Here is a 243,793-nt window from a genome sequence, read left to right on the forward strand (position 1 = left end):
ATTTACCAAGGGTCATGGTGAATTCTCCATCACTGATAATTTTTAAATCAAGGTTGGATGTTTTTCTAAAAGATCTGCTCTAGGAATTATTTTGGGGAAGTTCTAAGGCCTGTTTTATACTGGAGATGTGACTAGATGATCACAATGATCCCTTCTGGCCTTGGAATCTATGAATTTTGCAATACCTGTGGAAGGGACCTTCTCCTTAGCCTTGTTGATGCCAGGAAAATGAACTTGGCTTTTAGTAACAAAGCCATCTAAACTGGCACTGTAAATAGCAGGACAAGTCCACACTAGAACTGAAACCATTTTTATGACCAGTGCATTGTTGCTTTTTCCAGCTGCTCCATCCAATTTATGCGGCAATTTTAGAACCTCTCAAGGCACTCTGGCAAAGTCCCTCCTCATTCCTTCGCACATTTAAATGAGCAAAGCATAGACATTATGTACCCTCCCAGGTACCCTCCTTGAGCATTTTATGCCTACTCTCCATTGGGATCACTTGTCATCTTGGCTCCTAAAACAAGGAATGCTAAAAAGTTAGATTTGTTCTGTAGAAAAATGTATTCCGTGGCAGGGTTACAGCTTAGAATCACCAACCACCAGGTGGCATGGTTTTAATATCTGGGATGGTATTCTAAAATTTAACAACAACTGCCTGAGGATGCTAAGTAGGAGTTCCTTTTGCTGGTAAATGAAGAAAAATTGGTGATGAGAATTTCACTTAAGGCTGGTTTGGACATGACTAACTCAGCTGCTAGGATTATGGCCTCTGTGCAGGTGCTTGTGGCAACAGTCTTTGGGATTGCCCCAAAAGATTCAGCAGACTGTGCAGAACCTGACATTTGAAGAGTTATCTATCTTTTCATCTCATATGGATGATAAACTTCACAGTTTGAAGGACTCCAAGGCAACTCTGAGGTCACTGGGCATATGTCCATGAAGCACTTTTGTCCTCAGCTGTCCCACAGGTACTCCACTTTTGTACTTCACCAAGACCTATCGAGGAAAAAGAGTAGGAGTTATAGATGCAGATGGACTCTTGCTTCTTCTTCAGCACCTCCTGCTCCATCAAAGTACCCTGGGGTTACTAAGCAACCATTTTGATGGTTCAGCCAAGGATGCCAGACTAGTCTCCATGATTCCAATTGCTCCTTCCCTTTTTTCACAAACCATCTACTCCATTTCTTTAGTGCTTTGTCCAAAATTAATTTGGACTGATGGGTCTTATGCACTGTGGAAGTGGGATACACCCTTCAGTTTGTTTCTTCCTTTCCTTCCTACCCTCCCTCCCTGTCCCTCTTCAGGGTCCACTTTCACAAGGAACTCCTCCTCCAGGAAGTTTGATCTCTCATCTAGGTGGGAGCCATAGCAGAGGTTCCTCAATGTCAAAGAGCAAATGGCGTTTTATTCCCATTTTTTTCTAATTCTGAAAGCAAATGGAGGTTACAGACTGGTTTTAGACCTATGTCAATTCAACAGATATCTATAAAGGATATAGTTTCATATAGTCATGCTGGCTTCTATTATTCCCTCCCTGGATCCTGGAGACTGGTATACCACCCTGGATTTAAAGGATGCCTATTTCCATGTGGCAATTTATCAAGGCCACAGGAAAGTATCTTAGATTATCAGTCTCATTACTAGTTCACTATGCTGCCTTTCAACCTCTCAGCAGCTCTCCCGGATTTTACAAAATGTATGGCAGCGTTAGCTGCCTTCCTAAGAAAGTTAGGAGTACAAGTCTATTCCTACCTAGATGACTAGTTTATGAGTGGCTGTTTCAGGATTCAGGTACTGTTCAGTGTAACTCTTATCCAGTCAACTTTCAAGGTATGGGGACTGTTGATGAACTCAGAAAAATCTATTCTCTCATCAGTTCAGATAATACAATTTATAAGAGCAGTACTGGACTCTAGCCAAGATAGAAATTTCCTTCAAGAGTCAAGATTTCAGACATTTTGATCCATTGTTTTAGATCTCAAGATTTCCCCAATCACAACTGCACAGAATTGTTTGAGGCTTCTGGGACATACAGCTTCATACACATATGTAGTCTGGTATGCCAGATTGCATCTCAGGACTCTACAAGTTTGACTGGCCTCAATATTTTTAACTAAGTTATCACCAACTGAACACTGTGCTCAGAGTGCCCCTTCACATTTTAGACTCTCTAGGCTGGAGGACAAACCTGCCAAAGTTTGTGGATGAGTTCAATTTGTCTCTCAGCCACTGCTAATGTTAATAATGATGAATCTTCCCTGGGTAGAGGGAAGCTCATCTATCCCTGGTTTCCCTTCAGTTGCAGGGGTTATGGTCTGCAAAGGCCCTTAGGTGGCGTGCCAGGTTTTCTATTCCCTTTTCAAGGGAAAATGCCTGTTCAGTTTCACAGACAACACAGTGGCAATGTTCTATCTCAACAGATAAGGAGGGGGCCGCTCACCCTGCTCTCACCGGAAGCAATTTGTCTATGGGATTTTAGCATTGCCAACTTGATCAATCTCATAACATAAGAATGACCATACTGGGTTAGATCAATAGTCCATCTAGTCGCTGCCAGATATTTCAGAAGGAATTAACAGAACAGGCCAATTATTGAGTGATCCATCCTGTCCCAGCTTCTGATAGTCAGAGTCTTCAGGACAGTCAGAGCATGCGGTTGTGTCCCTGACCATCTTGGCAAATAGCCATTGATGGACATATCATTGATGAACTTATCTAATTCTTTAAATTTGGTTATAGTTTTGGCCTTCATAACATCCACTGGCAATGAGTTCCACAGGTTGACTGGGCATAGTGGTGCTGCTCTTTTGGCATCAAAGTCCAGTTAGCAGATATCTTGTTCTTCTGCTCTCAGATGGATAACCATTCTGTCTTTTCTAATAGAATGTCAATAAGATTTTTGAAAGGCCTGGAAAGATTGTATCAAGATCATGTTCCCCCATGGGACTTAAACTTGGTATTGCCAAAGCTTATGAATCCTCCTTTTGAGCCTGTAGCTACTTGTTCTTTATTGCATCTTTCAATTAAGGTAGCATTTTTGGTGGCCATCACTTCTGTTAGGTGGGCAGGTGATCTGTGAGCCCTGATATCTGGCCCTCCTTATACTCTTTTTTTCTTTAAAGACAAAGTTTACCTGTGTCCTCATACAAAGTTTGTCTCAAAAGTGGCATCTAACTTTTGCATCAACCAAGTGATTTACCTACCTTCGTTCTTTCTCGAATAAAGAAAAAGAAAGGCTACACGCTCTGGATGTCAGAAGAGTCTTGGCATCCTACCTAGGCAGGAGCAAGCAGTCCCATCTGTCTTTCCAGCTCTTTGAAGCAATTGCAGACAAGATGAAGGGTCTCCCAGTTTCTTAGAGAATATCATCTTGGATAGCTTTGTGTATTCACTTGTGTTACAATTTGGCTAATGTCATCCCACCAAGCAGAGTGACAGCACATTTGATAAGATCACAAGCTGCTTCTGCAGCCTTCTAAACTGAAGTTCCACCCTAAACGTTTGTAAGGTGGCAATTTGGTCTTCAGTGCATACATTTGCTTCCCATTATGCCATCATTCAGAGATTTGGGTGAGTTGTCCATCAGTTCCTTTTCAGATAGCTACCAGAAAACTACCTGTTTTCATGGCTTGTGAGTCACTAAGAGTGGAATGCACATGTGTAATCACTTGATGAAGAAAAAGCAGTTGCTAACCTATTCTGAAATGTTGTACTTCAGGAGGAGTTGCACATGTCCATCCTATGACCTGACCTCCTACTCTTGTGCATTGGCGTTTTTCTGGCAAGAAGGAACTAAGGAGGGCCAGTAGAGTAACTGGCAGTTGTGCACATTCCATCACTGATTAACCACAGGTTATTTCCTGTCTTCAGTTTCATTTTCTTTTGCTTAAACTTTGGGAAGCAATTAGAGCAGTCACACTGAGATAGACTATGGACTCCACTTACAATGGGTACCAGCATTCCAGGCAACCTAAATAAATAGCTGATTTCCCAAACCAAATCCAGGCTGTAATTGAATATACCTTCCAGGCAATATTTCATTGTTTCAAAATGTTTTCTTGGTGTCCGCTTTCACTCCATCCCTGCCTCTCAAACTCTCTAGTCCTTCCTTCCTTCCTTTGTTTATCTCTTCAGTTCCTAGTTTCTCTTCACTTTCACTTGCTCCTCCTTCCTACTCTTTCTCCAGTGGATTGGTTAAAATGGACAAATTAGGATTTCCCCAGTTATTGCATTCTAAGTAGCTTGCACTGTGCTCACTTTAGTTTTCCTCAAGTCATCTTCATGTCATAAAAAGCAAGGGTAACAAGCCCCTCCATTTCCCTCAAGGATCCTGTCCTTGTCATCCTGCTGCACATGTATGATGTAACTTAAATAAAAAATATTGAAAGGTAGCAAAAAATATACACTGAGACTTCATTAATACACCCCTGAGGACTGAGTCCAGCTTCATGCTGAGTACCTTAATCTCCCATTGAATTAAATGATAGTTCAAGGCACTCAGCATCATGCAAGATTTGGCCTCAAGTCATGGAGAGTTTAGGCAACAATTTCCCCGTGCTTAAATTTTAAAAGTGGTTGTCATAGCAACTGCCAGACATCGCATATGGTATGTCTGCTACCTCTGAGATAACAGCAACTTCTAACAAATTTACTTCACAATATGTTGTGAACCTATGCACATTTTACAATTTTCTAGAGTGCCATGCAAGGTAATGTTGTTCCCTGACATTAATCCTCAAGTGAATGCTCATTTTATTACTTTCCTTTTCATAATAGGCAAATATTTTTACTATCCTCTTTGTCTTTTTATTTCCCCTTTTAAAACCCCTTACTAATAGCTGCACGGTGTGAAAGATTACACCAGAGAAAGAGAAAGCTCTGCAATTTGAAAGGAAAGATGTACATGTATGTAATAGGGTGACACTGACCTTTTAAGAAGGAAGAGGCCAGTGTACTTTTGACTCATCCACTGTCTCCTAATTGGGTTTAAGCAAAGGCTTATCATTGGGCCATAATCAACAATGAGACAGGAAAAGGTCCAGGTGAGAGTTGCCTGGATCAGTCTGGAAAAGGCAGGTGAGAGATGTCTGGAAGTAAGAGAAAGGCAGGTGAGAACTTCCACAGACCAGGAACTGATAGGAGATCCTTGATGGAAGCTGTAGGCGGTTCCTAGAGGAAGCAGGAGAGCAACAAGAGTGGTTTACCAGGTGACCTCCCCAAGCCAGAGAGACAGGGCTGAAGAGTTTGAGATAATGATGCAGGCAAGATAGCAACAGAGGGAGTTACCTCCTGACTTCTAAGCCAGAGAGCTGAAGCCAAGATCCAGAGAGGGCTGAAGGGAGGAGAACAGCTTACCTATTGATATATTCATGCTGGAGAGCTAGAGCTAGCAGTATAGTGAGAGGGCAAGAGACAGCGATGGATCCTGTCCTGGTGAGGATGATCTGCAGAGAGACTGTGGGAATTTCTGCTGGGAAGAGCAGAGTTGCTCTGGAAGAGCTGGGGTGGATGTCCTGGCAAAAGGACAGGAGAGGACCGAAGAAGAGCTTGGCTGTGATGGAAGATGCCAGAGCATGGTATGCATTATGTTGATGGACCAGCAGTTGTGATATTTTAAGAACTATATGTAAGCAGAGTCTGAATGAGCTCTCCCCTGACATCTAGCAGTGAGCTGTGGAAAAGGACTTCAGAGGCTGATCTGATTTGCATGGGCACACCCACCATGCTTAGGTGCTCAGCATGATGGGACTGCATGCCCAAATGATCACTTGTGGTTGATATTGGATTCCCAGTCTCCTTGTTGTTGGGGCAGGCGTAATGAAAGGTTGTTATCCTTGTGTGACTCGAGAGCAGCAGAACTGTACCTGGCATACCCTGATGTGGTGACTTCCCCCTCAACATAATGGCACTCGCTAGGCAGAGTTCCAAAGCCCAATGAGTTGTGAGAGGGTGGAGCTTGGTATTTGTATTTGGTGGTAACTTAAACAGGTGGGACCTGTTTAAGGGTCCTAGACACCATTTACCTTTTCTCTCTCCATGGTATAATAAAAGAGCTAATTTAGACTCAACTGAGAGTCTTATTACATGCTACAGAGCTGAAATCACTGATACCTAGGTCTAAGTATTACAAGAGACTGCCTAGGGTGCACCAGCAGCGAGGCTCCCCCACTAATAGCTGAAATCACTGAGATCTGTGTTAAGTAGTGGGCCCTGAAGACTTCTTGGTGAGTGGCCAGCAGGGCAGCTGGTGGAGAGGTATGGCTGACAGAGAGGGCCAGAGCAAAGCCTCGCAGACAAGCCTAGTAATCGGCTGGCGGGGCGGCGAGAGAGTGCCCGAGCAGCGGAGCATGTAAAGTGCCTCCTTACCCCCCCTTCCACCCAGGGTGGGAGATGAATTCTGCAGATAAACCTCTGAACTCTGGGGCTGCACTGGCCAAGGACAGCAACTGTGAGTGGGGTGCAGAGAAGGGATGAGCACATTAAAGGGACTTTTGTATGGCTGGACTTAAGAACCTGAGAGGAAAAGGACACTGCTCAACTTGCTTGGGGGTGATTCTTTTGCTCCTGGATTATGTTTATGAAACCTAGTTGCAGAGTTTTCTCAAATTAATGCTGAGGTACTTCCCTCCTTTTATTAACAGTGTTCCAGACTCTGTGCTTGCAACAGGGGTATTGCCTCTTAGAGGTGCCCAGGGGGTGGTGTGTAATTGTCCCAGTACACGGGGTGGGGGCTTGAGCCAGTTTTGTGTTTTATTGGTGAAAAGTAACCCCTAGATACTGAACCCAGCCCTTGTACTGCTGGCTCCACCTGGCAGAAGGGTTACAATATTAACTGGTTCTTAGAAATGGACTATGTTTGGGACTCTTGTTATGAATTATTTGAACTATGTTTTAGTAATAAACAGGCCCCCAGGAGGGAATTAGTGAGTCAAGAAAGCTTCCATGGAGTTACTGGGGACTCTGAAAGAGGAGAAGGTGAGACAAGTGTGCCTATTCTGTGGAGCCCTGCCCCTTGAGGGAGCTCTAGGTGGGCTGTCCTATGACAATGTGTTTCTCTAAGCTTTCTTTCTGGTTTTGAGGAAATGTTACCTTTTTTCATAGTCACATTCCAAAAGGAACAGGCGCATGACTGAAAAAAGGAAGGAAGCTCCCACTCTAACCTTCTTTATAAACTAGTGCTGAACATTCAGGTATTAGAGTTATGTCTCATTGCATTATCTGCATTCTTTAATGATTTTACTCTCATAATTGATCAAACTCCCTGAAACCTCCAACATAAGGAAAAAATGCATTGCTTGCTTAGGGCTAGATCATGTCTGCAGAATCTGTTGTTCATAAGGAACAATGTGAAGTCCTCAAAGAAACAATTCTTTCTCCACTTACCCCTTGCTCCAGGACCATAATATTTGGCTACTGGCCTTTACCAGCTGTAGGTTACTACACTCCTCTATGCCAGTTCATCTGTGCTGGCTGGAAAACTGGAGTGGCAACACCAAGGTTCTGCCCAGTTCCCACCTGTTTGTGGGGCAATAGTGGGCATACGCCATCTGCCTATTCCTATGCATCTGCAGCCAAGAACTGGGGATGTCACACATGTCACACATGGCTTTATGCAACAGGGAGGAGGGAGCCCTTTTGCCCCTTTACAGTTGTATAGGCTGAGATATTATTAGGCCCATAGAAAATTACTAGAATTTCAAATGCTGCTGTAGTAATCATTCCTATGCTCTGTAATTCTCTGTCTTGAGTCTATCACTCTGTCAACCTTCTGTATTGCAATGCAGATGTCTTCTGAATAAATTTAAAAAAAAATAAGCACAAAACTAAAAACCCACCACAACACTCTATTATTTCTATCCCTGGGGCAAGGATGAGAAAGATATCAATAATGCATGACAAACATTAATCACACTGTTTAATGCTCTACTGGAAGGTGCTCATATACTATAGTGAAGAGGGCAGTATAAGAACCAGAAATGAATATATTTGAAAAGGAACCTTGCATGGATTTCCTTCCCTCAGAGTTCTCCACTGTGGCTATTTCTGCGGGAGGGAGTGCTCCTTCTATAACTGGGATTAGATGTGGGTGTGGGCAGTGGGGGGACCTTTGCAGAGACCATCCAATGATATTTTGGAAAAAAAAAAAGTTAAAAAGAGGTTGCATGGTTTAATAGAGTAATGTCCAGTGTAGAGACATTTTTAGAATTGCTTACTGATGGTTAGAGCTTGGAGTTGGGAGATGAAAGCCAAAGATGGTAGCAAAGAGTAGACCTGACCAAAACTTGGGGGTTTTCATTTGGGAGAAGTTCCAGTATTTCAGATTTTGCTTTTGTTCTCAATTGGAACATGAGAAAAATTGCTGACATTTCTCAGCAAACCAGACATCCTCCAGTTGGGACTTTGGCGATGGAGGAGATGTGGCTTTCTGCTGCAGAGCTGTCCATCATGGAATGCTGGTAGGTTTCCAATAGAAACATGCCTGTGATTCAGCAAAAGTTTCCTTGAATCTGCACTCGACTTGATGGACCATTTTGCTCCAGCAAACCAGCGTTTCCAACGAGTTCTACTGCAGAGCACTATATCAGTGTGGGTGCAGCTCTCAGTAGAAGCTAAGTGGTCATGCCGAGAAAGATTTTTGCTAATATCAGAGATTGGAGGCAAAGATTTTTGCTAATAACAAACACTGTTGTTGGCAGAACATTGATGGTGATGTCCCAGGTGCTAGCTGCTAAATTACCAAGATGGTGAGTTTTGGAGGGAGGAGGGGTCACATATAGGTCTCAAATCCCTGAAGATGCAGAGTGGGCCACACAGAGAGCTCATTTTGGTTTAAATGACTGTTTATTAGAATAGAAAGTTTGGGGTGTTTATATAGAGTCTTATATTTAATTAATAGTTTTCTGACCTGAAAGATAGTAGGAAAAAGGTTGAGGATGAGACAGGAGCATGAAAGTAAAAGCAAGTACAGGCCAGAAGGAAGATTTTCCATTGTGAGATTTGATTATTACTTATATGGAACCCAAGAGGATGCTGGGTGCTTTAGGTGTGTACACATATATGTTCCTGTGTCATGAAGGTTACAATATAATTGTGCAATTTACAGGCAAAAAGGGGTGGAGGATGGGATGCTGTATATGGATTGAGGGTGCGAGAAGGTTAATGTTTATTTGACCACATACCTAACAACCACTTTTTATTAGTTCACGTTCTTAATCTTTTCTTCCTCACTCTTTGTTTAGTTCTTTAATGCGTGTAAGCCATGAACAAGTTAGGATTTGCTATTTTTTGCTAATACCAGTGATCCAGATCATCCCATGGAGATCTATCCATACAGCCTCCCTTGCCAAGTGCTGAAGTGAGTGAGGGCCAGCCACACCTGCAGCATCATTCCCTTTCCCCCATCTTCCTTTCTGGAAACCTACAAAGGTTGTTTAGGATCCACTCAAGGAAAATGAGAATGGGGAACCCAGGTACAGGATTAGATGGGCAGGTCAGGTGCAGGATTGAACAGACAGATGGATTGTCACATTATTCCTGTTCTCCATCCCTATCCTATGGGAATGGTTGGGGTTCCTCATGAAATTTTGCTTCTCCTACAGAAGGGTAGGATCCAGGGCAGAGATTAGTCTGGGCAACTAATAAAGGCAGCTGATATTGAAATAGTCCAAGTAAGCTGTTAAGTTTAATATCACTCCGATGTAAATATTATGGTGGGGGAAGAATATATTTTACACCTTACAGGAATCATGAGAGATGTGGAGCATGGAGTATCCCATCCATAATTTTACATTTATAACTTTAATCCTGGGCTCATGATATGCAACAACAAATGCCTCTTACTGCTACATATGTTAGCTTTGTGCAAGGCCAACCAGTCCTGAAGATGGCTTTGCCTGGAGCAGAATTGGGAATCCACTTTAATTTTAATGGGACAAATCCTGAAGTTCTTACTCAGGTAACACTCTAACTGAAGCCCATGGGAGGTCGTTGCCAGAGTATAGACATCACCATTTGACCATTCTCACAGATGAACATGAGTGTAAAAGATCAGGATACCATGACCAGAGAAATACAGACAGCTGTCCATCCTGAGTATAGTTACTTATGGCTAAGGTGTTTTGCCATTGTTAATCTAGTTCTGAGTTGTATTCACTTCACAAATAAAATTTGCCTTTTATGAGTCATTTAGGAGACTGAGTGATTTGGAGGGGCTGAAAGGGAAACATTATTATGATGTCCTTTGCTGTTTCACAGGATGCTTCCTCAGTAGAGGCCAAAACAAATTTAAGCCTCTAATTGTCTTTTTTTCAGGACTGGCCAGCAGGCTGCAGAAACCTGTTTAGGATCCTCCCTTCGTCTTATACCACATGTAATGGGTGCAGGATCAGTAAAACGGGGATAATAGTATTTCCCTACCTCACAGAGGTATTTATAGAAATGTAGGGCTGGCAGGGATCTCGAGAGGTCATCAAGTTCAGCTGCCTGAGCTGAGGCAGAGCCAAGTAAACCTAGAGCATTCCTAACAGGTGTTTGTCTACCCTGTTCTTAAAAACCTCCAATGATGGGAGTCAAAAACCTCCCTGGGAAGCTTATTCCAGAACTTAACTACCATTATAGTTAGAAAGATTTTCCTAATATCTAACATAAATCTCTCTTGCTGCAGATTAAGCCCATTACTTCTTGTCCTACCTTCAACAGACATGGAGAACAATTTATCACCATCCTCTTTATAACAGCCCTTAACATATTTGAAGCCAGTTATCAGGTTCCCCCTCAGTCTTCCTTTCTCAAGACTTAAACATGTCCATCTTTTTTTACCTTTCATCACAAGACAGGTTTTCTAAACCTTTTATCATTTTTGTTGCTCTCCAGCCTCCAGTTTGTCCACATCTCTCCAGAATGTAAATTCAACTCAGAATCACCACTTTGCTTAATACCATAGCACTTCCGTAAAAGAATAAATGGACACAAATCAGACATCAGGAATGGTAACATACAAAAGCCAGTAGGAGAACACTTCAATCTTCCTTGACATTCTCTAACCAATTTGAAAGTAGCCATACATCAACAAAAAACCTTCAAAAACAAACTTCAAAGAGAAACTGCAGAGCTACAATTCATTTGCAAATTTAACACCATTAATTTGGGCTTCAATAGGGACTGGGAGTGGCTCACTCACTACAAAAGCAATTTTCCTTGTGTTGGTATTGACACTTCCTCATCAATTATTGGGAGTGGACCATATCCAACCAGATTGAATTGGCCCTGACAACAATGGTTCTCCATTTATAGGGTAACTCCCTTCTCTTCATTTGTCAGTATATTTATGCCTGCATCTGTAATTTTCACGCCATGCATCTGAAGAAGTGGATTTTTTACCCACGGAAGTTTATGCCCAAATAAATCTGTTAGTCTTTAAGGTGCCACCGGACTCCTAGTTGTTTATATAAAAACCTAAAGTCTTATACAAATAGTTCTGTTTTTCCTGAATTCTTCTGAGCTACTATGCACATCAGTTGGACAACACTAAAACTAGGCATAATGTGTCACAATTAACACAAATACAGCTACATTTACTGTACATAATGTAAAGGCTGTGACAAACTAAAAATGCAGTAAAATCAAAAGTTATGGCTGGTATACTCCATCCTCCACTTCATTTGTTTGATTAGCTTTTTGCACTTCTCCACTGGTAGGTGACTGGGTGATTTCTTCATATATTGGATGCTTGGTTAGTTCCTCTAGCATCTGTGGATTGACAATAGAAGGATGTTTGAGTAGCTCAGTAAAGTGCTGCTTCCATCTTTCAGAGATGCCTCACTTGTCCTTGATTAAAGTAGTGTCACCTAACTCTTTAATGGAGCTGGTCCTGATTTTGATGGGTCATAAATGGCCTTTATGGAATCATACAATATATTTGTGTTTAATATCAGCATAACGCTCTATTTCTTCTGCTTTTTTCCCCCACCAATTAGCCTGAAGGACACAGAACCATCTTTGAGCCTTGGCTTGCAGGTGCTTGAATTTACCTTTCTTTTATATTGATTGTGTCATTTTGCCTTGGATTAAGAAATATCAAAAAGAATACAGAAGCCATGCCAGGCCTTTGGACAGCTTTGCCATAGGATATTCAACCAGCATTCCATAAAGCAATCAACAAACTGATGATGATATATAATGCAGCAGTGATAGCACCCGTTGTGGTTGACACAAAGTATGGTCCGTTTACCTGCCAAGTTGCACATTAAGCAACTTGAAAAATTTCACATGCACTGTCTCCACTGTATTTTGAAGGTCTACTGACGAGACGAAGTCTCAAGTATTAACTTCCTTGAAAGCGCAAAAACATTAAGCGTCAAGGCAATGATCATCAAAGCTCAGCTTAAATGGACAGGTCAGTTGTCAGAATGGGTGATGACAGACTCCCCGAAAAATGTTTAATATGGTGATCTGAAACTTGTAAAGTGCAGGAGGGGTAGTAAATGAAAACACTTCAAAGACATCCTTAAGCAGAATCTCACCTTGTGAAGCATAAATATAGATAACTTTGATTGCCATGGACAGATCTGAATGGAGAGCAATTATCAATAAAGGTTGTAAATACTTTGAGGAGGATGTGAAAAAACTATTTAAAAAAGGGGCCAAACATCATGACAAGTCTTCAGTGAGAGTCTGCACATTCCTGTGTAATATCTGTGAAGAACAAGATCATGAACAGATTGGACTATACAGCTATGTGAAATCATGTGATGACATGACACCATCACTGGATACAATGGAGAGCCATACATATCATCATTCACCATGAACTGAGATCTCTTCAATATTTTGGTATGGTTGAACTAATTTAAAAAATACAGGATTAGCCTTAACTTGGAATTTCATTGCTTTTGTTGGCTTCACTCTAATATTGACATAGTGTAAAGGTGATGATTATCTTTTCATTAAAACAATAGCTTCTAGCCAGCCTATAGTTCTGAAAAGGTTTGTAAAATCTGCAAGTCATAGATACACGTTTGAGTGTATGGGCCTCAAGCAATATTTCAAAATATTTCCTAACACATTTTGTGCATTAATGTACTGTGATACTTTGGAGCACTTTTGCCATGTATTTTTAGTATGTATTTGTGCTCATCAGACCCATTTTATAGAGGATAGATTAAGATTATCCCCTTTTTACATGGGGTTCAAATTGAATTGTCCTATTATGATGATCCACAGACCTATTATAAGTCAATTTTTAAGAATCTGTTTCCCAACTGCATATGATATGGCGTCATTGAAATTTTTGTCTCAACACATCTTCAAATTTTGTTGGTGCTCTAAAGACTTATTTAATAGCTTTACAATATTAGGAGCCAGATGAAGAATCTTGGCCATTTAAGTTAGCATAGACCAAGCTTCATATTTTCAAGAACAACTTTTAAACTTTTGGGTTATAGAAATAATGCAACATTTAAATTGCACGCATTTATCAGTCTGATCATCAAATGTGTTAAACTCCTGTTGAATCTGAATTATGTCTTTATAAAATTACAGCTCGGAACAGTACTTATGTATAAATGTGATTGTTAACCACTTATGTTGGATTAATAAAACTCTCCCTGCTTAAACTATAGGGTAGACTGTGGAATCCAGGCAGGAATATATAGCTGTATTTTAACTGCCTGAGTCCATATTTTCAAGCTATTTAGGTCATGAGATTCTGAATATTTCCTTGGGAAGATGAAGTGAGCACTCTCTGATGAATTAGTTTATGTCATTCTCGTTCTGAAAACTCCATTCTGTTTTGTGAATGCTGCTTACGGTGTGAACTGGACTGTGGCTTTCATGTTTGTGCTGTAGCTTCCATCTTGAGCTGAAAAAGCAAGGAGCTTTCAAGAGAATTTCTTACACCTGGGAGAGGGGCTAACAATGAAAAAGCCACCAACAGTCATCAACCTTGACAGTGCTCCATTCAAATGGGTCCATCCTAGGATGTGCTAGTTGTACACATAGGGTACCAGTTTTCCCAGCTGAGACAATGGAGCGGACTGGAGTTAAGCAACTGATCACTTAATGGGAGAGTTGAAGCTCCTCAGGGGAGGTCATCTGACAGAGGAAACCAGAACTTTAGTTAAGAACTGTATCTTCTCAAGCAAGGGGTCTCTTACTGGCCATTCATTGACTGACAGCAGGAAAACTGAGCAGGAGATGTGGGGTGCAAGAGGGTCCTGAAATCCTTAAAGGACACTAACCAAAACCCAAACAGTTCAGAGAGGTGACAATACTAAAGAGAGGGGTTTTGTGTGTAGGTGTCAGTTATTTTTCCATACATCTGTATATCTCTTGTGCTTTGGCTATGAGTAAAGTGTGTTTGCATTAGAAATTCCTTTGCAGAGTCTGTGTGTTATTTGCTTTAACTGTCACAAAGTCTCGAAAGTGTTAAACTATAAACTGGAGTACCCACAACAGTGGTCCTCAGGAGAGGGTGTGCTTAAGCTAATGGGGAGAATGTGGGGGAGGGAGGGGTCAGCACTGGTCTACATTACGCAGACCGCAGGAACCCACTTTCCAAAAAAGAACACCAGCATTGGAGTCTGCATGCTAGGAGTGTGCTTGAAAGACCAAACTGTGAGACAATGTCTGGACATTGGTAAAACCCAGTAGGAATAAAAACAGAGCTGGGTGACCTTTTTCAGTCAAAACTTTTTTTGAGAAAAAGGCAGATTCAGGTCAACCGAAACTTTTTACGAATTCATGTCAAATTCACCAAATTATTTTTATTTGAGGGGAAAAAATGAAAAAGATCAAACCCCCCCCCCAAAAAAAGAATTAAAATGTTTAATTTCAACCTTTTTGAAATGAAACATTGAGGTTTTTAATCTGAAATGACTTTCTTTTTGAAATTTATTTCAATTTTGTTTTTTAAAATGAAAAGTAAGGTTTTAAAAGGCTCAAATTAAACATTTCATTTTGGGTCAAATAAAACATTTTGTTCAATCCCAAATGATTTTTTTTAACTTTTCAGGTCAACCTCAGGACATTTTGGGGGGCCGTTTGTTTTGTTGTTTTATGACCAGCAAACCAAAAAAAATCAGTTTTAATCACACAGCTTTACTTAAAAGCATATGAGATCCACGGTTGTGGTCTAATACAACAGCCTGTTGATTATCCACAAGGGATAACTCTGTCAGGGCTGTAACACACTGTGATGGAAACCTTGGATAAGCATTAGCAGGTTGTGTTTCCACTGAAGATATTACTTTAAAAAAGAAGCTGACAGAATAACTCCTCCTTTTAACTGAAGGGCACATCATTTATCCAGAAAATACCTGGGGTACATTTCTTGGGATTGGCATTTCTGTCTCTTGCATCATTCTTTTTCCCCCACACTCGTTTTAAATCTGTTTAATTTGGGAGTTATTCTAACTATGCTGTTTCATGAAACATAAATACCAATAACATTTTTTAAACCCCACTATAGTTAGCTATTTTAAATGATGCATGTTACTACAGAGTATTAATGACTATGTAAACGTTTTTCCTTCCGAATGGATATAAACAGATATGGAATAACCTCATTTTAGCTTTTTTCACATTATAAATTCATTTTTCTCTCTGCAAAATGTCACTCCCTCTCCAGCAGCTTAATCCCAGGAGGTCTGGTAACTGCAATTACTGCATTTAAATATTCCACATATCTGTCAAGACTCAAAAGAGTTCTGTGGTGTCAGTTTAAATATAAATATATATATAATTCTAGTTAATAATCATCACTTCAAGTCAGTTTTGAAAACTGTATTACTCACTCAATATCTATGTTGTGTTGTGTATGTTTGAAGCTTATGTTGCAATTTTATCTATTGATTTATTGGCTAAAAAACTAGCCATACTGATTCTGCCAAACCTAAGTGTCCCTGTACAGAGTTTCTCACAGAGGTAAACTTGTCAATATCATTTTTCTCTAATCAGTCAAGAAAAAAGTGCCAGAAACTGCTTAACTTTCTATACAGAACTCTAACTAATGTTGGAATTTTTATATAAATACTCTATTTCAAGCATTTTCTAACAAAACACATTACAAGTTTTTCATTTTTATTTTCTGTCCTTCTAAAGAGACCTTTTAAATTTAACAGTGTCTATACAGAATATCGATACCTTTTTGTTCTTCTTATGCCTTTTGATGCAAGTGCTACTTCTGTACATTTTGTAATGACACCTTGTAAACTGCCTGAATGACTGCAAAGAAGAACAAGGATTTTAATGGTCCAGCAACTACAACCACAATTTTGATCCAAGATGGGTCATCAGGTTACTGTATTCACATTTAAGTTAGATGTGTCTATGTACCTATATTTATTTATCCTAATAAATAGCCCTTGCAGTGAAGATAAAAGTGTAATTATTTTTACAACAATGGAAGATTCAAGATGCTAGAACTAATATCCTTGTGCCCAGCAACCATAACTAGCACCAATGAATAGCACTTCAAGGCTTTTAATCTCCATGACAACCTTCCTCGCATTCTTCCATAAAATACCACTTTGCATGCACACAAACATACTCAGTTATGCACACCTACTATGTGTTCATAAATATCACCTGCACTGCACACCAAAAAACCTGCTATTTAATATCACTGACTTCTTTCTCTTGCAACATTAATCAATCAATCAATCAATCAGGAACCCAGCTCAAAAGGAATTTCATCTGTATCCTTATGCCTATGGCTCACTGTAGAATAAATAAATGAAAGATGAGCAGATACTGAAATTGAAAATTACTTCAACTTTAAATATGGAGAAGGCCACTTCAATGGGTTTTGCTGTGTTACATAAACTGAAGAATGTCTACCCCCTTCACAGCCCAGTCCCAAGGGGACAAATGTTTTAGAAAACCTGCCTATCCTATCAGAGTTGGCACAAACATAGTGACCTAAAGTTATGTTGATTTGTGCCTGAATTCTGTCTAGGATCAGGTGAATTAACTGGCAGAAACCCACTTAAATTTTGTCACCTAGGATCTAATTACATATTGATGTGAATAAGGACAACACCTAGTATTGGAAAAGTCATGTCACAAGCTGCTTAAGAATTATTCTAAAATAAAGGTTCACTTAAAGCTAAGTCTAGAATGTCTAGGAAATGGGGCTTCACAGGATCTGCCTATGCAGAACTCGTTGCACCATAAGGGCCTTAACAGACAGTAATCACCATTTGGCCAGCTGGTGCCCGGTAATGCTACAGTCATGCAATTTCTAATTTATGTTGGTAAGAACCAGTTGGCCAGTACCAGAACCCATGTACCATAAGGTTCATCAGCCATGAAATGCTTTGCACGAAAATTTTATTCTAGAAACTAAGTTTTTAAAAAAAAATGTCCAGCTCTTCTGGTTGTGCAGAAAACTTTCCAAGCTTGAACTGAAAGCAACCAATGTAGTTTTGTCTGCCTAACTCTGCAGACAGCCTTAAACAGTTGCTCTGAGATATATTAATTTCCCCCATTCATCTAATATGGGATGTTAACTCTGACCTCGTAAAGTGGCAATATTAATGTCAATATTAACTTTCACTGATGATCATATTAGCATAAGTGTCCAGGCAATGAACTTTCCTGTAATGCAAAACAATCTCTCTCATTTTCCCAGGCATCAAAAGCCCCACCTGTCCCTAAAACCTCCAACCTTACTCCCCACCCTCCACCCCACTTGCAACATCTACAGTACAGTGATGTGTTTTAAATACAAAATTCTGCAGCACGTAAAATAAGCTGAATTTGCTTAATTACATTGTAAAAAGGAATGTTGTATTCATTCTGTTGTTCATTTTCAGACTTCATTCAATGAAAGCCCAGATTTCACTGCATTGTTGCTAAGATTTCCTCCCTTAGCCTCACAGCCTATTTCTCATGTTATTATTTCCCCTCGTGGAGTGACTCCATTATAATTGGACCAGAAACTCTTATGTATTTAAATAAGATGTTTATGCCTTGCCCATATCTCCAAACCTGGCAAACTCCATATCACTTTCCATTCCAAGGGGGTGATTCCAGTCTTGGATGCATCTGATGAAGTGGGTTCTAGCCCACAAAAGCTTATGCCCAAATAAATTTGTTAGTCTCTAAGGTGCCACAAGGACTCTTCATTGTTTTTGCTGATACAGACTAACATGGCTACCACTCTGAAAGCTATTCTTTGTTATTTTACTAGTTTTTCTTTATTAATTTCTTTATTAATTAAGAAGATGGTGAGTTTGGATTTCATCTGTGCAATGGGGTATCCACCCCCAAAAGGCCTGAAGATGTTAAATGGCTAAGTGGGCCAGTTAACCACCTAGGCTGCACCTGAAGGAGAAGCCAGAGGGAAAGGGCTAATTAGAGATGAGGCTCAGCTGTACACAAACAGGAGGGGCCTTTATAAAGCCCAGAAGCTGAGTGTAGAAGAGAGCTTCAGAGAGGGAAACTGTAATCACTCTTGGGGATGAGAGAAGGTAAGGTAGGGGGTAGCCCAGGGATCCAGCAGTAAAATTCTGGACTGTTCAGACCTTAATTGCTTGTTGTAGGGTTCCTGGGCTAGAACCCAGTGTAGAGGGTGGGTCTGAGTTCTTCTCCCAGCCACTGAGCAGTGGTGTCATTATGGGGTAGTGGGTCCTGAGAGATTTTGATGCCCCAGAAGGGGAGGATTATAGTGAGTAGAGCCCTTGTGACAACCTGGTGTATGGATCCGTTTGTACAGAAGGTTGATAAAAAAGTGCCTGTTTGCATGTGGCTGTTTTTGCAATAAGGTATTTATCCACCTTTTTGATAAAAGCTCATTTCACATAGGCTTTTTCACATAGGCATAGGCTCATATCACAGCCAGCAGATGGTAACACTTTTTTTCACAGCTGGTGCTGGGAAGTGATATAATAATAGGCTTTATGTGGCATTACCAGATCCCTTGATTTGTCAAGAACTGTAAAAGTGTCATTTTTGGATGCAATCCAGACCAGTGAAAGGTTGTGTCACTGCCTGCCCTGTACTCCTGGGTGCCTTAAATGCTCCCCTGCTGTGGCTCACAGCAGCCCAGACATCAACAGCTAGCAGACAAGCATCCAGTTCCCTGAGTGTCTGTGTTCTGTGCACCCCTAGTTCAGCACTCTGACCCCAGCAACCTGCCTGCCACACGACATCCCACCCTAGTCTCCAGTAGTCTTGGTTAGTACTTGCAGGGTAACTCCAGCATACCCCTGACCTAAATTTCCCCAGAACCATCTGTCATGAAATCTCCAACCCACTCCTGGAACTCTCAGAGAATTAATAAGGTTTGCTGTTCCTTTAAAGAGGCCAAAGCACAACTTACTACTTTAACTGGAAGTAACAATCACTTCAATTCAAACACAGCACTGGGTTAGTTTAGATTAAAAGTAAAACAAGCTTATTAACAAAAGAGCATGGATTAAGTCATACTAAACAGAAGGAATTTAAAGTAAAATGGGTTACAAACAAATTAAAGTAAAAATATGCTTTCTAGTGGCTAAGACCCAATTTAACATGCTACAGCCTTGGTTCAAGGGAGATTTCTTATGAATCTTTTTTTCTTTCTAGCTATGGGGGATCTTTTTCTCAGTCAGGGCCTTCCAGGGAAGTACAAGGTGAGGGTTTCCTTTTTCTTCCTAGGTGAAAGATCTTTGCCTAAGAAGCTTTCTCACATCTACTCAGTTCCCAGACACTTCAACCTCCTTGGTTGAAGGGCCCAACTTCCTCTGCTTGCAAAAGCTCTGGCCTCTGGTATCTGTGTAGTTATAGATGTGAAATGGCTTATTCTTCTTCCTTATGTCTTCTAAAACCTACTGTTTTGTTCCCAGATGCAGGGTGGCCTCATGCTGTTCTTCCCTTCCTGTGGATTTCCCATCTCCCTGCTGGTTAATGTTTTTAGTCACAACTTACTTAATTTTGCTGGAGAAAAGTAAATAGCTTCCCACCTATTTATCAACTCCCCTTAACCTTTAGGCACATACTTTAAAGCAAATATAAGTGAGTAGTCATAATTTCTCATATAATGTTAATGCACATATTACTTGATACACTTTTATAATACAGTAATATTGTATACAATCAGTTGCTTATCGTTCTTTCTCCTGCTGGGTTGTAGATGCCATGCCATCTTCTTCCCTGCTTGCTAGCTTTGTTTATCTTGTATGCAAATAGCCCTTCATTGTCTGACCAGGCAGAGACAGACAAGCAAATACACATTCCTTTGTCTAGGGCAGACAATGCTTATGTGTTGCTTGCTAAAGGCGTTCTAAGAACATAACTCTTGCACATATATTTCTTTATACACATCCCATACATACATCAAGCAAGAATATTAATGATTGATAATTTATTAGTCTTCCAGTGGTATCTTACATGACACCTTTCAGTTACAAATTATTACAACAGTGTGTTAGAAATAGTAAGTATGTCAGGCCTGACAATAGCCGCTGACCTGGAGTAGGGGACTACCAATGGACCTGTGTCACAACAAGGAATTATTTCAAAGATCTGATTATTATGCTGTCTTACAGTTTATCCATAAGAATAAGTATCTTTAAGTATACCAGTGCTTCATTTTAAGAATCTTTATATGGCTACCTTACTGATGTTTGTTTAAATTGTGCAACTAGTCCTCAATCAGAGATTAATTGATGGTACTGTAAGTTCCAGCAGGGATTCTATAAAAAACAAAGAATTTGCTACTGCTTTTTATTGCATTATTCATTTCTTATTTATTCATAGAATTTCAGGGTTGGAAGGGACCTTAAGAGGTCATCTAGTCCAACCCCCTGCTCAAAGCAGGACCAATCCCCAATTTTTTTGCCCTGGATCCCTAAATGGCACCCTCAAGGATTGAACTCACAACCCTGTGTTTAGCAGGCCAATGCTCAAGCCACTGAGCTATTATATTCCTGTAAAAAAAAAAAAAAAAAAAAAAAAAAAAAAAAATTACATACTGTGCCTCATCAGATATGCATGCTTTCTTTTTTCAGAGTATTGCCTCTGGAGAACAAAAAGTTTTAGGTAAAGATAAAGCTTGAAGCTATAGTTTTTAAACTATCTATAATTACTTTCAATGTAAAAAAAAATCATAATGAGAATAGCTTTATTGTCATATTTGTACCTGGTGGGTGTGAGGAGTGATTTAACTTACAGGTACTGATTATGTAATTGTATTGATACAGGGCACACAGCCTACACTGCCTTCTGAACCATCTAGACTGACAAGAGGAGGTGTGAAAACTCTGCCTGCTTCTATTCTGCCACATACTCCTGGCTTTACAAAGGAGAGATCTTTTTTCACAGGTGGGGATTAGTGAGCCATTAAAGCTCTTGATCACAGCTATGAATGAATAAAGAGGACATGTCAATTCCATGTGGTATAACTTAGAAATTAATTGGGTGGTGAAACCAAGCAGCCGATATGATATACAATATAGCTGACTATCGGAGCCTACCTGTGGTTTAAAAATAAAGTTGTAAACATTACAAAATTGCACTGACATACAAGTTACTGATTCTGAAATGTTCCACTTTGTTTGTTCATGTTTTACCTCTTTAGGATAGAATTGTTGCATAAACCCATCTATTTATTTGTGACGAGACACCACAAACTATTATGGTCTTAGTTACATCAATGTGTATTAAAGTGGATTTTTAAACCTAAAGCCCTGCAGCAATAGTTATTTAAAAGAACATGAATTTAGAGTCTGCAGAATAATTGTGCCTAAGACAATACTTGACCAAACATAATTAGCTGAATTTAGATAAATTATCAACATGGCTTTCAGCAACCTGAATAGAAAAATCATACACTTCACTGGGTATAAATAGGTTTGAAATGAACATTTGGAATGTATGAGACTATTCTGTAAGAATAATATACCCAGGATTTTAGACTATGTAATAAAGTGTAGGCTCTTTGACTGACTCAAGAAAAATCTGTTTTTCTATTCTGCTTTTATTTGCTGATTTTTTTGGTTAAATTTCTTTTTGCAGATATAAAAGATGAAGAAAAGCAAAAAGAATGAGATTTAAATAAAAAAAGTTATATTCAGTTTTTTACTAGGGATAATTAAAGATAAATGTTATGGTATTGTATTTGTTCAATAGCACTACAAAAACACATTTCTGTCATGTTCACTAATAAACTTTCAAGCTGTATTTTCCTCAACTTTATCTTATTTTCCTGATATTATTTAAGCTATTAATTGCTCCAAAGAGTGTTGTGTTGTTTTTTTAAATGTTAAATAAGACAAATCCCAAAATTACATTTTATTTAATTTACAGTAAGAGTAATTAAAATAAATGGTCAAAACTGCAGTCTAAAATTACTACTTTTAGAACTTAACAGTTGGCCTAGAAACAGCAACATTAAGAATGACTGGATTTTATTATTAATTATTCTTAGAGAAGATGAAACAATAGCATGATGAAGAGCTAATTAAGAAAAATTCAGTGTTGTCAATAGATTTGTCCACTAGTGGTGACATTTGCAACATGTTGAAAAGGGAACTCTTTCACCTGGTACAGTTTCACTCATTTTGCCAGAACTGAAGTGGTTTTCTCCTGCAAACTCTAAGCCAAACTAAGTCTGAGCTAATGGGGGAGTGGGTAAAGGGAGCTCCTTCCTTTCCTCTATCGCTCATGCACAAAAGGAAACCATAATGTATCTGCAGCATACTGAGTCTGACTCCAACCACCATGACAAGTGTTCAGCGGCTGCATCCCAGATACATGCTGCTGAGCTGGGTCTGGTAGTAGAGGGCCAGAGAACACTGCCCATGAAGAGGACATAGGTCAGGATACAATCACATTGGATGATGGTTTTTGACAGCAATAAGCTTTTTATTTAATACCTATTATTACTTCAGACAATGCCCTAGGAGAACAAGCTGGCTTTTCTTCTGGTTAGTGCATCAACAAAACTAAGTTTCCAGCGCAATATCTTCTATTAAGCATGATGCACTAGCTGAAAATGATGCAGCCTGACTTTAAGATCTCAGATGAAGTTTCTAGGGCTTGACGGCATCTTTTTACTTCTACACTGACCACATTCTATCTCAATGTTATTGGCAATCATTGAGCACCATAATTACAAGTTGCTTTCAGACCAGTGTATAACACCACTTTAAAGTGTATGATTGTGACTGTATTTTTATTTTCATGTTTCACATTGTAATCCCCTCATGGAAAAATCCTTTAGAATTTAATAAGGATGAAAGCAAGAGGATTCTATTAAAACTACTCTTCTAAAAATGACAACTTCCTATTTTTAAAAATAGGGAATTTAGATATAATTGTCTATTCACTATAGAAGTGAATGGAGGATTATATCCCAGATATAGAATTTAATAGGTGTGTTTACAAATTCTGTAGAAATGATGGACTTCCTCTGCCCTGTGCTGATTGGGTGTCTGCTCTAACACTCCACCTACCCATCCCTCACAGTTTCTCTATCTCATCTTCAATCCACACCTGCCCTGCCCCTCTTACCTAAATCTGCCCTGCCCTGTCCTCCTCACCTTCCTGTCCTTCAATGTCCTTTCTCCCTTCAATTTTCTTTCCATTTAGCTTATCCCTTCTAACTACCCGCCTCCCTTCCCCCTCCCCACCATGGAAATAATATGCCCTTCGGTTCCACCATATTGTTCACTCTGTGTAATATATTCCTTCCCCCGCTCTGGGATTTGTCTTGTAAATTTAGGCTATAAGCTCTTTGGGGCAGAGATTGTCAGCTACTCTGTGTTTTGTACAGTGACTAGCACAATGGGGCCCCACTCTTGATTGGTTCTTAGGCATTATTGTAATATTTTTAACAGTTTCTATTAAATTGTATAATTTTCATGAGGGAAAAAGTTTAATAAAATTGTAAAAAAAAAAAAAACCTAAAGAATACATGATGTGATCATACAAGAGACAGGTGATTTGTTTAAATTATCACATTCCACTTAACAACGGCAACAGTCATCATAATCATTTTGCAATTCTATATAATGTATATATCTAGAATAATTTAGAAAATCATTAGCTCCATCTAGTGGTAACTATGTATAATTTTCACTTACTTCATAAGCTACATTCCAGGCTTTGGTTCTAATTTGTTACATTTGAGGAAACAATAATGGATAACAGCAATTAACTGGAGTGATATATGAACACCTGTTTTATACCTTTTGATAGCATGAAAAAATGGTCAATTTTAACAGTTAAATTTGAATTTGCTATAGACCACATCTCAGAAATAACTGAATTGATCAGGGAGCTGGTACTAAGGAGACGGAGGCTTTCTCCTCAGGCCGGGGTCATCAGTTCAAATCCGTACTAATATGATACAACTGAAACTTCTTAACATAGTGTGTGAAATGAAATGGTGGCTCTAGTTCATCACAAAAACCACCCTCACATCTGTCACAAATACCTACAATAGTTGACCGTCTTAAAAGATAACACAAACACCAAGTGGACTAGGTAACTTGAATGACCTATCCCCTCACTTCTAGGATAGGATTGAGTCAAAATAGCAGAGCAATAGAGAGAAACTTGCACTCCTACTGCCCAGGCCCCATCTATCCTGTAGAAAAGAGAGGATTTGTAGCCCTGGGAACTCAAGTCTGTCACCTTTTTCAAGCATTAAATCCACATAGAACTATTTTGAGCTATATCCAGATTTATGCAGATGTGATCACTCGAGGATGTCTCCTGTTCATGAAGTATTATACTGACATGGAATTGTCTCAGTCAATTGTCTGTGCAGGGGTGCTGTAAAGGCACTGAAGGGTGAATAGGCAGGTTTTCCCAAGGAAGGAAGAAAATAAGGGAGAGAAACCAAGATGAAAGGAATGAGGCAAGGTAAAGACCAAAAGTGTTTTTAATAGTGTGGAGTTTGGTGGTTTTTTTAACAATGTTTTTAATCACTTTCAGTAGTCTGATAGCTCATTTTTGTTAGTGAACAGGAAAGGTGAGAAGATGGAGAAGGGAGTAACTTGGGGATGACACACACGTACCCAGCAATGTTCCCTCTAATTTTTGACAGGCCCTGTGCGCAAAAAATGTCTCCTGTGCAAATTTTTGTATGCGGGGTGTTTTGCCGTGTGCGCAGGGTTTAGGATCTGTGTGTGCGCACACATCTGTACAGCTTAGAGGGAACAGTGATACCCAGTACTCTCCTCCTCTGAGAGGAAGGAGCAAACTCTCTGAAGCACTAGTGGATACACCTCTGCAAGACCCTAGAGTCATGTCAATAATATCCTGTGATCAGCAGTATGAAAAGCTGCTCTTAGTCATAATAGAGTTGGCATGAACAGCTTACCTTGGTTCAGAGCTAGAAGGAGATGACTTATCAATATCACTAGCTGAAATCAGGCTGATAGGGGTCAAAACATCTGTGGAAACCAAGTCCAGCTCGATTTGACTCAACACCACTTTATTATTTATTGTATTGCATTAGCACTGAAAAGTCCCAGCTCCATTGTGCTAGATGCTGAACAAAAAGTCTCTGCCTCAAAGAACTCACAATCTTCTGTTACCTAACCTAAAAACTGGAGGTTTGAGACAGGCTGGTAATTGGACAGATTGTTACTGTCCAGAGATGTGTTTTGAGCAAGGACCAACCTACTGCCTGTTTGTGTGGCTTGAAGCTTTCCAACCTGAAGGAAGATATTGACAGTCCATATCGGTGAGGAGCTCATTTTCTCTCTCCTGGTTTTAATCAGCTGTGAAGGCCAGAGGACTATCTCATAAACTTTGCAGATCTAATAGCCATCTAGACACCCAAAACTGTCCTTGCTTTTACCAAGGTAAGGCATGTATAAAGTTCACTAGTACAAAATTACTGGACTAGAAGAAAGTCTTCTGCCACTAGCATTCTGTCTTCCTCCCATACCACTTTATTTGTTGAGGTCATCTCTTCCATGGTGGCCTGTGAGCACAATGTGAGGGAGGAGGCATCTAAGTGCCACTATTATCAATGGCTGTGGATGGATACCAGTTTGTTCAATGTTCCACTAGAACACCGAGAGAGTAAATTAATAGCTGAGTAGGAAATGCCCTCAAAGTATTCTGGAATTCCACAGAATCCCTCTGTCTCTGAGGGAGGACCACTAAAACACTAATCCTCTAGTCTAAAAGAGGATTCATTATTGCAGATATATAAAATTATATATCCAGTCTAGAAACCCAGTTGTATTGTAATCTACATATTCTGCATTTTGAGAGGAGAAATTACTTCAGCTATATATCTTCTTTGACCAGTGTCATCACTAATATGTAGATCAGCTTACCATTTACTTTTAATGTGCATTACTATAAACCTATGAAATTCAGAACCTAAGACAGGAGAGATTGTTTCATTGCAACAAGTGATGCAGATAATGTTGTAAGAAACAATATTTTAATTAGCACACTAAAAAGGTCAGCATTACAGATTGAAGTTTTTCTGTTTGTTTTCAAGCCACAACCGAAAGCAAGCCCTGAGGCATGTATTCCTGATCCTATAATCTCGCGATAACATATCCCCCTCCGGAAATATGATCCTCATTCTCCATTTCCACTCATATCACAGAAATCATAGAATGAAAAACTTTGGGAAAAATGCCTAAACTATTTAAGAGCAATTTTGATTTGTAGCATTTTTGAGGCTTGTTATAAGTCTATAAAATTTATCTACACTAGCACTTTTGTCTGTATAATTTATGTTGCTCAGGGGTATGAAAACACCCCTCTGAGCAACATAAGTTACACTGACAGCAAAACTGCTGTGGACAGTTACATAGCTCATTGGAGGTAGTTTAATTATGTCGAAAGGAGAGCACTCTCCAGTTGGCATAGACTAGCTACAGGGGAGATTTTACAGTGGTGCAGCTGCATTGGTACAGCTATGCCGCTGTAAGGTCTCTAGTGTAGACATGGCCTATAGCTTAAAATACAAAGCGATTTATTGGTAAGCATTTGAATGTTTGACAAAGATGAATGCAGTATTCCCTCATCTGTGATCCAAAAGAACGTACTTGAGAACCAAAATAAAAATCTCCTGCTACTTTTAACCCTTGTCTATCAAATTTTTGTTGGTTAGGTAATTTGTAATGTGTAGATATGAGGGACTATGAATTGGATTTGTGAACTTCTGATCTAAATCTTTGCAATTATATCATTTGTCTCCAACATTTAATGATATTACATCTCAGCCATCCTATTTACTCATGTCTATTTCATGCCCCCATTATAATAAAAGAAGAAATGGAAAATTAGACAGTGAAATACTTGTTTTAATGTTTATGTAACCACACCTCCTGGATGTGGTGTTCTATCCCATCTAGTGGCACCAAGACCACTTAGAGAGAGAGTAATGAGTCTGTTCTACAGTCTTACCTAAGGTTTCAGAGTAGCAGCCGTGTTAGTCTGTATTCGCAAAAAGAAAAGGAGTACTTGTGGCACCTTAGAGACTAACAAATTTATTAGAGCATAAGCTTTCGTGAGCTACAGCTCACTTCATCGGATGCAATCCGATGAAGTGAGCTGTAGCTCACGAAAGCTTATGCTCTAATAAATTTGTTAGTCTTACCTAAGAGGCAATAGGCTTTTAGCTCATGCGGTAGAGGCTCATGCATTTAGATTCAGAGGTTCCCAGGTTTGATCCTGCCCACCTATGACTGGGGCCTGTCGGCCTTACATTAACAACTAAGCTTATGGTTACAATATAATATAGTCATTAATACATTTAAGATTTAAGGGCAGTTTAGGCATTTGATAGATAGAAATTTAACCCCACCTTCCTGCTTAAGCAGCAACAAGTATTTTATATTACGATATGGCTCTTTACGTTTCCAACAAAATATTATAGCAAAGTAAGACCAAAATTTCTTTCTCTGTAGTTACAAACGGGATCATCAGTAGCATATAAAGAAAATTTAGAATCATACTCATTTATTTTTGAAATTCTTTTAAGTCATGTAAAAAAAGAGATTGCCAGTGAAGGAGACCGGGGAAGACATTAACCAATCTATTATTTTCTACACAAGGCTTATTACTAACAGGAATAATCAGGATTTAGTAACCTTAATTTTATAACTGGAGAAGACAGAGAATTTGATGATTGCTTTTGAGAGAGAGAGTTCTGCTGCATCTGAAACATTGAGAAGACCATTAATAATACATTAATAGATTTTATGTACTTCTTGCCGAACCATAATCCTACTAAATTCTTCAATGTTCTATGTTTAGTTTCAAGCATGTGATGGAATACACCCTTGCATTCACTCCCTATGCACTATTGTAATCATCTTTGGACAAGTTATGTCTTGTAAGGTAGCCTTTGAAAACTCATATTTTGTTGGTCAGTATTGTCCTGAAAATACAAAGTTGTGTGGCAACTTTGTATGAGAAATTATAAGAGTCCTCTGTATGATGTTATTAACGCATGTTCCAAACCCCACACCTCTGCCCAAGCAGACGTCAGAAAATAGGTCTGTCCAAAACAAAGAAATGTGTGTTTGCCTTAATTTGCATTTAAGTAGTCAGTCATCAAGCCTGAAGGGAAAACAAAGGAAGTTCAAACAGGTGACAAAAACCAGCAGGGAATATCCTTCCACATAGAAACTGTCTCCTGGTTCTCAGCTGGAAATGTTTTTCAAGAGGGGGACTGAGCTATAAAAAAGAGGGACAAACATCATAAAGGACCCCCTCTCTCTCCCTGCCTACCTCATTCTCCACACCTGAGAAGACAACAGGAAACAGCCATAAGTCTCTGGGGGAGGAGTCCTGACCTGAAAATTTGGTCAGTAACCTTGCTGGAAGCAGGTGGTAAAGAATTTTGTTTGAATCTAATATAATTTGTTAAGTTAGTCACTAGTAATTGTTTTATCTTTATTTTTCTTGTAACCATTTCTAACTTTTATGCCTCATTACTTATACTCACTTAAAATTTCTCTCTTTGTAGTTAATCAACTGGTTTCATTCTTTTATCTAATCCAAGTTGAAGTGTCTCAGTAAATCTATTTAAGATAATAAGATGATATATTATTTCCTTAAAGGAATAACAGACTTAAAATATTTGTTCTACACAGGAGAGGGCTGGGTAGTACAGGATGTACATTTCTGGGAAAAATCTGGGAGTGGGAGTGTGTTGGGGTGACCCTGCAGTATAAGCAAGGCTGGAGAGAGACACAGTATAAATGTGGCAAGTTACAGAAACACTCAGGGTGTAGCTTGCTGTTTGTGAATGGTGCAGGTGGGATCTACTTCAGTAAGGCACCCCAGGTTGTGTAGCCAGGATGACACAGCCCCCCACTGCTCTGAACTGTACCCTGGCATGTCACAAAGAAGTTATAAGAACATATACATTCCACTGCAGATGTGTATACTCCCACTGCACTCAAGTCAGAGTTTTGCAAGCAATACCACTAGGTCCCTATCATCCTTGTGTGTGGAGCCGAGGGAATAAAAGAGGCTTGACTGCCGCCTCTCACTGTTCCTTCTTGCCATCCATGGCGAGAGTTGGAGCTACCCAATGCTCTTCAGCTTCAGTTATATATATTAGAAGCAGATTTTCTCCTTTATACATAGTTATTGTTCACTTTCATATAATTAGTTAATAGCTGGGGGCGGGGGGGTGGAATGGGAGGAGGTTGCCATGCAGCAATCCCATGGATTTAAACAATGTGCCACATGCAGGGCTGTTATCCCTATAACTGATAGCCACAAAAGTTGCCTAATTTTCTTAGGAATGGGACATCCCTATCCTATCTGTATCTTGTTCCCCATCAGGATGAAGAACCAGAGGGATTTCCACCTTGAAGTTCATCTGCTCAAAAACACGTCTACTTCTCCAGAGCCTGACCCTGACCATGAGAGAGTGGAATGTTCCTCCACAGGGAGTACCCCTCCGTGGCATGGATGTTAAGCTGGTTTTGAGTGAGAAACATAGATCTTCTTCCTCTCCTGCTGCCTCCGTAAGGTGTCCATGCACTCCTCATCCCACAAAAAGGCATTAAAAAAGTTCTAAGACCAGTCAAGGTCCAGTTGTCAGTTTCTTAAAAGAAGCTATCCAAGAGTTACTCAACTGAAATGGCAACGTTTCTTATAAACCCACCAACTCATTTTAAGAAACAGTCTTAACACAGACAAATTAATATTAAGAATCTTAAATTGAAATTAAATCCCATATTTCTCTCTGTTGGCCATGATTAATTTATGCTTTGTCTCCAGGAGTAGAGAATTTAAATAAGCTGGTGTTTAACAGAAGAAGCTGTTAATACTTTAAATTATAGTAGCATTTCCATATCCCATTAAAATTATTGCAAAAATAATTTTAATGTAATCCCTTGGCAGTACTTTTACAAACATCATCTCACAAAATATGTTGTAAATCTTGTGATATCATCATGTTGCAGAATTATGTCTGGATTGGAAAGTTGCTTCTTCTTGATGAAGCATTGTGGCTTCTTTGTTGTCTTCTTTGCTTGCTTGGTTGAGCTGAGTTATGAGAGTAGCTATCTCATTTCAGAGATATTTATACTCTTCTCTTTCCATAGACTTACTGAAAGTGGAAGACACACCTCTTTCACGAGCATGGCTGGATCCAAATATCAGACAATGTCATCTTTTCTTTGGCTGAACACCTTTATCTGATGGTCTTGGTAGAATCTTCAGCTCATGAACATGCAATCTGCTAATGCACAGCAGGGTTCTAAATCTTCAATGTTAAGGTTATTTGCTCTTTGTCTGGGTAGGAGGAACATTTTTAGAGTTTTAATTCTTTTATTCAGTTCATTTTCTGAGATATTCCTTTAATTCTAAGGTTTAATTGAAGTTGAAATTCTCTTTTCTTCCTAACAACCTTTGGAGAGGTGGTTCTTGTTTTTCTGAGTTTGGTAAGGGAGTTGCTTAAGCATTGCCAGATAACTAAATATTTCCCAAATTAATATAAATATTTTATACTCCAATGGCTTCTTATATTATCAACCAGTTATCCAAGGTAATTTTATTCTATATTGCTTGATAAAACATCTTCTCACATAATAATGGTATCACAAAATTATTATGGCACCTTAGAGACTAACAAATTTAAAGGAGTAAAACCTTTCATGGTGACAAGCAAGGTAGGCTAATTCCAGCAATGCCCCTCTATCATGTACATTGGCCAAACTGGACAGTCTCTACGTAAAAGAAGCTGGAATTAGCCTACCTTGCTTGTCACCATGAAAGGTTTTCCTCCTTTCCCCCCCCCTGCTGCTGGTGATGGCTTATCTTAAGTGATCACTCTCCTTACAGTGTGTATGATAAACCCATTGTTTCATGTTCTCTGTGTGTGTATATAAATCTCTCCTCTGTTTTTTCCACGAAATGCATCCGATGAAGTGAGCTGTAGCTCACGAAAGCTTATGCTCTAATAAATTGGTTAGTCTCTAAGGTGCCACAAGTACTCCTTTTCTTTTTGCGAATACAGACTAACACGGCTGCTACTCTGAAACAAAATTATTATATTAGATGTTTGCATGTAGATACAAAACATTTACAAATGAACATCACAAAAGAACCATGTTAAGGGTTTAAGGAAGAAACAAAGGTTTTCACCTTTAAGGGGAAAGATGGGGCCACAACTAGCCAAAACTATTCCCCATTATACATGTTTTCCTTAAAGTTAAATGAATGAAGACATTAGAGTGCTTATGAAAGAAATCATTTTAATAAGAAAACTTTCAGAATTCTTTATGTAGATTTAAAACTAAGATTTACTCTTTTACGGAAAAAGCGGGAGAAGGAGTGGTGAGAGGCTCTTGGCTTAGCTTTTGTGAAATTGATAACCCAGGTACTACACATCAATTCTCTTTGAGATCACAGAAGAAGAATATCTTCACGTTCCTTAACCAACAGTTCACAATATTTCAACCGACAGTAGCTTCACCTACAGTTTGCACTTAGACTCCTACCAAACACTACATGCAAAGTAAAAACTAACATTTAGATATATCTTCCCAAGGTATCACAAAATAAATTCTAGAGACTATTAAAACAAAATAGAAATTGTACAGGGGCATTCCAGAGTCTGCACAATCAGACTTGGAAGTGATAAGCACAGATTTATAACTTAGTTTTTCTCTTGAAGCTTTCCATGGCCTGTCATTTAATGGAAGAAAGCAGAGATTTCCTAGGAATATCTTTAATTAGAATTAATATTTTATTAAATAAAATAAGCAACAAGAAACATAAATGTGAGCAAGTATTTTCTGTGTGTCATCTGTATGAAAGTAACTGTAGATATCTCCTAAAATTTAGTAAAGGCAAAAGGAATTATGATAACCTGAAATTATAAAAATGATATTTTATCGCTAACCACTTTTGCATCAATATTGTGATTTATTTCCCACAGCTCCAAAAGCATATAAATATCTACTGGAACCAACTGGCTTGCATTTAATGGAGCTACTGATCAATCTGAAAATTCATGAAGTTCAAATGTACCAGTGAAGAAGCACCATTAAAATCTAGGAACAAAGGAGGAAGAAACGAAAAGCAATTTAGCCTGTGCCCTGTTTGAAAGACCTAGATATGTGGCAGAGTGGTGTTGCATTCATATAAACACATTATACTTGTGACCCACATGAGAACCTAGTAATGCAAACGTTCAGGCAACATCTGAGCTCTCCTTGGTGAAACCACACGGTCACACAGTAGGAGAAATATCATTCCCAAACACTGCTGCTCACGTATCTACTTATTATCTGAACAACCTGTAACAAGAGACCTGAAATTGCTATTTTGTGAGGAAATTCACACTGCCAAGAAGGTGGTGTGTTTGAATTTAGAGGTCGCCCAGCACAGTCAGGAGAAATTTTAGATAAAAAAAACTCAAACAAAGATGTAAGAGATAACGGAAGAGAATTAGAAAAAGTTATGTATTGTGATAAACAGCAAGCAGATACTTTTCAAAGGGTTGTGTAGAAAGTTAGCAACTGTGAAAGTTAATGGTAAACAGGATGAAAGGGTGAGTTGACCTAACTTTCTACCTTTCCTCTTAAAGGTTAAATCAAGATTATAGGCCTGATTCACTGTTGCCCTGCCTTGTAGTCATTTACACCAGTGCAGAGTGGATGTAATACACTACTATTATGATGAGTCCAGAAAAACCTAGTTTGAGCCAATGTAAAGCAGTATGGTATACAGTTTGGAGGTTTTTGCAGCAAGATGTGCATAGGGTCTATAGAGGAGATTAGTATTTATTAGTCGTAATTTTTAATATAAATATAATCAAGGATGAAATTGTCCGTCAAAATTTCTCTCACAAAACTACCAAGGCTCTGCTTTAAATAAGTGGAAAACACTGTCTCATTTTCCTGGGTAGTAGATTGTTTATATAGAGGATAAGATCCTATTAATGCTACCAGCTAAGAGAGTCAGGGTAAAATTCTCTGCTACTGTAAACTGGTGTAGTTCCACAGACTTCAGTTTACAGAAGCAAAGAATTTGACCCCTTTTCTTTTAGTTCAAGTAGTAGACATCTGTGCTTTTGGTGCTGAAAGTTCTAATTTCAGCCTCTGCTGACAACTCTTTACGAGGCCATTGCAATGTCTATTAAGCCTTAGGTTGGGATCCTAACCTGTCTTGTTGGGGCTTTTATTTCCCTCTGGGTCCTACTTAGTAGCACCCAAAGGTAGCAGGACCACCTTCTTCCTCTGAGTGAACTGTGACCATTGTAGCTGCACAGGTTTGACATTTTGTAATAGAAATGGGCTACCTCAATAGAATTTTGATATTGCAAATGCTGCTACAATCCCCTAGCACATCTATAAACACACATACAGCCTCTGCCAATGGTATATAGGCCTTCACACCACTTCACACCACTTGCTCTGAAAAAGCCTAACTAGTCATTCTCCATTGTGTCGACCTGCATTGTAGTAGTGCCACTGTACACAGCCAGCACTAGTACAGCAGAGGCAACGGAACAATTACTCCTTACGCTGCAATCCCATGATACTCTTGCCCTTTCAATGGCAGTTTTGACCGCTCAGTGAACTAATTATGTCACCTGTCAAGCTGTTTGGATACAGGTCTGAGAGATGCTAAGGTGGCACTTGATTAGTCACTGCTCTGCTCAGCCCCTAAGCCTCACTCTATTCGGGACAGGCCCAAGAACAGCCAAAGTATACTCAACTAGTCTTCACAGTCCCCTCTACAGGGTTAATTTCAAATCCCCAGAGCAGCAAAGGAGGACACAGAAACAGATTTTTTTAAACATTCAAATTTTACAAACAAAAAAAAAAACTACAGTTGTCTCCTATAGGGTTTCACCTGCTTTACAGAAAAGCCCAAACCCACAAAGGACAAAAAGTAAGGCTGGCTAAACACATATATGGGCACACACATAAGCACCTCACATAATGCATGTATTTTATTGGGAGTTTCTACAGCAGTTTATGCACTACCTCAGTAATCATGAACGTCTGATACGAGAGTCAATCCGTACAGAATTGAATAATGGTAACATAATGAATGCCATTCAATGTCGTTGTATGGAGAACTGGTCTTGTCAAACAAACTTGCTATCATTTTTTGATGAGGTTACAATTTGGGTTGATAAAGATAACTGTGTTGATATAATGCACATGGATTTCTGAATGGCATTTGACTTACTATTGCATGACATTCTAATTAAAAAAATTAGCACTTTACAAAATCAGTGTGGCACGTTAAATAAAATAATAATAATAATTTGTATTATTGTAGCACCTAGAAGCCCCAGGACCACACTGTGCTAACTGCTAGACAAACACAGAACAAAAAGACAGTCCCTGCCCCAAAGATCTTACAATCTAAGTATAAGACAAGAGACAACAGATGAATACAGAGAAACCAATGGGTGAGCACAAGGAAGCAATGAGACAATATTGGTCAGCATGCTAGGCAGTGGTCTCAGAACATCATCAGCCTAACCATTGTCAAGTTTTTTGTAGCCATCATGGTAAAGAAGCATTTTGAAGGAGGATAATGCATTAGTTTTGCAGCTTTTTATAGGGAGCTCCTCACAGTATGAGGGACAGTATGGGAGAAAGTATGAAACTGCTCCTTTAAAAAATTAACAAGGGGGTGATGGAGGCTGGCATCATGGGCCAATCAGAGGTGTGAATTGATCTTTTGATACTGACTGAGAGATGATAGGTATGGAGGGGATAGGTGGTGAAGGGCCTTGAAAGTGAAGACAAGTAAGCTTATGTTTGATGTGATAGAGAAATGGGATGCAAAGAGAGATGACATGGTTCAAGCAAGGGACTAGGAAAATGATCTTTGCATCAGCCATCTGAACCAGGTACCAGTGGGGCGAGATCGCATTTGTTGAGGTCACAGACACTGACATTACAATAATTGAGACATGAGATGATAAGAGTCTGGATGATAGTTTTAGCTATGCAGATGGAAAGGAAAGGCTGTATGTGGTGGGGTATACAAACCCCATATTCGCAAAAAGAAAAGGAGTACTTGAGTTTCTACAGCAGTTTATGCACTGCCTCAGTAATCATGAACGTCTGATACGAGAGTCAATCCGTACAAAATTGAATAATGGTAACATAATGAATGCCATTCAATGTCGTTGTATGGAGAACTGGTCTTGTCAAACAAACATCCATGAAGTGAGCTGTAGCTCACGAAAGCTTATGCTCTAATAAATTTGTTAGTCTCTAAGGTGCCACAAGTACTCCTTTTCTTTTTGCGAATACAGACTAACACGGCTGCTACTCTGAAACCCCATATTGAGCCCGAAGAGGTTAAAAGACAATACTGGGCCCAGATAACCCCCCCCCCCAGAGCTGCCGAGAATACTCCAACTGCAGAAGCGGGTTAGAAAGAGCTCAGAAGCCTGGGCAAAGAGGGTTGGACAGGCTACAGGAGAGAGGAATCTTTCTCCAGGAAGTCAGATGAAGAGCTGAGCTTGAGTGGGGACCACAGAGTGGATAAGGCTCTCAGACAGTGCCTTCTGGCACCAACCTTCCCTTTGAGAACCAGCAGGTCTTTCAGGGCTCTTCACTATAGGACTCTTTGTATTAAATGAGTGACTCTTTGAACTATAGGGGCCATGCCCCAAATTGAAGGGACAGATAGGCAGGAAGTAGCCCAGGGCAATGGACTTAGACTTGCTGCAGGCAGGATCCTGCTGGTGTTGCTTCCCACAGGGCCCTGGTCTGGATGCAGTGGAGAGGGTGGGCCCGAGTCCCTCTACCCACCCCTTTATAGGCTGAGGCCCAGATGTAAGTGGAAAGCAGAAGATCCTCAGCTAAGGATCAGTAATAGGCACCTCTACCACCCTGACAGAGAGACAAAAGGATGAAAGTTGTGTGCGCTAACCACTACGCTGCTCAGCCCTCTGAGCACCCTATCACACCGTATCTTAGATATATTATGCAGAAAGAGTTTGCAAGATTTAGACATAGCCTGGATGTGAGTACCTAGAGAGAGGTCAGAGTCAAAGTTAATGCCCAGGTAACAGACCTGAGTGACTGTTAGGGTGGTGGTGGTATCCACAGTGATAAAGAAAGGAGGTAGCACGGACAGAAGGTGGGGTAGGGAGCAGAGACCTAATGAGAGCTAGGTCCCTAAATGCCTTCAAAAATCTGGCCATAAGAGGTTTGTTTTAGCCTTAAATGGATTTTAAACAGGTTAACTGATAGATCTCAAAATGTAATTATTAATGAAGAATCCCCCTCAAATGTGGTTCTTTCTAATAGAGTCCCACAAGGAATTCATTCTTGGGCCAATGCTAATCAATATCCTTGCTAATGAGTCTGAAGAAAATATAAAATAATTGCTAGTAAGGTTTGAATATGACACAAAGGTTGGTGGAGTACTAAATAATAATAATGACAGGTCAGTTTTACAGAGTAATCTGGATCACTTGGTAAACTGATTGCAGTCAAACAACATGCATTTTAACACAGCCAAATGAAAGTCATACGTCTGGGAACAAAGAATGTATATTTACAGGGTGGAGTATCCTGCAAAACAGTGTCTCTTGACACGAATTTAGGATTCACAGTGGGTAACCAAATCAGCTCCAAGCGTGATGCTGTGGTTAAGAAAAATTAATATGACCCATATAGACAGATAAAAAAAGGGAATAGCAAGGAGGAAGAAAGTGGTATTACCAGGGGCAGCTCATCAGCCCAGGCAAGTGAGGCACAGCCTTACCAAGAATTCCCAAAGGTTATAAAATATAAAGGTTGCATATTCTTTTTTATTTGATAAATATATAGATTTTCAGCTACAAAACAAAACTCGACAGAAAATTAAACAAAACTGAAATGTAAAAATATTTAATAAATTAATGGAAGCAACAGACTCAATCTCCTTTACTCCTCAGGCTCATGCTAAAGTGCTTGGCACAATAGCATCTCCAAGCCTCGTATAGCTGGTAGCAACTCAGGATGAGACTGATGGTTCTCCACCTGCTTGACAGTTTCAGAGTAGCAGCCGTGTTAGTCTGTATCCGCAAAAAGAAAAGGAGGACTTGTGGCACCTTAGAGACTAACAAATTTATTAGAGCATAAGCTTTCGTGAGCTACAGCTCACTTCATCGGATGTCAGAGTATGTAACAAGGCACATCCCTTGCCCAACACATACAGATCCTTGAGCAGGGCAAAACCACTCATTGAAACAAAACAAGAATGCAAACAGATACCTCATCTATAGAGAGATATTACCTCTTGCTAATATCCTGGGACTGATACAGCTAAACTGCATACAACCCATAGATATGTGCATCACGTAAGATGGACATTCTGCACAGTCCAAAGCACTGTGCTACTGGTATACCAGTGTGCGGATCCTGAGTTGACCACAGCAACTGCTGTGCAGGGGCACAAGCATGATGGAGACCTACATGACTTGAGCCCCCAGCACCCTGTAGGGTCCCCCTGTCGCCGCTGGCGACTGAGAACTGTGGGGCCAAGCTCCCAGCCGCAGAAGGCAGCAGGGGTGAGAACCCGAGTTCCTGGCCACTGTGGACAGCAGGGAGACCCCGAGCTCCCGGCCCCCGTGGGTGGCAGGGCCCCTGTGAGCTCCTGGCCACCGTGGGCGGCGGGAGTGCTCCGCAGCTCCGGCTGCCGTGGGAGCCCCGGAGCATGGAGCTGCGGTGGGCAGCTGGGGTGCCCTGGAGCTCCGAGCCACTGCGGAGGGTGGGGGAACCCTGCAGCTCTGAGCCAGGCTCCGGTGGGGTGGGGAGCCTGCAGCTCCATGTTTTGTCGCGCGTATTTTTAGTAAAAGTCCCAGATACGCCACGGGCTTCCGTGAATTTGTCTTTATTGCCCGTGACCTGTCCGGGACTTTTACTAAAAATATGTAGGACAAAATCTCAGCCTTAGTGATGACTACTGTGAGCCCTGCAGTTTGCACAAGGGCAGCCCCAGCAGTACCGGTTGCGGCTGTGCACTTATCCAAGGAGGATGTCGGTGTCCAACATCAGGGAGCGAGCGTGGGGAACTCGCAGCCCCAGGCCAGTCCCATGCCTGGGCCAGGGGAGCTGTGGTACAGGGCGCTCCGCAGCTCACTTCACCTTGCCTCTGCTGGGGTTCCGTAGGCCGCGGCTCGCCCCTCACCCACCCAGCGCAGGCTCTGCCCCCAGGGACGCAGCACGACTCGCCCCCGCGCCAGGCCCCTCGGAATCTGCCTCGGAGGAGCGCGCGTCACAGTGCTCAGCTGCGAGGCAGCAGCAGCCGAGCGCCGATCACGTCGATCACCAGCCCAGGGCAAATAGCCGACGGCCGAGACAGCCCGCCAGGTTTGGGGCGGGCTTTGGCGCCTCGCTTCCGGGATGCCAGCGGATGTTGGGGTTTGAATCGGGTGTCGGTTATGACGCTGCTGAGCCTTCGCCGTGAGGCTCGGAGCTGGCGATGCTGCTTGCGGAGCTGCCGTGTGAGTAACGGCCCCCTTCCCCTGCGCTGCGTGTCCCGGGGTTCCGCTGGGCCTGCCCCGACCCCCCGCTTCACGCCGGGACCCCCCCCCCTCCGACTGCATCCCCGCGGCGCGCTCCCTCCGGCCCCTTCTCCTCTGACCCTCTCCCCGGGGTGCGGGGGCAGCTCTCCTTCCGGGCCCCCCCTTCCTCCGATTTTATCGCGGGGGCGGCCTTGCCTCCGACACCTCCCCCCTTTTCCGACCCTATTTCGGGAGGGTTGCCCCATCGACCTCGTGTTCTCCGACCCATGGCACTGCCACCCCTACGCTGAAACGGATCAAGATCTTCCTCATCTCCTGGACTGGGAAGGGGGTTTAACGTGCGGAATAGGACCCCAGCCCCCTCTCCTGTCTCAACAGGGAGGGAATAGGGAACACGGGGCAGAAGTGACAACCAAATCCCCATCCCCAGAAGGGAGAAGTCCAACATTCTCCTCCCCAGAGGCAGAGCAGAGCCCCTCAGAGAGAGAGATTGTAAACGCATAATCACAGGTTTCAGAGTAGCAGCCGTGTTAGTCTGTATTCGCAAAAAGAAAAGGAGTACTTGTGGCACCTTAGAGACAACAAATTTATTAGAGCATAAGCTTTCGTGAGCTACAGCTCACTTCATCGGATGCATTTGGTGGAAAAAACAGAGGAGAGATTTATATACACACACACAGAGAACATGAAACAATGGGTTTATCATACACACTGTAAGGAGAGTGATCACTTAAGATAAGCCATCACCAGCAGCAGGGGGGGGAAGGAGGAAAACCTTCCATGGTGACAAGCAGGTAGGCTAATTCCAGCAGTTAACAAGAATATCAGAGGAACAGTGGGGGGTGGGGTGGGAGGGAGAAATACCATGGGGAAATAGTTTTACTTTGTGTAATGACTCATCCATTCCCAGTCTCTATTCAAGCCTAAGTTAATTGTATCCAGTTTGCAAATTAATTCCAATTCAGCAGTCTCTCGTTGGAGTCTGTTTTTGAAGCTTTTTTGTTGAAGTATAGCCACTCTTAGGTCTGTGATCGAGTGACCAGAGAGATTGAAGTGTTCTCCAACTGGTTTTTGAATGTTATAATTCTTGACGTCTGATTTGTGTCCATTCATTCTTTTACGTAGAGACTGTCCAGTTTGGCCAATGTACATGGCAGAGGGGCATTGCTGGCACATGATGGCATATATCACATCGGTAGATGCGCAGGTGAACGAGCCTCTGATAGTGTGGCTGATGTGATTAGTCCCTATGATGGTATCCCCTGAATAGATATGTGGACAGAGTTGGCAACGGGCTTTGTTGCAAGGATAGGTTCCTGGGTTAGTGGTTCTGTTGTGTGGTGTGTGGTTGCTGGTGAGTATTTGCTTCAGATTGGGGGGCTGTCTGTAAGCAAGGACTGGTCTGTCTCCCAAGATCTGAGAGAGCGATGGCTCGTCCTTCAGGATAGGTTGTAGATCCTTGATGATGCGTTGGAGAGGTTTTAGTTGGGGGCTGAAGGTGATGGCTAGTGGCGTTCTGTTGTTTTCGCATAATGCACCCCCAGTGGAAGTAATTCCCCCTTTTCCCTGTGTAAGCTGCCTGAAGCATCTCTGAGAGGATTGAACCTTGCATGGAATATGCTGTATGGAGTAAAGATTTTATTTTATGTTAAACTTTTAAAAAATGCTCTTTAGGTTCTGCATCTTGAGGTCTGTTAGATTGGACTGAATGATGTCAGAGGAGCTGTTGTTAATCTTCAAAATGCTCCATGGACGTTTCTGCTGAAGTTTGAGTATCATTTGCTGAACAAATAGCCCAGTGGCTTTCTTTCAGGACCGATCATTATGTTGTCACACACCACAATGTGAACCTAAGACCCTTTCATATTTAAATTAAGGGGGCACAGTGTGAACTGAAATAGCACCAGTGAAAGCCCCAAATAGCACTTTGTTGTTTGAACAGCATGGAAAGCATGCACCTGAAAGCATCTTCCCTTTGTTCATTTATTGACATTTCTTTTACTTTAAAATCATAAAGACTTTGGAAATTAAAGAACAAACTGTGTCAATTTACAAAAGATCAATTTAGCCTTATTTTGAATGAGTGTTTTTCTCCCAAGAGTAGGTGCAGTAGGTGTCTTGAGCAGAAGTTGCTTTTAATGCAGATATGATGTCACTTCAATAATACAGCTGTGTGAAAAGCAGGGGTCAGATGCTGGGGTGGTGCAGAGCGGTTTATGGGGCACAAAGTTGCAGTACTCTTCCAGTCTCTTAGAAACTAAGGTTTACCCATTGGAATTGTCAACATGAGGTGCCATTCAAATGTTGCTGTGCAAATATTGAAAATAAGGTTATGTGGTGCTAGAATGTGCCAGTGGGCTAAACTAGGTTCTTTGGGCTTGGCTCCTTCTTGATTCAGGCTATGTCTACGCTACACAGCTTTTAGCGATATGGCTGTGTTGCTACAGCCGTGCCGCTAAAAGTCATGCAGTGTACTTCTTTGTTGGCTCTCCTGCCATGTCTATGCCAGGGGTTCTCAACCTTTTTCTTTCTGAGGCCCCCCACAATATGCTATAAAAACTCCAGGGCCCAGTGCGGGAGGAGGGACTCTGGACTTTGGGTTGGGGGAGTTCCCTCGGGCATAGGTGTAGTTTGACTTCTATTTTGGTTGGGCAGGGGCCAGCAAGGCTTGAGCCAGCTCCGCATAATGGGGTCTGGGGAGGGAGCACCACTAACACTCCCTGACTTACCTCAGTAGGCCACCCAACCTGTAGGGTTTGGGGCGGGAGGGGGCACAACCAAAAATGATAACTCAAAGGGGGAGGGGCTTTGCTATCCCTCTTCCTGAGCGGTTTTCAAACATTTTGAGCTAAGGGCTGTGTGCAGGCAGGGGAATAGGTCAGGGTGCACGCAGGGGTAGCTAAGAGCCATGTGCATGCATGGGGTAGCTCGGTGCAGGGAGAGGGTAGTTAGGGGTATGTGCGGGCAGGTGTGTATCTCAGGGTGCGGGGGGGTTATAACTATGTGCCCAGAGGGCTCCCCTGCAGTCCCTGTTCCCTGAGGGGTCTGCCAGCCATGAAGCTGGGTCCCCTGCTCAGGCGGCTCTTATTGGCTGCGTGAGCAAATGGGGCTGGGAGCTGAGGAGCAGCTTCAAACCCCTGCAGCAGCAGGAAACAAGGGAACGCTGCGGCTGCCTGGTCCATGGCACCAGCCAGAGCAGCAGCTGTCCCTCACTGCCTGGTTCTGGCTTCCCACCTCTGACATGGCCAGGGAGTGGGGAGGAAGGAGGGGGAGTGGGTGTGTGGAGCTTCCCCAGGACTGCCCTGCTCTTTCATTGTAGTTTTGGTGGGGCGGGGGGGAGTGCAACACGCCCATGTCTTTCCCATCTGTGCCCATGGGCTCAGGGCTTCTGCCCTGTGGGGAGCACCAGGGCTCTGGAATTCAGCCCCGCTACTCCCAACTCGAGCCCTATGGGGGGCGTCGAGGATTAGGCTCTGGGTTTTAGCCGTGGGGACCCGCAACCCCCATGAGAGAGTTCTCGGACCCCCTGTTGAGAACCACTGATCTACACTACAGAGTTAGGTTGATGCAAGGCAGGTTATGTTGACCTAACTCTGTAAGCATCTACACTAAAATGTTGCTCCCGCCGATGTAAGTCACCCGCTATACTGACTTAAGTCCACCTGTGCAAGATGTATAATGCTTAGGTTGACATAGTTAGGGTAACGCAGTACTTTCATCAACTTTAGTGGCCTCCAGGAGGCATCCCGCTATGCCGCACTGTGACTGCTCTGGTCACAGGTTTGAACTTGGCTGCCGGGCGACCAGGTACACGTGTACACATCCCTCTGCTTTTAAAGCCCTGTGAATTTTTGAAATTCCATTTCCTGTTCGCACTACCTGGAGAGCTGACTTAGTAACCAGCTCCATGCTGCAAACGCACTCCTGCCTGGAGTACACAGGATGTGGTGGATTCTCCTGGGTCTGTGGGGAGAAGAGGCTGTGCAGGCACAGCTCCATTCCAGCTGAAGAAACGTCAATATCTATGAGCACATTGCTCAGGTCATGGGGAGAAGGGCTACAAGAGGGTCCCTCAACGATGCTATGAAAAAGTCAAGGAACTGCAACAGGCGTACCAGAAGGCAAGGGAGTCTAACAGTTGCACTAGTGCAGAGCCACTTTTACAGAGAGCTGCATGCCATCCTCGGCAGAGACCCCACCACCACCCCAAGGGCCAGGGGGATACTTCGAGGGAGTTGGAGTCACAAGCCTCCAGAATGAACAGTGAGGAGGAGGAGTATGGGGAACAGGCCATCGGGGGATCCAGTGATGCAGTTGAGCCAGTCCCTAGAGTCCAGCATAGGCAAGCCTGATGCAGGGGAAGGAACCTCTGGTAAGTATGTAGTTTGCTTTGATATTGCAGGAACACATCTATTCATTTACTCTTTTTTAATCATGCTAGAAGAGATAGCAACTCTACCTCTATTGGTTATTTCACTGTCTGCTTCTCATTTCCCTGTACAGTTAGGCAGAGGGGGCCCTGCAGAACAGTTTCTTTATGTGCACTGGGATGTCCCGTGAATCCTACAGAGATCTCAAGAAAACTTGCTTGGAGGTAGTCTGCAATCCCCTGCTAAAGGTTTCTAGGAAGGGCTGTCTTATTTCTTCTGTGGCAGGACACTTTCCAACACCACTCAGGAATTAATTCAGCAGGCACCATTGCAGCACGCAGGCTAGCAGCACAGGAACCCTGGTCTGCGGTCACACAAATGCAGGAACTATTCCTTTTCAGCCTCCGTTACCCTCAGGAGTGAGATATCAGCAAAAATCCTCACTGCCTATGGAAAATCATGCTACTGTTCGGTTGCCCTATATGCATATACTCATACCCAGAGCTAGCCTCCCAATCCCATTGTTCCAACTCATCCCTGAGCCATACTCACAATGGCCAGGACTGCTGTCGTGCTCTATGAACCCCAAGGAGAAGTAAGAATGTAGTGCTTGTAACTTGTGTGGATCGGGGGAGTAAGTTCAGTTTACCAAGTTTTCATTTATCTTGTGAATATAGTCAACGCACAGAAGTACTATTGTATCTTTTGCAGCTTGAAATGTGGCCTTGAGGGGCTCTCCATCCACACCAGCGGAGCAGCTCAGCCAGATAAGAAGAAGGAAGCGGATGTGTGATGACATGTTTCAAGAGATCCTGCAGGCCTCTGTTGCTTTGCCTATCAAGGACAGAGCTTAAAGGATCACCCTCGCAGACAGACTGGACAGGGATAAAGTGGAGAGGAGAAAAGCACAGGAAAAGGAGAGAGACGTGCAGCAGGAGATGCTAGCGCTTCTCAAGCAGCAAACAGACATGCTGGTGACTCTTGCTGACTTTCAGGTTCAGCAGACCTATTCTTGCCTCTCTCTGCAGCCCATGGACAACTGCATCCCACATCTCCCTACACCCCACCCTCCCCCAAATTCCATGTGGCGTCTGGGGCTGCTGCAGGACCCCTCCCACACCACCCTTGGGGAGAGTACAGACAATCACAGCCATGCATATGCTGACGTTTGAGAGAGATGATTGATGTATGTGTTTGTGAAATGAAAATGGCTGTTGTTTCCCCTTCAAAGGTTCTTTTCCCTATGTTTATAAAGTTTTTCATTAAGTTGTATGTCTGTCTGGGTTTGGAATAAAAGTCTATTTGTGGAAATTTAATTCATCTTTATTCACAACATATGCTGGCTGGGGCTGACATTCACAGATAATACAGCATTGCAGATGCCTCTGTTGATATTACTGCATACACTGCACTCATTACAAGGTTCCAAAGCCAGGCAGAGCACACTACAGCAGTGCACATTGTGCACTATTAAAATGGTCTTTCAAAGCCTCCCTGAGCCATATAGCTCCATGTTGAGCTCTTCTTATAGCCCTAGTATCTGCCTGCTCAGAATCAGCAGACAGCTTTTCTATCTCTACCCTGGCAGAAACTTTTCCCCTTAGCTTCACAAATATTATGAAGCACACAGCTGGCAGTTATAACCTTTGGGATATTTTGTTTTCACTGAGGTCTAATCTCATAAGTAGACAGTGCCACTGGCCTTTCAGATGGCCAACGGCACATTAAAATGTCATTCTGAACCTGCAGAGCCTTTAGTTGAAGCGCTCCTTGCTGCTTTTGAGGTGGCTGATGTATGGCTTCATGAGGGTAACGGGGTAGACTGAGTCTCCCAGGTCACTACTGGCATTTCAACATCCTCGATGGTAATATTCTGGTTTGGAAAATCCCTGCTTGCAGCCTTCTGTAGAGGCCTGTGTTCTAAAAGATGTGTGCATCATGCACCCTCCCTGACCATCCCATGCTGATGTCAATAAAATGCCCCCAGTGATCCAACAGAGCTTGCAATACCATAGAAAAGTAGCCCTTTCTGTTGATGTACTCTGTGGTAAGATGGTCTAGTGCCAAAATAGGGATATGTGTGCCATCTGTTGCCCCCCTGCAGTTCGGGAACCCCACTGCTGCAAAACCACTATGTCCTGCACATTGTCCAGACTCATAGTCCTTCATAGTAGGATGTAATTAATGGCCTTGCACACTTGCATCATAGTAGCCTTCATGGTGGATTTCCCAACTCGAAATTGATTCCTGACTGATACCAAACTGGCATTGCAAGCTTCCACACAGTGATTGCCACTGACTTCTCCACTGTCAGGCTGCTCTCATTTTGGTGTCACTGCCAGAGGACTGGGGTGAGCTTTGCATGCACTTCAGGAATGTGGCATTGCACATCCAAAAGTTCTATAGCCACTGCTCATCATCCCATACCTGCATAATGATTTGATCCCATAAGTTTCGGACCCAGAACTGATGCTTCTCCATCTGCAGCTGGTCTGTGAATGCCAACAATAATCTTGAGTTGTTTCTATATCCCACCGCAAGCTAGCCTCCAAGGAATTGTCATGTTGCCTGCGACTCTGTGTGTGGGATCAGGCGCGCTGTACCCTCAATGCTCATCACAGTAGTGCAGAGCTGTTCAGGATCCATGCTTCTCACAGAGATGGCTGACATGTGGGTTTGCAGGGCTTTTGAAAAGAGGCCAAAACTTTATGGGATGCAGATAAAATTATGAGATGGAGAAAACTGCATCATGGGATGTTGAAACCATGTTCCTAGTCACCCCGTGTGACTTGTTTGCTTCCATGAGACATCAGAAACCTTTCCCAAAACACCCTGCATTAGATGTTGGTGAGTTGCATAGTGTGATTGATAGCTACCCACAATGGACTGCTCTGCATCAGTGCAAGTGCTGCTAGTGAGGACACACTGCTGACACAAGTTTAGTGTGGCCATGCAAAAGCAACTTACATAAACGTACATCTGTCGCAGTTATTAACTTCTGTCAACTTAATTTTGTAATGTGGACTTGCCCTTTATTTTGAAACTGATAGCTTAGATTCTGGAGAACAATGTAGTAGCGTTAGAGAGGTGCCATATGTATTGTTTGTGAGGTTTGGAATATACTAATTGTAAGCAGGCATGACACTAAAATATTGGAAGGCCAGTAGCACAAAAACAAGTTAAATCACTTATTATGGACTAACTTGCCTAGCATTTCCTTAGGTTTACTTTGTTTTTCCCCCCAAGTCCTCTAGGAAGTAGATTCCAATTGCAAGGTATTGTAAACAAATTTCATTTTTAAAACAACTTTTGTTTCTGTTAAAGGTACTACGGTCCTTAGGAGTCATCTTACCTATTGCCTGCAAGTTCCCATTTCTTATAGACTTCAGCTGTTGACTAAATATTTGATTTCAAAATTAGTGGCAGACTTGAGGAAACAATAATTCAGTCAAAATAGTTGACTATTGTCCCACTTTTGTACCCAGTGAGCAATGATTTAGGCCCCAATCCTGCAACTGAATCCATGCAGGACAACCTTTGCATTTGTATGGAACCTCATTGGAGTTGGGGGGCTTTGTGCACAAGCAAGGTTTTGCTCTCACAGATCCTTAATATGTGAATTAAAAACTCCAGGGCACACCACACTGAGATAAGAGAGCAACCCACTGCTTTTAATAGCAGCTCTTCCTCTTTCTTCTCCCGAACCCAAAAGAGAGAATGAAATGTTAGGTTCTGACATTTGTGCTTCTCATTGCCAACCAAACCTAAGTTCCCCCTATCTATCAGGATTTTTCACCATTTAATTAAGCCATAGGGTGCTGACATCTGGGATCCTCTTTGCCTATACAGATGGTCCCTCTGTTCGATTGCCCTAGAAGACTGAAGACCTTGAGGGTGTCAGTGGCCTTTGCTGAGTGAGGAAAAAACATCTTTCAAGGGGAGTTCCAAAGAGGTAAGATACTGTTTTAAACTCTGTTCTTGACTCCCTCACTAAAGAAGGGTGGGAAAAATAACTTCTTTGTAGCTTATCAGATTCAGTTAAATTGGCAGAAATGGCATTAAGTGACCATCTTGATTAGTTGATTTGTTTGGCAGTGTAAGGTCATAATAAATGTGATTTACATTATGTAAGTATATAACCTGAAGTTAAAATTGTCCAAAAGTATTAAAACAAAATGAGATTGAATAAAAAGGTTGATGCATTAAATTGTATAACTAGTGATTTCAGATTATTCCAATAACAAGCCTTCACTTCTATAGATATTCCTGCATCAGCAGATGGATTACATGACCCAATAGGTCTCTTCTATGTCTGTCTTCTGATTCCTAGAAATGTTACAGTTTTCTTCCCATGTGCATTGCCAGCAGCTCCTTGAAGAGTGGCTATAGTTTTAAGATTTGTTGCATGTTTCTTGTTTAGTCAAGCAGTGTTTCCCATATTTTTGGAAGCTGAGCCCTTGGTAAGGAAGATGAAGTCAACTACCTTTAGCCCTACTGTGGTGTTAAATGTGAACAGGTCTATCCAAAATAATCGGTCACTCTCTGTAGATCTTCATAATGTAGTATTCCTCAACTTTGTCATATGTTTTAATCATTTAAATGATTGGGATAGTTCATACCTTAAATCTAATCCACACTGTCTGCAACTTCAGGGAGATACCACTGCATCAGTTATACTTGGATCAAGTTGTCTTCATAAGCATAATAGCTAAAAGTTCTGGAGAACAATTAACAAAATGGATCAGATTTCTTCCTGGTGTAACTCCACTAAAGCCCAGTGAATTATATCAGGGAAAAGTGTGGCCCAGTGTGTTGTGGGATGTTTTTTTGCAGAAACTGAAATCTTGTCAGTTGATTGAGAACAAATTTGCATTTAAATAAATGCATAGTTTACTAATTTGATAGGCAAACTGCAAGGTCTTTGCCAGTGTATTTGCAAAAGCATCTTTTGGAAAGTGGAAATAAAATTTGTTGTTCCTAGTTTGGTTCCCAAATGCTGGGGAAGTCAGAGGCAAATTGCATTAATGAAAGGCTTATTGTTAGGGCACTACCAAATTCACAGTCCATTTTCGTTAATGGTCGTAGCATTTTAAAAATCTTGAATTTCATGGTGTTGTAACAAAGCATGAATATGTATTTGAAAATGGCAAAATATAAATTGTAAAGCTTATGATGACCCTCCTTTTCCCTCCCCCGGCCAAAAAGTGACAACCCCCAGCCCCCACATTCCATGCCACACTTACTTCTATGCTGCTGCTGGTGGTGGCACTGGCTTCAGAGCTGGGTGCTCAGCCAGCAGCCACCACACTCCGGCTATCCAGTTCTGAAGGAAGTGCCACTGCCATCAGCAGCACAGAAGTAAGGGTGGCAATACCATACCATGTGCTGCCTTCAGAGCTGGGTGCCTGACCAGCAGCCACCGCTCTCTGGCTGCCCAGCTCTGAAGGCAGCGCAGAAGTAAGGTTGGCAATACTGCAACCCCCTATAATAACCTTGTGACTCCCTTTTGAGTCGGGATCCCCAGTTTGAGAAACGCTGTATAGTATAGCATAAAAGTACAGAAAAGATCAGATTTCAAAGTGGAGATCATATTTCACCTTTTCAGCCTTTATTCTTTTCAACTTTTACCTTTCAGAATGAAAGCTGAATTTTAATTTGTTAGGACTTTGAGGCCATCTGGGAAGCATTGTAAAAGGAAAAATGTAGAAGTAGGTTACTTAATCTCTCAACTTCTTGAGTTTGAAAGAAAATTGAATTAAATACAGTAAAATGCGGCATACCATCCTCAACAAACTGAATACTTTTGACATCTTGTTTTTAATTTCCATAGTAAACAGCTAGAAGAAAGGTACTAGAATGAATGAAAATACCCTCTGCCGCTTCCAAAGCCCAGGTAAGTAAGGCTATTTAAATAATTTAGCACAGTGGCTCTCAACCTTTCCAGACTACTGTACCAATTTCAGTGGTCTGATTTGTCTTGCGTACCCCCAAGTTTCACCTCACTTAAAAACTACTTGCTTACAAAATCAAACATTACAAAAGTGTCAAGGCTCACTATTACTGAATAATTTCTTACTCTCTCATTTTTACCATGCAATTATAAAATAAATCAATTGGAATAGAAATATTGTACTTACATTTCTGCATAGAGTATGTAGAGCAGTGTAAACAAGTCATTCCCTGTATGAAATTTTGGTTTGTACTGACTTTGCTAGTGCTTTTTATGTAGCCTATTGCAAAACTAGGCAAACATCTAGATGAGTTGATGTATGCCCTGGATAGGGTGACCAGATATTCCGATTTTATAGGGACAGTCCCGATTTTTGGGTCTTTTTCTTATATAGGCTCCTATTACTCCCCACCCCGTCCCAATTTTTCACTTGCTGTCTGGTAACCCTACCCCTGGAAGACCTTTGCGTACCCTCCAGGGGTACATTATCCCTGGTTGAGAAACACGGATTTAGCTAACTTACTGTATTTAAATATTTACAGAACTTGTAGATGCTGCAATACAAAGGCGATAATTTTAATGTAGGATTTCAATTTAAATTCAACAGTATGACTCCAGCATGTGGCTTGATAATGCAATGGTTTAAAAGAATGGGTGAAATTTCAATAGTAAAATTGTGTATTGAAACATGAGTTCAAGTTGGCATGATATTCTTGATGATTTATTTCCCTAATTTTGTTAAAGGCTTCCTGTAATTATGTTTATGTTTAAAACATATTTTGATTGTTTTGCAAATAAATGCTTTAAAAAAATAACTTTGGAAGTGCAACTACTGGGTTAAACTTAGCTGTGTGTGAGACATATCTATTAAGTTGAGACTTCACTTTTCTGAAAATAGAAGAGTTTAAAATAGCACTGTTTTCTTTCTCTGTTGTGACTGTTTACCATTAGCATTAAATGAATATGGTTCCTTTTAGATTAATGGAAGTATCAGTAAATTGAAGAAAAACTTTAATTTATTTCTACTGCGGGTCAGAATTAAGATATCTAAAATTAATTTAAGATATCTGTTTCTAGCTGTTAGTTTTTGTTCATTTTCTGAATTTCTTGGTAACCTTAATAGTTTGTTTTTGTGTTTTAAATTTGTTAAATCCAAGGTGTTCTCAAATTTGCTAATGGATCTATTTTGAAACACTATTGTACATTGTATCTGCATTTCTAATATGTGACTTAATGCAGTCAGTGGAACCCCTTCACTGAATCATATATTGCCAAATGGTTGCCTCACATACATATGAAAAAGCAATGGACTAAAAAGTAGTAACACAGGTCTTCAAGTTACTATATATGCGGATCCCATTTCTGGTGTCCATGTGCCCAATCACGGGTGAAAATGTTTCATACTCTACCATTGCCAATAGGGGTCATGCTTATGCCCTTTGTGACTTGTGTCCCCTTCCCCCAGGGCTTAAAGGGTACAGCAACCACCACTAAGTTCCTTCTTCCCATGAGGCAAAGTCAGAACAACATACTGTCCCTTTGTAGTAATCTTGTTACTTAATAATTTGTTTATACTTATTCTAATTTACTTGTTACTGTTTCAATTAGCATGTTCTCAGTAGGTTTAAAAAAAAAAAAGGCAGCAGCTTATGGCAAAGCCAAGGCTTCAAGCCATGTCCTCCTGTGGGGAGATCGCAATAGATGCCTTTACTGTCTGGGTGAGGAATCTGTCATGGCTAAGTGTGAAGTTTGCAAGTCCTTCAAGAAGCGTGCACACCAGGAGTGGTGGTCCAAAATGAAGCTTTATTTAGGAAAAGGTCCATGAGAGTTATGTCTGCCTCAGCACAGTCCTGATACAGAGGCTTCTGTTTTCCTAGCTCATCTCTCCAAGGCTTCTGTCACCAAAAACGTGACACCTAATTCAGGAGCAATTTAAAAAGATTCAGGTCCATTGGAGCAGTCAGAGACCCTTACTGTTCGAGGACTGAGTGACTGACTCTCAGAGTGCCCAGGACAGTCTTCTGCAATGCTTTCCTTGTCAGCACTGGCAGCTTTGATCAAAGCCTGCTGTGCACCAATTGTTTTAACCCTGGAGGAAGCTTCAAAGCAGAGAGGCATCTATAGCATCCTCCTTGCAGGGAGCTTTTACAATTAAATTTGCAGCTCCAAAAGCTTCTTTTGTGTCTTCACTAGACCTTAGGCTCACTCCAGCACCTGAGTCACCAGTCCTGGTGCTTTCCCTGATCTCAATACCAGTCAGAGCCCCTCCTCAAAAAGAAAACTAGGGTGCCTCTAATGAAAAATCTTTGAACCAGTGTGTCAATACAATCAAAGATTTAACACCCACTCAAATCCTTCAGCCTCCTGTCATGACTTCTCATTCCTCTATAGACTCTAGCAGGAGTCCTCCACCAAAGTGAAAGTCACACGGACAGAAAAAAAATAAGTTTAGGGTGGCATATGGACAAGAGCCTCCTAATAGACCTAAAGATGCCTGTTAGTTTGACCTCAATTGTATGCAAGGTCTTGGAACAAATTTTGAAAGAGAAAATAGTTAAGGACACAAAGTCAAACAGTAATTGGGTTAAAATACAACATGGTTTTACAAAAGGTAGGTCATGCCAGATCTTTGAGAAGATAACTGATTTTTTTTTTTTAATACAAAGGGAATGCAGTCTAATCTAATCTACATCTAATCTACCTGGATTTCAAGAAGGCTATTGATATAGTTCCACATGGGAAATTATTAATTAAATTGTAAAAGATAGGGATTAATATGAGAATTGAAAGGTGGATAAGAAAATTGTTAAAGGGGAGACTACAAGGGGTCATACTGAAAGGTGAACTGTCAGGCTGGAGGGAGGTTACTAGTGGAGTTTCTCAGGGATGGTCAATCTTATTTAACATTTTTATTAATGACCATGGCACAAAAAGTGTGAGTGTGCTAATAAAATTTGTGGATGACACAAAGTTGGGAGGTATTGCCAATACAGAAGAGGACTGGAATATCATGCAAGAAGATCTGGAGGACCTTGAAAACTGGAGTAATAGAAATGGGATGAATTTAATAGTGCAAAGTGCAAGGTCATGCACTTAAGGACTAACAACAAGAATTTTTGCTACAAGCTAGGGACTTACAGTTGGAAGTGACAGAGGAAGAGAAATATCTGGGTGTTTTGGTTGATCACAGGATAACTATGAGCCACTAATATGATGCAGCTGTGAGAGAGGCTAATGCAGTCCTAGATGAGGTATTTCCTGCAGACAGGGAAGTGTTAGTACCATTATATAAGGCACTGGGTGAGACCTCATATGGAACACTGTGTGCAATTCTGTTGTCCCATGTTTAAGAAAGATGAATTCAGACTGGAACAGATGCAGAGAAGGGCTACTAGGATGATCTGAAAAATGGAAAACCTACCTTATGAGAGGAGACTCAAAGACCTGTTTTGTTAACCTAACCAAAAGAAGGCTGACAGGAGATATGATTGCTCTCTGTAAATATATCAGAGGGATAAATACCAGGGAGGGAGAGGAGTTATTTAAGTTAAGCGCCAATGTGGACACAAGGACAAATGGATATAAACTGGCCATCGACAATTTTAGGCTTGAAATTAGGTGAAGATTTCTAACCATTAGAGGAGTAAAGTTCTGGAACTGCCTTCCAAGGGGAGCAGAGGGGGCAAAAAATCTAACTGCCTTCAAGACTGAGCTTGATAAGTTTTGGAGGGGATGGTATGATGGGACTCCTTACAAGCATATAGCCACTCTGTGGCTACTAGCAGCAACTATCTCCAATGGTTGTTGATGGGACACTAGATGGGGAAGGCTGAGTTACTACAGAGAATTCTTTCCCGGGTGTCTGGCTGGTGGGTCTTGACCACATGCTCAGAATCCAACTGATCACTATATTTGGGGTCAGGAAGGAATTTTCTCCCAGGTCAGATTGCCAGAGACCCTGAGGGGTGGCGGGGGGGGGGGGGTTGCCTTCCTCTGCAGCATGGGGCACAGGTCACTTGCAGGTTTAAACTAGTGTAAATTGTGGATTCTCTGTAACTTGAAGTCTTTAAATCATGATTTGAGGACTTCAGTAACTCAGCCAGACATAGTGGGTCTATTACAGCAGTGGGTGGGTAAGGTTTTGTGGCCTGCAATGTACAGGAGATCTGACTAGATTATCATGATGTTCCCTTCTGACCTTAAAGTCTATGAGTCTATGAGATGCTAATTCTCATTATGCCCCTTGGTTCCCTCTGAAAGGGCCATAATGTCCCTTTCCCAGATGGCCATATTGGTTCTCATGGCCTCGATATCCGCAATTTCAGGAACAATATTCCTACAATAGACGGTCACTGAAAACTCTTATAAGTCTCATCACTGTCTTCATCGAGTTCAAGATACAGAGGAATAGCAAATTTTAAGTAATGGTGAAATACCAGCCCATCAGAACAATCCATCTGATGCTATACTTGGTGGTTCTTCCTTACCTGATGGAACCATGACACCGGTTACACCTCTTTCAGCTGATGATTTTAAAAATTTTCAGGAATTATTGACGTTCCTTTGGAGACAATTCAGGAAAAAGCATATATAAACCTTTTGATATTCTACAGCCAGCATCCTAGAGCAGGTTTGCATTACCTATTAACGAAGGAATATTGGATCTGGCAGAAGATCTCTGGGCTACTCCTGCTTCCATTTCAGCTACTGCAGAAAGATCAGCTACTGATCATAAATGTCAGGTGCCATCTAAAGGATTTGAGTATTTTTATACTCATTCAACACCATTGTCACTGGTGGTTGTTGCAACTACTGAACAATCAAAACAGGCTGGAAAATCTACTCCTACCATTTGATGTGTGCTTTCTCTCCATTTGCATTGATTCCAATAGTGTTACGGAAAATAAGGCAAGAAAAGACTTGAATTATAAAGTGACTACTGCTTAGCCTTGCCAGTTTTGGTTCTCGGATCTAATGCTACTGTCAGATCTTGAACTTGGAGCGTAAGTTGATGAAGACTTGATAGCACAGTCTGATTCTCCACCCAAATCTAGCCTCTCTGCATCTCATGACTTGGATGATATCTGGATGTCCTCAATAGACAGAGTGCTCTTCAGAGGAGCAGAGTATTCTTCCCTTCAGAATAGATAATTATACTGCCAAATGGAAATACTTTTCTTTATGAGGAAAGTCGAAATGTTATGCTCCATGTCGGAGTTCTGTTCCAATAATAGATTACCTCTTAGATAGTCCCAAGTGCTTTAAATATATCTCTTCAATCAAAGTCTATTTGGTAGTGATATCTGCATTTCATCCTCCAGAAGAGGGAGGTGCAACTTTATCAATCAACGAATAGATTTATGAAATTTTTTCCCCCACATTTTTCCTCCTGTGAGAAAGATTGCTCCAGCATGGGACTTCAAATTTAGTGCTTTCTTCACTTGTGGACCACTCGCACTTGAGCTCCTTGAACAGCTATCAAATTGTCCAATTCATCTACAGTCAGTGAAGGTGGCATTCCTGGTGGCAATTACATCAACATGTAGAATAAGCAAATTTACAGCCCCTAATGATAAATCTTCCATACAGTTTTTTACATGGATAGAGTAACTATGAGACCACATCCATCTTTTATTCCTGAAGTACTCACCTTTTCGTATCTATAGATGCAGTCATTTTCCAACTTTTCTCCAAAATCTCATTCTTCACCTGCAAAATTACATATATTAAATGTGAGGTCACTGTTCTATTACCTAGTTAGCACTAGATCTTTTGGTAAAATGCCAAGATTTTTCTTTGTTTATGATAACAAATTAAAAGGGATGGCTAGAATGGGTATGGATGGCATTAGTACTGCTTATGATATTAATAAGAGTCCTCCATCAAACATGCAAACTCACTCCACCAGACTGCAAACAGCCTCAATAGCATGCTGAAGTTGGGTTCCAATATCAGAAGTACGTAGAGCAGTTACCTGGTCTTCTTCAGCTCATATGCTTACAAAACATTATTAAATCACAGTTTCAAGATCTGATGCCCATTTTTGGAAGAGCTATTTTGCAGTCTCTTTACAGATAACTTCTAGCTTTCACCTCCTTCAAGAGCAGTTACTTAATCTGGTAACCGGGGTTCTTTGAGATCTTCTTTACATGAAGATCCCATGACCTGCCCTTCATACTGGCAGTTCAGATTCTGGGTGATGAAGGAACTGAGTGGCAGTTGGGGTTGCTGTGCCCTTTATGCCCTCAGGGCATTATGATCCCTGTTGGACTCTTCTAGTGAAAATGTTCTGAACTCCTTTGCTGGGGCACATGGACACCATAAGTTGGACCTACATGTGCAGAACATCTCCCAGAACCACAGTTACTAACAGGTAAGTAATGATTTTTTCTATTGATCTTATTATGTTATTGAGATCATCAATATATCCATTATATTTCTACAAAAAAAGTTGGGTACAATCCGTTTATATTCAGATAGCAGTTACTCTACATATTTATAATGTACTGCTCACCATAGTGTTTAGGCATTCAATTGACACAATATTAAAGATATCACCTTAGCTGGCCTTTAAAACAGGGCATTTCAGCTCGTGGTGTGTGGCTTGCTGGTAGGTTCTGAGAGATGCCTGCTAGGTCAGCAAAATCCCTTGTTCACTAGGATGCAGCAGGAGCCAGGGAAGGCGCAAGTTGCAATCTCTCCTCTCTTGCTCTTTCTGCTCTGCACTTCCAAGCCTACCGATGAAAAAAGAAGGAAGGCTAAGGGATGGAAGTGGAAAGCACCTACAAAAAGTGGAGAGAATCAACAACTACTTAATTTAAGTGGAGTGTGGTAAACAATCACAACATTGAATTCCATCTAGTGAATATCAGTTGGGTGGTACCGGCTTTACTACACTTATCCAGTAGCCTAGCTCATACTTAATTTATTTAAGGGTTAGAAACCAGCATTTTCTGTTAATAGACCATTTCCATTAAGTGTTTCTAAATGGTGTTTTACTATTTTAGCCTGTGTCCTCTGTCAACGAACTGATGACTGTCCCGAAAAATATGGAGAAAAGAGAATTTACAAGGAATACAATCTCACTGTTCATTACTACTGCTTGGTAAGCATTTCATATTGATCCTGAACCGAATTCTAAGAAGTTACCTATTTTTCTGATTAGAATTGGTAAACTAAACAGCAGTGAACCTGCAACTTTTTGTCTGCAAAATTCCAAGATCTCTCTTCTAATTTCCAAATTATTTGCTTTTGGGGAGATTTATTGAGCCTTTTTAGTTATTTTAAAGATACAGCAGCAAAAAGAAAACACACCATAATAGGTTGTTACTCACTGTTGAATAGTCACATTAGCAATTAGCACCTTCCCAAATCATAAAAACTTGATAAAAAGAACGAGGAGTACTTGTGGCACCTTAGACACTAACAAATTTATTTGAGCATAAGCTTTCATGGGCTAAAACCCAATTCATCAGATTTAGCACACGAAAGCTCATGCTCAAATAAATCTATTAGTTTCTAAGGTGCCACAAGTACTCCTTGTTCTTTTTGCTGATACAGACTAACACGGCTACCACTCTGAAAAACTTGAAAGCGTTTTTAAAAATTGGTGGTAATGGATCCATTTTATCCCATCTGACTCTTCATTTAAATGAAGATTTAGTTTCAGAATTTTAGGATCTAAGAACTCAAGCCTTCATTAAAATATTTCCCCTACCCCTTTCAGTATAATTCTGTTTTTAGCAGCATACATGTAATTATTCATTTGCTATGTGGTGTTCCTCACTCTGCATTATCTGGCTTCATTATAGCACTAGCAGCGGTTCTCAAACTGTGGGTCAGGACCCCATTGTAATGGAGTCACCAGCGCTGGCGTTAGCTGATGGGGTACCCTGTTTGTTCTCGCTATATAAATAAAGCCTGAAAGTCTTATATTTATTTTTCTGTTTGTTTAACGTAGAAATATCAGAAATATCAAGTCCAGATACTACATTACAGCTGGCTTGAAGCCTGAGCCTCACCGACAAAGCCTGAGCCCCTCCACCCGGGGCCGAAGCCCAAGGGTTTCAGCCCTGGGTGCTGGGACTTTCGCTTTGCCTCCCCCTGCCCAGGGCAGTGGGGCTTGGGTGGGCTCAGGCTTTGGTAGTGGGGTTGTGTAGTAATTTTTGTTGTCCGAAGGGGTCGCGCTGCAATGAAGGTTGAGAACCTCTGCACTAGGAAAAACAGTCTTTGTTTCAGCTTATTAAGTGCGAGTCTTATCAGGTCACAGCTCCAGTAACGCAGCCATTTTAATAATAAAACTTAAACTGAGAACAGCTATGGATACAAGCTAACTAGATGTTTAATGTTTTTCGCTGTGACAACGTCAGCTACAATTGTTACTTTCCAGAATTAATATTTCATTTAGACTTTATTAGACTCATAGACTTTAAGGTCAGAAGGGACCAGGATGATTGTTTAACTCGAGGCTTAAAGATGATCTGCAAATGTTTTTTAAAAGCTGGTGGGATACCCTGTTTGTTCTCTATGTATAAATAAAACCTGAAAGTCTTACATCTATTTTTCTGTTTGTTTTTTAATATAGAAGTATTAGGAATATCAAGTCTAGTGTTCCCTGTTCTTGCTGGAGGAACTCATAGATGTCTCCTTTAATTGCATTGATAGAATGGGTTGGGTTTTGAACCTTTAACAAAGATATCCTGTTTCTAAAATAAATTTAATCATCATTGAAGTTAAAAAGTTAAACAAAAAATCAAAATTTTAAACAGTCCCACTAAAATTTCTTTTGCTCTTTCTTAAGGTATTATTGTTTTACTAATTCTTTAGTTGTCATCAGGTTTCCTGGGCAGACAAGACCTGAAGTTCCAACATAAAAATCTGGGGGGAAATAAACTACTAAATGTACACACACTTGTGTGTGTGCACATGGTTGCAGGCTGCTATTACATCTTATGAAGATGCAAAAAGGTGAAAGCCCATAGTTTTTCTTTGTAGATTACTTTTAAGGTACTGGGATAGATTCTGGCTCTCACTGAAGCCCCTATACACTGCTTTGGCCATGTAAGGAGGCCACAGTAGGCTATGGGAGAATTTCCTTATGCAGAATCAGCATAGGGCTGATGTAAGAGGCCTTATGCAGTCCCCTTTCACAGATCTCTGTGTGGAGAGTGGGAAGGGGCATGTTTGTAGCACTAAGTGCTTCAGAGATTCTGGGCTGCAAAGCCAGTTGGGTAATGCTACTGAAAGTTACAGCTTCTTTACTGCAGGGGCCATTTTGGCCATTCATCTTCTTGCTCTGGGGAGCACCTTCAATTCTGTGTGCTTCTGAGGAGATAACACAAAACATAGCCTATCGTTGCTGCATAGTGAATTATCCACATGAGTCATGTTAGTGCAGTGATGGGCAACCTGTGGCCCGCAGGCTTCAAGTGGTCCATCAGGGTAATCTGATTGCAGGCCGCGAGACGTTTGCTGACATTGACTGTCCGCAGGCATGGCCCCCCCGCAGCTCCCAGTGATTGTGGTTCTCAGGGACATGCTGGCTGCCGCTTCCCACAGCTCCCATTGGCCGGGAACAGCAAACTGGCCACTGGGACCTGCGGGGGATCAACTTCAACAAAATGTATTGTGGCCCGCAATCAGATTGCCCTAGTGGGCCTCAGGTTGCCCATCACTGTGTTAATGTCTTTAAACTAATTGTGGTTTTTACTTAAGTCCTGTGGATGCCCTAAGAGCTATAGGCTCCTTAAGAAACAAAAAGGACATAAGGTGAAATTATTTCCTTGATACTTTTTTCTATTATCACAGTTTCAGATATTTCATAAAAATCTGTCTTTATGATTTTTACAGATAACTATCACATTTGTGTTCCTGGTGTTTTTTTCTCAACATAGTTCATTGTACACTTTTGTATTATCTCATTTCCCACCTGTCGAACAAGAGTTCCAAGTTATTCTGATGAATTTTTACTGTTTTATTTTATTATTCAGACAATACTCTTCCAATTTCTTTAATGAGCTTCCAGTCTGGTAATGTGTAAAAAAGCCTTGCTAAAATACAAATAAAATGTCTTGAATACTTAGCTTGTCTACTCAATATGTAACAATATCAAAGGGCCATCAGCTTATTTTGGTATGATCTGTTTCTAAAATCCTTGTTGACATTACTCAGTAGATTCACCTTTTCCTTGTGCTTTCAAATAAATTGTAATCTGGGTTTTTGTTAAGAACTCATAGAAATGTAGGCCTGGAAGAAACCTCGAGAGGTCATCTAGTCCAGCTCCCTACACTGAAGTAGGATGTAAACCTAGTAAACCTAGACCACCATCCCAGACAGGCATTTGTTCAACTTGTTCTTAAAAAGCTCCAGTGTTGGAGAGTCCACAAACTCCCTTCATATTTCAGTACTTAATTATTTTTATAGTTAGAAAGCTTTTCCTACTATCTAACCTAAATCTCCCTTGCTGAAGATTAAGCCCATTGCTTGTCCTACCTTCAGAGGACATGGAGAACAATTGATCGCTGTCCTCTTTATAATAGCCTTTAACATATTTCAAGACTGACATCAGGTTCTCCCCTAAATCTTCTCTCAAGACTAAACTTGTCAAGTTTGTTTAACCTTTCCTCCTGATAAAAAATGTTTGGAAAACCTGACCAATTTTTGTTGCTCTCCTCTGGACTTTCTCCAATTTGTCCACATCTTTCTTAAAGTGTGGTGACCAAAACTGGACACAGTACTCCAGCTGAGGTCTTGCCAATACCGAATAGAGCAGAACAGTTTCCTCCTGTGTCTTACATATAACTCTTTTGTTAATACACTTCAAAATATTCGTCTTTTTCACAACTGCATCACTGTTGACTCATTCGTTTTATGATCCACTGTAACCCCATAATCCTTTTCAACAGTACTACCATCCTGTCTGTTATTCCCCATTTTGTAGTTTGTGCATTTGACATTTTTTTAATTTTTAAGGGTAGTATTTTGCACTTTTCTTTCTTGAATTTCATCTTGTTGATTTCAGACCAATTCTTCAATTGATCACAGTCATTTTGAATTCTAAACCTATGCTCAAGTGCTAGCAGCTGCTTCCAGCTTGATGTCATTCACAGAATTTATAAGCATTGTCTTCTCTCCATTATTCCAAGTCATTAATTAAAATATTGAATAGTACCAGATCTAGAGCACACCCCGTGGGACTCCATTAGATATACCTTCCCAGTTTGACAGCAAATCATTGATAACTACCCTTTCAGTATGGTCTTTCAGTCAGTTATGGATTTACCTAACAGAAGCTTAATCCAGACCATATTTTCCCAATTTGCTTATTTGTCATGTGGCTTTGCGTAAAAAGCTTTAATAAAATCATATATCTATATCTATATCTCACATCTACTGCTTCCCCCTATCCACTAGGCCAAATAACACTCTCAAAGAAGAAAATTAGGTTTGTTTGGCATGATCTGTTCTTGACAAATCCATGCTTGCTATTCATTTTAACCCTATTATCCTCTAGGTGCTTACCTATTGATTGTTTAATAATTTGTTCCAATATCTTTCCAGGTATCAAAGTTAGGCTGTGATTTAGAATTCCCCAGGTTCTCTTTGTTCACATTTTTAAAGATTGGTACTATGATTGCTTTTCTCAAGTCCTCTGAGACCTCACCTATCCTCCATGAGTTCTCCAAGATAATCACTAATGGTTCCAAGATTGTTTCAGCTAGTTCCTTAAGTAACTAGGGTGCATTTCATCATGGCCAGCCGACTTGGCTACATCTAACTTCTCTAAATATTCTTTAACCTTTTCTTTTCCTATTCTGGCTTGTGTTCTTTCCTCCTTGTTGTTAATATTAATTGGGTTAAGTATCTCATCACCATTAACCTTTTTAGTGAAGACTGATGCAAAATGGGCATTAAACACCTCAGCCTTCTTGATGTCATCTGTTATTAGCTCTCCTTCCCTGCTAAGTATGAACCTACACGTCTTCTTCGAATAGTGTCCCTACCGGTGCTCCACTTGAGTGTGTCTGCATCCCTGCGCCTAGGATCAGATATTTTTGATAGCAGTGCCCATTTGGGCCGCAGATGCTCTCCCCGTCTTCCTCCAACATGACAGCAGGACATGCTCAGCAGGAAATTCTCACAAGAACATGAGTGGGAGCGAGATACCATGGTCCTACACAAAATATTCAGGCATTGGGGATTCCCAAGCATAGATCTTTCTGCCATGGCCAGGAACAGCAAGTGCCACAATTCTGCTCAAGAGCAGGACTGGATCATCAATTTCTGGGGGATGCCTTTTCCTTCTATACTCCTTTCCTCTTTTTCATTAATACTGAAAGTAGTACACAAAATAAAGGAAGAAAAGGCCATGATCATTTTGATATCCCCAACATGGGTCCAGACAAACATGATTCCCTTACCTTTTATGAATGACGATGTGCCCACCAGTCACTCTTCATCCCATTCCACACTTCCTGTGTCAGGATGCAGGCCAGATTTGCTGCCCAAATTTAGAAGTTCTCTATGTGAAATCATGGCTCTTTGATGGTTCCAAGATGTCGAATGAATTGTTCTGAAGACGTGAAAAAGATACTGTTAAATAGCAGAAAAACCACCATACGTTATACTTATCTTCAGAAATTAAAGAGATTCTGAATCTGGTGTGACAATATATACATCACAGCTATATTCTCTCCCTTGCTGTTGGTTCTGGACTATATCCTAGGACTAAAAATATCAGGACTATCATCAAGTTCACTGAGGGAACATCTCATGGCAATTTCAGCCTTCCACGATAAGATCAATAGGTGTTCACGCATCCCACAACAAAAAGTTTTCTTTGAAGTATTTGGAACCTCTACCCATAAATTTGAGATGCTACACCACCTTGGGACCTTAACTTAGATCTAAGATGCCTCACTGGTCCCCCACTTGAGCCCATGGTGACCTGTTCACTCATACATCTCTCTACGAAGACTGCCTTTCTCATGGCCATCAGATCCATGCAAAGAGTGGTGGAAATAGGAGCTCTCGTGGAATAGCCCCCACCCCTTTACAGTTTTCTTCAAAGATGAAGTTACTTTGAGACCACACTCAAAGTTTATACCTAAAATATCTTCATCCTTCCACTTGAATCAGCCTATTCATCTTCCATCGTTCTTCCCCAAACCACACAGGAATAAAAGGGAGGCAATGTTCCACACACTAGACATTAGGAGCCTACTACCTGGAAAGGACAAAACCCTTCAGAAAATCACCTAGACTATTCCTTTCAATTGTGGAGAGATATAAATGCTTATCCATATCTAAACAAAGACTCTCAAAACGGATTTCTAATTGTATTAACTATTGCTGTCAGTAACAAGACTTTCAACCCCCACCAGAGACTCGAACACACTCTACAATCTCACTTTTGAACTCTATAGCTTTCTTCAACAATGTTCTTATCACAGACATTTATAGAGCTGCATTATGCAGCCACTCAAGACTTGGCATCTGATGCGCTATTGGGACTAACTGTATTATCATCAATAAAGAATCCAACTCTGAAGCCCCATCCGCCCAACACGGGACACTGCTTTGCAGCCACCTAAAGTGGAGCCCCCATAGGGATACTTCTCGAAGAAGAAGAGAGGGTTACTCACCTTGTGCAGTAACAAGTTCTTCAAGATGCGTGTCCCTTTGGGTGCTCCCCTACCAGCCCTGTCTCCTCTACTTCGGAGTTTAGACATAGACTCTGCAGTAGAGAAGGAACTGAGGACAGTTTGGTTGCATGTGCGGCCCAAATGGGCACTGCTACCAAAAATCTCCAATTCTTGAAGAATCTCAGTTACTGCAGAATGCATCCGATGAAGTGAGCTGTAGCTCATGAAAGCTTATGCTCAAATAAATTTTTGTCTCGAAGGTGCCACGAGTACTCCTTTTCTTTTTGCAGAATGTGAGTAACCCTCTCCTTTCTTTCTTTCTTTTGCTTCTAATGTGTTTACATAGAATCTCTTCTTATTGCCTTTTATGATCACTGCTAGGTGTTATTCATTTTGTGCCTTATCCTTATTGATTCTCTCCCTTTATGCTTGTGCTAATCTTTTACACTCATCCTTGGCAATTTGTCCATGTTTCTACTTTTGGTCTGATTCTTTTTTGATGTTCAGGTCATTAAAGAGCCCTATTGGCCTCTTATTCTTCTATTTTTCCTTCTCATCAGGTTAGCTTGTGTCTCCAGTATTGTCTCTTTGAGAAATTGCCAGCTCTCCTGAATTCCTTTTTCCCTTAGCTCTTCTTCCCATGGGACCTTACTACCAGTTCTGAGTTTGTCTGCCTTTTTGTAATCCATTGTGCTTATTCTTTTGCTCACGCTTAAAATGACTAGATATCCCGATATTAGGGGCTTTGACTTTTATATAGGCAACTATTTCTCCCTCCCCCCACTGGTCCTGATTTTTCACACATGCTATCTGCTCACCCTACTCCTGCTCCTTCATTTCCTTAGAATAATGAAACCTAGCTTTTCATGATCACTTTAATCCAAATTGCTTTCAACTTATGATTCATAATCCTGTTATAATCAAGTCTAAAATGACGTACTCCCCTGGTAACTTCCTCTCACTTCTGAAACAAAAGATTGTCATTAATACATTTGAAGAAGTTATTGGACATTTTGTGTGTTGCTGCATTACTCTTCCAAGAGATGTCTGCATAGTTAAAGTCCCCAATTACTATCAGGTCTTGTGTTTTGAATATTTCTGTTGTTTGTTCTAGAAATGCCTCATTCACAACTTCCTCCTGATTTGGTGATCTATAGAATATCGGTTGTGATCACCCCTGTTCTCCCCCCCCCCCCGCCCTTTATTTACCCAGAGACTTTCAACTAGCTTCCCTTTCGCCTTTTTCTGGACCTCAGAACAAGTGTACATATTTTTGATGTATAATGCAGCATCTCCTACCTTTTTCCCCGTCCATGTTCCCTGAAAAACTATATCCCTCTATACCAGTATTACAGTCATGAGATTTATCCAATCACATCTCTGTAAAGCGAATTAATTCATAATTTATCTTATGGACTAATACTTCCAGTTCTTCCTGTTTGTCCCATACTACTTGTATTTGTGTACAGACATCTAAGAGGTAGAGCAAATTTCCCTTCTGTTTTCCCTCTTATTGTTGTTGTTCCCGTGATCCTACTATAATTTTCCATTTCCTGCCACTCCTCTCCCCCCAATATGTAGCCCTCTGTTTAGGTCACCTTTTTAATATACCTCCTGTGGGTTTTAGTCACCTGCATCTTGTTTAAAGCCCTCCTCGCTAGGTTGGTGAGTTGGTGTGTGAAAATGCTCTTCTTGTTTAGGTGGAAGACTAGTCAATTGCTGAAGTTTTTTTTTTTTTAAAGTGACTAGGATAAGATTGCTTTTTTCATTCTGGGCACATCCATGTGTTCTAAAACTTTCCTAAATTAGTGTTGCTTGTTCTGCAAGGTCCTCAGCCACTGTCTCCTGGACCCTAGAATATATTAAGTTTGGTCCTAGGAGTTAGTCAAATAGATTCCTGCAGTTTCTTAGCAGCAGTATGCTGGGAGGAAGGGAAAGACTATTATGCCTCTGCAATAAAAGAATATCACTGTCTTAAACATTTTGTTAAATCAGTCTACTAGGGTTTTCCATATTGGTACCAACAGATCTTATAGTTCAGTCCTAGACATTAAAGTTGATTAAAAATGGTTTAGTGTATTGGAATTTCTTACTAATTTTAACTGTATTTATAGTTGATGTCAAGTGGAATTTGGCAGAGGGGTGAAGAAGATGAAGGAGTTTATGGGTTTTTAATCAAAGACATTAGGAAAGAAGTAAACAGAGCTGCAAAACTGGTAAGAATTAAGCTCTAGTATTATCACTGTTAATCTTTGTTTCATCATTTTTGCACTATAAACTCAATAACAAATCTGGTTTGTAATGAATCTTTAGAATTTTTTTTTTTAAATTAAAGAATTATTTTTCTTTACAAATGGGAAATATTGACCGTTGCATTTTTCATAAGTACTTACTGTGCTATATGTCATATTTGATTCATTTTATGGGCAGGTATATCCTACTTTCAAGAGTCTGAATTCTTATTTTTAAATGATTGTGTCTATTGGCAAGTGTGTGTGTGTGTGTGTGTGTGTGTGTGCGTACACTCACACACACACACCCATCCACACAGTATACACATATATAGTAAATATTGACAATGGAAGTTGGCTGATATTTGATACAGAAGAGACAGTGATTAAAACCCAATGAGGAAAATTTCATTTTCACCTGTCCAACAGATTGGGTGTCAAATTAATCAGAGTCTTTGGGACAAAACACAAAGGACTGATAAAACAGATGGTGTGGGTAGACCCTTACATTTTCAGGATGAAACAAAAACATTTAACGTTTTTGATAAGTCTAACTCAAATAGCTGAGCAGGAACTAGTTAAGAGAGCAGGTTGTCTAATATATCCAGAGTGCCTCTATGGCATCTGTTGAGCCCCAAACTGTTTGTATATTTTTGTTGATATTTTAACAATGGCTGCACTTGTACACCAACGTTGGATACCATGATTAAAATACGGAATACCAACTTATTTGTCAGAGTTTAAGTCTTTGAAAAGTACATAAAACAGAAGTGAATTAGTAATGCTACAATTGTAGCTAGGTTTCAGAGTAGCAGCCGTGTTAGTCTGTATTCACAAAAAGAAAAGGAGTACTTGTGGCACCTTAGAGACTAACAAATTTATTTGAGCATAAGCTTTCGTGAGCTACAGCTCACTTCATCGGATACATTCGGTCTAGCTAGATTATCCTCTGGAACAGTTCAGTATAGCACCATTTCCTTTTCTATACTCCTTATGTCAGATTTCTTTTGTTAATGTTATAATTCCAGCAATTTTAATTGGACTTAAGTTTTAATGGGCTTTCATTTCTAAAACTTTCTCTTAGAAATGTAATATCTGTAAGAAAAAAGGTGCTTCGATTGGATGTGTAGCACCCAAATGCAAACGAAGTTATCATTTCCCTTGTGGGGTTCAAAGAGAATGCATTTTCCAATTCATGGAACACTTTGGGTAAGTGTTTTATTGTCGGGTATAATTACACTCCTTACTGAATGAGAGGTGCTCCTTTTTGAAATACACTTGCTCTTCTTTTTCCTACAAGAAGCGTGTATGGGCATTATAAATGGCCTCCTAATTATCTATTTAATAGAAGAAAGAAATCTACCATTTTTCTTACAATTTAGAGAATCATATTTTGAGGTATATTGTCTTCTGGTTAAATTTTTCTCACATTTTCCACTTGGGCCCGAGAGGGATGAAATGCTCCTGTCTGAACCAAGAAGCAGGGAATGGATCATCTGATAGCCATACCATTACTACAGCATACATATAATATTTGTGAAATAGTTTTTCAGTATTTTTAGGATGCAACTAAATGTTAACTCTTAATATTAGCACACATTTTAATGTTCTACATAAAATTGTGAAGTTGGACTTCAGCTTAAGTATCAGGTTTAAACTCTGAAAAGTAATTATTATAATGATTCCATTTTTGTTGTTTGACTCCAGATCAAATTTGCTCAATTTACAAATGAAAAATATTCTTTTTCTAACTGCCAGTCCTTCAGATTCATCCTGGGACCTGAAAGTCAAGCTGAATTATCCTTCAGTGCATCATCACAAAAAAAGCCCCAGCAACAAAAAGCCCCCCACCCCTTGGTTGCACTGGAACTACATCTACTGTTCAGTTGTATCCAGGCTCCTGCTGATAATGTGTGAGCTTAAAAAGAACTGTTGATTCTTCTTATCCCAGGTTGAGTTTGTAGGGTTGGCAATGGGGGATGAAGAATAATTTAACTTGTAAACTGAACACATTTTATATGGAACCAGTGAGATACAATAAATATAAACCCAAAGTTTATTTTTAGAGTAGAACCTCACTTTAAATTACTGATATTTTCTCAATCTAACACATACTTTTTCAAACTCTCAATTAAATCTTAGTTTCTTTGGCTGTTGTGTAGGCTTTGTGGAATTATTGAAAGATTTTAAAAATTAAAATCTGATCACACCAAAGTAATGTATCATTATTTTAATTAGGCGACACTTTTTTGTTTTAAGGACCAGAAATGCTTTGCTGGACCAATACAAAAGCTTTGGCGTTTTTAGTAATCTTTTTGAACAACTGATCGGGAATCAGCGAATCCGTTTTCTTGCTATTTTATATTAATTTGTTTGTGAACATTTTTGTATATTGAATATATGGTTTTTAACCTGTTCTAAAATGATTTATTTCTAAACTACATGTGTGAAAAATTAAAATTAGTAAAGTCTGCAGTTATGGTACAGGGTATAGTGTTACTCTCTTTAGTATTAAAAACAATAGTTTAATTGTTTTTGAAGTTTAGTGTCATTAAGCAGAGCTTTAATTTTCTATTTAAGGTCATATTGTTGGGAGCACCGGCCAGTTCAGAAACTTCCATCTGATGAATCTAAAGGCTCTTCACAGTGCACAATATGCTTGGAATTTGTTGAGCACTTTCCAATGTACAATATACTGAAAAGTCCTTGCTGTAAAAATGCTTGGTTTCATAGAGACTGCTTGCAGGTAAGACAACCTTTTATTCTGTGATGCTCACAACATTTTGTTTTTACTTAGAATAAAGAACAAATTAATGTTTACATTCTTATTTTAATATTCAATAAATGTAATAAAGCCACATCAAAAATATAAGACTATAACTTCTTCATCTAGAGATTCTGTTGATTACAGGTCAGAGAAAAAACTAACTGGTTTGTCAATGTTATCAGACCAGCAACTTTTAAAATATACTCTTAGGGACTGCAAGTTTGGGAAGATTCCTTTTTAAAGATGTTCTTTGAGATCTTCACACTTCAGATTGTCTTCAGGAAGCTTCTATAGAAAGAAAGTCTGTTGGGACTTCACAAATGTCCTCTTGCAGTCCTGAACATTCAGAGCCCATATCATAAAAGGGTGATGTGGCCTTAGTTACTTCTGTTCCTTCATTCTCATGGCTCGACATGGGTGTAGGAATCTCTTCAGATGCAGAGTGAATTGGGGGGCGGGAGACGGGAGGTCATTGAAAGGAAAGCACATGCTTTCCTCCTGGAGATGATCTTACAAGCCCAGCCCCTGGATCAGCCATTTCCCTTGTGAAAAGATAGAATAGGCCACCTTTAGCTTCTAAGTGATAAATCTAAGATGATCCTTGCATGAACAAGTCAGTGCCAGAAAAGAATCCATGAGTGTAATGTCCAATCTTCAGGGTACCATGACCTTATTGGATACAAAAGGATGGAAACAGAGTAAATGTGAATAGTTCAATTAATTTTCTTTTCTGTTTTCTGATACAGTATCAAGCTCTGAGTGCTGGGGTATTTTTCTTTAGGTGCACAGTATGCAATAATAAAGACAAATTTCAGAATGAAATGTTGAGAATGGGAATACACATTCCAGAAAAGTAAGTAACTAAGAATAATTTCACAAATAATCCATATTCTATATACAACTCTAAGTAGGATAACAAATCCAAAACCATGTACTTGTTTATGCAATATAACTAAAAATTGAATTATCATTGGGATTTCCTGGGTTTCTACTGGCAATGAGAGCAGTTTATTTTGTCTTATGTGCAATTTGCTTCTTTTCAGAACGTTCCTCAGATTTGCAGAATACTAAATTCAGAGGGGCTGCAAATAGGTAGTGTAGGATAGAGATATATTACTATTAATCTGCATTTTAGAGATAATATTCTATATATATATATAAATGCAATGTATTAGAATTTTTGAAAATTCTAGTATTTTTAAATATGGACAGTTCATTTTTAAATATGGCCAGAGTATTTTTAAAATATGGACAGTTTAATTTAATATGGGAAAGCAGGTGCATTTCCCAGCAACTGCTCTCTCATCCTCTCCACACTGTATTTTCTTCACTTTCTTTGTCTGGCCAACGTGTGCTATCACCCCCTTTATACAGTAGAACCTCAGAGGTCTGAACACCAAAGTTATGAACGGATCAGTCAGCCATACACCACATTTGGAACTGGAAGTACGCAATCAGGCAGCAGCCGAGACCAAAACAAAAACAAACCAAATACAATACAGTACTGTGTTAAACATGAACTACTTTAAAAAAAAAAAAAAAAAAAAAAAAGGCGGGGGGGAGTTTAAAAAAATTATTTGACAAGGTAAGGAAACCATTTTTGTGCTTGTTTCTTTTAAATTAAGATGGTTAAAATCGGCATTTTCTTCTGCATAGTAAAGTTTCAAAGCTGTATTAAGTCAATATTCAGTTGTAAACTTTGAAAGAACAACTATAGTGTTTTGTTCAGAATTACAAACATTTAGAGTTATGAACAACCCCCATTCCTGAAGTGCTTATAACTCTGAGCTTCTACTGTAGTCAAGTCTTGGCTGTCTTCATTTCTTTCTCTAGGATCTGCTGAGGTCTTCTCTCCATCTTTTTTTTCCTCCCTTCCTCCCTTAATTAACCCTTAAGAGTACTACTACACACATTGTCAGTTCTACTTCCAGAATTGAGAAAAAGTATTTGTAGTGCCTAAGGATGATTTCCTAGGATATATGGATTAATCTATTTTATTATTTTTTACTGCTGCTTATTGCTATAGTATCTGAATTTCTTCCACATAAACCCAGAAAGGAAAATATAGACATTGGGAACAAAAGGTTCCAACTTTAAGGTTAATAGATTATTCCAACATCTTATCAAGAAAACATTCAGATATTTTCTCTAGAGTCGTCAAACTATATAAAACACTTACGGATTTAGTTTAGAGGACAGTCTTGAATAAAGATGGACTGTTTATCCAAATAGGTCCTTTCTCTCCTGTTATCTTATTGTTATTACACTGCTAAATGGTTGCATTATCTCAAATTATGCCATTATTATCAATCATATTTACATGCTTTGGGAGCTCCAATTTTAATGCATGGCAAAGGAAAATAAAGTTATTTCAGTACATAAAGCTAAAATTATAGCACTAAAATGTTTTTTAATCCATGTCTGCAATATTTACAGAGATGCATCCTGGGAACTCGAGGAGAATGCGTATCAAGATCTTTTGCAGCGTTACCAACACTGTGACGCTAGAAGATGTCTCTGCAGGAATGGGAGAGACTATAATAAACCTGATAGGTATTAATACACAGATTAAAACACACAGATTTTGAAGACCAATATGCTTAACATAATGGGATGGGTTACAGGATGTTACAGGAATCTGTCACAGATAGAATGTTGAAGAGGCTTTTAAGAAGTAAATAATGAAAGCTATGACATTTTCAAATTTATCACAAGCTGGACATATTTATCTTATCAATACTTTATAACATGCATCTTATTTTGAAAGGTGATTGACCAATAAGACTTAGTGTACCCAGAGTATAAGAGCCAAGAGAGTTAGATAACAGGATTTATCTTCCATATTCTATCCCTTCTCCAACACATATAAAGCAGCAAAAGAGATAATACCATCATCGGCATCCTTTAAAAATCAAAGAGACGTAGCAAACTACTAAGACAAATTATTTTTTATTTATGCTTAGCTGCTAAAATATCAAGTGTATTAGAATATCTAAAATAGGTATCTTTGAAAGTACCTGGCTAAAGTATTGGACATATCTCAAAATTGACTAGTTCCAGTTGATCCATCTACCTCATTAGAAAGTTTATGAGAAACAACCAGCTGCTGGGATTTTTATTAAATAGAGGGAACCTATGCTTCTTACTGTCCTTTGACTCCTTCCTCTCACTTTACAAGTATGCTCTGAACTTTCCCAAAAACTTACTTTGATCTCATTTCCTTCCTTCCTTTCACCTCTAAACTCATTGAATAGTCATTTACAATAGCTGTTATGAATCCTCCTCCAATTTCCAAACAAGCTTCAATCCTCTCCAGTCTACTGAAACCAGTCACAGTAAGATCTCTAATGACCTCTTCCAGCTCAGATCTCAGGCCCTTCATTTTGTCCATCCTCCTTGACCTGTCTGCTCTTTTCAGCACTGTTGATCATCTTCCTTCTTGACATCTTTTCCTCCACTGAGTTTGCAAAATACTCTCCTCTCCTAGTTTTCTTCCTACCTCTCTGACCATTTTTTCAATATCTATTTCAATGGGTTTTCCTTCTCCTTTCCCTCTGGATATCCCCAGGAATTTGTCCTCTTCTTTATTCTCTTCGCTTTACACTTTTCACTTTTATCTTCTCTTTAATGTCTCATCTTCAGTTCTAATTTAACATCCATAAAATTGAACTCCATATCTTCCCTCCCAAGTCCTCTCCAATTCACTTTGTCTCCATCACTGTCAACAATATCCAAGCTTCTTGTCACCACTTTCAAATTCCTGCATTGGTTTTCATCACCAACCGCATCCCTTCTGCTTTGCCTTATTTTGTCTCCTTGTTGGCTTCTTTCATAAATGTCTCAGTATTCTCTTCCACAGTTCCCATCAGTGTGGAGCTTTCTGAGCTCATCAACAAGGCCCGTAACCTCTCCACATATAAGTCCCTCTTGAAAACCATTTCTGTTGTACTGCCTATTGGAAATCTTGCTGGCTTAAATTGACAAGATTATAAAGTTTTGGCCAAACACCATGATGGCCCATTCTTATTATGTGTATGCTGCCTCATAATTGTCTTAGTTTGTGAGCTCCATTGAGCAGGGATCATGCCTTTTTGCTTTCTGTATGGGAAGCACCTAGCACGCTGTGGGCACTACTACAAACAAATGTATAATATAAAGATCTAGGCAAATACTTTTTTAAAAAAAAAAAAGTTTAAATGTCTCTTATAGAACAGTCCCAGCTTTTGGAAAGTGGTGAGGTTATCAAATACTGTGTCATACAAAATGCTATTTGGAAAAAACAGCCAGGGGACTTTGAAAAAGTTGGGCTGTGGATCCCACAAAGTAGTGAAGGGGAAAGTAACTGGCTATGCAAATGTGTTGGCTTAAAAAGGGTACACTAACTGCTCCATAGCCTCTTTAAAACTGGATATTCTTCAAAGCTGACTAGCATTCTAATCATTGCATTCAGATATAGGCCTGGTCTACACTACACAGTTAGGTCAATGTAAGCTGCCTTACATCAACCTAATTGTGTAAGTGTCTACACTATAGCCTTGTCCCGCCAGTGTAAGTGCCCTACTACACTGGTATAATAACTCCACCTCCATAAGAGGCATAGGGCGTATGACAGTGTAGTTAGGGCTACACGTACGTGTAGATACTGTGTTACTTGCATCGGCTTTGTTGCTTATGTCAGCTGTTAGCTGTGAAATTGACAATAAAGCCGGGTAGCTAGAGCCCAGGTGCCCCTGGAGAGCAGGACCCCACTCCAGGCAGGGAGCTGTGTGCAGCTAGATCCTGCTCTCGGCAGGGAGCTGGGGTGAGAAGTCCAGGTGGCTGGATCCCTTTCGGCTCGCAACCGGAGCAAGAAGCCCGGGCAGCTGGACCCCGCTCCTGGTGGGGAATGGGAAAGTGAGAAGCCCTGGGAGGCTCCCTCCCAGCCCCCCACCTGGGAATGTTGGCTGTCTTGTCAATTTACAAGGCTTCCTGGTGAAGGGTGGGGGCAAGAAGCCAGGGCAGCTGAACCTCGCTTCCTGGGGGCAAGAAGCCCTGGGCAGCTCTGTCCCCCTGCCCACCAGTGGGGAACGTGGAGACGAGAAGCCCTGCGCGGCTTCCCCCACTCCCAATGGTTAACGGGGAGATGGAGGGGGAGCACAGTCCACCAGGATTCTGTGGGGGCAGCTGGGCTCCTGGCAGGGAGCTGCCAGCAGAGCCGGGAGACTCGGCTTACAGCTCCCCACACTGCCCCTCTTAGGTCAGTGGAAGTGCTCCTATGATGGCTGTAAGATGACCTAATAGAGGTTAATTTGAGTTTTTAGTGTAGACATACCCTTAGTGTGAATTGGGAGTGTACCCTCTTTGAAAGGGATACTGTACAACCCAACAGGCTAACTATATATCATTTAACTAGTGTTTGGTAAATAATAAGGGATTTGTGGCTAGGTAGGTGGATTGGATTTACTGCCTAACAGCCTTTGTTTTGACTTCTGTCGTTCCTCTGTTAATTCTAAGTACAGTGTGTTTTTTCTTTTAGTAAATGGGAAATCAAATGCTGTCAGTGTTGTGGTTCCAGTGGAACTCATTTGGCCTGTTCCCCAATACAGTCGTGGGAGGAAAACTGGGAATGTCTAGAATGCAGAAGTATCTTCGCTAAGTCAGGTAATATTATGAAATGCTAGGATATAGTTTGGTTGGGTGGGTGGGTGGGTTGGTTTGTTAGGGCTGTCAAGCAATTAAAAAAATTAATCGATTAATCGCACTGTTAAACAATAGAATATTTATTTATTTAAATATTTTTGGATGTTTTCTACATTTTCAAATATATTGATTTCAATTACAACACAGAATACAAAGTGTACAGTGCTCACTTTATATTTATTTTTGATTACAAATATTTGCACAGTAAAAACTAAAAGAAATAGTATATTTCAATTCACTTAATACAAGTACTGTAATACAATCTCTTTATCAAGAAAGTTGAACTTACAAATGTAGAATTATGTACAAAAAAAACTGCATTCAAAAATAAAACAATGTAAAACTTTAGAACCTATAAGTCCATTCAGTCCTACTTCAGCCTATCGCTCAGACAAACAAGTTTGGTTACAATTTGCAGGGAATAATGCTGCCCACATCTTGTTTACAATGTCAACTGAAAGTGAGAACAGGCATTTGCAAGACACTATTGTAGCTGGCATTGCAAGATATTTACATGCCAGATGCGCTAAAGATTCATATGTCCCTTCATGCTTCAACCACTATTCCAGAAGACAGGCGTCCATGCTGATGATGGGTTCTGCTCAATAATGATCCAAAGCAGAGTGGACCGATGCTCATTTGTTCATGATGTTCATTTTCATCATCAGAGTCAGATGCCACCAGCAGAAGGTTGATTTTCTTTTTTGGTGGTTCAGGTTCTGAATTTTCCACATCGGAGTGTTGCTCTTTTAAGACATCTGAAAGCATTCTCCACACCTCATCCCTCTCAGATTTTGGAAGGCACTTCAGATTCTTAAACCTTGGGTCGAGTACTGTATCTATCCTTAGAAATCTCACATTGGTACCTTCTTTGCGTTTTGTCAAATCTGCTGTGAAAGTGTTCTTAAAACGAACCTGTGGTGGGTCATCAACCGAGACTGCTTTAATGGCAGAATGTGGATAAAACAGAACAGGAGACATACAATTCTCCCCCAAGTTGTTCAGTCACAAATTTAATTAACGCGTTATTTTTTTAATGAGCCTCGTCAGTATGGAAGCATGACCTCTGGAATGGTAGCCAAAGCACGAAGGGGCATATGAATGTTTTGCATATCTGACACATAAATACTATGCAACACCAGCTACAAAAGTGCCATGTGAACGCCTGTTCTCACTTTCAGGTGACATTGTAAATAAGAAGCAGTTAGCAGTATCTCCTGTAAATGTAAACAAACTTGTTTGTCTTAGCAATTGGCTAAAGAAGAAGTAGGACTGAATGGACTTTTAGGCTCTAAAGTTTTACATTGTTTTGTTTTTGAGTGAAGTTAAGTAACAAAAAATCGACATTTGTAGGTTAAACTTTCACAATAAAGAGATTGCACTACAGTACTTGTATGAGGTGAATTGAAAAATATTTATTTTCTTTATCATTTTTACAGTGCAAATATTTGTAATAAAATATAATATAAAGTGAGCACTGTACACTTTGTGTTCTGTAATAGAAATCAATATATTTGAAAATGTAGAAAAACATCCAAAAGTATTTAATAAATTTCAGTTAATGTTCTGTTGTTTTTTAATCGCAGTTACATTTTTTGAGTTAATCATGTGAGTTAATAGCAATTAATCAACAGGCCTAGTGTTTTTTATGTTTGTTTTGGGTTAACTTGACACCAGTATATTTTTCAGAAGAATAATCAGGATTTAATTGTACAGGGAATTACCAAAATCAGAAAAAACGCTCGTTGGCTACCTCAGAAAAAATAGACGTTACTGGTCATTTGTTGGAAGAGCCCTCTCCCAAGTGCCCCAGACAGTCACCTGGATCCCAGCACGGCTTTCTTCTCAGGTGTGTAACTTTGCATGGGATGGAAGCAACTGCATAAAAAAAAATACAGAAAGAATTATTATATGAAATAGAAGAAAATATTTGTTTTATGAAATTTAGAATACGAGAACACCACACTTATTTTCATCCTGCAGCAAATACTTCCTTTACTGAATTGCAGAACTAGGCTCCCAGGCATCCATATTTATGAGTGAAGTAGTCACTTGTGGTAGATGTTTCATGAGTCGGCCATAAACTTCTAGTATTAACTCACTAACCAGAGACTGATATGCAAACCAGTCTATTGAATTAATAATCCTTCAGTTGAGCACTAAATTAAGTCCCCTTACAAAAGCAATATTAAAAGAAACTTGAATATTTAAAGTTAGGCCATTTTTAGCTTAATTTTAATAATGCAGTGGAAAATTAGCTCTTAAAATGTATACCGAATTTCTTTTCTCTAGTAATAAAGTATATCTTACCTGAAGTTTTAATATTTTGTAGTTCAGTTTTGAAATTAAAACAAATGCAGCTGATAAGGTTCTCATAGCAATTGAAATATTAATTTATAAGGGCTTGCAGTTAAAAAAAATATGAGCCTGCCTTTATTACTCTTGTATTTATAAAGTTCTTTCATTTGCTTTTGAGCAAATCCTTGGAATTTCCTGCCTGCAGTATCTCATGATGCTTTGTCTGCTTGTCATCTAAACAGTTAATGAAAGCATTCATAAATATCACAATGATGGGCTGGAGGACTAATTATTTTTCTTCAAGTATGTGTCCATGTGAAAAGCCTGTCTCTGTTTTTGGGGATTACTTTGCCCCTTTCCACCAGGCGTGGTTACTATCACAACAGACAAGTGGGTGTTGGGTGTCATCTCCCACAGTTGCTATGCTCATTTCCACACCCAAACTACTTTCCCATTCCTCTTCAGGGACCCTTCTCCTGTGAGGCCACTACAAAAAGAAGTGGTTTTGTTGTTTTGTCTAGGAGCTATAGAGGAGATACCTCAAGAGCACAGGGGAGAGGCTTCTACTCCCAATATTTCCTTATCCCAAAGAAGAAAGGGAAGAGGGGGGTATCTTTATCCTATCCTAGACCTGAAGAGACTGAACAAATACATATGCCATCTGAGTAATGCGTGCTTCAACCATCTCCATCTTCATGATAGGTTCATGGCTCTTGATTTAGATATCCACTTGGGCTACAGGAAGTACTTGAGATTCATAGTGGGGAGGGAGGAGCAAATAACTCTCAGTATAAGGCACCACCATTCAGATTCTTCACAGCACTGAGAATCTTCACAAAGTGTCTAGTGATGTGCCTGAGAAGACCAGTAATCTGCATCTACCCTTAACTGTGAATTATTGATTAAAGGTAGACTCCAAGAGGAGTTGCTGATGAGCCTGGAATACGCTCTGTTTGCGTAGCTGGACCACCTAATGTACATCACAGATCATTTTAACTAAAATGCCTGCACCCCAGATGCCTTCTTAATTCCGCTGAAGAAGGGCCTCCTATATGCTTTCCTGCTTATTCACCTAATGCCTAGGGTGGTTCCCAAAGTCAGATCAGACACAGCCATGTCATTCTCACAGTTTCTGCTGGCTGAGGCAGTTTATGCTGATGGACTTGCTGCAGGTGTCCATTCAGCTGCTTGTTCAACTCCAAACTGCTCAGACCTGATTTCTACCACATCACAGTCGGATACCCTATCCAGACCGAAAGTCCCTGCATCTCGCAGTCTAGATGTTAGCTGGTTGAGTGCCATGGACAAGGACTGTTCCCTATAAGTCTAGGATATCCTGAAACAGAACTGGAAGATATCCTCCAGACAGACTTATTCATTAAAATGGAAGTGTCTCTCCATGTGGGTGGCCCAACATAACCTGGACCCTACACTGGCTTTGGTAGCAAAGACTCTTGATTACTTGCTTCATCTGAAACATTCTGGCCTTTCATTCAGCTCCATTCAGGTCCACCTTACAGTGATCTCAGTGTCCTATTATGCTCCTGTGTCTCCCACCTGATGGTATCAGAGTTTCTCAGTGGTCTGTTACATACTTACCCACTGATCAGAGAAACTGCTCCTGCCTGCCACCTCAACATTGTCCTCTTGAGACTCTTGGCCTCCCTTTGAGCACCTTTGAGAATGCTTCATACTTCATCTCACTCTGAAGACTGTTTTCTAGGTGCTCTTAGTAGTATGAAAATGAGTGAGTTCCAAGTATTTATGGCTGACCTTCCTTCCCTTCATAACATTTCATAGGACAAAGTGGTGGTGAAACCTTACCCCAAGTGCATCCCAAGGTTGTTTCAGATTTCCATATGAACCAACCTATTCCCAAAGCCCAATGCTACATCAGGGGGAATTTACCTATGCAGGGTATCTCCAAAGCCTTATTTTACTCATTGACAGAACCAAACTGTTCAAGCATCTCCCTGGTTGTTTCTGGCTGTACCCAGCAATTCCAAAGGCCAGTCCATCTCATCATAAAGAACATCTAAGTGGATAACACAATGTATCTTGCTGTGTTACCAGTTGGGTGATGTACCTCTTCCACTGAACAAGAATGCTCACTACACAAGAACTCAAGCGTCATTCTCTGCCAGCTTCAGAAATGAACCAGTTTTTGAGATTCACAAGGCACCCGTTACGTTTTGTGAAGCAGTGTACACTGGACTTAGCTGTCAGGGCAGATGCCATGTTCATTAGAGCAGTACTACAATTTGTTTGACTGTTGCAGCTGATATTTCTCATCCCACCATCCAGAGGGGTTACTGCTTTCCAGTTACCTACTGTGGGATCCACGCTGACATTTACACAAAGAAGGAAGAATGGTTACATACCCTACAGTAATTATGGGGTTTTTTTTAGATGTTGTCATCCAGTGTGGGCTCTCACAACCTTCACTCCATCCCCAGTTTATGAGACACACCTAATGTGAGCTTTGAATCGTGAGGGAACTAAAGGAGGATCATAGTTGTTCTGCCCTTTATGCCCTAACAAGTCCAGGAGCATGATAAGGCACAGGGTGCATGCACTGCCCAAAGAAACACCACGATTTTAAAGAATCTGATACTGCACACTTGAGGTGCATGTGCACCTACAGTGGGACCCAACTGATATCTCAAAGAACCCGAGTTACTGTAAGATAAGTAACCGTTGTTTATCATGGGTGTAGTAACACACCTACTGTAGTTAAGGTTAAGTTACATTTTTGAAGGCTGCTGTGGGACTGCTGCCCTCATTCCATATGTACTAATCAGCTGGCATTCCTTCCCTTGGTTTTCGCAATACAAGAACACACATGTATGTGGCAGGAGATGGCAGTGCAGAGATTTATCACCTCTGAACTGCAGACTCTGGAAAGTTAAAGTTTCAGTGCTAAGGGCTCAAAAGCCAGGGCTCAAAAGCTAAGGGCTCAAAAAACTTTACTTTTTTATTTTATTTTATTTTTCTTTTGAGGGTACATGCAAGTTTAACTGTCCCTCTGGGGCATATAAGAGATCAAATAACTGATGACTGTTGTGCACAGAAATTGTACATGCATCATTCCACTTTCTTTCCTAGTTCTTGAGTGCTTAATTTGGCAACCTTAATATTGCTTTAATTTTTTTTGCATGTAAATATAGGAATTTTGCCATCTTTGGAGCTAAACAAACTCAGAATATGTGCAACTCTAGAAGACTTAACAGGAACTTACAACATTACTTAGTAATTAAAAGGCAAGATAAAAATTGCAGCAAGTTATTTTAGTAGTGTGTGTTTAGCTGGTGCCAACTAATACCAGCACTGGATCATACAATGCAGTCTACCTATTGGAGTAACATAACTTCATTTTTTATCATTACTTAATGGATCTCAAGGATTCTCAAATTTCAGTGTGTACTATCTGGGATATAATACTTTAGAAAACTATAGAACAATTATGCACTGAAAAAATGGAAGTTACAATATTTCCAGAGATAGAATTTATTCCATTTTCTAGTGCTGAACAGTGGTGGTAATGTCAGTATTTCTATGGTTCAGAAACTATTTGATTATATAAAATAGAGTTGGGTCTGAGGAATGCAAGGTAAATTATTGATAAAATTTACTTCAGTGTCTTCTAGTCATTGCGACAATCAATTATATGTTGAAAATTATGGTAAAGAAATAGATTGATTCCATGGCTTTATAGTAATGTAGGGCTCATTAAATCGCATTTGAGATAAACAGATCTACTGTTGCTTCCAAATGAATGTTTACATAAAGTTCAGAATGAGAAATTAATTTTGTAATAGCTTTTCCCCTTCCAGGTCACCAAAGATGTTGTGCCAGAATAGCTTGACTCCTTGTACATTATTAGACCTTCCAGCATCTAATAAGATGGTTATGTCCATATCCCCGCTGATCAATTCTTCATCAAGGAATCTGTCAGTAAGAAGAATGTAAGTTAATATTTCTTTCATATTGAACAAGGATCTCTAGATTGGAGTAGTCAATTATTTATTTATTGTTTTTTTTATCAAGGCCCAAATTTCTTGGTCAAGGTCCAGAGAAATGTGTTTCACACTGCAATAACAGTGATAATAAGTAAATGAAAAGTGTTCTGTTCAAAAGCATCTGGCAGTCTGGGTCTGCTCTAGATTGTATAAAACGAATTTTTTTTTCTCCAGGATGGATATGGATATCCATATCCATCTATCTATCTATAATATAGAAAGTGCAAAATAGAATGCTTAACCTAAGAACTTGCTGAAAATCCTGATTTATGAAGTTCTTCGAGTGCTTGCTCATGTCGATTCCATTCTAGGTGTGTGCGTGCCCACATTCACAGTTGTCAGAGACTTTTGCATTAGCAGTATCCATAGGGCTGGCTGTGGCACGCTCTGGAGTGCCACACTCATGCTGCGATATATCAGGCACCGCTGGCCCTACACCCTCTCTGTTCCTTCTTACAGCCCGTGACAGTTCGTTGTAGCGCCTGGTCTTGCTTAGCAAGAGCATTAGCGGTTCTTCACTGTTCAGGTCGTTCTCCTTTGTTATTTAGTCAGTGATTAGTTAGCTGTCTGGGCTGGGACTTTGTCCTGGAGCGGGCATGCTCTGCTCCCCAGGCTTCAAGACACATTCTGAGTGCAGCTGGCCAATGCCCATCAGCAACCCATATGAGAGATGTCTGAAGTGTCTGTAGGAGTCCCATAGAAAAGACAAGTGCCATATCGGCAAAATCTTTCACCCCCAAACTCAAAAAGAGTAGGACATTCGATTTAAGGGTCCTCGTCATGGAGGCTGCTCTGCGCCTGGCATCGGAGCCCTCACACTCAGACTCCACATCTGGTACTTCGGCATAGGCACACAGTGCACTACTGGCACCAGCTTCTGCCCAGCACCATTCCCCCTTGCCAGTACTGAAGAAGCGGTCCATCGCAGGCACCTCATAAGGTTGGGAAGAGGACCTCAGTTAGGCCTCGTGCCCGCAACAGAGGCTCTCAGGGGTATCTCTGGTCAGATGCCTTAGCCCAGCCGGGGTCTACATACTCCTTCAACAGGCCAGAAAGCCATTCCGCCTCCACAGTCATCCAGGTCTTGGGGTACCCCTCCATCCGGCTCCTACAAAAAGAAGGACAAAGATGTGTTTTAAGCGACTCCACCAGTCATCGTCTCCTCCACCTGCCAAGCCTGGTCCTTCCAGGGACCAAGGCAGCCAAAAGCAGTCATTTTGAGGGTGGCACGAGGACGATGCCCCAGTCACTGTACCAGATCCATTCCCCATCTTCCTCAACCCCCTCCGCCCTGTCCAGTCTGCCTGGTCCCATATCACCTTGGACCGCTCAGTGCTCGACATGATCTTGTCAGGCTATACCCTGCAGTTTGTAGCCGACCAATCCTTCCATCCCCCTTCCTCATCCCTCTTCAGGGACCCTTCTGACGAGCAGCTCCTCATTCATGAGGTCGAAAACCTCCTGTGCCTAGGGGCAGTGGAAGAGGTTCTGCAATAGAAGAAAGAGGATTTTACTCCTGCTACTTCCTCATTTTGAAGGCAAAAGGGGACCTCGGACCTATTCTAGACCGGTGTCTCCTCAACATGTGTCTCAAAACATTGAAGTTTCTTATGGTCTCCCTGGCCTCCATCCTCTCGTCCCTGGATTCAGGACACTTGTACGCCACCCTCGATTTTAAAGGACGCATATTTCCATATATTCCCGGGGCAACGGTGTTTCCTTCATTTCACCTTGGGCCGGCACAATTTCCAGTTCATGGCGATGCCCTTTGGTCTCTTGTCAGCTCCAAGAGTGTTCATCAAGTGTATAGCACCAGTGACCGCTTACCTGTGACTTCTGGGGGGTCCAAATCTACCTGAACATCGACAACTGTTTGATAAGGGGCCAGTCCTCCGATCAAGTGCGGAGGCATCTCGCTCTGGTCTGTTCCACCTGCTGCGACCTGGGCCTAATAATAAATAACAAAAAGTCAACCCTCACTCCAGTGCAATGCATACAGTTAATTGGGGCAGTACTCAACTCCACTCAGAGCTTTCTTCCCTGAGATTTGGTTCTGAGCCATGGTGGACCTCATCTCGTCTCTGAGTGCCCATCCATTCACCACCACCCACATGTGCCTGAGACTGCTGGGTCACGTGGCAGCATGCATTTACATGGTTCAGCATGCGCGATTCTGTCTTGGGTCCCTACAGGTGTGGCTGGTTTCATTCTATGTACTCAATCGGTATGGACCGGGTGCTCAGGATTCCAGATAGTGTGTTGTCATCCCTTACCTCGTGGCAAGATCCCGCGTCGGTGTTGGAGGGAGTCCAATTCACAACCCCAGTTTTGTCAGTGACGGTCATTTCTCATGCTTTGGGGAGCCCATCTGGGCGATCTCAGTACTCGGGACCGGTGGTGCATTCTCAATCGGGCCGTGCACATCGACGTCAGGGAACTCGGCGGTTCGCCTAGCCTGGCAAACTTTTTGAACTCGCATACAAGGCTGAGCGATTCAGGTCCTAACAGACAACAACATAGCCATGATCTTCTATATCAACAGACAGGGGTGCCAGGTCATCCGCCCTCTGCCAGGAAGCGCTTTGGCTCTGGGATTTCTGTCTGCAGCACAACATCCATCTTGTGGCTGCTCACCTCCCAGGGACCGGAACACTTGGGTGGTCCACCTAAGCAGGACATTCTTGTCTTGCCACAAGTGGTCCCTTCACCTGGAGGTGGTCAGCTCTATCTTCCACAGGTGGGGAACTCCCCAGGTGGACCTATTTGTGTCCAGGCAGAACAGAAAATGCCACATCTTCTGCTCATTCCAGGGCAAGGACAGGGAATCACTGTCAGACGCCTTCCTCATCCTGTGGTTGGGGGCTCTGATGTACTCCTTCCCTCCAGTGCCATGGCTCCAAGTCCTCATGAAGATCAAACAGGACAGGGAAGAGGCCTTCCTCATAGTGCCGGCATGGCCACGCCACACTGGTTCAGCACCCTGCTGGATCTCTTGGTGGCAATCCTCATCCGGAGCCGCTCAGGGCAGACCTGTTGTCCCAGAATCATGGCAGTCTCCTGCCCCTGCACCGGGTGACACTTCATGTGCAAGAATGGCAGTGCTTGTCCGAGGTCCAGTGAGTCCTGCTGGGCAGTAGAAAGCCCTCCACCAGGGCTACCTACCTGGCCAAATGGAAGCGATTCACATGCTGGATGGCAAATAAGGGGGTCTGTCCTGAGCGAGCCCCGTTGCAGCTCATTCTAGACTACCTCTTGCACCTCAGGCTCCAGGGCTTATCACTCTCATCCGTCAAAATCCATCTAGCAGCCATCTCAGCCTTCCACCCACCCCTCGAAGGCAGGTCGGTTTTCTCTCAGGATATCACCGCCAGATTCCTTAAGGGCCTGGAGCACCTCTACCCGCATGTCAGGGATCCTGTTCCTCTGTGGGACTTGAATCTGGTCTGTCGTGGCTTACAGGTCCTCCCTTCGAGTCTCTGACTTCCTGCTTTCTCCTTCTCCTCTCCTGGAAGGTCACGTTTCTGGTCGCGGTGATGTTGGCCTGCCAGGTATTTGAGATTTGGGCACTCACCTCAGAACCATCTTACACGGTCTTCTACAAGGGCAAGGTCCAGCTAAGACCACACCTTCCTTTCCAAGGTAGTTTCTCAGTTTAATTTTAGCCAAGACATTTACTTACCGGTCTTTTTTCCGAAGCCGCAAGTCTGAGGAAGAGTGCAGGCTGCATGCCCTGGACGTCCAGAGGGCTCCAGCCTCTATATTAGCCTCTCTAATTCTATATTGACAGGACCAAACCATTCTGTAAGTCGACGCAATTATTTGTCTCTGTGGCCGACAGGTTGAAAAGTCACCCTGTTTCCGCTCAGAGAATTTCCTCTTGGATCACAGCCTCATTCGCTTCTTCTATTGTCAAGCAAAGTTGTGGCCTCGCAGCAATCATCACTGCCCATTCTACCAGGGTGCAGGCCTCTTCGCCAGCCTTTTTGACCCAAGTGCCTATTCAGGACATCTGTAGGGATGCCACCTGGTCATTGGTCCATACCTTCATGTCCCACTATGTGCTTACCCAGCAGGCCTGGGACGATGCTGGCTTCGGTAGTGCAGTACGGCAAGCCGCCAAGCGGTGAACTCCAAGCCCACCTCCATAGATACTGCTTGTGAGCCACCTAGAATGGAATCAACGTGAGCAAGCACTCGAAGAATCAAAAACGGTTACCTACCTTTTGTAACTGTTGTTCTTCAACATGTGTTGCTCATGTCCATTCCATTACCTGCCTTCCGACACCTCTGTTCGAGTTACCAGTAAGAAGAAACTGAGAGCGCATAGGGCTGGCGGCATCTATCGCCGCATGAGCGGAGCACTCCAGAGGGCGCCACAGCCAGCCCTACAGATATTGCTAAGGCAAAAGTCTCCGACAACTGCGTATGTGGCTATGCACACACACCTAGAACGGAATGGACATGAGCAATACATCTTGAAGAACAACAGTTATGAAAGGTAGGTAACCATTTTTTCTCCTGGGCATTTAGTCAAGTATTAATAAAAAGGACTTGTGGCAACTTAAAGACTAACAAATTTATTTGAGCATAAGCTTTCGTGAGCTATAGCTCACTTCATCGGATGCATTCAGGGAAAAATATAGTGGGAAGATTTATATACACAGAGAACATGAAATAATGGGTGTTACCATACACACTGTAATTAGAGTGATCAGGTAAGGTGAGCTATTACCAGCAGGAGAGCGGGGGTTTGTAGTGATAATGAAGGTGGGCCATTTCCAGCAGTTGACAAGAACGTCTGAGGAACAACGGGAGGGGGAGGAATAAACATGGGGAAATAGTTTTACTTTGTGTAATGACCCATCCACTCCCAGTCTTTATTCAAGCCTAAGTTAATTGTATCCAGTTTGTATCCAGGATTTCCCCTCCTTCCCCCCCCCCCCCGCTCTCCTGCTGGTAATAGCTCACCTTACCTGATCACTCTCGTTACAGTGTGTATGGTAACACCCATTGTTTCATGTTCTCTGTGTACATAAATCTCCCCACTGTATTTTCCACTGAATGCATCCAATGAAGTGAGCTGTAGCTCACGAAAGCTTATGCTCAAATAAATTTGTTAGTCACTAAGGTGCCACAAGTCCTCCTTTTCTTTTTGCGGATACAGACTAACACGGCTGCTACTCTGAAACCTGTCAAGTATTAGTTTTTTGAGGGGAAAAAAACAAACGTAGCCAGAAAATATACATATGTACTTAAAGAATATCTAGTACAGAAATTACTGGAAAAATTATCTTTACTGTTCCATGATTTCTGTATTTAAACTTCCTCAGTTTACACACACACAACAACCAGCACTAAAAACTCAATCTGAAAATAAACCTGTATTCTTTTTTGTGCACTGTACATTTGCACTTCTACAAATTAGAAACCGATCCAGTGCCAAGACACCACATTATTATTATTATTTTTTTAACATGTTCCGGATTTAATTTACCTTACTGAACTTATGTTTTAAAAAAAAAAATCATGATTTCCCCTCAAATTTTGTTTAGTTGCTTTTAGCAGTTTGTCACAATTATAACTTTTCATGAAGCTTTTTGTGTAATTACACAAATTTTGATTTTTCTCTTGTTTCCTTCTTGCTCATTTTTCATCTTGAGTTCTGACTCAGATACATTTTTTGTGAGGTAAAAAGAATTCTGACAGGAGTTGGGGAAATGTTCAAAAAAGGTCATCCCACAAGATGCACAAATTAAAAATGCATTTGGTTGGGGGTAAGAAATGGATAAGGAGTCTTGTTTTGATTGGTGTTTGGATTTTTTATAGCTGATGTGTCACCTTTATTTTCTTGCTTTTAAATGTTTCTTGATTCTGCAGGGATAAAAAGAACAGTGTTAGTGAACGGCTGATATTTGACACTTTTTAAAGAGTGAATGTTAACTTAGTTATAAATTTGTCTTGATCAGACTCTCAAATTACAAACTTTTCAAATGTTTTCATATACTTTGAACATTGCTCAAATAATATAGTGATAGTTTGGCTCAAGTGAGAATTTTACTGCAAGAAGTAATAAATATAGTGAAGCTAAGGCAGTTTATCAATTCTAATGGAACTTTTGTAACTAATTTTTTGTTACTTTAAAATATATGGTTCCAACAGTGTTCTATTTGAAATCATTTATTAGAATATCTCAGAAATCATTGAAATTGTGTTCGTTTCTTAAGTTAGAGATTTTACATCAGACTAAGTATTTGGCTTTTAAGTGTTTATCTTTACTAGCATCTAGAATGTTCATGTAACTCCATCAGGGCAGTATGTTCCAATGTACTTGTTACAGTCTGTGGTCCTTTATCTTTATAGGGTTGCTACTTGTCTAAGTTTTCCCCAGGATCATCCCTTTTTTGAGATAACTAACTTGAGAAATTTCTAAGGGTGCTCTGTACACCTGGCAAGCTGTCCAGTTTTATGGGCTCAGGCTCATCTCAGATGTTGTCCCCCTTTTTTTTTCTTCTTTTTATACTGCAGAGAGGGCAACACTAGCTTTTAAGGTTAAGGAGTTGTTGTCTCCAGGCAGTGCAAATGATGGCAAGGGGTCTGTCAGTCAAGCATCATGTGACTACTTCCTGGAGAGTATATAAAGGGAAGTTCTTGGCTTATTCTCAGGAGAACAAGAGTTGAGAAAATACCTTGAGAGAAGTCCTAGGGGATTGCCAGGAAGGACTACCAAGAGGGAAGGATGTATCCTCTCACTACATTTTTGATGGGAAGTGGGACAAGCCTCCATTACCCAGTGTCTTGTGTTGTTTTGAGACTTTTGAATCTTGTGTTAATTAATAAAACCAGCCCTGAGAAAATGGACATGGCACTGAATTTGAAAGTTTGGGCTTTATTTTGACTATTCCAGCTGGTGAGTCTGCCCATTGGCTTGCAGTAACTGATAGGAACTTGCTAAAATTTCAGTATCCACAGATGGGGTGACAGAAGGATAGACTTTCTGATTCAGAAAAGTTGATCTACAATTCCTTATACTGTAATTTTCAATAACCATATATCCTGTTTCATTCAGAAATGTGCTCGTTTGTGTCTTGTAGGCAACTAAAAATACAAAAAAGAGAAGCTTCTAATATACTGAGGGAATTAAAGTTACAGGTTAATACAAAAACCACAAGACTGAACATCAACAGAGACAATATCTGGAATAGTGCCTTAAAAGGATTCAGAGGGCGAAACTTCAATCCTGCAAACACTATGGAAGTGAAGTTCACAAATTGCAAGGGTAGAGTAGGGACAGATGCTTTTCATGGATCAAAGCATGAGTTTTTCCAATTATTAATGCTTCATCTTCAGAATTCATCACTATTTGAGGGCTCTTCCTCAAAGAACTTATCTCTTGATTCTCAAGGTAAATACAGCATAAATTTTATAGTAAACAGTCTGTCAAAAGTAATTTTCAGTATAATAGACACCTGCTGGGGGGGGGGCAACCCTGTTAATTCTGATAACAAGATAAAATGACCAGGAGCCCCACAAAATAGAAGTAGATGTGTACCAAACTAATTTTTCCTTTTACTATTTTTAAAATGTGAGTTTTGGGGTAGGAATTTGGCAATGAATAAGTTGTCTAAGTTCTTTACTGCTGATTTGGTGTGGTTGGAATGCTTGATAGTAACGTTACCATATGGATGTAGACTTGCAATGAAACTTGGAACGCTTGATCTCTGGACCTAAATAAGTTGAAACAGGAAACACTCAGTTTACCTTTTCTTTGCACTTTCTCTTCCCTCTGTTTCTTCTCATCTCTCTCCTCCACTCCACTGTATTTATTACTTCTCCAGAGCTGCTTGAAGTGCTATTTCCATGCCTCAGAACTGAGTGCTGTGTAGGATAGAGAGGGGGAGAGCTCCACTGTGATTGGGCTTGGCTTGGCTTGAGGAGGGGCGGAAGGATGGAGCAGAGAGCAAGTTGCTCCTTCTCTTGGTCATATCCATGAACTGTTGTCAGTGTTATTGTCTCAGCCTTAAGAGTTTGTCTTGTGTGCATATTAATATGAGAGAGTAGTGATAACTGTTGCAGATCATAGTTCATTATTAATTCAAATATACTTTCTTTATTTGCAGCTATAAAAGAGAATTTATACTATGAAGCTGGCAAAATGATTGCAGTTTCTTTGGTTCATGTTGGTGTACCTCCCAGTTTCTTTTCCAAAACTCTGTTTAACTGTCTTGTTTATGGACCAGAGAATGTGAAACCAAAAGTGGAAGATGTTGCAGATTTTGATGTAGCACAAACAATAAAAACGGTAAATAAAGTGCCCCACCAATGGTGTTCTCTTGCTTTGGAGCCTTGAAATGCTAGACTTGAGCTTAGACTTTGTGATAGGCATGTTTCTGGCAAGTATTGAGGAATAGTATATGATTGACCAAATTCAATGTATGACTATTGTCCTTTTAACATACTCCCCATCCTATTGGCAATACATATGCCTCAGCCAAAGGTGCTCAGATACTAAGATTATGGGGGTTGTAGAAGTACTTGCTAGGAAAAGATTACTGATTCCAGACTTCTAAATTTTATATTTATTTTTGGAACATATATGAAGCAAACAAATACCTAGTAAATGTTTTATTTCCTGCTGTAGATAAAATCATCAAGAACTCTGGCCAGCTTAAAATCTACAATAAGTGACTGCTATGAATACCTTACTATTGCTGGATGTTTAAGACCTATGACAACTCTAAGTGATAAGGATATGTTGGTGAACGACTTACTGATCTATCATGTAATTAAGCGAGTTCATTCACCTTTTGAAAGGTTTGTTGTGGAAGTTTAAAGTATTCATTTTTACTTATTAAAATATTGAGAAGCATTGAAATTGCTTATGACTAGTTGTGGAATAAGGTACTACTCAGTGTGGGAGAGGCTATAGTAATTGTGGATGCAAATTTTTTACACAGTTGCATGTACATTTTTGGGCATGGAATCATGCACACTGAATTCTAAAAACCAGGTCTTGTACTGCATTATACATTTTTCTGAAATTGCTTTGGATAGCCAAATACAGTTAAAATTATGTTGGATTCCTATCCACCTGTCTCCCCTCCCTTTAAGTTTACTTTAGATTTTAATATAACTATCACATTTAGTTAAAACTAAAGTTTGAAACACATAATCTGTCAGCATATAGTAGAGAATTCAGATCTGTAAACCTGCCAGTCAAACTTCTAATACCCTTTAGTATCTACAAAGAAGCAAAGAGAAATCACTATGGAGGAAATCAAGGAAGTTCAATATTTAAGAATTTTATAATTTTAGTCCTAAAAGGACAAAAACCCAAATTATAAATTTTCTAAAAATATTTTTTATAAAACCTAAGATTAACAGATGTCTCCTCAATTTTTGAAAAAAAAATAAAATAAATTTTTTAAAAATAAACATTCCCAAGCAGTCAAGGAACCTGAAAATGGCAAATTTAATTGTGTTTTTTTTATAGTGTAAACCAAGAGAGATGCAAAAAAAACCCTCTACTTGTAACTGGATTTTCAAAACTGTTACATTTTTAACAATCTAAACTGGTGTTGGTAACATAGGTTAAAAAAAAATTTAAATGAATACTGTAAATGTAAAGTAGGGAAATACTTCTCATAGGCAGGACTCTCATAATTATAGAAAACTTATATTTACCAGCTTTCATAAAACAAAATGTATTGTGAAACATTTTATGGCAAAATTAGTTCTTTGGTGACTTTCTAATGCCACCTCTTTTTATAATTCCAGCTTTAGGCAAGGTTTGAAAACTCTTGGTGTACTGGAAAAAATACAAATGCATCCTGATGCGTTCTCTAGCATATTGTGTCACAAACCCGAGAGACTTTCAGCAAGAATTCTTGGTGATCTCTTTACAATCCACTGTTTATCAGGTGTAAACAAAGTCAAAGGTGTTGATTTCTGGATGGGTTATTTACAAGATGTGGAAGGTAAGTGAACTCTGTTTTTCCTCATTACTTAGTTCAGTTAGCCACAGGAGTGGATTTTTTGGTTCAGTCCCTCCTCTGCATCACCACCTTAGATTTCCCTCAATTAAATCAACGTTTTTTCTTTGCATCTTTTTTCTTAGTGAAAACTTTTTCCAATGTAGTTTTGTTTCTAATTGCAAGTATACTCAGGTTATGGATATGCAAAAGGCTGTTAATCAGTGTTCTTCCCTGAAATGCCTATTCGGGATAACTTATGAGTAACTGAGAATTACTGTATAACATTTAAACTTTTTTCTTTTAGGTGGTGAGTCTGCAGCAACACTGGAAGATATTCTTGTCTTTGCAACTGGTACCAGTTCTATCCCACCCATTGGTTTTGAGCCTGACCCCTCAGTTAAATTTCTGCATATAAAATACCCTGTTGGAAACAGACAACTTAACTGCTTAGAACTTCCAATAACAAAGACGTATGAGCAGTTTAAAAACAAAATGGACTTTGCCATCAGCAGCACACTAAGACTAGAAGTCGAATAAATTTTTTTTGTTACTAAAGTCGATGTTGCAAATTCAGTTTTTCTGTTTGTGGGATGTTTCTTGTGAGCTGCTATTACATTTCCGAGCATTGACACACTGTTTTCCCATCTCAGTTTTCCCCCACTGGTTTACAAAAATTGCTTTTGTTGTTTGTCCATAATATTGCTCTGGTTTGGAATTTACCCGATAGTCTCAGCCCAAAGAGGATTTTTGTAATCGGTCATTTTAAATTACAAAGCTGTTTTAAAAAGTTATATTGGTTTAATGCATATGCTCACAAATCGAACTTGTTTGGAGTTTTTTCAAGTGGAAAATTATAAATGGACAAGTTACTAGACCAATAGGCTAAAAATATATTTAAATTTGGAAAGTCAGTAGTTAATGTACTTGGGTGCTGAACTTTTGAAGATTATACTACAAGTTATAGAAATTAAAATTGATATAAAGACATTTTCAGGCTCAGATTGGGTATGTAATATTTTTAATATCTATTGAATCATGTTCTTGTTGAAGTCAGAGTTTTCCCCTTGATTTCAAGGGGAACTGTCAGGATCACACTTAAACTGCCAATTTTGCTATAGATAAATATGCAAGGTTATAAGCATTTTCAGCATGCTGTTCCCTATCAGTAAGTATAGGTAATGCTCTACACATTGCGGTAACATGATTTATCAAAGTCAAAGCAGGCACATTTTAAGGGTGATCAGCTCTAGATTTTTATAATGTCTTTGAAATAGCGGTGATGGGGCACTGCATCAGTTCTTCTGTGGGTGTTTTTTCAGTTTAATGACATTCAGTAAATATTTTTTCCTTTTTAAATATTAATGATGTGTTCAATCCACAAAATACAGAAAATTTGGAGTTTAAGGCTATTATACTGTGTCCTTGGAGAAATCAACCACAGTTCAGGGGAGACCGAGGAAAATAATGAAGTTTGAGAACTAAATTTGCTTTTACTCTAAATTTCTTGATTCTTCGGGATTTAAATCAAATCTTTGTCATTTTCACATAGATTTTTATATATCAGTGTTACACTATAAATTGTTATGCAGAGTCAAAGGAATAAATAAAATTCAGAAGTAAAAGATCTGAAAGTGTGATTCTAATAAGTGTTTAAAAACTAAACATGAAATTGTTAGCCTTACAGATATTTCTATAGTTTATTCCCACTATGCTAGTTAGAACTGGATGTTCACATTTTACTTACACCGAATTGAGAGTAATTTTGATAATAGCTTGCACTATAATTGCTTATTATCATTTATCCTGATTCTTGTCCCAAAATTCCGTTGCAATCAAAGTCCAGCACGTCCTTTTTATGCTAAACACTGTTTTTTTTCTCCGTTGTTACTGCCTTTTGAAAAGCATCAGCTACAGTAGGTTCATTTAACAAACTTAATATTTGCAATTCTATAGAAATTGTGGTACCATTCTCTTCTCAGATACTGCAGTGGCCATGGATATCTGGATCAATTAATGTTTAGTTTTTATTGAGATGCACTGTAGCTCATTCAGAATTAAAGTAGTACAGGAAACATTTTGATGTTATTAATTTTAAAGATTTTTTTAATTAGGAGGGGGATGGAGATGAGTTACTTGATTATGTACCTATACAGAAATCTCCTGTTGGAGAGAAATAAGATTGTATACTTTGTTAGTTGATTGTTTTACACTTTTGATATTTCTCTTAAAATCTGTTTTCTTAGTATGCAATTGTAGATTGAGCTTATTCTTATTCAATGGCTTTTTGTTACTTAGCCGTCATTTTTTCCTATTAATCTGGTTATCTACTCTATATCTCAAAGGCCATCTTATTTATAATTACACATGAACTCTTAACTATTCAGATTCCGTGAAAGATTAAAAAATATATATATATTAATCACTTAGAAGCAAGCTTACTAATAGATTACAGGCAAGATTCACCACTTTGTGCTTAAAAATCAACAAAATAAAACCCAATCCTCCCACATCCCCCCTTTCCTCCCTCCTCTCCAAAAAATCCTGCACAAATACGAATATAGTCCAAAGGAACTCTTTGTGGGAAAGAAAATCCTGTTAGTGATGCAATGGATGAATCGATTTTAAAGAAACCTCAGCTAATGCAGTTTTTTCAAACTGACTGGCTGAAGACTTTTTTTTTTAAATGGGAGCTGATTAGTTGCATGCTTTCTCTTTTTTCAGCTACTAAACTACATTAAAATGTATAATGCTTTGTAACTATCTTTAGTTCATGTAAACTATTCTAGCTACCACTGAAATGTTCTGCAAGTATGAATGGAATTTGAGGTGGTCCATGAGACACACACTGTTAAAATTTGGCACATTATGAAAAACTTGGAGAATTCTCAAGCTCAGATTGGCTTATTTAAACATTTAAGATACCTGAAAGTATTTTAATGACTGGTACAATTTATCTGTTAAGCCAAAAAAAACTTTTCTCCAGATTCTTGCAACTACTACAGTGGTTTTTTTTTTTTTTCAAGCATTTCTCCCTGAATTGTTTTTTTTCCGTTGTTAAAACTACAAACCGTATCTGTCAGGAAATGTCTGGAGGGTGTGTAGTTTTTAATTTTACATCTTAGAATCTCTGAAAATGTCTGGAGTATAGACATTTATTTGTATTCTTCAGTGACATTATTTCTTTAACTACTTTGAAAGTAGTCTCCCTTTCAACATTTAAAAAGCATACTGAAGTACGTCAGGATCTTACTCTGGTTGTGGACCAAAAGTCTGGTAGGCTCTCTTTTTGAAACAAAACTGATTGTATCTCAGAGTTCCACTGACTAGTTATTAGAAAATGTTATTCCATTTGTTCCGATATTGTATACGCAATGTTCTTGATTTTAATTCTTGTTTTTTCTCAAGAAACTGTTCCATGTGTTCTTTCTCTCCATTATTCTGAGGATCTCGGCTCTACTTTTTATACTATTGCTTGACTTCAGAAATGTCTACTACCATTATAGTGAAGGCCTATGTGCTCTGGCAAGTTTTACCTAACTTTCATGGCAAAGGTTTCTGTTTTCTGTGGTGCTCCACTGCTCAGAATTCTGCAGCAGACTCTTAGTTACATTGAACTAAATAAGAAAATTAATGGAGCAGCTAGTGCAATATTCCTTGTTTGTTGTTGCTTAATTTGAGGTTTCACTTATTTTGTGGTGTGCTGCATATTTTTTTTGACAAGAAGCATGTAACTGGTGGATGTAATGAGGGGGAGAGCTGGTGTTTTTAGCAAAAGAACAACTGTTGGGCATTAGGCACTTGAGAAGGCACAGGAAGTGTAAAATCAATATTGACATTTAAATGTTAGATTTTGGATAGATCTCAAATTGAGATGAATGGAAACAGTACACATCTGATCTTTTTGGGTGCTGTTGTTTCAAGTTTTCTGCTGATTTAAGACAACAGTTAATTTGTTTATTTCTGGGTAACATTTAGAAGGCTATCTTGACAACTAAAAAAGCAAGACATTTTCATCATGGTTTAAGTGTAGATTCTGCTGCATAATTGTGTGGCAAAAGGTGGAATATTTAGAGAATTCTACAACTTTAGAATACTCAGGACCCTGAATATAGCTTTGAAAGATCTTAACTTCTTTAGTTTTGAAAGTCTCATAGTGGTTCGTGTTCTCATTCCTGGATTATGACTTCGCAAAATTGGTAAAGAATATCTCCTTTCTTGTAGTGTTTTTGTTATCTTCCTGAAGCACAAAACTCTTTCATTGGAAAGTTGAGGTGTAGAAATAGTGAGCAACTTATGTTACTATGTCAATGAACTGCTAGAATTAAATTTTTAATTTATATAATACATTAAAATTGAATATGCTCAGGTAATTTGCCATTTTACAAAAAATAAATATTCAATTGTAGCAAAACTAGGAGTTAGGAAAGCTGCTTATTTTAATCTCCAGTATTAACAGTGTGTTATCTGTTATTCATAAAATATAATGGCTACTTACTACACAATTTCTATAATAAGCATACCTTTGATAAGATTTGTGATTAAGGTCAGAAGAGGGATCATCATAGTCATCTAGTCTTACCCTCATACACAGGCCATAGAACCTCACCCAGTAACTTCTGTGTCACGCTCATAACTTCTGTTTTGAGATCTGCCATATTTTATAAACAATTTATTATTTGTTTTTCTTGGAAACTTTATTATAAATCTTCGATTACAGTATTTTAAAAATCTAGTATTAGTCTTTTGAAGTTTGTGGATCTACATTTTTGAAACTAGGAATAGTCAAAGTCAAATAAGATGGCTGAGAGGAAGTCTTGCCAAAAAAAATCTGTCTGGTGTCTTTTCTTTTTTTTTTTTTTTTTTTTTTTTATTGTTATTAGCTAAATATATTCAGAGTGAGAAGTTTCAGAGTAGCAGCCGTGTTAGTCTGTATTCGCAAAAAGAAAAGGAGTATTTGTGGCACCTTAGAGACTAACAAATTTATTAGAGCGTAAGCTTTCGTGAGCTACAGCTCACTTCATCGGATGCATTTGGTGGAAAAAACAGAGGAGAGATTTATATACACACACAGAGAACATGAAACAATGAGTTTATCATACACACTGTAAGGAGAGTGATCACTTAAGATAAGCCATCACCAGCAGCAGGGGGGGGAAAGGAGGAAAACCTTTCATGGTGACAAGCAAGGTAGGCTAATTCCAGCAGTTAACAAGAATATCCGAGGAACAGTGGGGGGTGGGGTGGGGGGGAGAAATACCATGGGGAAATAGTTTTACTTTGTGTAATGACTCATCCATTCCCAGTCTCTATTCAAGCCTAAGTTAATTGTATCCAGTTTGCAAATTAATTCCAATTCAGCAGTCTCTCGTTGGAGTCTGTTTTTGAAGCTTTTTTGTTGAAGGATAGCCACTCTTAGGTCTGTAATCGAGTGACCAGAGAGATCGAAGTGTTCTCCAACTGGTTTTTGAATGTTATAATTCTTGACGTCTGATTTGTGTCCATTCATTCTTTTATGTAGAGACTGTCCAGTTTGGCCAATGTACATGGCAGAGGGGCATTGCTGGCACATGATGGCATATATCACATTGGTAGATGCACAGGTGATCGAGCCTCTGATAGTGTGGCTGATGTGATTAGGCCCTATGATGGTATCCCCTGAATAGATATGTGGACAGAGTTGGCAATGGGCTTTGTTGCAAGGATAGGTTCCTGGATTAGTGGTTCTGTTGTGTGGTTGCTGGTGAGTATTTGCTTCAGATTGGGGGGCTGTCTGTAAGCAAGGACTGGCCTGTCTCCCAAGATCTGTGAGAGTGATGGGTCGTCCTTCAGGATAGGTTGTAGATCCTTGATGACGCGTTGGAGAGGTTTTAGTTGGGGGCTGAAGGTGATGGCTAGTGGCGTTCTGTTATTTTCTTTGTTGGGCCTGTCCTGTAGTAGGTGACTTCTGGGTACTCTTCTGGCTCTGTCAATCTGTTTCTTCACTTCAGCAGGTGGGTATTGTAGTTGTAGGAATGCATGATAGAGATCTTGTAGGTGTTTGTCTCTGTCTGAGGGGTTGGAGCAAATGCGGTTATATCGTAGCGCTTGGCTGTAGACAATGGATCGAGTGGTATGATCTGGATGAAAGCTAGAGGCATGCAGGTAGGAATAGCGGTCAGTAGGTTTCTGATATAGGGTGGTGTTTATGTGACCATCACTTATTAGCACCGTAGTGTCCAGGAAGTGGATCTCTTGTGTGGACTGGTCCAGGCTGAGGTTGATGGTGGGATGGAAATTGTTGAAATCATGGTGGAATTCCTCAAGAGCTTCTTTTCCATGGGTCCAGATGATGAAGATGTCATCAATGTAGCGCAAGTAGAGTAGGGGCATTAGGGGACAAGAGCTGAGGAAGCGTTGTTCTAAGTCAGCCATAAAAATGTTGGCATACTGTGGGGCCATGCGGGTACCCATCGCAGTGCCGCTGATTTGAAGGTATACATTGTCACCAAATGTGAAATAGTTATGGGTGAGGACATGACTTTACCACTCGATCCGTTGTCTACAGCCAAGCTCTACGATATAACCGCATTTGCTCCAACCCCTCAGACAGAGGCAAACACCTACAAGATCTCTATCAGGCATTCCTACAACTACAATACCCACCTGCTGAAGTGAAGAAACAGATTGACAGAGCCAGAAGAGTACCCAGAAGTCACCTACTACAGGACAGGCCCAACAAAGAAAATAACAGAACGCCACTAGCCATCACCTTCAGCCCCCAACTAAAACCTCTCCAACGCATCATCAAGGATCTACAACCTATCCTGAAGGACGACCCATCACTCTCACAGATCTTGGGAGACAGGCCAGTCCTTGCTTACAGACAGCCCCCCCAATCTGAAGCAAATACTCACCAGCAACCACACACCACACAACAGAACCACTAATCCAGGAACCTATCCTTGCAACAAAGCCCGTTGCCAACTCTGTCCTCATATCTATTCAGGGGATACCATCATAGGGCCTAATCACATCAGCCACACTATCAGAGGCTCGTTCACCTGCACATCTACCAATATGATATATGCCATCATGTGCCAGCAATGCCCCTCTGCCATGTACATTGGCCAAACTGGACAGTCTCTACGTAAAAGAATGAATGGACACAAATCAGACGTCAAGAATTATAACATTCAAAAACCAGTTGGAGAACACTTCAATCTCTCTGGTCACTCGATTACTGATCTAAGAGTGGCTATCCTTCAACAAAAAAGCTTCAAAAACAGACTCCAGTGAGAGACTGCTGAATTGGAATTAATTTGCAAACTGGATACAATTAACTTAGGCTTGAATAGAGACTGGGAATGGATGAGTCATTACACAAAGTAAAACTATTTCCCCATGGTATTTCTCCCTCCCACCCCACCCCCCACCGTTCCTCGGATATTCTTGTTAACTGCTGGAATTAGCCTACCTTGCTTGTCACCATGAAAGGTTTTCCTCCTCCCCCCCCCCCCCCCCCCCCGCTGCTGGTGATGGCTTATCTTAAGTGATCACTCTCCTTACAGTGTGTATGATAAACCCATTGTTTCATGTTCTCTGTGTGTGTGTATATAAATCTCTCCTCTGTTTCTTCCACCAAATGCATCCGATGAAGTGAGCTGTAGCTCACGAAAGCTTATGCTCTAATAAATTTGTTAGTCTCTAAGGTGCCACAAGTACTCCTTTTCTTTTTTCAGAGTGAGAAGTAACCAACCTTAGTTCTACTTCAGGCTCTACAGCATTAAATGCAATGCAAATCTTTAACAAACTAGGTTTACAGTTCCTCATTAAATAGCTTCCTCACACTTGGATATACATACACAGAGTTTAGTATTTAAAGAGGAGTGTTCAAAATATGCACAGGAGAAAATGGAAAATTGTCCTAAATAGGGTCATTAATCCACCTCCTCCAATTCTGTGGTTTATACTTTTTTTTTTAAAGTGCCAATTGATATAAACTAGTATTTTTTCCTCAACTCCAGAAGCTGCAAAATGTATTTTATTTTAGAGTAGCTTTGTTTCACTCTATCAGCTATATAGTAAATGATTTAAAGTTGTGGTATTATGTTATTGGATTGACATAAGGGAGTTGCCAATTCCATAAAAGGAAAATGGGAATCAAAAACTAGTTTATGAAAAGTAGCATGTTATATATTTTGGTTTGCTAACAAAAATGAATAAATATTTGAATTGTGGAAATATTAATGTTCTCTGGTAAAAAGTGCAGTATTTAACATTTTATGTAACACAAAGCGAATGTTTAGAAAAACTAACATCCGTTATGTATAATAATATGCATTATGGAACTTGCAATTTTGTAAATATTTTTGGCTTTGTTTTTTTTGGTTTTTTTTTTTTGGTTTTTGCCATAGCTGTGGGATACAGTGCCTGAAATCTGTTGCAGCTTCAAGTAACATACTTAACAGCTATAATATGTCAGTGTTGCTCCATGAAGTAAATACATTAATTGTGGGAGACAACTGTCATGTGTATAATATGTTCGAAGTGCAATAAAGTAACTAATGATTCAGTTAGTAAGCAGTTGTATTAAATATGTATTTTCTTCAAAAGCAGTTTAACTTCATTTTTTCATTTTGAAAATGTCTTGGTTGTGGCATTTATGTAGCATCCATCACATAATAAGTACCATACTAATAGGCACAGGATGGAATTTCTGAAAGTGCCTAAGGCCTAGATGTTCAAAGGTACATAGGCACCTAACTCCCATTGAGCACAAGTCCCATTAACTGGCAGTGCTTCAGTCACGTAGGCTTTTTAATATCCACCCACATTCCCTGACCTGACCAGGGTATCTTCCTTTGTTACATCCCTGCGCCATTCAGACTCACTTTCTCCCCATTTCCTCCAACATGCTATTGATTTTAAATATTCTATGAACATAAAGACGGACATACTGGGTCAGACCAGAGGTGCATCTAGTCCAGTATACTGTCTTCTGACAGCGGCCAATGCCAGGTGACCCAGAGGTAATGAATAGAACTGGTAATCATAAAGTGACACCATCCCTGCCCATCCTGGCTCATAGCCATTGAATACATTTAATTTCATGAGTACACGCTAATGAAAAATTAACTACTGTTTAATTAGTAGATCAAAAGCAAAGGTGACAAACCATTCAAGAAATGCACTACCTTGAAGATATGCTTGCTCATCTGACTTAATTTGCATAAAAATAGGTTTGACAGAATCATGTATTTGAGTGTTTGAAGCTTTCTTTGTTGGGTGTCAGTTGTGTCCGGTGCTAACAGCGTTTTTATAACTGCTCATAAAGTACATCAGCCTAATTAGACATAGACTTAAGCAACTGTCCAATGGACTGACAAGTCATTGCTTAACCAAGGTGATGTCCTAATAAATATGAAGCAGAATTGTACTTTGTGCATTTGGAGACACTGGGATGACTCTTACAAAAGAGGGCACCTACAGGAGTCTTGCAGACTGCTTTCCTAATATAGCTAGGCTAATTACTAATTTCACAGTAGCCAGTGGTGCAAACAGAAATCATTTCTTGCTGGTACTGCACACAAGGGAGGGCACATGACCCTCCATGTGACTCTTCCCAGCCTGAAGCCCCCACGCTCTTCCCATCTCCTGTGACACCCCCCCTTACCTGTCTAAAATTTTACAACTGCCAGGGCCTTTTAGCTTCTGCCAAGTATAGGGAAATCTGTACTTAACTGTGAAAGATAGTATTTGGAGTCACATGGGCAAGTTACATATCCATCACCCCCACCGATATTCTAGTTAGAACATTCACAAAAAGTCCACTAAGTGTAGACAGGCATTTTCCAAGGTCCATTGTGAGCTAAGTGTTCCTTAATGGGCCTTCAATTTGACTTGTCCCTTCGTGTGCTGGCTAAATACCTTGTGGGCGTTACCACAGGAGCAAACGTAGTAAACATAGCTAATATTCATAACTTCAGATAGCAAGATGAATATACATGCAAAAAAGTAGCATAATCATAAGTACCAGCTATTTCACCTACATGACTATTCCCAAAAGCGATTCTGAAAAATCACACCACGTACCTGAGACCCTATGTGCCAGCACCATGCCCCACTGGAGTTTTGTTATCTGTTATGTAATAACAGAGATGGAGCCAGTGACATGACCCCGTTTAGCATAAAAGGGCAAGGTTAATTTCTAGTTGTTCAGGTGTGACTGCACCATTAGTCAGTGGGGGCATACTGGCTAGCACACATTCAGGTTAATGGGCTTCAGTGTTTCTTTGCAGTTACCAGTTTTATGAACATTAAAAAGTTATGTGCTGAGGTGGTTTAAAGCATAACACAGGTTTTTAGGTTTGCAAATCTCAGATTTTATTCTTTCTTTCTTTATTGCTGGTCATAATATGGGAGGGCATCCTCTCCGCCCTTTGCTCAGGAGGTTATATATGTGTGTGTTGGAAGGAATTTTTTTTTCAGTAAGTGTGTACTGATTTTTTTTTTCTCTTAGAAGGCATGTAATTTTTTCAGGTTCACACTGATTAACACAGAAAACAATTGGGGCTGTTAAACTTTCTTAAAATTCCATAGAAAATTCCGTTCAGCTATATTTTCCAGTACAGTGATGAAACGGGTATTTGTATATACAAACATCAACATATTTAACTACTCACTTCCCCCAAAATATGTAGTCTGTTTATAGGGAATATGGGAGTTGGGTGAGGAGCCATTTCAGCATATGTATGACTTATTAAAAGACAATTTTTAAGTAGAACAGTATCCTAAACTGCATTATGGTGTTATACCCAAACATTGCATTTCAATGGGAGATTAACTTCCTTTATAGGAATAGAACAGACTCCGGAAACTCTTACCACAAAAGTGGTGCATAGACATGCAAATAGTAAGAGTTTCAGGAGTCTGTTAGACTAATTTGGCTGTGTCATAAATATGAAGGGAAGGGTAACCACCTTTCTGTATACAGAACTATAAAATTCCTCCTGACCAGAGGCAAAACCCTTTCACCTGTAAAGGGTTAAGAAGTTAGGATAACCTCGCTGGCACCTGACCAAAATGACCAATGAGGAGACAAGTTACTTTCAAAGCTGGGGGAGGGGCAGGGGGACAAAGGCTCTGTCTGTCTGTGTGATGCTTTTGTCTGAAACAGAAAAGGAAGGGAGTCTTAGAACTTAGTAAGTAATCTAGTTAGATATGCGTTAGATTTCTGTTTTGTTTAAATGGCTGGTAAAATAGCTGTGTTGAATGGGATGTATATTCCTGTTTTTGTGTCTTTTTGTAACTTAGAGGTTCCCTCTAGGCAAAACCTTACGTTTTGAATCTAATTACCCTGTAAGGTATTCACCATCCTGATTACGGAGGTGATTCGTTTACTTTTTCTTTAATTAAAATTCTTCTTTTGAGAAGCCTGAATGCTTTTTCATTGTTCTTAAGATCCAAGGGTGTGGGTCTATGTTCACCTGTGCAAATGGGTGAGGATTTTTATCAAGCCTTCACCCTGGAAAGGGGGAGTAAGGCTTGGGGGAGGATATTTTGGGGGGAAGACGTCTCCAAGTGGGCTCTTTCCCTGTTCTTTAACACGCTTGATGGTGGCAGCATAAGGTCCAAGGACAAAAGGTAAAAGTTTGTACCTTGGGGAAGTTTTAGCCTAAGCTGGTAAGAATAAGCTTAGGGCGTCTTTGATGCAGGTCCCCCTCATTTGTACCCTAGAGTTCAGAGTGGGGAAGGAACCCTGACAGGCTGCAAAGAAGAATTTTCTGTACACTGGGGACAACACCGGCTACCTGTCAGGCTGCAGAACTGGGCTCACATCAGAATCTAAACATCCTCTGGTCAGTGCAAGCAGAAGCATTCCTCTAATGATTTGGACTTGATGTGGTGCAGTATGAATGTCATTGATAATTCAGACCAATGGGAAGAAACAGAATCAAAACCATTGTTTAAACACCTTCTGTCCTGTCCCTCTTCCCCTTCCCCCTTTTGAGGACTCCTGACCAATCTAACAGCACAATGCATACGTATGCTAACAAACTTAAACAAAGCATATGCATTGTGCTGTTAAAGCTCTGTAAAGAATGAATGCCCTCCCTAACCCTGTTCTGCCCCAAGTCTTTCAGGTACCTTGTACTCCCTAAAAAGCTCTTGCCGGTGCTGCGTACTGGAGAGTACCACCCGACATGCACTACGGCCAGCAGCTATGGGTGAAACGTAAAATGTTAAAAGAGCATTCTGGTTGCAGAATCAAAGATAGGAAGGGGCGGTATTTAAGATGCGTTCCCATAACCGCTTTCCTTTTGTCCATGTTTCAGAGTAGCAGCCGTGTTAGTCTGTATTCGCAAAAAGAAAAGGAGGACTTGTGGCACCTTCGAGACTAACCAATTTATTTGAGCATAAGCTTTCATCCGATGAAGTGAGCTGTAGCTCACGAAAGCTTATGCTCTAATAAATTGGTTAGTCTCTAAGGTGCCACAAGTCCTCCTTTCCTTTTGTCCCTGGTGTGTCTTATCCTCTTCGTACGCGATTCTAGGCGATGTTTCCCTATACGCGCTATTATCCCCAAATGTACTGCTTCCCCCCTAAGCAGGATGGAGAACTGCACCCTGGAATTGGTAATATCTATTCATGACGTCGTGTCACACCGGTTCCTACGCTATCCGCCTTTACTCGACAGGCGCAGGCTGGAATGCGAGGCTCTCCGCTCGATGCTGAGGGCAGCAGGGGCGATTTCTTTTCATGAGACTAGGCGGGTCCGGGCTAGGAGCCAGGACGGCTTATAGCGGGCAGCTCTCCGCGTTAGGGCGGTGAAACGAGCAAATCCCCTGTATACGATGTGAACAGAGCGGCTCCCCCGGCACGCGGGCTGTGGGTCGGCCCCCTCAAGCTCCTCCCCCCCGCTCAGCGCCTCATCTCCACCCCGCCTGCCGGACCAGAGCTCAGGGGCGTGGCCGGGCGGGGCCAGGCGGAGGTCACGGAGGCTCCGCCCCCTCCTGACCTGCTTCCGAGTGCGGCGGCGCGCCACGTCGCCCGCCCGGTGCGTCCGCGGAGGTGGGCGGGGCTGGCCGTGAAGATGGCGGCCGGTATCCGGGAGAAGCAGACGGGTGAGGCGCTTTCCCTTCTAGCCCCCTGCCGGGCACCCGGGGGCTCGGCCTAGGGCCGTGGCCTTTCCCGTCTGGCGGCGCGAGCAGGGGACGTGTGGACCCCGCCCGGCCGGTAGCCGCGGCTGTAAGGAGGTGTGGAGCGGCCGGCAGTAGCTGTGGCCGTGGCTGGGGGAGCGGGGGATTCACACACCCCTCCCGCGGGTAAAGGGGAGGCAGCGCAGGGCCCGCCCCCAGGTGCGTGTATTGTTTTTAGGTGGGGCTGTGAAGCCTGGCGACCCGGGGGGGCCGCTACCGTGCCAGCCGTTTAACGCTGGCTTGGGGGGGGGGGGGGCTCTCGCCTGACCGCGCCCAGGGGCCCCCGCTACCGCCCCTCTGCTGTCCGCCGCCTCCTCTGTTCCCGTTACCCCAGCGCACCACGGAGCTCGGCCTCTCCCAGATCCGCTGTCCCAAGAGTGGCCCCAACTCTGCCGCGGATTGGAGCTCACCTCGGTGGTGCTGTTAGTTCCCAGCGAGTAGGGGGGATGGAAATGGTTGAGAATGAGCTTTCCTGGACTGTTAATGTCACAGAAGAAGACTATATTGCAGAGACTTTTCTGAAATGTAAATAAAATCATAACTGCATAGAAACACGGGCACCAAAATTGCCAGGCTTTGGTCTTGCTGTTGCAGACTAAGCCCTGGTCTACGCTGGTGGGGGGATCGATCTAAGTTCTGCAACTTTAACTATGTGAATAGCGTAGCTGAAGACGACATATCTTAGGTCGACTTACCTCATGTCCTCACAGCATGGGGTTGACTGCCTCCACTACCCCATCGACTTCGACTCTGCCTCTCTGGGTGATGGAGTACAGGAGTTGATAGCAGAGCGATCTATCGGGGGTCAATTTATCGCATCCACACTAGACATGATAAATTGACCCCTGATAAATCAATCACTACCGATCTGGCGGGTAGTATAGACGTACCCTTACCGTGGTGTCTTCACCGCGGTGAGTCGACTGCTGCCGCTCCCCTGTCAACTCCGCCTGTGCCTCTTGCAGAGCTGGAGTACAAGAGTTGATCGGAGAGCACTCGGGAGTCGATTTATCGCATCTATACTAGACCCGATAAATCAATCCCCACTGGATCGATCGCTGCCTACATGATCAATGTAGGGTAACCAGACAGCAAGTGTGAAAAATCTGGGCCGGGGCAATAGGCGCCTATATAAGACACAGCCCCAAATATCGAGACTGTCCCTATAAATTAGGGGCATCTGGTCACGCTATTGAGATGGCACAAATTATGGGAAAGAAGGTGATTAGTAGGTTACGTTTGCTGTCTCTGGAAACAATTTCTCTTTGTTGTGATTATATGTGACCGGAGGTGACCAGACAGCAAATGTGAAAAATGGGACGGGGGGAAGGGGGTAATAGGAGCCTGTATAAGAAAAAGACCCAAAAATTGGGACTGTCCCTATAAAATCGGGACATCTGGTCACCCTAACTGGAGCAGACATAAAATATGGTTTGAAGACAGAAGAACATGTCTTTCTTATGTGAGTTTGCAGTTAGGATTAAACAAAAGATATAGGAGGCATGAGAGTCAAGGAGGTAGAAACTAGGATGGACTTGAGAGGGGACATGAATCTTAAAACTAGGGTGAACATTAGAGGGGACTGCTATTGATAATAGGGCTAATTAATCAACCTTTTCTTAGGCCTGGGCTACACTAGGGGAGGGGTTCGAATTAAGATACGCAACTTCAGCTACGTGAAGTCAAAGTATCTTAGTTTGATTTACCTGGCCGTCCTCGCGGCGGTGAGTCGACCGCAGCAGCTCCCCATCGGCTCCACTTACTCCTCCTGCTGAGGTAGAGTACAGGCGTCGATTCAGGGATCAAAAAGGCTGACAAAGGAGGTGCTGTCGTCATCATGAATAGGTCGGAGTATGAACAAGAGGCTACTAGGCAGCTCTCCAACACCACTTTCTACAAGCCATTACCCTCTGATCCCACTGAGAGTTACCAAAAGAAACTACAGCATTTGCTCAAGAAACTCCCTGAAAAAGCACAAGAACAAATCCGCACAGACACACCCCTGGAGCCCCGACCTGGGGTATTCTATCTGCTACCCAAGATCCATAAACCTGGAAATCCTGGACGCCCCATCATCTCAGGCATTGGCACCCTGACAGCAGGATTGTCTGGCTATGTAGACTCCCTCCTCAGGCCCTTCGTTACCAGCACTCCCAGCTGTCTTCGAGACACCACCGATTTCCTGAGGAAACTACAGTCCATTGGTGATCTTCCTAAAAACACCATCCTAGCCACTATGGATGTAGAAGCCCTCTACACCAACATTCCACACAAAGATGGACTACAAGCCGTCAGGAACAGTATCCCCGATACTGTCACGGCTAACCTGGTGGCAGAACTTTGTGACTTTGTCCTGACCCATAACTATTTCACATTTGGTGACAATGTATACCTTCAAATCAGCGGCACTGCGATGGGTACCCGCATGGCCCCACAGTATGCCAACATTTTTATGGCTGACTTAGAACAACGCTTCCTCAGCTCTCGTCCCCTAATGCCCCTACTCTACTTGCACTACATTGATGACATCTTCATCATCTGGACTCATGAAAAAGAAGATCTTGAGGAATTCCACCATGATTTCAACAATTTCCATCCCACCATCAACCTCAGCCTGGACCAGTCCACACAAGAGATCCACTTCCTGGACACTACGGTGCTAATAAGCGATGGTCACATAAACACCACCCTATATCGGAAACCTACTGACCGCTATTCCTACCTACATGCCTCTAGCTTTCATCCAGATCATACCACTCGATCCATTGTCTACAGCCAAGCGCTACGATATAACCGCATTTGCTCCAACCCCTCAGACAGAGACAAACACCTACAAGATCTCTATCATGCATTCCTACAACTACAATACCCACCTGCTGAAGTGAAGAAACAGATTGACAGAGCCAGAAGAGTACCCAGAAGTCACCTACTACAGGACAGGCCCAACAAAGAAAACAACAGAACGCCACTAGCCATCACCTTCAGCCCCCAACTAAAACCTCTCCAACGCATCATCAAGGATCTACAACCTATCCTGAAGGACGAGCCATCGCTCTCTCAGATCTTGGGAGACAGACCAGTCCTTGCTTACAGACAGCCTCCCAATCTGAAGCAAATACTCACCAGCAACCACACACCACACAACAGAACCACTAACCCAGGAACCTATCCTTGGAACAAAGCCCGTTGCCAACTCTGTCCACATATCTATTCAGGGGACACCATCATAGGGCCTAATCACATCAGCCACACTATCAGAGGCTCGTTCACCTGCGCATCTACCAATGTGATATATGCCATCATGTGCCAGCAATGCCCCTCTGCCATGTACATTGGCCAAACTGGACAGTCTCTACGTAAAAGAATGAATGGACACAAATCAGACATCAAGAATTATAACATTCAAAAACCAGTTGGAGAACACTTCAATCTCTCTGGTCACTCGATCACAGACCTAAGAGTGGCTATACTTCAACAAAAAAGTTTCAAAAACAGACTCCAACAAGAGACTGCTGAATTGGAATTAATTTGCAAACTGGATACAATTAACTTAGGCTTGAATAGAGACTGGGAATGGATGAGTCATTACACAAAGTAAAACTATTTCCCCATGGTATTTCTCCCTCCCACCCCACCCCCCACTGTTCCTCTGATATTCTTGTTAACTGCTGGAATTAGCCTACCTGCTTGTCACCATGAAAGGTTTTCCTCCTTCCGCCCCCTGCTGTTGGTGATGGCTTATCTTAAGTGATCACTCTCCTTACAGTGTGTATGATAAACCCATTGTTTCATGTTCTCTGTGTGTGTGTATATAAATCTCTCCTCTGTTTTTTCCACCAAATGCATCCGATGAAGTCAGCTGTAGCTCACGAAAGCTTATGCTCTAATAAATTTGTTAGTCTCTAAGGTGCCACAAGTACTCCTTTTCTTGATTCAGGGATAGATCACTATCTGCTGATCCGGCGGGTAGTGAAGGCGTAGCCTTAGACATTAATGTCTCTGAGATGTGCCTCTTCTACACTTTACCCTTGTGCATTTTCCTTTTTTCTGGTCTTAATTCATCAACAAGACCTTTTAGTCAATTGTCATTCTGTAACTTTTCAGAACTGAGCAGCAGTAATAATACTGAAGTTTCATTCATCCGCTGTCATTTAACCATATATATAAATGAAGGAAACTTGAATGAGTAATCCAGCTTTGTAGAGCCACGAGCCATCTATTGGAACATACTGTTAGAATGGGAAGCATATTGCATCATAATCCTGTTTATTTCTTTTCCTTGCTAGTGGTTTCACCAAAACCTTGGTTCATCTTCTGGTCATCTCTTCTCTTGACTATTGCAATTATTGCTTTTCAGGCCTCTTGGACTCACATTGTGCCCTGCAAGTGTATTCAACACATTGTTTCTAAAACAGGGGCTGGCAAACTTTTTGACCTGAGGGCCACATCGGGTTTCGGAAATTGTATAGAGGGCCGATTGGGAGAGGCTGTGCCAAGCTGTGCCCTCGCCCCCTTTCTGCTCCCACTTGCTTCTCACCCCCTGGCATCCCCCCACCCCCAGGACTCCTGCCACATCCACCCCCCCGTTCCCTGTCCCCTGACTGCCCCTGGAACTCCTACCCCTGACTGCGCCCTACCACCCCATCCAACCCACCCTCCTTCCTGACTGCCCCCTGGGACCCCTGCCCCCATTCAACCCCCCCGTTCCCTGCCCTCTGACCGCCCTGACCCCATCCACAGCCCTACCCCCTGACCATCACCCCAAACTCCCCTGCCTGCTATCCAACCCCCCCTGCTCCCTGCCCCCTTACAGCGCAGCACAGAGAACCGGTGGCTGGCAGCGCTACAGCCACACCGCCCAGAGGGTTGCCTGGCTGCCCAGAGCATTTTGCCAGTGTAGTGTAGTAAATTGCTCTCCATAACTGCTATCAGTAGCACATTCCCTCGTGGAGCAGTTTAGTACACTATACCGGCAGCATGGCACACTGAGGCTGCAGGGGAGGAGGAACAGTAGGGGAGGGGCCGGGGGCTAGCCTCCTGGGCCAGGAGCTCAGGGGCTGAGCAGGAGGGTCCCCCGGGCCGTAGTTTGCCCACCTCTGTTCTAAAATCATCTTCCTTGTTTTCTATGTTAACCATCTCAACCTACTTCTTGAGTTCCTGTATAAGCTACAGTATCTCTTTCAGTCCTTGTTATTCCCTTTCTGTGCCTTAATTTCATCTTCTCCTATTTTATCTTTTCAACCAATACTTAGTCTTTACAATAATAGTGCAGTTTGATATTCCTTTAATTTCCTTAAACTACAGCAATTCCATCCTTCGATGCTGCCTTTTATCTAGTTATCCTTGATCCTTTCTTCTGTACAACCACCTCTTCCTCCTTCCACATTTCTCCTCATTACTCATTTATTTCAGTCGCTATCACTAAACTCCACTTTTTCTTCTGTTCTGGGCACAATCCATGAATCCTGTAACTTATTTTAAAAATCCAGAGCAACTAAAAAAATGCATCAGAGTACTGAGTACACTTTATGAATTTTGATTGATGTAATCTTCATCTCCCAGTATTGCTGCCTACTGTTTGATATTTCACAATGTGGTCAGTCTTTATTTAGATTGTAGACTCCTCAGAGCAGATATCTGTAACTTATTAATAGGGCCCTATTAAATTCAGGGTCCATTCTGCTCAATTTCATGGCCATAGGATTTGAAAATTAGTCAATTTCATGTTTGCAGATGTTTACATCTGAAATTTCATGGTGTTGTGTGAAGGTTCTGACCCATTTCTTGATGTTGTGTACAGGTTGTGGGGCTGGGGGGTGTCACAAAGCTGTTGTAGGGGGGCTCACGGGATTGCCACTTTCACTTCTGCGCTGCTTTCAGAGCTGGAATCTGAAGGCAGCATCCCCGGAACTTCCTGCAGCCACAGGAGGTTCCTGGAGGTGGGTCTTATTTCTCCTGTGCTGCTGGGAGCCAAGCCGGGGGCTCCTAGCTGATAGTCCTAGCCAGGGTGTGGAGGGACAGACTTATTCTTCCCCTGCATGGCCACTCTCGTGGGGAGATCAGACCCATATCCAGCAACCTGTGGCTGCAGGAAGCTCCGGGGCTGCTGAGGTAGTAATATTTAATTTTTTTTTATTTTTCTGTCCACATGTTTGTATGGCTCCACCGGAAAAGGTACAAAGAGTGCCTCTGCCCACATAATTTTCAGCATTCTTTTGGTATTTTCAGATTTATTGTAGCATACGCTTGTTGGAATGACATATCACATATTAAAATTTGATCTGTTGCTTGAGTCAAAAATTAAGCATTTTTCAATACATAAATGTATTTTAATTCTAAACTTTAGTAATTTATGAATATCTTCTTTCCTTTGGCTATCTAATCTTCCATCTTCTAAAATTCACTCACAGTATTTAACTTGCTCACCACCTGTAGAGTGAATTCCAGACTGCATGCTGTGTGAAATATTTCCTTTTTATTAGTTGTGAGTTTACCTGCCATAATTTAACCATTACTACTTTTTCTTTAAAGGTGCACACACTAGAATGTGCACTTTTCAATATGTCGGTGCCCACCATCTGTTGATGAGTTACTATAGTCTGCCTTGATTGTCTTAAGAAACTTTTTGGCCATTATGTTTTGTGTTCTTCCTGTTGTAGGGAATGCTAGAAAGGTAACTTTCCTTGTTAAAAGATTCAAACTTGCTAAGAGATTGGGGAAGCCATAGATCTAATGGACAGAGCTGAGCTGAGTTGTGTGAACTGTTCTGGCAGCTGTTCTTATTAACAAAATTCTCATTTGGCTACAATTTGTTCCCGTGATAGGAAGAAGAGATTCTGTCTTCAGGTTTAACGACTTTTTTCTTTCTGTCAGCAATAGTTAGTTGAACTTCATAAATTCATGTTGAGATCTATTGTTCTTGACTTAACTCAAAGATCATATGACTGGTGATGGGACACTTGATGGGGAGGTCTCTGAGTTACTACAGAGAATTCTTTCCCAGGTGTCTGGCTGGTAGGTCTTGCCCGTGTGCTCAGGGTCTAACTGATTGCTATATTTGGGGTTGGGAAGGAATTTTCCCCCAGCTCAGATTGGCAGATACTCTTGGGGTTTTTTTGTTTGTTTGTTTGTTTTTGTTTTGTTTTTGCCTTCCTCTGCAGCATAGGGGTATGGGTGACTTCCAGGTTTAAATTAGTGTAAATGGTGGATTCTCTTTAAATGGAAGTTTTTAAATCATGATTTGAGGACTTAAGTAACTCAGCCAGGAGTGAGTGGGTGAGGTTCTGTGGCCTGTAATGTACAGGAGGTCATACTAGATGATCATGATGGTCCTTTCTGACCTTAAAATCCGTAAGTCTATGGAAAAAAGGAATTTAAAATTGTCATCTTGCTTTGGACCTTTGGGAAAAACCAATACTGAACTAACTCACAAAAGCATCTTTTGTCCTTGGAAACATATTTGGTCTCAACGGTTATCAAGGAAAAAAGTAAAACTAACGTAGTAGTAATTGGATGTTTTGATCTCACTATTTTTCAGTGGCCTTGAAGCGTATGTTGAATTTTAATGTTCCTCCTATTAAAAACAGCACAGGAGAACCTGTATGGAAGGTAAGAGAAGCTACTTGACTTACTCCAAAAGTTTAGATTATCAGTTTTTAACCAATTGGAGGTAAAAATCTGGCAACCATTAGGTAAAATCAGACCAAGTGTTTCTGGTATATTATAGTAATAACCTGCAATTTCTGACAATTTGTCATGTTTTGAGAAAATTAACGTTTTATAGGCACTTTATCTTTCCATTGGGCTGATGCTTTTTTAATTATTAAAATATTAAAATTATTAAAATATTTAATTTCTTTACATTAGAAAACAAACTATAGTATTGGAGCAAAAGAATAGAATTGGGGATGAGGTAGTAACAAATAATTGAAGGTGTATAAGTTTCCTTTTTAAAAGTTTTAGTTTTAATCTAGACACTTGGCTGCGCACAGTTTGGTTACTTTCACCAATTATCTTCTGAAAATTTGTCATGAAAAATTCACCTTTTTCAGGCCAAGTTTCCAATGACATACATACAACTTAATTATGATGTGATGCATCATTTGCCATTGTGCACAGGAAATACTGAATACCCATAGGAGACTGTGTAATTATGCCTAGCCCAGGGGTTCTCAAACTGGGGCTTGGGACCCCTAAGGGGGTCACGAGGTTATTACATGGGGGGTCATAAGCTGTCAACCTCCACTCCAAACCCTGCTTTGCCTCCAGCATTTATACTGGTGTTAAATATATTAAAAGTGTTTTTAATTTGTAAGGGGGGGTCGAACTGAGAGGCTTGCTATGTGAAAGGGGTCACCAGTAAAAAAAAGTTTCAGAGCCACTGGCCTAATCTTTTCTCCTTTGTGTTGTCAATAGTGTTTGTTCTGTTCTTGTACTTAAATTCTTTTACTCTGTAAAGGGTTTTTATCCTATGTATTGCACATTCTAGTTGATGGATAAGATACATGTTTAGAAGTACAGCATCTTAAGGAAGCAATGCTGAACTGAAGTTCTAGGAAAACTTATTATATATTTTAAGTAAGAACCTGAGAAGAAACTAGTGGAAGACCCTATTGGGGTCCAGTGACAAAGACTCATTTGTAACATGTGGGCAAGCACTGGCAAAAATTCAGAATGAAATAGGTAGAAATGGGAAAGAGAAGGGAACTCAAAGGAAGAAACTGAATTTTTAAAGTAGTAAATCTAGGGCAAGCGGAGCCAAAGATTTCTTCATTACTGTTTTTTCAATATGGCATTCTGGAATGATTTTAATTCCCCCTAAATGATATTTTCCTTCTCTTCTTCCACTCAGTCCTGTACCATCAGTTTTCTCTTTTTCAGGTCAGAGGAGTTTGCCTTTTTGTGATACTTTTGCACTTCCCAATAATTACTTTTCTGGATGCAGAGATTCCTGTTTGACTGTCGTGAAGCACTGATTCTGGCAAGATTTCTCCATCTTTCTTTTTTGTTGCTCATTTGGGTTTTTTTCTGCTTTATTGTCTCTTAGTAAATAGTAATGATAGGAATGGAAGAACTTACAAAATATAATAAAATTTTCATATTAATAAATATTTTAACATTTTCATCCTATGTTTTATAGGTTCTCATTTATGACAGATTTGGCCAAGATATCATCTCTCCTTTGCTGTCAGTGAAAGAGCTGAGAGACATGGGCATCACCTTGCATCTGTGAGTACTTTGTGCATTCATTTGTTAGTTATATCTGTTTACTTATTCTTCAAACCATGTATCAAAGACTCCAGTTGTTTATATTCTTAAAAAAAATCACATACAAAGTCCATTGAATCAGTACAAAAAATCCAAAGGCGCTTTTAAAAATTTAACTGAAGATTCTGTTCTTACCCCTACCCAAATCCAGTAGGAGTACTGTGGCTAAAGGATGGGTAAAGTTATCAAACTAGTCAGAAGCATTTCTTACGCAGTGGAAGATGAGGGACTCCCTCTCAAATGAATAAATAAAAATAAAATAACCCAGTATTCTTCTTCAAGTATTTATCCACGTCGATCCAACTGCGAGTTTGCATGTTCATGAGAGAGGATTTTTTTGTCAAGGGCGTGTTGAGGATGCAGGTGCATCCTATGTGCCCTTGCATTTCCTTCTGGCCCCCATAAAGGGCTGAATAGACCCAACCACCTCTCCGTTCCTTCTTACCCTTCATAGCGGAGACAGAACTTAGCAATGTCTGCCTGCTATCCTGGAGCTCTCAACTGTTAATTTAGGGTTAGTGCTCATCTATCAAGTAATTTTTTTTTTTAATTTTTGAAATAATTGACCATTGTGTGTGTGGTGATATTGCTGAAATCAAACTTCATAAGGCATAAAGAGGAATTCTACAAAATTGGATCATCCTTATAAAACTAAACATTTTATTTTCTGATGTTCATAGTGTTGAATGAATAGGAAGAGAAGCAACAGTAACTGGAAAGGTAACTTAGTTTTGATTTTCCCTTAGGCTTTTGCATTCTGATCGAGATCCTATTCCAGATGTTCCAGCAGTATACTTTGTAATGCCAACAGAAGAAAATATTGACAGAATGTGCCAGGTAACTACTTTGCGCATTTAATGTTTGAAATAGGAGTCCATAACTAACTCATGTGAGATTATGAATGCACCTTCTATCAAATTTTAACATAATGCATGTATTAACCTATATTTGCCACAAAAAGGAATTCTGTTATAAAACTACTTCTGTATCCAAACTGTAATTTGTGAAGCTGATGTTTCCCAGAACTTTAAGGAAGAGCAATAGCTGGGAGGGGGTATGTAGTTGTGGGAAGAGGGAGATTTGAACATAGGCCTCCCTGCTGGTTATGCTCCGTGGTGCAGTCTGTATTTGGGTGGAATAGTAGAGACATATGCACTGTTAAATAGCTTAAGTTTCATTTCCTTGCTTTTGATGTTTTGTGTTAGGTATGTTGTGTGTCCAGTGTTGGAATTATTATTTATGAATATTAATAAGACAGGGCACCACTAGACATTATCCTATAAAGTCCTTTATTAAGTCCAAAGGCCAGATGATAGTTGTGCGATTGCTTTAAATGTGCCTAAAAAACTGTAAATAATAAGCAATGTACTATACCCAATACAGTAACAAACATCTGTAAGCATATGATCAATTATACTCACAGACAGACCAGACCAGTGAATAGTCCTTTCATCCTGTTCGTCTCAGCATGGTTGGAGTGGTTCTGATAAAGAACCTTCAGATTCATGGCTCTTTGTATGCTTCAGCTAACTTGTTAGCTTGAGCAAAAACCCAGTTTGAAGCAGTTTATCATTAGTGCTGTCCTTCCTCCTCCCTTTCCTTGCTAACCTGCAGAGCAATGGGAAAGTTTGTGCTTGCTTCTTTTAAGACAGTATTTCTTTGTTTTGTTACTGCAGCCTTTTATTTTATTAATTACTTTTTGAACCATGCATTCTTCGCACGTTACATTCTGGTCTTATAACTTCTTATTCTCACCAGCTTCCTTTATCTGATGATTAGGGCCTTTTCTGACATACCCACAAATATATTATTTTCTTAACCAAACTTAAGATAACCTTATTTCTTTAATTTCATAACTATCCCTACATCTAGCAACCTCCATTAATATACAATACAGTGTTTTTATGTATCAACAGTCATCTGAGCACACCAGAATAATTTCATTTCAATGATAACTAGAACACTAGGTAATAAAGATTATTGAATTTTTAAGAAGTATCTTCATTTTTAGCTAGATGCTTTGTAGTAACTATTGAGAGTAAAAGCTATTAATTTTTGCTTTCAGGATCTTCGAAATCAACTTTATGAATCATATTATTTAAATTTTATTTCTGCCATTTCAAGAAGTAAACTGGAAGATATTGCAAATGCTGCATTAGGGGCCAGTGCAGTAACACAAGTAGCGAAGGTAAGAAATTTTGCAGGCTATGATATTAAAGGATCTTCACTTTTTAAAACTCTGCATTTTTTAATGTTTCACAAAGCATTTAGTATTAAAATATTAATGAAATATAAATGTTCTTTTCATTTAGGCTGACCTAATGCCATATAGCCTTTTAGCTTCATTTTTCTGCTCCCAAACTGACATAAATAATTTGTGATTGCAATCTTTGTTGGAAATTGAGAATGTACAACTGGAATGGACAGACAATCCATGCACAAATTATATTTTAAATTATCTGCTAAATTATAAAAAAACGAGGAAACCTAGAATAAAGATTGACATGTAGCAGACATATCAAAGATGTATATTTCTGAAGAACTCTCTTCATATTTCAGATCACGTTATTCACTTTCTCTCCTTATTTTTATAGTTTACAATTGGAGAGAGAGGAGCGGTTACCAAATTTTTAATTCAACTCAAACAAGAACTACTATTAAACTCTCACATCCTCAGTTTGTGTAAATTGGTATATCTACGTTGGCTTCAGTGCTCAGACATCTGTTTCTTCCCTTTTACGCATTATCCAAATATTTGTATTTTGCATTATTATTTTTCTGAACATATGAATAAACAAAAGGTGTTATACAGCACACTCATGATAGTGTTGAAATTATTTCATCGTTCTGTGAAGATGAACATCTTTCAACGCAGCCAGATTGAGTGCTAAGCACCTCAACAAAAGGCAAAGTCTAACTTTTATATTCTAGCTTTTATTAGCAGATTAGTGCCCTAGAAACATTTAATATTTGTTTCTTCTTAATAGTTCTGAGCAGCACTCTCTAAGATATTTCAGCTGTAGTTGTATCTTATTCAGTTTCTTTATTTAAATGTCAGACCTTACTATAGTTACTATAGATAGAAATCTGGTATTGTTCGGTTTCAGATTAAAGCTGTAACAAGTCATAAATATATGTTTAAGACAAGACAGCTTCGCACTTTATTCTTAGCATATTGTAATGATTGTCATCCTTAAGGCTAAGATTTTGTCACGGATATTTTTAGTTAAAGTTACGGACAGTTCATGAGCAATAATGAAAAATTCATGGAAGCCCATGACCTGTCCCTGACTTTTACTAAAAATATCCGTGACAAATTGGGGAGCCTGGGCAGCTGTGCATGGCTGGGAGCTCCAGGAGCCCCCATCACCCGTGGCATCTCACAGCTCCAGGGTCCCCCTCTGCTGGGGGCTCTGAGCTATGGGGGTTCCCCCTGCCACCAGCAGCGGCCAGGAGCTCTGGGATCCCTCCCAGGGAGGGTGGGAGCAGTGGGGGGTCCCTCCAGCCACCTGGGGCAGCAGGGCTACCCCGCAGCTCCCTGCCTCCGCAGGTGATGGGGGACCCTGCTGGCACTGGCTCAAATCACAGAGATCTTTGGAAATCACAGATTCCGTGACCTCCATGGCTAAATCGCAGCCTTAGTCATAAGAACTGCCATTCTGGATTGGACCAATGGTCCATCTAGCCCAGTATCCAGTCTCCTATAGTTGCCAGTACCAGAGCTTCAGAGGAGTGTGCAGAACAGGGCAGTTGGAGTGAGCCACCTCTGTCTTCCGCTTCTTGCTTGTCAAAGATTTAGGGTCATCCCAAGCATAGGATTGCATCCCTGGCCATAAGATGGCCATTGGTGGAACTAAACTAATTCTTTTTTTGTCCCTTAATTTGTAGGTCTTTGATCAGTATCTCAATTTTATTACTTTGGAAGATGATATGTTTGTATTGTGTAATCAAAATAAGGAGCTCATCTCATATCGTGGTAGGTAAAATTTCATTTGTATAACATTTGTTACCATTGAATATCTAAAATGTAAGCTTACTCTGAAGTCAAAACAATATCTAATAATGATCTTAAATGAGTTCTGTTCTGTAATTGAGTATTTCCAATTTAGCAGATATATAAATCTAAAATCTTTTTCTGTTTTAAGGCCAGAAGAGGTCTCTATGATGAGTTAATCTGACTTCACAAGAATTTACTAGAAATGGGGTTCAAAACCATGCAGATACATGTTAATAGGATCTTAAAATCCAATGTCTTAATCACTTGGTTATTCTGATCTTGAGTGAAAATACAGTAACTCCTCGCTTAATGTTGCAGTTGTGTTCCTGAAAAATGCTACTTTAAGCGAAACAATGTTAAGTGAATCCAATTTCCCCATAAGAATTAATGTAAATAGTGGGGGTTCAGGTCCAGGGAAATTTTTTTCAACAGATAAAAGACTATATTTTATATATTTACACACACACATACACAGTATAAGTTTTGAATAAACAATTTAATACTGTACACAGTAATGATGATTGTGAAGCTTGGTTGAGGTGGTGGAGTCGGAAGGTGGGACATTTCCCAGGGAATGCCTTACTGCTAAATTATGAGCTAGTACTTGGCTGAGCCCTCAAGGGTTAACATGTTGTTAATGTAGCTTCACACTCTACAAGGCAGCACGAATGGAGGGAGGAGAGACAGACACACACACCGTGTGTGTGTGTGTGTGTGTGTGAGAGAGAGAGAGAGAGAGACCTGCATTGGCTCTTTAAGTATGTTGACGCCACTCTAAGTACATTGCCTTTTAAAGTAGATCAGCAAGTTGAGACAGCAGCTGCTACCAGCAAGCTCCCTCCATCCTGAGCCCTGTCCTGTGTCTGTCAACACCCCACCTCACCCCACTCTGTGGAAATGGGGTAAAGGAGTGGGGAGGGAGGGAACACCCTGACATTAGCACCCCTCTTTACCCTTCCCTCTCCCCGCACAGCAAGCAGGAGGCTCCCAAGAGTAGCTCCAAGGCAGAGGGCAGGAGCAGCACACAGCAGTGAGGGGAGGGACAGCTGAACTGCTCAGCCATTGATAGCCTGCTGGGCAGCTGCAGTACAGGGAACTTAGGGGAGAGGGAGCTGATGGGGGGCTGCCCATCCACCCTGGTTCCAAGCCCCCACCTGCTCGCTGCAACGGGCTGCTCTTCCTGCAAGCAGTGGACAAAGCAGGCGGCTGCCAAACAACCTTATAAGGGAGCATTGCGCAACTTTAAATGAGCATGTTCTCTAATTGATCAGCAGTGAAACAACATTAACTGGAACAACTTTAAGTGAGGAGTTACTATATATGTTTTTGTAGTGGCGGAAGAGTACTGTCTTAAAATTAAACATTTTTAAGAATATTGAACAGTTCTTAAAAAAAAAAAAAAAAAATTGAAATTAGTGCTCCAAATAGAAAAACGTACTACTATAGGTTTGTACACACTCACAGGGCTTATTTACACATGGAGTTATTCAGGAACAGGTATTCTTGAATAACTCCTTGTATAGACATTCTTATTCCAGAATGCAGTGAGTGCAGCCAGCTTAGAAATTGGCTAACAAGTCAGTTTTTAGAAAGAAAAGGTGTACTTGTGACACCTTAGAGACTAACAAATTTATTTGAGCATAAACGTGCATCTGATGAAGTGAGCTGTAGCTCATGAAAGCTTATGCTCAAATAAATTTGTTAGTCTCTAAGGTGCCACAAGTACTCCTTTTCTTTTTGCAGATACAGACTAACATGGCTGCTACTCTGAAACCTGTCACCTGTTTTAGAGTCACTCTTCATTAGTTTTGTACACGTGTACATGCTGCGTATTTATTCAAGTATTAGCCATGGAGAACATAACTTCTTGAACAGAAGCACATAAAAATCTGAGGTGCAGATGTTTGATCCCTGCTTTTTTTCTTTTACCAGCAATCTACTAAGGAGGCTGGAAGATCAGAGAGAGGATAGTTTTCTAATTATGACAGCAATTACCAGTCTTCTAAGCAATAACCAGTCCTTACATACTTTCCCCTATCAACTTGTTAGAATGGGTCCACCCAGTTTTTTGCTTCCTTTCTAAACAAATTAATTTTTCAAAATTCAAATGCTGTAATATTCTGTAGATTTCAATTAAGATATGATGAACCTAGAGTAAACTCACTTCACAATCTTTTCCTGCCCCACCAAAAAAAAATGAAAAAGAAAATGTATACGTAACACAACTTAGGTTTGTTGTGTAAAATGGTGATTGTTACCACAGTGTCCTAAATAAACAGAAGTTGATAGCCAAGCTTGTCAAATACTGTTTTATTAGAATCAGAAATATTAGTTAAAGATAAAATTTATTACTGCTACAGTAGAGCAGCTATAGGGAAGGTTTATGTGTGTTTTACACGCACAAACTCTGTGTATCTCCCTATCTATGTTATAAAATACTTTGGAATTATCCCTGGATCAGAAAATTTGCATGCAGATTGTCATTGATAGCAAAATATTTTTAAAACCGTTAATGGAGTAATTATTATATATGTTACAGACCATTGAGTTTGGAACTTTCTTAATACATAAAATAACATATTGTAATATCTGTACAGATACAGAATTTTTATTCTCTAGATAGCATAGTCTGTTCCACCTCAGGAAGCTGGTTTCCAAGTGGATGTTAGTCCAAAATCACCACATGCATTGTCATAATTCTCCATTTCCACCCATAGCTGCAGTAGTAATAGGGTAAGGTCAGGGTTGACATGTATTGTAAGATATGTGGAAGAAGATTGCACAATGTTGGTTTTGCTCTAACCAGTAAAACTAATTTCTTTTTCATGTTTTTCCATTATTCGTGACTTTAAAAATTAATTGGGAACAGGAGTGGAAACATTAAGTGGGGCCTTCATCACAGCTTTCTTACTTTGGTCACTTCTTCAGTGTTGATGACTGAGAGTCACTGCTTGACTGCTGTAGAAGATTTCCTCACTGTGTTTTATATTAGAGATTGCTTTAGACTGTAACTCCACTTTTTTTTTATTTTATTTTACAATGTTTTAGCCATTAACAGACCAGATATAACGGACACTGAAATGGAGGCCATTATGGACACTGTGGTTGATCGTCTCTTCTGCTTTTTTGTTACACTTGGTAAGTTTACAAGTTCCAGTATATTTCTCAATGTGCTGTTCCCTCTAAGAGATCTGCATTTTCAATTACATATTGTAAGTCTCTAAACTTCCACATATGCAGCCTGAGAGAGGAAGTAGGGTCAGTGCAAGACCCCTGAATTCTGTTTGATATGAAAGTTTTGGCCAGTCACTAGACCTGTTTTGCGCTCTGAAAATACTGTTGAATAGGCAGTAATTCCCATATAAGAGTGGAGTCTAAGTGTCTGAAAAATTTTGTCTTGAGATCCTTGGATGAAAGGTGCTATAGGAAGTGCAAGGTGTTAGTTTAATATTTTTCACTGAAAACTGGATATTCTTTTAACTCAAACTCATAGTTCACAACAACCTTTACCTTATTATTTCAGTCATGTTCTACACAGAGTTTGTGATTGTGTTAGAAGAGGCTTTCATAATCTACTGTAGATTTTTAAAACTGTTTCTAAACCTCTCTGTTTGTCACAGTCGTGACATCTGTGACACAAACCATGACTTTTAAGGTGGGCTTTTCAAAAGTGCTTATTGTTGGCATAAATCTGCTGCTGTTTGTAAGTGGTAAAAATGCTCCTGCTTCGGTGCTTCATGCTGAAAACTGCTTAATTAGGAACAGAACTGAGCGAATGCTGAATAATTTTGAAATTCCCATCCTTAATATTTTTCATAAAAGTTCATGATCATAACACCATAACTAGCTTGGTCATGGAGTGTTTTTAATTTTATGAAAATATTAGTTAAATATTTTAAATAATTCATATTGTAAAATAAAGGATATGTTGTTCCCTTACTTTTCCTTTTCTTACAGTAAAATTACTGTCATTTTTTTTTTGCCATGACACACAACCAGTCTTGATGACAACCAACAAGATAAAATCTCTTATTCTGAGATTTTGAGAGATTGTCAGGGTTTTTGCTCATAAAACAAGTTTTTGTTAGATAGCATACAAGGTATTATCAATGTTTGTCATTAATGGTTGGATAACTGTCAGAGAAATAATTGAAAAGTGTACATGTCCATTTTAATAGCAACTGAGTAAAATTTAACATGCTTAAAATTATAAGCACTGAAGTGCTAATTGACAGCTCTCAGATTTATTTCCCTTTTCACTGCCTAAAATTGTAACTTCTTGAGGAAGAGAGTTTAGCAGCCCCCAGGGCACTCAGAATTAGAAGGATCCTTAGAACCTGTTGAATGCCTTAGTTTCTGTGGCAAGAAGTAAAGTGTATCTTAAAGAGCCACTTGAATCTTCAGCGTTTCAACTTGCATGTATTTAAAAATTCAATATATAACAGGTGAAGCCTGAAATTCCAATGAAAAATTTATTTTAATAAATAAATATTCCCCTGCAATGAGTTGCAACCCAGATCTTGCAGTATTGTCTTAATGGAAGAGACCCTGACCATCAAAAGCAAAAACAACTAAGCAAAAGCAAACTTGATTAATCTATTTGATTATCTAATCAGCGAGAAATGAAAAAGTAAATAAACAGCATAAATAATGTAAATTATATTTTAAAATTCTTAACTTTGAATTAGGGCTGTTGATTAATCACAGTTAACTCGTGTGATTAACTCAAAAAAATTAATCCTGATTAATCGCACTTTTAATTGCACTGTTAAACAATACCAGTTGAAATTTATTATATTTTTGGATGTTTTTCTACGTTTTCAAATATGTTGATTTCAGTTACAACACAGAATACAAACTGTATAGTTCTCACTTTATATTATTATTATTTTTATTACAAATATTTGCACTGTAAAAATGATAAAGAAATAGTATTTTTCAATTCACCTCATACAAGTAATGTAGTGCAATCTCTTTATCATGAAAATGCAACTTACAAATGTAGATTTTTTTTTTGTTACGTAACTGTTTTGTTTTTTGAGTGCAATGTAAAACATCAGAGCCTACAAGTCCACTCAGTCCTACTTCTCGTTCAGCCAATCGCTAAGACAAATACGTTTGCTTACATTTACAGGACATAATTCTCATTTACACTTCTTATTTACAATGTCCCCTGACAGTGAGAACAGCTGTTCACATGGCAGTTTTGTAGCCATCACTGCAAGGTATTTAAGTGCCAGATATGCTAAATATTCATATGTCCCTTTATGCTTTGGCCACCATTCCAGAGGGCATGCTTCTATACTGATGACACTCCTTAAAAAAGTAATGTGTTAATTAAATTTGTGATTGAATTCCTTGGGAGAGAATTGTATGTCTTCTGCTCTGTTTTACCCACATTCTGCAATATATTTCATGTTATAGCAATCTTGGACGATGACCCAGCATATGTTGTTCGTTTTAAGAACACTTTCACTGCAGATTTGACAAAACTCAAAGAAGGTACCAATGTGAGATTTCTAAAGACAGCTACAGCACTCGACCCAAGATTTAAGAATCTGAGAGGGATGCGGTATGGAGCATGTTTTCAGAAGTCTTAAAAGAGCAACACTCCGATGTGGAAACTACAGAACTGAACCACCAAAAAAGAAAATCAACCTTCTGTTGGTGGCATCTGACTCAGATGTTGAAAATGAATATGCATCAGTCCTCGCTGCTTTGGATTGCTATCGAGCAGGAACCTATCATTGGCATGGACGCGTCCTCTGGAAGGGTGGTTGAAACATGAAGGGACGTATGACTCTTTAATGGATCTGGCACGTAAATATCTTGCGGCACTGGCTACAACAGTGCCATGCAAACACCTGTTCTCACTTTCAAGTGACATTGTAAACAAGAAGCGGGCAGCATTATCTCCTGCAAATGTAAACAAACTTGTTTGTCTGAGTGATTGGCTGAACAAGAACTAGGACTGAGTGGACTTGTAGGCTCTAAAGTTTTACAATGTTTTATTTTTGAGTGCAGTTATATTTTTGTACATAATTCTACATTTGTTAGTTCAACTTTTATGTTAGAGATTGCACTACATTATTTGTATTAGGTTAATTGAAAAATACCATTTCTTTTGTTTTTTACTGTGCAAATATTTGTAATAAAAAATAATATAAAGTGAACACTGTACACTTTGTATTCTGTGTGGTAATTGAAATCAATATATTTGAAAATGTATAAAACACCCAAAAACATTTAAATAAACGGCATTCTATTAATCTTTAACTGTGCGATTAATCGTGTGATTAATATTTTTAATAGGTTGACAGCCCAACTTTTAATATTTGCATGTGGGATAGGTAAGAGAACATTTTTTTTGATTATTTTAGCTGGCAATTTCTGTAACTCTCAGTGTACTTCTAAGACATATATTTATAACATTATTTTAAGTATTTATCATTCTTACTATGTTTTTATAATACTTTGTTTAAATGTATTGATATAAACCATTTTTTGTGATATCGTGGATAGTGACTACTAGAGCCATATTTTATATTTAGTTCAGTTTAGTTTTATATTTAGTTTAGTTCAGTTTAGACAGCATGTTTTGAAAATTTGGCACCCCAAATCATTTGCTTTAAAAAATAAAAATCACAACTTTGCAGTATAATTATTTATGACCTGGAAATTATAATCTAAATAGAGGTCAATGTATCTTTTAATAGGAGCTATTCCTATAATCAGATGCTCAAGAGGAACTGCAGCAGAAATGGTGGCAGTGGTAAGACTAAATATATGATTGTTTCAAATAAATGTCCTAATAGCATTTTGTTTTTGTTTTTTTACAACCCTGAACATTTAACATCAAAGAGGAAAACTGAAAGAAAATGGCCAAGGTTCTCCTTCCTGACATTGCTTCCACAGAGCCTCATTGTAGAAGTTGTGTGACTAGTCACACAGACACAGAATCTTTAGAAAGCAGACTCCAATGGGTGGAGGTGCACATGTCTCTCCAGCCCAAACTGACCCTCATCTTTTCCTTTTCCACTAGACATAGCACCCTAGGAACGTATCCCTGCCTGCTGTGTCAGATGGTAGTTAGAATTATGTAAAATGTTTGTGTAAATAATTGTAGTCATACTTTTTAGTTAATGGTTGTAGTTTTAATGTGCTTGTTTGGATCTCTGGATCCCATCAGAATTTGTGCAATGATCATAGAGCGAAGTATTTTGGTGTATGTAAATTGGGAATGCGCTAATAGTAATTGGAGAATGAGTACAGTAGATAATTGCTTTGTTAATAAATGTTTAGAGAGAGCCTCCTTCACTTACTGCAGTATTGCTTAGTAATGGAAAAGATTTGTCCCTTTAAGCTGATATAACTTTAATTTCCGCTACAATTATCCTTATCTAAATATGGCTTATATGACCTAATTAGACACATTATTATAAATAATATTAAAATTATGTAGGAAAAATATTTTATCTGCATTTGGCTTATGAAAAGTCCATGGAGAATAAATGACTAGAACAGCCTTTCAAAATCCTGCTAAGACAGGGCAATAGGAATCTTTCCCATGTGAATGGAAATAATAGCAGCTTCAACCTTAAAATGTGACTCACCCAAATGTGCCAATGCAGCAAATGCTGGCATAGTGAGAATTGTTGTGGTATGCTGTCAGACCTATAGGATTCACTCTTCCTTAGTTTGACAACAGTGGGTGATGAAGCAGCTGTAGTGGCCTATGCTGAATTCTTTGGGCTTCCCATACCCTGAACATATAGAGAAGATGAATGGATCTTTTAGTCTCTCCTTTCATTTGGCCAGACCTTTTCCCTCATTCCCTCCTTGACAGCTGAAGCCACCTCTGCAAGCCTCCTCCTGGAGCTGGCCCCAGATATCTAATGCCTCACTGCAGCAGTCTTCCCCTCAGGTCTATGAATGGGAACCTAGGTTACTTGGCTGCTTATATCTGTCTCCTCCTTTTTAAAAAAACAAAAACAAACAAAAAAATGTGGGGGAGAGAGGGGGAAAGGGAGAGAGCCAAATAACTCCCAAAACAACAAAGGAAGTGTTGTAGAATTTCTGACTCCAGTTTAGAGATTGCTAGAAAGACAACAAAACAAAACACTGTTCTTTTTAGTTAATTAGTCAATAGCACGTCTGAAATGTTTCACAAGACTACAGCTGCAGTTTTTTACCTCTTTAATGACATCAGATTAGAGATGTGATTTTTTTTCATAGAATATAAAATATAAAATAATGGTAACTGAACTAGTTTTTCCACTGAATGCATCCAATGAAATGAGCTGTAGCTCACGAAAGCTTATGCTCAAATAAATTTGTTAGTCTCTAAGGTGCCACAAGTCCTCCTTTTCTTTTTAAAATCATCATTTCCCTTCTCTCGCTTCCAGTCCTTAGGAAAACTTTTGGCAGAATGCAAAACAATAACAATGTAGCAGACTGTAATGGGAACACCTGGCATTTGAAAGCTGAAATGCCATATTTACAGTTGTCAGTGCAAACTTAATTCTTCCCCTTGTGCATATGCATTATGATACAGGCTTTAATTACATAATCACATTTTTTCCACCGGACCCTTGCCTCATTCAGTGCACAAGCTGGACACAAAGGAGGCAGAACTCAGTTAGCATGAGTAACCATAAATCCAGCATTGTCTATCTTTCAAGCACCTGACTTTGAAACTTGCATGATTCTCTTCAGTTTTTTTTTAATCTAACTAATATGTGCTTAGAGAGAAAGAGATGCAGACACTCCACTAAAGATGGACTTGGATTGTCTGGAAAATCAGGAATTTGCCCAGAACTGTCAAGATAGCAATATGGCAAGTAAGAGAAACTGTGTCCAAAGTAAGTTAGTGTGATTTAAGCAGTAGCATGACTATTAGAAAAACTAAAATTTGGAAAATTATTGTCTTAACATCAGCAAAGCTCATCTGTCTTAAACTTTGTCCATTGTACAAACTGGTTGAGAGAATCGCTAACCTCACCGATGTGTAAAAAGATGCTTTACATTTTTTAGAAACTAGATAAGAAACTCCGAGAGAACCTAAGAGATGCCAGAAACAGTCTTTTCACAGGTGACACGCTTGGGGCTGGACAATTCAGGTAGCGTGCTACAGTTATTTTGCATTATTTTTATATATTTGTTGCAGTAACACTAAAAGGCCCCATTTGGCTTGGGACTCTTGAGCTAGACATTGTACAGACACATGCAAAGACATGGTTCATGCCTGAGAGAACTTGCTTTTATGAAGTCTTCAGAAATATTAAGGAAAATAAATGTCAGTTCATATTAATAGAACAAACCCCCATCAGATTAAACACTATGGGTAGACAGAATGTAGCCCTCAGATCCTGAGCTAAAAACTTTCATATAATTAAAGAAGACAAACATTTTGTTCAACTGTAGACCCAGAAAGATCAAATATACTGCAAAAATATTTGCTATATCAACTTAAAGAATGAGAATGAATGGTGTGTTGCTTTCAGAAATATTCATAACCTTCCTTTTATTTAGTCGGTAATAAAAAAGGCAGACTAACTCTCTGAGAGTCCTGCCATTGGTCTTGGTTATTTCAGCCTCACAAACCAACAGCAAGTTCTTCCCAGCTGATCCTATTTGCCACAGGGCAGGTATGGAGTGAAACAGTCTCTCTAATATCCCAGTCCAGGATTTTTAAAGGCTTTAAAGATCATTACCAACAACTTGAATTTACGTTCTTTGGAGGGTGGGGAGGGGGTTTGGCAACTACTGTTCTCTTCCACTACTCTTTACCTACCCCTGTGGGACTGTGAGGATCACCAATTTCCATGTCTGTTTATCCCTATGACCTTCTGGGACTGTGTGGTGAGGCTGCTTCTGTTTGGTGCCCTTGTACTGTATGTATCATTGAGCTGGTGATACAAAGCATCTTGCATTGCCTTTCACAGACCTAAGACACCTCTTACTAACAGAACAATAATTGTCTTTCAGTTAGGTAGGCTTATTGCTTGTAGTGGCACATTGCTCTGGGTCCACTGGTGTACTCTGACCTGCCTGCCCTGGCTCCTCATTCTCCTGTCCCTAATAAAGCAGTTGTATTAACTGCTTTTGTTTGATGATGGTTGTCACACCACTTACCTTATTGACAAGGATGTGAATTACTGATATGTTGTTCTAGTCAGAGTGCACACATTGTATCTTTTTATGTGCTGGCTTATACAGCACACAAATTTATGCAGGATCAGGCCCTCAAATATGTAATTCATTTTAACATGGAGAAAATATTCATAAATGAGATGGGAAAAGGGTAAACAGTGACATGGCAGAGTTTGTAGCTTAGTCTTCAGACCCTTGGAGAGTAATGAAATGATAGTATTTGGGTTCATTGAAAAGGAGATGGGATAAAACGTTCAAAAAGTGCTCAAGTCCCCTTTTCAGAAGTAGGAAAAAACACCCTTTTAGGAGTTTAAATCTTATTGATTTTTCCTAATCTACTTAGGCACTTTTGAAAATTTACTCAGAGGAGTTGAGTATCAGCATGTTGATGACAATGCAAGCCATAAGCTCTTTGTGGCTTCACGTACAAATCAAACAGGAGAGGTGGCATGATGGACTACCGAGAGAGAGACTGCAGATGTGAGGTTCCTTTTGGGGCATGGGGCATGAGCAGGGATTCGATACTACTCCTAGAATCTTTTTCAGAAGAACCAAACCCACTCAAACTATTTCATCCATCCACCTCACCACTTTCCATGGACGAGTCAATAATTTCATAAAATGCTGACAAATCTAATCTAATAATCCTGAATATTTTATTATTGTCTATTGCTAGAAGGTGATTATCACCTATCGATACCAATACAGTCTCTATTCAATAATCGATCATGAATCTGTGTAACTAAGCTATTAACTAAGAAGGCTGGTCGGTGCTGGTTATTTGACTTGGATTTAAAATTGTGTGTGGTAGCTCTTTAGTTACAACAAAGCGTGAGAGTTGCCTTATCACATCAGACCCATGTCTATCTAATCAGTATCCCATTTTTGGCAGTGGCCAGCCCCAACATGCTTCAGAGGAAGGTGAAACAAACTCTGTAACAGAAAATTATGGAATAATCTACTAAACAGGAAGTTTCTTTCTAATACCTGCCAATTAGGATTTGGCTTTTGCCCTGAAATATGAAAGTTTGTGTCTTTGGGCTTTTATATGGATGATGAGAATATTAATGTAACTTTCAGTCTTTTTTTAATATTGCTGATTTCTTGGTCTCAATCTTATCTTTGTGAATTCTCTCAGTTAATTATGTCCCAAGCCAAACTCCCTAAAGTTGTAAATTCAGCATGGTAGTACATACAATTTGCAGAATAATATTTAAAGCAGTGATAGTCAGACTCAGGCTCCCGAGTTGTAAGTGGCTCTTTGCAGCACATGGTATTAAAACACTCTGATTTAATTATTAACCAGTCTAAATTATTAAACAATCAGGATGCTTTTACTGTGTTATTAACCAATTGTAGTTGATAAAATAATATTTGGTCAGTCATTTTGCTATGAGAATAATATATATATAAAACAAAATATTTCCCTTGTCATATTGTTTAAATATGAATATGTAGTACCATAGTAAATGAAACAATGAATTCACAATACTGTTATTCTTTTGGGTAATGTTGATTGCTAATTTTGCCCCTGAACCTCTGAGGTCACTGATTTAAAAGAGATTGGCAGTACAGAAAAACTCCAAAGAATATCTGATACTTCTGAAGAGACTGAGAGTCTCCTCCAAATATGTATAAAGAGTTACTGACAAAATGTCTTTTATTTACAGCTTCCAAAGGCCTTTGTTAGTCCTTGTTGACAGAAACATAGATTTAGCAACTCCTCTACACCATACTTGGACATACCAGGCCTTAGTGCATGACGTACTGGTAGGAGAATAAACTTCATTTTTACTATTGAAAGTACAGTTGCATTTTCAGTTTACTCTTAAATATAGTAACCGCATCAGCCCTTAATCAAAATCAAATTTTATATATTGAATTTATTTGGAAGCGATTTCATCTAAAACAAATTTGGAAGGTTATTGTGAAGGGTTGGGAGTTTTAACATTGCAGTACCTTTTTAAAACATTTACTATTTAAAATGTTGCTGTAGTTATTAAGATACTGGTAATTCAGTTATGCAGGGCTGTTTTTCATAAGTTTGTAATCTTATACTTTTTGTGTTTAGCTTTATTTCTCTTAATGCAAAAATTTGTCTTAAATCAGTTAGATCTAAGTTTTGTCACTGATTTTCATTTTTGTCATTTTCTAAGAGAAGAAGGCTTGAGGTTTGTTCTGCAGCTATCCTATACAAATCTTGTGTTTTCTCGTTCCACATCTACAAATGCTTATGACACTAAATTGTCATGATGGGAGGTTGCTGTTAGCTTGCTTTTTGGATGTTTTATGAAATGTACAGATTATAATGGTTTAATGGTCTATCTATTCTGAAATGTAAATATTTTGTATTGTTTTAGTAAGTTTTAAAACAGCTCTTGGTGTCAGTTAGAGTTTTTAGAGATTTCTTACTTTACCTTTCTTCTCCACAAGATGGTGTAGATGTTCTATATAGAGAAATACCAACTGGTAAATGAACTTGCTGAGAGAACTTTCATAAATATTTATTTTGTTTTGGAAGTCGAATGAAGCTTAGAACATTTACATTTTCCAGAGCCGATTTTATAAAAACAACTTGCAATTAAAGCCTTTTTTTTTAACATAGTTCTATAAACGTCTGGCTGACCTAATATGTCTTAGAGCTCCATTGTTAATGGTGAAAATGATATGCAACCTAATTCCTAATTCAGCTGCATGTTATATTGGAAATTTATTTTAATGGAAGGAAATCTTGTTACTTAACTGGAGAAATTTATTTATATATATATAAAATACATAACTACAAAAACCTAATATAAAAATATGCTAATAAAATTTTTATTTAACTGCATAGAAAAAATCAGGAGGGATATTAGTTCACTTTAACATATATTAAAATGAATGTCACGTGACCTATTAATGTAACTTCTCTGAATTAGTGTTTGTTGCTGAGGTTGTGATATACATCCACAGTCTGTAGTTCATGCTAAAAGTGCAATATACATCCCTACATGCCCAGTTACTATGAGTTATGTACGGGTACATAGAGTTGTCTGAAAATTGTTGCATCACTGAGTTGACATTTTTTTAGTCTCTTGTGGGGTTTTATAGAATTCTACTGTGCACAGCAAATTGTGCATGTGGTGTGTATTTTGCATTTACGCTTTTCAGCTGATGGAAAGTTGCTGCCTTTTTGAAGCTGAAGGATTGTTTAGTCAAATGTTGAAAGTCAACATTTGTTGAATGTGCGTGTTTTGCTCTTAAAATGTCTAGTTCTACCTGTAGCAAAGTTTGTACACCCTTGGGAAACATGAGCAATCTCTAATTTAGTATCAAGGGGAAAAGTTTAATTTCAAAAGCAGGCACAGTATCCAGCTGAAAAAAAAATCATGCCAGGCTCTTCACTGAATGAGCACAACATTTTATGAAATGGTTTGAATGACTTTGTTGACAGGGTTCTAAATTGTAATAGAAAAATAGTTACCAAGGTGATGATTACATAAATTGTACTTTCACGTAAATCAGTTTTCATTTGGTTCTCAACTACAGGAGCCTAGGGAATCTGACAGGTTTCAGAGTAGCAGCCGTGTTAGTCTGTATTCGCAAAAAGAAAAGGAGTACTTGTGGCACCTTAGAGACTAACAAATTTATTAGAGCAGGAATCAGAAATGGTGATCTAAAGGCCAGCATAAGCACAAATCTCTGTGCTTTGCCTATTTAGGTAATAATGATACTGTTGCTACAAATAAACAGACTCATCTGAAGAGTCCTATTTTGATCAAAATCTATTCCAATGGGGAACTGGGGGGAAGGTGTGTGTTTAAAATAAATATATATATATATAAAATCAGGCTGACTTGTCTGTAGGAACAGGGTTCTGATTGAGTAAACAACCTAGGTTCCATGTTAAACTGAGTGGGAAGCTTTAGAATAATTGCTAAACTGCTAAAGTAATCTGTGAGAGGGACCCATTGAATAGAAATGGTATGTGAATTTTCTGTTAATGAAGTAGTCTTTCTCTCCCCCTTTTTCTTTAACTTATTCACTCATATGAAGCTGTCCACCAAAATAATCTGTTTTTGTGGAAACCATAAGCAAAAGCCTTATAAGAAGGTGAAGAGCCATTGGATTCATATGCTTTTCTTTGGTGTGCAAGTTATATGATTTTTTTTTTAATTTTGACCTGAACGATCTATAGCATTTCCCATTACTCACAGGAGTGGAATGCTACTTCATGGACTACTTTGTCAATATTCTTGACCATTAATGTTGTCCTTCCCAACCGAAGCTGTTACACAAGAATGGGCTTGACAGTTTACATTCATGTCCATATGTTAGGATATTTGTTCCCACTCACAAGTTGATATGACATGTTAACTGGAGTTGTGGTTCTCGAATTTGTAGACACTTTATAGGAAACAGATCCTCTCACAAAGCTTCTCCACTCCCAGCATCTGAATCCCCATGCTTGATTCTAAATTTTCATGCTTCCTATTACTAAGAAGGCCTCTCCAAGAGATTGGGATACAGACTGCCGCTTGAGAACCAACACAATAGAATACTTCAATCTCTCTGGTCACTCGATCACAGACCTAAGAGTGGCTATACTTCAACAAAAAAGCTTCAAAAACAGACTCCAACGAGAGACTGCTGAATTGGAATTAATTTGCAAACTGGATACAATTAACTTAGGCTTGAATAGAGACTGGGAATGGATGAGTCATTACACAAAGTAAAACTATTTCCCCATGGTATTTCTCCCTCCCACCCCACCCCCCACTGTTCCTCTGATATTCTTGTTAACTGCTGGAATTAGCCTACCTGCTTGTCACCATGAAAGGTTTTCCTCCTTCCCCTCCCCCCGCCCCCGCTGTTGGTGATGGTTTATCTTAAGTGATCACTCTCCTTACAGTGTGTATGATAAACCCATTGTTTCATGTTCTCTGTGTGTGTGTATATAAATCTCTCCTCTGTTTTTTCCACCAAATGCATCCGATGAAGTGAGCTGTAGCTCACGAAAGCTTATGCTCTAATAAATTTGTTAGTCTCTAAGGTGCCACAAGTACTCCTTTTCTTTTTGCGAATACAGACTAACACGGCTGCTACTCTGAAACAATAGAATACAGTTGCTTATCAAAGTTTGGTTTAGATGGGCAGTCTGCAAATTGCTGCAGAGGAGGTGCCAAAATGAAATGGCTGTTATGCTTATGGCCAAACAAAGTTTATCTGTTCTTAGCACCATAATGCTTGTTCTTGGTGCTAGCAATCTGAGAATTCAACACATGTTGTTGTTCTTTGATATGATAACAGCCGAATAAAATACATGAACTATGGATAAGAAAGACTTGTACTTTCCCTGACCCTCAGTTCTTCAGAAAAACTAGTGAAGGCCAATAATTCCCAAATATGAGTGTAACTAAAAAAATATTTTTAGTGGAGGTTTGGAGAGTTTTATGGTACCTTATTCCTAAAAAAGTAACAAGCCTCACTCAGTGTTGTAGCATCTAAAATATATCCTTAATGGCAGCAGTGAGGGGGAACCTAACATGCCTTTGATAGAGAGAGGAGAGGGCATACATAGCCTCTTCTTTTGAAAAAAAAAAACTGGAGAGGCATGGGTAACCATACCTACAGCCAGAGGGATCGGAGTTTTGGCTAAAGTTCTTCCAGACCACCCCCACCGCTTCTGGGCCGCTGTATCTTTTTCTGTGTTGTGCCCATCAACTGCTGTCCTTCCCCACTCCCCAAAAATCAACAGGTGTTTAAGGGAGAGGTTCTCTGATCACCTTGCCCACTTATATTTTGGGGAGCTTCTTTCTCTCCTGACTGAAGAGTTTCTGGAGGCCTATGTTATCTATCTTGTCTTCCCATTGATGCAGGTATTTGGAAGAGTGTTTGATCTTGTCTTTCTCACAATCACAAAATCCAGTAAGTAAAGGGAACGTGGAACAGCTAGGCTGTCTCATGCTGCCTCTGAACCCTGCTGCTCTGTTAAGAGAGAATAATAAACCCAAAGACAAAGCTCCACACTACAGCCCCCACACTTCATTAGCCATGCTCACAAATCCACACACAACAACACAATAAGCACACACAGTAAACCCAAACATCACTCTGAAGGCTAGACGTATGTCTGAGTCAGTGTGAAATGATGGAAACAGCTACACCCTAGTAGAGAAGAGTTCTTGTTTAGATTATCACTAAGTATTAGTAGGTAGATATGGATTATGAGGAAGACAATGAGAACATATAGGAGTGACAAAACCAATGTAATAGGTCAGCAGTTACTCTGCTCTGATTAATCACAGGTTTCAGAGTAGCAGCCGTGTTAGTCTGTATTCGCAAAAAGAAAAGGAGTACTTGTGGCACCTTAGAGACTAACAAATTTGTTAGTCTCTAAGGTGCCACAAGTACTCCTTTTCTTTTTGCTCTGATTAACAAATTTATTTGAGCATAAGCATCTGATGAAGCAAAAAGAAAAGGAGTACTTGTGGCACCTTAGAGACTAACAAATTTATTAGAGCATAAGCTTTCGTGAGCTACAGCTCACTTCATCGGATGCATTTCCGATGCATCCGATGAAATGCATCCGATGAAGTGAGCTGTAGCTCACGAAAGCTTATGCTCTAATAAATTTGTTAGTCTCTAAGGTGCCACAAGTACTCCTTTTCTTTTTGCGAATACAGACTAACACGGCTGCTACTCTGAAACATCTGATGAAGTGAGCTGTAGTTCACGAAAGCTTATGCTCAAATACATTTGTTAGTCTCTAATGTGCCACAAGTACTCCTTTTCTTTTTGTGAATACAGACTAACATGGCTGCTACTCGGAAATCTGCTCTGATTGTGTCGGTAGTAGATAGGAGCGTATGATATTTTGTAAGTTTTTTTTCCTTTAGGTGTGTTTATACTGAGATGATGCCAGTCTGGAACTCTAGCTATGTTTAAATGACTCAGTTATGTTGATACATGTTCAGTTTAGATCTTAGTAATGTTGTTATGGAAGATGAATGATATCTTCTTATGCCATATACTGTATGTACAATATATACAAAAAAAAACCTCCATTAAAAATGTTAGAGTTTCTAAGTTAAGTGCTCAAGTCAGGATAGGTAGAAGTAAAGGTTGCTTGTTCAGTCTTCTGTTGATGTGGGTACTTACAGGACTCCCATCACTGTAGTTTTGGAGCACCTCACAAACATTAATAAGCTTGTTCTTGTCGCGTCCTGTCGTGAAGCATGGGAAGTATTAACTCCATTTTACAGAGGAAGAATTGAGACACAGAGATTTTGATTTTGCCAAAGGTCATACAGGAAGTCCAGGCAGAAATAAAACTCAGATCTACTATGTCCCAGTTCTGTGCTTTAACAAGACCATTTTTCCCTCTTCCAGAATCTCTGACTAATTCATTCTATGGCCCTGGCAATGGGTGAAGCGAGGTGATAAGGACAACAGTCTCATTTACTGTCTCATGGGCAATGAATAATCCTGCATTAAAAAACTAAACTAAAAACATTTATTGTACAGTAAACACACAGGCTGAATTAAGGTTGAACAGACAACTTTGATATTGTCGTTTCTTGACTTTTGAGTGCTTCAGTTCACACCCTTGATGCATGTTTGTTTTTAAAGGAACAGTACTGGGGGACACACACATATATCTTAGTCTTCCACATAAAACGCAGTACTTGTGGCACCTTAGAGACTAACAAATTTATTAGAGCATAAGCTTTCGTGAGCTACAGCTCACTTCATCGGATGCATTTACACGAAAGCTTATGCTCTAATAAATTTGTTAGTCTCTAAGGTGCCACAAGTACTCCTTTTCTTTTTGCGAATACAGACTAACACGGCTGCTACTCTGAAACCTATAAAACGCAGTGTATCAAAAAATATGGAATAGACTATTAAACTTGACAAGTCTATCTTAATGACTGTTTCTTAACTTTCTACTCACTATTATCCCAATCATGCAGATAGATATGCAACATATGCATAGAGGGGTCTATTCAGATGGCATTTGTTGCAGGAATGGGACCATAGTGAATAAAAAGATAAGAAAATGAGCCATAAAAATGGGCTCTGAAAATGAATTGTCTATTAAAAAAAGAAATTGGAAGGAAACTTTTAAAAGGATTATGGATACTGAGGCCAGATGAGGTGAAATTAGATGTAAATAGTTTTTCAGGGTGGTTTCAACTACTTAAAAACTCCTTCATTATATTTACTGTATACTTCTGCCTTATTTATTTCCATCTTATAGAACTGAGGAAAATAAATCTGGTAACTAGTTACAAAATCTGATCAGTAAACCCAGGGTACGTTGTTCTCAAGTTAATTTTTCATAGCTTTTCTTAATTTTACATTAATTTGTAAAGGAATATCTAGTTATATAGTATAATTTCTGTAAATGTATAATGTAACTTTTATATAAAAAAATATGAAGATGTTGTAGTTCAATCAGTCTGGTCCCTATAACAATGGAAAATGTCTATTTAAAAAAAAGCCACATAAGGTATTCTTAAGAGAAAATTAGATATAGTAGTCTATTTATTATATCGTATATTGAAGAAACAAATATAAAAATTACTATTTACATAAAACAAAAGTAAAATAAGATGGTAACCCAGGAAAAAAAATTATTCCTTTGTTCCAATAATGTGTGATAAATAGAGAATATAGGCTTGTGAATGCTTAATGCCAAGTTTCAATTATTTCAGTTCTTGTTTAAAAACTTCCTTTAACTCATTCCTTGGAAAGTATCTAGATAAGAGATTGGTGGTTTTGTTTTTGTTTTGTTTTTTGGCTCAAAGCAAGGATTTGATTGTTCTTGAACAACCCAGAGGATATATTTATCTTTGTAAATGTCACCTAGAAAGTCATAAATAGGGAAATTTGCTAATAAAATAGATTGGTCTGTTTCAGAAGGACCACCAGGAAAAATGGAGTTCCAGGAAAAGGTTCAGGGATTTGTTTGTTTTTTCTGCGGTGCTCCATATATATAATAGTTAATGCAAAAGGAAACTGACTCTATTCAGTTTTCCTCTGCAAAATAGTCTCATGCCTGCTGTAAAGGCGGAATGACTTAGAATCATTCTGTTTTCAGAATGGATCCCATTTTTTTAAACAACTCTCACCTCGGACCTGTCAAACTCATTTCACCAAACACATATCTTGCAGGATTTTTATCCATAAGGGATATCGTGAGGTGCTACGGAAAGCTTGTAATGTATCAGAACTCCTACTCCTTGCAAGATGTATTAAGGGTAATATTTAAGGAATAATATGTTTATACTGAAAGTATGCTTTATGGATTAAGGGCTTATATCTACACTCAAAACGCTGCAGTGGTGCAGCTGTGCCGCTGCAGCACTTCAGTGAAGATATTACCTATGCTAACAGCAGGGCTTCTCCCATTGGTGTAGGTAATTCACCTCCCCAAGATGCCATAGCTAGGTCCCATTGACCTAGCACTGCCTACATCAGGGGTTAGGTTTAAATGTGGTGTTCAGGAGAGTGAATTTTTCCCACATCTGAGCGACGTAGTTATACTGACCTAATTTCCCAGTGTTGACCAGGCCTTAGAGTACAAATGTGCAAGTTAATCACCAAGAAGTAATGAGTCTCGGGGATGACCCATTCAAGCAAGAGCGAGTTGTCACTCTGCCCTAATCAACCAGTGAGGTAGTATAAGGCTCAGTTGACCACCCTTGTCCTCTCCCAAAACTATCAATGAAAAACCATCGGAGGAACCATCAAACAATTGAAACACATTAGAATTGAAATAGGAACATTACAACAGATAGAGCTTCACTCTGGCTGTGAATAGAAGCAAAAGATTGTTTTACTATAACAGAGTATAGGGAAAGACACTCTGGATCCATTCAGTCCCTTGGGGAGAAAGGGTGCTTTCATGGAAGGTTTGGATGCTGGTTACTAAGGGCGTGGCTACACTTGCAGATGTAGAGCGCAGTGAGTTAAACCAGCCCTCGGAGACTGCAGTAGGGAAAGCGCTGCAGTGTGTTCACACTGTCAGCTGCAAGCGCACTGATGTGGCCACATTTGTGACACTTGCAGTGACGTTGGGAACGGTGCATTATGGGCAGCTATCCCATAGAGCACCTCTTCCCATTCTGGCGCTGTGGCTTGTGGGAAGGGAGTGAGGGGGTGCGGGGCATTCTGGGTCCTGTCCCAATGCCCCGTGATGCATCACTTTGCATCCAGCAATCCCTGTGCTTCCCTCCACATTTGGCACCATCTTTCAACATTTTCTGTACTGCGCGCTCTGTCTTCCCTTTTAGGGTGCAGGAATGGATCCCGAACTGCTGAGGAATATGCTGATGGGTCTCACCAGCACTTCACGAATTGCAGTCGAGTTACTCCTTAAGCTACACACTGATAGTGAGGATCCGACGATGATGATTACTCGCATAATGCATACAACACGAGATTGCTTGTGGCATTCATGGACATGCTCACCATAGTGGAACGCAGCTTTTGGGCTTGGGAAACAAGCACTGAGTGATGCTCTGGGATGACGAGTAGTGGCTGCAGAACTTTCGGATGAGAAAAGCCACTTTCATGGGACTATGTGAGGAGCTCGCCCCCACCTTGCGAAGCAAGGACACGCGATTGAGAGCTGCAACGTCAGTGGAGAAGCGGGTGGCTATTGCAGTCTGGAAGCTGGCAACTCCAGACAGCTACCGATCGGTGGCTAACCAGTTTGGAGTGGGAAAGTTGACCGTTGGAATCGTGTTGATGCAAGTTTGCAGAGCCATTAATCACATCCTGCTCAGAAGAACCGTGACTCTTGGTAACATGCGTGACATTGTGGCTGACTTTGCACAATTGGGTTTCCCGAACTGCGGAGGAGCAATAGATGGGACGCATATTCCAATTCTGGCTCCAGCCCACCTGGCCTCTGAGTACATAAATTGGAAGGGGTATTTCTCTATGGTTATCCAGGCACTTGTGGATCACCGTTGGCATTTCATTGACATTAACGCAGGCTGATCCGGAAAGGTGCATGACGCACGCATCTTTCGGAACGCAGGCCTGTTCAGGAAGTTGCAAGCCGGGACTGTCTTCCCAGACCAGAAGATCACCATAGGGGAAGTCAAAATGCCCATTGTGATCCTTGGAGACCCCGCTTACCCTTTAATGCCTTGGCTCATGAAAACTTACACAGGGAGCCTTGACGGCAGCAAGGAGCAGTTCAACAACAGGCTGAGTGCAGAATGACTGCGGAGTGTGCTTTTGGCCATTTAAAGGGCCGCTGCTACTGTTTGTATGGGAAGCTGGATCTGACCGATGACAACACGGTTATATCTGCGTGCTCTACCCTCCATAACATTTGTGAAGGGAAGGATGAAAGCTTCACTCAGGCATGGACCTCGGAGGTTCAACACCTGAATGCTGAATTTGAACAGCCAGAGAGCAGGGCTATTAGAGGGGCCCAGTGTGGGGCAGCAAGGATTAGGGATGCCTTGAGGGAGCAATCTGATGCTGAAAGCCACCAGTAATGTTTGGTACCCTGTACAGAAGTGAAGTGCAGTGGTTCCAGTGTTAGTAAGAATCTGTGTTTGCTATGTATGATGCACTGACTTGCAGTGCCTGTTGCTTTCCTGGGCTATATGGTATTTTTTACTTAATGCAATAATAAAGAATGTTTTCAAAGCCAAAAAATTCATTTATTGAAAAGAAACACAACTGTTTGGGAATCAGAAAGGGCATGACACATAGAATCATAGAATATCAGGGTTGGAAGGGACCTCAGGAGATCATCTAGTCCAACTCCCTGCTCAAAGCAGGACCAATCCCCAACTAAATCATCCCAGCCAGGACTTTCTCAAGCCTGACCTTAAAAACTTATAAGGAAGGAGATTCCACCATCTCCCTAGGTAACGCATTCCAGTACTTTACTACCCTCCTAGTGAAAAAGTTTTTTTCCTAATATCCAACCTAAACCTCCCCCACTGCAACTTGAGACCATTACTCCTCGTTCTGTCATCTTCTACCACTGAGAACAGTCTGGATCCATCCTCTTTGGAACCCCCTTTCAGGTAGTTGAAAGCAGCTATCAAATCCCCCCTCATTCTTCTCTTCCGCAGACTAAACAATCCCAGTTCCCTCAGCCTCCTCATAAGTCATGTATTCCAGTCCCCTAATCATTTTTATTGCCCTCCACTGGACGTTTTCCAATTTTTCCACATCCGTCTTGTAGGATGGGGCCCAAAACTGGACACAGTACTCGAGATGAGGCCTCACCAATGTCGAATAGAGGGGAACGATCATGTCCCTCGATCTGCTGGCAATGCCCCTACTTATACATCCCAAAATGCCATTGGCCTTCTTGGCAGCAAGGGCACACTGTTGACTCATATCCAGCTTCTCATCCACTGTAACCCCTAGGTCCTTTTCTGCAGAATGCTGCCTAGCCATTCAGTCCCTAGTCTGTAGCGGTGCATGGGATTCTTCCGTCCTAAGTACAGGACTCTGTACTTGTCCTTGTTGAACCTCATCAGATTTCTTTTGGCCCAGTCCTCTAATTTGTCTAGGGCCCTCTGTATCTTATCCCTACCCACCAGCGTATCTCCCTCTCCTCCCAGTTTAGTGTCATCTGCAAACTTGCTGAGGGTGCAATCCACGCCATCCTCCAGATCATTAATGAAGATATTGAACAAAACTGGCCCGAGGACCAACCCTTGGGGCACACCATTTGATACCAGTTACCAACTAGACATGGAGCCATTGATCACTACCCAGTGAGCCCGACAATCTAGGCAGCTTTCTATCCACCTTATTGTCCATTCATCCAGCCCATACTACTTTAACTTGCGGGCAAGAATACTGTGGGAGACTGTGTCAAAAGCTTTGCTAAAGTCAAGGTACAACACGTCCACTGCTTTCCCCTCATCTACAGAGCCAGTTATCTCGTTATACAAGTCAATTAGATTAGTCAGGCATGACTTGCCCTTGGTGAATCCATGCTGATTGTTCCTGATCACTTTCCTCTCCTCTAAGTGCTTCAGAACTGATTCCTTGAGGACCTGCTCCATGATTTTTCCAAGGACTGAGGTGACTGACTGGCCTGTAGTTCCCAGGATCCTCCTCCTTTCCTTTTTTTAAAGATGGGCACTACATTAGCCTAGTCCTATAGGAAAAGGGGAAGAGTCAATGGATACTGCACCAAATATGAGTCCCAGGAGGATACAGGATGGGTTGAAGAGGATTAGAAGGAAGAATAGGAATAGAAAGAACTTGCAGCCAGAGGTAACAGGAGACAGACTGGAGAATAGCACAGTCACCAGGAAAAGACAAGTTTACATGATCGGGGACTCTTTACTGAGAAGAATAGACAGGCCTGTAATCAGAGAATAGAAGGGTGTGCTGTCTTCCAGGTGCTAAGATACGGGACGTAGACCTGAGGTTGAAAAGGATCCTAAAGGGAGCGGGAAAGAATCCCCTAATTATCCTTTATGAGGGAACAAATGATACCGATAGATTCTTGATGGAACGTATCAACAGAGACTATGCTAGGCTGGGGAAGACGCTTAAGGAAATCAAGGGTCAGGTGATCTTTAGTGGGATTCTGCCTATTCCTAGAGAAGGGCAACAAAGGTGTGACAAGATTATGACTATCAATAGATGGCTTAGGCAGTGGTGCTATAAGGAGGGCTTTGGGATGTATGGCCACTGGGAGGCGTTCATGGACAGAGGACTGTTCTCTCAGGATGGACTTCATCTGAGTAGGGAAGGAAATAGACTTCTAGGATGGAGGCTGGCACAACTGATTAAGAGAGCTTTAAACTAGGAAGATGGTTGGGAGATGTCCAGGTAATCTCCACGCCGGATTTTAGCATTGAGAGGGAAGAAAACAAAGTAAGAAAGGTTATAGCTTTCTATATCTATATATAAGAAAGGATATAGCTTTCAGCCGTGGGTAGGAGAATGGACATGAGGAGGAAGGGCAGTGTGGATACCAGTCTAATAGGTCATACTGGCTGTAGAATGACCGTGCCTAATCGGGTACAGAATGTGAGCGAGGCCAAGAGGAAAGAGCAAAAATTAAGATGTTTGTACACCAATGCGAGGAGCCTAGGTAACAAAATGGAGGAACTAGAGCTACTGGTGCAGGAAGTGAAACCAAATATTATAGGGATAACAGAAACATGGTGGAATAGTAGTCATGACTGGACTACAGGTATTGAAGGGTATATGCTGTTTAGGAAAGACAGAAATAAAGGTAAAGGTGGTGGAGTAGCATTGTATATCAATGATAAGGTAGAATGTAAAGAAATAAGAAGTGATGGAATGGATAAGACAGAGTCCGTCTGGGCAAAAATCACATTGGGGAAGAAAACTACTAGAGCCTCCCCTGTGATAGTGCTTGGGGTGTGCTATAGACCGCTGGGATCTAATTTGGCTATGGATAGAGCCCTCTTTAATGAATTAATGAAGTAAATACTAATGGAAACTGCGTGATCATGGGAGACTTTAACTTCCCAGATATAGACTGGAGGACAAGTGCTAGTAATAATAATAGGGCTCAGATTTTCCTAGATGCGATAGCTGATGGATTCCATCACCAAGTAGTTGCTGAACTGACAAAAGGGGATGCCATTTTAGATTTGGTTTTGGTGAGTAGTGAGGACCTCGTAGAAGAAATGGTTGTAGGGGACAGTCTTGGTTCAAGTGATCATGAGCTAATTCAGTTCAAACTGAACGGAAGGACAAACAAAAATAAATCTGCAACTAGGGTTTTTGATTTCAAAAGGGCTGACTTTCAAAAATTAAGGAAATTAGTTAGGGAAGTGGATTGGACTGAAGAACTTATGGATCTAAAGGCAGAGGAGGCCTGGGATTACTTTAAGTCAAAGCTGCAGAACTATTGGAAGCTTGCATCCCAAGAAAGGGGAAACAATTCATAGGAAGGAGTTGTAGACCAAGCTGGATGAGCAAGCATCTTAGAGAGGTGATTAAGAAAAAGCAGAAAGCATACAGGGAGTGGAAGATGGGAGGAATCAGCAAGGAAAGCTACCTTATTGAGGTCAGAACATGTAGGGATAAAGTGAGACAGGCTAAAAGTCAAGTAGAGTTCGATCTTGCAAAGGGAATTAAAACCAATAGTAAAAAGTTCTATAGCAATATAAATAAGAAGAAAACGAAGAAGTGGAACCGCTAAACACTGAGGATGGAGTGGAGGTTAAGGATAATCTAGGCATGCCCCAATATCTAAACAAATACTTTGCCTCAGTCTTTAATAAAGCTAATGAGGATCTTAGGGATAATGGTAGCATGACAAATGGGAATGAGGATATGGAGCTAGATATTAGCACATCTGAGGTAGAAGCGAAACTCAAACAGCTTCATGGGACTAAATCAGGGGGCCCAGATAATCTTCATCCAAGAATATTAAAGGAATTGACACCTGAAATTGCAAGCCCATTAGCAAGAATTTTTCACGAATCCGTAAACTCAGGGGTTGTACCGTTGGATTGGAGAATTGCTAACATAGTTCCTATTTTTAAGAAAGGAAAAAAAGTGATCCGGGTAACTACAGGCCTGTTCGTTTGACATCTGTAGCATGCAAGGTAATGGAAAAAATTTTGAAGGAAAAAGTAGTTAAGGACATTGAGGTCAATGGTAAATGGGACAAAATACAACAAGGTTTTACAAAAGGTAGGTCGTGCCAAACCAACCTGATCTCCTTCTTTGAGAAAGTAACAGATTTTTTAGACAAAGGAAATGCAGTAGATCTAATTTACCTAGATTTCAGTAAGGCATTTGATACTCTGCCACGTGGGGAATTATAAGTCAATTTGGAAAAGATGGGGATCAATATGAAAATTGAAAGGTGAATAAGGAATTGGTTAACAGGGAGACTACAGCAGGTCATACTGAAAGGTGAACTGTCAGGCTGGAGGGAGGTTACCAGTGGAGTTCCTGAGGGATCAGTTTTGGGACCAGTCTTCTTCAATCTTTTTATTACTGACCTCGGCACAAAAAGTGGGAGTGTGCTAATAAAGTTTGCAGATGATACAAAGCTAGGAGTTATTGCCAATTTAGAGAGAGACCAGGATATCATACAGGAAGATCTGGATGACCTTGTAAACTGGAGTAATAGTAATAGTGAGATGTGTAAGGTCATGCATTTAGGGATTAATAACAAGAATTTTAGTTATAAACTGGGGACGCATCAATTAGAATTAATGGAGGAGGAGAAGGACCTTGGAGTATTGGTTTATCACAGGATGACTATGAGCCGCCAATGTGATATGGCCATGAAAAAATCTAATGCGGACTTGGGATGCATTAGGCGAGGTATTTAGAGATAAGGACCGTTATACATAGCACTGGTGAGACCTCCCCTGGAATACTTGTGCAGTTCTGGTCTCCCATGTTTAAGAAGGATGACTTCAAACTGGAACAGGTACTGAGAAGGGCTACTAGGATGATCCAAGGAATGGAAAACCTGCGTTATGAAAGGAGACTCAAGGAGCTTGGCTTGTTTAGCGTAACCAAAAGAAGGTTGAGGGGAGATATGATTGCTCTCTATAAATATATCAGAGGGATAAATACCGGAGAGAGAGAGGAATTATTTAAGCCCAGTACCAATGTGGACAGAAAAACAAATGGATATAAACTGGTCATCGGGAAGTTTAGACTTGAAATCAGATGAAGGTTTCTAACCATCAGAGGAGTGAAGTTTTGGAATAGCCTTCCAAGGGAAGCAGTGGAGGCAAAAGACCTATCTGGCTTTAAGATTAAGCTCAATAAGTTTATGGAGGAGATGGTATGATGGGATAATATGATTTTGGCAATGAATTGGTCTTTAAAAATTCATGGTAAATAGGCCCAATGGCCTGTGATGGAATGTTAGATGGGGTGGAATCTGAATTACTACAGAGAATTCTTTCCTGGGTATCTGGCTGGTGAATCTTGCCCATATGCTCAGGGTTCAGCTGATCGCCATATTTGGGGTCGGGAAGGAATTTTCCTCCAGGGCAGATTGGAAAAGGCCCTGGAGGTTTTTCGCCTTCCTCTGTAGCATGGGGCCTGGGTCACTTGCTGGAGGATTCTCTGCTCCTTGAAGTCTTTAAACCATGATTTGAGGACTTCAATAGCTCACACATAGGTGAGAGGTTTATCACAGGAGTGGGTGGGTGAGATTCTGTGGCCTGCATTGTGCAGGAGGTCAGACTAGATGATCATAATGGTCCCTTCTGACCTTAATATCTATGAATCTGAGCCTTTTTTTTTTTTTGTGTTGTGTGGGACGAGGGAAGGGGTGAGGTGGCGTGGGGAACGGGACAGTCAGAGATTTGTGTATGTCCTGTTATCATACTCAGCCTTCCTGTCTGGAGTACCGTGCAATGAGTGCTGCACTTCAGGCTGGCTAAAATACGCGGTGATGGGGTTTGAGTGCAGTGGATAAGGGTCATAGTTTTCAGGGTTGGGTGGTGAAGCTACAGGTGTTGGAGGCAGCTGGTGGCGATAAGAACCCAGGTGAAAGTGGGGAAAGTGGTTGGAGGTGACATGGGGGCACAAGGGAAAGAGTTTGAGGACAAGGGCTGCTGTGCTCCGCCTGCATTGCTACAAGTGCCTGTATCGAATCTGCTTGACACTCCATGATGCTTAGCAGCCCTTCCATGCTTTGGTGCCGGCAATCCGCATTCCACTGGAGGACCCTCCTTTCACTATCCTGCCACTCCTGCACTTTTTGATTTTCATTAAGGGACTGCTGCATGACTTCTTGCAGCATGTCCTCTTTGCTTCTTCGTGGACGCTTCCTGATTCTTTGGAGTCTTTCAGCCGTTGATAATAAGAACAGCTGGAATCTCAAGGTTGCATCTGTAAAGCCAAAATGCAACACTTAACCGAGGCAGCATTGTTCACACCAGACAGAGCAATGATTCGGCTGAACTTAAAGACAAGTACAGTGTTCACAGTATCAGAAATTGCCTGTCCCAAAGTGAGCGCACATAACCCACAGGAGCCCCAAAATGGTGAGTAGCACAGGGGCAAGAGGGACTTTTTGTTTAACGCCCATACTGTCCTCTGGGGTTCTGTGCCTTGGGGAGAGCCAACAGCTGCAGGGGGCCCCCATACTGAACATTGTCCCTGCATTTTCCACAGAGTGAGTTCGTCCTGGAAGATATCTTACTGCTGAGGGTGACCTGGGAAGCAAGGGAGGGTCTTCAACTACAATGCGGCTTCCACCCTGGCCCAAATGCAGCTTGCCTGTGTGCAGCAATGGTCCCCCCGCTCGTCACGGCACAGTGGCACGGACATTTTAGGGACAAGGAGCACAGTAGCTCTGCCAAGGAACCTGCACAAACAGATTTCCCAGCTTCTGCATGAGACCTTTGAAGAGATCACTGAGGCTGATTACCATGGTAATCATAATCAATCAATACCATTACTACCTGAAAGGGGGTTTCAAAGAGGATAGCTCTAGACTGTTCTCAATGGTAGCAGATGACAGAACGAGGAGTAATGGTCTCAAGTTGCAATGGGGGAGGTTTAGATTGGATATTAGGAAAAACTTTTTCACTAAGAGGGTGGTGAAACACTGGAATGCGTTACCTAGGGAGGTGGTAGAATCTCCTTCCTTAGAGGTTTTTAAGGTCAGGCTTGACAAAGCCCTGGCTGGGATGATTTAACTGGGACTTGGTCCTGCTTTGAGCAGGGGGTTGGACTAGATGACCTTCTGGGGTCCCTTCCAACCCTGATATTCTATGATTCTATGATTCTATGGTGTGAGAGAGCACACCAATGCACTATTCTGCATTTAGGCATGCATGCAGCCCTAACCCTCCTTGCCCCGAGAGCCCGCACTGAACAATTCGTTCCCAAAATAAAAGCCACTTACCAGGCACCTTCTCTGCTGTTTGTTCTTCCCCAAGAACCATCTGCTGCGACTGGCTACCTTCCTCCTGGCTTAAAAACAGCTCCTGGCTGCATGCATCTAGAGATGCCAAGCTGTCCCCCTCCTCCTCAGCACCCTCGCTCCCGCTTTCCTCCTGCTGCCTTGTTGAACTGGGCTCTGAAGTGTCCATCGTGGTCTTCGGGGGTCGCCCCCAAGTATTGCGTCCAGCTCTTTGTAGAAACGGCAAGTCGTGGGGGCAGCACCGGAGTTCGGATTTGCCTCTCATGCTTTGTGGTAGGCATTCTGCAGCTTCTTCACTTTAACCCTGCACTGCAGTGCCTCCCAGTCATGGCCCCTTTCCATCATGTCCCTTGTATCTGCCTCAAGGTATCATAATTCCTACAGCTGGAGTGCAGCTGGGACTGGACAGCTTCCTGCCCCCCAAACACTGATGAGGTCCAGCACCTCGCCATTGCTCCATACTGGGGATCGCCTGGTGCGTGGAGGTATGGTCACCTGGAAAGATTCGCTGAGAGCACTTCATGGCTGGCTGAGCAAACAGGAAGGGGAATTTCAAAATTCCCAGAGAATTTAAAGAGTGAGTTTGATGGTTGGTCACCTGAAGGCAGGGCAGTAGAGTTGAAAATGATGACCAGAGTGACTAGAACAGGCATAGACTGGGCGTTCCGGTCAAAAATAAGACACCTGGCAACCCTACAAGCCCCTTTCATATTTTTAAAGAAGGTGTTTGCTTAATCTTATGAAGCCCAAAGGTGACCCATTTTCCTCTAAAATTATGAAGGCTGAGCAGAGGACATGTGTAGAATTTAAAATCTTGTCTAAAAGAGAATTATTTTCCTCCCCAATCACTCAAAATGAGGGCAGGGGGAGAGAGGAATAATTAATCATTCAGCATGAATGAATTAATCTCAAAACTCTGTAAGGAAGGGATTCACCATACATAGTGAGTGGAGTGGGGAAGTGCCACCACTGCGGCCCTATCTCCAGATGGTGTTCAGGATTGGAGATCTATTTGTAGGGAGTAAGTGTGACTCGTTTGCTTACCTACATTTTTTACTTCCACAACCAGGGGGATCCATTCAACCATTATAGTCCAGGCAGAGATGCCATAATGGCAAGGGAATGGGGAGAGGGTTACAAGAGGCTTTTTGGAAACTGAATGAGACTGTAGTTTCTGGGGTCAGAATCTCACCTGTTTTCATATGGATTCTTCAAACAGAACCATCTGTTGAAAATACTGAGTATAACCATAGAATTTTCCTCTCAGTGATCTCCACCAAGTCCATCTTGTTCGGGTTTTTGCAGCAGGGAAAAACTTGGTCTCACAGTACTGCATCCACAATTTTGGTGTAATTGGATCATCATCATTAGTCTACAGCATTTCTCTACAACACTGAGGAAACCTATGGCAGCCCTGTACAAATATGTTCTAAATTACTGAATTGCCTCTACAAATCCCATATGAAAACCTGTGCACCTTCTAGAGTGAATTTATAGAATCATTTTAAGTCAGACAACTCCAATTTCTGGTAAATAATCCAGTTTACATATAGAAAGCAAAGTAGGTTATCATGTCTACTTAGGAAATCTGTGTGCGCTCTTGAATGTGAGTTAGGACAGGACAAATATGCTTGCACTCACTGGAAATTCTTTTTCTATTATAGCTTTAAATTACTTTGACTAAACTACACCAGACTCCTAACTCTGCTTATGTTATCTTAGGTTGGTTAGTAAACTTCTTCTGGCTGGTGCACAGATATTTAACAAAAATAGATGCTTTTGGTTACACTAGAATAAATAGTAAATAAAACATTTGCTCAGTGGAAAAGACTGGTAGCAAAATAGTCTATTTTAAAGCATTAAAGAAGAAAGATTATACATACAGCCTAGAGATTTTTAGAGAGGATTTGTGTTAGGATATAGATATTCAGGCCTGTCTGTAAAGGCCTATACTCTAAGAATTTAGGTGTATTCTTATCACTTGGCTAGTTAGAGGTATAAAAGAAAGAATCAAAATCACTGTCTGCCAGTGTAAGGTCCTTCTCTTATTGTGACAGTCTGAGGCCCTGTTCTTAGGCTAAGATCTTTGGCTAAGCAACAAAGGCAGCCATAAGCTGGGAAGCGACAGGTCACATCCTCACATTTCAAAATAGTCACATTGAAAGAAGGTGCTATTGGGCTGTTAGGAATACACTCCTGTCCTGATAATGCCTATCACCTCCAGAGAACGAGAAGTGCCTAGAAAATGTAAAAGGAAACTTAGTTTGATAGCATCCTGTCTGGCAAGAACTCACTTATCAATAGCTGGGATGTGAAATCCTCATTTCTTTGTTGTTCTATCACTGTAGTCCCCATTTCCCTATTGTTTGTCTGTATAATCTCTGTCTGGTTCTGTGATTATTTCCGTCTGCTGTATAATTAATTTTTGCTGGGTGTAAACTAATTAAGGTGGTGGGATATAATTGGTTACGTAATCATGTTACAGTATGTTAAGATTGGTTAGTTTCAGGAAAATGATTGGTTAAAGTATAGCTAAGCAGAACTCAAGTTTTACTATATAGTCTGCAGTCAATCAGAAAGTGAGTGGGTGGGTGTGGGGGGAATGGGAACAGGAAATGGGGGTGAGGAAATTGGAATCATGTTTTGCTAAAGGGGGAAATGGGAACAGGGAATGGGGGTGGGGAAATTGGAATCATGTTTGGTTAAGGGCAGGAATGGGAACAGGGACACAGGTGTAAAGCTCTGTGGTGTCTGAGCTGAGAAGGGGGACACTAAGGAAGGAAACTGGAATCATGCTTGCTGGAAGTTCACCCCAAGAAACATCAAATTGTTTGCACCTTTGGACTTCAGGTATTGTTGCTCTCTGTTCATGCAAGAAGGACCAGGGAAGTAAGTGGGTGAAGGAATAAGCCCCCTAACAATTTGAAATGTCCATTTCATTTGGAAGCTCTATCATAGGATTTCATCAAAATAAACATATAGAGGCCTTCTAGTTATTTTGGGTCATGATAAGAATATTTTTGATTCTCAGTTTTGGATTGAAATTGTGGATGTTTAATTAAGATTATCCTTTTCTAGGATTTCCATTTGAACAGAGTTAATCTAGAGGAATCTTCAGGAATGGAAAATTCTCCAGCAGGGGCTAGACCAAAGAAAAGAATAAAAATCATATGACTTAACTCCAGCTGATAAATTTTGGCAAAAGCATAAAGGCAGGTGAGCAGAACAATTCCAGTTTTTATATTTAAATTAGTCAACTTCTAATGAAGAAATACCCTTAACATACTAATATTTTTTCCATGTCTTTGAGGAAGCGTGATAGAGGGTCATATCTGTGCAAGTGAGGGTCATAAGCCACATTACTCTACCCAAAGAACTTTGTGTAATTTCATAAAATTAGGTATGTCTGGTATAGTGCAATCTATGTAAATAGCGTAGAGGAATTAATCTCATTTTAAGGAATTCACTATCAGTTTTACTTAGTTTAGGAATGTTTGAATGTTCCTTTGAATAAAGCATACAAGTGACAAATCTGTTTGCAAATTGAGTAGATGCTTTTTATTTAATTCTAAAGACACTGTTAGCCCAGTTTCTCCATGTCCCTGTGGAGTAAGATTTCATTTGTGAAAAAGCTTTGAAATGTTTTCCCAATTCAGGGGGAAAAATCAGATTGGATTTACAGAGAGAAGTGGAGTTCTTTGGTAATATAGAAAATGCTAAATTAAACATAATCACTTAATTCTTATGATTCACAAACAAGGTAGTAGAGTGCATTGGATATGCTAAAAAAGAGTTCTACATGACTAAAGCTATAAAAGAATGGAAACTGAAACTCTGCTGTGTAGGGTGGTCTGGTCACATTATTAGATTTAAAGAAAGATGTCAATCTGATCCATTTGGATATCCCAGTACTTTACCGTTTTGAACGTTTATGAAAATGAAATTACTTAGGATAGAGACCTCATGACTAGTAGATTTAATTCCTTCAGGTAAAATAGTTGAGGAATTGCTTTATACTAGTCCTTACCTATTGCGGTAGCTTTACTTTTAGGGTTTTGTGGAAATATATTTAATATCTATAGCAATTTGAAACACTGATGTTAGTGGATCTGCTGGAATAGTAATTTTACCTCTTTGTATTCATCTGCTTTGGAGGGATTTTTTTATTATGTAGAGAGTATGCATCTATGGTGCCATCACTATGTATTAATTTTTATAAGTGGATTTAATAAAACATATAAAAAGTAATGGATATTTGTACTGAAAGCTTAAACATATGTTTGATTACTCTCATATATTAGTTATTTTCTGTATGTTTGATGCTTCATTATTATAGCAGTGAGTTGGTATTTCATAAACATATCTGGAGCAGGTACAGAGAAGGGCTACTAGGATGATCCGAGGAATGGAAAACTTGTCTTATGAAAGGAGACTTAAGGAGCTTGGCTTGTTTAGCCTAACTAAAAGAAGGTTGAGGGGAGATATGATTGCTCTCTATAAATATGTCAGAGGGATAAATACAGGAGAGGGAGAGGAATTATTTCAGCTCAGCACCAATGTGGACACAAGAACAAATGAGTATAAACTGGCCACCAGGAAGTTTAGACTTGAAATCAGATGAAGGTTTCTAACCATCAGAGGAGTGAAGTTTTGGAATAGCCTTCCAAGGGAAGCAGTGGGGGCAAAAGATCTACCTGGTTTTAAGATTCTACTCGATAAGTTTATGGAGGAGATGGTATAATGGGATTTTGGTAAGTAATTGATCTTTAAATATTCAGGGTAAATAGGCCTAATCCCCTGAGATGGGATATTAGATGGATGGGATCTGAGTTACCCAGGAAAGAATTTTCTGTAGTATCTGGCTGGTGAATCTTGCCCATATACTCAGGGTTTAGCTGATTGCCATATTGGGGTCGGGAAGGAATTTTCCTCCAGGGCAGATTGGAGAAGCCCTGGAGGTTCTTCGCCTTCCTCTGTAGCATGGGTCACTTGAGGGAGGATTCTCAGCTGCTTGAAGTCTTTAAACCATGATTTGAGGACTTCAATAGCTCAGACATAGGGAGGTTTTTCGTAGGAGTGGGTGGGTGAGATTCTGTGGCCTGCGTTGTGCAGGAGGTCGGACTAGATGATCAGAATGGTCCCTTCTGACCTTAGTATCTATGAATCTGTGAAAGGCATTTCAACAGTTATTTTGATCATACAAACCATATGGTTCTTCTGCTTAAATTTGACTGTTTAACAGAACCTGATCTGTAATATTGCTTTAGTCCTTTCCCAGAGGTAGCGGAGTCTGTTCAGCAAGAGCTGGAATCCTACAGAGCCCAAGAAGATGAGGTCAAAAGGCTTAAAAGTATTATGGTAAGGTTTGCTTAACATACATATTTTTTGTTTAACAAATTTTGTTTTTTTATAAATGATGAGAATACTTGTATAGGGCTTTGTTCCATGCTTTGAAAACATCAGCATCAACAAATGTTGCTCTTCAAGTGATGGTCCCTACGTGGATTCCAAGCATGGGTGTGCATGCACGCCATGCGCCAGAGCCGGAACTATTGCTAGTAATAGCCATTGATCCGCATGTGCATCGGCTACGTGGCATGTCCAAGCTTTAAGAGGCTGTGGCGGTCGACGCTGCTCCAGTTCCCTTTTACCACCGCATGGCCAGAGTTGGAATCTCTCTTCCTCGGTGCTCTTAGCTTGCAAAAGAACTGCTTCTGTCCGTTGTACATAGTTTTTCTTTAGTTTAGTTTAGTAGTTGTCTGTTCATCGTTAATTAATTGGTTGGTTACTTTCCATTGGACTTCTCCTCTCCGGGGACTCCCCCCCAAGCCCGGGGACTGTACTTTGGCAAGTCGGGTTTAAATACTGCACGTCATGCCCGTGCTCCTTCTCTGTGAGCAATGAACACCAATTTTGTCTTTATTGCCTTGGCAAGGCTCACATTGCTACCCATTGCTCCATCTGTCAATTATTCCCACCGTGCACCCAGGAGGCTAGAGAACTCCACCTCCGCAAACACCTCACAGAAGAGGTAATGCGCTCAAGTGCTCATATCCAGGACCCATGGATCCGCTGGAATGGCATTCAATACCAGCGATGAGCACCTCTCTGGGTCTTCCCACCCAGCACCAGTGCACCCACCAAAAGCCCACTATGTGCGCATAAAGCGCATCCGTGGGCATAAGAGTGGCTCCCCAACGGGGATAGCCCCCAAGCTCAGTGTTGCTTCCTCAAGCCATGCCAGGTCGGGTAAGAAGTTGTGCGCCGACTTGGACACTCCTACTCCGAAGAAGTCCTGCTCTGAACACAAGTCCAAGCTGTGCTGGTGCCAGCCCCTGTGACTGGCTCACCACCAGTGCCTCCATTTCCGTCCACTCCATTGGCTCTGTCTGGACTTGCTGCCTGCCTGGTGCAGTGCATGCCAGGACTTTTGTCCCCCCACTGTCATGGTGTGGGACTCACCCCTGTGGCCTCTCCTTCCAGCCTCCGGAGCGGCCTCTGCAGGCTAATGTCCCACTTGCTTCTGGCCCCATGTCCCTCCCGGACCCTGATGCCCCTTTTTCCCAGGGTGCTCCCCCCTGGAAGTACCCCCACAATCTCTGGGTCTCCCCTTCCCAGGGAACCCCCACCCACTATCCCAACCTCACCTCAGTTTTGAGCTACTGCCAGTCAACATTGAGCCCCTGCACACTGGGGTGGACTGCAATGTATAAGCCAATCGTCACAGGCTAGAGGGGTTTGGATCTGCTGCCTCGGCCTACCCTTGGGCTGCCCTGTTGCAACCCCAGTACCCTGTCTTAGGCCGTCTGCCAGGCCTGCAGCTTTTTCCAGTCTGGAGCCTCCCAGCTCCTCTGGCCTTCCCCAGCCCTGCCCCACTCCAGGTACCTTCTCAAGTTCCCCAGTAGCCAGGCCTGTCTCCCTAGACGTCTGCTCCTGGCCCACTACCCTTTTATAAGGGCTGGCTGAGCCCTGATTGGGGCGTGGCCACAGCTGAGCCTGCTTCCCCAATCAGCCTGGGAACTGTTTGCTCCCAGCCACAGCCCTCTCCAGTGCTGTTTTAAGGCTGGAGCAGGTGACCACCCCGCTACACCCCCCCACACACACACAAACTGATAGCTGAGCTTATGCTACCCTACATGGACTTCGCCTGCCATCCCCCGTGGATGAGTTGCTCCTGCTCCATCCATCTTTGCTCCACCCTGCCCTTCTCTTCCGGGCCCCTCCACACAGGTGCCTCTATTGCTCCTGGACTGTCCTCCTGCACCGACGGTCCCACTGGCTCTACCCCTACCAGACCCATCTTCCAAGTCCGAATGGTCGTCCTACCCGGATCCCACGTTCTCACCCGTGCGGTCCTTCAGTCTGGACCCTTGGCACAAACTGTACCCTCCAATATACACCCCACCAGCCGACCCGTGGTACCCCTACACCTTGTCACCACCACTGCCTGGTGACCCCTATGCCTGGCCCTACTGGGCTGCCTGGAAGCCCTATCATGAGCATGGAATGCCATCTCACTCATGGCACTTGCTGTCCCTGACGCACACAGCCCCTCCCTTTGTCTTCAAGGACCCTTCAGCCGTCTCCGCTCTGGCGGCACTAGCAAGCACCAGCCCCAGTCCATATGGGCACCTCCTCGTCTCTGGACGATGCTGTCATTCCCTCCACTCTCTCACCTCCTGCCAACCTCATGCCGTACCAGGACTTACTTTGGTGAATGGCCACATCCCTCAGTCTGCCTGTCGAATTCCTAGACATCTTACAATCATCTGGACCCTCGTGTACTGCACTTCCTGTTCACAACACCCTTCTGCAACTGGCCCAGACCATCTGGCACACCACAACCTCCTGTGCCCCAACACCGAAACAGGCAGAACACCAGTACTTCATGTCCTCTAAGGGCACAGACTTTCCTTTCACCCACATGCCCCCCAACTCCCTGGTGATCTGAGCCGCAACCGAGCGCACCTGCCAACAACACCTACGGTCCACGCCCCCTGATCAGGCCGCCAAGAATAGGACACCAGATCTACTTTTCTGCTGGTCTCCAATTCCACATGGCCAGGATGGCCTGGTAGCTGGCAAAGTATGACTTCTTTTCATATTCCAAACTCATGGAGTTCCAGGCCTTCCTCCCTCCAGAGAGGTGGCAGGACTTCCAACGTCAACTGGATGAAGGCAAGTTAGTGGCCAAGGTCACTCTCCAGGACATGGTCAATGCTGCCTATGCTGCGTCTCGCTCTCTGGCATCTGGGCTCATACTTTTCCAGGACTCCTGGCTCCAATCTAGTGGCTTCCCAAAAGAGGTCCAAACCACCCTTGAGAACCTCCCCTTCGACAACCACAAGTTCAGAAACAAAACTGACGAGTCCTTCCATTCCCTCAAGGACTCTAGTACCACCTTATGCCACGTACCAGCCCAGTACCACCAACCTTACCCCCAGCATTCACTATATTCTTCTCAACATAGTCTGCATTCCCAATGACCTCACTACTCTACTGCTGCTACTCCCACTTCCATACTGCCTCAAGGTTCCTTCAAGCAGCCCTTTTGCCTCCTTCCCCAAGACCCGTGAACCTCCCCCATCTCCTCTCGCTACTCCATGGGTGGTTTTCGGGGGTTGCCTTGGCCTCATCACTCGCAACTGGGGCAAGATTACCACCAGCGGTTGGGTGCTGGACATTTGTCTACCAGGGATACCTCATCTAATTTCTCTTCTTCCCGCTTCACTGCCCACCTCAGGAGCACCCTGCCATGTTATCACACTCTCACTTCCTCTGAGAGGAAGCGGATGCCCTCATCCAGAAGGGTAGTATAGAACTCATTCCACAGTGCTGCCTTGGTCACGGTTTATATTCCTCCTATTTCCTCATGTCAAAGAAAGGGGATGGCTTTTTCCCTATCTTGGACCTCTGAAGAGAGTTATTTGCAAGTTCCATTTTCGGGTGGTCACCCTCCCTTTCATTATCCCCTCCCTTTCCCATGGAGCCTGGTTCACAGCTCTTGATACGAAGGATGCATATTTCCATATTGACATCCACCCTGTTCATCGCAAATTCCTCCGCTTCACAGTCAACTGTTCTCACTACCAGTTCCGGGTCCTACCCTTCGGGATTGCTACCGCCCCCCACATCTTTGCTGTCATGGCAGCTTACATGCGCCACCTAGGTCACTCGGTGTTTCCATACCTAGATGATTGGCTCCTCGCAGCATCATTCCTATTCAGTCTTCTTACTACTCTTTGTATCCTGTGTGCCGTCCTTGACACCCTAGGAATTTTCATCAATGAGGAGAAGTTGATCATCACCCCAACCGCTCTCTCACTTTGGTAGGTGCTCGCCTGGACTCTGTCGTGGCCTGCCCCTTCCTTCCCTCCGATTGCTTCACTGGTCTCCCCGCCCTTATCGAGCAGTTCTGCCATTGCCCTCACACATGCATCCGTCACGGCCTCTCCCTTCTGGACCATATGGCAGCCTGCACCTCTTTCACACTACGCCCATCTCGATCTGCGCTGCCTCCAACTGTGGCTCCACTCTGTCTACAACCCGCAGTCCGACCACTTCAACAAACGGGTCCTCATTCCCCCACCAGTTCTCACCTCTCTCACCTGGTGGTTCATCCCATCCACAGTCTTAGCCCCTGTTCCCTTTACACCTCCCACACCCCACCTTACCGTCCTGATGGATGCCTCACTCATCTGATGGGGCACTCATCTGGCCAACCACATGGCTCAGGGCCTCTGGTCACCCAGGCAGGTGCAGATGCATATCAGCATCTTACAACTGCAGGTCGTCCACTTTGCCTGCTGGGCTTTCTTGCCCCTTCTTTGATCTCACTATGTGCAACTTTTGTCATACAACATGACAGCAGTTGTTTACATCAACAAGCAAGGCGGAGCCCGGTCCTTTCTACAGAGGCCATCCTCCTGTGGAACTGGTGCCTTGGCACAACATCACCTGAAGACCTGTTCACCTCCCCAGCAGCAGCAACTCCCTGGCGGACGTGCTCAGCCACTCCTTCCATGCCAATCACGAGTGGGAACTTCACTATCCCACTCTCTGGTCCCTCTTCCGCCTGTGGGGCACACCTAGTTGGGACCTCTTCACCACAGCAGAGAACCACAAGCTTCCCCTCTTTTGCTCCGGGGAGCCCTCAGCCTCAGCTCCCAGGGCAATTTCCTCCTCAACCCCTGGACCCCGGCCTACACTATGACTTCCTGTCTATTTCTCTGCTTCCTCAAGTCCTCTGCAAAGTGCAGCACGATCACGCGAATCATATTCTTATAGCCCCCTTCTGTCCTCACCAGTATAGGTACACGGATCTCCTCCATCTCTCTGTTCGTCCTCCAATCCATCTCCCAGACATTCCAGATCTCCTCACACAAGCGCACGGCCATCTGCATCATCCCATCCTGAGTCCTCTCATAGATTCATAGATACTAAGGTCAGAAGGGACCATTCTGATCATCTAGTCCGACCTCCTGCACAGCGCAGGCCACAGAATCTCACCCACCCACTCCTACAAAAAACCTCACCTATGTCTGAGCTATCGAAGTCCTCAAATCATGGTTTAAAGACTTCAAGGAGCAGAGAAGCCTCCCTCAAGTCACCCATGCCCCATGCTACAGAGGAAGGCGAAAAACCTCCAGGGCCTCTCCAATCTGCCCTGGAGGAAAATTCCTTCCCGACCCCAAATATGGCAATCAGCTAAACCCTGAGCATATGGGCAAGATTCACCAGCCAGATACTACAGAAAATTCTTTCCTGGGTAACTCAGATCCCATCCATCTAATATCCCATCTCAGGGGATTAGACCTATTTACCCTGAATATTTAAAGATCAATTACTTACCAAAATCCCATTATACCATCTCCTCCATAAACTTATCGAGTAGAATCTTAAAACCAGGTAGATCTTTTGCCCCCACTGCTTCCCTTGGAAGGCTATTCCAAAACTTCACTCCTCTGATGGTTAGAAACCTTCATCTGATTTCAAGTCTAAACTTCCTGGTGGCCAGTTTATACCCATTTGTTCTTGTGTCCACATTGGTGCTGAGCTGAAATAATTCCTCTCCTTCTCCTGTATTTATCCCTCTGATATATTTATAGAGAGCAATCATATCTCCCCTCAACCTTCTTTTAGTTAGGCTAAACAAGCCAAGCTCCTTAAGTCTCCTTTCATAAGACAAGTTTTCCATTCCTCGGATCATCCTAGTAGCCCTTCTCTGTACCTGCTCCAGTTTGAATTCATCCTTTTTAAACAAGGGAGACTAGAACTGCACACAGTATTCTAGGTGAGGTCTCACCAGTGCCTTGTATAATGGTACTAAAACCTCCTTATCCCTACTGGAAATGCCTCTCCTGATGCATCCCAAAACCACATTAGCTTTTTTCACAGCCATATCACATTGGCAGCTCATAGTCATCCTATGATCAACCAATACTCCAAGGTCCTTCTCCTCTTCCGTTACTTCTAATTGATGCGTCCCTAACTTATAACTAAAATTCTTGTTATTAATCCCTAAATGCATAACCTTACACTTCTCACTATTAAATTTCATCCTATTACTATTACTCCAGTTTACAAGGTCATCCAGATCCTCCTGTATAATATCCCGATCCTTCTCCGAATTGGCAATACCTCCCAGCTTTGTATCATCTGCAAACTTTATTAGCACACTCCCTCTTTTTGTGCCAAGGTCAGTAATAAAAAGTTTAAATAAGATTGGTCCCAAAACCGATCCCTGAGGAACTCCACTAGTAACCTCCCTCCAACCTGACAGTTTGCCTTTCAGTAGGACCCGTTGCAGTCTCCCCTTTAACCAATTCCTTATCCACCTTTTGATGTTCATATTGATCCCCATCTTCTCCAATTTAACTAATAATTCCCCATGTGACACGGTATCAAATGCCTTACTGAAATCTAGGTAAATTAGATCCATTGCATTTCCTTTATCTAAAAAAATCTGTTACCTTTTCAAAAAAGGAGATTAGGTTGGTTTGGCACGATCTACCTTTTGTAAAACCATGTTGTATTTTGTCCCATTTACCATTGACTTCAATGTCCTTAACTAATTGCTCCTTCAAAATTTTTTCCAGGACCTTGCATACTACAGATGTCAAACTAACTGGCCTGTAGTTACCCTGATCACTTTTTTTTCCTTTCTTAAAAATAGGAACTATATTAGCAATTCTCCAATCATTCGGTACTACTCCTGAGTTTACAGATTCATTAAAAATTCTTGCTAATGGGCTTGCAATTTCAGGTGTCAATTCCTTTAATATTCTTGGATGAAGATTATCTGGGTCCCCTGATTTAGTCCCATTAAGCTGTTTGAGTTTCGCTTCTACCTCAGATATGGTAATATCTAGCTCCATATCCTCATTCCCATTTGTCATGCTACCATTATCCCTAAGATCCTCTTTAGCCTTATTAAAGACTGAGGCAAAGTATTTGTTTAGATATTGGGGCATGCCTAGATTATCCTTAACCTCCACTCCATCCTCAGTGTTTAGCGGCCCCACTTCTTCTTTCTTAGTTTTCTTCTTAGTTATATGGCTATAGAACCTTTTACTATTGGTTTTAATTCCCTTTGCAAGGTCAAACTCTACTTGACTTTTAGCCTGTCTCACTTTATCCTTACATGTTCTGACCTCAATAAGGTAGTTTCCTTTCTGATCCCTCCCATCTTCCACTCCCTGTATGCTTTCTGCTTCTTCTTTATCACCTCTCTAAGATGCTTGCTCATCCAGCTTGGTCTACAACTCCTTCCTATGAATTTTTTCCCCTTTCTTGGGATACAGGCTTCCGATAGCTTCTGCAGCTTTGATTTAAAGTAATCCCAGGCCTCCTCTACCTTTAGATCCATAAGTTCTTCAGTCCAATCCACTTCCCTAACTAATTTCCTTAATTTTTGAAAGTCAGCCCTTTTGAAATCGAAAACCCTAGTTGCAGATTTATTTTTGTTAATTCTTCCATTTAGTTTGAACTGAATTAGCTCATGATCACTTGAGCCAAGATTGTCCCCTACAACCATTTCTTCTATGAGGTCCTCGCTACTCACCAAAATTAAATCTAAAATGGCATCCCCTCTAGTCGGTTCAGCAACTACTTTATGAAGGAATCCATCAGCTATCTCATCTAGGAAAATCTGAGCCCTATTATTATTACTAGCACTTGTCCTCCAGTCTATATCTGTGAAGTTAAAGTCTCCAGTCTCTCAATCTCATGGCCTGGTATTCGGATGGGGCTCGTGCATAGACAACACATGCTCCTCTCCTATTCGTGGCATCCTTACCCATAGTCGCCGTCCATCTACTAGGATCTGAATCTAGTCTATCTATGAAGCCAAATGGCACCATTTTACTGCCTGGGCACAGCACTACCAGCTCTAGTTGGACTCTGTTTGTTTCCATTCCCACCATTCTGGATTACCTCCTCCATCTTTGGCAGTCAGGTCTCGCCCACTCCTCTGTCCACATCTCACCTGGCAGTGCTCAGTGCTTTCCTTCCTCCTGTGGATGGTTTCTCCATCTTCACTCACCCGATTACCTCCCATTTCCTTTGCGGCTTTCTCAGTGTCTTTCCCGCTGTCTGGAATCCGCCTACTTCCTGGGACTGTAACCTCGTCCTCTCAACCCTCACCAAACTGCCATTTGAGCCACTCACGACCTGTTCTCTTGCCCATCTTTCCATGAAGGTGATCTTTTTGGTGGCCATCACCTCTGCAAGACGAGTTAGTGAACTGGTGGCCATGATGGCAGACCCCCCCTTTACAATCTTTCACCAGGACACGGTCTTCCTACATCTCCATCCCAAATTCGTCCCCGAAATCGCCTCTCCATTTCACCTCAATCAGTGTATGAACCTCCTTATCTTCTACCTGAAGTCACATGCCTCTCCCAGGAATGTGCTTTTCACATCCTAGATGTTCACTGAGCGTTGGCCTTTTACCTCCAGCACACCCATGGCTTCCGGGCCTCCCCCTGGCTTTTTATTGCCATTACGGAGCGTTGCCGTGGCTGCGCCCTTTCGTCGCAACGCCTCTCCAGATGAATTTCTTATTGCATCATGGATTGCTACATGCTTTCCTGTACTCCATGTGGGCTCACGTTGCTACATCCGTCTTCCTGGCGGATGTCCCATGGCATGACATCTGCAGAGCAACCACCTGGGCCTCGTTCGACACCTTTACCACCCATTATGCCATTGCCTCTACCTCATCAATGGATGCTGCAGTGGGCCATGCTGTTCTCTGCACTTCTTCCGAGCCCTTGCTCCCACCTCCTACCTGAGCGCTGCTCGCTACTCTCCGATGCTTGGAATCCACATAGGGACCATCACTCGAAGAAGAGGAGGTTACTTACTGTAACTGGAGGTTCTTTGAGATGTGTGGTCTATCTGGATTCCAATCCTGCCCTCCTTCCCCCTGCTCCGGGCTCCTCTGCATCAACCCACATGGCGATGAACTATGCACACACCACATGGCGATGAACTATGCATGCGCAGCTCAATGGACGCTACTATGAACAATTCCGGCTTCAGCACATGGCACACATGTGCATCCACACAGGGACCACGAATCCCGAAGAACTTCCAATTATAGTAAGTTACCTCCTCTCCTTTAGCTCATGCCAGTTCTCACTGTCTTGATTGTCACATTCTGGGAAGGGAAGCACTTTGGATGTAAAATGATGGTAGGGCAAAGGGTGCCATGAATTTGGGGGAAAATAAACATTTTAACATGCAGCCAGATAAGGTATACTTTAAAACCAGGTTTTTAGAAAACTTAAATTAATAAAAAAAGATAATGCATGTGGAAGACTTCGGGCCATTGTGAAATACCACTTCATCCTCTGAAGTGAATGCACTATTGTAAATACATAAACATGATTATTTGCCTGAATTTATTGTGATAATAATGCAGCATTTCCAAATGAGACTCAGAAGGATATGTTCTTAAAAGTATTCAGTGACTCACAGTGTTACAGGATTGCTGTTGTAAATAATCAGTTTAACAACACTGATCTCTTAATATGTATAAGAGACTTAAATAATTAAGTATTTGAAAAAAATTGTAATGTGGGGGAACCAGGTTCATATGTAAACAGCCACTCCAAAAATGCACAGCAATTTTAATCTGTCTGAGTCTGGTTTGAAGACAAACATGTTGAAAATAGGCCCTCCTAAATTACTTGTAAGGTGGTAATAGACTTTGGCCTTGATCCAAACACCTTGCTAATGTTCTTTCTGTACCACCATATTCAAAGTGGCGAGGGACTTCTCCATGAGCTGTGAAATTCTTCGAATTATTATCTAAAATGGATCCTGGCCTTTAGGAAGCCCACCTTCCTCTTTGTTTCGAATGACATCTGTACAATGTGGTTTTTCTAAGTCCTAGACTTTTTCATTTATAATTTTAATTAAAATTTTTTGGCCAGTAAGTTCTTTATGGATGTGCCCAGTAGAAGTATTATTCTCCCGACACTGTCAGTGTGAGAAAATAAAGAAGAAATAAATTAACTATATTTACAAATATGGTTTTGTGTCTCCAGTATACATGGTTATTCCTTAATGAAACTCTTTCCACAGGGAATTGAAGGGGAGGATGAAGGAGCAATAAGTATGCTTTCTGATAATACAGCTAAGCTAACTTCAGCTGTTAGGTAAGTAATTAATAAAGCACTAGTAGTGTAAATAAAATAGCTTTCCATTAGGTATATTTTCTGCTGTTCTGATTTTAATATCTCCTGATGATTTTACCAACTTTCAAAATATCAATCGGAATGTTAAGCAAGAATTTAGATGATTGTTGCCCAGTATGGCAAAACCTCAAAAAATAGACTTGGAGGAAATTGTTCTTTCAGTGATTGTGTGCGTGGATTCTGCTTCTGGTGCACATGCAGTCCATTCATGTGAGATTGGATTCTACTGGCCAAGAGAACCCATTGGGACTAGATGTCCTCACATGCCACATCCCCATCCAAGGACTAAAGGGGTGGAGTAGACCTAACTGCCCCTCAGTTTCTTAACTTCCTTTTTACCACCTATGGGGGTGACCCCGACCACGCACTTTACTCTTCACACTATGAGACTAGTTGTTAGGCTAGTTTATTATACTTGAATAATTAGTGTAGTTAGCGTTAATTTACAGTTGTTGTAATTTAACACTCATTGGCAAAATGATAAGGTTAATCACTAGGAATTCCGTTTAGGTGTGAAGTTACCCCAAGTAACGGGTACTTAGATGCTCAGGGAGACTAGAGAGGCTATAAAAATAGAGGACTCAATAATAATGGGGGATTTCAGCTACCCCAAATCAACTGTGTACATGTCACCTCAGGAAGGGATTCAGAAATAAGGATTCTAGATACCATTAATGACTGTTTGTTGATGCAGCTAGACCTGGAACCCCTAAGGGGAGAGACAATTTTTGGTTTAATCCTAAGTGGTGCACGGGATCTGGCCTAGGAGATGAATATAGCTGAACTTCTTGGTAGTAGCTACCATAATATAATTAATTTTAACATCCTTGTGGGTGAGGGAGAAAACCAAAAAGCCTACCACAGTAGCATTTAACTTCAGAAAGGGGAACTACACAAAGGAAGGAAGATAGTTAAACAGGAATTAAAAGGAACAGTCACAAGTGAAATGCCTGCAAGCTGCATAGAAACTTTTTAAAAAATACCATAACAGAGGCTGAAACTAAATGTATACCCCAAATTAAAAAGAATAGTAAGAGGACCCAAAAAATGCCACCATGGCTCAAAAACAGATTAAAAGAAGCAGTTAGAGGCAAAAAGGAATATAAAAATTGGAAGTCAAATCCTACTGAGGAAAACAGAAAGAAGAATAAACTCTGGTAAGGCAAGTGTAAAAGTATAATTAGGCAGGCCAAAAAAAGAATTTGAAGAGCAACTTGGAAAAAGACTCAAAAACTAACAGCAAAATATGTTTTAAGTACATCAGAAACAGGAAGCCCGCCAAAGAATCAGTAGGGCCAATGGGTAATCAAGGTGCTAAAGGAGCACTCAAGGCCATTGCAGAGAAGTTAAATGAATTATTTTTAAATGAATCAGTCTTCACTGCAGAGGATGTGAGGTAGTTTCCCACAGCTGAGACATTCTTTTTAGGTGACAGATCTGAGAGGCTATTCCAGATTGAGGTGTCTGTAGAGGAAGTTTGGGAACAAATTGATATATTAAACAGTAATAAGTCACCAAAACCAGATGGTATTCACCCAAGAGTTTTGAAGGAACTCAAATACGAAATTGCAAAAATACTAACTTTGACAAGGTCTCTCACCAAAGGTTCTTAAACAAAGTAAGCAGTCATGGGATAAGAGGGAAGGTCCTGTCATGGATCAGTAACTGGTTAAAAGACAAGAAACTAAAGGTAGGAATAAATGGCCAATTTTCAGAGTGGAGAGGGGTAAATAGCTCTGTCCCCCATGGATCTGTACTGGACCCATTGCTGTTCAATATATTCATAAATGATCTGGAAAAAGGACTAAACAGCGAGGTGGCAAAGTTTGCAGACAATACAAAAGTACACAAGATAGTTAAGTCCAAAGGTGAGACAAAGAGATACAAAGGGAGCTCACAAAATTACTTAAATGAGCAACAAAATGGCAATTGAAATTGAATGTTGACAAATGCAAAGTAAATAAAATCCCAGCTATGCATACAAAATTATGGGATCTAAGTTATCTGTTACCACACAAGAAAGAGATATTGGAGTCCTTGTGGATAGTTTTCTGAAAACATCCACTCAGTGTGCAGCAGCAGTCAAAAAAGCTAACGACTTTAGGAGACGGTAGGAAAGGGATAGATAAGACAGTAAATATCATAATGCCACTATAGAAATCCAGGGTACATCCACACCTTGAATACTGTATGCAATTCGGGTCACCCCGTCTCAAAAAATATATATTAGAAATGGAAAAGTTACCAAGACGTGCAACAAAAATGATTAATGTTATGGGAACAGCTTCCATCTGAGGAGAGATTAAAATGACTATCACTATTCAGTTTGGAAAAGAGATGACTAAGGAGGGATATGACAGAGGTCTATGAAATCATGAATGGCGTGAAGAAAGTGAATAAGGGATTATTTACTCCTTCATGTAATGTAAGAACCGGGGTCACCCAGTGAAATTAGTAGGCAGCAGGTTTAATACAAACATGAGGAAGTACTTTTTCCACACAATGCACAACTAATCTATGGAACTCATTGCAATGGGATGTTGTAAAGGTCAAACTATAACTGGTTTAATAAAAGAATTAGTTAAGGTCATGGGATGATAGGTCCATCAATGACTATTAGCCAAGATGGCCAGGGGTACAACCCCAGGCTCTGGCTGTCATTAAGCCTCTGACTGTCAGATGCTGGGAGTGGAGAACAGGGAATGGATCACTTGGTGTTTGCCCTGTTCTTTTCATTCCCTCTGAAACTTCTGGCATTGGCCACTGTCGGAAGACAGGATAGTGGGCTAGATGGACCATTGGTCTGACCCAGTATGGCTGAGCCAAAACCCTGACATTTTAAACGTATCCCTCTTGCAAGGCTGGTATATGGCCTTATGGCCCATATTGTGTCCCTCTGGTGCATTGGCTGGTCACCAAGTACCCACAGGTACCACCTGAAACTGTGGTCCATACTTCCAGCATGATGAATACTCCAGGTGTCTGTTTCGTCTCAGTGAGGGACACATCTCTGACAAATGTTTAATCTGTCTCTCCTTTTCCAAAAGAATGCAGAAAGGCCTGATAGCCCTTTTCAAGCTTTCTTCTGGAGCTATCGTAAAGGGCCTCTTCAGAGTCTGAAGCTAAAAATCCTGTCAAGCTGGCTATCTGCTCTTGGCTAGTGTTCTGGTGAGATGCAGCCGTACATCAAGGTTCTGTGTTCATTCTTCATCAAAGACACTGAACCCCTTGGTCACTGAGTCCAATTGTTGTTAGGAAGGGGTGGGAAGGAACAGATTTCCCATGGTAAGCATAGACAAAGGTCACTCTCCCTAGTGCCTAGTAAGATGAGCCAGGTCTCTCTGTTGGCTCATGCCCCTCAATGGAAAAGCAGTTTGAGGCCCTGATTGGATCCCTGTGATGTATTAACTGATCACAGAGTACCGATGGTCCATATTTTCCCCAGTAATAACTCCTCAGTACTGGTGTCAATACTGTAACACTTGCTAGCAATCATCTCTGAGCCCATGACTCGGCCACCGACCTTCATGGTTCAGATGTCTCTGGTGCAGACTTTCTCAATACTGAAGATGTTTCCTGCACTGAGTCATCTTATGGTGATGACACAGCTAGAGTCACCCCTGCTATCCTTATCTGCCATTTTAAGTGCTTCTGCCTCTGGCCGATGAGTTCTGGAATTGAAACTGTGACTGGATTTCGGGAGGGCCCTAAGACACCTGAATAGTGTAACTTCACTATTTGAGTGTTCATTTTCTTCCATCTCTTCAAAACATAGTCGGGAGATATCTGCCACCCATATACTTTGTTCTCTTGGGAGTTGTATGATCTGATAGGGAGCCCAGGGATCATCTTTCCAAGCATGTCAGGGTTCCTGTGGGAAACACTCTTTTTAGTTTCTACCCCCATGTCCTCCAGCCCTGTACTATTATAGCATGGAATCTTGGCCATTTTGGGCTCCCATCTAGGAAATCTTCCTTTACTGCTCTCTCCTTCCAGAGTTAGATCTTCCTCCACTCCACTGTCTGCTTGAACAGTGTACTACTATGCACGTGTCCGCTTTCCCCCAGCCCTTGGTTTAAAAAATCCATTACAGCCTTTTTAATTTTACATGCCAGCAGTCTGGTTCCATTTTGGTTTATGTAGAGCCAGTCTCTCCTGTATAGGCTACTCCTTCCCCAAATGTTCCCCAGTTCTTAATAAATCTAAATCCCTCCTCCTTGTACCATCATCACATTCATGCATTGAGACCTTGCAATCCTGCCCGTCTTACTGGCCCTGCATGTGGAAATGGAAGCAATTCAGAAAATGCCACCATGGTGGTCCTGGACTTTGATCTGTTACTAGCAGCCTAAATTTGCCCTCCAGTACCTCTCTCCTATCTTTCCCAAGTCATTGATACTTACATGTAGCACAACCACCAGTTGCTTCCCACACTACCTACAGGGTAGTCTTAATATCTCGTGAGATCTGCTATCTTTACATCCAGCTGGCAATTTACCATGCAGTTCTCCTGGTTATCATAATCTATTTCTAGTAATCAAATCCCCACTACTATTGCCTGTCTCTTCCTAGTAAGCCCCTGCCCCCCGGAGGGATATCCTCAGTGCAAGAGGAAATCATGATATCATCTGGAAGGTGGGTCCCAACTATGGGATTGTTTCCTTCTACTCCAGCTTGATGCTCTCCTGCCCCAAGACTTTCATCCTCCTTAACAGCACAGGAGCTGTTGGACAGGAGGTGGGACTGCCCTACTTTGTCTCTAAAAGTCTCTTCTGTGTACCCTACTGTCTCCCATTGTCCTCCAGTTCAGCCACTCTGGCCTCAAGAGCCCATACTCTGTCTCTGATGGTTGTGAATTGCTCGCACCACACGTGTACTTACACCACCTGCTCCCAAGGCGCAGGTAGTCATACATGTTGCACTAAGTGCTCTAAAATGGGTAGCCCCCACTTTGCTGCTGATCTTCTACCTATGGTGTTTTTTTGGGGGGGGGGGGGGTGTTTTTTTACTCTTGTGGGTTTTTTTATATAGCCTACATTTAGGGTATGTTTGTTAGATGTATTGGGGTTTTTTTCTGTTTCTTTTGTCAGTTACTTTTCTTGGGGACTTGGTGCCTATCTAATTGTTATCCCTTGGCCTTCTCTCTTTGCAACCAAACTTTCCTTATGTTGGCAGCTCACTCAAATTGCAGGAGGCCTCTAAATGTATGCCTGTGGCTAGGCTGCATACTCTTCCCACTTCCTATTGATAAATTGGGTCCTGACCTCTATTAGTTATCCCTGTGATTAAGGATAATCACTAATAAGTGATTATTCAGATGCCACAGTGCCAAGCACCTCCTACGGGGCTGTGAGTCACCAGTACAGCGTGTCTGATCAATCCTTCTTCAATTGCATACCCCAGAATTAGACACAGTACTCAAGTAGTGGTTGCACCAGTGCCAAATACAGAGGTTATATGATCTCTCTACGCCTGCTTGAGATACCCCTAGTTATGCATCCGAGGAACACTTTAGCCCTTTTGGCCATAGCATCACACTGGAATCTCATGTTCAGCTGATTATCATGTGCCCAAAAATCTTTTTCAGAGTAACTGCTTCTCGGACTAGTGTTCCCCCATCTTATTAGTATGGTCTGCATTCTTTGTTCCTAGTTGTATACATTTACATTTAGGTGCATTACTTTCCCCATACTGTATATACATTAGTTGTTTTCTATCACTAAACTACAGCTACTTAAATTACCCACATTGAATATACTGTAAATGTTTCTATGAGAACCTTAACTCTTGTATTTCCTGACTCCTGTGTTTTTCAGTTTGTAACCTTCACCATTGCTTCTCATAATTTTATGCATTTATTATAGTGAATGCACAATTCCACTAGAATGTGCAACTCAGTGTTTTACTTTATATTTAATTTTTTCAGCTCTCTTCCAGAACTACTTGAAAAGAAAAGGCTCATCGATCTTCATACAAATGTTGCAACTGCTGTTTTGGAGCATATAAAGGTATCCCTGCTGTCTGTTACAAAAATATAGAACTCCTTTATAAGTCATCTTATCTCTGTCAAACCACAATATGGTTGACATTACTTAAAACTGGAGAAATAGATCAGAATCGCATGTCTTTTCAAAAGTAATACCTTGGAAAGAAGAAAAGGAGTACTTGTGGCACCTTAGAGACTAAAACAAGTTAGTCTCTAAGGTGCCACAAATACTCCTTTTCTTTTTTGCGAATACAGAGTAACACGGCTGCTACTCTGAAACCTTGGAAAGAGTTACACATCGTATGACATCATTTGGTCTTGCAAAGATATAACCATGGGAGGAACTTTAATTTCAGTATGTATGCACAACAGGGTGAAATAACTGTATTATGACAATCTTGGGTCAAAATTGCTCACAGATTTAGTTCATTTATCTGTGATGGCTAAATTCTAGTGTTAAAATGTTAATGTGGGATGAAACCCATTAAAATGATATTTTAAAGCATATATTTGCTATGCGTTAGTTAGGCTAAGATTAGGTCATTAGTTAATGGTTTTTCTCAAAACATTTTATATAGTGGACTTGTATTAGTCATCTGAAAGTGCTAATATGAAAGAAGTTCATGACTATATGGTAATCCACATAGGGAGGTGGTAAGGAAGGATGGTCTTTTGTGGTTAAGGTATAGACCAGGGCATCAGGAAACTGGTTTTATTCCTGTTTCTTCCAAAGACTTGCTGAATGAATCACTTGGTTCCTGATCCTATGACATCTGACTGGGCAGACCCTTGTGTTTGCATGGAATCCGATGGAAGTCAGTAAGGTTCCATGTGGATGCAGCAGTTTCTTAAGCACTTCAGAAAATTTTACCCAATACTACTTACCTGCCTCACAAGGGGTAGGATGTTTTGAGGCTTAATTCCACTAACATTTGTCAAGTATTTTGAGCCCTTCAGTGCAAGATGATATTCAAGTTATATTAAACATCATGTCTATGAATGAGTTATCACTAGGTTGATTTTTGTTTTTAATGTTAATGTTTCTTTGAATTTGGTTCAGCTACCAGGTGACCTGTAGTATTTTTTCTTGCAATAGTTTGCATGGAGTCGGACATGCCAGCTTTCACACTCAGTAATTGAAAGGCAGTACAGTACAGTAGTTTCATAGAAAATGACAGTTGGCAATGTCGACTTTTTATATGATAGTTTTCTCAGTAACCTCCCTTTTCTTGGAAAGAGCATTGAGAAGGTGGTGGCAAGCCAGCTCCAGTAGCATCTTACATCTTCTACTTCTTTGGACATCAGCCAGCTTTCAGAGGGGGATGTAGAATGGAAGTAACATTAGTCTCTGTTGACTTTCCCTTCATGGCAATTGTCAGAAGTCACATGTTCTTGCTAATTTTCCATTAGGTGCCATTGACTCACTTGTGTGACTTATCAGGAGTGGCAGGAATTACCTTAGGTTGGTTCCTCTCTTTCCTCCTGTTGGAAAGTTCCCAGAAATTGATGATGGATGATTTATTTTCCTCTTAGGTGGTTCTCAGATGTGGGGTTTCAAGAAGCTCAGTATTCTTACCGCCTTATTGTGTATGTGCACCTGCTGGAGCAAATCATGAAACAAAAGACATGCAATATCGTCAATTTGCTGACGACACTTCTTTCTGTGTGTCCTTTTTGTTAGAGCCAGAAGGAGCCATTTCCTTGCTCTCCAAATAATTGGCAGAGATAAAGGACTGGGTTAAGTTTGACTATCTTAAACCCAATCAAAATAAGATGCAGGTGATAGAGGTTGGTCTCTGGAATTCACCTAAATCTAAGTCTGGTGACATAAAGGTTGATGTACGGCATTTCTATAACTGAGTTGTTTTTTCCCAATCATTTTTCTATGGACAATGCCTTTCTAGTCTCTGTCCTTTTAAAGTTATCGTAAATAAAGGTGAGAGTGATAGGGTATTAGCCCCCTTGGAAATGTTTTGACTTTAATAAAATTCCCAGTGCACCTAGATACTGTGGTAATGGGCTCTGTATAAATTATAATAAATAAAATAATAAACCAGGAAGTAGCGAAGATTTCAGAACAGGGCAGAATGTTGAATGTATCGTGTAGCCAGGTTAGTTAGGCAATTCAGCACATACGTCTGTGCTCTACTCAATTCACTGTTCTGCAAATTCACTTTTTAAATGAGCTAGAAGAATATTTACATTTTAAAAATAGATACATTTGTCCATTTTGTACATTAGAGTTTGTTTCAGCTTCAATCTACTATAAATATTTATTTAAATTTTTTATCTCTTATGAAAATGAGTGTGAAAATTCCTTAGTAACTATTGTACTGTCAGAAATGTGTAGCTCACATTTTGTTTGCTAGTATACTTCAGGAGTTTAATTTTTATTTTTAGTGTTCATGATTTTGATGTCCAGTTACAGGTGCTTTCCCCATTGCCTTGGATCATTTTCTAAGACACACCAAGAGAAACCAGAAATTAATCACCAGCTCTAGGGTCCTGGTAGTTTTCTGGTATATCTGTTTAGTGAAAAGTTGGAAAGAATGCACCAGTTCTTCACAAAGTAGACTAGCAAATATTTATCGCTGAAGCTTTGAAGAAATGAAGACTCGTTTTACGTTGTTTTTGTTTTTAGGAGTCTGGTGACCTAAGAAATGTAGCCTGAAGTTAATAACGTTAAGAATAAAATTATGGATTTGCTCTTACATAGTATTCTGGGAATTTTATTTAAAGCTTTATTTTATACCTATGTTTGACAATATTAATGTATTTTTATTCTGAATACTAGAATGTATTAAATTGCCACTTGAAAACAAAATGTACCCACCCATGATGTTTTACTAATGTGTTAATGTGAGGTCATATCTTAGTATTAATTTCTACATGTTAACTTCAATGGGGGAGTTTGTGTATGAATTGATAGTAGAACGTGGCCCTTAGCTTGTAAAACTATTCTAACTCCTTTCTTACTCCACTGTACACAATAAAGCTATTTCACTATTCTAAGACAAGTAAAAAAAAAATTTTTACCTCACCAGCCGAAAAAGTACAATCACTAAAACCCCTTAAAATTATTAGTAATCATAACTAGCTATTTCTATATAGAAGATATTGACTAATCCCAACTGATTTACTTCCTTAAAATCACAGCTTTTGTTGGGATTAATCCACTGCACTTAACATATATCATTAGTCATGGATCTTTCTGTACGACTCAGGAAAACGGAGGCAGAATCTTTTGTCTGTCTGTCTCCTCCATCGAGAAAAATTCCTCCTGCGGGCATGTTTGCAGAACTGACCACCCCCTCTTCACTATCTTTGACTTCATGAAGGGAGCTGTTATTTCCTATTGCTTTCTGTTAGTCTTTAACAAGGAATTTTTTTCCCCTGGGAAGTTTATTTCCAGTTAGTTTTCTTTTCTCATTGAAAATTTTCTCCTTTTCTCCTCCAGTGTGCCCTTTCTTCCATGAAGAAAGTTTTTTGAAGAGAGTTGGCAATTTCCCTAGTCAAATAATAGATCCCAAGCCTTTTAATGAATTGAGTGGTCCCATTGGCAAAATCAAATGGCTCCTGCTCCAGCTTCCACGCTCGAGGAAATTTTGCAGGTGTTTGGGAGTGCAGTGTAGGATAGGTTGCATGAGCACCAAAAGTTTCCCCCAATATCAGTCACAGAAAAGTAGTTCCAGCTCATGGCAGCCTACTCTTAAAAATAATTTGTTAAAATTTCCAAGATTTTTAAATACATAAAAAAGGCACAATAACATAAAGTGTGCAGATATAATTTCAATACAAAACCAATATCTGAATTGACAACCAGAAGCTGCTTCTAAACTGCATCAATACTTTATTGCATGAGAGAGAATCAAGAGAAAAAAGTTACTGCAAAACAGAATTTATGATCTTGAGAATTTTTACCACAGTTCCAGTGTGCATATTGTTAGATATACATACAAGTAAATAAATGAAGTGCAATATATTTTGTTATGTTAAAGAAACTTTAGCTTCTCTTCTCTGATAATGGATAAGGGCTGAGAGAGTCCTGACTGGAGACAGACTCAAGCCAATCCTATTGAAGTGCCTCAGCTTTCATGGTGGGGTGGGGAACCCACCTCTGAAGAGAGAAAAGAACTCTCCTATTTCAGGATTTCTCTTACTAGAAAATGGAAGCTTCTGTGGGAAGCTGACAGTAAGCTACTAATCTATGAAGTCTGCTATGCCTTATTTTAACCTGCTTGTTCACATGTAAATCTATGAAGAAAAATTTCTCTTATAATGAATGAAATTTATAAAAGCTAAAGGTTTCTTCATGTACAAAAACCATGTAAACAATCCCATCCAACAACTTTCACCACAAAAGTAACTAATTGTTTTAGTTGTTCTCTGTTATGAGAAAGGAATTAATGAAAAAATTAAAAAATAATTTTCTTCAATTAATATGCCCCACAACTCACTCCCAACTGGCTCTGTGCATGTTTCTGAATGGTTTAAATGGTTTACTTGTAAACATTGACTGGACTCCAGAATCCTGAAATGACTAATGCTTATATAAGTATCTTGTCCAACTTTTCCCCGCACTATTAGGTGTAAGAGTTTAAGCCTGCTGGAAAAATTTCCCGAAACAGATTTCAGTTGCTCTCTTCATGCTCCCCTCTTTAGAGGGGGTTAATTTCTCTCTGGATGCTTTGGAGAAATTTACTCAAGCGCCAAAGAGTGTACTACTTATTTCATACTCCATTACCATTATCTCTACTCAAAAGAGTAGTCTCAAATTCTTCGTCAGTCCCATAAGTTAAATTAGGTCCTATAATTTGGTCTGATCACACTCCAGTAAATATTCAAGTATCAGTAAATCTAAGACTTGAACACAAGTTACGGGTAGAAAGTTATAAACATCATTAATATTTTGAACACAAATTACCCCAAACTTTGCAGGGCAGTCAGTGGAAAACCTTAATGGGTGTGACCAAGGACTATCTTATTTCTTTAGAAATCTCTTACAATAAAACATCTTATGAACAGAAAAAACCCCACTCCAATAGGAGTTATTTAATCTTGAAACATTTTATTTAAACTAAATGAAGAGGAAGAAACTGTCCTTATGAGAAATTGATTAATGCTAGAGGTAAATTAAGTATAAATACCTACGTGGGAACAAATATTAATAATGAGTTTTCCAGCCTAGCAGTGGCTGGAAGTTGAAGCTAGAAAACAAATTCACACTGGAAATAAGACATACATTTTTAAAAGTGAAAGTAGTTAACCATTAGAACAATTTACCAAGGGTCATGTGAATTCTCCATCACTAAAGATAGACACCCGTGGCTTATTTTTTCCTGTGCGCTACTTCCCTGTTCGCTTCACATCTCTTCGATGACTTTGCATGTAAATTGGCATCTACTGTTAGCTTACAGTGCTTAATTTATATCTGACAGAGAGGTGAATAAATATCTGTAGTCTCAAAGAAAACTGACTTCTTCACCTCTGCTGGTGACTCATACCTTGATACAGAATCTTAGGGCTGGTCTACACTACACAGGTTGACATAAGGCAGCTTATGTCGACCTAATTATGTCATTGTCTATGCTACAGCCTTTCTCCCACAATGTAAGTGCCCTACTACACCAACGTAATAACTCCTCCTACACAAGAGGCATAAGACTTATGTCGGTATAGTTAGGGTGACGCAGTGTCTGTGTAAACACTGCGTTACTCACATCCACTACTCTAAATATTGCATATACCTGATTCTAACCTTTATTGGTAATGATGTGGTGGAAGTGGAGATGTTTAAATTTTTTGGAACTATCCACATAAACATTATTGGAAATCAGATTGCTCATCACTGCTTTCTTATTTTCAACATAATCTAGCACCAGTACTGGTTTTATTGGTCTCTGATACAATGTACTGTGTACCATATTACATCCTTCTTTATCACTGAGTATTTCTCAAAGCAAGCATTGTAATTCATAGTGGAAAAATTTCTACAAGTATCTCCAGCAATAAATAATTTGTGAAAACTCAGTTAAGGAAAATTATAAGCATCAAAAGGACATCTATGTAGTATATTTAACTGCATGGCAACCCCTTAACAGTAGAATTCATACGAAATATATACAACCCACTTCGTTACTTGTATCATTATTTCAGTTATTGCATCTGAAGAAGTGTTTTTTTTACCCATGAAAGCTTATGCCCAAATAAATGTTAGTCTTTAAGGTGCCACCGGACTCCTTGTTTTTGTGGGTACAGACTAACACGGCTACTCCCTGATACTTGATTATTTCAGTGCTTCTTCTATAAAACTAGTCTCTTGCTCTCTGATTTGTGTCAGAACTTGCTGGTGTGTTTTTTCTTCTTCTTGATTATACAAGAACCTGGAAAAATAATTAATTAAAACACAAATACCATTATCAATATACCCTAAAGAATGAATAAGTAACAAAAGTGAAACTTGTTATTCCACAGTTTGATGTTGGAATAACATCTAAACTCCTATTGGAAATAAAAAAATAGCTTAAGTATACACTGGGAAAGTTTCCACTAAAAATATAGACAATGCTGTATGCAAAGATGATAAACGTAAAGTGAAAAATGTCTTGTTTTACCAAGTGGTGGTGCAATACTGCTCAAAGTCAACTTTGGTTGTTCCCTGGAGTCATAATCTAAAGACCGCTGTGTAAATGGCAACTCAGAGTGATATCTGAGTAGCACAGCTTCTTCCATACTGATGCGGAACCAGGTTCCAGGCCTCTCCCAGGAAGAGAAAAGGAAAACAAAATTTAAAATAGTTATCAATGATAGCGTATAAATTACAATAATTAAATAGATCAGAAAGCTGAAATCCATAATTTTAAGTTACCAGAGAGCCCTGGCCAGTCATTTCTTGCCTCATCCTTACTGTCAGTCCCACTGCACATCAGGATCTCTCCAGAAGTAATCTTCTGGACTCTGATAATAGAGCATGTTGCACTCTAGCTAGCCTTAGTTATCATATAGTTCCTTAACAAACCATTGCTATCTGGTGCAAATTCAAGCAGCCCCTAAACTGGGCCAGGGTAGAGAATCTGGGAGCTTTAACTGGTTGTTGGGTTCTCAGCTTCTCTTTTTTCCTCTTCTCCTGGGCTGCTGTATGAGACTGTGGGAGGGAAGGGAGACATCCTTTGTTAGGTGGTGCTTCCGTAGGCTCAGGCAAAGCTAGTTGAGCACCTGTCCTACTCTTCCTCAGGTTCCTTCCACTCCGCAGGAAAGCAGACAAAGGAGAAACCAGAGCTGCTTTCTCTTCCCTGCCTTGCAATGGAGCAGGCAGCCAGCAGGGGAGCTGCTGAGCAGCTTCATCAGGGAAGGCACAGCTGCTCTTCAGAGAACCCCCAGTTCATACCAGAACTGCTCCTCGGGCTGCAGAGAAAAGTGACAGAAGATGGTGCAGTCTACCTCCTTTCTGTAGTGATGGGTCTGATTCAAACACTTCTATTTTAAAAATACACAGCGTGGCTCAGAAGATACATTTTCAATTTGTAGTCAAATACCCATTTATTTATTTTTTTTAGAACAGTTGCCCTTGAGGGCCACAGCTTAGAGCCTTGAGAACAAGTGAATATAGGTGGACATAACAATGGTCAGAGACTGATTTTTACAGAAATGGGTATTTCTAATAACTGTGGAAACTCACCTGCACAGGGACTTTAATTGGGCTTGCTGTTCTGGAAATAATTGTTTCCCTAAATAAATGAAGGCTTGGTGGAAGCTAGTGAGGATTATTGCTAGTGCTTGTATATTATAGGGGGAGCTGGTAACAATGCCTGTATTTAGGTTGCCTAACACTTTCCATTATAAAAGATTCTTACAGCCTTTTCTTTTGGGTAGCTTTCGTACCTGTTGTTTGCAGCAAATCTTTGATATTCAGCAAGGGAAATGCCCTTGGACTAGAGAAGTGCCTTTTTGTCCTATGAAGTTTAGTCCAGCTTCACTGAGATACAAACTATGAGAAGTCGCCTTTTCCGTTCTCTCACTTGCAGTCTTCATGAAAGTTTTGGCAGTATGCCAAAACTTGTTAACACTGACTTCCTAAGGTTGGGTTCATGCTGCTATCACCAAAGCAGCAGTAGCAGTTACTGTACTTGGAGTGCCTTGAAGGTGCCAGCACATGATTCCAGTGACCCATACCCACGTGAAGAAAAAACTGGGCCAGCCTCCCCCATAAGTGTTCTGCAGTCCCATGTGGTATCTATGGGGTAGGAGCTCCCCCAACTCCCACGGCAGGAGGGTGAAGAGAGTGATAAAGTGTGTCTCACGTGTGTGCGCGCGCACACACATCCTGGATCTACCTGGCTGGGCTCCCCCAACACCAACGACCCCTAGAACTCAGCAGTCCATCCCTTCTCTGGAATAACAGTTTTTTCCTGTTGCCAGCCAATGTATTTGGTCTTGTAACTCAAATGGTAGCAGTCTGTTGCAAAGCTAACTGTTGTAAACCTTGATGACACATGATGAGGGTTTCAGTTGCACATAATAGAATTTTTTACATTTTTCTTTCCTAAAATAATTCAAAAATTACGTTCAGAGCATAAGAACAGCCATACTGGATCAGACCAAAGGTCCATCTAGCCCAGTATCCTGTCTTCCGACAGTGGCCAATGCCAGGTATCCCAGAGGAACAGAATAGTTAATCATCAAGTAATCCATCCCCTGTTGCCCTTCTGGCAAAAAAAAAAAAAAAAAAAAAAAAGCTCATCTATGCAGCTGTCATCACCACTTCTTGCAGTAGCTAGAGAGGCTTCCTATCCAAGTAGGGATCAGTTATAACCCTACTTACGTAGTCAGAGCTACCCAGCCACTACTGCTGGATTTGGGATTCCTGATTACCTTACTTAGGTTACAAAATCAAGCACTTTAAAGATAGAAAATGCTAGTTGTATGGTTGCCTATTCATCCTTAACTTGGCCCTCTTGTGCAGAGGCATTATGATACTGTCTTTAATTACATGATCACATAACATACCATTTTGTCCATAGGACACCAGCCTTGCTCAGTGCAAGTGATGGATGCCCAGTTTCCCCTAAGAAAGGGTCTCCAGAATTTGGCCTAGTGATTATGTAAAAACTTGGTGTTGAAATATATCTTTTCCAACTTAAACCAAATGACCTTATTCCAAAGTCTTCTGCCTTAATATTAATGAATTCTTGCTATACTGTCAGATGACATAGTGATCTTAATGCCAGCCTTCATCATTTGGATGGAAGACTGCAGACTTTTTCTCTTGAATCATGTCTTCCTGTGTCTGGGGACCTGCTATGTTTATCTGGATAGCACATTTGCTAATTGCTTTGTTGACAGACTTATTTAAAATATTCTGTAAATTTAACCTAATCTTTCACAATGATTTATTGCAACATTCTGATATGGCTGCTTAGGCGATTGTGATACAGCATCTTGGGTAACGATACAATGCTGCTTGTTGTCCAGCTCAAAACACAGTTTATGTCTGGCTTTTCCCCAACCCATAAGTTTTTGGTCATTTGTTTATTTTTAAGATTTTTTTGTGCTGCACCCTAATATGTTGATTCAAAGGAGCAATACTGATATTGAACAAAATTATTGGGAGGATTCATTAACTTTTTGCACTAAGGAGGCACAGAAGTATTTTTGTGTTAACATCATAATGAAAAACTGAGCGATTCTCATGCTGAGTGATTTTTTTTTCCTTCACTAAGTAGGAAAAGTGAATAATTTGGAAGTAGCTGTGATCAACTAATCTATCTACATGTTAAAATAGGGAAGTATATTTTCACACTGTAATCATTTTAATTTTAACATTTATTCTTGAACAGGCACGGAAACTGGATGTGTATTTTGAGTATGAGGAAAAAATAATGAGCAAGTCCACTCTCGATAAATCTCTCTTGGACATGGTTTCTGACCCTGATGGTAAGTACTGAAAATCTGAATTCGGTTTAAACCAATATTCTCTGTTTTTGATGGAGAATCAAGTAGGGGCCCATTGACTCTGTAATTTTCCATCTCACTTGATCAGTCAGATTAGTGGAGTGCATATATAGTACACCAGACTTGTAATGAGAAGAGGTTTTTAAAACAGCTAGGGAATTCACTCTTTAGATAAATCCAAAATCATGACAGGAATTTTGCCACTCCTACAAAACCTTTTCTGGCTCTCGCACCAAAAGAGCTTGGTAAGTGACAATACTAATAGAAAAGGCAGAAAGCCATGCAAGAAAAATAAGTCAGTAGCTGACTGGTAAAGGTCTGTGCAAAAGCTTTACAGAAAATTATGCTGGGTAAAGACTGGAAATAGTAACAATTTATTCATGACTGAACATGAATATATCACTATTGATAGCTATGAACATAAGTAATTATCAATATATAATCTATAAAATAGTCTCATAAAGATAGTTACCGTGGATCAAAGCTTATTGGGTCAAGTAAATATTTCGACATTGAATTTTACCCACAATTAATATTTATGATTTACTCTCAGTATATATGGCACTGGAGATAACTAACTGTGCCACAAAATCTCAAAAGAGCTTACTTGCTAAAATGCAGTACAACATAAAATAATATGTTTTGCAAAACAATTTTTGAAGTAACTAAAACTATGCTTGTAGTACTTTTAATTTGGAGTCTGTTCAAAGCATATTTGGGGCATGAAAGAAGGCACTATATTGGGAGTGGGTGAAGGATGGAGAGGTTAAGAGATAAGCTTGGTTAAAGAGAAGGTAGGAGAATGTTTTGGGAAGAGTTTGCAATGCCTCATAGGGGCAGGTTCAGCGTCACATGATGCTTTATCCCATCATTCCATGGGCATCCTAATAGGTTTCCAGATGCCTTTCAACTGGTAACCTGCAAGCCAACTATCTCTGTCAGAAAACATGGATCCTCAATTGCTCTTCAGTATTGTACTGTGCTTTATAAACACAAGGCTATAAGAGGAGCTCAACGGGGGAACTATTCAGCTGAGGGAGGCCTTGAAGGAGTATGTTAACAATGAGTCACAGTAATATGTTTTACAATAGTGTGCTGAGCCTGGCACTGCTTGTTTGCACCGTGCTATGAACCTTGTAATGATTGCTGTATGTGCCCAACTGTAACAATGCACATACACCTATTACTGTTGTCTTGAATGTTAGCAGCAGTCACCATGTGCTGATGAATAATAACGATAAATTCAGTTTCTGTAAGTAGATTTTTATTCCACACCCATGCAAACAAACCTATATAATGCTGAGGTAAACTTCATACATGCAGGGGAGAGTATCTTTAAAGGGGATGGAACAGGGAATTCACAAGCATTTATACCAACGAGGCTCTCACAGCTGAGTGTACATGCGGCTGTCATATTTAATCTCCTGCGGGGTGGAGTGCCTTGGGTACTGCTGTGGTCCCGGAAGATATGTGGAATGGGAGGTGGGATGTAGGGAAGTCCTTGTGATTCTCTCCCTCTGCCTCCCTCTGTGATTTCTAGCCACAGACTCACAGCCTCATCTCCCCACGGACCCAGGAGATCTAGCACCTCCCATATACTCCAGGCAGGAGCATGTTTGCTGCGTGGAGCTGGCATGCTCAGCTGGGCAGTTGCTATGTGAGCTCTCCACACCAAGCAAACAGAGCAATTTCAAAACTTCCTGGGGCTTTAAAGGGAGGGGGGTGCATGCCTGGGTACCTGGCTGGAGGGCAACAGAATTCAAAACGGTGACCAGAGCGGTCACAGTGGGCATTGTGGGATATCTCCTTGAGGCTACTTAGGGTGACGTAAGCAATGCAGCATTTACACTGATGCTGTGTCTTTCTAACTACATCATCCTAAGCTCTATGCCTCCTCAAGGTGGTTTTATTATGTTGGCGTAACAGGAGAGTTAAACCAGTGGGAGGAGCATTGCACTGTGTACACCTCCATAAGACGTAAGCTGCCTTATGTCGACTTCACTTTGTAGCATAGTCAATCCCTAAGTTCAACTGAGAACAGGCCACTTTATACTGCACTCTGTCAGGGATGCCAACCGATACACTATAGGGGTTTGGTGCAAGGTGACTATGACGGTGCAAGCAGTTTTTTTTCTTTTTGGCAAGTTGTCTAAGGGGAGTAGTCGATACTGGTGATAAGTGGGGGTGAGTCTGGCCGGTATGCTGCCAGCCACTACTGCTAACAGTGGGAGGACATCTCACTCCTATGCCAGAAGTTTGCCTCCATCAAGCCTAGCAGCTGATGTCTGAACTGTCCTCTAAAGGGTTGGAGACTAGTGGTTAGAACAGAGTGAGGTAAAAAGTACTGTCCTGCTCAGCCAAAAAAATGAAACATGTTTAGGAAAGTACAACTTAGGCACTATGAATGAGGAAGGGAAAGTGCTAATAGATATTATGTATTGCCAACCGATGGATGATAACCAATACATGGTTCCAAAAGAGGACAAATCATTTAGTTCTGTACATCAGTGGTGCAAACAAAAGCCAGATCGATAAGAGGTTAGTGAGGAAATCTCAGCGGAGTGGAGTTATGGACTGCAAAGTGATAACTAGTGAGAAATCGGCACAAGCCTCTTGTGGCAAAGATTGCAGTTCAGCACCTGGTAAGAAAGGAACTAAGCTCAAAAGAAATAGGATTAAAGTATGTAGTGTTGTTATAGTCATGTCCATCCCAGGATATTGGAGAGACGAGGTGGGTGAGATATCTTTCATGAGACCAATTTCTGTTCATGAAAGAAAAAAGATTATAGAAGGGCTTGTTAAGGGAAAAGACCAGCGAAGAAGCTCATGCAAGCAGTACAGGATAAATACTGGGAAATAAATTCGGTAGCTGTTGAAGACAAAAGCTGGTTTGTGGCAGTGGAAGAGGCTCGTGGACAGTACCGATGGGGAAAACAGAGGAATGAAAATGGACTGAAGTGCAGGTGACAATCCAAAACAAGAAAATGGCATGTAAAGAAAAATAAATAAATCCATGGAGCATAAATGAAAGTGAATACAAAAAAGCAAAGTGAGCTGCCAAGCAAGAAGTGAAGGAGGTCAAAGAGAATGCTCTAGATAACCTGTGCAGCTATCTTGTAAATGACCTGTAACTGGCAAAAAGATTGACAGCATTGCAAAGAGATGTGAAGGGAAGGACGGTGCTATTGCAACACTTTTTGTAAAAGATGACCAGATAACAAAGACTGTTACAGCAGCTGGATGTGATGATGTGACAGTGGATCTGGTGAAAGTCCTGGGCAAGAGAAGAATAAAATGGATGAGCATAGTGGTTAAAGCCTTATGGAAAGACAAAAGCATTCACAAAAGATCAATCACAAGCCTATTCTGGTCTTAATACATAAGAAGGGAAGCATACATGAAAGCAGAAACTATTGAGGGATAAAGTTACTGTCATACGGGCTGAAGATTATGGAATACATGTTAGATTGAATGTAATTAGGTGAATGGTGGAACCCCTCCTTGAGCAAGAACAGTTTGACTTTAGAAAAGAACAAGGAACCACAGATTCCATGTTTGTAATCTGGCAAGTGATAAAGTGGCTAGAGCACCATCAGGATAGCTTCTGGGCTTTTGCAGACCTAGAAAAGGCATACAAGAAAGTGGGCAGAAAGATGCTCACATTGGTGCTGAGAAAATAGATTGCGTCTGAAGATTTAATAACTATAGTGAATGCTATATATATAGTGATGCAAAAATGTTTTGAAACAGCAAGCTCCTTTGAAGTGAAAGTCAGATTGCACCAGGAGTTGGCCCTAAACCTGCTGCTGTTTATCCTATTGATGGACCTAATCAGCAGGAAGATTCCAATGAGAAAAGGTGAGATGCTGCTACATGGAGATGACAAAGTAATGAGAGCATCCTCAAAAGAAGATATAGAAAAAATAGTAAACCAGTGGTATGAACAACTAAGTAGGCATGGAATAAAAATGAGTATGACTAAGACTGAGGTCATTTGGGTCAGAAGAGGTGCATGGGGAAACTGGATATAGAAATTAATGGAGTATGACTCAGCCTGGCTGAGCAGTTCAAGCACCTGAGCAGCTGGATAACAGAAAACAATGAGCTTGAATGTGAGATGCAGTCTAGACTGGAGAATGCTGGAAGAGTGAGGAATAACATCTCAGATGTTGTGTATGACAAGCAGATGCCACTGAAACTGAAATCCCGATTATATAAAACAGTTTTACCCCTCTATACTATATAGTGCAGAAGTCTGGGCCCTAAAGAAATGGCAGGTTCAATGCCTACAGATGTTTGAAAAGAGATACCTGAAGGGACAGATTGTGAAATGAAAGCATTAGGTTGGAAATCAAAGTTCATGACATGGCTGGCAAAATCCAGGAAGCATGACTTCACTGGTTCAGGCACATGAAGCGGATGAATAAAGAGAACTTGGGGAAGATAGCATGGCAGGAGAGGGTGGTAGGAAAGAGACCCTGAGGAACGCCGAGGAAGCAATGAATGGATTGCATCAAAGATAATAAGCAGGTGGACCTTAGTGCCACCAAACAGACAAAGATGGCAGATGTTTGTATGATGATCTGACCCAGATGATGGGTTAAGAGGGGAAAGAAGGAAGACTAATGAGAGCTGAGAAAATCAGAAAATTGGTGGTCCCAGAAGGTGGAAGTGACTGGAAAAATATGGGGGGGAGATAAGGTGGTGATTAGACAAAAGGGAACTCCGAGTTGGGGGAAAGTAGTAGAGGATGTCTTCACCATGAACTTCCTGGTCAACTGAGTTCCACCTCAGTAGATAGAAGATGCAGTCCTTGATTAAGAATAAGTGACAGGTGGAGCCATAATTAAGTTGGAGACAGTATAGTGATATAGAACGAGCTAAACCTGACATTAAAATCAAGAGCAAGAGAAAGTTGTTAATTATATTGACAAGGAGAGAGGTGAGAGAAGAGTTTTGTTAGAATAGACTTCCAGGGAAGGGAGGAAGTGGGATGTACTGAAAATGGCAGATGAGAAGAAAAGCGAAACAAGGCCACTGCCGCTTACAGTACGGGAGAATGAGAAAGAGTAGAACCCCCACGGTGCAGCTTCTGAAACACTGAGAGGTAGACAGTAAAGTTTCAGTGATAGCAAGCAAGTGGAAGTTATGGGATACGAAACTTGTGTACAGTATTGATTGCTGAGGAGGGCAAGGAGCAGCAGGTGAAAGTGAGATTGACTATACCAATGGCAGAGCAGAAGGGGTGTAAAGTAAAACTCTGCAAATAATGGATGTTTCAATTCTTTGCCAACTCTGAAAAAATTAAAAAGTTTTGTTTTGGATCTAATGGAAAACAAATTTTTTTGAAATTTTTGGCGAATTGAAAAGTCAAAAAACATTTTGAAGCAGGTTGAATGAAATGTTTAGTTAAATCTGGCATTTTTTCTTTAGATTTTAGGTATTTTAACAATGTGAAGGAAACTAGGTTCAGAAAACATCAGTAGGAGGAGGTGGTATCTCACATTGTGATCGTGCTCTAGGCACTGGGCTATTCTGATGTGGGTCTTTCTCAGTCAGTTCTGTTGGAGCTGTTATATTTTGTATAAATAGTCATTGGAGCAGGGACTTGAACCTGGATGTCCCAAATCCAAGGTGAATTCTCTAGACACCAGGCTAAAGAAGCATTCTCACTATCTGTCCTGGCCCATTAGCTTATTTAGTGTCATCATGACTGACTATGAATAGTCTTTGGGTCAGAGAAAGATAGTGAGACTGAGGTCTTGTCTACACTACACAGTTTTGTCAACACAAGGTATGCCAACGATCAAAAACTGCTATAATTACGTCGCTTGTGCATGTCAGAAGAGCACGTCCGCAGTTGGTGCTTTAGCATCAACAGTGACAGCAGTGCACTGTGGGTAGCTATTCAATTGTGCTACTCGCCACCTTCTGTAGCTAGGAGTCGTGGGAAGGTGGAGTGGATCACAGTGCAGCATGAGCGTGGGCTCAATGTCCCATGATGCAGTTTTTTCCATCCAATCATTCGTTGGGCTTCCGACTGCATTTCATGGCATTTTTCAACAGCCCCTGTTTACTGTGCACCCGCCATCTCTGTCTGAAAGGATGGATCCCACATTGCACTCTCCTGTCGTGGTCACTGTTATGAACACATTGTGGATGGTCATGCAGTATATCATGAACTCCCAATCTGAACAGGATCAGAGTTGCCGGCTGTGTGTCATGGAAAGAAACAACACCAGATTACTTTTGGCATTCACAAAGCAGCTGTACATGGTGGACCATCGCTTTTGGGCTCAGAAAACAAGCATTGAGTGGTGGGATCACATCGTTATGCAGGACTGGGATGACGAGCAGTGGCTGCAGAACTTTTGGATGTGGAAAATCACCTTCCAGGAACTATGTGTGGAGCTCGCCCAGAACTGCGGTGCAAGGACACCAAATGAGAGCTCCCCTCTCAGTGGAGAAGCACCTGGAAATCGCTGTGTGGAAGCTGGCAACTCCAGACTGCTACCCAGTCAGTCACAAATCAATTTGCAGTTGGGAAGTCCACCACTGGGGCTGTGCTTAACGCAAGTGTGCAGAGCCATTAATTGCATCCGGCTACAAAGGACTGTGACTCTTGATAATGTGCGTGAAATAGTGGATGGCTTTGCAGCAATGGGATTCCCTAACTACGGCAGAGTGATAGATGGCATACATATCCCAATTTTGGCCCCAGACCATTACGACAGCAGCAGGGACTGTCTTTTTGCTTTATGTTTGTACAGTGTCTAGCACAATGGGGTCCTGGTCAGTGATGGGGACTCCTAAGCAGTACCACAACACAAATAATCACATTTTTGCATATAAATAACTTAGTTATGCTAATGAATGCTAAGTGTGTGATTCTAAATGAGAATAGATGCACAAGAATGTAGTGGTGATGCTGATGCTAAGACTTGACTTCAACGTGCAGCAGATTTACAGGTAGCTTGAAATGAAATGCAGATGACTGCCAAGGATAGTGGGAAGGAGTTTGTGCCATATATCATTTATTTTCCCTCTGAAAGACTTGCATTTGAGTGTAATGGGTAACAACTTATCCATAAAGGTTTTATCCAGACATGTTGTATTATCAACTTCCATAGTCTAAATGTTGTATAATTTTCCCCAGTGAAAACTGCAGTGGTCTTCAGAATGGAACATACTTGTACATAATTGGTACCTAACCTACCAACAAATCTGTTACATTGTTAAAAATTGTTTTATTTCAAAAAAATGTGCTATAGTCTGAGCCTCATGCAAATGTGCATAAAAATGATATTAAGCTTTCTTCCTGTTTTACAAGAATATTGTATTGCTCATTACACTGACTTTGCTTATTAAAGCTATTATGGCATTTGGAAAGAAGTCTGAGTAACTTCATCTGATTCTACAATATTTTTTTCAATTTAACAGAATATCTGTTTTGTTAGCATATCCACATATGCAGTAAAGGAGCTGGAGACTTTTTTTTTTTTTTGGTGGTGGTGGAAAAAGGTCAAAATGGCTATATTTATAGTGTTTGCTTGACGTAAGTACGGAGGCTTGAATAATGTCTAGCCAAGGACACCTGCTTCAGTAAATTTCTAAATAGACAGTGATCAGCAATACCAAATGTCTCTTGTTCAGTAGTCTTATTTTAACTGAAAAGTAAAGTGTTACTCTAGTCCAATAAAATATGTAGCTTGGCTTTTCTAAAATATCTGGAATTAAGTTTTTAAAGTGTTAACTTTGTACTTTCTCCTTTGTGCCACTGATACTTTACTTTTGTTTCCTCTATTTTTGCAATAACATCAATACATTATTTTTTAAAGAGTTGACAATCGTTTTCTATATGCCAGATGTTTGCATTGTTTATTTGTATCCGATACCTGCAGGACTTACTGTCGTATTTCAGGTACCATTTCCATTCTATGTAGGGTCACCAAATAGCAAGTGTGAAAAATCGGGACGGAGGTGGGGAGTAATAGGTACCTATATAAGAAAAAGCCCCAAATATCGGGACTGTCCCTATAAAATTGGGACATCTGGTCACCCTAATTCTATGTGAAATTTGTATTATTTTTTCTAGAGATATCAGTAAAATCAGAACTTGTATCTTTTACCTCCCTTCCCCATCCTAAAACACACATTTCAATTTTAGGAAAGACTTTTACAACTTTGTGTGCCATCCTTGTTTTTGCTAAGCATGTCTGTTTTGGTTGCGGTTGCATTTCCGTTTCCAAGTTTCATGCATTTATATTCTGTCCTGTGCACTTTTGTGTGTACAGACACTTACGGGAGTGACAAAGTATTTACATTTTGACTCATGAATAAGAGAGGTGAAGAACAGAGTCAATGAGTAGGAAATTATGAAAATCCTAGATATTGTTGGGATCGAGATGGTATGACATTCCCGTGGACAATTAAATGAAAAAAACCCTATAAATGTGTGGGAGATATTAAGATTTTTATTAATTTATTTATTTTTTGCCAAAGCCTTATGTAAATTTCTGAAGTTTATGAGGGTAAAGACTTCATTTCAGTCAAACTTTAGGTCTTTGTAGCAAAACTGAATAACTCGTAGAGTAAAAATAATTATGATATGCTCTGTCTTCTACTGCTACAGAAGTTTGGTACATCATGGATTACCCCAGCAGAACTACTCCGAGCCAAGCCAGTTATAACACATAACTACTCTTTAGAGGTTTTGAGCTACTCTAAGGCAGTTTTTCAGTGAAGTTGTTGAGTGGGTATTTATCACTTTATAGACAACATAAACATTTTTTTTTTGTATAACCTTTTCTAAACTCATTACAATTTTTGTTCTGATCCAAGGGCTCAATATATGTAATACAGAATAGTACACTACATAGTAAGATAGTTTATAACTTGATTTGAAAAAAAAAAAAAAACTTGTTTTTCTTCCATAGCTGGAACTCCAGAAGACAAGATGCGATTGTTTCTTATCTATTACATAAACTCAGTGCAGGCACCATCAGAGGTATGTTCTTTGTATCGGAATAAAACAAAAATAATTGTTCGCAAAATTTGTGCTAAATTGGTATTTCGTAAGGCATGAAATGAATGCCTATGCCAAACACCTATTTTTTCTTCTCAAGAAAAATACAGTACAGTCTTGTAGGATTGAATCTATTTACAGTCAGAGTTTTACAGAAGTATTTATTACTACCAGGGATATTACTAAACAGTTATAAAATATAGCTAAACACTTGGATCTTGATAATATGGATATGATTCAAATAGTAAGAATGTCACTTTTTAAAATATTTAAATCATGTTTACACCAGCAAAATGTGGTACAGTTTCTGCTATTGGGGTACTTATTCAGTTGAGATGGACATTACAAAACACTTTCCTCTTTTTACTCCATCCCTGACTATCCAGAAAGAGTTGCATTTACTGAACAACAAATATATTTCTTGGGACTGTGCACTAAAATGGTTTCTAACACTTTGATCCCTGAGTAACCCAGAAAGCGTTTTTTGCATATATTTCTTCTGAAACTAATCTGTGTAAGAATATTATTATTGTTTATTTTTGTGCCAAGTCCCACAGGCATGAGAGAAAAACACATAAACAATAGAACTCAGAGGTTCTGGACACCAATGCGTTGGTACCACCATTTCTGGCACCCCACAAGACACAAGCCGGTACCATGCTGTGTAATTATGAAATGTTAATCTGACACATTTGCTAATGCTTAGTGCACAGGATTTAACCATATGGCTCCTGTTAAATAAATTTAATTAAACTCTACTGTGTCAAATTCCAGTATAATGTAAACTAAGTTCCAGCCTGAATTACAAATCATATTTTGGTGATGTTTTAATTGTGTGAATTATTTACAACATTAAATAACATAATAACTAAAGTTGGGGTTTTTCAAAACAGCTTAAGGTAGTTAGGGACCTTGAATTTCATTGCCATTTCAATGCCTGCCTCCCTTAAGCTTCTTTGAAAATCCCAGCCTATTTTTTAAGACATTTTAAGTCTTATGCTCTTACGTTGTGGCTACGAGGCTCAGCACAGAGCTCAGAGCGAGTGGAGGCATATGGTGGCTTTAAGCTGTCTTATGCCCTTCTGATCCTGGGTTGCTCCAGGGACTGACCAGATCTCCAGCATAACTTAGACAACCCTGTCTGAGTTACCCGACAGGCTATAGCACTGCCCAAAATCTCTGCAGTGCTGAGTGCTGCAGCTCCCAGCATATATCCTTCACTGGGGCTTGCAAAGTAATCTTTAGGAGGCAGGTTTATAGCTATGTTCATCAGTGTGCTCCAGGGGACATCTCCCCGAGCCAAATTCAGGGCTTTTAGGGTCTCTTTATGCTGCTTTTTCCCTTTTATGTGAAATGAAGGGAACAAATGGACATGAAGCTCTCAAGCATTGTTAGAAATCATAATAGTTTAAAATCATTTCCTTATTTTCTTACCTACCAAAACTGTAGTTTGGGATTTGTTGATATTGTAAATAATTAGCTTATCATAAAGAATAGCTCATTTCACAATGCCAACAGCTGCAGGGAAAAAATTTTAATGCAGATAGTTCTGCGATGTGTTCTGTACTATCATGTTTTACAATTTTCAAATAAATGTAACTGCTTGAACATCTGCTTGAAAAGTTTAGAAAGGTTTGGCTATCTCAGAAGCAGCCTAGATTTTTCTAAAATCAGTCTTCACTTTTTGCTGTTATTTTATTTAAACTATATATCTAATTGCACTTAATGTTTTAATATGGTAAGTAGAATATACAGAAATAATTTTTCTCAATACTGAAAATAACCCAGTGTTAAAATCTATTACAATATATCGGGTGATTCTAGAGGCTGTTATTGAAACAATTCTGATAAATTCAGGTAGAGAAAAGTAGAATAAATATCTGAGCAAAATAAGTCACCATGAAGAGTGTGGTAGAATGTTGTTGTTTCTTTTTGTAGTAATAACTGTAATACAACACTTTACAAAAGTTAATTCAGTGGGAATAGGACGTCTTCACTGGCATGTGGTTATCATGGTCACTTGTTTTCATTTATAAGTTCTTATTCTTCTTCAAGCGATAGTCCCTATTGTATTCCACAAGATTTATGCATGTTCACCATGCATCCAGAGTTGGAAAATTTGAAAATAGTGTCCATTGGTCCATTCAGATGCCCTCGCTTGTCCTGTGCTTCCATCCAAGGCGATAAATGGTCGGGCAGACTGACCCAGTCTTTAGTTCCTTCTCACACCGCACATGGTCTGGATCAGAACTCTGTGTCCTCATCTCTAGTTGGGAGATAAGGAAGCACTCCCATAAGCATGGGACTAAGTCTTTGTCCAAATCAAAGAAGATGGATTCTCCTTCCACCCACTCGGCCCAAGGACACAGAGAAGGTTCTTAGTCCCACAGGCATGAGAGAAAAACACATAAACAATAGAATCCAGAGATTCTGGATAACTATGCATTGGTACTACCATATCTGGCACTCCACAAGACACAAGACCGTCTCTAACTGGGAAAGATCACAGTGCTGATACCAATAACTGGGAAAGAGAGTGCCTCTCACCAGGGAGATCCAGAACCGTAGCTGGACCCAGACCTTCCTGGATCCGGAATCACCCCCTCCATCAGGCCAGTCCACTTCTACAGTGATTATATCTCCACCAAGAGACTGCTTCCAATAAGGGTTCCCTCACACTTGGCACCGATGCTTTATACTCTTCCATTGGCTCCGATAGTACCACCATTAGAACTGGAAGCTGAAAAATGTCTCCACTTGGCAAAATGGAAATGTTTCGCTTCCTGGGCTCAGTGCCATCACCTCAACACCATCTCAATCCCTACTGTCCTGGACTACCTCCTGGAACTGAAGACATCAGGCCTTGCTCTCAGGTCTGTCCGGGTCCACCTGTAGATTGGTGCGTGGTATTTACTCATCCCACAGCCACCCACTTCTTGAAAGGGTTGCTGAACAGCTTCCCGCCTGTGCTCAAACCCCTTCCCCCCCCACCCAGAAAACTCAATCTTGTGGTCTCCTCCCTCACCGGGCCCCCCTTTGAGCATCTGACCACGTGCTCCCTCTCCCCCTTCTCCATGAAAGTCATCTTCCTCATGGCTATCACTTCTGCTAGGCGAGTCAGCAAATTGGCAGCTCTGATGGCCAACCGTGCACACCCCCCACATGTGGTTTTTCATAAAGACAAGATTTCCTTACACCCTTCAACCCAAATTCCTCCTGAGGACGGTCTCTGAGTTCCACCTCAACCAATCAATTCACTTCCCAGTCTTCCGTCTTAAGCCGCATGCCATTCTTGTGGATAGGTCCCTGCACTCTCTCGGGAATAAATGGTCAGTTTTCAGAATGGATAGAGGTAAATAGTGGTATCCCCCAGGAGTCTGTACTGGGACCAGTACTTTTCAACATATTTATAAACCATATGGAAAAGAAGTAAACAGGTGGCAAAATTTGCAGATGATACCACACCTCCCACACAGCTAGGAGTTCAAATCTTATCTCTAAGTGTTTTTTAAATTCACATGCAATATACTACACTTATTAACCACAGTGTCAGGGTTCCCTCCCCACTCTGAACTCTAGGGTACAGATGTGGGGACCCGCATGAAAGACCCCCTAAGTTTGTTTTTACCAGCTTAGGGTAAAACTTCCCCAAGGCACAAACTTTTTGCCCTTGGAGGGAACGCTGCCACCACCAGGTGATTTAACAAAGAATCTGTGAAAGGACCACTTGGAGTTCCTAGTCCCCCAAGCCTTACACCCTCTTTCCTGGGGAGGCTTGAGAATAATATCCTGGCAAATTGGTTACAAAGTGATCACAGACCCAAACCCTGGGTCTTAGGATCATAGAGAAATCAGTTAGGTTCTTAAAAGAAACAGAACTTTATTAGGTTTCAGAGTAGCAGCCGTGTTAGTCTGTATTCGCAAAAAGAAAAGGAGTACTTGTGGCACCTTAGAGACTAACAAATTTATTTGAGCATAAGCTTTCGTGAACTACAGCTGTAGCTCACGAAAGCTTATGCTCAAATAAATTTGTTAGTCTCTAAGGTGCCACAAGTAGAACTTTATTAGAAAGAGAAAAGGTAAAAGAAGCACCTCTGTGAAATTAGAATGGAAGATCTCATAGGCAGTTAGATTCAAAACATAGAGAATCCCTCTAGGCAAAACCTTACAAAAAGACACAAAAACAGGAACACACATTCCCTCCAGCACAGGGAATTTCACAAGCCAAAAATAAAAGAAAATCTAACACATTTTCTAGCTAAATTACTTACTAACCCTATAGGAGTTGGATTGCTTGCTTTTTTTGATCTGTCCCCAGGTAGAGGTATCACACAGACAGACAATGTCCCCTCACCCCCGATTTGAAAGTATCTTGTCTCCTTATTGGTCATTTAGGTCAGGTTCCAGGCAGGTTACTTGAGCTTCTTAACCCTTTACAGGTAAGAGGATTTTATAGCACTGTATCAGAGCTTCTTAACCCCTTCCCTTTATATTTATGACACATGGCCATGAACCCTAATCTAAGTGACAGTTATAGAAGAGCTGCTGAGACCTGTATCCTCTCACCATCTTTTAAATAAGTTAACAGAGAGCTTTTGCAAGGTCACTGAACGAGCAGAACTTAGGTCTCGAACATTACCAACCCGTATCTTATCCAGTATGCCAGACTGCCTGTCAGTCACTAAATTATTTGTGGTTATCCTATCTCTAACCGCTATAAACTACACTCCTCTCCACGATCCAGGGATAGAATCCAAGATTACGAGTCAGGAATAGAATACTGGCAAACAGTTGTGTAACTCATTGGGAAAGTGTGTGGCTAATCTTCCTCCACTGGCTGGTCAACAAAAGAGCTAGCAATTACTCCTGTTCAGATAGTAAGGGCTTATGCTAGGGATTTGAAGATTAGGGGGTTCAAACACTACTGCTGGTCTGTGTGGGGAAATGATACGGTAGTTGCATAAGATTCCCATACAACTTGCACTCTAGTTCAAAACCGTAATAGTTACCTGACACCAAATAACATCACAAGTGCATAGAATGTGTTAGTCAGATGCTCCTTGATATAACTGATAGAAAAACATATGAGGTCATTCACTGTGAAGGGTTTGCGTTTCAAGCAAGTTGAGTACATATTGATTTTGGGTGTCCATTGGAGATGGAAGTGAAAACCTAAAGGATGTGTCCTGCCATAATCTTAACTATCTCTAAACGTAGTTTTTATTTGCCAGCTCCTAAAGTTAGTTTGAATTTTTTAAATTTTCTTTTCAAAAGCAAAATAAGTTGCATTTATACTGCTTATTTAACATGTTTAGAGGAGAAAAATATCTACATATTTTGTCATCTGTCTGTGCAAGGACAGTTTGATTTAGAGTAGTGGAAAGCAGTTGTAATTCTCCTATGTATGATTTCAGGCTGATTTGGAGCAATACAAAAAAGCATTGACGGATGCAGGATGTAACCTTACTCCCTTGAACTATATAAAACAATGGAAGTAAGTTAAATTTTTCTTCATAAAACTGCAGATAATTGTGGGGAAGTTGAAAACAGATACATAAACTACTGCAGCCAGGATTTGTGCAAATTGTGTATTACTTTTAATGTATAATGAATTGTGGTTCTTACATAATTTTGCTGTCACTTGTTTTACAATACATGTGAACACTTCTAAATTGAACTCTAACATATGTCAGAATGGCATTAAACTTGATTTTGAACAATACACTTGATATGTTTTTCTTGAGTAATTTGCTGAAGGCAACTGAGTGACTCAGTAGCAGAGCCTAGTTTAAATTCAGAATTCCTGGCTTTCTGATCCTTGGTTCAGTCTTGTGGGCCATCCTGCTTATCTATGTATGAAATATTAAATCTTATAAAAGGAGAAATCTATCTTTCATTCATCCTCATCCTGAATTCTAGGTACTATACTCTAATTTCTTTGGGTTTCTAACTATATCTCATTATAGCTATAAGCTTTAGAATAGCAAAAGCTAGGATATTATGAAAGGAATGCATTCAGTTTTTAATAAAAGGAGAGAGATGTTTGTAATTTGTTCAATTATCCAATGACAGATTTTAGAGGCAGAGCCATTTCCATTCTCAGATGGCCAGAAGGTCTTCCACAATGGTCTTCATAGGAAGAGAAGATGTAGTAGTATAACGGTGAAAACAAATTAAGCACTTGATTATAACATTTCTTTAATAGGGCTTTTGCCAAGATGGCTTCAGCTCCTACCAGCTATGGAAATGCTACAGCTAAACCATTGGGGTAAGTTTTTTAATTCATCTACCAAAATTCCTAGTAAATCTTTTATTATTTATTAATTTATTTTATAAGCACTGAGAGCATTCAGTAATAAATAACCTTTAAAGTGACTGTTTTTTTTCAGATTCCACATAATAAAGCTGAAACTACAGTTGAAATAAATTTAGCTATGTGTAGTTTTTAAAAAAAAAAAAAAAAAGAGCTCAATCTTTTAGTTCTCCTTTGAGTGATGGTTACTATTGTATTTCAGCATGGGTTTACGCATGTGTCCCAGCCAAAGAATTTGAAATTAGTGTCTGTTGGTCTGCGCATGCACCCTGGTTTACCTTGTACCTCCGTCGGAGGGGATAAAGAGCTAGTCTAAACAACTCTCTCTCTCCAGTTCCTTCTCACTGCTGTATGGTCTGGGTTGGAACTTCCAGTTCTTCATAGCTTTGGCTTCACCTTACAAAATGAGATTGAGATTGAGTTTTGTAAATAATTTTAACATCTTGTACAGTTTTTACAGATTATAATTTGCTATTTTATAGACCTCTTACAGTTTACATTTAGTCTTTTCGGGGGACACCCCTCCTCCCCGCCATACTCCCTTCAACTACCAGCCTATGCCCAGGACTCCGTGCTTCAAACTGTGCTTCCTGCCCAATATCCTTCTCAGTCAGCGATGCCCACCAGCATTGCCTGTCCTGCTTTGGGGAAGTCTACATCACAGCAAGATGCAGTATCTGCCAATTGTTTCCCAGCCATATCCGAGAAGAGCAGGAACTTTGTCTCCAGAAATACCTCATGGAGAAGGTCATGAGGCCTCAATTGGACCCAGGCCAGGGACATGCCTCCCCCCTCAGACATCAGCCTGATTCAGCAAGTAGTGTGCCTTCTGCTGTGAAGTCTGACTCTGGTGCGGGAGAACCTGCTCCCACAGACTCCCAAGGGGGATCTTGGTAGGAATCCAGGAAACACTCTCATAAGCATGAGACTAATTCTTCCTCTAAATCCACTTCAAGGAAGTCGATTAGGCTCTGAGCAAGCCCATCAGCTCGGAGCCCTGAAAACTTAGGATGTACTAAGTTCCAGAGTCATGACAAGAAATCCCATAAGCATTGGGCTACATCAGTAATGAATCATCAGTACCATCATTGTTAGTACCTCTCAACCACCGGTATCTGCCAGCACCAACAAAGACCAATCATCGTGAGTTTCACCTAACCACAGCACCTTCTGCCTTGGTAGCTACACAGTCTGCTCCAGCTCCAATGGGTTGAACAAGTAGAATCCTTTTCATACCAGGGAGATCTGAATCTGTTGCCACTCCACAGGACATTTTCACTTCCCAGATCTGGAATTCCCTCCTTCATTGGGCTCCTCCATCTCCAGAGAGATAACACTGAGAGAATGTACTGCTGGAAGGAGTTTATCACCTATCCCATACACTGAATATAACTCTCCTCCAATGGCACTGAGGTGCACCACCACTGGAACCGAAATTGTCCTTCTTTTCATTGGGAGATTTTGAACGACTCAGTAAACTTTCACCACCCCCGATCCTATGTATCCTCCACTGCCCAAAAGACCTGCACCTATTTGGGGCCAATCTCCACCTCTTTAACTCAGAGCCATTGATACACCATGGAGTGGGGGCTTCCATGATCACCTACTGATCAGTCCTACTGGCTATATTGGGGGCCTTGGGATCAGTTGCCCCCTGAAGAGTTGGTTCAGTCTGCTGGGGAGTCACCCCTTGTTTCCCCTCTAAGGTATGCTCAGTTCTGTCCTTGGATCCTACAGAGGAGGAGGAGAATTACTCGCCAGATCAGGCAGTTCCGCCAGAACCAGTAAGATTACCATGCTCATCTCCAGACGAAGTGGTGACCCCTACATCTCCTTCTTGCCTTGATGACTTCAGCTAGTTCCAGGACCACCTTCACAGAGTTGCTGGAGAACTACAGATTCCTCTTGAAGAGGTCCACGACTCCCAGCACAAACTCTTAGACATCCTCCACTCATGCGGATCCAACAGAATAGCTCTCCATATTAATGAAGCCATGTTGGAGTCGGCAAGGACAGTTTGGCATGCCCCTGCCACCTGCACTCACACCCCCAAGAGGGCAGAGAAATGTTATGTGCCAGCAAAAGGGGTGGAATTTTTGTTTTCTCACCCCACTCCCAACTCACTGGTCCAGGCCGCTTCTGAAAGGCCCTGACAGCAACATCCCCTTTCTCCTCTTATGGATAAAGAGCGCCATCACCTGGATCTGTTGAGGAGAAAGGTCTTTTCATCATCTAGCTTCCAGTTCAGGATAATCAATTACCAGGCACTAATAGCTAAATACAACTTCCTGAAGAACACTCAGTTTGCAGAGTTTATTGACAGCCTTCTGCAACAGGACAGAGCCTATTTCCAAGCTCTGATAGATGAAGACAAATTGATAGCCAAGACTCCTCTCCAATCCACAGTCAATGCCACTGATACCTCCTCTAGAGCTATGACTGCTGCCATTTTTATGCACAGGGAATCATGGCTCCATGAATCAAAGTTCCCTAGGGAGGTCCAGAATACTATCAAGGACCTCCCCTTTGATGAATTGCAGGTCTTCAACCAAAAGACGGGCAAGAGTTCCTCCATATCCTCTAGGACTCGAGAGTTACCCTCCACTCACTGGGGATATACATGCCTGCCTCTAAGAGGAAGTTTCACCGCCCATCATTTAGACCTAGACATATGACTCAGCTCTTTTTCCACTAGAAGCCATGTGAACCACCACACAACAGGCAGAAGGTTCGAAAGATCCGCATCTGCACATCCTCTGCAACAGGCTATCCACCTCAATCTCACCCTCCAGGCTCAACATTATTTTTGATGGGCGCTTGAGAGTCACGAACCACGAAGCCCAACTCCTCTCAACCCCCAAATGGTGTGTGTGGGTTGAATCTAGCACTCTTTTTCAACACCTGGAGTGCAACAACAATAGACAAGTGGGTGCTGAACGTAATCCACTCTGGCTATATGATGATTTGCATCCCTACCTCCACCAAAACCTCTCCACCCCACTTTGGGGGCCACTCTCATGAGGGTATTCTCAAACGAGGTGGACTCCTTATTAGAGCGAGGAGCAATAGAACACATTCCTCCTCAATACCATGCATGTTTCCTTCCTGGTACCCAAAAAGAAGGGCAGTTGGAGGCCAATCCTTGACCTCCACCATCTCAACTGCTTCATTTGCAAACTCAGTTTTCACATGGTCATGTTGGCATCTATAAGCCCATCTTTAAAAAAGGGCATGCAGTTTGTGGCTCTCAACATGAAGGACGCCTACTTTCATGTAGACATTCATCCTGCTCACAGTTGTTTCTTCAGATTTATGGTGGACTCGAGCCATTTTCAGTATAGTGTGACCCTTTTTGGCATACCAACTGCCCGCAGAGCCTTTACCAAGGTATTCTCGGTAATAACAGCTCACGTCAGAAGTCGCAGTCTCATTGTCTTCCCCTGCCTCAGTGACCAGATGCTCATCATCAGGTCTTGCCAGGAAGCCTATGCATCAACTACGATGGTGCTGCACCTCCTCTCTTCACTGGGAATCAGTGTAAGTGCTGAAAAATCTGTTCTCACCCACACACAATCTCTGGATTTCATTGGGACCACCTTGAATTCTATTACTGCAAGAACATACTTGCCCAAGAACAGGTTCCAGACCATGAACACTGTCATAACTCAGATCACAGACGACCCTTGAGTACCAGTCAAGACATGTCTGTCTCTTTTAAATTATATGGCCTCATGCACTTGCATCATACCATTCACAAAATTCCACCTTTGTTGTCTTCAGTGTGGCTGCAGTCATTTTAGTCTCCAAACTGCCATTCCACAAACCTCACGGTAACAATTCCCACCATGATAGTATCTTTCCTCATCAGGTATGCGTGGGTGTCCCCTTTCTTTCCTCACTGGACAGGACCAATATTACAGATGCATCCCTATTTGGTTGGGGATCCCACATGAATGGCTGAACAGCACAAGGTACCTGGACATCTCAAAGTCCAGGATGCACATCAATATCAAGGCCTTTCTTCCATTCATCCATGCTCACAGTGTCTTATAATGTCAGACGTTGTGACGCTCTTCTACATCAACAAGCAGAGAGAAGCAAGATCCATCTCCCTGTGTACAGAAGCAGTCAGCTTGTGGAGCTGGTGTGTGAGCAACTGAATCACCTATCAGCAGCCCACCTTCCGGGGAAGCAAAATGTGCTTCCAGGCTCCATCGCAGACATTTTGCAGTCAACCATGGGTGGGAGCACCATGACTTGGTCCTGCACAATATTTTCGCTCTATGGGGAACCCCAATCAGGGATATCTCTGCCACTCAAATGAAGAGAAAATGCATAACGTATAGCTCCAGAAGGGGCCAAGGTCACCACTCCCAGGGTGATGCTCTACTGCTTCCCTGGTTGGACTAGTTTAACTATGCCTTCCCTCCACTACAGCTCCTGCCATGAGTTCTACACAAATCTGGCAGCACAGGGCCTGGGTCCTCCTGATCACCTCCTACTGGCCCAGACAGTTTCCATGAAGGTCACTTTCCTCGTAGCCATTATCTCAGCTAGAAGGGTTGGCAAGCTTGGATCGGTGATGGCAGATCCTCCTTATGCTATATTCCATAAGGATACGGATTCTTTGCATCTATACCCCAAATTCACACCCAAAGTAGCTTTAGAATTTCACCTTAACCAATCGATTCACTCACCTATATTCTTCCCAAAACTGCATGCTTCCTCAGAAGAATGAAGACTGCATTCCCTCAATATTTGGTGGGCCTTGGTCTTTTACCTGTAAAGAACAAAACCAATCAGGAAGTCCCTGAGACTATTCATCGCTATAACAGAAAGAATCAGGGGGCATGCCATCGCCACTCAGAGAGTCTCCAGATGGATCTCTGGCTGCATTCTACTCTATCAGCTGTCCCAGGGGTAAGAGCTCATTTCACAAGAGCACAAGCAACAACTATGACATCACTTCAGGAGGTGCCTCTCCTTGATACCTGTAAAGCGGTCATGTGGAGCTTTGCTCACATGTCTGTAAGACATTATACCTTGGTGCAGGACTACTCTGCTGATGCCTCCTTTGGGGAAGCAGTTCTCCACTCAGCTCTACCATCTAGACACTAAAAATCATGGACTGAATGGAGACACTGGATTTATGGCCAGTCCATGATTTTTAGTGTCTAGCAGACTTATGAATTTAAGCTCCCAGGCTCATCTTTTGAAAGTGTTTGTGCAGATTTCCTTTAAGGATAACGACTAATAGGTCGGATACAGAGAGACTGCTTTGTAAAAAGTGTTCACCCACAGGGTGAACAGAGACACTGAATTTATGGCTTATTACAACAATCTGTAACCTACCTCGAACTTATCCTTGTCATTGAGTCATATCAGCTGATGATTATTTTATTTATTTATTTATTGTGGTACCTTGGGGACCCGGTCATGGATCAGGGTCTCTCTGTGCCAGATGCTGTTCACATAAATAACAAAAAAGAAGATCCCTGCTCTGAAGAGCTTACAGTCTAAGGCAAGATACAGCAGACAGGGGGAGCAAAAGGTAACAATGAGACCAAACTGAACATCATGAAAAGCGATGGTTGCAGCATACTGGCTATCTAACTATTGTCAAGTTTTTTGTAGGGCACTTGCCAGAGGAGATCTATAAGGACAAAGAGGTGGCTTTGGGGATGTGCATATGGAGTAGCATCTGAGAAAACACAAAGTTAATATTAAAAACTGCTGCTTTTGTTCAGTCTGCCAACAAATAAAAAACCTTAATATAATGGTTGAGGGCACAATTTTACTACAGCATACCATTTTGTTTAATGGATAGCAAGTTAAAATTATATGAAAGTTCTGCAGACTTGTCAAATTCATATACTGTGTTGTCTTTGTTTTTGTTTTTCAGTCTGTTTTCACGTGTTATGAATACGGGCTCACAGTTTGTGATGGAAGGAGTGAAGAATTTGGTATTGAAACAACAAGTGAGTTTAAGAATGGAAAACAATAAATGAAATTTTTAGACTGCTTTGATGGCACATTTCAGACAAATATTTGACCATAATTTATCCATGTAATACATTTTATTAAAATGAATGGTGCTAAGGATAAAAAATTAAGCATAACAGACCTTCTCTAAGACTCCATATGCATATAGTATAAATACATTATTTGTTTTTTATATTTCGATTGTAGCTTTTAATTTGTAAACAAATTATTTTTCACTGTTGAGAAGCTTATTGTCCATGAATAATATCCTGAATTATCCCTGTGAGGCCCTATGCTCAAGGGACATTTGCTCCCAAAAAGTGTAATAGATGTCTTAGGTCCACCAGTTCCTTCTGAAAACTAATTTCAACACCATGAAAGGAATAAATATGCATCTTTAGGTATTTTTTAATAAATACCCATAACCTTCATAAACACAGAATATGTGGACATGTGCTGTTTTTCCTTAGATTATCTCATATTTTGTCATTGACAGTAACCATTCCAAAATTATTGAAAGTCTAATACTATTTTGATTCTTCTGTTCATTCACATATCAGGCACTTCTAATTTAGCTCATCTAAGATATAAAACAACCTCAGCCTTGAAGAAATGTAGCATGGAAAAGAGTAACAAGTCTAATAATAATACCTGGGTCTTGTATAGCACTTTTCAACAGTAGATCTCAAAGAACTTTATAAAGGAGGTCAAATATCATTATCCATATTTTACAGGTCGACAAACTGAGTCACACAGAGATTAAATGATTTGTCCAAGGTCACCCAACAGACCAGCAGCAGAGCTGGAAATAGAAGTCAAGTCGTCTCAGTACCAGTCTAGTGTGCTATCGACTAGGCCACATTGCCTTCTCTTAATATATTTCATAGAATCATAGAATCATAGAATATCAGGGTTGGAAGGGACCCCAGAAGGTCATCTAGTCCAACCCCCTGCTCAAAGCAGGACCAAGTCCCAGTTAAATCATCCCAGCCAGGGCTTTGTCAAGCCTGACCTTAAAAACCTCTAAGGAAGGAGATTCTACCACCTCCCTAGGTAACGCATTCCAGTGTTTCACCACCCTCTTAGTGAAAAAGTTTTTCCTAATATCCAATCTAAACCTCCCCCATTGCAACTTGAGACCATTACTCCTCGTTCTGTCATCTGCTACCATTGAGAACAGTCTAGAGCCATCCTCTTTGAAACCCCCTTTCAGGTAGTTGAAAGCAGCTATCAAATCCCCCCTCATTCTTCTCTTCTGCAGACTAAACAATCCCAGCTCCCTCAGCCTCTCCTCATAAGTCATGTGCTCTAGACCCCTAATCATTTTCGTTGCCCTTCGTTGTACTCTTTCCAATTTATCCACATCCTTCCTGTAGTGTGGGGCCCAAAACTGGACACAGTACTCCAGATGAGGCCTCACCAGTGTCGAATAGAGGGGAACGATCACGTCCCTCGATCTGCTCGCTATGCCCCTACTTATACAACCCAAAATGCCATTGGCCTTCTTGGCAACAAGGGCACACTGCTGACTCATATCCAGCTTCTCGTCCACTGTCACCCCTAGGTCCTTTTCCGCAGAAAATTTATTTAGCTTCACTTAAGAAAAATCTTGCATAGTATAATTCACTTGTGACTCTGCCAATCATGAGTTGTCTCAAAAATATCATCACTCCTTTATACAGTTTATATGTAAATTCAGTCTTTTGGCTGAAATCTTAAAATCAAGTTATGGTTATCACAAGTTAAAAGTCAACTCCTGGGGAGGATTTAGATTGGCTAAATTGTTATAGGAAACATTCATTTAAATTTCCTGAACATTGTATGATGAAAATGTTGCAGTAATACCATTAAAATGATGGGCCATAGAAGAATGAATGGAGTAAACAGATTTTAATCCATTGAATTTCTCATTTATTTTTGTTTTAAATAGCCTTGGTTCTGCAACCTAAGAACTAAATAAAATTAAAACTTTTTTTTTCCAAATAGAAGGTCTTAGTATAGGCTGATCCAGTAGCTGAGCAAAAACCAAAAGAAAAAAAAATCAATTTGATTTTTATTCTGATCTTAATAATTTTTTTCATTCTATTGCTTTATGATCAGAATATCTTTTATGCATCAAAAATATCAACTGTCACACAAAACTTTTTAACTGGTTTCCATAGCTTTTATAAGGCAATTTGTGAGGCTAATTCTACAGGAATATGATTGTGAATAGAGGTTATGCATTATATTATACAGTTAGGATCAGTAAGACATAATGAAATATTTATAATTTAAGAAAATAATTTAAAAGTGCTGCTTTTACATTGTTTGCCAAAGACCTCTTTAAAACATTTATTTCTTGCAACTATGTCTAATAGTGATATTTCATACGAGACCCACTGTGACTGACTCTTGTTGAGGGAAATTACAAAAGCTTTTTCACATACCTGGCTTTAAAACGTAATAGCTTAGTTGACAACAAGTTGAAACAGAACTTACTGTCTGACTTTTTTGTTTTGGAGATTCATTGACTGATTGAGAAGCTGTAAAATGCAGGTTTATAAGGTTTCTGATCTGGCTTTTAACTCTTGTGTCCAGTATTGTATTGTTTATGTTAAGACTCCTTGGGATAGCCAAATAAGATGCCTTTTTGCATGATTTTTAAGCATGCTGCAAGTTTTTTGGGGGGTAGGGGGGCCTTTGTTTTAATGTTAGCCTTTTTTTTTTCTGGGGCAGCACTCAGGCAGGGATTTATGTTCTTTTTTGCTCAACATCTTTTTCAGTTTAATTGGTATCTAACTTATACTTTGGAATTTCCTTTTCTGATGTATATTCTTTCAGAAAGACATTGTCAATTCAGTCATTTTCTAAATTCTCCTCAAGCTTATTGTAACTCTTGCTCAGGCCCTCATCCTGATACTGCAACCGCTTCTCCCTTACAACCACATCACTACCCTCCAGTCTACCCAAACAAAGTTGCTAAGATCATTTTCCTTGTCTGTCACTTGGACAACATTGCTTCCCTTTTAGAATTTCACCACTGGCTTTCATTCTTCCACCAAATTAAATTCATGCTTCTTGTCCTAACCTTCAAAGCATTCTATTCTATTTAGGTTCTTATATCCTGCTCGTCACAATAGTATCTGAACACCCTTCAATTCTGCCCCATACTTTTTCATTCCTGTTTTTCTATTATGCTTCTTTCTCATACCCCAACTTTTTGCTCCTTCAGTGATGCCAGCCCTGTTTGCACCTCCCATAAACATCTCCACACTTACTTCCATATGCCCCTTTTGCATGGAAAGCTCCATGATATAATCTATACAGCTGCTTACCATATACTCTTTCAAATCCCTCATTTCTGCTGTGATGTCCAGTTATAGCTAGGCAGATAAGCTGTGACTGATCCTCTTCCCTTTCCTTCCTTTTCCTGCTCCCTTACTCCTATTAACTTCCCCATTCCTTCCATTCCCTCCACTTCCAATTTAAAAAATTGAAAAATAAAATAAAAACAACAAAAGGTAACTAACGAAGCTATGCCAATTCATCAACTTATATGTATGTTTTGAGGTGTTCTAGATCGAAGGCCCACGAGGGCAGGCATGATCTCGTACTTGTGTCCCAATGCAGTGGGGATTGGACAATTATATTAAACATAATATAAATGATTACTAATAATTATCACCCTTGAACTGACCTGTAAGGCTATTGTCCTTTCTTCCCTCAGTTCTCTACTCGAGGCCTATTTCTGCCATAACACATATGAGAAATCGGCCACTTGGAATGAATAGGACCAAGGGCAGTTGGTTGATATTTAAATAATTGTAAAACAAAAAAAAGTAAAATAACAAACGAGTGGGTTTTTTTTAATCTCTGGCTGCTACCGCTATAGATTGTGTATATTTGCCTCCCTTTATCCCAAGATTAATATGCTACTTGCCTTCTTAGATTGCAAGTTCTTAAGAGCAGGCCTCATGTCTATCTTCATTTGCACTAATCCTGGCACCTGATTGTGACCACAGCTTCTGGATACTACTGGATTATAAATACTAAATAGTAATAACGAAAAGCCCACTTTTACTTATGGTGTTCAAGATAAGACTATGGGTTATCTTATCTTACTGCTAAAAAGTAAAATACAAAATTTAACCCATCAGTACTATTCAGTGGTGAAAAATTAGCTTATTCACAAACAATTTAAGCACAACAAATGTAAATGTAATCAAATGTAAACATGAGTTAATAAAATTACCTCACTTAACAGTTACAGTTAACTTTGAAGGCTGGCTAATGTCATAAGCAGAAACTTCATTACAACTTTAGTGTTAACATCTTTAGTGCCAGTTAAATAACATTCAGCTAAAATAACAAAAAAAATTAATGTAAGGTTAATGTAAGGAAAGTGAATAATTAAGTCTTTTGTTCTCAAACTTCTTTTATACTGGGTACTTATAAAAATTAATACTTGTGTTATGTTTCTAATTCATGTAAAAGAAAGAATAATGGAAAATAATATAAACAAGAAATAATACTCTTTCCTGTCATAACTGAATAAGACATACAAATGTTACCAATCATTTCACTTTACTAGATGTGTGCTTTTAAAACATAAATCAAAGTATATGGTGATAGTAAATTTAACATTTTGCTTGTTCCTGTCATCATTCATATCTATTCTTTTAAAAGAAAGAAAACCAAATGCATCCGATGAAGTGAGCTGTAGCTCACAAAAGCTTATGCTCAAATAAATTTGTTAGTCTCTAAGGTGCCACAAGTACTCCTTTTCTTTCTGCGAATACAGACTAACACGGCTGCTACTCTGAAATCATTCTTTTAAAAAGAAGTCACTTTTACTGAAGTTATATTAGCGTAGTTAGGTTATTTTCTATTTCTTTAATCATTGTATTTTTCCTATTTAATTTTAATACTTTTTTAAAACAAAAGTGTCCGAAGAACTAGAAAACAATAATACCTTTGTAAATGCTAACCAGTAGCCTTCTAGTTGATGGCGATATTATATATTTATATCCCATTAAGGAATTTGAAAAGAAGCAGTTTTTCCATATAAATTTCAACTTGCTGATTAGTAGTCAATTTTACATTTTTGATACTAGTTTTATATTTATCTCAAATTTAACTTCAAATATTTTTATCTGAATCTCATAATGATTCATATATAATAAAAACAAACGAGGGTTAAAATTAAGAAAATGAGAAAAGGTTATACACATAGTTAGAGAGGAACAGAAAGATTTGGTAAGGTGCTAAAAGTAAAACAAAAAAAACCTGCAGAAAATCAGTGGCAAAACTGGGAACACAACCCAGATATCAAGACCCCTGTTGTAACCACTTTAGATTTCCTTTATCCCAACCATAGGTGCTGGAACAATTTTGATAGTGGGGGCACTGATAGCCATTTACAAAACTGTAAACCCTGTATATGATGGAAACCACTTGAAATCTAGTTCCAGCACTTATAATCCCAAACATTTCCTTCAGAGTTTGAGGAATTTGTGTGTTGTCAAATGATCTTATTTAAGTTACATCAAAATCAAACATTTTCATGTGAGTTATGCAGAATATATCTCCTCACAGAGAGACTGCACCCTAAACTCAATTTAAGTCTTTTACCTCCTTATGTTTGTTTTCTATCAGGATCCTTATCAATCCATTCCAACTCTGTTGGCTCTTTTTCTTTCTCCCTCAAACATTTTTCTACCATTCCTTCCTCATTCTAGTGGGGAAGCTATCCAGCTATTTATATGGCCCCCTCATAGTTTTAATCATAGAATCATAGCACTGGAGAGGTCATCTAGTCCAGTCCCCTGCACTCATGACAGGAATAAGTATTATCTAGACTGTCCCTGACAAGTGTTTCTCTAACCTGTTCTTAAAAATCTCCAGTGATGGAGATTCCACAGTCTCCCTAGGCAATTTATTCCAGTGCTTAACCACCCTGACAGGAACTTTTTCCTAATAGCCAACCTAAACCTCCCTTGCTGCAGTTTAAGCCCTTCTTGTCCTGTCCTAAGAGGTTAAGAAGAACAATTTTTCTCCCTCCTCCTTGTAACAACTTTTTATGTACTTGAAAACTATTACATTCCCTCTCAGTCCTCTTTTTTGCAGACTAAACAAACCCAGTTTTTTCAATCTTCCCTCATAGGTCTTGTTTTCTAGACCTCTAATCATTTTTGTTGCTCTTCTCTGGACTTTCTCCAATTTCTCCACATCTTTCCTGAAATATGGCACCCAGAACGAGACACAATACTCCAGTTGAAGCCTAATTAGTGCAGCGCAGCGTAGAGTAGAATTACTTCTCGTGTCTTGCTTACAGCACTCCTACTAGTATATCCCAGAATGATGTTTGGGGTTTTTTTTTTTTTTTTTTTTTTTTTTTTTTTTGCAACAGTATTACACTGTTGACTCTCATTTAGCACATGGTCCCCTCTGATCCTCGGATCCCTTTCCGCAGTACTCCTTCCTAGGCAGTCATTTTGTACATGTGCAACTGATTGTTCCTTCCTAAATGGAGTACTTTGCATTTGTGCTTATTGTATTTCATCCTATTTACTTCAGATCATTTCACCAGTTTGTTCAGATCATTTTGAATCATAATCCTATCCTCCAAAGCACTTACCACCCCTCCCATCTTAGTATCATTCGCAGACTTTATAAGTGTATTTTCTATGCCATTATCTAAATCATTGATGAAGATGTTGAACAGAACTGGACCCAGAACTGATCCCTGCGGGACCCCACTCATTATGCCCTTGAACCACTAATAACTGCTCTCTGGGAACGGTTTTCCAGTTATACACCCACCCTATAGTAGCTCTATCTACGTTGCATTTCCCTAGTTTGTTTATGAGAAGGTCATGTGAAACAGTATCAAAAGCTTTACTAAAGTCAAGATATATCACGTCTACCACTTCCCCCCATCCACAAGGCTTGTCACCCTATCAAAGAAAGCTATCGTATTGGTTTGACATGATTTATTCTTGACAAATGCATGCTGACTGTTACTTATCACCTTATTATCTTCTAGATGTTTGCAAATTGATTACTTAATTATTTTCCGGGTACAGAAGTTAAGCTGATTGGTCTGTAATTCCCCGAGTTGTCCTTATTTCCCTTTTTATAGATTGGCACTATATTTGCCCTTTTTCAATCTTCTGGAATCTCTCCCGTCTTCCATGATATTTCAAAGATAATCGCTAATGACTCAGATATCTCCTCAGTCAGCTCCTTGAGTATTTTAGGATGCATTTCATCAGGCACTGGTGACTTGAAAAATCTAACTTGTCTAAGTAATTTTTAACTTGTTCTTTCCCTATTTTAGCCTTTGATCCTACCTCATTTTCACTGGTATTTACTATGTTAGACATCCAATCGCCACCAACCTTCTTGGTGAAAACCGAAACAAAGTCATTAAGCACCTAATGTATTTATCTTCACAACTTCCCTGTGAGGTAGGAAAGTGCTATTATCCCCATTTTCTGGATGAGGAAGTGAGGTACAGAGAAGCTAAGTGACACACAGCATCACACAGGAGTCTCTAGTGGAGCAGGGAATTGAATCCAGGATTTAAAAGTCATAGGCTAGTGCCCTAACCATTGGACTGTCCTTCCTCTCTGACCTTCCTTCTCTCAGCAAATCTCCAAAGGGAATTATTGCCTCTCTTCCAGCACAACATCTTCGGGTGCAGTTAGTTTGGTTTTTCACCCTTTAACAGTACAAGGCTACATTTTTTGTGCTTGTTTTACCATATTCCTAGCCTTAAATTACTATGATTTAATCTTAGTTTGTCTTTTTTATGTTGTTGTTCATTTACAGAGCAAGCATCTAGCATCTCCAGATTTTCCATCTCCTACTTAAAATCTTACCACTTTGTTCACATCTTTTTCATGCCTTCAAATCAGTGGTTCTCCAAATTTTGAGGTTCATGACCAAAAATGGCTTAAAACAATCTGGAAAGAACCTTGTTGCTATCTTTAACCTTGAGACTCACTGTTTTCCTGATGATATAGCATTGTAGTGTAGTGATGAATGCTCTCAAACTGCATTCTATTTAGTTTAAAGAAAAAATCTTTTGTCCCGTTTCACTTGCTCCTGGCCTTCTAAAAGGCTAATCGCCTTTTATGATGAGATTACTGGTTCTGTGGATGAAGGGAAAGCAGTGGATGTATTGTTTCTTGACTTTAGCAAAGCTTTTGACACGGTCTCCCACAGCATTCTTGTCAGCAAGTTAAGGAAGTATGGGCTGGATGAATGCACTATAAGGTGGGTAGAAAGCTGGCTAGATTGTCGGGCTCAACGGGTAGTGATCAATGGCTCCATGTCTAGTTGGCAGCCGGTGTCAAGTGGAGTGCCCCAGGGGTCGGTCCTGGGGCCCGTTTTGTTCAATATCTTCATAAATGATCTGGAGGATGGTGTGGATTGCACTCTCAGCAAATTTGCGGATGATACTAAACTGGGAGGAGTGGTAGATACGCTGGAGGGGAGGGATAGGATACAGAAGGACCTAGACAAATTGGAGGATTGGGCCAAAAGAAATCTAATGAGGTTCAATAAGGATAAATGCAGGGTCCTGCACTTAGGATGGAAGAATCCAATGCACCGCTACAGACTAGGGACCGAATGGCTCGGCAGCAGTTCTGCGGAAAAGGACCTAGGGGTGACAGTGGACGAGAAGCTGGATATGAGTCAGCAGTGTGCCCTTGTTGCCAAGAAGGCCAATGGCATTTTGGGTTGTATAAGTAGGGGCATAGCGAGCAGATCGAGGGACGTGATCGTTCCCCTCTATTCGACACTGGTGAGGCCTCATCTGGAGTACTGTGTCCAGTTTTGGGCCCCACACTACAGGAAGGATGTGGATAAATTGGAAAGAGTACAACGAAGGGCAACGAAAATGATTAGGGGTCTAGAGCACATGACTTATGAGGAGAGGCTGAGGGAGCTGGGATTGTTTAGTCTGCAGAAGAGAAGAATGAGGGGGGATTTGATAGCTGCTTTCAACTACCTGAAAGGGGGTTTCAAAGAGGATGGCTCTAGACTGTTCTCAATGGTAGCAGATGACAGAACGAGGAGTAATGGTCTCAAGTTGCAATGGGGGAGGTTTAGATTGGATATTAGGAAAAACTTTTTCACTAAGAGGGTGGTGAAACACTGGAATGCGTTACCTAGGGAGGTGGTAGAATCTCCTTCCTTAGAGGTTTTTAAGGTCAGGCTTGACAAAGCCCTAGCTGGGATGATTTAACTGGGACTTGGTCCTGCTTTGAGCAGGGGGTTGGACTAGATGACCTTCTGGGGTCCCTTCCAACCCTGATATTCTATGATTCTATGATTGATTCTCATTGCCTCTTCTGTTTCATTTGTTATACTTCAGTTTTATGCATTAGTGAGCAGAATGCAGATGAGGCAATCAAAATTGTATGATAAAGTGCAGAACCATGTGGTACATTTTATATGGCACATGTATATTGCCACCTGTATGTGCTGTGTTTATGGCAAATTAGGAGTACAGAAAGTAAGTACAGCTAAAACTTGAATTATAAGGCATATTTAATATTCAATGGATAAAGATCATAGATTTCACTGAGAATCCCATCCTACATTGTTGAATTAGCTTTTCGTTTGGGTATATTGTACTGTAATAATAATTTTAAAAAAAACCAAAACCCTCTGGCTTTCACCGAGACCTTTACACTTGATACGGTAAAGACAATGAAGCAGTAGCAGAGTAATGGTAAAAAGTTCAGTAGATTGCTTTTTAACAAATGACTTAGATAAAAAAGATTAATATTTGAATAAACACACACAGCTCATTATGTATTGCACTGATATTGAAATAGAATTAGGACCGAAGATAATGGTCTATCAAGAGAATTTGGGGGAATCTTATTTTGCAGGATGCGATTCAAATTATTTCTTAGCTAATCCCAGGCAAATAGAATTAAAGCTACTCAGTTGAGTTTCTGCTCCAGGCTTATATTTGTGTTGGCCATTAGAAAAGAACTTTGTAAATACACTTGGATATCAGATCCTTCAGCTGGCTGAACACATTTCCTGAAATTCAACTAGTTTGGCCTACAGGAGAAGCTCAATAGCAGCACACATTATATAAAAGTGTTAACCATTTATTGTATCAGCATTGTCTTCACTTGGTTGTTATGTCTTCTGCCAGTGTTGAAAATTTACACGGAACTTCTGTTTATTCTTTATACAGAGAACATCTGTGGCATGACTGATGAAAGAACCTGATATTAACAAATAAATGTCTTTCATAAACTTGATAGTATATTTTGTTAACTTTTGTAATTTCTAACAGAAAATTTTGGCCTTTTCCTCGTCCCATGGCTATCCTAAGGTGACAGATGAGGATTTGTCTGTCATGAGGAGATACTCTGTTCCACTGTCTCCCAGCCTCCATAATCCCATGGAGCAGGGATGCAACCAGAGGAGGGGAGGAGGAAGACAAGGAGACTCCAACTGGAGATGAAGGGTGTAATAGCATCCCTGTTGGCATAACGGAATGGCAGCCGGTTCAAATTTGAGTGGCGTTGCAAACCTTTGCACCAGGTCTGAAAGCCACTTGTTCAAATTTTGCCTGGCCACACCTCTATCATGACAGAGGGGGAACCAGGCTAAATTTGAATGTCACTGCAACCTCATGCACCTGCTTGGTGTGCCTCCCCCCCCTTATACTCCTTTCGGCACTTATGGACATTGGGCATCCCCATGGAGAAGCAGAGCAGGGGGCACTAGGAGGGTGGGAGGACTGGATGTGGGCTTTTGATGCTTCCTGGGGCAACAGAGATCTAGAAAGAGTATAGGGTCTGGGGCTCTCAGAACTGCCTGACCCCTAGTGGGTAGGGTGTGCTTCAACATGACCACCTATCTGGGTAAGAGCTGGGCAATGTGTGGGGAAGAGTGAGAAGAAGCAGGAGGGAGCTGGGTGCAGTGGGGAGAGCACAGTTTTGCTTGCAAAGGCAGCATGAGAGAGTTCAGACTGGGGAATGGGGAACTGGCAGGGGAGAGCTCAGGGCTGGGTGCAGGTGCAGTAGAGGGAGAGCTCTGGGCCCCCTCCTGAGGAAAATTCTGGTTGCACCAGATTGGAGGGGGGTTGTTGCCATCCTCGATCCTCATATCAGTCTCTAGGGACTGTTACAAGCCAAAATAATCTAGGATTGCCCTAAACCGTGCAGTGGATAGAACAGGCCCTAGGATCCAGAAGTTGCAAATGGCTCCTTTGGGTCACCTGCCTCAGCTTACTGAGTGCAGCTAAGGATTCAGCCACAATCTTTGGGGGAAAAAATTGCTGTATGTCTAGAGAAGCAAACTGCAGATTTTTTTAAACAAATCAAGTTTTTAAAGCATGTCCTTGCACTGCTTGAAAACTGCTAAATAAGACCAACCTCACTAGGCCTATGGTATGGCAAACAATTTCAAGCATGTGGTACATGTACTTGTGTAATTATGATTTGGGTGGTGGGGGTTGTGAAATACATTGAAATTTAAATCTGTTGTTTTCTGGAGGCAGCTGCTTATTTGACAAGGGAAGAATAGCAAAAGAAAGGGAAGGAGCATGTTTCTCAAATGTAATCTGCTGTAGGAGATGCACTGTGCTCTTCCCTAAAGATTTTAGTATAGTTCTTCATTGTTTCATTTTATTTTAATCTAAAATAAGTCATTTATATGGCAAGTATATGGTTACTATTTAAAAAGCAATTTTACCTACTCCTTTTAAAAATCATTGGTATTTTATTTGTTACTTTAAAATTTCTGGACCTATTAACTATTCTGTACAGAAAATAACCTAGAACAGTTATTTTCCCTACAGAACATTACAGTAAAGCAGCTCAAAGTAAAAAATTTGAATGTGCTGTAAATTACAAAATTTAACAGTCCATATAATATAGTTGGGCTGCAGAACAGCTTCTGCATATTTCTTAGTAAACATTTTTGTAACTCAAGTTTCTAATTCTCTTCCACAGAATCTGCCAGTCACACGTATCCTAGACAACCTTATGGAGATGAAGTCAAATCCTGTGAGTATAATTATATTCATTTTAGGCAGAGAGAAATAGAAAACCAGATCTTTTCAATTGTGGTACACATAATATGGCTGCCACACTGTTGTTAATGTAGTCGCAATTAATTTTGGTCTCTCTATATTTTGATTTAAACTATAACAGTTTTCACAGTTATTGTATTATTTCTATAGGAGTCCTGAGTCAAAAATAATTTGATCACATTCAGTAGTTTATGATGTATTTAAAGACTGTATTACAATGCATCTTCACAAGGGAGCCAAATTAAGGTTTCACAGGTAACTTCAATTCTGGCATTTGCTAACTTTTGAGTGCTTGATTTTTGCAACCTTAATGTTCTTTACCGTAGTTTTTTTGCATGTAATAGTATAACAAACTTTTTTCCATTCATAGATCTAACTGTAACCATATCTACAAATTTGGCAAGTCCAGATTTCTATGTTGTGTTGGTAGCACAGGTGTCTGGGGCTAAAGCTTCCCCAAATACACACACTGTTACAGGGAAAAGGAAGATGCAGGGGCACACTGGGCAGGGGGAGGGGAAAGACAACATTTTAACAAGGTGTAAGAGGAAAGGGAAAGAGCCAGATGGTTCACCACCTAACTCCCTTCATCCTTGAAAGAGAGTGTATATTCCTGTGGTTCTATTTCATTCCTTTCCTCTGATGGGGATTGGAATTCCTGACTTTTCCAAGTCTAAGAACAATATTCAGGTTAGGACTGCCTCTTTCCTGTTTGGAATCCAGTCCAGGCCACCATAGCTTCCTGCCACCAGCAGCCCCTTTCTTGATTGGCAGTGAGGAGAATTGGAGAGTTTGGGGAAAAGATGACATGATGATGCAATAGACTGGAGGGAAAGGTCAATAGAAGGAAGGAGTGGAAAAGTAAAGGTAAATATGGAGAGGTTAGAGAGAAGTAAAGAGAGATGCTGAGAGAGACTGAGGTAAAAAAAACCAAGGCTGACAGTCAAACAAAAATGAAAGCAAGAAAGGGAAGGAGAAAAACATCAAACACATTCTATACTGGAAAAAAATTAGAACAAACCCATATATGACAATGTTCAAAGGGCAATGCAAGATTTGCCTCTTTGCCTTGCTCTTCCCAGAATGACCCTCGCTGCAGGAAATATTTGCTTTAAAAATTCTATAATCTGGAATCTGCCACTATTGTATATAACGAACGTGTGATAGTGTTGTATGATTCAAATTCTAGGTTTTGTCAGCATGAGTTTGATATATCCCCCCATATTACTCACAAATGCTAGTTGAACTTCTGTACCACACCATTCTATTCTATATATACCACATGTTTTTACAGGCAACTACTTTAGGAAATTTTAGTGTGTTTTCAAAAATTATTTGTATTTCTACTTCTTTTTCTGTCTATAATCCAGGTGGGATTTCATACAGAAAAAGAGAAATAGCCAGAAATACAAATGTAATATCTCACAAAAACCGTTGTTCAAGCTGATGAGGAGATGAGGGGGATTTCCTTGCCTTTGATAGACTTCATCTCCTCTGGATGTTGCTAAATCATCCTATCTAAGGATCATCTGAGCAAATTTTTGTAAATTGAATCCACCAGATTCCTCAAACAACTGTGTGCTTTAAAAAATACAAGGTAGAATATTACTACACCCTTTGCAGGAACTTTATCGCCCTCTTTTAGTTAGTTGACACTTTTGAGGATGTTCACAACTGGGCTACTTTCACCTACCATTCCATCTCCACCTCTTGCATAGAGTGGTGAGCTGGGCAAACCCAGGAAAACAACATAATTTTGATTTTCTGAAGCCCTTTCCCACACCCAAATATCAGTCATGTGGGGGTGTGCAGGGAATAACTAAAACAAGTGCCAAGAAATAATTGAACACACAAACTACCCTGTTGTAAATGTAATCAACTCTAAATCACAAACAATAAAACCAAATTCTCTGGCTAACACAGTCAATGAATGAAGCCAAGAAAGGAGGTTGTGTCTCAAGAAAGGTATAGGTGACCTTGTAGTAACTTCTAAAGGCAAGATGCTTCATAGAATATTTCTATAATCTACCAGTAGGTGTCACTCAGAGCATTAAAGTTGAGAACCAAAATTAAGAAATCACAGACAAGTGAGTTAAAATGGAAAGTTTTGAATAAACATTCAGCTTCCTCAGTTTACAAGTTTAAGAACTGGTCTGGAAAAGATCGCATTTCATATACTTTATTTTTGCTGGCTTGGTATTTTCACATTGTACTGACATGAGAATAGCAAAGATCACTTAGATGATTTCAGGTTGACCTTCTCACTAGATCATATTAAAACATGGGAATTATTGATTCAATCCCGTGGAGATTTACAATGCGAGCTGCTTCCATGTTGGAGACTAGGGTTCAGGACCAAAATCAGGAATCCCATTCTCCAAGCCAATGGAGACCAGGCGCCACAAAAAGCAACTCTTTTAACCTATATGTGAAAGGCTGCCAGTAGTTTGCTGAACAAGTACTCCCTTTGGGCTGACTAAAAGAGAAGCATGAAGTAGCGTTTGGGGGATGTCATGTATCTGGGCTTGCAATAGGAGCATCAATTGTAGAAAAGTAAAACTGTATCTGAAAGGAAAAATTAATGACACATAGAGTTACACTAGTGTGATGTTTGTTCATGTTCTAATGCATAGGGTCCTTCCCATCCCCAAAACAGGAAAAATAGCCACTTCTCCTGCTGGCAAAAGATAAGATACAGAAAAGAAAGCTGAAAAACTGACTTTTTCCACAGAACTTGAGTAAATCTCCATTTAATGTATTGGACTCTTACCTGCTAGGTCCCGTGGTAGATATGTGAAACATATATAGATATAAATGCATGTCTTGCATAGAAACTAGATAAAATACTATCTACATAGAAATGATACATTAATCACTGCAAATTATGTAGCTATATTCAAAATACATGCTAAATATAAAATGCTACATTAAAGTAATGTGAAATGTAAAAGCTTTTCTAGTATCGGTGTCCACAAATATTACTTTGTCAATTTTAAATTATTCTGGAATACATTTCAGAGTGCAGTGTTTTTTTGCCATGTGGTCTTTCAGAGCTCTGCCGTGCAAAATAGATATAGAGTTCTCTTAAATCCGCCTCAATATGGTATTGTGTGTTTCTCAAATATTCTCCTCCCTGCTGATTGTCCTCTCCCAAAGGGACAGCTACCAGGAAGGAGAAATGAGCCCCATACCTATGGTTTCTGATCCTTTCAGCAGAAACAGGAATTTAAGAGCAGTTCTTAGCAGCAGTAACACTACCCTCTAATGTTTTTAACTTATGCCTGGGTTGGTTCTATAATGGAACTTTTTTCTTAGAATATTTTAACACATTAGTTCAGTAACTTCATTTGTTGATGACTTTAGAGTGATCTGTTCTGTTGTCTTGGGCCTTACCAGATATTTCCTAGATCAGTGGTTTTCAAACTTTTTTTCTGGTGACCCAGTTGAAGAAAATTTGTTGATCCCCATGACACAACAGAGCTGGGTCAGAGGGGTTTGGGGTGTGGGAGGGGCTCAGGGCTGGGGCAGAGGCTTCGGGTGCGGGGGTGAGGGCTGCCAGGTGAGGCCAGGAATGAGGGGTTCAGAGAGTGGGAGGGAGCTCTGACAGGGGCAGGGTGTTGGGGTGTGGGACGGGGTCAGGGCTCTGGGCTCGGGATGCAGGCTCTGGGGTGAGGCCAGGGATGAGGGGCTTGGGGTGCAGGAAGGGGCTCCGGGTTTGGGGGGGGCTCAGGGCTGGGGCAGAGGATTGGGGTGCGGGGTTGGGGTGCAGGCTTACCTCAGGCGACTCCTGGTCAGCGGCGCAGCAGGGGTGCTAAGGCAGGCTTCCTGCCTGTCCTGGCACCGCAAACCGCTCTACGTCCCGGAAGCGGCCAGCAGCAGGTCCAGCTCCTAGGCGGAGGCATGCCAGCAGCTCCGCAAGGCTCTCACCCACAGGCACCGCACCCCCCACCCCCAGCTTCCATTGGCTGGGCTGGTGCTCAAGGAGGGGGCAGAACGCGGAGCACTGTGGCTCCCCCCCTCCCCGCCTAGGAACCAGACCTTCTGCTGACCGCTTCTGGGGCATAGTGTGGTGTCAGAACAGGTAGGGACTAACCTGCCTTAGCCGGGCAGCACCGCCGACAGGACTTTTAACGGCCCGGTTGGTGGTGCTGACGAGAGCCACCGCGACCCAGTACTGGGTCACGACCCGCAGTTTGAAAACCACTGTCCTAGATATTGGTAAAAAGAAAAGGAGTACTTGTGGCACCTTAGAGACTAACAAATTTATTAGAGCATAAGCTTTCATGAGCTACAGCTCACTTCATCGGATGCATTTGGTGGAAAAAACAGAGGAGAGATTTATATACACACACCACCAAATGCATCCGATGAAGTGAGCTGTAGCTCACGAAAGCTTATGCTCTAATAAATTTGTTAGTCTCTAAGGTGCCACAAGTACTCCTTTTCTTTTTGCGAATACAGACTAACACGGCTGCTACTCTGAAACCTAGATATTGGTGTAAATAAAAAGTCACAACTTCAGGACTTTGTTTTTTAAGAGAATTCTTGATAATTAACTCATAAATCTTAGTGCGGAGTAATTAATTTTGTTGTTCAGGGATAACTTGCTTAAATGTTTGCACGTTTAATCAATGTTATAAAGTTTGTTAAAATATTTATCTTAAGAAAAGGTAATATGGTTATAACATGTTATACTGTCAAAGAGAAGAAAGTTTTCAGCCCTTAACCCTCCTCCTCGTACTATTATAGTATTACAAAGAATTATAATCCCTTTAGAAAATGGCTTGAGATTTGACAAGTGGTACTGCATGTGAGTTGTCCTCTTATGTCTCATAAGTAATCCATGGATGTGTGACTTTAGGACAAAGTAATCATAAAATGTATTTTTCCCTCGAGACAATACAGGTTGGACCTTTCTAGTCCCACACCCTCGGGACCTGACTGGTGCCAAACCTTGGGAGGTCAATATTGTAGCAACCGGGTCTCTCTTCATTTTTTAATCTCACTGAGGCGAATAAACGGAACAATGTTTGCAACTCTGCCTAGCCAAGGCTTACCATCTCTCTTCATAACAAAATGTTAGTGTTGTTGGACTATTTTACTGTATTTGCATGAGGAAATAAGTAAAGAAAGCATAAAAAACATAAAATAATATGAAAAAGAAATAGATTTACCTGTATTATTATCTACTAATAATTTACTCACCTAAAATGACACCTGAACTCCTCTTCCAAAGTGATACGACAAGAACTGCTAACTCAAATTACATTTGAGTTACATCAGGGGTCCCTGCTGTAGGTATATCCGGGGTAGATGAAGTGGAGGCAACAGGATTTTCGACTGGAGAATGCTGCTCGCCACTCCTCTTCACTACTTTTAACCAATCTTCCAGCTTGGCTTGTCTCATGTATTTTGGTTTTTCTTTAATGAATTTTTCTTGTATCATGTAGAGAGACATGATCTTTTGCTTAGAAATGAAATGTCTTTGCTCCAGTCCATCTATTAAATTTGTTGCCAACAAATGCATTTATCTATAGAAGTTTTTTCTGCAAAATACTCCTCATCATCTTCATCACCATCACTGGGTTCTTCATTATCTTCGCTTTTACCCTGCTGTACCATATGCACAATTTCTTCATCCGTCATTTGATTAGCAATTGGTGCATATTTGTCGACTTCCATCCAGTCTAGTAAATTTTCCTCTCCCAAATGCTTGGCGAACTCAAGCACGACAAGGTGGGGACATACCGCTGGCATACTCCATTAACTTGCTAACAATTTTTTGGTTTTCAGACATTTGAAATCCATCAAACTCGGACTCATCATAGACGTCAGGACTGTCCTCAAACATTAGGGCTGGCCATAATTTGTTCCATCCATTCTTCAGAGTTACTCTTTCCGAGGCTCTAGCTAGTGTCCAAATCATATCCTTGAGATTAAATTCTTTCCTAAATGTTGTAAAACTCTTCCCATCATTAAGCGATAGAAGCAATTGGTGCATAAATTCAAACCTGTACATACACTTCAGGGATCATAAGATACCCTGATCACAAGGCTGAATCAGTGAGTTATAGTCTGGGGGTAAATACAATCCCAGCACATTATCTTTGACAAGCAGCTCTGCTTTACGGTGGACAGGGCAATTGTCGAGAATCAGCACAATTTGGCACTTCGGATCCAGACCTACTGAGGTGCAATGGGCTCTTGCCTCCAGTACAAAGTATTTCTCAAACCACTCAAGACATAGATTAGTCATTATCCATCCCTTTTTGTTGCCACGGTATGTCATTGAGAATATTTTCACCCCTTTGAATGCCCTTGGGTTCACACTTTTCCCAATAACCATGAGCTTGCATTTGTTTGTGCCTGCTGCGTTGCTACAACCAAGGACAGTTACCCTGGCCTTCGACTCCTTCATACTAGATGGTGGCCCCTCTGCATCAGTAGGCAACGGTTTTTTAGGCATACAAACCAATAGAGAGCAGTTTCATTGGCATTGTATACCTGCTGTGGGGATAACTTCTCATTTGCAACTAACTGTGCAAATTCTTCAACGTACTTAGTGGCAGCTTCTGAATCTGCACTTCTTTTTTCACCGCACACACAGTGTAGACTAATGCCATGCCTGTTTTTAAATTTCTGAAGCCCTCCTTTCAAATAGTTACACTATGTTGCAGGTTAAGTTCTTTGTGTAATATTTTTGCTTGTGCCATCATCATCTCGCCTGAAATGCTAACACCTTAATTCCTACGAAGCTTGAACCAATGTATAAATCGCTGCTTTTCTCCTCCTTCAATGTCTTCTGAACACTTATACTTTTTTACTGTCACTTTCAGCAAAAAACTTAAGGTTTTGGTTCTTTTGCTTCTTCAAATCATACACTGTAGATGACCCTACATTGTAAAACTCACACAAGGCACGTACCAATGTGAGCTTTTCCAATTTCTGCAGCAATTCCATTTTTTGCTGTATGGATATTGACACATGCTTATGCTTAGGAGAATTATCAACACTTCCATCGCTTGCTGGTCTCTTAGAAGACACATTTAGGGGTAAATTAGAGCTAAATAACAGCACAGAACATTGAGAGCCAGGACTGGCGGGACTTTGCTGAACCACGGGAAACTTGGCCCCACCCATGAAAAGCGGACATCTGGCTAACTAAAATCATGCCGGACCAGAAAGTGCTGGTCTAGAGAGGTTCAACCTGTATTTATTTGCATTTCTGATTTCCCACATAGTTAAAATGAAGGCTTTTTAAAGTAGTGATATACCTGAATGGGATGTATTCAAGAATATTACTTTGAAGAAATATTATGCCTTGCAATAAATGTAATATCTTTCAAGTTTATTATGCATCTTCTGTGACATATACATATCTATCTTATATATATTAAAATAATTATTTCTAAAACAGAGAGCTTATTTTTATCAAATTAGCAATGTTAGCTTTTACAATCACTTGTCTAGAAAAATCTTTTAAATCTGGAATGGAAGAATATGTGTGCTGTTAAACTAAAACTTTTACATCTTGAAAATTGGGGTGTTATAATAATTTTAAATCTTAATTTGTATTTTGAATTGCTCAAAGTTTGATTCAGCCCTACTTTTAGTAGACAACTGGCACTCATTCAGTATTTATGACTCATGGGACCTCTCCTCTAGAAGTATCTTATAACTAGGAGTGGGGGAGAAGGGGAGTGTTTAGTTAGCTTTTCTGGGAATTTTTAACAATAAGTTTTAAAAGCTGTGCTTTTGAAGCTCTGCAGAGAAGCCTGGACTTTAAATCCAAAATCAAATTTTCCTATCTTGCAGAAATCTTATAATGAATCGTTCATATCTTATCCCTTTGATTAGATAACTAAAGTCTGAATCATGCATCCCATGGTCAAGGGGGATAAACATTAATTCCTTCGTATCCATTTCCTTCCTTTACTTAAAGCCAGCTGCCAAAGGAGCTAAAATATATATAATGTACTCACTATACCAAAAGTGTTTAATAGTTCTCATGTCTTTTATAGAGGTAAGTAACCCATCTTACTTACCTCTATAAATGGAAAAGATTATGAACTTGGTGTGACACCAAACATGTCCCTGCAATGAGTGCTCCTTTGCTTCTCATTCTAGACTACACTGTAGAACTTAAAAGATCAGGACTCTCCACAAGCTCCGTTCACATGCACCTGGCCGCCATCACTGCTTTGCACCCCAAGATAAGTTATTTCATATTTATCCACACAGTAACAGAAAGATTCCTTAAGGGCCTTCAAAACCTGTATCCCCAAATACAAGAACTCACCCCACCTTGGGATCCCAGCCTAATTTTGCACTGTCTCACTGGCCTCCCGGTTTGAGCATGACAATGTACTCCTACATATACCTATCCATGAAAACAGCATCTCTCATCACCATCACATCCACCCGACGGGTAAGAGAAATGGGTGCTCTCCTGGCATACCTGCCATACACAGTCTTTCACAAAGACAAGGTCACATTATGACCAAACCCAAAATTTTTACCTAAGGTGCCCTCCTCTTTCCATCAAAACCAACCTGTCCACCTTTCCTTCTTCTTCCAAAAGCCACATGGCAACCAACACATTACACATCTTGGATGTCAGACAACCATTAGCCTTTTACCTTGACAGAACTAAATCTTTCAGGCATTCACCATGCTTATTCTTCTATTTCTGAAAGATCAAAGGGAGCAGCCATAGTCAAACAACACCTTCCAAATGAATCTCAGAGTGTATCCACCTTTGCTACTAATGACACAAATTGTGACCCCCCACTTGGAAGTTGAACACATTCCACTCGCTGTCCATTCAGTTGCCTTTCTAAACAACATGTCGATTACTAATATTTGCAAAGCAGCCACCCAGGCATCCACAGACACTTTTAGCCAACACTATGCCATTACCCACGATGAGGCATCATGTGCCCTACTAGGACATGTTGTCCTATCGTCCTTGGTAAACATCACTCTGAAGCCCTAGCCTTCCCTCTAGGGACACTGCTCTACAGGGACACTACTCAAAGGAGAAGAGAAGGTTACTCATCCTGTGCAGTAACTAAGGCTCTTCGAGATTTGTGTCCCTATGGGTGCTCCATTACCTGCTCTCCTCCCCTCTATTTTGGAGTTCAAATGTGGAGAAGGTCAGCATGAGATGGGGAGGAGTGCATGTGTGGCCCAATGGGCACGGCTACCGAAGATCTCCAATCCTAGGTGCAGGGGGCACTACTGCAGCTACAGTGGAGCACCTGTAGGAACACGCATCACATCAGTTAGTGTACAGGGTGAGTAACCTCTTTTTCTCAGGCTAAGATCTGATTTCTGCAGCATTCAAGTAAATATTTAAACTATTTAGCCAGCCAGTTTTCTAGTCCACTGATTTGCTTTTTATGTTTGACTTTTCATCGGCAATTTTCTCTTTGAATGCTACACTGAACATACAACAATAATATTCTTATTGGGACTGTTTATAGCATTGATTTTTAAGTATGCTTTTTACCTAGCATTAATCTGTAATTAGTTCCAATTAGCAGGAAACCTGAAATTCTTTGTCAAGTTTAAAGTGTCATAAATTCTTCTCAATTTTAGAGTTAGGCATTGACAGATATTACTAACTATGTTGTTACTTTGAAGTTGGTATACCACCTGCATATATAAGCCTGCCAAAATCATGAATCTTGCCAGACTCCACATGTGCTGCTGAAATTCCCAGTAGAATATATTAAACCTCTATACAGAGTCTCAATGTCACACTAGATCTAAATTGAGTTTTGAGAGTCCTAATTTTTAGGGTAAAATACCTTTTTTTAAGCTCGTGTAATTATTCTATAATCCTTAAAGAAAATAAGCAAATTTTTAAAATATCTTCTGTGCATATATATATATAAAATATTATGTTATCATTGGGGTAAAAGTCTAGAGTTGCTATGCTATAGTGAATCAACAAGACACAGAGACCCCAATCCTGCAATGTGTACCACCACATGAGTAGACTGCTATATCTGCATGTAATCTCAGTGAAGTTTAATGGGGTCCTGTCTGGGTACCTTTATCCATCCACATGTTACATCTTGCAGTATGAGGATGAAAGATAGTGTGGAAATTGTTGAAGGCCAATTAACTGTCAGAAAAAGTTGAGTAGAATTTTTGCATTTTTTTTCCTTTTTTTCCTGTGGTATTTGACAAAAGTCTTGCTCACTGCCAATGAAAATATTGGATATGTCTTGGAAATGTTTTGAATGAAGAAAAAATCCTTTCTTATAATAACTTCAACCAATCAAAACTTTTCAAGCCCTTGTATAACTCCTCTCATTTGTACCCAAACTTTTTGTTTTAATAGTAGCCATAAATCATGACATGAAATTGTACAAGTATAAGTTTCATCATGGAAACTTGATGATTTGATCTGTGCGCTATTTTAGTATTCAGTGCCACAAGGATTTTTTGTTATAAATAGATAGTAGGTCTTATTATGGCCTGGAAAAATGTTAACTTCTGGAACAAACTACAGTATGTACCTCTAAAGCTAGCGACACCTTCATTTTTTCTTTTTGCATATTGCTTTTGCTGTTGGGACATATTATGCAAACAGTGTATTTTGGATAGTTTGGTTGCAATGAATTTCAAATGAACCAAAAACAAAAACTGAGCTCAATAGCACCCTTCATAGCATCTTTATTGCTGTGGGAGAATGAGTATTTATTCAGTCCTTTTTCAATGAAATACAAATATTGCAAATATACATGGGTCTCATAATTTTTATTACTTTATATAATGTAGCTTCTAAATGTAAAAATACGTTGATTTGAAAATGGTTTAATGAAAAATTTTACCCCAAAAAAATCACAAACAAAGTTACACTGTTTAAGATAAAAATGTACTGATTTGAACAATCCTTCTTTTTAATAGGAGACAGATGATTACAGGTATTTTGACCCCAAGATGTTGCGAGGCAGTGACAGGTGAGTTTACCATGATTTTTTTTCTTTTTTACTTTCTATATATTGGAACAGCTAATGTAAGAAATTTGTACTTAATTTGGATCATAACATAACTGCATTAGTTCCATTAATTTATAGAAAATATTCTCTTACAAGAGTATTTTCTGCAGAATCTTTTGCAGCTACTTTCTGTAGTTTTGTGCACTTACATAATGCTTTAAATCACAAGTATACTTTTTTTTTAGAAGGAAGGCATGCATTTTAAAACTATTTTGGGGTGTTTTGCTCACCATAAGTTTTATTGTTTGGCACACTTCTTTTGTCTTTTAAATTCAACTTTTCCCTACTTATTAATTGATTGAAATGATAGTCAGAACCTCTAAGTTAGGCAGCTGATATTAGAGGAATTTGCAGCCAAAAGCAATTCCCTGGAGTCTGGACTGAGTAGAGAGATTTCTGCAGGGTGCCTTTGATTTAAATCACTAGTCAGGAAGACTCAATTTAATCATGGATTTCTACATAAAAGTGCATTCTTGTTGGTTGTTATAACCTTAATGCATACTCTTCACAACTCAGAGATTGATATAGGTTTGATTTTTAGAAAGTATACATTATACATTTTTAAAGTGATTTATTTTGAAAACTTTTCAGATTAGTTTTACAGCTGTATCAGAAAATGAATGATGGTTTGGTTATTTCATTTACCAAAGGTAACTGAAGCGGGTATTTACGCAGTTATTGGGAGGTGAACTATCTCCAATTCAACAGGTTAATAATTAATATTTGGAGGATTTTCTTGCCATGCTGTATTAGGAGGAGAATATCACCAGACAAACATTTAAATTGTTTTATTTAACTAAAACAACAACGTTATGTATTCTGGATTTTTTTCTTCAACAGCAAACATATGGTATTTTAACAAAACAAGCGTGTGAATTTTTGAATTTCCTTAAACATTCACGTTTTTTAAAATCAGGTTTGTTTTTGTTAAAATTGTTTTTAACTAAAATAGTTAAATGAAATATTTAAAAAAAATCAAAAATTAAATTGACTATGTCAGTCAGGTCAACCTGAGAAACTTAAAATATTGGCTTCAGCAGCTAACTCACTCATCTTTACTTTCATTTTCCTGCTTGTTTATAATCTGGACAAGAAAAACAAGCTTTCCTGCTTTTTCAGGTCCCAAACGATTTCTCAGTTTGGAATGAATTAGTCCAAAGGAAGAAAATATTCTTTCTATACCGACAAAAGAAGCAACTGCTGTTAAAAGTGAGATTGTCACTTCAACAGTCTCTAAATCCAAGTGCTTAAGTGACTTGTGTGACTTTCTTTAAAACATCATCAACAAACATATATTTCTTGAATGGTTCACCCTTAGCTCTCAGGTTTATTATACTTGGCATTATGGAGGGGTAATTGCTGGATGTCCATGTCATAGCCAACTTCTCTTCTTCAGCAATTAAAGTTTGACCCTGGTACCGAGTATTGAGAACATTTGCAAGAAAATGAGCTGGAGATAGTGCTTGTCCCATTCGTTTATTTAATGCTTGTAATTTAACTCTGTCATTGCATATTTCTCTTTTTAACCTCTCACTCAGTTCCTTCCAAATTTCAACAGCTCCAGCAGTAAAACAGCTATTCCCCTGCATTTTGTTCAAGACTACAGAAATAGGTTTCAGGATACTCAGCATGTGTTCAACATTTCTCTTAAGCCCAATGTTGAGAACTTTGGCTGTGACAGTGCCATCTATTTTTTCACAATTTTGTTCACAAACTGTCATCAGATTAGGCCAGTTCTATATATAGTGCCCAAAACAGTCCACTACTGAGTTCCATCACAATTCTTGTGGGAGCGTTAGCTTGGTTCCTCCCACTTTTTCAGAGCAGCTGCTGCAAAGTGGTTGTTACAGAAGTATTTTGAAATTTCAACAACATTAGTCTTTATTTCTGGAACACTGAAGTCTTTGACTAGGAGATGCATCAAATGAGCATTGCAACTGTATGTTATTAGCTTGGGATTCTCTTCTAAATATTTTTTTCTCATCTTGGATACATTTGCAGCATTGTCTGTGACCAAGCTGCATACTAGACATTTGAAATTTTTTTCACAGTTTGTTATAGCTTTTCCTGCTACTTCTTGTAAGTATTCTGCTGTGTGTACATTTCCTGATGTATCAGTTGTTTCTTTAAGGAAGACATTCCCTTCTTCTGTTGTCTCACAAGCACATACAACAGGATCATTGTGGACATTGCTCAGTCCATCAAGACTCAGGTTAACAATTTCACCCTCTAGACCTTCTGCACACTGCTCAATTTCTCTTTCATACACTATATCCAGCAATTTGCCTGCGACATCTGCTCCGTTGGGTGGACTGTATCCTGGTCTTAATGACTGAACCATGTTAATGAAGTGTGGGTTCTCAATCATACGGAAAGGAGAGTTTCTTGCATAAACAAACCGGGCAATTTTTTCATCAATTACCTCTTTCTGTAATCTGCTGGTTCTTATCACAAACTTATCTATGGTTGTTTCTGGATGATGGAGATTTTTTTTTTCTTTTTGCTACAGGTGATATACTGTGGCTATGTGACATACATGATGTGACTGAAACACTTATCATTGGCAGATAACTGAAACTATAGAAAATGATGGTGATCTTGAAGGTGGATAGTCTTCAGAATCCTGTATGTTGAGGATGGATTCTCCTAAACAAAATAAGTCAATGCAGTTATTTAAGTATTATTACCATACTGCTCATTTAGTATTACTCATTGCATTCACTGACACTCAGTACTACTTTAAAGGTGAAATTGTAAAAGGAAGATCTGCCTATTTCAGCTATTTATTTTTTATCACAACTGCATCTAAATGATAATACCATAGAGTAACAATTATATTTTTTGCTCAAACATGAGAATTCAAGAATAGTCCAGAAGGAAGACAGGCAGTCCTTTAAGAAAGAAGTGTGAAATAAAAAAGTTTACCAACCTGAAGATCCTGCATGTTCAGACATGTTCCTTTCATCATCTTCAACGCAGCTTCCTCCTGAGAAGGAACATGTCTCATGATATTGTTTCATTCAGGCAAGCAGGCCTTGCATTTCTTTGTTGCACTGTTTGCATTTTGCACGCATGTCTGTCTTGCCCACAGGTAGAGGAACTTCATTAAAATATTCCCAAACTGGGTCTCTTTTTACGGCCTGCTGCCATTATAGGTTTTCCCTTCTAGTGAGAGAATGGTATGGTAGATCTCAAATACACTCAGAAAGACCTCAAGACTTCTGGAATATGCTGCTCAAACAGTTTCACTTTGTTTCTACTGCCTGTCCCTCCCTTCTCACATTTATCTCCAGACTTCTTCTCCTTGTCCAGATCTATTCCTCCCCCAACAATTCATTGAACTTTTTGAAACTTTGCACTTTTAGAGAGAGGTAAGGGATTGACTCTGTGTACAAAAATTTGCAGAGGGACAATAGGGTTGAGGTCTGTTATTTTTCACCTCTATATATTATGTATTTATTTATTTAAAAACATTTTTGCTGTTACCTCTGGAGACACAAATTCACAGTTCGAGAACTGCAAAACTAAGCATCTCTGATGGTATCTTCTAGACTGAGCACTGTGTACCATTGGGTAGATAGAAAGATTAACCTAAATCTATACAGAAGCTCTTGGAACCCCATAAGATTGGATCCTTAATCCATGAGCTATTTGAACTCATTTTCCAAATTTTTCTTAAACATTACATGAATATATTGTCTCATACTATAGAATTAGAATTTATAATCCCTAATCCATGGTGAGATATTTTTGAGCTATAATGTATCTTAATTAAAACTATCTTTAGATAGGTTTTTTTTCCTCAAAAGCATTTTATAAAAAAAATCCAATTTAAATTAAAAACCTCTGGGTTTTTTTATTTTTTTTTTTAAAATCACTGATTTTTATCCACCCTGGATTTCTGTAATACTGCATTTGATACACTCATTCTACTGACTGAGAATGCTGCTAATACCTTACAGATAGTCAGCACAGATAAAGGAATGGGTCCTAATGTTTAGCAGCAGGATTTCTCATGATATTTTTTTTACTCTGGAGTGTTAGAACCATTGACAAAAGTACTGTTTGATCTCAGAATTTTTCATACAGTAACTTCTTAAAGTCATAGGCCATTAACAATACACTTAAACTTCCCTACCTATTATTAAAGAGGTAAATATTTTCATCCATTCTTAACCCCAGATTTTGATGTCATTGTACAGTAGTTCTGTAAACTACATTATAGTAACATATAGATTTCTTGTTTGTTGAGTGTGAAATGGAAAATTATCGAGACATTTTGCAAAAAGAAAAAGGAAGAAACTGTAGTGCTTACAGCAAAAATGTCATAAACTGTTTCTTGAACTGCTACTTTTATGAATAATATCTGTATCTGATAATCTAAGCAATAGCACTCTCTAGAAATACAGAAGATCTTTGGTTTTAATGTACTTTAATAAAATCCAACTCAGTTCTGGAAGAACAGCAAGATCATTTGAATCGTGGGCTTTATCGTTGGGGAAGGCAGGGCCAACACTGTCCTTGGCCATTTGCATTCAATAAGAATTTCAGTTGTCCCCTTTCCAGTGTTTTTCACTCCTGATGAGCACATTTACAATAATGAAAAATGATTTTCAGAGTATAAGTATCTGTTTTATACATTGCACATGCACTTTCAAAAGTAGCTTTAGGGATTAAAAATGAGTGCTGAAAGCTGTCAAAGTTAAAACTGGCAGTGCTGTATATTTTCCTTTTTTAAATATAGCAGCATCTTTCAGCCTATTTTATTCTGCTATTGTGAAACATCTGGTTTTAGCGCAGTTTTGTCTAAGAATAAAAAATAGTTTAACTTATTAAAATCAAGCCAAACTTGATTTTTTTTTCTCTTACAAAAATAGACATTGATTTTAGTACCTAATTTGCTACCACAGGTATCACAGTTTGTGTGTTCGTATACAATTTGTTAGTGAAGTTATGTGCTTTCATGCATTATCATACTCATGCATCATCATATTGGAACTTGCAGTGCAGATGCAAGGTTGTGTGCACATAATTCAGAAAAAGTTAGTTCTTGGAGACCACTTCTTGTCTCTTTCTTCCTCCCATAAAACATGTAGGAATAATCTTAAGCATGTTATGTATATGACTAGAGGGGGCTGCAAATTTTACTCTTTAAGTGACTAAAGGTTCCAACTCATTTTACACCAAGTCTGATGAAGGAGACAGCAGAATAAATATGGCTGTACAGGCTTTTGTCTGTAATCATCCTTATCTTCTGAACAGTACTACACAGATCAAACACTATTCTTTCCGAGTAGCAGCCGTGTTAGTCTGTATCTACAAAAAGAACAGGAGTACCTGTGGCACCTTAGAGACTAACAAATTTATTAGAGCATAAGCTTTCGTAGGCTACAGCCCATTTCATCGGATGCATAGAATGGAACATATAGTAAGAAAATAGATAGATAGATATAGATACACACATACAGAGAAGGTGAAAATTGCCATACAAACTGTAAGAGGCTAATTAATTAAGATGAACTATTATCAGCAGGAGAAAAAAACTTTTGTAATGATAACCAAGATGGCCCATTTAGACAGTTGACAAGAAGGTGTGAGGATACATAAAATGGGGAAATTGATTCAATATGTGTAATGACCCAGCCACTCCAAGTCTCTATTCAAACATATGGTATCTAGTTTGCATATTAAATCAAGCTCAGCAGTTTCTCGTTAATCTGTTTTTGAAGCTTTTCTGTTGCAAAATTACCACTCTTAAGTCTTTTACTGAGTGGCCAGAGAGGTTGAAGTGTTTTCCTACTGGTTTTTGAATGTTATGATTCCTGATGTCAGATTTGTGTCCATTTATTCTTTTGCATAGAGATTGTCCGGTTTGGCCAATGTACATGCTGGAGGGACATTGCTGGCACATGATGGCATATATCACATTGGTAGATGCGCAGGTGAACGAGCCTCTGATAGTGTGGCTGATGTGATTAGGTCCTATGATGGTGTCACTTGAATAAATATGTGGACAGAGTTGGCTTTGTTTGAAGGATAGGTTCCTGGGTTAGTGTTTTTGTTGTGTGGTTGCTGGAGAGTATTTGCTTCAGGTTGGGGGGCTGTCTGTAAGCGAGGACTGATCTGTCTCCAAGATTTGTGAGAGTGAGGGATCATTTTTCAGGATAGGTTGTAGATCTTTGATGATGCGCTGGAGAGGTTTTAGTTGGGGGCTGAAGGTGACAGCTAACGATGTTCTGTTGTTTTCTTTTGGGGGCCTGTCCTGTAGTAGGCGACTTCTGGGTACTCTTCTGGCTCTGTCAATCTGTTTTTTCACTTCAGCAGGTGGGTATTGTAGTTTTAAGAATGCTTGATAGAGATCTTGTAGGTGTTTGTCTCTGTCTGAAGGATTGGAGCAAATGTGGTTGTATCTTAGAGCTTGGCTGTAGACAGTGGATTGTGTGGTGTGTCCTGGATGGAAGCTGAAAATTATCCAAGAAATTAGTCCAGCTAGTTGCCAAAAACTCAACTTTAAAATGTTGATGTTCAGTAGTATGATTACTGAAAGGCCATTATTAAGTTGTCTTTGAGGTATTCCTTAAAACAAAACTAATTTCATTCCAACATACCCTTTTGCTGTGTGGACTGTTGGAGTTTCTACTTACTACTTTTAAAAGTATACAGGAAATATGTTAACCTAATCCAGTCACAGCAAAGCTAAATTTTTCTTCCCACATTATACCTCTGTCAGTATTTGTGATACTTGTCCAAAAGGATGAAGTTGAATATATGTGGATTTATAGATCATATTTAAATAAGGGAGAACTATATTAGCAACGTTGTAAATGAAGAGGCTACTGCATTCATGCCAGAATTTCAGTCCACTTGTAATAAAGGATAGATTCCAGTGTATAGGAGAATGAGCTTCTTCTGAGGAATGGCAATATTGATTGAACTGTTATCTACCAATTTTGCGGGATTTGGGAAGAATTCCTGAAAAAAGAGAGTGAGAAATCAATTCATTCTTTTCTTCTTTTATCCTAATTTGTTCTTGCTTTGTCTTATAGTTCTTTCCTCAAACCTCTCTTGGAATCATTATAACTTGCAAACTGTGGATTCTGAAAACTACATTATCTGCATGTTTGTGATTCCACTGTTTTTGGTTAGGGCTCTTGTTCCTTTCTGTGGTGTTTGCATATTTCCAGACCAAAGACACAGTATGTACAGTTGTAAAAAAGGACATTCAGAATATTATTAGAAGCCTATAGTTACTGAATGTATGGCCAACATTCCATGAACTCTGACCCCGTATCACAACCTACCTATGGGCCAGAAAGGAGGATGTTTGATTAAACTCTAGGCACATAAGAGTGAGGAAAGGTAGGGTAGACTCTGCTACTCCAGAGCCATCTCTTTCCTCCCTCCACCTTCCTTTGCAATGTACAGGGAAAGGGGTTCTGGGAAGGAAGAGATTTCTTCACTTTCCCAGCTACCTGTTGGCTAGGCAGTTGGGGGAGTTAGTTGATTATTTTGTGTGCTTTCCCTGTCCCTGAAGCTCTCTGGACATGCAGCAGCCCTACTTTCCCTGTCCTGCAATGGAAATATAGTTTGGACTGCCTTTTCAACATGGTGAGAGTCTGACCACGTCACCAGATTTAGGGATCAGGAGTGAATTATTTCCCCCAGGGCAAGATTCACAAGATGCCTAGCAGTTATTTTTGCCTTCCTTGCAGCATTCAGGAGGCCTGGTTTCAGGTTAACAAAGAGTAAGGACAGGAATTTAAAAGTCATACGTTTATAAGTGAAGTTTAGAAGTTTGTGAAGTTGGTGTCTGGTGTGGATAAAAGGCTCAAAGAGACAACTCCCAGAAATCAACTTGAGCAAGAGTCTCAGGGAATAACTTGTAGGACCTATTAGCCTGCAGGAAGAAGGGCAGACCATGCATTTTTTGCAGAATGAGGTACTCTTTATATTTACCCCATCCCCTTTTATGGAGAGAGGGCAAAAAGATTATGAGGTGAGCTGAATCCTAGGAATTAGGCTGAAGGGGGACAGCCATTAACATTGGTTATTTGGCCGGGAGGCCATTTAACATACACACTGGGACTGAAGTAAAGCCTGAGGGTCGGTTTGTCTCTCACATTCACACACATACTAAAGTTTAGAAAACTAATAAAGTTGCAACCTTCTGTTTTAAAATCCATCCCTTTATCTATTACATTCTCCTTTGTGCACTGATCAACCTGCTTATATTCACCCAACCTCTGCCCGAGTATATTTTCAATATATAAATCTTCATAAACCACTACCCAAAAAGTGTGATCTACCAACTCAACGACACTCTATTCCTCTGTTCTCCTGCCCATTTCAGAGATACCAACATCTAGACTTTATTTCCAGAGACTCAGTGATCCAAGTTTGCAGCAACCTACAGTGATACAGAGGTCACATTGTATCTTATTCTCAATATTCAGAAATGTCTTCCGCTATTCTGGTGTGAGACACCCTAATTTATCCCATAAATGTTTCTTTGATTGACTGGAAAACCTGTTTACCCTTCTAATGTGAATCAGAAACCCAGTTCATGTGAGAGTAACTGTCACAGATTTAACTGATTTCCATGAACAGTAGTTTCAGAGTAGCAGCCGTGTTAGTCTGTATTCGCAAAAAGAAAAAGAGTACTTGTTGTACCTTAGAGCCTAACAAATTTATTAGAGCATAAGCTTTCGTGAACTACAGCTCACAATGCATCCGATGAAGTGAGCTGTAGCTCACGAAAGCTTATGCTCTAATAAATTTGTTAGTCTCTAAGGTGCCACAAGTACTCCTTTTCTTTTTCCATGAACACTAGTGATTTATCTCACAGAATTTTAGTTCCACAAGCTGCATCACAGTTTACAAAATCCATGGAGCTCTCACCTGTTCACACATTACTAAAAAACAAGTCCAAAATTCACTAGTCTTCCAAAACAGAAGAAATAAAAGTTTTATATATTTGAGCTAATTGAATGAATGAAATTTCTATATCAAATCTTTTTTGAGAAATATGACTTTTAAAGTATCTTTATAACTATATATAAAAAAACAAAACACCACCAACTATCAGAATGTACCCTGCAAATTTTGTGCATATACATATACTCATTTAATATTTTTATATTTATATCAGTAGTTAAAACCATAATGATTCCATTTATAATGCAGTTCATTTTTATTACAGCTCAGTTCCAAGAAACAAAAATCCATTCCAGGAGGTAAGTCATGTATAAATCATATTTTTTCCAGATCAGGGTCTATGTATTATAGTATCAGTATTTTTTAAAGTTCCAGTCATTTGATGGTCATGACTTCAGAAAATGGGAGAGTCTCTTTTCAAAATCACTAGTCTAATTATATTCATTATTAATTATACTTAGCAGTTATGCTGGAGAGCTCCTTTCATCTTCAAAGGGTTGTATGAGCATTAACTAGTCCTTACAATATCCCTGCAAGGTAATTATTAGTGATTTAATGATAGAGCTATAATTAGACCACAGCAGTTTTAAACTCCCAGTCCTATACTTAGTCCTTTAGACTACGCTACCTCTCTAAATTTAGTCATCCATAAGTCCGTACACACAGCTGAATGCTGCAAAATAGTATTTGTAAGCAATAGTTCCAATAACAACTCAAATTGTATTTAGTCATTTGCTGCCTTTTAAATTCATTTTTCACAAACATTTGTGGAAAGTGGTGGGGGGGTTTATTTTCACAGTGATGCTTGCTAAAAAAAAAAAATCTCATGATTATTTATTTTAACACATTCATGCTAAGATTCGAGGTGAAAATGTTTGAACAGCAATCTTGAAATGTCTTTGGTTTCCCTTCTCTTTTGGTTTGTATTCACTTGGAGACCAAAAACAATAACATGTGACTTGGCTAACCATACATCATAACTAGCAAATAGTCAAAGTGAATATATTGCAAATAACGTATAGACTGAAATATGTTCACAGAAAGTATTCAAATAATTTTGAACATTGAACAAATTAGTAGAAATGAATCAGTTCATGGATAATTCATGAATAGTGGGGGAAAAGAGGCTCATAGTTCATCCACCTCTACAGTGTTCTTGAACATAGCCCAGAAAATGTTGCTATTCTTAGGTGGTTCTTAGATTATTATACCTACTAATATTAAATGAGAATCTAAAAGAAAATAAAATAAAAAATGGTTAAAAATCTTAATAGTAAAAGCAGTGTTAAAAAATAGAGCATCTTTATCAAATTAATTCTTAACCATTAGTGGAAGTATTTTTAATCGTTGTTAGAAGGCTTATTCCTTTACCCTCTCACTTCCCTGGTCCTTCTCGCATGAACAGATAACAACAATACCTGAAGTCCGAAAGTGCAAACAATTTGATGTTTATCGGGGTGAACTTCCAGCAAACTTGCATCTAAGTTCCTTTTTCCTTATTTTCGAATCTCAACTTACTTCCTGTTTGCTCCTAATTTATATAGTAATATTCTTAGCTAACCTTAACCAATCATTTTACTGAAATTTACCTAACCAATCCTCACATATTGTAACATAATTCTCTAACCAATTACATCCCACTACCCTAATTATACCTAGCAAAATTAATATACATCAGACAGAAACAATTAGAGAACCAGACAGATTAATAATAGAAAAGTGGGGGCCATAAAGATAAAACATACAGAAATGAGGGTTTCACAACCACAACTATTGAGAAGCGATTTCTTGCCAGACCGGATGCTATTAAACTAAGTTTTCTTTAACCATCTTTATCTGGTGGGATAGGCATTATTAGGACAGGATTGTATTTCTAACAGCCCAACAGTAAAAATTAGTAACTCATAGACTCAAAGTATTCCATTTTCTTCTATCAAGAAATATTTGAAATGTCAAAAGCTTCTGAAATGCTAAATTAGATAAGGAAAATTTTACAGCCCTCTTTTGTGTTTGAAGCCAGTAGTTTTCTGTCCCCTAAATTATAGTAATTGCAGTATTGGTAATTCAAGTAATATCCGTAGTAATAGATCCTTTAAGTAGAATTAGGTTTGTAAGATTAACAAGCGACCCAAATTATTTATTGCTTCATTATTTGTTTGCTTTTGAAATCTCCATGTAAAAAAAAAGTTGCTGTTTAATAAAAACTGGTTTACATCTCATTTTTTTCATTAAACTCCATATACTATAGGAATTTGATTGCATATTCTAATTATCTCCTCTTCTATGTGTTTGTGTTTTAGGCAATTGTTTTTGTAGTTGGAGGAGGCAACTACATTGAATATCAAAATCTTGTTGACTACATAAAGGTTAAGTACATTTTGCCAATTATATCCTGTAATTAATTGATTATAATTAATTCTAGCCTATGTAACTTATCTTTTTAATCTTGTAGGAGTTTGTTATATTAAGTTCACCTGGAATGCTTATGTTTATACACGATGTGAAATAAATTATGTAGAAAAATTATATCAGTAGCAAGTTTTGGTCTTGAAATGGTGAATGCATATTAGCTCTGACTGCAGTTTTATTACCACTAAACTTGCAGTATAGCTGAGAATTAGCTCATTATACATTCCTTATTGTTTCACCTTAGAGTAGTGTTTTACATAATAGAGAAATTGAGATCTGTAAATGTAGATGAGATGAATTGATCATTAACCTCATTTCTCTTTGCTGTTCAGGAGCAAGGAAAAAGTATTTTCTAGATAAAATGTTAACCTCATCACTCTTTACAGCTGAAAAGGCTCAAAGAGTAACTGTAATTATAGAGGAATTACTCAAATATACACTGCAGGCAGTGTTGTCAAGAGTTCTTCTCAACTGACTGTTTGACCATCATCATAGATGCTTTGAGTCACAGTGTAGTTTTCATTTGCAATACATCACTACTAAAATAATATTTGAGGCCTAGTAATTGTCAGAAACATTTAGGGAACAGAGATCTTTATACATAACTGTATTGCCCTGTCAAATAGTTTTGATACTGTCAGCTTTGCTAGTCACTAGGAAATATGAAGACCTAGGTAAAAGACCCTGAACTATATGAAATCGTCATATAATATGGTTGGAATACTCTGTATAGGACATATCCAATCCCTATCGCATTTGATGCTATTTCACAACATTGTTTGATAAATTTTGATTGGTAAGAGTTAAATAAAGCAGTTGTAGCCACCTGTGAGTAAAGATTAGATGCTACTCAGGAATATTCTTCAGTAACTTTAATCTGCATGCATCAAAAGCTCTTATTAGCAAACTGCTCTGTGCTTGTAGTCTACTCAGAGCAAGGCCTGAAGATAATGGCATCTTGTTTTACAACAGCCTCATTTTGGTGTGACAGTTTCTAATGCTGAATATATGGCAAACACCAAACAGGCTGTTGAAATACACATGAGGATTAATAGTATAGCAGTAAGTGTGGTGATAGCCCACCTTGGAAGAGTCTTCACTAAAAACTATATTGAAGTAATTTATCTAGAAAGCTTTATTGGATTGTTTGTACGATTGTGTGCAAGCAACATGACATTTGGCTTTGCCAAAGAACAAACTGTATAGTATAGGAGTGCTTTTCATCTGTACTGTATGCTGCAAAGACATGAACTAGCTTCCAGTTGCTTGAGGTTGGAAAAGAGAAATTTTTAAAAAAGTAAAAGTACTGGTTCATGTTGGACTTGCTGGAATACAGGCAATGCTGTTGAATGTGCATCTCAAATGGACAAGTCGTGTCCCACAAGTTGTTGAGAAATGAGCACCAAAACAGCTAATCTTTGGTGAACTAATTGGTGGTGAATGGACATAAGGTGAATAAAGGAAATATTTTGAAGACACCAAAAAGAATGTCAGGATACTGTAAACAACAATTATAAGAAATGGCAAATGAAGCTGTTTGAGGATACTTCATCTTTGCAGTGAAGAGCTTGTACTCCTTCAGAAGGTTAGCAAGGTGGTTCTTTGTGGTATAATGTAAACTTAACTGACTCATTTTACATAATACGTCTTGAATTGGCAAAGCAGATCTTTAGGACTCAGCCCAGTCACTTTCTGTAGAACTAGAGCACCAGTAGTGATTAGTTTACCAAAGCACTGTGTTCAGGGCTGTCTTCTCAAAAAGAAGCTAGAAACTAGTTTTCAAATAAAAGCTGAGATTCTCCTATACATTTCTACTTACCTCAAATCAAGCTGAGGGGGCACTACAAATAGGGGTTTTGCTCTGAAGGCTTTGAAAGAAAATAAACTATGTATATTTTCCTCTTAGCTGATTGCTGAAGCTCAGCTAATACCAAAACTGCCAGTCCAACTACTGTTGCCAATCACTTGAGGGATTTGGGAGCAGTTGCTTCCCTGAGAGATTGCTTCTTTGGAACCATGCTTAAGTTAGTCTGGTGAGAGGATTGGGCTGCTGGCAGAAACTTAGTTTTAGACGCTTCAGTTTAAAGCAGTAAATGGGAACCAACTCAAGTGAAGATCACCACAAATGCTCTCAGACACTATTCTGTATGGTTAGCAAATGAAAATGTGTTAAAGAGGAATCAGCCATCTTGAAAGATAGAGTAGATTCTTAGAGATACACAGCTGGTATATCAATCCACAGATCCTGTACCCCAGAAAAAAGACAATGTTAGAATTACCTGCATTTTACACATTTATGTGTTGAGTACTCCCAGACATGTCGGAATAAAGTTGCAGGCTAATTAAACCAGTGGTTCTCAAACAGTTGTACACAAGACAAATCAGTCTCCTGAAAGTGGTACAGTAGTCTGGAAAGGTTGAGAGCCACAGAATTAAACCACATCCAGTGTCTCCTGTCCTCCCTCCAGCATAGCCAGACAAGGATTGTTCCTCTCTGAGGAAAGGATAGCTTTGCCTCTCTCATCTTCTGATTTGCCTATAGCAGCATTTACTAAGTTTCAAAAGAAGGTTAAAATCAGCCCTCAGGGATTAAGGAGAATCACAGTAATCTGATGCATATATGGAAATGGAAGAAAAGGTTGCATAAGGTTAATAGGCATAAACACAGCATTTTCCCTAATATCTTTTTCAACACCATAAAAAGGCAACTTGTGTTTTCTGTTGTAAAACTTTCTGGTCATAGGCTCGGCAGATCACTAGTCTTGATGATCTATTTAAAAGACAAAATGTTGGGCATTGGGTATTAGTAATAAAGCTCTTAGTCTTAAGCCGTTTTAAAGTACTGTATCGCTGTTTACAAGACTGAATGGCATTAAGTCGAAGTCCTTACCTCTGTCAAGTAGTATGCTGTATCAGAGGAGATTTAGATCCAGTGTAGTTGGAGAACTGAAGGATGCAGTTCTGATTCATGGCAACTTTGGAGGTTTTGAAATGTTTCATTCTGAATTGGAATGAAAACAAAGTCTTTTGTTTGTTTTTGAAAAAGTAGAATTGTTGAAATGTCCATTTCCCAGTCAAAATCTCAGCTGTTTGGTAAGGTGTGGATGAGGTCTGGTGTTAAGGGCACTGGTCTGGGAAGTGGGAGACTCAGGTTTAAGTCCCTGCGCCTGCCTAATTCAGGGTTTTTCATCCTAGATTAATCAGACAGAGCAGGGACTTTGAACCAGGGTCTCCCATATCCCAGGCTAGTACCCTAAACATGAGTCTATGGAATGGGCCTCTGTATCTCTAACTTTCCAACAAAAACTTCATCAAAACTTATACGTCTGTGTGAAAAATTTCAGCTTTGATGGATCAGCGTACAGTATGACAAAACTTTATTTTGCTGAAAATGTTCTGATTAGCTCTACTGTATGTTTATTCAGACAGCTATTGCATTGCTAAATACATTGTGTGTTTAAAGAACTACAGCCAGACTCAAGCAATAGTTGAACAAAATTAGGAGTAAATTTTCCAGATTGCACTTGCACAATTACCCATGTGTATACATGTCTTATTTAAGGTTCTCTGAATGCAAAACAAATGAAATTACACAAGCAGTTTAGTGTCTATGCAAATTAGACCTCAAATAATCACACTTGTTGTCACAGTTTTGAAAATTTTGACCCTAATATTTTGTTAGAATCCTATTCAAATCCTGCATAAATACCCTTTATTTCTTAGAATCCTATTCAAATCCTGCATAAATACCATTTATTTCTTTCCAGTCATTCCAAATTGTCTTTGTAAATGGAAGTATTATTCTCTAAGACTTTCTTCTTCTACTCTTCTGTCTGAGTCATTCATTGATACCTCAATCTAATATTTATAGAATCAGAACTCATCAACACGGAAGAAATGTTGATGTCCCAAACCCAGGACTGTGGCACCACTGGCAACGTGACAACCGTAATTTTAAACAAGTGTGTTTTGAGGTGGTTCTTTGACTAGATGCAGATGTGTATGCCAAGTAGATGTTTGCACGCTGGAGCCTTTTGTCCAGCAGGACCCGCACTCACACCTCATGCTTGTAGCTTGCCTATAAGAGGCAACACTGCCTCGACCCCCCTCAGTTCCTTCTTACCGCCTGTCAGGTGTAGTCGGAGCTCTGTGAGGCTGTTACTACAACCTCACAAATTTATAGCCCAACCGCCTCACACAGGATCATAGCTGCACCCTGCTCCAGTGATCAGCTCTCTGCACCTTGTGGCATGGCCGCTGCATGGCTGAGAGAGGAGGAAGGGTGGTGTTTGGAGGCTGTCCAACAGATCCTACTTAACAGCAGGAAACCTTCCACTAGAATGACCTACAGGGCAAAGTGGAAGAATCATAGAATATCAGGGTTGGAAGGGACTTCAGGAGGTCATCTAGTCCAACCCCCTGCTCAAAGCAGGACCAATCCCCAACTAAATCATCCCAGCCAGGGCTTTGTCAAGCCTGACCTTAAAAACTTCTAAGGAAGGAGATTCCACCACCTCCCTAGGTAACACATTCCAGTGTTTCACCACCCTCCTAGTGAAAAAGTTTTTCCTGATATCCAACCTAAACCTCCCCCACTGCAACTTGAGACCATTACTCCTTCTTCTGTCATCTGCTACCACTGAGAACAGTCTAGATCCATCCTCTTTGGAACCCCCTTTCAGGTAGTTGAAAGCAGCTATCAAATCCCCCCTCATTCTTCTTTTCCGCAGACTAAATAATCCCAGTTCTCTCAGCCTCTCCTCATAAGTCATGTGTTCCAGTCCCCTAATCATTTTTGTTGCCTTCTGCTGGACTCTTTCCAATTTTTCCACATCCTTCTTGTAGTGTGGAGCCCAAAACTGGACACAGTACTCCAGATGAGGCCTCACCAATGTCAAATAGAGGGGAACGATCACGTCCCTCGATCTGCTGGCAGTGCCCCTACTTATGCATCCCAAAATGCCATTGGCCTTCTTGGCAACAAGGGCACACTGTTGACTCATATCCAGCCTCTTGTCCACTGTAACCCCAGGTCCTTTTCTGCAGAACTGCTGCCGAGCCATTTGGTCCCTAGTCTTTAGCAGTGCATCGGATTCTTCCGTCCTAAGTGCAGGACTCTGCACTTGTCCTTGTTGAACCTCATCAGATTTCTTTTGGCCCAGTCCTCTAATTTGTCTAGGGCCCTCTGTATCCTATCCCTACCCTCCAGCGTATCTCCCTCTCCTCCCAGTTTAGTGTCATCTGCAAACTTGCTGAGGGTGCAATCCGCACCGTCCTCCAGATCATTTATGAAGATATTGAACAAAACCAGCCCGAGGACTGACCCTTGGGGTACTCCACTTGATAGCGGCTGCCAACTAGACATGGTTTTCTGCATGGTCCTTGGCCCATCAGTCCCATCCAATGGAGACTTCCATCCAGGACATCCTGTAGCACCTTTAGGAATTGGGCCAAATATCAGCATTTCATCCCCGTATCCAAGGGAAATCTGTATTCTCCAATGCTATGGTGACAAAATTCCTGAGAGGTCTCCTCCGCCTGCTCACTCCAGTCAGAGAACTGGCCCCTTGTGGGACCTGAACATGGTTTTAGCAGCTATAATGGGGCCTCCATTTGAGCCCCTTGCTTCCTGCCTGCTGCCCCTCTTGTCTCAGAAGACTGCATAGCTGTTACTTCTGCCAGGAGGGTATAAGAGTTGTAGGTCCTGATGATCAGGCAGTTCTCCAAGGACAAGGTGATGCTTCGGCAACACTGAAGTTTGTATCCAAGGTGGTATCTCAGTTCACCTGAACCAAGTGATATATTTACCTGTATGTTTCCCCAATCTGCATTGCTCCCTGGAGGAGCAATGCCTCCATACGCTAGATGTTAGACGCTGTCTATCCTTGCATCTGAACAGTTTCATGTTTCGCCTTGTCTGTTCATATCATATTCAGACCTCACAAAGGGACAAGCGGTCTCTGCGCAGAACGTCGCTAGATGGACAACGTTTTGCATCAAGTATACATATGAGATAGCATTTGCTATGTCGCCTCAGTGGATACGGATGTATTTGACGAGACCACAAGCAATATCAGTGGCATTCCTTAACGGCATTTCCATATTGGACATTTGTAGTGTGGCCATGTGGTTGTCTGTACACACATTTATGGACCATTATGCAATCACTGCTTCTTCCAGAACAGATGCTAATGTCAGAAGAGCAGTCCTTTGATCCTTACTTAGGTAGACTCTGGACATTCAGTGCAAAGAAACTGAGGGGGGGTCAGCATGGCAGTGCCTCATATAGCCAAGAGACGGGCTACGGGCATGAGTGCCACCCTTCTACAGGTACTGCTAGGCAAAAGACTTTGGCGCATGCACACACCTACTTGGAATACATGTCTACATCGCATCTCAAAGAACCGCGGTTACAACAAGTAGCCGTTTTATTTGAAAGCTAGATCAATAGCACTAAACTCGCAGGTATTGTAGTTCTCTATGGAACGGAAACAACACCTGGTAGAAGCCGTGCAAATTTCCTTGCAGTGGAAATTTCACCAATGACCATTTCACCAATGATCCACAACTTTTCCTTCTTAGAGACTATATCTGGAGTAATCAGTTCTCCAGAGCTATTAATCTTTTATTCTCTGGTAAGAATGCCCTTTTTCCAAATGTTTATGATGTGGGCATATGTCTGTAAGGAACCGGGTTGAGACCCAAACTCATCTCAAAAAAGCCACCAAACTGCTTTCAAATAGCAATAAATTTGATGACAATGTCAGTGATCAGACTAGTGAAATATATTTCAGCTAATGACATAGTTTAAAAGGTTCTTCATTCTATTATATTTGTTACTATAAGACTTGCAATACCCCCAAAGGAAGAGACATGCAAATACACATTGAATGCCCAGTGTCTTTAACTAGTTAACTCTCTCTGGAAGACATATTTTGTTATCTCCCTGTCTTTAAAAAAAACTATAAAATGTTTTAGCAAGGTGCCAGGCTGCCTCCTCCCTAAGGTTTGGCACACCACTCTTTCTTCAGACAGCCAGTGTAGACCTACATGTTTTCATAGGTGGCAGACAACATTATGACGTGAACCCCTCCTCCTCGTCACTGTAAATAGGATATAAAGTGAGAAAAAGCAAAATAACATCAACACAGTTATTTGAAAATACTGGAGGATCTCAAATCTACACTTGTGGGTCTACTTTTTGAAGGGATTTGGTTAACAGTTTAATACTGGAAATATTTGCTCATTGTTTCTATATTTTTTATATATTTTATATTAGCATTTTGGAGATGAAAAAATCAGGATGATTTTTCAGACTTAGAAACTATTAGGGAAATATTGCTGGAACAAAAACAATTTATAGTCACTGCAGTCTGAAAATTTTTTATCCAAAGTTACTGTATTTAAATGAGCAAGACTCGTGTAGTAGATTGGCATAAGTGTGATGCCTCTGGTTTTGGGTAAAGGATTTTATCGTCAATGTACTATGGTATTAGACTTTTCCCTGTCATGCAATGGGCTGTAGATTGGGGGTTTTAGGCTGTACTGTAATACAAATAATAATGCATTGCTACCATTCCTATAATATTATAAAACAAGGATGTATGTTTTTTCTGTGGGAGCTCAGGAGGAAGCCCTTCGGATGGAGATTTTATATCCTTTTAAAAGTTGTAACAAAAGAGTGGCAATTAAATTCTGAGCTCGTTTGTATGGGAAGCTGGTCCTGATTAATTGGTCCTGATTAATTCCCTGTGTGGATGTTCTTATTCCAGAATAAGGCGGCTTTATACCATTTTGCTTAGTCTATTTTGGAACTAGATTCATTTTAGGGCTTGTCTACATGGGAACATTAAGGAAAATTAATAAAATTAACTTTTAAAGTTAAACTGCATTAACCCCCATTATTATGCTCTTATTCAGAATTAAAATGGCCTTAATTTGGATAACTTTAATTCTACAATGTACACCTTTTAGTCCCTGTAGGTAAGACCTTATTCAGAATAAGGCCTTCTTATTCCAGAATAAGATCATCTAGACAGGAAGTTATTCCAAAATATCTCTTCTGCTTTAAATTCACACCCTACCTTAACCCAAATTAATTTCCCAGTGTAGACAGCCCCTCAGTTGATTTACATGTTTGAAGAATGCCTCATTTTTCACTGGTTTCTGACTTTGTCCCATCATTTCCCCATTTCTTCCACTTAATCAGCATTGTTTATTTTCTTGTGAGGCATTTACTTTTCCTACCTTGATCAGCAACATAGGTTTTATACTAGAAGAACAAGTTCCTCAAATGATTTCTGACTGCTAAAGTTGTTCTGTACACAACTAGTTAATCACCCACATTATTTTATTAAAACTGATCTCTCCTTATCTTTTCTTTGCACAGGGCAAACAAGGCAAACATGTCTTATATGGCTGCAGTGAACTTTTTAATGCTGCACAGTTTATAAAACAGGTAATTTACCACTAATATTATTTTAAACTTTCAGTATTTTGAGTTAATTGCCTTAATATCCCATTGCTGATTTTGTTGGATTCAGTTGTAGAAAGTGAACTATTTTAAACACTTAAATGCAAATTGAAATATAGATCAACTGGTAAAAGTAAAAAAAAACTTCTAATAAAATTTAAGAAGCCTGAGTTGTAAATGCTTATTTAGCAAGTACACATATAACAGATGAATATGGTTTGTAATTAAGTATGCTTTAATTTAATGTCTCTGAGTAAAATACACTGTTATGGAGAAGATGGATTGATTTCACAGAATGCTTCCAAATTCGCATGTCAATCCATATTATCTGTTGAAATATCCCAAGAGGGTAAACACCTCCATCTGACACTGTTTTGAAAGCTTTGGCTTAAGCTTTTGCACATTTAGGTCTTGTCTATACTACCAAGGTAAGTCGACCTAAGTTACACTACTCAAGCTACATGAATAACGTAACTGGAGTCAACATAGCTTAGTTTGATTTACCGTGGTGTCTATACCGTGCTGCATCGACAGGAGACGCTCTCCCATCAACTTACTTTACTCTTCTCGTTCCGGTGGAGTACCAGAGTTGACCAGAGAGCGCTCTGCAGTCGATTTAGCATGTCTTTACTAGACCTGTTAAATTGACTCCCACTGCATCGATCGCAGCAGCGTGCCTGACCTTGAGAGTGCTACACCCATGAACTGCAGTGGAAGTTGCAGGTCCCCCATACCTTTTAGAATAAATCGTTAAATGACAGGGAGACTTAATTAACAGTAATATCAATTTCTCCACACTCCTTTCCAACGATGTACAACTGCTCAGTCTAGTTGACATTGTTGAGCATTTCTTAGCAATGCCGTGCCTCCCATCACCTATATTTCTTCCTTTGTTAGTCATTTCATAGTAGTTAAAGCAAATCAGTTGGTATTTAAATACATCTGGCACAACTAAGCACATTCTTACCGCATAGGGATGAGAGTACTTAGTGTACACTATTAAGCCGACAGCTCTGTACTCAACTGTATGACTACAGATTTTTCTTTTTATGAAAGATTGGGTTTTTAGTAGACATTCCAGAGCTGTTCATTTTTATTGTACTTTCAGGACAAAATAAACCAATGTTTTTTATACCTTACATTTTTCTCTTAACTAGCATGCTTTTATTTGTAAACAGCAACCAAATATTGTGACAAAACAAAAAATTTGCTCTTTAAACTGAATTATTGGGCTAAAAAATAATACTGGCAATGTGATTTTTTTTCTTTTGTCTCTTCGTATTTAGCTGTCCCAACTTGGGCAGAAATAGGACTGAAAAATACCATTATTTGAAACTACCTGGCAATTTGGAAGTGTGAAGAAAAAGATCATGACAACAATCAGCTGACACCTTCATATCTATAACCTTGTTATAACATTAAAACTTAAACCGTTCCATTAATCTGATAATTTTGAAGGAAGGCCTGTACTTAACATAGTGTATATGAATAACAAAATTACATTTCAGAAAATAAAACTTAATCTATATTCTGTCTGCTGCTACATTTCTGTGGTTGGTGCATTTTACATTTTTAGATTGCAAATGTGTATAATTGTGATATGTCTGGGACTTCAGTGCAGTAGAAAGTGTTGTATATTCAAGGCCTACGTGCAGATAATAGCATTTATCAGGTACCATATGTATTCCTTAGTTCTTGTTACAGTAATTGACACAACCATTTTAAACAAAAATTCAAAAATTAAGAGAAAATTGCTTAACTTAAAGAAATATGTTCTTCTCTTGAAAGCCAGACTATCTTTATGTTAGAAAATGGAAGAAGACAAAACTGCATTTTTAGGCCTGTATGTTTATCAGGGGATAATTCCAGTAAAAATGCCATAAGACTGAGAAATAGCAAAAATCATAAGAACCTCAGGGATATGTTTTGTAGAACCCAAATTAATTTTTCAGAACCAGTTATAAATGATGATTGTTTTAAATGTTTTTAAGCATTTCATAAGAACATAAGAATTGCCATAGTGAATCAGATCAGTGGTCCATCTGGACTACCGTCCCCTCTCCTACAGTGGCCTGAACCAGATATTTCAGAAGAAGGTGCAACAAACTCTGCAGAAAATGGTTATGGCATTAAATCTACCCTACACAAAGTTTGTGTTCCTAACCTGTGATAGAGATCAGCTTGTGCCCTGAAATATGTGAATTTATAAAACTGTAATATTTCTTCTTACAACTTCAGATATTCTTGTCATCCATATAAATACCCAGTTCTTTTTTTTAATTTTAGACTCAATATTTTGTACCAAAGGGTTCTGCTGGTTAATTGTGACTTGTATAAAAAATAGGGCTGTTGATTGATTGCAGTTAACTCATGTGATTAACTCAAAAAAATTAATGGCAGTTAAAAAAATTAATCATGATTAATCAGTTTTAATTGCACTGTTTAAACAATAGAGTACCAATTGAAATTTATTAAATATTTGTGGAAAATTTTCTACATTTTCAAATATATTGATTTCAATTACAACACAGAATACAAAGTGTACAATGCTCATTTTATATTATTATATTTGCTTACAAGTATTTGCACTGTAAAAATAAGAGTATTTTTCAATTCACCTCATACAAGTATTG

General features: G+C 40.2%; 2 protein-coding genes across 8 annotated transcripts; both read left to right on the top strand.

Moving 5' to 3' along the window:
- The first annotated feature begins 38,748 nt into the window (after positions 1 to 38,748).
- On the top strand, positions 38,749 to 91,473 carry G2E3 (G2/M-phase specific E3 ubiquitin protein ligase). 7 transcript variants are annotated; one of them, XM_038406382.2, is made up of 17 exons: positions 38,761 to 38,902; positions 47,143 to 47,245; positions 49,124 to 49,186; positions 56,251 to 56,348; positions 65,001 to 65,102; positions 66,202 to 66,326; positions 67,698 to 67,863; positions 68,631 to 68,737; positions 70,321 to 70,437; positions 73,400 to 73,524; positions 75,280 to 75,412; positions 79,680 to 79,826; positions 86,972 to 87,282; positions 87,998 to 88,179; positions 88,519 to 88,691; positions 89,655 to 89,854; positions 90,156 to 91,473. In XM_038406382.2, exons 3-17 carry the CDS (start codon positions 49,150 to 49,152, stop codon positions 90,386 to 90,388), a joined length of 2,256 nt encoding a protein of 751 aa, XP_038262310.1. In that variant the 5' UTR covers positions 38,761 to 38,902; positions 47,143 to 47,245; positions 49,124 to 49,149; the 3' UTR covers positions 90,389 to 91,473. The 7 variants fall into 7 exon arrangements, with proteins under 7 accessions (XP_038262314.1, XP_043372315.1, XP_038262312.1 ...); XM_038406383.2 differs by having other exon boundaries at positions 79,695 to 79,826; XM_038406386.2 differs by lacking the exon at positions 65,001 to 65,102 and having other exon boundaries at positions 38,749 to 38,902; positions 79,695 to 79,826.
- An 11,340-nt stretch (positions 91,474 to 102,813) lies between these two features.
- Positions 102,814 to 242,685, top strand: SCFD1 (sec1 family domain containing 1). Its single transcript, XM_038405110.2, is given in 26 exon segments — positions 102,814 to 102,954; positions 110,567 to 110,637; positions 112,169 to 112,257; positions 113,043 to 113,133; positions 114,362 to 114,484; positions 116,185 to 116,272; positions 119,342 to 119,431; positions 123,010 to 123,065; positions 125,327 to 125,412; positions 128,116 to 128,215; positions 148,395 to 148,465; positions 148,467 to 148,532; positions 150,584 to 150,674; positions 160,908 to 160,981; positions 166,947 to 167,028; positions 176,843 to 176,939; positions 185,894 to 185,964; positions 191,397 to 191,476; positions 192,188 to 192,250; positions 198,198 to 198,273; positions 210,253 to 210,306; positions 221,253 to 221,305; positions 230,544 to 230,577; positions 232,579 to 232,644; positions 241,077 to 241,145; positions 242,447 to 242,685. Coding segments are annotated over 26 exon segments (1,896 nt in total). The 5' UTR covers positions 102,814 to 102,923; the 3' UTR covers positions 242,471 to 242,685.
- Positions 242,686 to 243,793: the final 1,108 nt, after the last annotated feature.

Source organism: Dermochelys coriacea, chromosome 6 (assembly GCF_009764565.3).
Source record: "Dermochelys coriacea isolate rDerCor1 chromosome 6, rDerCor1.pri.v4, whole genome shotgun sequence".
Classification (NCBI taxonomy): Eukaryota; Metazoa; Chordata; order Testudines; family Dermochelyidae; genus Dermochelys; species Dermochelys coriacea.

What these genes read in the sequence shown, in the direction of transcription:
- G2E3 (XM_038406382.2), top strand. Translation starts at nt 49,150, where the DNA reads ATGAATGAAAATACCCTCTGCCGCTTCCAAAGCCCAG. An exon ending in CTGCCGCTTCCAAAGCCCAG is followed by an intron (nt 49,187 to 56,250) that starts GTAAGTAAGGCT and finishes TTACTATTTTAG; the next exon opens with CCTGTGTCCTCTGTCAACGA. An exon ending in GACTATAATAAACCTGATAG is followed by an intron (nt 70,438 to 73,399) that starts GTATTAATACAC and finishes TTTTTCTTTTAG; the next exon opens with TAAATGGGAAATCAAATGCT.